This window comes from Ochotona curzoniae, unplaced genomic scaffold (assembly GCF_017591425.1).
Source record: "Ochotona curzoniae isolate NIBS_2020 unplaced genomic scaffold, NIBS_Ocur_1.0 contig_2754, whole genome shotgun sequence".
NCBI lineage: Eukaryota > Metazoa > Chordata > Mammalia > Lagomorpha > Ochotonidae > Ochotona > Ochotona curzoniae.
In genome coordinates this window covers 25,277,401-25,565,023 of record NW_024465582.1, presented here as the reverse complement: position 1 = coordinate 25,565,023, position 287,623 = coordinate 25,277,401, and the positions used below count along the sequence as shown (strand labels likewise).

The 287,623-nt window shown below is 44.2% G+C and overlaps 6 protein-coding genes and 1 pseudogene across 13 annotated transcripts; 5 read left to right on the top strand and 2 right to left on the bottom strand.

Moving 5' to 3' along the window:
* Positions 1-45,121: 45,121 nt before the first annotated feature.
* Positions 45,122-120,892, top strand: PLPP1 (phospholipid phosphatase 1). 2 transcript variants are annotated; one of them, XM_040977543.1, is made up of 6 exons: positions 45,122-45,580; positions 96,267-96,418; positions 103,574-103,854; positions 112,746-112,803; positions 120,070-120,246; positions 120,632-120,892. In XM_040977543.1, exons 1-6 carry the CDS (start codon positions 45,523-45,525, stop codon positions 120,761-120,763), a joined length of 858 nt encoding a protein of 285 aa, XP_040833477.1. In that variant the 5' UTR covers positions 45,122-45,522; the 3' UTR covers positions 120,764-120,892. The 2 variants fall into 2 exon arrangements, with proteins under 2 accessions (XP_040833477.1, XP_040833478.1); XM_040977544.1 differs by lacking the exons at positions 45,122-45,580; positions 96,267-96,418 and adding an exon at positions 76,079-76,233.
* Positions 120,893-120,988: 96 nt separating this feature from the next.
* On the bottom strand, positions 120,989-200,282 carry MTREX (Mtr4 exosome RNA helicase). Of its 3 annotated transcripts, XM_040977541.1 has the most exons (29): positions 200,279-200,282; positions 199,189-199,194; positions 196,663-196,787; positions 193,141-193,278; positions 191,858-191,924; positions 188,665-188,727; positions 187,817-187,929; positions 184,009-184,183; positions 182,928-183,018; positions 181,132-181,256; positions 179,475-179,573; positions 178,662-178,764; positions 176,761-176,892; positions 175,500-175,579; positions 174,012-174,122; positions 172,811-172,912; positions 169,618-169,743; positions 164,300-164,450; positions 158,629-158,801; positions 158,376-158,444; positions 153,038-153,166; positions 148,703-148,813; positions 146,046-146,234; positions 142,942-143,105; positions 137,114-137,219; positions 135,235-135,291; positions 131,256-131,418; positions 122,409-122,513; positions 120,989-121,250 (listed from the first exon to the last, which is right to left on the bottom strand). In XM_040977541.1, exons 3-29 carry the CDS (start codon positions 196,785-196,787, stop codon positions 121,198-121,200), a joined length of 3,120 nt encoding a protein of 1,039 aa, XP_040833475.1. In that variant the 5' UTR covers positions 199,189-199,194; positions 200,279-200,282; the 3' UTR covers positions 120,989-121,197. The 3 variants fall into 3 exon arrangements, with proteins under 3 accessions (XP_040833475.1, XP_040833474.1, XP_040833476.1); XM_040977540.1 differs by lacking the exons at positions 199,189-199,194; positions 200,279-200,282 and having other exon boundaries at positions 196,663-197,001; XM_040977542.1 differs by lacking the exons at positions 191,858-191,924; positions 193,141-193,278; positions 199,189-199,194; positions 200,279-200,282.
* Positions 197,144-232,027, top strand: DHX29 (DExH-box helicase 29). Of its 2 annotated transcripts, none has more exons than XM_040977539.1 (27): positions 197,144-197,416; positions 199,101-199,174; positions 201,335-201,448; positions 202,340-202,469; positions 203,875-204,023; positions 204,936-205,064; positions 206,961-207,087; positions 208,066-208,224; positions 210,223-210,388; positions 210,681-210,804; positions 212,574-213,029; positions 214,704-214,847; positions 215,968-216,144; positions 216,783-216,923; positions 217,840-217,984; positions 218,075-218,192; positions 219,070-219,154; positions 220,845-220,933; positions 222,611-222,739; positions 222,826-222,901; positions 223,568-223,792; positions 225,917-226,053; positions 226,452-226,545; positions 227,654-227,956; positions 228,519-228,650; positions 229,726-229,822; positions 231,741-232,027. In XM_040977539.1, exons 1-27 carry the CDS (start codon positions 197,230-197,232, stop codon positions 231,791-231,793), a joined length of 3,960 nt encoding a protein of 1,319 aa, XP_040833473.1. In that variant the 5' UTR covers positions 197,144-197,229; the 3' UTR covers positions 231,794-232,027. The 2 variants fall into 2 exon arrangements, with proteins under 2 accessions (XP_040833473.1, XP_040833472.1); XM_040977538.1 differs by having other exon boundaries at positions 212,574-213,182.
* Positions 232,028-240,659: 8,632 nt separating this feature from the next.
* CCNO (cyclin O) lies at positions 240,660-242,723 on the top strand. The gene is made up of 3 exons (XM_040977696.1): positions 240,660-241,046; positions 241,626-241,811; positions 242,238-242,723. The coding sequence occupies exons 1-3, from the start codon at positions 240,660-240,662 to the stop codon at positions 242,721-242,723; spliced, it is 1,059 nt and encodes a 352-aa protein (XP_040833630.1).
* Positions 242,724-246,740: 4,017 nt separating this feature from the next.
* MCIDAS (multiciliate differentiation and DNA synthesis associated cell cycle protein) lies at positions 246,741-252,148 on the top strand. Its single transcript, XM_040977695.1, has 7 exons — positions 246,741-246,857; positions 246,951-247,047; positions 247,223-247,314; positions 250,142-250,214; positions 250,635-250,858; positions 251,437-251,547; positions 251,708-252,148. The coding sequence occupies exons 1-7, from the start codon at positions 246,741-246,743 to the stop codon at positions 252,146-252,148; spliced, it is 1,155 nt and encodes a 384-aa protein (XP_040833629.1).
* A 17,016-nt stretch (positions 252,149-269,164) lies between these two features.
* LOC121154393 lies at positions 269,165-269,657 on the top strand (annotated as a pseudogene). The gene has a single exon (XR_005883505.1). The product of XR_005883505.1 is annotated as a 60S ribosomal protein L27a-like (transcript).
* A 10,290-nt stretch (positions 269,658-279,947) lies between these two features.
* Positions 279,948-283,936, bottom strand: GPX8 (glutathione peroxidase 8 (putative)). Of its 3 annotated transcripts, none has more exons than XM_040977692.1 (3): positions 283,699-283,936; positions 282,886-283,147; positions 279,948-280,501 (listed from the first exon to the last, which is right to left on the bottom strand). In XM_040977692.1, exons 1-3 carry the CDS (start codon positions 283,900-283,902, stop codon positions 280,338-280,340), a joined length of 630 nt encoding a protein of 209 aa, XP_040833626.1. In that variant the 5' UTR covers positions 283,903-283,936; the 3' UTR covers positions 279,948-280,337. The 3 variants fall into 3 exon arrangements, with proteins under 3 accessions (XP_040833626.1, XP_040833627.1, XP_040833628.1); XM_040977693.1 differs by having other exon boundaries at positions 283,852-283,902; XM_040977694.1 differs by having other exon boundaries at positions 282,886-283,021; positions 283,852-283,902.
* Between the last annotated feature and the right edge of the window lie 3,687 nt (positions 283,937-287,623).

The window sequence follows — 287,623 nt, the reverse complement described above, 5'->3', positions numbered from 1 at the left end:
AGGGTACATTCCATTTCTATGAGATGTAAGTATCATAGAATTTAATATAAGCAAATAAGCAAATCTGTGGCGCCTGGCATATTGGCCCAGTGGGTAAACCCTCGTCTTTCATGTGCTGGGATCCCATATGGACACCAATTCATGTCCCAGATGCTTCACTTCCCATTCAGCTTCCTGCTTGTGGCCTGGGAAAGCAGTCAAGGATGGCCCAAAGCCTTGCACCTAAGTGGGAGACTCAGGAGAAGCTCCTGGCTCCTGGCATCAGATCAGCTCAGCTCTGACCATTGCAGCCTTTTGGGGAGTGAATCAGCAGAAGGAAGATCTTTCCCTCTATTTCTCCTTCTCTCTGTAAATCTGGCTTTCCAATAAAAATAAATAAATCTTTTTTTTTTTTAATAAGCAAATCCATGGAGGAAGAAAGCAGACAGTTGATTCTCGTGGACTCTGTGGAGATGGGAGTAGAGATCTTCCTTTGTGGATAATGAGAAGCCTTTGAAATTAGGTACAGATGAGAGTTGCACAACCTAAAACCCGTGGCATTATATACTTTAAAAGGATGAGTTTTATGGTGTAGGGATTATATCTCAGACCTTTATATTAGGAAAAATTAAAGAGTTGTTTTATTGATCTGTGTTTATAACATATTTCAGCTTTCCTATAAAAGACCAACTCTTTTGAAAACCTGCATAAAGAGAATAAATGCTGCTTTTATTCACTCACGCAGGAGATCCTTGAGTAGGCCATGTGATCGCATACCAGGCATTGCCTGTATAGTGGAGATCAGCACAGGTCTTCACGGAGGGACACGCCACCCAGGCAGCTTCTACACAGTTTGGGAAGCTAGGACCCGGCTCAGATGCAAGCGCTCTCAGAGATCTCTCTGGAGCTCTTGGCTCCCAACAGAGACCTGAAGTTGTGTTAGAGTCAGAAGCACAGAGAGCAGAGGGAACAGGGCGGGCAGACTCTGAGGGGAGAGCAAATGCAGCATTCTCTGGGACATGAAATGGCCACAGTGGCCAGAGCTGGACCAGATCAGAGCTTCCTTCAGGTTTGCCACATGAGGGCGGGTCCAGAGGACTTGGACCCATTCCCTGCCTTGTTCCCAGGCCATAAATAGGCAGCTGGATCAGAAGTGGAGCAGCAGGGACACAAACCAAAGCCCATGATGTTAGCACCATAGGTAGAGTATTAGCCTGTTGTATCACCACGTCAACCCCTAAAAGATTTTTGTTTTAAATGGTTATTTATTTGTTTGTTTGTTTGTTTGTTTAGAAAGGCAGAGTAACAGAGAAAGAGAACTGGTGACAGAGAGAGAGAGAGCAAGTGAGACCTTCCATCTGTTCTTTCATTCCCTAAATGGCTGCAGTGTTCCAGACTGGGCCAGACAAAAGCCAGGGGCCAGATCTTCCATGTGGCTGCAGGGGCCCAAACATGTGGAACATCTTTTCCTGCTTTCCTAGGGACATTTCAGGGAGCTGGATCCAGAGAAGAGCAACTGGAGCTTGAGCTGGTTCCAATAAGGGATGCTACTATTACCTGCTAACTCACCATGCCACAACACTGGCCTGAGAGGCTGAAAGATGATTCATGTACCAGGCGACCAGAGGTAGGGGCTGACCTTGCAGTTGGTGGGTTCTGTGGCTTAATGATGTCTTTCCAGTCCAGCCTGTAACTGTCTGTCTATCTGGTGTTCACACAGTCTGTATCTTTCCAAAGCAAGTTCTTTTGGAAGAAGCCTGGACTACCTGGCTTCTGTGTCCTCTTACATCAGAGAAGACATGACTCAAGCCCTCAGCCGGCCTCCATGACACCTCACGGACACACATTCCTGAGCCGACCCTCAGAGAGAGAGAAAGAGAGGCAGAGTTAGCCCACGTGACTTAGATTCAGGAACCCACACTGCAGTGAACATCGGGCCACACGGGGAATCCTGCACACAGTGGGCTGCCTTGTGGCTTACCTGCCATCTGCAAGCACCTGCCTCCAAGCCAGTCCCCTACCTCTGCATCCAAACATACATCCAGGACCATGATGTGTCTTGTGATATTTTTCTTGGAGGTTTTGTGAGGACTGATTTCACTTGGCTTTAAACTTCTTTTCTTTCCTCACATTTCCATTCTTTCCCTCAGCTGCCACATCTCTTTCTCTCCACCCCTTCTTCCTCCCCAGGCTTTCTGACGTCACAACCTGGCTGTGCCCTCTCTTCCTACTCCTTCTCTTTAACTTTCCTGGGGGCCTCTTCCATCTGGTAGAATCCCCGGGCCTCTCACCATCACCATGCCAAGGAACTCAGTTTCAGATCATCTGCTGCTCTTCTCACGTGGCCTGGGGCCTCAATTCACCCCACCATGAATTGAGCAGGAGCTCTGCCAGCTGACATCAACATTTCCACTCTCAAACGCCTGTATCCCGTTCATTCAAACTCCTTTAGCTCAATGGGCTCTTTCAACTCACATCAGTCATTATTAAAAGCTATGGGAAGGGAGGCATTTGATGGAACACTTAAGATGCCGCTCATGACACCCACATCCCACATGGGAGTGCCTGAGTACAATTCTTGGCTTAGCTTCCTGCTAATGCAGACCCTGGGAGGCAACAGCTCAGGCCTCAAGTACTTGGACCTCTGCCACCCATGTGGGTGAGTCAGATTGAGTTTGGGGCAGTGGTTTAGCCTGTCCCAGCACCCACCAGCTGTTGCCAGCAATTAGGAGAGTTCCTTGGTTCAAGTCCTGGCTCTGCTCCCAGTTCTGGTTTATTGCTAAAGCACACCCTAGAAGGCAGCCGGAAGTGACTGTAGTAGTTAGATCTGTAACACCTATATGAGAGACATGGGTTGAGTTTTTGGCTTCTGGCCTCAACCTGGCCCAGACCCATGATATCGGGGGAATAAAGGAACAGATGTGAGAGTGCTCTGTCTAAATGTCTGTCTCTCAAATAAGTAAAAAATTTAGAAAAATACCTAGTTTGGGCGAAAATATGAAGCAACACTTCCTGTCAATGAGAGCATCAACTGGAATAATTTCCCTGGGAAGCAACCTATATTTATAACAGTATTTTAAAATATGTGTTCTGGAGCAGACATGGAGCTGAGCCGTTAGGATGCCTGCTTCCCACTTGGGAGTGCCTGGATTCAATTCCCAGCTTCCTAATAATGTAGATTTCAGGGAGCAGCAGTGGTGATACAAATAATTGGGTCCCTGTCACTCATCTAAGAGACCTGGATTGAGTTCCCTGCTTCTGATTTTGGTCCAGCCTAACCCCAGTAAGGGGAGTGAGCCAGCAGGTGGGAGCTTACTTTTCCTAACTTTATCTCTGCCTTCCAAATAAGGAAATAAAAATATATAAATAAGAGGAATATTCCCTTAGTTAAATAACACTTCTAGGAATTTATTCTCCAAGCGTATTTAAGCAAAGATACAAATATAAATATGTGTACACACATATACATGTATATTCACATACCCTTTTCATAATGGCAAAAACTGAATGACCTTACTGTCCAATTTTAAAGGGTTCAATGATTCATTATGGTAAATTTGTAAAGACTTACTACCTATCAATAAATTAGCAAATCACAATTCTATAGCCATGAAGAAAGCTGATGCACATATACATATATTTGTTGAAATGGAAAATTGTCATATATTGTTAGCAGGGAAAGCCAACCATAAACCACATCCCTTTTTGTGAGAAAAGTAAATGTGCATATATGTGTGTGTAACTAAAAGAAAACTTTGAGGGGGATGTATCGCAAAATATGAAATGTGGTTCTTAGTAAACATTGAGAGTAGAGATGCTTTGTGCATTCTTATTAACATTTTTAAGAAATTCCTGGGGGTTGGCTTTGTGGTGCAGTGGGTCAAGCCTCCCCCAGCGTATCACTGACATTCCATATGGATACTAATTCCTATTCTGGCTCCTCCACATATGACCAATTCCAGGCCAATGTAGCTAGGAAAGCAGTGAGAGATGGTCCAAGTGCTTGGGCCCCTGCCGTCCATTTGCTAGGCCCACGTGGGTCTTTTCCATTCAGATAAATGCATCTTAAAAATATGTTCAAAGCAAACACACACACACACACACACACACACACACACACACACACACACACAGAGTCAGACGAATTTCTTCAGCAACATCTTGTGTCCTAAGGACCTAGAGGCCAGGAAGCAGCCTCATCCTCCCCACAGGGCCAAGCTCATTGCTTTCTAGGTATTGCTCCAAGTGTCTAGAAGCAGGGCCGGTCCCCAACACCTGCTTCCCACACAGACCTCTTCCCTAATCTCCTTCACATAGTCAGTGGTGCCACTGGAGTATACTTATAAGTTCCAGAAGTGCCCAAACTGTGTTTTCCTGTGGCATGCGAATGACTGGACTGTCTGCAAAGTCCCTGGACATGGACCTGGGGCGGGGGAGGGGCATCGGGGCTGGGACGAGAACTAGAGCAGAGCCTGGGCTGATCTTCCCCTTGTTGCCACATTCCACAGGGCAACTCAGGACTCTGCAAAGTTGAGTTGGAAATCAGCCTTGCAGATTAGGAAGGTGGGGATATAGAAACAGGAGAATTGAGTATGCCAGGTACCGCTGTGTTGGCTCGATTCATAACTCTGAAGGATTTAGACTTGTGGGGTGTGGACCTTCATTTATATTTTTGCCCTGGATGCCACAAATACGAGGGGTGGAGCTTAGAGAACAAAGCGAGCTGACTCCAAGTATCCAGTTATCCAAGGGGATCTGTAGCAGAACTTAGATGTTGTTCTCTAACCTCGTGGACAACTTAGACCTCAGCCAGCCTTGGCTGACATCTCTGTGGCTTCCCAATAGCTTCAGTGCCACCACTTAGAGTCTAGTGAATATGTAAAACAAACAAACAAAAAAAAAACCATGGCAAAAGATCTAGCATCATCCAGTCAAGTCCATCAGTGGAAGCAATATTCAGTAAAGAATAATTCCAAGAGGCCAAGCTCTGCTAAGGATGGGTAATGGGATGTCCAAACCCTCAGAACCTAAAGTTGTAGATATGTCTAAAATGCATTTGATAAAAAAAAAAAATCTGCTTCCCACACAACTGTCTAGAAAAAGCTCTGCTTCCCAGAACATGTTCTGGCCTGGGACATCTGAGTTTGAAGCAGAGTCAGAGATAATAGCAAAAGATAATTCATAGAGAAGCAAATGCAAATATATTTTAAACATATGAAAGTATTTTCAGCCTCATAGTAAGAAAAAAGCTTGAAAGTACTCCTTTTATATGCACATGACTGAAGATAAAACTATTTGATAGCATGTCGTTTTAGCTTAGCAATAAAAGGCAAATGCATGGATTTTTGGAGGAAGCGTAAAGTGGTGCATACCTTTGAAACAACATTTTGGTATCATCCATTAATGCAAAATGGATGAACCCTTTGACACAGGTATTTCAGTGCATGAAATTTATCACACTAGCACATACCTCTTGTGTGTACACAAAGGAATTTGCACAATGCACATTGTGTGTAGGGGGCAGGTTGGAAACAGAGCCATAATTCAGCAGTAGGACCTAGAAAATTATGCCTCATTGGAATGCTACCAGGCTGTTAAAAAGTAGCTGAGGGTGAACATTTAGTCTAGCACTTAAGACAATAGTTAAGACAGTGTAACTTCTGACCTCAAAACCTGGCCCCAGCTCAGGTGGTGATAGTTCAAGTAATGGGGTTCCTGCCAAAATGTGGAAGACTTGGATTGAGTTCCCAGCTCCTAACTTCAGCCCGATTCTGGAAGCATGTTGGGAATGAAGCAATGGACGAGAGAGCTCTCTCTGCCACACATCAGCAGGAGGCTGGAATGAGGAGAGGAGCCAGGATCCAAACCCAGACATTGAGAATGGGCATGAGAGTGGGCATTTCCACGCAGTGGCTTACATGCTGTTCTGAATGCCCACCCCAGTCAATATCATTTTAAAAAAAATGAAAATCAGAACAAGAAATATCTCTGCACAGAAACAAGCCTGTTAATATTTTCCTATATTTCCCTGTTCCCACACCCTTTTTTAAAAACAGTTGAGATCATACTTCATATATAATTTTATGATCTACCCCTTTTGGGCTTGTTTTTCCATCAAACATTTTCTCATGTCCTTAAAAACTATTTTTTAAAACATCTTAATAGTTGCATTATGCACTGTTGTAATGGATAACTCTCAAATTTATTTTACCACTCCCTATTGTTGAACACTTGAGGGCTTTTTTTTTTTTTAATTTTAAGTAAATCTTCAGTGAACATAGTTACTTAAAATTCTTCATGTGCATTTCAGTTTATTTTTCTTAAATAGATTCTAGTTGAGAAATTACTGGGTCATGGGGCATCAACACATTAAAAGACTCTTGCAACACATTATTAAATTCCTCTCTCTAAAGATTGTGCCAGCTGCTCCCCCCAGCACTGCAGGCCTTTCAGAGCCTGTAGTCGTGGGAGCCTTACTCACTGTTGACTGTACTCAAAGGCAGGCAGCCTATGCTGTGGCCTTCGCTCTGCTACAAATCAATGTTTTTAAAAACACCAATAATAATGATCTTAAAGTATACCGAAAGCTCACATGATTTTTAAAAATGTTCATGTTTGCTTGTTTATTTAGAGACTCCAAACCATCCTGTGAAACCACATGAAGATTTAATTCCCCATTTGAAAGATCAGAAAGCAGGACCCTGAATGATTCAGTGATTTTTCCAGAATCTCTAGCCGGTAAATAACAGGAAACACACAACTTCTGGTTTGTATTCTGGAATAATTTCCAATAATTCACATTGACTACATCTTTTCACCACATCAGGCCATCACTCTGGATCTCAAGGTGGGGATTGTCCCAGTGCTTCTCAAATTTTATCTTGCACATAAACAAGTAGGGTGGTGTCTTGTTACAAGGCAGATCCAAATCAGAATGTTGGAATGGGGCCCAGGAATTTGGCAATTCTAACAATCTCCCAGGAACCATGACTCTGCTGAATAAACTTCACTGCAATGGGTTATTTATTGGAAAGGCAGAGAGAGACACAGTTCTTCCATTTACTGGTTCTCTTTCCTCCAGTGTCCACAAGGACCCAGGGCTGGGGAGGAAGGGCCAGATCTAAGAAGCAGGAACTCAATCAAAGTTCTCCACATAAATGGCAGGGCCCCCATTGATTGAGTTGTTAGCAGTGCTTCTAAGGTCTACATTAGCAGGAATCTGGAGTTAGGAAGCAGAGACAGGAAGTAACCCAATCACTCAGTACGAGATGTGAGCATCCCAGGCACGTCTCAGCCTCTAGGTTGAGTGCCCACTTCCTGAATCTCACTTTGAACAGCAAGGTGTAAAAGAGTCTTCTCATGTAATTTCAACATTAATGTTCCAGAGTACCACATTTGCACCCAGGATCAGGTTGTAACTATGTAGAAGTCACTGATCCCATAGAACCTACCAGATTTCCCAATGAATGTGTAGATCGGTAGATGAAGATTACTACATGACCTCAGCCTGGATTTATAAATTGTTGCCCCAATTTCAAAATCTGCAACTTAAAAAAAAAAAACTATATCTAAGAGAGAAGTCCTTCAAAGCTAAGGACACGGATAGCAGAACCAGCCTGGCATTGAGTGTGCTACTTGGTGAAAGAGACCAGAAATGCCAACTGGGAATGCCAGGGCTCATGACTAAGTAGTGGCAAGGAGGGCATTCCAGGCCAAGGCAAAGTAAATGGAAATGGGAATGAGTCAACATTCTAGGAACAGTGAAGGGACTTATTGGTGAGGAATCCGTCATTCACACAGGAAGATAAGATTGGGAGTACAACTTTAGCCAGATTTCTATAGCCTGTTGATGCTTGGTTGAATTTAGACTATTACCTAATAGCACACAGGGATGTATCACTGGAAGTATTTTAAGGAAAGGAGTCACAGGATAAAATGATGAATCCTGAAAGGAAACAACGAAAGCATTATAAGGCCAAGGACAGGGAGAATGTTTGGGCCAACAGTTAACATATCCACATCCACACCGAAAGGCCTTGTTTGAGCACCAGGTCCACTTCCAGTCAAGCTAACATACATCCTGGGAGGCAGCAGGTGATGGCTTAAGTGGTTGAGTCCCCACCAGCCCACAAGGGAGAGACAGAGGGGGTACTTAGCTCCTGGCTTCAGCCTGGCCCAAGTCCTAGTTATTGCAGTGTTAGCATTTGGGGGAGAGTGGACCAGCACTCCTTGTCTGTCTCTCTGTCTCTGTTTCTCTACCTTTAAAAGAAATTGAAAATAAATAAATAAAACATTTGACAAGGCAATATATGGCTCTGAGCAAATAGTGATCAAAAAGAAAAATTCAGATACAAGAGATACTATGAGATAATGGAGGGGGAAAATCAGTTGACTGTACTAGCTAATTACATTTTGACAATGGAAAAATCTATGGTGAATCTCTGAATTTCAGGGATGGATTGAAAAAGTGATCTGGTCATTAACCAAAACAGGGAGGTCATGCTGACGTCAAACCATTTCCTCCAGCTAATTGGTCACAGTTACCCCAACTACTTTCTATCTTGGTATGCACTCTACAGCAAAAAAAAAAAAAAAGATGATTTGGAATAACAGTCTTGATGTTCCAAATAGTGCCATCCATTTTTGGAAATGGTTTTCCATTAGTGAGGAGTCTGCATGGGTATCTGCCTCTTTTTTACCCATGCTAACATCTGTCCATGCTGACACAGCTGAACATTGGGAGTCCAAAGAGTAATTTGCCTACTAGGATCAGGGTTAGACTCACTGGGCTCTGTGAGGTTCCACCCTGAAGGGTGGCATCCTGATATCTAGCTTTCCATTCTTCAGCATGTGCACCTATATATGTAGAAGAGCATTCATTTCATCCTGATTCCATTTGGACTTGGTGTGGCAACTTCCTTGCTGAAACCCGAAACTGCTTTACAACCGAGTTCAACTCACAAATCCACTGGTTTTCTTGCTGTGCAGCAGCTTCGATGGCCTCAGAATAGCACAGGGATTTGGAACCAAGGGCAGACCTTTGTACACCATTGGCAGCCCCTGGCCTGCGGAGCTCGTGGGAGCCCAAGAGGAAGAAGCCCAGACACGCATGCAATTTTCTCCTCTGCTCATCAATCTGTTCTATTGTCTATCTCAGGGAGTTGACCTCATGCCACAATTGTAAGGTATTTTGGGAAGTTCTCAGATATATCCGCAGCTCTTGCTGTACAGACAATTATGAATTGAAACAGTAATAGAAAAAAGAAAAAAAAAAACAAGGAAACAGTAATAGAAACAAACTTTCCCCCAAAAAAGAGGGTTGAGTTATTTTCTTTCATGAGAGCCATCATGAGAACCAAATGTCTTTGTGAAATTCCAACTGAAATAGTTCCACGGGTGGGTTTTTGGCTTCTCCACTGCCCATCACAGCTAATGAACGTAATTTGTGGGGCATCCACCCTGTTCAGAGTTCAGTGATGCCACTGTCACCATTTAGGATTTCAGAAAGTTGTTGATGTGATAAGCCAAGTAGAAGAATGGGTCCCCCTGCTCCTTTGTAACAGCCACCTCTTTTTCTGAGAGGGTGAACTATGCTTGTATTTATCAATAGAATTGTGTGACCTCGTGGAGCATGATTTATCGCAAATTGGCAGCTGGCTCCCAAATGATTTTGGAGTAGACAATGAAACCACCAAACCAAGGGTTTATATCTCTTTGTCTCATCCCCAGGCTTCTGATGGAGCGGTTTTAAGAGTGGGGAGTGATGTTTGCATACTGAAAAAAGACAGATGCATCAGCAGTATCTGGCCCAGTAGGGTCCTGTCTTCTCAGGACAATTCTCTGGTTTCGTTTGTAAGAACCCAACCTTTGTTGTTATGGAGTTCTTTGACCATCCTGTGAGCCTGATACACAAAGGCAAAGAAATCTATTCTGGGCATGGGAGAGTCTTGGAGAATGGACAGCTGAAGGTTTCAGGGACAATCCCACAATAGGACTGAATATTTGGCCCCCAACTTGCACCAAGAGCAGGCCGGCAGAAACAGAAGATAAGCTCTGCAGGAAAGCAACTAGACTGCATTTATTACTTCAGCTTTTTGGCAAGAACTCTGAACATGTACTTTTGTCAGAGGATCTTATCTAATCAGCCAGCTGAGTTCTCTGAGATGTCACTTCATCTCCACATTCCAAATGATGATTAAAGCTTAGATCGTGTTGAAACACTAGCTGAAGCAGACTCGAAGGGAATCTGCACAGGTTGGGCCAACAGAACTCTGAGTAATTTGGAGTCCATTCCAGTTGCATTTCCTTTTCAGTACGTGGAAGAAAGTGGACAGAGACTAAACAATTTGTGTTGCTTTAAGCTTTGCATTTGCATTTGGAAATAGTGTCCCAAACCTTTCCAAAGAGAAGATTCAGTAAGTTTGATGGAGCCAACTTATCATTTGAAAGTAACACAACATTTTCTTGTCTTCATAGAATTACATGCATGGGGGTAGAGACCTCAAATTATTTATTTATAGAAATATGGTTTATGGGTGAGAGAAGACACAGCTTCCTATATCTGAGTCTCTGGGTTCCAGCCCTAGTTCCAATCCTGGGAGGCAGCAGGTGAGGGCTCAAGCACTTGGATCCCTGCCAACCATGTAGGAGAGCTATCCTAAGTTCCTGGCTCCTGACACGGGCCTGGCACAGCCTTGCCTGTGGTGGGCATTTGGGCAGTGGTCCAGCAGATGCATGATTCCTTTCTCTATGTCTCTTTGCCTTTCAAGTAGAATGAAGGTAAGTAAATGTAAAGTCATTGTGATTTGAGTATTATCTTAGTTAATAGTTATTTTCCCTGGATAATATAAAGTACATCCTAAAAAGCCTTCTCTGCACTGATGACAAAATGGGTTATGCCCATTGAAAATTGTATTGAGATCGTTGTAGATTTGTATACAGTTGTGAGAAATAATGTAGCGAGATCCCATGTACCCTCTGCCCAGTTCTCCCCAGTGGTAGCATTTTCTAGAATTACAGCTTCATGTCACAGTCTGGATCCTGACATTGACACAATGCAGCCATCATATTCAGATTCCCTGTTACATTTGTGTGTGTGTGTGTGTGTGTGTGTTAACACCAGTGCTGTCAGCCTGTGTAACTTCATATACTTGACGTTAACTAAGCCCCAACTTCTAATGCATTTGTAGATTTTGTTGGACCCCAGCACCTCTTCTTTAGCTTATAGTTCCTTTGTAAAGATTAACTCATTAAGGCAAAGATGCAAGGGGTCAGAGACTCCGATTGCCCCTATAGTTAACATAGTTAACCTCTCACTGCTAGCCTGTGTCCTGAGAGCTTTGCAGGGCCTCACAGTCCTCAAAGTAACACTCATCTACCCTGAGTTTCAGACTGGAACCCACCTTGGCCGTTCTGAAGGAAACTCACTGGCCCCTATTACCGCCCAGTGAGAAGCAGGCCAGGGGCATCGTAGACCAACCAGAGGCCACCCAGAAGCTGATGGCATACTTGCTCATCCCCATCTGTGACCAACAGGACTCACTGCCTTTAATCGCATTAGGAGCCCAAGAACTTAGCTTTAGATACCTGGCTCTGCTTTGCGCTTTGCAGTGAACTCCTACTTTTTCCCACCATCCTGGTGTCAGTGCTTGACATGCTGTGTGTCAGGTAGGTAGACCTAGCTTTGGGGTTCTATAGCACCTCCTCCAAACAGTTTTGGGGTGCTTTATAGTATATTCACCCCATAATCAATTACAGAACAACTCAATTACTGAGGGGATTCCTCGTGTTACCTTTCTATAATCACATACTCAGCTCCCTTTCCTTCTTCCTGAAACTGTGCTACCTTTTTTCCTTGTTAGTTCCCTACATGGACTGTAAGTCCTTGTCTAGTGGCTAACAGCGTAAGATCTGAAATAACGCTGCCTGGGCAGAATTGTGATGCCAACATGCCAAGCAATTTGTACATGAGTACACGATTTTATTTAAAACACACAAAAGCCCTGGGAGCTAGATATTCATGACTCTATTTTCATATAAGGAAACTGAACGTTACAGAAATTAAATGCAATCCGGAGTATGCTCAGAAAAATACACTAATAGACAATCAAAGCAAGATGCAAAAATGGGCCTGCCTGACCACAAAGCCCATGTTTTCCTACAACCATAGGCCTAGTCCTTACTAGTGTTCTAGCCACAGCATGGTGCTGGTTGTTAAGCTGTTATTTCCTCAGTTTCCAACTCACCCTTCTTCTATTCACTCTTTATAATACACGTCACCATTCTCAATGGCCAGCTTGCTCCCTGATGACTCCTGCCAACAGGGGGCGCCAGGGAACAAGGTACTTGCTCCCAATTGGCTTCTGGTTGGGTTATCATGGAAACAGCTCCAGCAGTGGCAGTCCCTTCCATCCCTTCCGGTAGCAGTGGTTGGTGATTCTAGTCTGCAGGTTATTCACACTCCCTAAACTGACTTCCGTTCATTCTGCAGTGAAAGCAGCACCATCCAGCCACATCCCCTCTTCAAAAGCCTGACTCCTCCTCCTCTCTCAGAGGTTCTAAGGGTCAGACAAGCAACCATCTCCCCAAGTTCGATAGTTCTTTGTCCTCCTCCTCCTTTTTTTACACACACACACACACACACACAGCCACACACAGAGCCACACAGAGAGCTGGTTTACTCCTGAAAGTCTGGGAGGCTGAACACAATACAGGTCTCCTACATGGGTGGCAGGAACTGAAGTTGAGCCACCACCTGCTGTCTCCAGGGTACATATTAGCAAGAAGCTGGAATCTGGAGCAGAATTGGCACTCAAACCTCCAGCATGGCATGGAGGTGTGTGGGCTGCTGCACCCAACATCTGTGCCAGGCTCCAAGTGTTAGTCACCCAGCCTCTTCCCCTTGTTCCTCCACACCAAAGGTGATGATCACTTCCTGAAGTGACCTCTGCTAGGATATCTTACTGTGCTTTGTGATTTGCTTTTGGGATTTTTTGTTTGTTTACCTTTCTGCTTCTTTATATTAAATACTCTAAAAAAAATCATTGATATGCCTTCTATCTCCTAACTGGATCCTGACTGATAAATGTAGTCAACCCATTATTTGGAATTTTACTTGCAAGATGTGTGAGAAGTATGAAAAAAGCATCCAATGTAGCAAATAGAACCTCTGATGTTAAGAAAAAATATTTGACATGTGTAAAGCAAATAAATAGGGCTGTATACCTGACCTTTTGATGTCTTACTGACATTCTATACCAAGACTACATGTAATTCTCCAGAAAAATGCATATTTGTTCAACTTAGTATTTATTGTTGGTCAGGTACACACTACTAAGTTACACATGAAGTTGTGTTGAGAATGACAAATGGCAAATGATTTTTTCAGAGTACACATAGGAAAAATTCTGTTAAATAGAAAGGGGAATACCAAAGGTTATTATTAACCTACAGGTCATTAAACAGTTTTATTAAAAATTAATAGACTTTACTGCTTAGAAACTTCAGGTTAGCGATAAATGGGGTGGGCAGTACATACAGTTCCCCTATCTCCTCTTTTACCACTCCATCTCAATTTCCATGCTTATTGACATCTTGCATTACTGTGATACATTTGTTGTAATCAACAAACCAACAGTGATAACTAAAGCATTAGTTTATACCAGGTTTCATTCTCTGTAGTGAGCATTTACATGGGTTTTAACAAAGGCATCATTACAGCATCATATGGAATCAGTTCACTGCCCTAAAAATTCCTTTCCCTATTCAGCTGCCCCTTCAACTCCTGACAATTGCTGCTCTTTCTATTGTCAGTGCAATTATGCCCTTTCTTAGATGTTATGTAGCTAAAATAATAATATGCAGCCCGTTCAGACTGGCTTCTTTTTAAAATATTATTATATTTTTGACAATCTTTACATAGTTAATTAGGGTAAAAAGTTTCAAGGGCTATAGGGAAGTGGGTAAGACTATTATTTCCATATTGTTTCCTTCATGTATCTGAGGTAAAGGGAGATATTGAGGGAAAAGCCCCACCCAGTTTCCCACCCACCCTAAGTCCCAGATATGGGGCATGCTCTGAGATACTTGCTCAAGTGGTTTTGATAGTTCGCCAGTTATGAATCGCTGCCAGTCTCGCCACTCTGAGCGTGATGAGGTCATTGAAGAATCTGCTGATTGATACAGTCCATCATAGAGCCTCCATTTGCCCAGTATTTCACTGCCAACATATAGCTGAGGTGGTTGATTGACTTGTTCTGTCTTCTGTCTTTTCTTGGTTAGAGTTCTGCATCCGGCATTTCAATTGGGGAGATCCCCAGTGAAACTTTGAGGTATTCCCAGACCAGATTCTTGTGTGTTCTAGCAAGCACAGGGCCCGGCATAGTCCATCACCCCATCAGCTGGTGGTTGCAATTGCTGGGTTGGTTCTGTTTTCACTCCCGACTTCCACTGGAACCAATGGGTGTTGCAGTCCAGCCTGGTTCTGCTCAGCACATACTCGGCCCTGACATAAACCAGTGGGAGCTGCAGCCTAGTTGGAGCGACCTGCAATAACCCCCACCAGGCCCACCCCCTACCCTGATTTGCCAGTATATGTAGCAGACTGGTCAGTCTGTCCCACATCCCATTTGGCACTTGTACATATCAATGGGTATTGAAACTTAGTTCCATCTAACCAGCTCAACTATCCAGCCCTCACAGATATTGTTGAGTGCCTCTCTGTCTAGCCACCCCAGCCGCTGTCCTAGTTTTTGTGCCCTCCCGTGGGAGTGGTAACCCAAGAGGGAAGAGCCCACTATTTCCCTACCAGGTCTCTCTCACTCCCGGTTTATGCACTCTAAAGGTGGTTCTGTGGTTTGACTTAATAGAATTGGCCCCCAGTGCTAGCTTCTGCCAGCTGATGCTGCAGCAAAGCCCAAACAACTCTCACCCATTCTAATTTATGCTTGCACCAGTAGGAATAATCAGCCCAGCCTGGCTTTTCCCTGATCTAGTCTACATGAGGCGTACAGGTGTTATAGCCCTGCTTAGTCTGGTCTGTCCCGATCCCAGCCCACACTCTCCAGTGGGAGTAGCTGTCCGGCAAGGGGACCACCCCCCCATATTCTCCCTGCTGGCTTTGCCCCCTCCCTTCCTGATTCTCATGCATGCTGGTTGGGTGCTGTGGTCACATCTGGTACAGGCAACCTCACCTTGGCATTCCTTATTGTGCACTGGTTTTTGTCGCGACCAAACCTGGCCCGACCCACACTCTCTTCTGGTGTTCGGATTTGCCAGTGGATGACATGAACTGATTCAGCCTGGTCTGCTCCTGACCCATGCCAATCTATGCCAGTGGGAAACTTTCCATGGCCTATTCTGGGCTGTTTCCTATCATGTTTCTTGCACTTACCTGCAGGGACTGTGTCTTGCCAGAGGAATTGCCCAGGCTCCTCCATCAGAACCCTTTCCAATGCCAGATTTTCTGCATAGCAGGGCGTCCATGAGCCAGGACTACTCAGTTCACCTCCTGTACTAGCAGGAACAGTGGCTTTTCCTGACTGGCCTTCAACCCAATCTAGTTCTTGCTGTTGGATGTTTCAGCCCAGCCATGGCTTGTCCATACCCACATACGGCTCACATATGGCTCAGTGGTGGGTGAGACCTAGCCTAGTCTGTCCCACATCTACCCTGGTCCTCCAGGACACCAGGACACCAGACAGTGTTGGGGTCTGGCCCGGCCTGGTGCTTCCAGTCCCAGTCCACACTAGTGCCAAGGGAGACTACAACTGTTTCCTGATTAGAACACAGCTCCCATTCCAGCACATGCGCCCCTTGGTGGGAACCTCAACCCAGTATGGTGTCCCTTTAGCTCCCCAACCGGGCCTGTTCCCAGCCATAGCTCACATGCATGCCAGTGGTTGCTGTGACATAGCTTAGCTCATCCCCTCACCTGTCCCGGCCTCTGCCTTAGACACTGTGGCTTAGTATCCCTGACTCTCGCAGACCAGTAATACAAGAGCCTAGCTCAGCATGACTTGTGCTCCATGCTGGTTTCTAGTTTCACTTGTAGACTAAGGTTTGCTCAGTCCTGCCCAGTACATCCCGTTCCATTGCCAATTTACACATTAGCCAACTGTTAGAGCTACTTTGCCCAGCTTATCCGACCCCCCAGGTCTGGACTACATGTTCACCAGTGGAAGCTGTGACTCGCCAGGGGAGTTTCCCAAGTTCCTCCACTTGATCCACTCCCAGACCCAGTTCTCATACATGCCAATGGGTTTTAGGCCAGTGCCCAGCACAGTCTGGCCTTCCGTTTGGCCATGTATGAGCTGGTGAATGTTGCAGCCCGGCCCACCCCACACCCTATTCAGGATGCACATTTGGGTGCTGCTGCCTTGACCAGTCCAGACTGTTGCGGGTTCCTTTACCTCTGGTTGATGGCAAGCTCCTTAGTCCACACCTAGCTTAGTCCATCATAACCCAAACTCTTGAGCTAACCAGTGGGGCTAGAATTTCCACAGGGTGTGGCCCACACATCGCCCACCGAATCTACCCCTGGATATGGTTCTCGAGTGCTAGTTAATGTCATGGCCCTGCCTAATGTGACCCGTCTGCTGATCCATCATCATGTCAGGTAATATGATAGCCTGCTGGGCCAGTCCCAACCCTTAGCTTTTGCATGAACTGGTGTTGGGTGCTCAGCATTGTTCAGTGATTACAAGTTCTTCAAAGGAAGAGTTACTGTCATTGGGAACCTTTAGGATTGACTCACATCCCAGAAGCACAGTGTGATCAACCTGGAGCTACCTAAGCAGTGATTCAAAGAACTAAAACCCCAGAGCTCCGTGGCCAGGCAGCCAGCAGGCAAAGCCTGGCGCCAGATGACGCGCTGGCTGCCCAGAGACAGTTCACCACATGCACATGGTAGCTGGAGTCGGGATCCGAGCAACTAGAGTGGCTTCTTTTACTTAGTTATATGTCAGTAAGATCCCTCCATGGTTATCTGTGGCTTGAAATTCATCTTTAGCCCTATCTATACTGGCTCTATACCCAAATCTGTGTCTAATTTGTATCATTTATTAGAAAAGCAGAGAGGGAGAGATCTCCTTCGCACTGGTTTGCTCCCCAACATCCTCAAACAGCCAGTGCTGCAGCAGGTGAAACCCAGGAGCCAGGAACTCAAGCTAGGTCTTCTGTGTGGGTGACAGGGACACAAGTATTTGAAATCATGTTAGTAGGAAGCTGGATCAGAAGCGTGGATAACCACAGTCTCATGGCATGTAGGTGTCCCAAGCAACCTCGCATCCTCTTTTATTAAAAAAATTTTTTTAAAATTTATTTAGTTGTTTGAAAAAGAGGAAGAAAGAGAGAATGTTCCACTCACTAGTTCACTCCCCAAATGTCCCAGACATTCATAATGTCTGGAAGTGGGTGGGTATGAAGCCAGGAGCAAGAAACTTGCTTCTCCAGATCTCCCATGTGAGTGCAGTGCCTAAAAACTTGAACCATCTTCCATTGCATTCCCAGGGACCTTAGCTGGGGCTGGATTGGAAGTTGAACGGCCAGGATTTGAGCCAACATCCATCTGGGATGTCGTGGAAAGTGGCTTAGCCTGCTGTGCCACAGTACTTCCTCTCTCCCCACAAGAAACCTCTTAACCACTACACCAAACACCTGTCTTCATTGGCAGTTCAATGAATGCTGAATAGTACTTCATTGTATGACTATGTCACAACTTATTAATTTATCCTACTATGAAGGAATATCTTAGCTGCCTTTAACCATTGACACATTATAAATTAAATTTCTATAAATTTTTAATGTGTAGATATTGTATAGATATCAAGTTTCAACTCATTTGGGAAATACCTAGGAGCGTGATTACTAGATTTTATGATAAGAGTATGTTTAATTGGGTCTTTCTTGAAAATGCACTACCATCTCCACCACAACCACCACCTATGCTGCAGCAGGAGGCTTCCATCTTTAATAATTCTTGTTTTGGGCCTAGCGCGATGGCTTAGTGGCTAAATTCTCACCTTGCAGATGACAGGATCCCATATGGAATCCCATTTGTGTTCTGGCTGCTACACTTCCCTTCCAGCTACCTGCTTGTGGGCTGGGAAAGCAATCAAGGATGGCCCAAAGCGTTGGGACTCTGCACCCATGTGGGAGACCCGGCAGAAGCTCCTGGCTTCAGGTCAGCTCAGCTCTTGTCATTGTGGCCACTTGGGGAATGAACCAGCAGGTGGAGGATATTTCTCTCTTTTTCCTTGTCTCTGTAAATCTACCTTTCTAATAAAAATAAATAAATCTTTAAAAAAGAATAATTCTTGTGTTGATCACTGAAAAAAAAAAAAACAGAAAAGAGTATGTTTGGTTTTGTAACAATCTGCCAAACAATCTTCTAAAGGCCAGTGCCATTTTACCTTCCCATCACGTTTTTTGTTAGAGATTTATTTATTTTTATTGGAAAGTCAGATATACAGACAGGAGGAGAGACAGGGAGGAAGATCTTGCATCCATTAAAAGATTTTTTCCTAATTTTTAAAGTTTTACTTATTTGAAATGTGGTCACAGAAGATGAGAAAGACAGAGGGATTTTCTTTTCTCTTTAATATATATTCCGTTTAGGGCCCGGCGCGGTGGCGCAAGTGGTTAAAGGTCCTCGCCTTTCACGCCCGGGATCCCATATGGGCGCCGGTTCTAATCCCGGCAGCCCTGCTTCCCTTCCAGCTCCCTGCCTGTGGCCTGGGAAAGCAGTCGAGGACGGCCCAAAGCTTTGGGACCCTGCACCCGCGTGGGAGACCCGGAAGAGGCTCCTGGCTTCGGATCGGCATAGTATCGGCCCGTTGCGGCTCACTTGGGGAGTGAAACATCGGACGGAAGATCTTCCTCTCTGTCTCTCGTCTCTCCTCTCTGTATATCCGCCTTTCCAATGAAAAAATAATAAAAATAAATCTTTAAAAAAATATATATATATTCCGTTTATTTGAAAGGCCACAGGAAAAGAGGTGAATAATGGGGAGAGAGAGCGAGAAAAATCAATCGCCTATCCACTGGTTCACCCTCCACCACACCGTTCTGCAATGGCCACAGTGGGCTGGTTGGAACAGGCTGAATCCAGGAGCCTGGGAACTCTGAGTCTCCTACTTGGGTGGCAGGACCCCAAGCAGCTGGCCATCATCTGCTGCCCTTCCTGGCATATTCCTCAAAAAGTTGAGTTACAAATGAAGCAGCCAGCACCTGTGGGTATACCAGTGCTACTGTAAGTGGCTTAACCCACTCTTCTTTCATGAAGAATATGTAGATACTCAGTCTCTTGAATTCTTCCGTTAACCAGTTTAACCGTCTTGATGGCTCCTCAAGGAATAAGGTACATAAATATTTGACACACATGCGCTTCAATATTTGGACAGGCTATGTTTTTCACTTTCAAAAATTACTGAAATAATAATAGCTGGAGATATTTCCAGCATGAAAGATGACTCTGCTGATCCACTACAGGCAGGAAAAAAAACTCTTGTCATTTTTCTATTGCTGTCCGTGACCTTCACAGTCACATTGAAGTTTCCTAAGAATCAACAGACACATCAGCCCTTTTAGCAGCTAATATTCTCCAAGTGCCAAAGAGCACCCAGTGAGCATTCCAGTGAACTGATCCATAGATTTATTTTTAAAATATTTCAACATGGGAACTGTACAAATTGAACTGACAAATAAAAGCTTTCTTGTCATAGCCATCTAAAATAGAGCCAGGAGGCCAAGGGGGAAGAGAAGACACAGATCACAAATGTTTGTTCCGGGAACTGTCTTGCTGGGTCCTTCCAGTAAAACAGCCTGCCTGATATTGAGACTGATGGGTTATTTTTTTTTCTCTTCTAATGTTGATGGAACAGCCAACTGGACCTTAAGACCAGCTTTGCATAGCTCATCAGAGCTTGCCAGCCCCCTCTGCGGCTTACATGGATCCCTCTGTCCTAATAAAACTCCCAACCTTACCTTTGTTCCCTGGACATGCTATCAGAAGCTGCCCTAGACTGGGTGGGCTTGTATCCTGGATTGCAATCCTATTCTTCATGCTCAAGTCAAATACCCTTATTAGAGATCCAGCTCTGTAACCTTGTTGACAGGGAATCCAACGACCAGGTAAGTCAGTCACCCTTGTAGAAATATGATAGAAGTGAAGTTTTTAAAGGCACATCATCCCTCTCTCTGTATCTTTGGTTTTTGTAACTGAGCTTTAGAGAAGGATACAGATAGCAAGAAAGGGCTCCCATCCACCAGTTCCCTCCCCAGGCACCTGGACCAGGGCTGATGTGAGGGAGTCAGGACCTCAACCCCGATCTCCCTGGTGCTTGATAAGAACCCAGTGGCCGGAACCATTGCTGCAGTTTCCCTAGATCTGCATGAACAACAAGAGGCAGTCAGGAGGACTGGGTATTGACCCCAGGGATTCCCCTGTCACTTGCCGGAGTCCTCATCAGTGCTTTAGCCAGCAGGCCAAGCACCCAGCCCTCTATATTTTAAATTCAGCGGCCTCTGTTGAATTTCCTGCAACTGGGTCTTAGGCTTCTCTCCAAGAAACCAAATCCACAGGGTTTTGAGGCCTGGAGTGGAATTACGTGTCGGGTAGTCAGGCGGGCTAGAGTGCGTGGTTTGAATGTCAAAAGCATTCTTGGGCTGGCTGCGGGCCTCCTTCTGATCTTTCGCATTTCAAACTGCTGAACTGAAGTGAATTTCTGTGCCACCTCAAGTTATTCCAGACCATGGGGAGAAGGATTGGCTCGTCCCACCCTCCTCAGATGTGCAGCCACCGGGCAAATGCCTGGCACACCCGGCACACGTACCTCACACGTACGCCGTCCCTCTATGAATGTAAAGGCCCCAATGTAAACATAATTCACACTCGTGTTCCAAGGATTTTCACGGCTTTGATACTATTACAATATGTGTATATGTATTTAGTCAGCTTGTGGCAGTTACAATCCTGCTCCTATTTCAGGTTAAAAAAAAAAAAAAGGAAAAAGGAGGAGGTAGGGAGGAAACCATACTCATTTCTTCCTTCCACAGCTCAGTGAAGTTCCAAAAAATAGAAAAAAATCCCTTAGCTTGCCTCATTGGTGGAAAGGGCTGGTCGGGACATTCCTTTGGCCACTTGAACTGAAAACTGCATACCTCAGGAACTAAAGCATCCTGCCTCCTGTCTACCGTCTGGGGACTCATGGGGACGGTGCAGAGAGAAGGAAGGACTCCGTGTGCAAAGGCGCCCCAGAGGAAGCCGCACAAAACCACACTGTACACACGGGTCGCCTTGCTAGCCCCGGAGACAGTAGCATTCCTGCCTGCAGTCTCACTCTCTTTTGCATCCTGAGCAGGTAGCCCCCCGCCCCCCGCCCGACCTTCTCAGGAATGCTTGCCTCAGTTTCCACCATATTCCACGCAGCGTGGAACATTCTGCTGCCATGCCGTGGGACGGCTGTTGGGGTGACACAGTGGGACTCTTCTGCAAGGGTCTGCCCTGGAGAGTGGAGGTGCCGCCCCACCCCACCCGCCCTGAAAGGAAACGGAAATGCTGACCAGTCCTTTTCTATCTAAGCTGCTTGGGCTCCTGGTCATTTTACTGCCGTAACTTGCACTTGATTTGTTGTTTTATTTGGCAGTGAGCGAGCAAGGAAAACAAGGGTATTAATAATAAAAATCGACCTCTGAACTTCCTGGGTACACCACGTACTTGTACCCAAGTGCTGAATAGAATTTTTTTTCAAAAGAATTATTTGTGTATGTGTTTGAATGGAACTAAAAACTGCCACCAAGTGAAATCACTCATTTTCCTTTGTCCCAGAAAAACTGTTTTTGTTTATGTGGCATTTGGACCAACTCTTCTTTTCTTTCCTTAGTCTGAAGAGGTTGTGTGTCATGAGATGACTTTATTTATGTATTCTGTAACCCTTGCCACAAAACCAATAGGGCAGGCCAATGAAAAACACAACAGGAGCAAAACTGAAACAGCCCGATGATTTTCCATCAATGAAACACTTTCCATCAGCAAGCTCTTTGAAAAAAAAAAAAAAGAAAGAAAGAAATGACAGTGCTATTTAGTGACTCAGTGCCTTCAGTCTGGTTGTTGTTGGGTATTGGGGTTTCATAGTGAAGCCTGTCTGCCGAGACCTTGGTTGTTGACCTTGTGGGTTTGGGGTTGTCAGTCTTTGTTGTTCCCCTACCTCATTCCTCCTTTGTAACAAAAGGTGAAAAATCAGGGGCTGGCATTCATGGCACAGTGGGTTAAGCCACAGCTTGCGACAAGGATATCCCCTATCAGAGTGCCACTTCAGGTATAAGCTGCTCTTCTTCTCCTTATTGATTGGTTGATTGGAAAGGCAGACATACAGAGAAAAGGAGATACAGAGAGAAAGAAGGAACGTCTGTCCACTGGTTCTCCCCAAAGTGGCCACAGTGGCCAGAGCTGAGCCGAGCTGAAGCCAGGAGCCAGGAGTTTCCTCCAGGTCTTCCACTCAGGTACAGGATCCTGAGGCTTTGGGCCATGCTGGAGTGCTTTTCCAGGCCACAGGCAGGGAGCTGGAAGGGGAGTAGTAGTGCAGCCAAGACATGAACTGGTGCCCACCTGGTACCCTGGAAGATGCAAGGGGAGGATTTAGTCACTAAGCTTCCATGCCAGACCCTGCTTTGCTTCTGCTTCAGCTTCCTGCGAATGTACTTGGGAAAGCAGTGAAAGATGGTTCAAGTGCTTGAGTTCCAATCACCCACATGGGAGACCATGTTAGTGTTCCTGGCTCCTGGCTTTGGCCTGGTTCATCCCTGGCCACTATGGTTGTTTGTAGAGAGAACCAGGAATAAAGATCTCTTCTTCTTCCTTTCTCTGTCTCTCTTTCCCTGATAGCTTTCAAATAACTTAATTAGTCATTAATTCATCTTTTAAAAATCCCTGCTGGCTTGGAGTCATGTGCATGGAAGAGAAGTTGTGCTCAGTGCCAAGGGTCCTCTGCCCATGGGGACTCTAGCGTGTACTGCTTGTGATTGCCAAAGCAGTAATAGCAATTCACGGAGGTCCCCAGGACTTGACATAGCTGTTCTGATTTTGTTTCCCCTCGTGGTTTGGCCTTTTTACATAGCTGTATCCACCTTACTGCATTTTTGACGTTCTGAGATGCAACATCCAAAAGATGTTCAGGAGGTTAAATTATTTCCTTCAATCTATAACAACACCTTCCTGGCTCCTCACTTGCTCTTTTATATTTAAGAAAAAAAAATTGGGCCTGGCGTGATAGCGTAGCAGTGAAGGTCCTCGCCTTGAACATGCTGGGATCCCATATGAGTGCCCGTTCTAATCCTGGCAGCTCCACTTCCCATCCAGCTCCCTGCTTGTGGCCTGGGAAAGCACTCAAGGTTGGCCCAAAGCCTTGGGATCCTGCACCACGTGGGACCCAGAAATAATTTCCTGCTTTGGATCGACGCAGCACCAGCCTTTGCGGTCACTTGGGGAGTGAATCATCGGACGAAAAATCTTCCTCTCTGTCTCTCCTCTTCTCTGTACATCTGCCTTTCCAATAAAAATAAATAAGTCTTAAAAAAAAAAGGAAAGAAAAAAAATTTCATTTTATTTAAAAGATGCAGGCAGCAATAGATAGTGACCCTTCCTCTGTTGGTTCACTTTCCAGATGCACTCAAAAGCCAGGGGTGGGCCAGACCCAACCCAGGAGCTTGGAATTCAGTCCAGGTCTCCCCTTTGGATGGCAGAGACTGAAGTGAGGGGCCAACATCTGCTGCCTCCAGGGTACACGGTAGCAGGAAGCTGGATAGGAAGTGCAAGTAGAACAACATCCCAGGTGTTCCCATTAAAGGATGCAAATATCCCATGTAGAAAATTTACCATTGTGTCAAATGCCCAACCCACTTCCTTTATTTTTAATAATAAAGCAAGAACAATTTTTAAAAATCATGAGCTGAAAAAAAAAATATCATGAGACTAGGCCCAGTGTGGTAGCCTAGTGACTAAAGTCCTTGCATTGTATGTACCAGGATCCCAGATGGGTGCCAGTTTGTGTCCCAGCTGCTCCAATTACCTTCCAACTCCCTGCTTGTGGCCTGGGAAAGCAATTAAGGATGGTCCAGGGTCCATGTGGGAGACCCAGAAGAAGCTCCTCGCTCTTGGCTTTGGATCAACTCAGCTCCAGCCATTATAGCAGTTTAGAGAGTGAACCAATGAATGGAAGATCTTTCTCTCTATCTCTCCTTCTGCCTATAAATCTGACTTTCCAATAAAAAAGAAACAAGTCTTAAAAAAAAAAAGTCACGTGGCTGTCAAGGCTAGCATATCCTCTGCCTGTGATGCTGGCCTCTTATAAGGACTCCAATTTGACTCTTGCCTGCTCCACTTCTGATCCAGCTCCCTGCTACCTGCCTGGAAATGCAGCAGAGGCTGACTCAAGGCCTTGGGCACTGACACTCACTTGGGAAACTTAGAACAAGTTCCTGGCTCCTGGCTTTGGATCAGCTCAGCTCTGGACATTGTGACCATTCGAGGAGTGAACCAGCAGATGGAAGATCTCTGTCTCGTCCTCGCTCTGTAATTCTGACTTTCAAGTAAAACAATTAAGTCTTTTTAAGAAAATCTCTTTAAAAAAAAAAAAACACTTTCATGGTTGCATCAGCTATAAACAACCATTGGAATCAACTATAGGAATCAAGACCTTCCAGTCTTTTTTTTTAATGTTGAGATTGTGTGTATTTTATATTGTAGATCACATTTGTTACATTATAGTATTCCAAATTATATTATTTGTTACAATATTTTGCAGCTCTGTATACTTAGAATAAAAAACATGCTGAAGTTAATAAAGGAAAAACTAACATTTCCCATAATACCCATTCTAAAATTAACTATTGTGGAAAGCTTGATTTTACACATAATCTTGTACATATATTTGTTATCTTAAACATATTATAATGCAATGTGTTATATATACTGACTGCCTTTTCTAGTGGCTTATACTAATCATTTTACTCTGTAATTTGCTTCCTCCCCACTTCTTGTAACAATATATCCAGATATCTCAACATTCAGATATATTTATCTGCTCCTTTTAAAAATGACTGCCTAGCATTCCATTACATGGCTGTATCATACTTTTTAAATTTACTCCCTGGTGGGGATTACTTTCATTTACTGGTAAGGATGGGCTGGTACTATTTTTTTTTTTTTTTACTGTTATAAACCATGCAGGGGTGGAGGTTCTGTGCAGTGGTCCTGACACTCTTGGAATGCCCACGTCTGTGGTGTAGTGCCTAAATTCAAGTCCTTGCTCTGCTTGGATTTCCAGCCTCCTGCCAATGTGCGCCCTGGGAGGCAGTAGATCATGACCATGTGATCAGACTCTTGCTACTGCGGGAGAGCTGGATTGAATTCCAGGCTCCTGGCTTCACCCTGACCCAGCTTGGTCTGACGCCAGAGTTTGGGGAATGAGCAAGCAGGTAGAGACTTCTCTCTGTGACTCTTTCCTTCCCTGTCTCACTCTGCTTTTCAAATACATGTTTAAATAATTGTCCTCCAGTTCCACTAACTATGATCTAATTTTATAATAGCATATTAACTTTGGAAGTATCATTTTTAACAAAACATTTATTTTACTTGAGAGAATTAGAGAGAGAAGTAGGGACAAGGAGAGATAGTCATCCATTGGTTCACTCCCCAGATGGCTGCCATGACCAGGGCTAGGACAGGCTGAAGCCAGGAAGCAGGAGATTCACCTGGCTCACCCACGTGGATGCAGGACCCAGGCTCTTGAGCCCTCCCCCACTGCTTTCTCAGGCCGTAAGCAGGGAACTGGATCAGAAGTGGAGCGGCCAGGACACAAACTGACACCTATCAGGGATCCTGGTGCCGCAGTGGGAGGATTAGCCCATACGCCACTGCATCAGCCCCTCTGCATGTTGTTTCAACGGCATTTTATCCCGTCAGGAGAATCCATACTTTAAAGCTATGTGAATGTAACTAATCAAGTTATAACTAATTTTTTTTAACAATTTATTTGTTTTTATTGGAAAGTCCGCTTTACAGAGAGAGGGGAAGACAGAGAAAAATGGCTTCCATCTGCTTTTTACTTCCCAAGTGGCTGCAACAGCCAGAGCTGAGGTGATCTGAAGCCAGGAGCCAGGAGCTTCTTCTGGGTCTCCCTCACAGGTGCAGGGTCCCAAGCACCTGGGCAATCCTCGACTGCTTTTTCAGGCCACAAGCAGGGAGCTGAATGAAAGGAAAGGGAGCAGCCAGAACATGAACCAGAGCCCATATGGGATCCTGACTCATGCAAGGTGAGGACTTTAGCCACTAGGCTGTCACGCCGGGCCCTAGAACTCATCTTATAAACAACATTCATGAGACACTTAGCCTAACTATTTTTAACTTATGCACACTATTGGCTGGCTTCAGCCACATCCTGAATGTGGTTATAAAATGTGCCTTTCTGGAGACCCAGTAAGTAAAGCCGCCAACTGCAGCACCAGAATCCCATACAGGCACTGGTCTGCTGCACTCCCAATCTAGTGCCCTTTTAATACAGCTGGGAAAGCAGCAGAAAATGTCCCAAACCCTTGAACCCTGCACCCATGTTGGGATACCCACCTTCTGACTGGCCCAGCTCCAACCGCTGCAGTCATTTGAGTAGTGAACCAGTAGATGGAAGATCTTTCTCTCTGTAACTCTGCCTTTCAAATAAATAAGTTTAAAACATTTAGAGATACTTATTTATTTTTATTGGAAAGGCAGATCGTATTTATGGAGAGGAGGAGAGACAGAGAAAAGGATCTTCCATCTGCTGGTTCACTCCCCAGATGGACACAATGGCTGGAATTGAGCTGATCTGAAGACAGAAGCCAAAGCTTCTTCCAGATCTTCCATGTGGGTACAGGGTCCCAAGGATTTGATCTGTCCCATACTGCTTTCCCAGGCCATAAGTAGAAAGGGAAGTGGAACAGCCAGGATTGTATTGGCACCCATATGGGATCCTGGCAGTTGCAAGGTAAGGATTTAGCCACTAAGCCATCGTGCTGAGTACCTGAGACCTTTTTTTTTTAAATTTAATTATTTTACTTAAAAGGCAGGGCCGATGCTGTGGCCTAGCAGCTTAAGTCCTCGCCTTGAATGACTTTGCAATAAAAATAAATATATATATATATATTTTTTTTTTTTAAGGCAGAGTTACAGAGAGAGTCTTCCATTGACTGATTCACTCCCCAAATGGCTGCCATGGTCAGAGCTGGGCCAGTGTGAAGCCCAGCAAGTTCTTCCAGGTCTCCACATGAGGACAGACTCTCTAGCAGCAGAGTGGAGCAGCCAGGATTTGAACAGGTGCCCCTATGGGGTGCTGATGCCAGAAGCAGTGGCTTTACATGCTATACCACAGCACCAGCTGCCAAAGGTAGTTTTCAAGGGCAAAGCCTAGAAATCTGTACTTTTGCCAGTGGTCTCCCAGGGACTGCAGCGTGCACTCAAGGCTTGGCAGTGAGGAACTAGAGCAAGAGAGAGGGGAATTCTGGCCTGAAGAACTCAGCTGCAGGTAAACTGGAACGCAGCAAGCATGTGACATCCAAGAAGTGTTGTAGCAGCCTAGGGGTGTTGCTGCTCAGATCCGGTCTGCAATTTTCTTACTGGTCATGAGGAAGGATGCTGGAATGTTAGGCCTTCCCAAATGTGTGACGATCATTGGCATAGGCCTGGGGTCTCCAACAAAGGTCATGGCGCTATGGCTGTAATATGGGAGTGTCTACACGTAGAAGCAGTCTAATAAATATTTATTGTTTGGATGTGCATAACATACAAGGAGAACTTTTAAAAACCAGATTTAGGTGGAACAACTTGCAAGCAATTCTTTTTCACCCTGGTCTAGGACTGTTTCTGACATGTGAAGGAGATAAGTGGATCCAGCACTGTGGTGCAGCAGGCTTAGCCACAGCTTGCGACACTGGCCTCCCATGTCACAATGCCTCCTGCAGTCTCAGCTGCTCTTCTTTCCATCCTGCTCCCTACTGATGTGCCTGGGGAATCAGTGAAAGGTGGCGTAAGTACCTGGCCCACTGTCACGCATGTGGGTGAGCTGGATGGAACTCCAGTCTCCTGGCCCAGCCCCAACCACTTGGGAAACGAACCAGCAAATGCAAGGACTCTCTCTCTCATCACCTTTCGCTGTCTCACCTTTCTCTGTAACTTTTTCAGATAAATAAACAAATCTTTGTCATAAATACAAAAGTAGACAATAATGTTTATAGCAGCACAACGCATAAATAGCTCTGAGCAACCACAGACAACAGAATGGAACAATAGTGGTATATTCACATAACAGAAAACTCTACAACAAAAATAAATGGTTTGCAGGCCCAGCACAGTAGCCTAGGGGCTAAATCCTCACCTTCCATATGCTGGTACCCCCTATTGTCTCTGAGTCATATCCCAGCTGCTCCATTTCCCATCCAGCTCCCTGATTGTGGCCTGGGAAAGCAGTCGAGGATAGCCCAAAGCCTTGAAACTCTGCACCCACGTAGGAGTCCCAAAAGAAGCTCCTGGCTTCAGATCAGCTTAGCTCTGGCCACTGTGGCCACTTGGGGAGTGAACCAGTGAATGAAAGATCTTTCTCTCTGTCTCTCCTTCTCTCTGTATATCTGCCTTCCCAATGAAAATCAATACATCATTTTAAAAAATGGTTTATAAGTACTTGTAACAAATGAATGGATCCCCCTGAAATAATGTTGGGAGGTGCTGGGCATTGTGGTACAGTAGGTTAACCCATAGCTAATAAATCTTGTTTGAAACTTCTGGTTTGAGTCCCTGTTGCTCAGCTTCGGATCCAGCCTTCTATCAAGGCAGCAAAGGATGGCATAGGGGCTGGGAGCCCTGCTATCCATGTAGAGACTGGATGGAGTTCTTCACTTCTGACTTCTTCAGCCTGTCCCACATGTAGCTGTTATTGTTAAACCCATTTGGGGAGTGAACTGTTGCATGGCAGATTCTCTTTCTCTCTCTCCCTGTCTGTTGCTCCACCTTTTAAATAAAGAAATAAATAAATCCTTTTACTAAAAAAAAAAAAAAAATTGACCAAGAAAAATGTATGTTGTATAGTTCCATTGGCTAGAACTATTTAATTCTACTCCATTATTTTTTTTTAATGTATGTGTTTATTTGAAAGGTAGACTCACTTATTTGAAAGGTAGAGAGAGAGGTGGGGGGGAGAGATAGAAGGGAAAGGTCTTTCATCTACTGATTCATTCTCCAGTCTGGCTGGTCCAAATCCAGGAGCTAGGAGCTTCTTTTGGGTCTCCTGCATGAATCCCTCTGCATTGGTTTGATATTAATGCATAATTCATGTATTTGTATGCTTTACAGTCTTCCCATGTGCCCTTTCTACAGCAGTTTTATGTGGCTTTTCTGTCTAGAGTTCTTGCAGCTAAGTCAGTGTAGCAACTGTCTTTGTGTTTTCCAGGTCGAATAAGTCTTCTGTAGCAGGCATAATAGTGGCTCCCAAAGACAGCCATGTCCAATTACCAGACCTGGGAGTCTGTTACATATGTATGGGAGAAGATGTGATTGGACTGTAACCCTCCAGAAAAGGAAGTTATTCTAGAATATCTAGAAGCCCAATTCAAAATCACGTAAGTCCTAAAGATTGCAGAACTTCTTGTGCTATGGTTGGAAGGACACAATATTACTAGCTCAAATATGGGGGTATAGTGGGGACAGTTCAGAAACTGAAAAATATAAGAGCACATGTTCTCCAGGGTGAGGCTGCAGAATAGAGTGCAGTCCTACCTACATGTTGATTTTAGTCTTACATTTTAGTTTTATTATTTTTAAACTTTGTATTTACTTGTAACATACATAGGAACACACAAAAACCAAGAGAGAGAAAGAATGGTTTCCTATTGGTTGGTGTAATTGCCAAATGCCCACAAGAGCAGGACTAGGCCAGGGTCAAAGCTGGCGCTACAAACTCAGTCCACATCTCCCACATGGGTAGCAGTAACCCAATCACTTGAACTACAGCCTTCCAGGGCTGTGTAAACAGGAAGCTAGGACTTGAACCCCAGGCACTCTGATAAGGAAGGTAGGCATCTTATCTGTTAGGCAATACACACACCTGAACAACTTGATTTTAGCTGGTAATGGACTTCTAATTCACAAGACTGTCATAAATATGCATTGTTTTAAAGCACTAAGTTGGTGGTAGTTTGTTGGACGAGTAATAGGAAAATAATATATCTTATCTCTCTTGATTCTGCGAGGATACATTCCTTTTCTTTTTCTTGTTAATTTCATGCTTCCATCCCTCATGGGTTGTCCACGTCCGTGGCAGCATGGATCCCAGGCTGTTGGACGTTGTGCACTGTATTGACTCAAGGCAGATAGAGCGAAGGGCACCTAGAGCTTATCTGCAGCTCCAGCCCTTCTCCGGCCTGTGAGGCTCTATCAGAAAGAGAAGTGCTGTCTCTGCAAAGGGCAGAGGCCAAGACCATGTTCCTATGTAAACTCGCTCAACGCCCACCCTACTTAGGGAAATCAGTCAGACGGCCACATACCGATGATCCTGCATCATACCTCTGAGAACTACCTGGAGCCAACAAGATGATCTCTTTCGAGGTCCACAACATACAGAGTGAAAGACCTAAGCAGTGACCTCTGTTGTTCCCTAGCAATATAACATGACAGTGCACCAATCAACAGAGACCCACCCACACTCTCCACCTACATGCTCTGATAGGGCCTTTTATTTTCTCTTCAGTTGTTTTTTTTTTTTTAAGGTGCTATATAAACACAGCTCTCTGACCTCCCTCTGCCCCCTTCATATAAAAGTAACAGCCTCTGGTGTTACTATTTGAAATACAACATTGACACATCATCGATTATAGATTCTTGCTGATTTGAATTGGAACTATGTTGGCATTGATTTATAAAGGTAGAGAGATGCGTACCTGTATTAGTTTCCCAGAACTGCTGTCCGAAATGACCACAGATGTGGCTGAAAACGAGATTGTGTTCTCTCACAGTTCTGGAGACCGGAAGTCTTCAGTCAGTTTCGCTAGGTTCCAACTCATGTGTTGGCAACACACCTTCCTTTTGTTTCTTCTGTTTGGTCTCAAACTTTCCTCTGCCTCCCTCTTATTAGGACGCTTGTGATTGTGATTAGGGACCACCAGATAATCCAAGCTAACTGCCCCAGTCTCAACATCCCTTAACTTTATCACATTGTCAGAGATTCTTTGTTGACGTTTGTAGGGTTAAGTATATTTGAAGGTGGTCCATTGTCAACCTACAGTAGCCTAATGATTCCTTTTCTGTTTACCTGAGTTCACACTTACCTGCCTAAGTGCCCCAGGACACAAGTTCAGGAATGATCACAGGTACATTATTATTTGAAATGCAAAAGCTTTGGAAACCAGCCCTATGCCTTACTGATACGTGTATAAGAGTTTCTTTCAAAGATGCAAAAACTGATTCATTGTGGAGGTGATTGACAGGAAGCAACATGAATGTAGAAATAATGATCAGGGCTAGGTGTGATGACTAAATCCTCACCTTACAAGTACTGGGATCCCATATGGGTTCCAGTTCCTGACCCGGCTGGTGCTCTTCTCATCCCTGCTTGTGGCCTGGGAAAGCAGTTGAGGACAGTCCAAAGCCTTGGGACCCTGCTCTTGGCTCCTGGCTTTGGGTTCGCTTAGCTCCAACTGTTGCAGCCACTGAAATAAATAAAGAAACAGAAACAATAAGCAGTGAAAATGCAAGTCCACATCATTGTATAAAGTGTTAAGACTGTTCCTAGACTCAAAACATGTAAAATATCAGCTGGGGACAAACACATGGATGGTTTTTTAAATAAAGAGTTTATTTTAGAGGCAGAGAAAGAACAACAGAGAGAAAGAAAGGAGAGAGAAAATATGATTGCCTCTGCTGGTTTGCTCCCCCAAACGCCACAACAGCTGGGGCTAGGTCAAGCTGTAACTGGGAACCAGGAACTCCAATCCTTCAGTCAGATCTTGCGTGTGGATGACAGGAACTTAAGCACCTGTCCATCATCTGCTGCCTCCCAGGATGCATATTTGTAGCAAGCTGGATCAGAGATGGAGGCAGGAATTAATCCCAGGTGTTTGAATATGGGGTTGGGGAATTCATTACACTATAATGCCCTACCAAAGGCTTTTAAACAGAGAGAGAGAGAGAGAAACGAATGAAAGAACGAAAGAAAGAAAGAGGAAGGAAAGAAAGAAGGAAGGAAAGAAGGAAAAAAGAAAAAATCATGTTCATCCTTGGATCAAATGGGTAGGAAATGGGGCAGAAGGTATCCGATTGGAGAACACCTAGATGACTTCACAATGCTGGAATGCTGGAGATGGCTTAGATCTTAACATGGGTGTGGAGTCCTTTAGAGTTGAGCACTCTGCTGTACAATTTACATGGTACAAATTACAAATGTACTTTTATATGTATCAAGTAAACATTTTTTTAAATGCCTATGTATTTATTGCATAATGTTAAGCATTTTTCCTAGATATACAGACTCATGTTTGCATGAGAATATTGCGAGGGTTTATGTAACTAGAGAAGTTTAAAAAAAAGCCTTTGGACTTTAAACAGCTTCTCTTTCCTTCTTCCATAGCCTTTGTAGTCTTCCTTTCTGTTGTAACCTTCACCATCCAATTCCCTGAGCAGGGAGGGTCTTTTCAATTGGTCATTCAGTCACTGTAGGCTGTGAGCAGTCGCAGGTGGGGGTGAACTAGTCCAGTCTTCTGTGGGTACTTTTCTCCTAAATGAGCAGTAAGGGAGAACAGAACTAGTAGCATATCCACAGAATATCCTGGGCTTTTTATGTTACAGAGCAGGTGTTTCCTGGACAGAATCGAGCATTCTCCATTCCCTTCTAACATATGCGCTTTATTTTTTTTTTTAAGATTTGCTTATTTATTATTTGAAAATCAGATATACAGAGAGAAGGAGAGGAAGATCTTCCAGGTGCTGATCCACTCCCCAAGTGGCTGCAAAGGCCAGAGCCAAGCCTATCCGAAGCCAGGAGCCAGAGGCTTCTTCCAGGTCTCCTAAGCAGGTATACAGATGCAGGGTCCCAAGGCTTTGGGCCATCCTTAATTGCTTTCCCAGGCTATAGGCAGGGAGCTGAATGGGAAGCGGGGCCACTGGGACACAAACCCGTGCCCACATGGGATCCCAGCGCATGCAAGGCACAGACTTTAGCCACTAGGCTACCACATTGGGCCTGCTCCTTTTTTTTTTTTTTAAAAAAAGATTTATTTATTTATTATTTCAAATGCAGAGTCTACAGAAGAAGAGACAGAGAATAAAGATTTTCCATCTGCTAGTTCACTCCCCAGATGGCCACAACAGCTGGAGCTGAGCTGAGCTGAAACTGGGAGCCAGGAGCTTCTTCTGGATGTCCCACATGAGTATAGGGTTGCAAAGCCTTGAGTCATTCTCCACTGCTTACCCAGGGTGTAAGCTGAGACCTCAGTCAGAAGTGGGGCTGCAGGGACATAAACCATGCCTATATGGAAGGCCAGTGCAGATTAGCTTGCTGAACCACCACACTGGCTTGATAACATAAGCTAACTTTTACATCCAGAACAAATATATTTGGCTTCCCCCAAGCAGGGGACAAACAAATGAACGTCCAGCTATGCCATCCAAAGCCTACCCTGAGATGGTTATCTGAGTATAAACTCTTCTTGCTGGGGCTGGCATGATGACTCAAAAGGCTCGTCCTCCACCTTGCAGTGCTGGCATCCCATGTGAGTGCCTGCTCATGTGCTGGTTGGTGCACTTGCCATGCAACTCCCTACTTATATCCTGGAGAAGCAGTGGAGCATGGCCCCAAGGACTTAGGCCCCACACAGGTAGGAAGACTTAAGAAGCACCTGGTTTTGCATCCTCAGCTCTGGCTGTTGTGGTCATTTGGGGAGTAAACCAGTGGATGGAAGATCATTCTATCTTTCCTTCTCTCTGCAAATCTGCCTTTCCAATAAAAATAAACCATTTTTTAAAGATTTACTTTTTATTTTTATTGCAAATCAAAAAACTAGGGACAGACAGTGCTGGCCACAGGCACCTATCTAAGACTTCATCCGAGAATCTGCGAAGAGAGCTGGAGCCAGGCCAGAGCACAACACACCAACATAGACCTGGGCACACAAGTGTGAAGGATTGAGGGTTCACTGAACACCAGCTATTCTCCGGCCACGGTTGATAAAACACACCAGCAACCTGGGTCTGACAAGGAAGTGATAGGAATCTTTGAATGAGGTGTCAGGATGGCCGAGTGGTCTAAGGCACTGCGTTCAGGAATCTGAATGATAATGTCCACCGTACCCAGTGCCTTGACACTGTGAGTGGTGCTGTAGACCTATTGGCTCATTTAACTAGCACCAAAACAGAAAAAAATTCTCATTTTACAGACCTGGTACATAGGATGTTTTAAGTAATTTGTCCAAGGGAATTCAGGGCATGTTTAGGAACCGATTTCTGATCCCAGGTGTTTCATTGCTATGCTGTACTGCAGCTTTCATGTGCAGTAATGACTTTGGAGAAAGTGATGCTACTTCATTGAAATTTGTGGAGGGCTGGCCATTGGGCACTGCCGTTAGGACGTGGCTGCTGCTTAAGTATGGTGTCAGAGCGCTTGCGTCTGAGTCCTGACTCAGATTCTGATCCAACTTCCTGCTCAAGTGCCTCCCGGTAAGCCACAAGGATGACTCAAGTACTAGGGTTCCTGGCACCCATGTGGGAGACCCAGAAGAAGTTCAGGCTCCTGATGCAGCCCTGGCCTGTTGCGGTGAATGCAGGATCTTTCTCTTTGTTCTTTAGATAATGTTAAATAAAATAATCTTTAGAAAATAAAAAAGGTTTTAAAAATCTTTATTTTAACTTGAAAGGTAGCATTAGAGAGAGAGGAGAGATGGAGAGAGACCCTCTGTCTGCTACGTCACTAACCAGAAGGCCGCGATCGCTGGAGCTAGGCCAGTGTGAAGCCAGAAGCCTGGAGCTTTATCCAGGTCTCCCATGAGAGACTGATATCCCATATGAGGTAAATCTTTTTTTTTTTTTTTTTAGATTTATTTTTAGGGCGTGGTAGCTTGGCGGCTAAATGTGCCAGGATCCCATATGGCCACTGGTTCTAATCCCGACAGCCCCAATTCACATCCACCTCCCTGCTTGTGGCCTAGGAAATCTGTCAAGGACAGCCCAAAGCCTTGGGACCCTGCACCCGTGAGGGAGACCTGGAATAGGCTCCAGGCTTGGGATAGGCACAACTCTGGCTATTGTAGCCCCTTGGGGAGTGGATCATCGGACGGAAGATCTTCCTTTCTGTCTCTCCTCCTCTCTGTATATCTGCCTTTGCAATAAAAATAAATAAAGAAATCTTTTTAAAAAATTTATTTTTATTGGAAAGGCAGATTTAGAGAGAGAGAAGAAAATACACACACACACACACACACACACACACACACACACACACACACACACACAATGAGATCTTCCATCTGCTTGTTCACTCCCCAAATGGCTACAATGGCTGGAGCCAAGCCTGATCCGAACAACTTGTATCATTCTTTGCCGCTTCTTCCAGATGTACCAGTAGGGAGCTGGATGGGAAATGGAGCAACCAGGACATTCTTGAACTAGCACCCATATGAGATGCTTGCCCCAAAGACAGAGGCTCAGCAACCCAGTGTTGGTCCAAAATATGAAATCTGATGAGTGAAAATTCTGGCTGGCTAGACTTGAGGCCCTACCATTCCGATGACCACCAGGAATTCCTGGCATACTGTTAACTGTAATAACGATAGACTGACACCCCGTCCTAGACCTTCAGTGTGAAAAACCTTTGGGTGGGTGTATGTTTAACAACTGCCCCAGAAGTTACAGAGTGCAGAGCCTGTAGCACTGTTGTAACCTTTCTTTTCAGACTTTTAATTTTTATTGGAAAGGCAGATTTGCAGAAAAAGGTGATACGGAGAGAAAGATCTATCAACTGAGCTGTTCTGAAGCCAGCAGCTTCTTAGAGGTCTCTGCATGGATGCAGGGTCCCAAGGCTTTGGGTCATCCTCCTCTGCTGTCCCAGACCACACGTAGGGAGTTGGATGGGAAATGGAGCAGCTAGGACAGGAACCAGTGTCCACACGGGATTCCTTCATGTGCAAGGTAAGGATTTAGCCATTGACCCATTATGCCAAGCCCTGTCATAAACTTTTTTTAATTAAAAAAAAAGATTTGTTTTTTATTGGAAAGGCAGATCAGATTTTTGGAGAGAAGGAGAGATAAAGAGAAAGATCTTCTGTCTGCTGGTTAATTCCCCAAGTGACCGCAATAGCTGGAGCTAAGTCTACCAAAGCCAGTATCCAGGAGCTCACTCAAGGTCTCCCACAGGGGTGCATAGTCCCAAGGCTTTGAGCCATCCTCTATTGCTTTCCCAGGCCACAAGCAGGGAGCTGGATGGGAAGTGGAACAGTTGGAACACAAACTGACACCCAAATGGGATCCCAGCGCATGAAAAGCAAGGATTTAGCCAATAGGCTTTTGCGCTGGGCCTTGTCATAAACTTTTCAAAAGCAAAGATTTATAAGTCTAATGGAAAATTACAAGAAGTTCCTTGTGTGAGAAATTCAAAGGGAATGTGGTTTTGAGGGTTAGTACATTCCTAGAAGTGCATTTCTGACGTTTTTTTTTTTTTTTAAACCTAATGTTGCAGCAGGTATGGGTGTTTGGCCTGCTGGTTAAGACATCACTTGGCATTTCCTATCAGCATGCCAGAGTTCGGGTCCTGGGTCCCTCTGCTCTGAATGTGTGTACCCCAGGCAGCAGCAAGTAATGACCCAAGTACTTGGGCTACTGCCATCCATGTGGAAGTGTTCCAGACTTCTGGAGTCTGCCCAGCTCAGCCCTGGATGTTGTAGGCATTTGGGGGAATGAATCAGCAGATGGAAGATGTCTTTATTTGTTGCTTTAGCTTTTAAAAGATGAAAAAAAAAAAGTAATTATTTATTTTAGGAGCCAGGCTTGTGGTATAGTGGGTAAAACCATTGCCTGTGATGCTGGCATCCCACACGGGTGCTGATTCAAGTTCCAGCTGCTCTGCTTCTCAAACAGCTCCTTATTAATGGCTTAGGGAAAGCAGCACAAGATAATCCGAGTGACTGAGCCCCTGCCACGCATGTGGGAGATCTTGATGAAGCTCCTGGCTCCTGGATTTTGTCTGGCCCAGCTCAGGCTCCTGTGGCCAACTGAGGAGTAAACCATAAACCAGTACATGGAAGAGATCTCTCTCTCTCTCTCTCTCTCTCTCTCTCCTCTCCCTTTCTCTATGTAACTCTGACTTTCAAGTGAATAAGTACATCTTTTTTTTTTTTAAGATTTATTTTTTATTGGAAAGGCAGATTTACAGAGAAAAGGACACACACACACACACACACACACACACACACACACACACACACGAGATCTTCCATCTGCTGGTTCACTCCCCAAAAGGCTACAATGGTTGGAGCCGAGCCTGATCTGAAGCCAGGACCGCTTCTGGATCTCAGGGTCTGAAAGCTTTGGGCCATCCTCTATTGCTTTTCTAGCCATAAGCAACAAGTTGGGTCAGAAGTAGAACAGCCAGGACACAAAACGGTCTGTGTGGGATCCCAGCACTTGAGGGTGGAGGATTAACTTATTGAGCCATGATACTAGTCCTGCTAAACTAAGTAAATCTTAAAAAAAAAAAAACAAAAAACAAAAAACCTGTAGTATTGAAATTTTAAAATTTTAAATCTTTTTTTAAAAAAGATGTATTTATTTTTATTGAAAAATAAGACTTTTACAGACAGGAAAAACTGAGAGAAAGATCTTCTGTCTGCTGGGTCACTGTTCAAGGGGCCGCAGAGGTCGAAGCTGAGCCGATTTGAAGTCAGGAGCCAGGAGCCTCCTCCAGGTCTCCCAAGCAGGTGCAAGGACCCAAGGCTTTGGGTTGTCCTCTACTACTTTCTCAGGGAAAGGGAAGTGGAGCAGCTGGGATATGAACCAGCACATGAAAGCCTACTTTATTATTAATATTTTTTAATATAGCTAAGGTCTGCCATTCTTTTTTCTTTCTTTCTTCCTTCCTTCCTTCCTTCCTTCCTTTCTTTCTTTCTTTCTTTCTTTCTTTCTTTCTTTCTTTTTTTTTTTTAATTAGAAAATCTGATATACAGAGAAGAGCACAGAGGGAGAGGAAGATCTTCCATCTGCTGATTCACTCCCCAAGTGGCCGCAATGGCTGGAGCTGAGCCGATCTGAGGCCAGGAGCCAGAGGCTTCTTCAAGGTCTCCCATGTGAGCGCAGGGTCTTAAGGCTCTGGGCCGACCTTGACTGTTTTCCCGGGCCAGAAGCAGGGAGCTGGATGGGAAGTAGAGCTTTCAGGACTCAAACTGGTAGCCACGTGGGATCCTGGCGGATGCCAGGCGAGGACTTGAGCCACCAAGCTACTGAGCCGGGCCCAAGGCAAGCTACTTTATGTGTGTGTGTATGTTTAATTCATTCCCCAATTGCCAGAAGCAAATTGTGCTTGGCAGTCTGAAGCTGGGAGCTTTGAGTTCAGTCCTGTGCTCTCACTTGTGTAGGAGGACCCCAGCGTGTGTGTGTGTGTCTTGGTAGGCAGCTGGAATTGGAAGCAGAGCTGGGACTAGAACCCAGGTCTTCCCATAGGGAATGTGGGCATCCCAAGAGACATGCTAACCTCTGACCCTAACACTCCACCCACCGACTCTGATCTTGATTAGAAAGACAAGCTGGAGTGGACCCTAAAGGCTCTCTTCCATGCACTGTTATATGGAACGTAGTAGCTCCATCTTTAAAGAAGTCCACCCAAACAGGTGCCTATAAGAGGTGTCATGGATGGTAAGAATGGGACTTGTTATGGGGTACAAACAAGACATGTCTAAGGTTTATTAAAGTGTCTTTATTAACCAAGCTTGGTGATAATAGAGCACACTAAAAATAGCAAATCACAAGTCCACATGGCAATCCAACCAATCATAATCCAACCAAACATAACCCCAAGAGGAACAAATGGTCATTATCCTTAAATCCATCCACTAAGCTGAAGACCTATGTCCCAGCTTCCCCAGTATAAGCTATCCTAAGAGACACGCAACGAATAACCTGGGCACACTTACAAAGCTGCAGACATTCACCTTTCCCTGGCTTCTCTGCCCACATTCCACTACTGCTAGTCCTCACGTCTCCTGGAACTGCTGATAGTACACAAACCAGAAACAACATTACTATGTCCATTGTCCCATCTAAGCAGTACACAGGGACCATGCTCAGGGGATTATCTGTCCTGGGTCAGCCAAGAGTTGAGGTGCCAGAGTAATGGAAGCACCTGATCAGAAAGAGAGCAAGCCCCTGCTTCACAGGCTTGAGGATGGAATTAACATTCCATTGCTGTTAGGACTCACCTTCAGGACGGACGGCTGGGGACACAGTCACATTTCATTTGCCCACTGTCAATGGTTGCTGGCTATCACTTGCTGCACCCCATAACAGGACTGAAGCATTAACCCTCCTCCCCATTTCTACTTTCAGGCTCATGCCTTTGGGGGAAAAGCTAGAACAACAACATCATAAAGGGTGGAGAGGCACAGCTTGATTCTATTTCTCTTCTTGTTTATTCATTTATGTGTAAGTGAGAGGCCGAGAGAGACACCTACATATAGACAGACACACATACACACTCAGAGCTCCCATCTACTGGTTCACTGCGTCCCCCACCCGCATGACCACAGGAGCTGGGACTGGGCCAAAGCTGAATCTGGGACCCCAGGGATTCCATCCAGATTTGCACATGGATAGCAGGAGCCTAATTAATTGAACTGTCACCTAGGGTCTACAGTGGTGGGAAGCTGGGATCAGGAACAGTTTAATATGGGATGCAGGACATCTGACATGCTGGGGCAAATGCCCAGCCCTGCCAGTGCTGTTCTATAGCTGATGAAGCCTCACCTGGGGCACTGGCATCCCATATGGGTACTAGTTTGAGTCCTGGCTGCTCCACTTCAGATCCAGCTTCTTGCTAATGGTCTGGGAAGGCACAAGAAGATGATTCAAATCTTTGGGCCCCTGTACCCACATGGGAGGCATGAAAAAAGTTCCTGACTGCCAGCTTTGGACTGGCTCAGTTCTGGTCACTGTGGCCATTTCGGGAGTGCACCAGCAGGTGGAAGATCTCATTCTCTCTCTTTGTAAATCTGCCTTTCAAATAATAATAGATAAATCTTTAAAAACAACAACAACAACAACAACAACGAAAAGGATTTGTAAGTGTCCTAGAGACAGGATGTGGTGATCAGCAGGCCCAGGTATGGGTTTACTAACAACCCCATTCCTCCATTAGATTAGGGAACCACATGAGTCTTGGGTTGAGTGGGTGGTAGGGAAGCAGAAATAATGGGGATGCATTCACAGAGCCGTTTTCCAAAACATATGTATCACATGTCTGCATGCATCACACATTTGCTAGGGAAGTACACCTACAGTTTTCTATTTGATTTATGACAGAAAATCTATGAAGAGTTGTGTTTTCCTAAACAACAGCAACCACCTAAAGCTCTGGCCCCCTGAGCTTGCCACCGAAGTGACTCGGTGGAAGGAGGGTGTGTGTTGGTGAAACTGAGGCTCAAATCTGATCCCAAGACATTCAGGCTTCTCGCTCATAGTTAAATTCCTCTCATTGTAGCTGGGCAGAAGTGTTAGCTGAGAGAGGGGTGGAAGCCATAAACAAGACTGTAGGAAAGATAAGATCAGAACGGAAATAAACACAGAAATTGACCTCTGGATAACCTGATTCCCAAGATAAAGACCTCTTTTCTCCCACTGGTTGAAGAGGCTATGACACCTCTCAGACAGTTTTTCACACATCACTACCTGTTTTCAGCAATTTTTCTTTGCCTTCAGACACACTTTTTAACTAAACTGTTATAATCAAAAATCTTCCATTAACTTCCAATGACAGTTCCTGCTTTTACAGACTTCCTTCCTCACGGAGGTCAGAAAATGCCATTGATTTGGCTGCCTCTTTACTCAAGTTACTGCTCAATCTTTTTTTTTTTTTTTTAAAGATTTATTTATTTTATTGGAAAGTCAGATATACAGAGAGGAGGAGAGATAGAGAGGAAGATCTTCCATCCGATGATTCACTCCCCAAATGAGCGCAACGGTCGATGCTGTGCCGATCCGAAGCCAGGACCCAGGAACTTCTTCCGGGTCTCCCACACGGGTACAGGGTCCCAAAGCTTTGGGCTGTCCTCAACTGATTTCCCAGGCCACAAGCAGGGAGCTGGATGGGAAATGGGGCCACCGGGATTAGAACCGGCACCCATATGGGATCCCGAGGCGTTCAAGGCGAGAACTTTAGCTGCTAGGCCTCACCTCCAGGCCCACTGCTCAATCTTTAAGGATTATTCTTCCTGCTCCAATTGTCATACTCTGAGCATTAGGTTTTTTTTTTTTTTTTAATTAATTGTGTTTATTTATTTGAAAAAGAAAGAGAAACTTCCATTCATTGATTAATTTCTCCCCATACCTGTGACCTTGGGCTTGGTCAGGCGAAGTTGGAAACCAGGAACTCAATCAGGGTCTTCCACATGGGTGGCAGGGATCCAACTACTTAACCATGGGTGCAAAACATCTGGTGAAGGTATTTGACCTGTTCTTGCCAAGACAACTGCATGTGGGACTCGGAATTCAATAAATCTATAATAGGGTCATCTTTTTTTTAAAAGATTTATTTTATTTTTATTGCAAAGTCAGATATACAGAGAGGAGGAGAGACAGAAAGATCTTCCGTCCTATGGTTCACTCTCCAAGCGGCCGCAACGGCTGGAGCTGAGCCAATCTGAAGCTTCTTCTGGGTCTCCCACGTGGATGCAGGGTCCCAAGGATTTGGGCAGTCCTTGACTGCTTTCCCAGGCCACAAGCAGAGAGCCTGAAGGGAAGTGGAACAGCTAGGACATGAACTGAAGCCCCAATGGGATGCCGGCACATGCAAGGTGAGTACTTTAGTCACGAGGCTATTGAGGCCGTTATTAATCTATCTTTAAAGCTGTTATCTGCACCTCCTCTAAAAGGCGAAACACCTGTTAAAAATCAACCATTTATTTACTTGTCATTTAAGGAAGCGTTGTGTGGTTGTGTGGGGGAGGGAAAGAACAAAGCAAGTTGTCACCTCCCCATGGGATCTTTCCCAAGACCAAGGTCAAACTCCCACTGTTTGTTGTGTGTTTGTTGTCCAGCTGTGGGGAACTTTCTTTTTTTTTTTTAAAGATTTATTTTTATTATTTTTTCATTGGAAAGGCGGATATACAGAGAGGAGAGACAGAGAGGAAGATCTTCCGTCCGATGATTCACTCCCCAAGTGAGCGCAACGGGCCGATACTATGCCGATCCGAAGCCAGGAGCCTCTTGCGGGTCTCCCATGCGGGTGCAGGGTCCCAAAGCTTTGGGCCGTCCTCGACTGCTTTCCCAGGCCACAGGCAGGGAGCTGGAAGGGAAGCGGGGCTGCCGGGATTAGAACCGGCGCCCATATGGGATCCCGGGAGTGAAAGGCGAGGACCTTTAACCACTTGCGCCACCGCGCCGGGCCCAGCTGTGGGGAACTTTCTTCTGCCAAGGATCATTTGGATATTTACAAAATCAGTTGTGAGTCGTAGAAATTTCTCAACTTCAGGGTCCGGTGCAATGGCTCAATGTCTAAATCCTCACCTTGCAAGTTCTGGAATCCCATATGGATGCTGGTTTGTGTCCCTGCTGCTTCATTTCCTATCCAGTTTCCTGGTTGTGGTCTGGGAGAACAGTAGAGGATGGCCCAAAGCCTTGGGACCCTGCACCATTCTGAGACCCAGAAGAAGTTCCTGGCTTCGGATTGGGCTCAGCTCCAACCGTTGGGGTCATTTGGGGAGTGAACCAGCCAATGGGGGATCTTTCTTGCTGCTCCTCCTTCTCTTTGTAAATCTGATCTGCCTTTCCAATAAAACTAAATAAATAAAAAGAAAATTCTCAGCCTCAACCTATAGTAGCTTGATATAGATTTCTTGGGCTTCGAGTCTCTGGTGGCTGCCACGGCAGGGCCAGACCAAATGATTTCAAGGACATTATATAGCCTGTGGGCTGGATGGCCCCTGCACAATGCGTTTTGATCAGTATACTGTATCCTAGTTACAGGCCAGTTTTGCAATGGGGCTACCGAGGTCAGGGGCTTTTCCTTGCTCCTTTTGGCCTCTCAGAAGCTGGGCACTGGACTGGGCTCTCTTAGGGATCACTCAACATCAGGAAATGCAAATCAGAATCACAATGAGCCATGGCTTTACACCTGCTACAATAGCTAGTCTCCAAAAGACCAAAAGCTCAGTGTCAGTCCAGGAGGCTGTGCAGAAAAGGGAACTTTGCTGTGGTGGCAATGTAAATTAGTGTAGCTCTTATGGAAAAAAAGTATGGAGCTTCCTCAAAATCTTCAAAATAGAACTACCACGTGATCCACTGGTCCCCCTACTGGGTGTAGATCCAATGGAAACGGAGTCAGTCTGTGGAGAGAGGTTTGCATTCCCATGTTTATTGCACTATTCACAGGAATCAATACATGGAATTAAGTGGGGGTGCGGGGGGATCAGTGGATGAATGGATGAGGAAAATTTGATAATCCCTTAAAGGGATACTACTCAGATATAAAACACCATGTGGGGCATGAGTGGAACTGCAGAACATTGTAGTAACTGAAGACAAAGACTGCGTGACCTCACTCACGCGTGGAATCTAGAAGCGCTGATCTCATAGGACAGAATAGAATGGTGGCTGCCAGAGGCTTGGTCAGTTAGAGAGAGCGATAGTTTATGTGGCTCAAAGGATAAACAAGCACAGTTAGGAGAAAAGCAGTCCAGAATTAAGGCAGTACATGAAGTACTGTGGGCTCGAGAAATGCTTTCTGAATGAACAGACAATACATGGGTCTCACAAATATTGTGTCTTGTCTGTTTGCTGGGAGTAAGAGGTGGCCCCAAAATGGTGCACCTTTCTCAGGTGTAACGGCCTGTAGAAGCCGTTCAAATGATGAAATTCACTGCTTCTTTAAATCTGTCTTTTGCTTTTTTTGGGGGAGACCAGTTGGGGGTTATGTCCTAACACATCTATGCACTGGTTTTGTGGGTATTGTGTAGGAAAAAGCCCGAGAGGCAGTAACTGCTTCCCTGGTTGTTTACCTGGTTGACTGCATGCAGCAGCTCTCAAAGTGTCTTTTCTGGGCTTCGACGCTTTGCCTTAACTGGCACACAAGTAGGGGTCCTCAACACCCTCATTTTATGCATTAGGAAACTGAGATTAAGCGTACCCTAGTGTTGTTCTTTCAGGGATGGGATAGTGGGAGCGACGGCGGCTGTTAAATCAACCTGACCCTTGTTAAAATGTAACGAAGACGTTTATTCAAAGTCCGTGGCAATAGAGGACATGATGATTATCCCAACAGGTGAGATTCGGCTCAATCCGGAATACAGCAAAAACAGCTGCAGGGTGAAAGCCAGGGAACACGTGAGGGCGATGGAGAATTACTAAAAGCAACGAAAGGATTGAAACAGGAAGGTTAGGGCCTAATGAAGAAAGGGGGCTCACAGGGGCCCAGCTGCAGCGACCCTTACCTTCAACTTCATTATTACCCGCGCCCCCTGTGAGATCGGTGGGAAGCAGGCGGCCTAGCTCTACCTTAGCGAGCCACCCCGCTCAGCAGCCGGGCCCGAAATGGGCGGAGCTCAGAGACCTCCCCATCCCCCACCCTCCCACCCCACCCGCCCCACCCACCCCACTCCACCCCACCCACCCCACCCACCCCACCCACCCCACTCCACCCCACCCACCCCACTCCACCCCACTCCTCCCCAGGAGAGCGCCGAGCCGGGGTCCTGCGCCCCGCACCAGGAGACGCCCCCCGACGTCCCTCCGGCCTCCGGGCGGCGCTCCCCTCCGGTCCGACTCGGCAGGTCGGCCGGGGGCGGGGCCGGCGGCGCGGATTGGCTGCCCGGCCCGGCCAGGGCGCCGCGCCCCGCCCCCGCCGCCTCCCCTCCTGCCCGAGAGGCCGCGCGCTGGCCGATCCCGCGCTGCCCGGCGGGAGGGGCCCGGGCCCGCGTGCCTCCTCCCTTTACCGGTCCGCATCTTTAAAGCACGAGTCCGGACGCCCCGCCTGCTGGGATCCAGACGGCAAGCAGCCGGGTCGGGCCGCGTTCGGCCGACCGAGCCAAGGGGCCCTGCGGTGACAGAGCTGCTGCGGCGGCTGGCGCGCGGGCGTCGCCGGCCCGGTTTGCGGGAGCTGTTGAGGGGAGGGGGCCCGGACGCCATTGCTGACGGTCTCCCGGTTGCTGTCCTCCGGGCTGGAAGGAGCCGCGCTCGAGGCCCCGACGTCGTCAGCCCCTGATTCGGTCTAGAGAGAGTCGGGCTTCCTCAAGCCGCCGGTCCGCAACTCAGTCCGCGCCGGGGAGCCGCCTCCTGAAACCATGTTTGACAAGACGCGGCTGCCGTACGTGGCCCTCGATGTGCTCTGCGTGGTGCTGGGTACGTAGGCTCCGGCGGCCCGAGGGGCGTGTGCGCGCGGGCCGGGCTGGGGTGGGTGCGCAGCGGTGCGGGCCGTGCGAGCCGGGAGGAGGGTGCTCGCGCCGAGCCGCGCGGGGCCAAGCTTGGTGGGTGGGTGGGTGCCCGACGCGCGCATCCCGGGGCCGGCTTCCGCAGCCCGGGTGCTCCCCCGCTTCTCACAGCTTGCGCCCTGGCACCTCCACGCGCGCGCCACCCGCTGTCTTGCCTGTCGCCCCCCGCCGGTGCGCTGAGCCCAGCTCTGCTTGGTGGCTGTTCACGCCTTGTGCCGCTCGGTGCCTTGCTCCTGTCCTCTCTTTCCCGTACCCCCTCCACCTAGCCGAGCCGGGTGGGCTCTTTTCCTCCCTTATCTCCGGGAGAGAGAAACCCGGGACACTGCCCCCCCCCCCCCCCAGGTTCAGTAGCCAAACTGGAGATTGGAGGCACCGGGGCTTCTCGGTGAGCAGGCGCCGGTTGCCTGGGTTGATCGTAACTTGTGAGAAGCCTCAGTTTAATTTTTCGGCTATAAAAGGCGAGAACGTTGCTAATTAGAAGGTGTTGCCAGGTTGTAAATTACCAGGTTGCTAGTGAGGCGGGGGTTGGGGTGCGGAGGCCAAGTTTTTGTCTATAGGGCTGAGGCCGCGTGCTGTCCGGGATTCGGAGGGGCTCCCCCAGACGGGCTCTTTCCCTTAGGAGCCCAGACTTTGCCCTGGTGTCACCTTCGGTCCCCTGGGACAGCCCCGCCAGGAGCACTAGACTGTAGCCGCAGTGCGTTTGGCGTTGTCTGTCTTAGGAGAGGAGTTCAATTGTGGCGTTTCTGGTGGCCAGGTGCGTCTATTCTTTGGCTAGGAGAGAATTGGGATGGGCTGGTGAAGGACTAGGCGTCAGAGGAGTGGCTTACTTTCGCCTTTTTTTTTTTTTTTAGAAGTACTGAGTAAGGCAGTTAGGTTGTGAACTATTTATGTGTTAGGGAAAACAGCGGCCAGATGACCTGCTGCAACTCTGCGGAGCCCGACTGGTGGTTAAGGAATGGAAGTCGTGGTCGTCTTGGCAGCTGCCCAGGGTCGGAGATCCGCAGCTTGGCATCCTGGATGCCAGTCTATGCGCTGGCTCCTCCACCCCCTGTGGTTATTCCACTGCTGTTAACAATCTAGGTGCTTGCAGTCTGCTTGAATTCTTACAGATCTCCCCATCACCTGTTTTTCTTGGGGAAAGATGCGCTTGTTATGCAGGGTCTTTATTGCTTACCCAGACACTTCCTTTATAGCGAGCTCCACAGTGAAGTTTAAGGAAGAAGATTAGGAAATGGGGAATATGATTTGGAACACTGTGTTCGGAAAACACAAATAATCCTTTTCAGGTGTCAGGGCCTATTATTGATTGTATTAAACTACACTCAACCCTGTTCATTTGCCATGCAAAGTTTACCTGCGGTAAAGATATCAATTAGAAAAAATGTTTTGTACTCATTTTAATTTTTTTTGGGGGGGTGAGGTTTCATTTTTATTTTAGTGAAGGAGAATGTTAAATCAGAAGTAATATTGATAATTTTAATACATTGATATTATTGCTGCATATTCTGTATTATCTGAATCATACATTAACTCCCTCTTTTCCGACTTTGTTGGAGTTGGAGAACAGTGTCATCTTTCCTATGGGTCAAACACTAGTTAGGAGAACCGAAACTAGCCCGAGGTAGCTGAAGCTAATAGTGTGAGACACAAACTTCTGTGGCAAACCGTTTTTTAGTTTTGTTTTCAAGTTCGTGTGTAGTACAGAACCTGTGTACAGTACAAGTTTATAAATCATAGGTTTGTGTAACCTGTGTTGTCATTATTATACAGATGTTATACTTAGTTGTCCTTAGAGGTAAGAGTAATTTTGCTGTATTGGCCTGACAGTTTTAGGAAATTGATGGCAAAAGGGATTGGGGGAAGGGCTGTGTTTACCATCTTAAGTGTTTCTGCAAAGATCTTGCTTTGGGGACTTCTGCTTTAAATCATAATAGAACACTTACTTGAAACATTCTCTATTTTTGTATTACTGGAATCTCAAAGTAATTCATATTGTAAAGATTAACTCAGAATTCCCTTTTCCTATGTAGAAAGTAACACTCTTTTCCTTGTTTGATTGGGGTTAGATTTATAAGAGGACACTGAATTGAGCCACGTCAGCATCCATTCCAGTCTGCAGTGACTAGAACCACTTGTCCAGGAGACCTGAGACTTTGTCATGGCGTTTCTGGAAGACATGGCTGTTGATAGGCAGCTCCCCTCTAGTGGAGGCACAGCTCACACTGCATTGGGGTTTACTCACCTTGCTGACAACACAAGATGGGCAGCCTCCAATCAGGGTTATGAACTTGATATATGTTTTTTTAAAGATTTCTTTTTTCTTTTTAAGATTGATTTATTTTTGTTGTAAAGTCAGATATACAGAGAGGAGGAGCGACAGGGAGAAAGATCTTCCGTCCAGTGTTTCACTCCCCAGGTGACTGTAATGGCTGGTGCTGCGCCGATCCAAAGCCAGGAGCCTGGATCTTCTTCCACAGGTGCAGGGTCCCAAGGCTCTGGGCCGTCCTCGACTGCTTTCCCAGGCCACAAGCAGGGAGCTGGATGGGAAGCGGGGCTGCTGGGATTAGAACTGGCACCCTTATGGGATCCTGGCACTTTCAAGGCGAGGACTTTAGCTACTAGGCTACTGCACTGTACCCCCTGAACTTGTTATTAACTTTGTCCTTTTTGTGTGGAGAATCTACAGGTAAGAGTTGACTATATCAATGAAAAGATGACTAAACACTTCTTAAGTACAGGGTTATGTGAAAGTGATTCATAATTATAATGTGAATATGTTCTAGATTCTGTTAATGACATACTAACATCATATCCCTTTTAATATGGTGATGTTACCTGGCTTTGTTACTCAAGAACTTTATAATTTTACCAAGGGTTATGTCTGTTAAAATAAACATTAAATATGTTCTCTGTGTATCATCTTTATCACCTGTGTAAAACATAAACTTTACCTACATGCCCAAATTATTAGTTCCTTCAGTGGACCTAGCAGATCCTTGGAGAGAGTCTGGAGAGAGAATGTGGATCTGACTGTTGTCTGAAATGAAGCATCATCTTGCCATCTGCCTGTGTTTTGGGGAGAGTGGCTGGTTCTGTGACAGTGGACAAGGCCGCGTGCATGAAAGCAGGTAGAAGATTGCCCATAGTCATTTTCTGTAGAATCCATATGAAGGTTACTCTACAGAACTGAGCTGGGCTGGAATGAAGGTGGCTGTTCCAGCCCAACGTATTAAACCATGCTCTAAACACAATTTGCTAGTGTTCCAATTGCTAAGGGTCATTGTAGATTGTAGGCACCGTGGCGTTGTGCTGATAATAAATGGGCCCTAAGTCCATTAATTGACACAGTGCACATTGACTGAAGGCCAACTTTGTACCATGTTAAGAGCCAAGGATACACGGAATAAGAGTCTCTGCCCTGAAGGAATCAGTCTAATGAGGGAGAAATAAACAAGCAGCTATAATACACTGTGATACGTGCACCAGTGCAGTTATGTAATGCCTTTGAGCACAGAGAAGGACCTTGTCTTAGAGCTGCTCCCTTAGAGATAAAGGGCTTGGGGCTGGTGCAGTGGGGTGGCACGCTAATCCTTCACTTGCTGTTGCCAGCATCCTGTATAGGCCAGGATTTCATGTCCTGACTGCTCGCTTCTGAGTCCATTTTCTGCTCATAGTCTGGGAAAGCAGTGGACAAAGACCCGAGTCCTTGGGTCAGAAACCTGGAAGAAGCTCCTGGCTTCAGATCAGCTTAACTCTGGCTGTTCAGATCAGCTTAGCTCCATTCTACTGGTATGGATATCAGTTTGACGTCCAGCTGACTCCTCTTCTGATGTCCCCAGGAAAGCAAAGGAAGATGGGTCAAGCTTTTGCATCCTTTCTGCAAGCAGCTCTGGCTCCTGGCTTTGGCTGAGTCCTTGTGGCCATTTGAGGAGTGAGTTTGTGGATGGCATGTCTTTTTCTCTCTCCTCTGTCTGTGACTCATTTCAAATTAGTAGTAAATTAAAAAAAAGTGACCATGGAAATTCTGTCCCTTAAAATTCTGTCCCTTTGTTTAGAAATGCCATTATTTACCTGAAATAAAGTTTTTAACATTTCCCCCTATTTCCAGGTGGTATAGGGCAGTTGTAACCTAAGTTAGTTTTTATGCTTAAGACTTATTTGAAGGGCCTGGTGTGGTAGCTTAGTGGCTAAAGTCCTTGCCTTGCATGCGCTGGGATTCCATATGAGCACCGGCTTGTATCCAGGCTGCTCCACTTCCCTTCCAGCTCCCTGCCTGTAGCCTGGGAAAGCAGTCGAAGATGGCCCAAAGTCTTGGAACCCTGTACCCGCGTGGGAGACATGAGGAAACTTTCTTCTTCTTCTTCTTTTTTTTTTTTTTTTAAGACGTATTTGCAGACTTTCCCATGGTGTCTAGTGATTTAGGTGGAACTGGCTGAACCACTTCTGCGTGTGCCCGTCCATTGCTGTGTGACAGTTGCTCAGCATACCTTCTCACCCGTTCTCCACCTACCCCTCCACATTTTTGGCACCCTGCTCTGTGGTCTGGGAGTTGGTTTCTATCATTTCTGCCCCCGGAGCTTATTGTTTTCTGATTGGCTTTGGTCAACACAAGGACCATCAGCAGGAGTTCTGAAAGAGCCAGTTCCCTTGGGGGTTTGTGTTGCTTAGGGCTGTGGTGTGTTTTGTCTGCAGGTCCCTCCTTCAGTGGTCCTTTGTACTTGTAACACCTTTCTTGCCGCTTTAGAGATGATTGTTGGCTTCCTGATGTTACTTTGAAGTTTTGTTTCCATCTCTTGTCAGTTTTCTATTTTTTTTAAAAAAAGCATTTGTTTACATGGAAGGTGAAATTACAGAGCGGGACAGACAGAGGCAGAGAGAGTGTCAAGTCTTCCATCTGCTGGTTCGCTCCCTCACTGGCCACCAGGGCCCGGCCGGGTGGAAGCCCTGTATCTGGAGCTGCTAGCAGATCACAGCGGAGCAGAGGTCCAAGTACTTGGACCATCTTCCACTGCTTCCTAGGCAAATTCGGGAGCTAGGTCAGAAGTGTAGCAGCGAGACCACCAATGGGGAATGACTTACCTGCAGATTCCTGCTCAGCTAGCAGGGGTCAGCGAATGTGTAAAATCCCAAGACCCTTCCTCACGCCGTTGGTGTCGTCTTCTCTCCTTTCAAGATCTCCACCTCCCGGCTCTCTCCCAGGAGGTGCCTTCTCCTTCTTATTTCTGCATTCACCTGGTCACGTCACAAATAAACTTCTCAGTCTACAACTGAAAAATGTGTAGCAGCCATAGTGCCAGTCTCTGCTTTTCCTAAATCCTGTGTATATCTTTTATTTCAGAAGTTTTCCTATTTTCTTGCTTTTTTTCCCCCCTATTTTTCAATATTACAGATGATCACATTTTTGAGTTATGTTATATTTGAAAACTGTTCTTTATCTACTTGAAATGTGGGGTTGGGGAGAGAGATCTTCAACCTGCTGTTGAGTCCTCAAATGGAGGCTGAGACTGCATCTCGGAACTCCATCTAGATGTTCCTCGTGGGTGACAGGCAGGGTCCCATCAGCTGCCCCCTCCCAGGTTGGATTAGCAGGAAGTAGGGTCAGAACACAGGGGCAGGACTCCAAGCATCCCTGGATGGGATGAAGGCTTCCCAGGTGGTGGCTTAGTGCTCTGTGCACATCCTGCACCCCTACTTCTCTTTTTTTTTTAAGAGTATATATATATATATTTTAAAGATTTTATTTGTATATCCGGCTTTCCAATAAAAATAAAGAGGAGGAGAGACAGAGAGGAAGCTCTTTTATCCGAGGGTTCGTCCTCCAGTGACCGCATTTGCCGGTGCTGCGCTGATCTGAAGCCAGGAGCTAGGAGCTCTTCTGGGTCTCACACGTGGGTGCAGGGTCCCAAGGCTTTGGGCCGTCCTCGACTGCTTTCCCAGGCTACAAGCAGGGAGCTGGATGGGAAGTGGAACTGCCGGGATTAGAACTGGTGCCCATATGGGATCCCAGCACGTTCAAGGCGAGGACTTTAACCACTACACTATCGTGCCAGGTCCAACCCCTACTTATCTTTGAAAATGATTCCTCTTTTAAATTTTCTTGAATATCTTATTTGTGCTTTTTCTTTTCGACACTGGTGGTAATACATTTATGTCCAAGGCAGATTAGAGGCAATTTCCTTTTCTGTGCCAATTACCGTTGCCCTTAACAGCAGATGCAAACAAGAACTCAAAGGCTCCAATGTTGGCTTTCTTGGGAGGGCGGGAACTGCAGCTGCCTCCACATGCTCTGGATCTAGTATCTCCGTGATGCCAACTCGGAGTCAACAGATGCGGAGTAAAATCTGGCAACACACACATTGGCAGCCAATGCTTCGTAGTTTTGGAATCCCTGTTATTCTGCCTTCTAATTATCTCAGACACTGATGCTGTGTGTCATCACCAAGATTCTGATGTTATTCTGCCCCTTCCGTGTGCCCCCCCAACGAGTTTCTGCTTTCCGAACTCCCATCGGTCCCTTTACCCGGAGACAAGAGTATTTTGGAAGGAGTTTCATTTGCTAAAGAGTGTCTGATGTGCTTGCCTTTTTCTACTAACATTGATTGGTTGATTTACTTGTTTCTGTAGAACACCCCTGTTGACTGTCTAGTCTGTTGTGTTAGTCATTGAAGAGAAAAACAAGTTGAATAAACAAATAGGACATTGTGCCTGAACTGGCCACTTCCTGTTTCAGTTTCTATTAACTTCTTTTTCAATCTTTATATTTAAAGATTTATTTACTTCTGTCGAAAAGTCATTTACAGAGAGGAGGAGAGACAGAAGGATCTTCCATCCACTGGTGCTCTCCCCAAGTGGCCACAATGGCCAGAAGTGAGCCGATCTAAAGCCAGGAGCCAGGGATTTCTTCTGGGTCTCCCACATGGTTGCTTAGTCCCAAGAGTTTGGCCATCCTCTACTTCTTTTCCAGACCAAAAGCAGGGTACTGGAAGGGAAGTGGAACAGCCGGGACACGAACCAGCATCCATATGGGATCACTGCAAAGAATGCAAAACAAGGATTTTGACCGCTAGGCTACTGCACTGGGCCCTTCTATTAACTTCTGAGGAAGAAACTTTTGCCTCTGGTTTTGTTTTTGGTTCATGGTTTTTTCTTTCTAGCCACTGAAAATGGAAAGAAATCTCAGAAGATGAGCTAAATTTGACAAACTGGTATTTTCTTAGGTTAGAGTTGAATCCTATTATAAGACTTTCTTCCTTTAAATGAGTAGTAGCATGGAACAACTGGAGGAAGTCGTTCCAGTTTGGCTGAACTTGGTTTTAAGTAATTGAGTTTTAGCTTAAATTTACCTTGCTTGGAATAGTGTACGGAAACCTTGACAATGCTGCCCTCTCTATGGATTTTATGAAATTTAATTATATTCTTTTTGAATTCTGTCCTTTTAGAAATTCAGGTGTGTGCTATGAGTCTTCATTCATCTCTTATTTAGTCATTTTTGGCTGAACTCTACTCTGAAGAATTACTCTGATTTTTTTTTTTATAAACTTAAGTTTAAATCGTTAATATTTGCCCTATGAAAAACGAGTTGCCAGCAAAAATCATTAACCCCTAGATTTTAGGCCCTCTAGTTGACATGGAGCTAACTTTTATGGAGAGCCACTTGGAATGTCACCTGTCTGCTTCTTCCTAAGGTGGGTGCCTTACTGGAGCATTCGCTGTGGAAATCCGCAGTGTATGCCGCAGGCTAAGTACGGGCTAAGTAGATACCGCTTTATTTTGTCATCAAAAAGGAGTAGGCCACCCGGAGCTGAATGGGCGCAGGCAGTTTTCTTGTCTGACTGTCCTTGCCTCTCTCCTTTTCTGTTTTCACCCCTCCCCTTGTTTCCACTTGGTTTTCTTAGGTTGAAAGTCCAGATGGCTCAGGCAAAGTTTTTTTTTTTGCATTTAACTAAAATTAGTTTAAAACTGGAACGAATTCATTAATAAAGTATATGTTTAAACAGAAGTTAGAGACAGCATGCTCTGATGGACTTTGGATCAGACTGCCTGGCTTCCAGACCCAGCTGCGTGGCCTGGCTCCTCTTTGGCCACTTGCTTCAGCTCTGTGTTAAAGTAGGGAAGCCCTGGGATTGTTGAGCCTTAAATGAGTCAGCATGTAAAGTACTGAGAGGAGTGCCCTGCATAAAGTATGTGTCTGTTTGCGAGTAAGCTCTTTCTTTTTAATCCTTCTGCTGGTAATTATATTGGTAAAGATAGCAACATCAACTAGCTAAGGTGCAAAAACATAAACCTTAACATGGCTTCTATGATTGCTCATAGAATGCCTTTGAAAACTGAGTGTTTTATCAGTCATGTGTAAAACCACATGTATGGTCTCCAAGCAGTGGTAACCCCAGCTGTGATGGAAACTGATCTGTGTAGCTCTATATTAGAGTGTAATTAAACAAATGGAAAAAAGTGTTAGGTTACGCAGTCGCAGTCCTGGATTTCAGCTTACTCCAGAAAACGGTTAATGCTACCTTTACTGTTTTTATTGCACAGGTCATTTGAATTTCCCCTTGTAGTTAAGCAGTCAGCAAAGAAAAACCTATTGTGTAAAACCTTTCCTCTCTTATCCTTTACAGGTATTTATTTTTTCTAAAGATTTACTTATTTTTTATTACAAAGTCAGATATACAGAGAGGAGGAGAGGTAGAGAGGAAGATCTTCCTTCCTATGATTCACTCCCCAAGTGACCGCAACGGCCGGTGCTGAGCTGATCTGAAGCCAGGAGCCAGGAACTTCTTCCAGGTCTCTTACACGTGGGTGCAGGGTCCCAAAGCATTGGGCCATCCCCAGCTGCTTTCCCAGGCCACAAGCAGGGAGCTGGATGGGAAGTGGAGCTGTTGGGATTAGAACCGGTACCCATATGGGATCCCGGAGCGTTCAAGGTGAGGACTTTAGCCGCTAGGCCACGCCACTGGGCCCAGTATTAGGTTTTTCTTAAGCAAAATCATCCTTTGCAGCATCTTTCACTTGTTTGATGAACACATTGTGTGCTTAGTACAATACTAGTGGCTGATACTAATGTAAAAAAGATAGAGAAGGTGGGGACGGCACTGTGGCTCAACTGGCTAATCCTCCATCTTTCATCTCCATTAGTCCCAGGTGAGCACCAGTTCCTGTCCCAGTTTCTCTACTTCCCATCCAGCTTTCTGCTTTAGCCTGGGAAAGCAGTAGGAGATGGCTCAAAGCTTTGGGACCTGGAGGAGGCTCCTGATTGGTGCCCATATGGGATTTTGGTGTTGCAGGTGATGGTTTTACCCACTATGCCACTCACAGGCCTCAAGACTTTAAAAAATAAGTCAGAGGACCTGTGTAGTGGCATACAAGCTCAACTCTCGGCCTGTAGTGCCAAAATCCCATAAGGTTTGAATCCCAGTTGTTCCACTTTTAATCTAATTCCCTGCTTATAGCCTGGGAGAGGCTGGCTCAAGCAGCAGAGGATGGCTCAAGATCTTGTACCCATGTAGGAGACCTGGAAGAAGCTCCTGGCTCCTAGTTTGGGAGCCAGCCCAGTTCTGGTCATCATGACCTTTTGGGGCGTGAGGCAGTGGATGGAAGACCTCTTTCTTTCTCTTTTTGTCTCTCCCCAACCACCCTCCCCCCCTTCTTTGTAACTCAAGTAAAAATAAATAAATCTTTTTTAAAAAAATGCAAACGCCCACTGTCCATTAAGATTTAGCACCAAGGCCTCTTCTTGGAGCCTGTGACTGGGGGCTGTCACTCCTCTGTGTGCTGTGAGGACTGTCCCCCGGGAAGGGAGACCTTTGTCCTCGCCTGCACAGTGAATCATGTGCAGAGGTCGCTCACCTTTGCTGAGGCGTTCCAGTTGACAGTTGGCAGCTCATAGTTCAGCGTTGGTTGTCACTGTTTGGAAATGTTTCCTGAGTCTTTTTCAGGGTGGGGTGTCCGGGAAAATGACATATAGGAAATGTGTAGCGGATGAGCTCTTGAGGTAATTGGCAGCTTGTTAAACCAGAGTTTGCCCTCCCTTTTGGTTTGTTTGCGTCAGCAGTAGGAGAGATGGGTTGGCTGCTTAGGTGACTAGAGACATGAGAAATATTGTTTTTTTGAAGGCCTGAGGGTGTACCCTTGCTAAATGTTTTACCCAAACTCATGTAGTCATCACACAACTCTATGAGGTATATTGTAATTAACCCCATTTTATACTCTATTATGGGGGATACAAAAATAGGTGGAAAGGAATCAATCTATAAATCTCTAATAGCTTCTTGGGTACCATGGACAACAAATTCATAATAAAATGACAATGTTGAATGGTGAATGATCAGGTGCCCGCTGTGTCCTGGCACTATTGTTACTAAGAGTGAGTAACTCTGTCTTTTAGAGGTGCCTAACCTTGCAAGGGGAGATGGACAGATATTTTAATGAAATCTTTTTTTTTTTTTTTTTTTAGATTTTTCTATTTGCTTATCTGAAAGGGAGAGGAAGATAGATACCTTCCGTTTGCTGTTTTTTTTTTGTTGTTGTTGTTGTTGTTGTTAAGATTTATTTTATTTTTAATTGGAAAGGCAGATATATAGAGAAGAGGAGAGGGAGTATTCAAGGCGAGGACTTTAGCCGCTAGGCCATGCCACTGGGCCCCAATTTGCTGTTTTATTACCCAAATATCCACATGAGCTAGAACTGGGCCAGGCCAAGCCAGCAGCCAGGAACTCACTGCAGGTCTTCCAGATGGCTGGCAAGGACCCAGCCACTTGAGCCGTCACCTGCTGCCTCCCGGGGTGCACGTTAGCAGAAAGCTGGAACCGAGCAGAACTGGGACTTGAACCGAGCTATGCAAAAGCTTGAGAGTATTATTTTTGACTAGTGCTGAAGTTTGAAAATAGTTTCTGTAGTGAGTTCAACCCATCAACATTGCTACATGAAAACATACTACGCTGTGTGCTTAAAGTGTGTGCATATGGTAGTCATTCAAATATTTGTTATATGAATGAATAGGTAATATACCTGAGTCAGCCACAATCTTCTGGGATTGAATTTTAACTCCATCTGTTACTGTGTAACATCGGAGAGATCATCTCAGCTCTTGATGAATTTCTTCATCTAATGAGGAAGAAACTGATGCTAATGGTGCCTTCCTCATCATGCTGTGAAATTAGATGAGAGGATGGATGAGACAATGTTTGTGTTTAGCATAGTTCCTGTCTGCAGTAGGTACTCAAGTGTTACTGCTGCTATGGCTGTCATTATCATTATTAAACTAATCAAGCAATTTGACCCACTGACAAAGCCTGCTTTTAAGTATGATTTCATGTGCTGGTAACTTTTCTTTTGCAAAATTGGTTCATACTTTAGTTTTTTTTTTTTAAGATTTATTTTTATTTCAAAGTCAGATATATACAGAAAAGAGACAGAGAGGAAGATCTTCCATCCGATAATTCACTCCCCAAGTGACCGCAATGGCTGGTGCTGCTCCAGTCCGAAGCCAAGAGCTCAGATCCTCCTCCAGGTCTCCCACACAGGTGCAGGGTCCCAAGGCTTTGGGCCATCATTGACTGCTTTCCCAGGCCACAAGCAGGGAGCTGGATGGGAAGTGGAGCTGCTGGGATTAGAACTGGCACCCATATGGGATCCCAGCACATGCAAGGTGAGGACTTTAGCCCCTAGGCTACTTGTGCTGGACCTCATATTTTAGTTCTTACTGTCCAGATTATAGTGGGTAATAGTTTGATTACTTATAATTTACTTATCATCTGATTGTGCTTAAAGTGACCAGTGTTCCAATAGCTTATCGAGAAGGGACCAAAATGAAAGGTTGTGGCTGGAGAGAGAACTGCAAACTAGATGAACGAGTAAGATCTTGTGGGGTAAGGTGGAATAGTTTGGATGAGCATTGCTGCTTTGGGTAGAACTTTGAATATAAAGTGGCTTATACACTGAAAGTACAGGTTGAATGAGCTAAACATTACTTTTTTTTTTTGTGTGGAGTGAACTAGCAAATGGAAGCTCTCTCTCTGCCTTTCTAATAAAAATAAATACATTTTTAAAAGACGACATGGAAAACATTCCTAGAATATTGCCTTTGTGTAATAGACAAGAGACATTTGTTGTACCTTACATTTTTTTTCTTCCAAAGAGCATGGACTTCACACATGCTCCTTTCTGGGCATTATCCGTTTTTGGCCCAATGGCCTAGTCAGAGAAAAGGTTTTTCTTTTTAATTTATTTTTAATTGAAAAGGTTTCTTAAACTGTGATATTATCAAAGCTTATTAGGAAGGTTATAGGCAATTCTCATCTTTCCGGGTGTCGAGTATATTAAAACTTCATGTCCCAGACTACTGAGTGAAATCCTAAGCACCGCCATCGAATGCAGTCTGATTGTTACCCAAATTTGAAGCAGTGAGTGGTTTCGTCAGAGGTGTCCACGTGGGCTTTTTGCCCTAGCTGAAGGCTTGATGTAGATCGTGAAAGCCATTACCTTTGTAAGTCAGATTTTGATCTGACTTCTGCTGCTGTGATCTTAGCAATAACATCACGTGGCTGCTTCATGTAGTCACATGGAAGTTACTGTGAAGTTGGGGCTTGCCTTGCCTTTCTTGCAGAATAGAACTGGTAAGTGAAACTCGGTTCTTAAGGAGAATCATTTGCTGCAGAGCTTATTGCAGTGGCTGACACCAGTTGACTTAAGGTAGGAAGACAAAAAGCACATGATGTACAAGGGGATATTTTGAGCAACTGCTGCAGAGACTGTCAAAGTTCAGTTATAAATGTAACCTGGCCAAGAATGGAATGGGTGTGCTGTCAGTGGAAAATGGGAAAAGGCCAAAGGCTGGTAGTATTTAAAAGTAGCAGTGTGGGAAAATGGGTCCTGGTACAAGTAATGTAGGCCTGCTGCTGTAGTTTCTTCTTTTGCCATACATAGGAGCACAAGTTAAAAGGAAACCTTTCTTCACTTGTTTGTTATTTGAAAGCACAGTGACTGACCTCACATCTGTGGGTTCACTTCTCTGATATCAGTAGTTGGAGTTGTGCCATGGTGAACTCTCCAGGTCTCTCACATGGGTGGCAGGGACCCACGTGTTTGGGCTATCATCCACTACTCCCCCAGACACATTAGCAGGGACTGGGATCAGAAGCAGAACGGCTGGAATTCCAGCTGGTGCTGTTCTAACCGGGTGTGCTACAACACTGCTCCAGGGAGTGTGGTTTTTTTAGATTAGTGGTACAGAGGTAGTTGAACTCTCCTTTCAGAACCCTAATTGCTGGTGAGAATTATTGATCTAATGTTTTCTTTTTTTTCTTGTTTCCCATGATATGGCTGTTTACTGTATAGTCTGGCTGTTGGCTTTATGCAGGGTTGAGGAATATTCTGTGTATACCATATATAAAGCCTGTAAAATCATTTGCCCTGGCTCTGCCGTGGCAACTACAGGTGGCTTGAAATTCACTAAATGAAAACACACGAATTTTGCATGGTCTGTGAATGATGTTATAAATATCTAAATGGCCCATGGCAGAAATATGGTCCTCCCCACTCACCTTAAAGGAATAATTGTGGGAATCTTTCTTCAGTTCATCTTCTATATAAAACACCTTGGGAAAATGGACACATGATTAGCTACTGTTGCCAAATTTTGTTGGCCTTGTCTGCTTTATGTTTGCATGCCTTAAAGTGTGTTAAACAAAGCTTACTAATTTAGATATGCCAATTTAGTAACTTCCTGCCAAACTAAGACTGCTTATGTTTTTCTTCTGAGACACACCTTAGTATAACTTTATTTTAGCTTCTGGGACCTTGCCATTTGGCATAATTTCAGAGTAGACATAATGAGTCCACATTTAAGATTTAGCATAGACTTTTTTGTTTGGGAGTGGGGAGATGAAGTCTCTGATCTGGGTATTATTTGGTTCATTGGTTAAGATGCTTTAGTTTTTACTGTCGGAATGTTTACTACACATACTTTGAGCACTGAGGTAACTAATATTGTACCAAAATGATATTTGAAATAACTCAGTATTATTTCTGTAAGTTTGGTTGCAAGAGCAGTCTCTTTAAAGGCTTTATAATTTGCTGTTGGAGCTGGCATTGTGGAGCGGTGGGTTGAACTGCCCCCTCTGATGCCAGCCAGCATGCCATGTGTGAGGCTGGCTGGAGTCCGACTGCATAACCTCGGATCCACCTTCTCTGCTGCTGTCCCTGGGAAAGACAGCAGAAGATGGCCCATGCCCCCAGCTTCGGACCAGCCCAACTCTGGCCGGTGCGGCCGTCGGGGAGTGAACCAGCAGGTGGGAGCTGGTTCACTGTCCCTCTCTGTAACTGACTTTCCAGTGATTTTTTTTTTCCTGGCAGCCATCGTCTACTACGCAGTCCCTTAAGCATTATTCCTTCTAAAAGTTGACTTAACCTCAGTGTAGCTATAAGAATCTTGAAGAGATAGAATACTGTCATTTTGAAGTTCTATGTAATTTTTTTCCCTTAAAAATAATTATTCTGGGGCCCAATGCAATGGCTCAGTGGGTAAATCTTTCCTTTGCATGTGCTGGGCTCCCACATGAGCACTGGTTCATATCCTCACTGCTCTACTTCCCATCCCTGCTTGTGGTCTGGGAAAGCAGTTGAGGACAGTCCAAAACTTTAGGACGCTGCACCCGTGTGAGAGACCCAGAAGGAGCTCCTGGCTTCGGATCGGCTCAGCTCCTACCGTTGTTTGAGTGAACAAGAAGATGTAAGATTTTTCTCTGTATCTCATTATCTCTTTAAATCCCAATAAGAATAAATAAATCTTTAAAAAATAGTTATTCTGATTTCTAAATTATCATTGGTAATCCTCTCACTATTACCCAGAGATGATCCCATTAATTAATTGGTTGCATCTTTTCCAGTGTTTTTGTTAATTTATTTAAATTTTTAAAAATTTTTTGAATTTTACTTTAGTTTTTAACAGATTTAATGTGATTTATCCTGCCCCTTCCTTCTACCCTTTTCTTCTCCTTTTCTGGCTGTTTCTTTGGTTTTTGTTTTTGTTTAGTTTTTTATATATTTTCATTACATTAAAAAAGCTAATACTTCATAAGATAAATCAAAAACAAAAAGACTTTAGTGGGAATACAGACAATAGTTATGAACAATAATTGAATGAAAAAAATGACCATACTACAAATATGTTTTAAATTTCATTTTTATTTTATTTATTTATTTTTTTAAAGATTTATTTTTATTATTTTTTATTGGAAAGGCAGATATACAGAGAGGAGAGACAGAGAGGAAGATCTTCCGTCTGATGATTCACTCCCCAAGTGAGCGCAACGGCTGATACTATGCCGATCCGAGGCCAGGAGCCTCTTCCGGGTCTCCCACGCTGGTGCAGGGTCCCAAAGCTTTGGGCCATCCTCGATTGCTTTCCCAGGCCACAGGCAGGGAGCTGGAAGGGAAGCGGGGCTGCCGGGATTAGAACCGGTGCCCATATGGGATCCCGGGCGTGCAAGGCGAGGAGCTTAACCACTGCGCCACCGCGCCGGGCCCTATTTTTATTATTTTTTTAAAAGGTGTATTTATTTTTATTGGAAAGGCAGGGTTTCAGAGAGAAGATGATACAGAAGGCTCTTCCAGCCTCTGATTACTCCCCAAGTAACTAAAATGACCGGAGCTGAGCCAATCTGAAGCCAGGAGCCAGAAATTTCTTCTTGGTCTCCTACACAGGTCCTAAGGCTTTGGGCCGTCCTCGACTGCTTTCCCAGGCCACAAGCAGGGGGGCTGGACGGGAAGTGGAGCTGCCGGGATTAGAACCGGCGCCCATATGGAATCCTTGTGCATGAAAGATGAGGACTTTAGCCACTAGGTTATTGCATCTGTCCCTGCAAATATAGTTTAAATTTTTATTTATTTATTTTTACAAATATAGTTTTATAAAACTTTGTTTTACGCCTTTATCAAACCAGTGATCAAGAATGTTATGCAACTACAGTTTTAATGATCTGTGGTTATTTTAAAATTTACTGTCTATGACTAAAATGATCATTTTGCAATGCTTTTAAAAAATATCCATATACTCACACTTACATTTTTAAGATTGATTTAAGAGTGAGGGAAGGTTTCTATTTGTTGGTTCACTCCTCTGGTGGCTGCAATGGCCAGGTTTTGGCCAGGACACAGCCAGGAGCTTCTTCTGGATTCCCATGTGGATGAGGGGAATGGGAGGGGATGAGGGCGTGTGTGTGTGTTTGTGTGTGTGTGAGCGCGCGCACAAACAGTTGGGCCATCCCAAACACTTTGCTTTCCCAAACACATTAGCAGGCAGCTGGCTTGGAAGTAGAGCAGCAGGGGCAAGCAAGCACACGTGCACTGCAGGCTTAAGCTTCTATTCCATAGCCAGTCCCCAGCCTTTTTTTTTTTTTTTAATACTGTGCCTTTAAAACAGCCCAGGTTAGTGAACCAGTGGATGAAAGATATCTGAATATTTGTGTAACACTGCTTTTCAAAACGAAGCAAAACAAACAAAATAACCAACCAATAGCCAAGTTGAAATATGTCTGCATGTATTTTTTGCAATTTTTAGCATTATCTACCACAAAGTGTTTTTTTTTTTTAATTTACTTTTATTGAAAGGCGGATATACAGAGAAGAGAGGCAGAGAGGAACATCTTTCGTCCAATGATTCACTCCCTAAGTGACTGCAATGGCCGGTGCTGAGCTGATCTGAAGCCAGGAGCCAGTAGCTCTTCCAGGTCTCCCACGTGGGTGCAGGGTCCCAAGGCTTTGGGCCGTCCTCGACTGCTTTCCCAGGCTACAAGCTGGGAGCTGGATGGGAAGTAGGGCTGCCGGGATGAGAACCGTTGACCATGTGGGATCCCTGGCGTGCAAGGCAAGGACTTTAACCACTGTGCTATCACGCCAGGCCCTATCATCTACCATAAAGTTTTAATGGACACACATTGTGTGTATTTGGCATTAATCTATTTACCCTTATTTTTGAAAGCTTAGGTTATTAGCAATCAAAAACTTTAGAAAGTCTTGGACAACCCATCCCAGAACACCTCAGTGTCCTCTGGCCTTTTCTGCCTGCTTCTCTTTCTCTTCGGTAACATCCAGATCACATCAAGTTAAAAGTTCTTCAAATAATTTGTTTGATCATCAGGGAGTGAACATGCTGTCTTCTGAGCGTTTGGAAGTTAACAATACATCTTATTAACAAGGACAAAGAGTCACAATGCATGAGTGAAGTGGTAGCTTCGTATATCAGGTCCATAAGGGCTTGGAGAGTCATAGGCCGAGGTGAAATATTAGGGAACAAACGTTTGTTAAACTCTCTTAGTGTGCCATGTTCTAGCTTAGGCACAGCACAGCGCTCTTAGTTTGCAGCATACTGTTCATACCCACTCATTAGATGAGGAAAATGAGTTCAGAAAGGTAAATGATTTGTCCAAGCTCATTTAAATGGTAATTGGGAGAATGCCAAGTCAACCTAGTGTGTTTTGCCTATCCAGACCTGTTGAGGACTCCACCCTGCCGTGCCATAGGCAGGATTCCCGGAGAAGCTGAATAGAAGCTAGAATGGCTGGTAGGTGTTGGCCAGGCAGGAGGGGTGGGATTATTGCAGAGGGCAAGTCAAGAGGTTTCAAACTGGGGGAGTAGAGAGGTGAGCTGAGGCTTAAGCCAACTGTTTTTGGTACGCAAGTTTACATATGATAAAATTTTCTCTTTCGAAATGTAGTCTATGAATTTGTGCCATTCAGAATTTAATTGTGTATGACCTTGACGTAATCAAGCTACAGGGTTGACTGGTTGATTGTCTTCCACTGTTCCCTTTGTGATCTTTGCTCCTCCCACTTTCCTCCAGTGATCGGTTCTACATCCCATAATGTCACATAAATGGAATGTTCTATAATGTCATAGAAGTAGACCCACACTGTGTAGCCCTGCATTTCTGCATAGGTCTGCCATGAATGCTATGAATGTGACTGTACAGTGTGCATATAGTTTTTCTCCTTTCAAGATACGCTTATATTCCCCCCAACTCTACTGCTTTGTAAATAGAACGATTTTGACAGAAACAACTAAGTTATAGCTTCAAATACTAAGAAATTCCCACAGATTTCATCTCTGCTAAGTATGAAGGAAAAGGGAAGATAGAAAAACAATGAACTGTCCCTTCCCATACCTTGTAAGCTTCCGTCATGGATGTGGCATTTGCATATAGTAACTCACATGGAAAGTTTGCTACTGCTGTGACCTTTGCCAGCTTGAAGAGGAAAGGGAACAGCTGCTACCACGAGGGCGTGGGCTTGGGACTCATGCCATTCTTGGCCAGCTGGCACCATTGCAGTGTGCCTTTCCGGGCAGGGAGCAGAGCAACAGGTGACAAGTTTTTTTTTTTTTTAATTTGTTAGTGTATAAACAAAGAGACTAATTTGTTTATTGTTTGTCCAAAAAGAATTTGAATTTATAGTAAATTAACCTGCCTGTGACTTTTCTTTAAAAAAGCTGTCTATATATGTACATAAATTTATTTTAAGTGTTTTAATGAAATGAGACATCCCAAGGTTGAATATATTATAGGTAATTATTGACTCAAAGCCACAAAATGTAAAAACCTTATTTGGTAAATGGCCTTTAGATCCAAATAGTTTTTCTCCCCTTTGTCTCAACTTAGGAAAAAAAAAGTATGTAGTACTTTTTATAGTAAAACCATGTCAGCCACAGAGAGGTGGTGTCTGCAAGCCGGTGGCCAGAGCGTAGGTGTCTAAGAGCTGAGAGGTCACTGTTGTTTGCACTCTTGCCCTTGGAGAGCCATGGCCGTGACTCATATTCAGACAGACAGTGCTCTAGCTCTGCCCTGCTTCAGGGCCACAGCCATGCCACCTCCACAGCGTGCAAGCTCCTTGTCCTGGAGCTCCCGCAGCGCCACTTTCACTGCGTCCTTCTTTGCTCAGGAACCAGCGTTGCTTGCCTTCCTTCCTTCCATTTTTTGTTTTTTCTCACTTTATAAGTAATGGACTGAGCCTAGTTGTTATTCTCTAATTGTTTGTGATTCTCCTTCCCTCCTCCCATGTTTTGAATGGCATCTGTACTCCCGTAAAGCCTCTCGCCATTTTGACTGCTCTCACTGCTTAGCAAAGGCAGTGTTTTCCTTTTGTTTAGAACACGGGCTTCAGGATCAGTTCAGCACACCTCGGAATTCTGGGGTATACTGTTGTGCCCAGATTTTGAGATTCCCCAGGAATCACCAGGAGTCTGAAGTTGATCCAGGTGCATAAGGATGGTTTATTGAAGCTCAGCACATCTGAGCCTCGGTCCTTGGTTGAGCAGGCAGCAGGCTGACCAACTGGTCAGCTGGGACTAACACCCCATACTGGAATGTGGCCCCAGTAGCACATTCATAGGGATTTTATAGGGGCAGTCCACAATAGCTTGAAAGGGGGAAATTCACAATAGTCCCGCAAGGTGAGGGGAAATAGCACACATTCCCTACCTATCTCAGCTGGACAGCCCATGCCTCCAGCAACTAAGGGGAGCACCCACTTAATTACTTGGAGTCAACTGTGAGATAACCAGACTTAGATGGGACTTGATTCATAAAAGGTCACATAGGCCATTTAGCCTGCAAGCTCACAGTTTCTTAATAGCGATGAGCCATGAACAAATGCTTGGGATTTTGGTACTGAGGTTCTTCATATACAGCTTACTATCAAGGTGGTACCCTCTGTGTGTGAGTCTTCCCTACCTTGGGCCTTAACCTTGACTGCCCACAATGCTACCACTAAAACACTGAAACAGAATGTAGCTTTCAGTAGCAGCTGATGTGTGTTCTGAGTAGCTGGTGCTGGTGCAGGACTAAATATAATGTGTATGGGTGAAATTTAGAATATTTATGACTTGAAATAAGCTACTTATCCTTTCTGAATCATTCCTTGATCTTTAAATTGGGAATGATAATACCTGCATTACTGGGACTGTTCATACATTAAATGTTTATCAAGGGCTCCCCTGTTCTAGGCAATGACTTAGGTGTTTGGGATATATTGGCAAATACAATATTTCTGCCTTTTTGGGGCCGTGTTCTGGAATCAGGAGAAGTGAATAAAACTGGTAAATATTTAGTGCAGTACTGGATACATAGAGCTGCTCTCAGTGGCTTAGCTCAGTGCCTTCCCCTTGGCCATTCGGTTTCCATCAGACCCACAGAGGGTTGCTGGGGGAGAAGTTTGTATTTGACCCGTGCAGCATAGTGAGGCCCAGCACTGATAGCTGGGTGTGACCTCTCCAAGAAGGACTCGGGGGCCTGGCAGTGCTGCCTACAGTCAAATCAAATATCAAGTTATTTAAAAGCCTGAACGCAGCTGACCGTGCTCTGATAACGGGAGTTGTCTTCTCTGGTGCTGCCCTTGTCTTCTCCGTGTTTCCTTTGGGTGTAGCACCATCCTTTACACTCATTTTTGCATTTTCAGGTTTCCCACCCATTCCACCATCTCAGCTCATGGTCGTATCTTTTCACTAAAGATAAACCTCAGACATCTTTCTCTGACCAAGGTGTTTCCTCCTTGCTTTTCAATAAGTTGTCTGTATCTACTAATTCCTTAATTCTTTTTCTTTTTCTTTCATTTTGTTTTTTTAATTTCTTTTGAGTCTTCTGCATTGTTGGGAATCTCTTTCCTGTAGTTTGCTCTTTTTCTGTTTTGCTTCCTTGTAACAAGTGATGTACATTATTGTTAAAACTATGTGTAACTGGGCCTGGCACGGTAGCCTGTGGCTAAAGTCCTTGCTTTGCATGAGCCAGGATCCCATATAGGGGCTGGTTCGAATCCTGGCGGCCCCGCTTCCCATCCAGTTCCATGCTTGTAGCCAGGGAAAGCAGTTGAGCACAGCCCAAAGCCTTGAGAAGGCTAATAAATAACTACCCCACCAAAACAACAACAACAAAAAACCCCAAAAACAAAAAACACGTAACACATTGGGTTTATGGCCTCAGTGACCTGGGCTTGAATTCTTTCATTGGAAAGTCAGATATACAGAAAGGAGGAGAGACAGAAAGATCTGTCCGAAGATTCACTCTCCAAATGGCCACAGTAATGAGTTTGATAATTTTGAGTGTTTAAAGAATTAGGAAGATACAGTGCTTAGCCTCGTGTCAGAGACTATGATGGCAGTTCAGTAAAAGGTAAACACTGTTAGGACAGGCCTGTGTTCTCGGTGGTCTGGCTGTTACCTGGATCACGCACATCCCAGTTTGCGGAGCGCTGGAGTTGGTTCAGTTCACTCCTAAGCAAGCTTCCTATTGCGACCTTGGGAAGCAGTAGCATTTGAGTCCCTGGCACCCAGGGAGAACTGGATTGAGGTCGCCGTTCCGGCTTTGGCCTGGCCTGCCCTGGGTGGTAATGGGAGATCAAATAGGGCTTTAGATGGTATCAGAGCGCATGGGAGGTCACTGTCTTGTCTCTTTCAGAAAACAGTTAGCCACTGTTAGTGTTTGGAAAGCATTACTTCACTCCCCCTGACACTATGCCTTTATTTACTTGAACCTTTTTTTCTGTTACTGAGTAAGTGTCCCTCATCAGAAAATTCAAAATCTTCCCAAATCGGAAACTTCTTGAGTGCCAGAATGACAGTGTTGGATTCTGGAACACTGCAAATTCTGTATTTTCTGATATGGAATACTCAACTGGTAAAACCTCTGCAGGTATACCTAAATGTGAGAAATCCTGAAATCTGAAATACTGGTTTCAGCACTTTAGGTAAGAGGTTTCTTCCTTTGAGCTGTGAAGACACTGGTCTCTTACCTCACAGACTTACTGGTTTCATACTTAAGTTGTTCAACTTCTGAGTGACTTTTCCGTTTCTATTTTTCATTTAAAATTTTTAAAATGATTTACTTGTTTTATTGTAAAGGCAGATCCACAGAGCGAAGGGGAGAGAGTAGATTCCCCCATCTGCTGGTTCACGCCCCGAGAGGCTGCAGTGGCCCGAGCAGAGGCGTTTCAGAGCCAGGAACTCTTGAGTCTTCCCCGTGGACTCCAGGCCCGAAAGCCTTGGGCCTTCTTCTGCTTGCTCACACCACAGGCGGGGAGCTGGATGGGAACAGAGCAGCTGGGATAATGAACCGGTGTCCATATGGGACCCTGGAATGGCAAGGGGAGGATTTAGCCAATTGAGTCAAAGTTGAGCCAGGCCCAACTTTTACATTTTTTTTTAAAAAAAGATTTATTTATTTTTATTGGAAAGTCCGATATACAGAGAGGAGGAGAGAAGAAAAGAAAGATCTTCCATCTGATGATTGACTCCCCAAGTGGACACAACAGCTAAAGCTGTGCTGATCTGAAGCCAAGAGCCAGGAGCTTCTTCCAGGTCTCCCACACGGGTGCAGGGTCCCAAGGCTTTGGGCCAAAAACATTTTATTTACTTCTAACTTTTGACTTCCAAAAGGAGAAAATGAAAGGGTTTGGAGACGCAGACTTTACAAAACTGTAGACTCGCTTTTCAGATCCAAATATACGTGCGGAAAAATGCACAAACATGGTCAAGTTTACCTAGCCTGGGATGAGGGAAGGGAAATGGAATGCATTTTTTGTCAGGAGTTTTATCCGCTACCTCTTGGGAAGCACATCAGCTCCTGCAAGTGAATGGTTCCTCATTGTTTTCTCATAAATTGTGCTGAGGTTTTATATTTATTTTCCGTAGTTTTCGGCAAAGTAAGACAGCTGGTTATGGTAAGATATGTCATAGGCAGGGATTGTACCTACTCCCAGTCTAACCAGAAGAAAATCAGCTGTTTCTGTACACAGCTGAGGAGGATCATGAATTGAAAGGGGCCTAAGAGGGCTCTGCGCAATAGCCTAGTGGCTATATCCTTGCCTTGCAACAACCAGGATCCCATATGGACGCCTGTTCCTATCCCAGCTGCTCCGCTTCCCATCTAGCTCCCTGCTTGCGACCTGATAAAGCAGTTGAGTATGGCCCCGGGAGACCCGGCAGAAGCTCCTGGCTCCTGGCTTTGGATTGGCTCAGCTCCAGCCATTGCAGGCACTTGGGGAGTGAACCAGCAGATGGAAGATCTTCCTCTCTATCTCTCTTTATCTGTTAATCTGACATTCCAATAAAAAAAAAACTTTTAAAAAATGGCCCAAGAAATGATGTCATTCTTTTATCTTACACGTAAACAGACACGGCTAGATTGCTTTCCTATAAAGAGAAGCCATATTTTATGGTGGAAAGAGAAACATTTTGTTAATATCTTGTCTTCCCCGCTTACTGTGTAACACTGGTTATCTCGTAGGACACACCCGAGGGCTGTTGTGTACTCTTGCATGAATTAGTGCCTGGGTTTCTGATAAAATTTAGCCCAAAGATAAAGTGAATGCCTTTGAAAGCTTTTACTAATATTCTGTATTTGTATTTTTCTTTCTTTCTTTTAAACTAAAGTAATGGTTGACACCTGTAAAAAAAAAAAAAGACATTTGGCTTTGTTAATCTGTTTTTTTCTTTTCTGTTTCTATCCAATCTTCTTTTTACTAAATAAATTACTGTATTGAATATTTTATTTCTAATGTAGGAAATTAGGCTCTATAATTTTTTTTCTTCCTAAGTTTTTATTTAATTTTGTGTTCTTAATTGGAAAGGCAGATTTACAGAGAAGAGAGACAAAGATTTTTCATCCACTAGTGCAATCCACAAATGACTGCAGCTGCTGGAGCTGAGTCAATCTGAAGTCGGGAGCCAGGAGCCTCTTCCAGGTCTCCCACGTGGGTGCAGGATCCCAAGGCTTTGGGCTATACTCGACTGCCTTCCCAGGCTGTGGACATGAATGGTGCCCATGTGGGATTTTGGTGCTTGCAAGTAGATTAGTCTATTGCTCTGGGGCCTATTTTTTTCAACATGTTAAATTTTCTATCTCTACATCTTTTATTTATTTTTAATAAAAAGTTATACATATTTACAGGGTACCATGTGATGTTTGGTACATGTATACATTGTATAATGCTCAGTAAGTGTGTTTGTTTTCAAACCTTATTTCCTTTGTGTTGAAAATATCAAATCCTCTTTTTTTTTTTTAAGATTTATTTTTATTGGAAAGTCAGATATACAGAGAGGAAGAGAGAAAGGAAGATCTTCCATCCAATGATTCACTCCCCAAGCGGCTGCAACAGCCAGAGCTGAGCTGATCCGAAGCCAGGAGCCCAGAGCCTCTTCCGGGTCTCGCAGGCGGGGTCCCAAGGCTCCCTAGGCTTTGGGTCATCCTCAACTGCTTTCCCAGGCCATAAGCAGGGAGCTGGATGGGAAACAGGACTGCTGCAATTAGAACTAGTGGCCATATGGGATCCCAGTGCAAGGACTTTAGCCGCTAGGCTGCTGTGCTAGGCCCTTGTCTTTTTTTTTTTTAATAGATAAATTTGCAGCACACTATCTATAGCCCCACTGTTGTGCAGTAGAGCCCTACAAGTTCTAACTTCTGTCCAGCTACAAGCACATCTGTTTTGGAGATTTCCCCAGGTGGAATGTTTAAGGAGCCTCACAGGGAGGAAGTCGGCTTTCTGCTAGAACAGTAATGATGACTGCTACTCAATGACATGATTTGTTTTTCCTTGAGATTCTTTAGGTTAGAACGAGGTGATCAGATACTGCACTAATGACAAATTTGTGATGCAGTTTCAGATCTGATAGCATCTGTGGGCTGTAAAGAAGCTACCAGAATGGATCTGGGCTGATGCTGTCTGTCTGTGCGGTCCTGTCTGGAAGCATGATTGCTCTTTGCTCTTCAGCGCTGCATTTGCAAGTCTGGTCCTCTGCCTGCCTGTAGGGGAGTTGTGGAGCTCTGGGTGAATCGGGAAGCAGGATGCCGTTGGCACCCTCACTCCTGTTGTTGACAAGAGAATGCCAGTTGCTGACTGGGAGAGAGCTTCCACGGGAGCCAGGTCTGAAGTTGTGCCTAGAGCTAAGGCTGGATTGTGCAGAGATGGCCCTCAGGATTCCAGTAGTTTGTAAACTACAAATTTTACAGTCAACTTGAGCGTTTTTAGTTTGTCTATCTTTGTGAAGTTTTAACCATTCTCCACTTGGAGCGCAGAGTGCAGAATCGTAGGCGCTTCTTGAGCATGGTTTCGGACTTGTTTGCGCTGGTTTTGATCTTTTCTTAGTTTATTTGTTTTAATTTGAACCTTTTGGATTGGAAGATCACTTAAAACTTGTCATGATTTAAACTCATGGTCACACAAGGTTGTTATTTAGATGCATTCATTTTACTCATTTGCTCATCCATTCAGTAAATACTCCTTGAAGTACTCACTGTAAGCATGATTGCGGAGAGAACATTGCTACATGGTAAGCTATTCTGGACAAGGACATGAACAGTGTAATCTGTAGAGACACCCAAGGCTGGTGTGTGTGTTAGAGACACATCTGTGTGCGAGACACGGCCCGTAGTTTTGTAGGTACAGCCTCTTTAGATAGTCTACCTCTGGAAAGGTGGGTAAACCACTGTTATTTCTGTTTCAGGCCCCCAACGTATGTTAAATATACTGGTCTTTCTCATCTCTGCCTTTTCTTCCACTTTACCCTCATGCTGCTTTTTCCTTACACAATTCTTTGAGTCGCCTTCCACTGGTAGACTACCATTAAAGCACAAACTGGGCTGCATAAATAAAGTTCAATCTTTTAAAAAGTTTTTTTGAGAGGCAGAATTACACAGACAGAGGTGTTCCATCTGCTGGCTCACTCCCCACATGGCTGCAGTGGTAGAACTGGGCTGGTCTGAGGACAGGAGCCTGCAATTTCTTCTGGATCTCCCAAGTAGGTGCAAGGGCCCAAGGACTTGAACTGTCCTCTGCTGCTTTTCCAGGCCACAAGCAGGGAGCTGGATCCCATGCAGGATGCTGGTGCCGGAGGCGGAGGCTTAGCCTGCTCCTGCATGGTGACAGTCCTCAGGTCCAAAATTCTTACCACAGGTTCTTAGTATAGGGTCAGTAAATTGTTTCAGCTTTCCCAAGTGACCCACCTTTAGGCAGCATCTGTTCCCTGCTGGGATCCTGATTGATCTAACTTACTTCTGCCTCTGGACAGCTGCCTCTTGCCCTTACAGACTTGCTTTCTGTCACGGTCTACTTTGGGCTCAGTGCAGGGATGTTAACCTTGCTCTTCGAGAACAGTGGGCTTGGTCAGTGGGAGGCGCTGGCAGCAGGAGAGGGGTTGGTATATTTTCTTTCTTGGCTTCATGCTGGCTCTCGCAGAGGTCCTGGCTTGGGTCGAGTGACCTCATGATGCCTTTAGGCTTGGGTGTGGCGGCAGCTTCAGCAAGTCACAGTATCTCTGACTCCTCCCACATTTTCAGCATTTTGCAAATAGTCTTTCTTAATTCTCCTTGAATTACCTGGCTTTCCTGAAAGCACTGTCTACTTCCTGCTGGATCCTGACTCTTGCTTTAGTTATGTATGTTTGCAGCTACAACTGTGTAGTTTGCCTGTGGCGCTGAACTCCGTCTGTTTAAGTTTTGGTGTGACTTCCCCCGACCCCTCACCCCCTGCTTTAGTCTTCTTTCTTTTCCTGGAAGTATGGCTGTCATGAACAGGAACTGAAATGTCTGAGTAGGGACTGTGGGCACATCTGGATTTCAGTGTGTGGCATACTGTTTAGCTGTCTGAAAGCATTTTTCTTTTTTGAGAAAATATGGAAGGGAATGAGTACTAAGGTTAGTTTAGTCTCTAACAATATCTAGATTTGTTTTCATTCTTTCTGATAAGCAATTAGCACTTATTTTTGCTTTTACAAGTTTGTCATCTGTAAGATGTAGCTTAGATTTTTTTCCATTGGAATGTTTTATGTTATATAATTTTATAATTATATAATTTATATCTTTGAGATAGTGTGAATTGCATATGAACTGGAAGATACTTTAATTGTCAGTTGGAGGAGAATAAAGTTGTAGGACTTAACATTCATGGAGAAAGGAATTAAAAGATGTTTTGATACAAAAACTATTGAAACCTCATTAATAGTTCTTTGATAACGTGCATTTCCCATGAGCTTTTTGAAGATCCCGATCTATCTATGCAGATATTCATTATCTGTCTTCCTCCAAATACCTTAGAGAAAGGTACTGAGAGAGACAAAGTCGCTAACGGTTGTGTTTAGCAATCCTGCAACACCTATGTGGCACCATCAGCCATGAATCCTGATAGGAAACAGATGATCATACTGTCAAACTGGACAGTTAGAGGAGTAAGTGAAGGAGCTGGTCACAGATATGTAGGCAGCGTTTAGAAAATCAACAAGGCATGGCATAGCACTTTGTACTAGGACAGAGAAGATGCAATGTTGCCCCTGAAGGCTGAGAGTTCAGACCAAGGAGTGGTTACTACAACTCCAAAAAGGGAGTGGTGTAGAGAGCAGCTGTCCCAGGTAAAGGATGAAAGCCTATAGTGGGCCTGCAGAGGGGAGCCAGGGAGATGACTGCACGGAGTCCTGCTGTGTGTGCCCTTTGATTCTAGTCAGTGCCTGTCCCTGGACCCCTCCCCTCCAATACTGCCCAGTGACACTCAGGAGGGACACTGTCCCCATGCTCTTTCTTTCCCTTGATTTCTATCAGGGCCACCTCCAAAATCTTTGCCCTTCAGGGTTGTTGGCAGCCATGCAAAATGCAGTTAAAGTACAATGTGACATGTGCGAGGTGAAATATGTACAAAGTAATACATGTATAAGATGCCATGGGAAGGATGAGAGGGAGTGCCTGATTTGGACCTGCAGGAGCAGTGAGATTTTTGAGCATTCCTCAAGGAAAGCTGGTGAAAACAGTATGTTAGGGCTGAGCCAGTGTTTTAGTGTGAATGACTGCATGGGGGTCAGTGGAAGATGGGGCTGAGCGTTTGAAAGGTGTCAGTTGCCCCAAAGACAGTAGCATTCTGTCCCCTGGAACTAGCCCCTCTCACGTTCCATGCCTGTCCCTGTGTCCAAACCCTGAAGGGTCATCTTTCTGATCTGCTTCTGTGACCGCTCAAGCTGTGCCGTTTCTACATTCAAACTGTTCTGCCTCATGTCCTTTTTTTACTTACACTCTCAACATACTTTTTAACACCTTCTTAACTGAATGATTTAGAAGCTGTGTTACATTCTCCCTTTCTTTTACCCATTACTTTCACTTTTCTCCCTTTAATTTACCTTTCTGAAATCATTGATTTTATCATGTTGCTGATCCTGAGCCAGAGAGTGCTATTTCCTACAGGATAAATATTTTTTAGAACAACATAGATACAGATATGGATATTTTAAAAACGTTTTATTTGAAGGGCAGAGTTACAGAGAGAAAAGGAGAGACGGAGAGATCCCACACCCACTATGGCTCTCACCAGCTGAAGCTGGAGAGTCTGCCCCCAGCCCTGGCTCTCAAACTCACCAGCAGGGAGCTTGATGAGAAGTGGAGCAGCTGGGACACAAGCCAGTACTCATATGGGATGCCAATGCTTGCAGGTAGAGAATTGCACTATCATGCTGACCCAGAGTTTTTGTTATAAATATAACGTATTTTATATTGAAGGAAAATTTTTTTTCTGAAGGTCTGCTTTCCCCTGTTGATTTCTTTGCTCCAGTGCCAACCTGTTAGTCTAGCCAGATTGGTTGTCTCTGCTGCAGGTCATATTCACTGACTTTAGCAACAGGTAAAGTCTTGGGCCAGTAAGATGGGGCAGCACATTAAGCAGCTGCTTGTGGCATTCCATCCTAATTGAAATGCTAGTGTGTCCTGTCCTGGCTGCTCCGTTTCTGATCCAGCTTCCTGCTTGTGCATCTGGGAGGGCGGCAGAAGACCCGAGAACTTGGGCCCCTACCACCAATTGGAGAGGCCAAGATGGAGTTGCTTGCTCTTGGCTTTGTCCTGACCCAGCTCTGGTGGTTTTTGGTCATTTCTGGGAGTGAAGTAACAGATGGACGATCTGTCTTCCCAGTGAGTGAGTAAAGGAAACAGCTAGCCTGTGTTGGAATCCTGGTTCCATCACTTCACAGGTTTCAGCAAAGTTCCTCGTTTCTCGAAGCTTCACAAACTGTATTTCAAAAATGGGGATGGTAATGGTATTTCCTTGACAGGCTGGATGTAGAGGCTGGGTCGTCTGTACAGCCTAGTGCCTGCTTGGGTGAGCATGCGGTACCTGTTGGCTGTGAAGTGTTCTTACCTCCGGCACTCCTGCTCATTCCCCTGTGCTTTGGTGGATGCAGTTTTCGTGCAGACTTGGCCTCCCTCTCCTACATAAAAGCTCCCCGGTGCCTCTCTGTTGCCTGTGGTTTCCCTGCTCTGTTAAGGTCAACTCAATTGCCTCTTCTTTAATACTTTCTAGCTACTTCAGTTCACATTGACCTCTGAGTTCTTGTAGGCTTTTTTTTTGGTGCCCATGCTAATGGTAATATTTCTATTTTTGTGGCATCTTCCCATTTTTTAGGGTATTTGTATTTTAAAATTTATACTCAGCCTAAAACAGTTGTGGAATGACTTGTCAGAATCAAGATATAGAATAATTTCTTTTTAAAATTTTTTATTTATTATCTTTTAAGATAAAGAACAACTTCATTACTCGCCCAAATCTAGAGTATATATTCTGTTTCCACATGTACACTTTTGGTTTTGAAGCTAGTATTTATTTTACAATAATTTGTCTCTAAGTGTGGCCTTACCTGGTGAACATATAGCAAGTGACAAGATGGTGAATGCTTGAATTATGTAAAATAAAGCTTAAAAATATGATGAATTTGAGTACATTAAGAAGCCATTAATTTACTTAACTTTCTTTTCAGGGTCATTTTATCAGAGTGGGGATAGTGCAACTGAAAATTATCTATGTGTAACTTGTTAAAGAGGTTTTAGAGCCCTAACTGGGCTAATAAACCCCATTTTTATTTGTCTTTGGAAAACAGAGCTTGTTCCTTTCTGCTTATATTACCAAATATACTTAATAATTTCTAATTTTTCCAGTTCTGTGAAATTCTAACACGAAGCCAATTTTCATCATCTTTGACTTCATTTGTTATGATGCCGTTATTAAATTCATAGCTTATCTTTTTATTTAATGTATTTAAGTTATTAAGCAATTCAATTATTTATGAGTTATATAATGTGAAATAGAAAACCTTCCTGTTTTTGCTACTTTATTTTTCTATGGGACAATTTGACTCAGCTCTCTGGGAATTTCTTTTATTGACTGTCCTTGAATTCAGAAGTCAATGATAGCGAGAGAGTTTATTTATGGATAAAGGAAGAGCTGGCACAGATGAGCACATGCTGCCTAGTTTCCTCAGTCTTCAGTCTTGGGTATTACATAGTATTGATCTTTCTCCTTAGAGGACAAAAAGTGATTAAATTTGTACTCCATTCAGTAGTCTTTACCTCCTAACGAAGTGAATTGAATTTAATCATGTGTGTCTTTTTTCCCTTCCCCAACAGCTTCCATGCCTATGGCTGTTCTAAATTTGGGCCAAATATATCCATTTCAGAGAGGCTTTTTCTGTACAGACAACAGCATCAACTATCCGTACCATGACAGTACCGTCACAAGCACTATCCTCATCATACTGGGGCTTGGCTTACCCATTGCCTCTGTAAGTAACTCAATAAGTAGGTAGTGATGGGTTGGTTGTGGAGGTTTGATGAAGTGATGGAGTTGGGGGTGGGGGGTACATCCACAGGACTTACCTTCACTGCTATTTGAGGTAGTGAATGATGATTGGAGAAATATATCTAGTGTTTAATCCAGAGGCAGAGTTTTTCTAGGTAAGGGTGGATGTTACTCAAAAACAACTTGATATCATCCTAAGGAATTATAGAGTGATTATTTTAGAATGGAAGGGTTTATTGAAGTCATTTAGGCCAATTGCTCTTAGTGCACAAGTGAAAAAACTTAGGCTCAGACACTTATTCAAGTCCAGTAAGCCATTTTATGACAGTGTTGAAACTAAGATTATGCTTGCTTATCATACTGTTAGATGGAAATTGAGGCCAAAAAAAGGAGATGGGCTTACTTACTAAATTCAAGAAAACAGAAGTTTCTGTAGAAAGGTTATAAAAGTATGCAAAATAAAATCCATAGAATGCCACTGCTATATCTTTTAAAATTTATTTAAGATTTACTTACTGATTTGAGAAGGCAGAGTTACAAAGAAGGATAGCCAAGGTCTAGAGAAAAGTCTTCCATCTGCTGGTTTACTCCCAAAATGGCCACAATGACCAGGACTGGCCCAGGCCAGAGCCAGGAGCTGTATCTGGGTTTCTTATGTGCAGGGGCCCAAGTAGCTGAGCCACCTTCTGCTTTCCCCGGTGCATTAGCAGCAAGCTGTACTGGAAATGAGTCAACTGGGGCTTGACTCAGCAGCTATATGGGATGCTGGTGGTGTGGACAGTAGCTAACTGGCTCTGCCACAGTGCTAATCCCTGTACTAACATTCTTTATCATCCTTTAAGATATTCCAGCCTTTCCTAGGATAACACTGGGTTTCACTTTTTCAAATTTTAAAATATTTATTTCAGCAGTAAAGCAATCAAATAAGTACCTGCTAGCTCACTCTCCAAATGTTCACAGCGGTTGGGACTGACCAGGCTGACTCCGGGAGCCAGGAACTCGGGCGAGGTCTCACATAGGTAACAGGACCCAGTTATTTGAACCATCACCTGCTGGTTACCAGGGTGTGCTTTTAGTAGGAAACCAAAATTGCCAACAGTGCTGGGACTGAAACTCAGGCATTCTCTGGGTTGGGGTGCTGGGCATCTTAAGCAGGATGTCCCCCAGCAGGCCAAATGCCCATCCCTCACTATTCTAAGTAGCTGGGAACCTTTATTCTTCGTTAAGATTAAAAATTGGGTTAAGATGGGCTTTGGAATATTGTGCTTGCTTTATCCTTGGCCCTGATACCTAAACCTTGCCTTTTACATTTCACGTGTCTTAGAAATAGAATGGAAGGAGCAGGGCAAATAATTACCTCCTCTGGTGGCTTGGGATTGTAGGAGATCCTGCTCTATTTTTCTTTTGACCACTTGGCTCCTGTCAGTTGGCCTCCCTAGATAGTCATTAAATCTTAGTGTCTCACCAAATTCAGCAACCTGGTTCTACAAAATAGGCCTGATGGAGTTTCTTTCCCTATACCCCCCGCCCCCACTTCAGTTGGCTAAGAATAATAAGCTAGTTCTTTGGTTTTTAGCTCACATATCTGAGTTCATTGTGCCTTTTTGGCCAGCAGGATTTTTAAAATGTGTTCTGAAGGTGAGGGGAATTGGATTTTATTATATTCTAGGATATGTAAGTGTATACTTCTAATTTCATTATAAACACTTCTGTCGTTGTAAAAGAGGAGAGAGATCTGGTAGGAGATACTTAGATTTTGTTTCCTGGGAGGTAAATTCCATCCTAACTGGTAACCCCTGTTTCAGCTACTGGCCTTACAAAACAGTATATAGAGAAACGTGTAGTACTGGCATTTACATGACAAGGAGACAGGGTTACTATAATTGCATGAGTCCAAGTGTTACTTGTGGCTATAATTCTCAATAATTTGAAAAGGTAATTCCTTGTTAAGTTAGTTCCTTGACTTGGGTTTTTTTTTTTTTTTTTAGAAAGCTTTATAACAATAATACTAATTTGTGATTTCTAAAACTTTTATTGTAAAATAAAAAATAGCCTTTTATGTTTTCTTAAAGATTGGATTCCCTTCTACCTACACATACCTATTGACATTTTGATGTTATTTAGTAGTTTTTAAAATATTAAATTCATTTGAGTGTGAGGCATGTTGAGGAGTAGGGAGGTACAAAGGCAGAGGTAAAGAGTGCTAGCGAATGTGTGAGCAAGCACTCGCATCTTCAGGTTCACCCTGCAATGGCTGGCACTAGGTTGGGTCAAGCTAGGAGCCAGGAACTCAGTCTAGGCCTCCCAGATGGGTGGCAGGAACCCAGGTCCTCTGTGGCTGCTGCCTCCAGGATGTCCATTATCAGACATATGAAACAGTCAGGAAGGGAAGCCAATACTGAGCCCAGATGCTCAATATAGCAAGTGCTATCTTAACCTGTAGGCCAAACACCCACTCCCTCCGGTTCGGTTGTGTTTATGCCATCCTGAGCACATTGCAAATTTCAGGGATTTTTTTTTTCACCTTGTAAAAAGTATTTTGGAGTTCCTGTTGACTATTAAATAGTTTAAGTGAGAGCAATAATGCTACTTTTTAAAGTAGAAATATTTGGTATGAAGTTTTGAGGCCTATTTCCCTGTGAGTTTGCTATGAATGATAATTGATCAGGAAAAATATTTGAATGCAAATTCATTTAAATTTAAAGTAATATTTGGATAATTTCTAGGCTTTAAATATACCTGTTGCTTGTGGACTAATGTGAAGGGATTCTTGAATTTGTAGGGTAGATTTGTTTTAATAGTTTATATACTCATATAGCATCAAATGTGGAACAGAATTTATTTTTGTTATATGTTGCATTCATATATATGCACTATATAATTTGATAAGTAATAAGGTTTTGGATGATTGTAAAGGGTACAGTTTAAAGCAGTGATTTTTTTTTTAAAGCAGCGACTTATTTTAAGAATGTTAAGTTCCATATTTTTTTTAATGCATTTTGTGCTGTGTCTTCATTCATTAGCAATCAAAAGGGATGCCAAGTTCAGAGGACTGTAGATTCCTCTGTCATTTGGCTGAAAGGTTCTTTTTGTGTGTGGTGTGTTGTTCAATGATCCACTTTGGATTTGGAATTAAACGCCTTCCCTACCCCTCCCCACCACCTTTCCCTTTAACTTTGTGTAAGTTTACATTGTCCCTGGCAATTCCTCATGTGTTTACCTTGATAAAATTTTTAAATTTGTAGAAAAATATAAAAACTTGAATTTGTCTGCAAACTTTGCAAGTAATGATAGTAACAATAACATTATAGTGTTAAATCTCAAATCCCTGTGTTGCAGTAAGTGCTTTTTGTCTGGAGGGTCATTGTATAGTTTCAAAATAGAAAATTCCTACATGTGTTTGATAGATTATTTTAAATTGATCTGAGTACTGACTGTGATTAGTTGCTCTTAACATGCCTTGATTACTGATAAAGTAACATTTAGTAAAAATGTCTGGCTTAAAATACTAACAACCAATGCTTTTTCCTGATCAATGGAAAAAAAATTCCTTAAGAGTCCCTGTCGAAACTGCAACATAAGCTAGGAATGTTTGTGAATGTGAGAAAGGCTTTCCCTTTTTATGTGTCTTCTGCTTTACTGAGAAACAGATGGACGCCCCAGAAGAAAATGGCCAAAGGGCACGAACCTGAGTTGTCAAAAGGAGGAAAAAAATGGCTAAGAAATTCAGAAAAAAAATGGACATGTTTAAAAAGTTCACTGTCCTGTACTTGGCATACTTGGTAAAGCTGCCCACCTGTGATTCTGGCAGCCCACGTGGATGCCAGTTCTTTTTTTTTTTTTTAATGATTTAAAAATTTTTATTGAAAAGTCAGATGTACAGAGAGGAAGATCTTCTATCTGATGATTCAATCCCCAAGCAACTGCAACGGCTGCAGCTGTGCTGATCTGAAGCCAGGAGCCAGGAGCCTCCTCTGGGTCTCCCACGCGGATGCAAGGTCTCAAGGCTTTGGGCTGTCCTCAACTGTTTCCCCCAGGCCACAGGCAGGGAGCTAGAAGGGAAGCAGAGCTGACAGGATTAGAACCAGTGCCCACATGGGATCTCGGTGTGTGCAAGGTGAGGGCTTTAGCCACTAGGCTACCATGACAGACCTGTGGGTGCCAATTCTTGTCCTGATTGCTACAATTCTGATCCAACTTCCTGCTAATGGGCTGGAAAAAGCAGCAAAGATGACCCAAGTGTCTGGGCTCCTATCATCCACATGGAAAAACTGAGAGAAGCTCCTGGCTTTGGCCTGGTCCATCCCTGGCCATTGTGCCATCTGGGGAATGAACAAGCAGTGGAAAGTATTTCTGTTGCTCTATAGCTCTGTCAAATACATACATAAATAAATCTTTTTCGGGCCCGGCGCGGTGGCGCAAGTGGTTAAGTCCTCGCCTAGCACACCCGGGATCCCATATGGGCGCCGGTTCTAATCCCGGCGGCCCCGCTTCCCTTCCAGCTCCCTGCCTGTGGCCTGGGAAAGCAGTTGAGGACGGCCCAAAGCTTTGGGACCCTGCACCCGCGTGGGAGACCCGGAAGAGGCTCCTGGCTTCGGATCGGCATAGTATCGACCCGTTGCGGCTCACTTGGGGAGTGAATCATCGGATGGAAGATCTTCCTCTCTGTATCTCCTCTCTGTATATCCGCCTTTCCAATAAAAAATAATAAAAATAAATCTTTAAAAAAAAAAATAAAATAAATCTTTTTCAAAATTGTAATTTTTTTAAAAGTCCATGGGGAGTCACCCACGTGGGAGACCTGAATGGAGTGCTACGATCCAGGCTTTGGCCTGGCCCGGCCCCAGGTGTTGGGGTCATTTGGAGCAGTGAGCCAACAAATGCTCTCCAGCTCCCTTTCTTTTTAGGGTCATCATGTGAAGGAACACCACATATATCTCTGATTAGCTGTAATCAAAAATATTTTCTTTATTTAAAACTTTGCTTTTTAATGCTATCTTTGGAAGAGGTAACATGTAAAAGAATATGTAATAACAATGTTGGTATTTGGTGTATTAAGTATTTGTGAGGCCAGCAATGTGACTTAGTGGGTTAAACTTTTGCTTCTGATGGCAGCATCTCATAGTGGTGTGAATTTATGCCCCTGCTAATCCACTTCAAATCCAGCTCCCTGTCATTGTGCCTGGGAAAATCATGGAAGACTGCCCAAGTACCTGGACCCCTGCTGCCCATGTGAAAGGCCTAGGAGTGAGTTCTAGGTTTCTGGCTTTGACCTGGCCCAGCTACAGCCATTGCGACCTTTTGGGGAGTTAACCAGATCTCTATTGCGTTTTCTGCCTTTTTTTTTTTTTTTTTTTTTTAATTTATGATACAGCTTTATAGGCTCTGGGATTCCCCCAGCCCCTCCCCAAACCCTTTCCCCCATATTGAATTCCTCCATATTGTTACAGTAGTACAGATCATATCCAGTCATGATTCCTTCATTGCGGGTATAGACCATGCAGAGAGTCCAGCATCTTATTGTCCAGATAAATTCAACAGTTTCATTGGGAGACCATCCTTGGTCTGAAAGTAGAGCTGGTAGAATATCATCCCCTCCAATGAGATGTCACTACACAACTTCAACAACAGGAAGAAACATGGAAATTAGCAGTATCATGAAGTTAATTAACATGGTATTGAGTGTTTGTTTTAATTGGAAAGACATATTTATAGAGAAGACCAAAAGATCTTCCATCCACTGATCCCCTCCCCAAATGGCCACAATGGCCAGAACTGAGCTGATCTGAATCCAGGAACGAGGAACTTCTTCCATGCGAGTGCAGGGTCCCAAGACTTTGGGCCATCCTCAACTGCTTTCCGAAGCCATAGCAGGGATCTGCATGTGAAGTGGAGCAGTTGGAACACGAACTGGCACTCATATGTGATCATGGTGTTTGCAAGGGGAAGATTTAGCCAATCGAGCCATTGCCCCTATAACTCTGCCTTAAAGTAAATGAATCCATTTATTTTAAAGGTTTTTGTTGTGTATCCATTTTATCTAATATTTTAATTATTTTGATTTAAGTTGGATGAGCTTAATAGAAAAATTATATTTATCAGATGCTGCTAATGAAAATTGAAATGTTATTAATTTGACATAACCTAGATTGCTAAATTCTGTGGTTTTCCCCAAATCCACGGCTCTTTTCTTTTGAAGATTTATTTATCTTTATGGAGAAACAAGATTTTGCAGAGAGGAAAGACAGAGATCTTACATTCACTCACCTCCCCAAATGGCTGGAGCTGAACTGGTCTGAAGCCAAAAGCCTGGAGCTTCTTCTGGGCCTCCTGTGTGGGTGCGGAGGGTGAAGGATTTGGGCCATCTTTCTTTGGTTTCCCAGGCACATTAGGAGGGAGCTGGACCAGAAGTGGAGCAGCCAGGGCTGGACCTGGTGCCCATTATGGGATGCTGGTATAACAGGTGGAGGTTTAACACACTGTTCCATATCACTGGCTCTCTTTCTTCTTCTTCTTCTTCTTCTTCTTCTTCTTCTTCTTCTTTTTTTTTTTTTTTGTAAAAGCAAGATTTTTTTTTTTTGAATTTTCAGAGTTACAAAGAGTTTTCTTCCATCTGTTGTTTTACTCTGTAAATGGCCACATGGGCCTGAAGTAGGTTGAAGATAGGAGCCTGGAATCCATTTGTCATCCACTTGGGTGGCAGATGCCCAAGCACTTGGGATCATCTGCTGCCTTCCCAGGTGAGTTAACAGGCGGCTGGATGGGCAGGACTCAGGATCAGATGCCAGCCTTGCAGGCATTCGGTTTAACCCCGTATGCCACGGCACATTTCCTGTTCAAGGGAAATGTTTGCTCATAAAGTCTTCAAAAGATTTTTGGGGTGAATGTGTTGATTCTAGCACATGCTATGGAATGCCTTTGTTTAATTTAAATGGCTAGCATCTATTATCCTAAGGGACTGAGTCAATTATCATTATTTGTAATTTTTGTACTGCATGTTATCTTGATGAATATACAAGATAGGACATATTATGTATTATTCTTAGAACTCTGATTTTTTCAGAAGTCTTAAAAATGACTAAATGTGAGTTATCAAAGAATTATATGTGATAAGACATTAAAATGTTCATTTTACTACCACTAGACTTAAGTATTGTTGAGGTCAAAAGTTGTAATCAGAGTTAGATCCCTTCATCTCCCTACTTTTTCAGGCAGTTTACTTGTTGAACACTGACTTGGCAAAATACCCAAAACATATTCTTAATATGAGATGAATGTGTACAATTATTTTTAAATATGTGAAAAGGGCCTTTTTAATTCATTTCTAACCATTTTATGTAACTGGTTTTTAAAATTGAATTTTAAAAGAGGGAAAGAGAAAAAATTTTCCATTTGTGGTTCACTTCCCAAATGTCTACAATGGCTGGAGCTGAGCCAGGAACCAGGAATGCCGTTTGAGTCTCCCACATGGGTGGCAGGGCCTGAGACATTGCGCCGTCCTCCGCTGCTCTCCACTGTGGGATGCTGGTGTCACAGCTGTCCTTTTAATCCTTTGGGCTACAACACCAGCTCCATTTTCTTTGACGTTTGTACATTTTAAATGGTTGTATATAGTATACAGTGTAAAAATATTAAATCTGGGAACACAAAATCCCTTTTCCTCTTTTATAAACCTCTCATCTCTGAATATAGAAAAACATTAGCTTAGTGCTATCTGTATTTTGTGGACTGAAGACATAGAAAAAAGTATCTGAGTGACTTAGGAGTTTCTTCTGTTCTCTCTCTCTTTTTAAAGATTTATTTATTTTATTGGAAAGGCAGATGTACAGAGAGGAGGAGAGACAGAAGAAGATCTTCTGTCCGATGATTCACTCCCCAAGTGGCCACGCCGATCTGAAGCCAGGAGCCAGGAACTTCTTTCTGGGTATGCGGGTGCAGGGTCCCAAGGATTTGAGGGACCTTGCACCCTCAATCCTCAGTTGCTTTCCCAGGCCACAAGCAGGGAGCTGGATGGGAACTGGAGCTGCCAGGGTTAGAACCGGTGCTCATATGGGATCCCGGCGCATTCAAGGCGAGGACCTTAACCATTATGCTATCATGCCAGGCCCCTTCTCTAGTTCTTTAAAGTGAAATGGAGATACCTGTGTTAATAGTTTATAAACTAATTTTTCTTTTCTCTAAATATTGAGAAATCTAGATGTTGGTGGAACTTGTGGCATTTTTGAATTTATTTTTTTAATTACAAAGTCAGATATACAGAGAGGAGGAGAGACAGAAAGGAGGATCTTCCATCTAATGATTCACTTCCCAAGTGATTGCAATGACCGGTGCTGTGCTGATTTGAAGTCAGGATCCAGGAACCTCTTTCGGGTCTCCCACACGGGTGCAGGATCCCAAAGCATTGGGTCATCCTTGACTGCTTTCCCAGGCCACAGGCAGGGAGCTGGATGGGGAGTGGAGCTGCCAGATAGAACCCGGTGCCCATATGGTATCCTGGCGCGTTCAAAGCGAGGACTTTAGCCGCTAGGCCACGCCACTGAGCCCTGAAATTGTTCTTATGATTGAAAATAAATTTGTACCGTGAATTTGGTAATGAGTATTTGCTCCAGTGCCTCAAGTATCATCCGTGAAGATCACTGACTCCTCTGCTCTGTGAAAAACATTTAAAAAAGAGAAAAAATGAGCCACAGACTGAGGGAAGATATTTACAAAACACCTACCTGATAAAGAATTCATGTAAAATATTACAAAGAACTTCTAAAACTTAACAACTGTTAAACAACTCAATTAAAAAATTGTAGATCTTAATGACGGATAGCTCATCAAAGAAGATACTCACATGGTAGAGATACTTATCATAAATACATTGCTGGGAATTGCAAGTTATCCTAAAATGCATTTAATGAAAATGCAAAACTCTGACTACACTGAGTATCAGGAATTCTCCTTCATGGCTCCTTGGAAATGGTATAACCACCTTGAAAGACTGTGCGCGGTTTCTTACCCAGCCAAACACAGTTTAACATACCAAACCTAGTCCAGATTTGTTTCCAGGTATTTATCCAAAGGACTTGAAAGTTTATGTCCACATAGAAAACTACACATGAATAACTAGCATTTTATTCATAACTGCCCAATCTTGGAAGCAGTCAAGATATCCTTCAGTTGGTAGATGGAGAAAACAAATTGGCATATCTATCGAACATAGTATTATTCAGTATTGGAGAGAAATGAACTGTTCAACCAGGCAAGACGTGGAAGAACCCTAAATGCGTGTGGCCAAGAGGAAGAAGCCAGTCTGAAAAGGCTGCAGGAGACATGGAGCAGATCAGTGGGCGCCAGCGTTTGAGGGGGAATTTGAAAGGGATGAACGGGTGGAACGCAGAATTTTTAGTGCAGTGAAATTTTTTGTTACAGTACTTAGGGTGGATAATTGATGTTTTGTGCTTGTCAAAGCCCACACAGCTGTGCAACGCAAAGAATGAACTTTATTGTAAACTATGAACTTTAGTTAACAATGTTTTATTAAATCTGGTTCATTATAACAAACATACTGCACCAATGCAAAATGTCTAAAATGGGAAAACTTGGAAGGTGTGGTGGTGGGGAAGCTAGTATTTAGAAATCTTTAGTTTCCTGCTCAGTTCTTCTATAAATTTGCAATTGCTCTAAAATTAGAATTAAATTTTTAAGTCTTGTATAATGTGTATGTTTTTTTCACTAAATTGTTCTAAAATATTATTAGAGTGAATATTTATTTACTAGAAATACTTGATAAAATATAAAAGTGAAGTTTTATGTAACTGATAGCCGATTTTCTATGAGTGGCATTTATTTGTGTATTTATATTGGAAAAACAGATTAGATTTAAAGAGAGAGAAAGATCTTCCATCCGCTGGCTTACACCTTAAATGGGTGCAGTGTCCGGAGCTGAGCTGACCCAAAGCCAAGAGCAAGAGCTTCTTCGAGGTCCCCCACAGGAGTACAGAGCCTCAAGGATTTGGGTCATGCTCAGCTGCTTTCCCAGGCCATAAACGGAGAGCTGGAGGGGAAGTGGAGCAGCTGGGAGAGGAACCAGTGCCCGTATGGGATCCTGGCACTTGGCAAGGCTGTGATTGAGCCATTGCACCAGGCTCCCAACGGTGTTTGTTTTGGCTCGAGATCATTGGTTCTTACTAACGCAGAGTGTAACATTGACAGGTCAGTAAGTGGAATTAATGCTGAATTTTTAAGACTTAACCTAATGGTGACAAGGTAGACAACATGGTGGTATCTACAAATTCAGGGCAGATTTTCAGATTTTATAGTGAAAAACAGCTAGAAACTTGTGGCAGTCACTGAAGAAAAATATGTGTGGGATGTATTTAGTATATATTAGGTAAGAAACTATTACTGATCAACTTCTATTATGTGAAAAGCTCTGAGTACATTATTATTTTTTAAACTATTTGAAATAAAAGTTTGGGTTTGGAAGCATCCATAGTGGAAATTTTATTTAGATGTGGATTCATAGTTCATTATGTAAAACTCAGGAATGAGAACTTTTTGAATTTTTCGAAAGATTACGTGATTCATAACCCTTATGTAACTCCTCAGCAGGATCTCGGACAATGCCTCATGTCAAAGACTTTAATATTTACACAGTGAAGCATGACTAGTCACAGTAAGTGGGGTAAATAAAGCTTATTGTTGTCGCTAATTTTGTTTAAATTAGTTTTGACGTGAAATAAGTGATACAGGTTGGATTTGGTACTGAAAATCATTGGAGGTTAGAGGAGGGACTGGCTTTGAGACCCAGAATAAGGGTTATGTTTGTTATTCAATGCCAACTTAAAAAAAATGTCCCAGCCATGTTATATGGTTTTTTAGAAAACTCCCCAATTTAATGCTTTAAAAAGTTAATTTACTTTTAAGTAAAGGAGGGAGTGAAGGAGGAAGGGGGGGTAGAGAGAGAAGGTAAAGATAGAACACTTGCCACTTCATGCTCCAAATGCTTGCAGAGCTGGGACTGGGCCAAACTGCAGACACCATGTGGGGAGACTCGGATGCCTTTACTGGCTTCTGGCTCCAGCCTGAGCCAGCGTTGGCTAGTGGAGCCATTTGTTGAGTGAACCAGTGGATGGAAGATCTGTCTGGTTTTTTGTCACCCGGTTTTTTTTTTTTTTTTTTTTTTTTTTTTTTGTCACTCTGCCTTTCAAATAAAAGTTCAAAAATGAAGGTTTGAATTTGAATATTAATCTTTATCACCTCCCGAAATTCCATGTGCCCTTATGTAAATCTGCTAATGTGTGTGTTTGTTATGGAAGCTTTCTCCACCTGTAAGCTTGTTAGTTTATCAAGGACCGTGACAAGAGGGTTTGTTTCGTTGAAACGTTCCAGCAATCAAAGTCTGTCCTCGTTCTTAAGAAGAATATGGTTTACTGATTTAGCTTCCAGTGTAGTGAACCACTTTAATATGCTTTGAAGAAAGGCACAGCCAATCCTTTATCATTTAAAAAAAATGTTAATTCTTTATTTGAAAGTAGGTGTAGGAAGAGAGGGAGACAGAGGGGTGAGCACAGGTGAGCGGGTGAGCACAGGTGAGCGAGGACAAGCACGCTTGTGGCACTGGTGTACCCTCCAGGTGGGCACAGCAGCCCGGGCTAGGCCAAGAGGAGGCAGGAGGGAGGAACAGCCTGAACAGGTTCGCAAACGATCCTTAGTAACTAGTAGAAGTCCTGCTAGGGATTTTGAGAATTGTGTTAAGCATATGCAGCACTTTGGGGAGATTTTCCATCTTTGTTTATTCTTTCAATCCCTGAAGAGAATACATCTTTCCATTGTTTTTGGAATCAGATTTTAGCAATTCTCAGCAAAAAATTGTATCTTTTCAGGATTATGCTTAGATACCTAAATATTTTTGGTATTATAAATGGTAGTGTGTTTTTGATTTTGGGTTTCTACTTGTGCAGTGCTAGCATGTGGAAATCTGATTGATTTTTAGGTGTTCACCTTACAGTCTGTGACCTTGCAACACTCAGGGTTTTGTATATTTTGTTAATTCTGCCTTATTGCTGCCTTTAAAAAAATATTTTATTCTCCATTGTGAGTTCCTTTTCTTGCTGTACTTTTAATTGGAGGTTCCTGATACTAGGATGTGGGTCTTCTGTCGTCATTGAAATATTCTCCCTTGGTGATCTATGGCTCTAATTCCATGTCTATGACAAATTTCTGTCATTAGTCAAGGCATCGCTCCCAGCTGCAGACTTTAGAACCAATTGCCTACTTGACATCTCTGATTGGCACCTACATAGATCCAAGATTAAAGTTCTGAATATATTTCCCCTGATCTGTCTGCAGTGTTCTCAGAAAAAATCCAGAATTGAACCACTGTAAGAGCTGTGCCACAACTACCTTCCACACCACCAGTTCTTTGTCTAGTGTAGGAACTCAGTTAATTGTTAAACCAAATGGAATGATTACTTCCTTAGGAAAGAAATGGTACTTGGGATTTTCTGACCTGATGTACTGTTGTTGACTTACACACTTTGTCCCTAAACATTGTGACAAAAATAAGTAATTTTTACAGCTTTCTTTAGTTTTCTGAGTTGTGAAGAATTATAAAGTTCCTCACTCTTCTGTTTTATGTACTGTCTTCTTTTAAGATATGATAGAGTTTACATATAGGAAAATATTTTGTCTTCAACCTAATGAAGTTTTAATAGATGGTTAATCTGGAAGGTTATTTTTCAGTTTTTTAAAAGATTTCTGTATTTTTATTCAAAAGGCAGATTTTTTTTTTTAAAGGCAGATTTTCTAGAGAATAGTCAGAGAGGTCTTCCGTCTGCTGGTATGTTCCCCTAAGGCTGTGATGACCAGGGCCGCCATCTGCCTGTCCCAGGCCGTAAGCAGAGAGCTGGATTGGAAGGTGAGCAGCCAGGACACAAAGTGGCACCCATAGGGGATGCTGGCACCACAGGGTGGAACGTTAGCCTGATGCACCACTGTTTTTAAGTTTTTAAGAACTTTGTCTCTAGTAAACAGTACTGTTAATAAAATACATGTGGTAATATGAGAGGAAATTCTGCAGAAGCTAGCTCTGGTTTTATACAGGAAAAGAAATGCATTCATATGCGAAGGTCCAAACAGCTTTTCAGTTTTGGAATATTTGTGGTTCTTGTTCCCTCCTAGGTGTAGGTGAGTCATTCTTTCTCCTGATCTGGATTTTGTTTCATGGTAGCCCCTTATGCCCCAGGTATGCTTCAATTCATACAAAAACTGGGCATTGTGGACAAATCCAAGTGATCACCATAGGGTCATTCATATTTTAGGAACTTGATAACTTCTTTTGACAACATTATTTTTAAAACTGACTTTCCTGTTTGGAATTTTCCCCATTGGTAAGCAAACAAAAATGGATTTTAAAATGACCTAATAGAGAACACAGACTAAGTATGTATAAACATCACATGTCCACTTAGCTTAGGGCACAGATGGCAAACATAATAGATTCATTATTCTGTAGTCAAACCTGAACCTCTGCTCTTCAGCCCTCAGACCTTCACCGGCATCCTTTCCTGCTCTTCCAGACATTAGGAGGAGATGGTGATTGCTGAAATGTTTCACAAATGCCCTTCTTCTGTGTTCTCTGGAATCTGTTGGTTGGCCAGACGTTAAAGTGGTGCCTGACATCCGTGTCGGGACTTCTCTGACCGCTGCCTGCTGCCCTTTGGCCCGAGACAGTGTTTCCCTTCACCATCTGTTGTTCCCGGGTCCCTGGGGGCCTTGCTGCTGTCCCCTGGGTACCTGCTAGCTCATATACCCTTACAGTGGGATAGTGTTCAGCAATGTAAAGGACTGAAATAGAAATTCATGCTTCAATATTGTGAAAACTGAAGCATTGTTTTAAGGGGGCCTTTGTGTGATTCTCGTTAATATTGGAAAATTTCCCTTCACATATAGAAAATAGCATTGAACACTAGTTTCTCAGTTTTTCTGGACACCTTGCCAATCTTTCTGATTAAAACCCTGAGTGTCTGTACAGGAGAAATTAACATGTGGTGTGATCGTGTTCTTATTTATGGTCAAGGATGGGAAGTTATTCTTGTGGTGGTTAATTTGTGGGAGGAGTTACATATGTTCTCTTGACCCTTACATGTGTTCACCATTGAAAATAGAACGTTGTATTTATTTGTAGGTGACTATGAGTTTGCCATACAGAATGTCTTAGCTTTATTTATTTATTTTTTAAAGATTTATTCACACTATTAGAAAGGCATAGCTGCAAAGAGAAGGAGAGACAGAAAGATGTTCTGTCCACTGGTTGACCTCCCACGTGACCCCTAAGGCCAGAGCTGAGCTGATGTGAAGCCAGGAGCTGGGAGCTTCTTCCAGGTCTCCCACATGGGTGCAGGGTCCCAAAGCTTTGGGCCATCCTCGACTGCTTTCCCAGGCTACAAGCAGGGAGCTGAATGGGAGGTGGAGCATCTGGGACATGAACCAGCATCCATATGGGATCCCAGTGCATGCAAGGTGAGGATTTAGCCACTGAGCCGTCATGCCAAGCCCAGTATCTTAGTTTTAAGTGGGGTATCTGTAACTAGCCACAAGAGCATGGTATAGCAGGATGTGATGATTAAAATGATGCAGACCTTTTGGATAACAGTTGGCAGTTTCTATTTATTTGAGAGCTCTCATCAGCGGTTAACACTCCACATGTCTACAACATCTGGCGGAGACCCAGTTAAGTGAGCTGTCACCTTGTACTTCTGCATTTTAAGTTCACCACTAAAATCGGGAGTGAAGATAGGACCCAGACCCAGGAGCTTATTGACATGGGCATTTGGCCATCTGGTGAAGGATTATCTAAAATCTCTTTTTGTTTATGTCTGTCTCTCTGCCTTTCAAAAAAAAAAGCTGATCATAGGACCTCACAATTACACTTGTAGTTTCTACCCATTAGAAATGAAGACGTATACACACAATGATATGAATGTGTTTATAGTGTTTTAGTCATAATAGCCCCAAACTGGAAGCATTCCAAATGTGCAATGACTGGAGAATGCATAAACCAAATGTGGCAGATAGTCACCAATATAGTAAAACACTGGCCAGCAGTGACAAGGAACGAAGTGCATGCTGCCGCATGGATAAACCTCAGACATTATGTGAAATGATAAGGCCACGTGCTGAATCCCACACGGTGTGGGTTTCCATTGATAGGGCCAGGCAAGGCTGGTCTGTGGACACAGAGCCGATGGGTGATTGCCTTGGGATCGGCAGTGGAACTAGTGATGGAATCTAAGTGCACTCAGGGCAATCCTGAGGGCGCTGAATGTGTTCTAAAATAAGATTGTGGCGGTATTGGACACTTGTGTACGTTTACCAATGTAATTGAATTACGTACTGAAGTTTATAGTCTGTAAACTATGCCTCAGTGAACTTGTGGGTTTTTTAAGTGCAGGAGGAATAGAAATAAATTTGCCAGATGAACTATTAAGAGCACCATTGTTTGACAAAGGTGTGATGTTTTGAGAAAAGATGAAAGGGATTGTTTCAGAGATGTAACCTTTAAAAAGAAAATTTTTGATTTGAATTGATAAAGACAGAGCCCTTTTACTTTTGCTTTGTGGTCTGATGTAATTGTCAAAGGTAAAAGCAGATATCTACCTACAGTTTTGTATGTCTATTTTGGAGTACAACTGCTGCTGGAAAAGTGGCGGGGGAGGGGGGCGTATAACAGCCTTGTTCAGAGCAGTTTATCAAGGCTCTTGATGTTTATATCCTTTAATTCCACATAAAAATATACTCTAAGGGAATGACTAGATATGAAAACAGTGGTTTGGTCCCGCGGTGGCGCAAGTGGTTAAAGTCCTCGCCTTGCACGCCCGGGATCCCATATGGGCACCGGTTCTAATCCCGGCAGCCCCACTTCCCATCCAGCTCCCTGCCTGTGGTCGGGGAAAGCAGTCGAGGACAGCCCAAAGCCTTGGGACCCTGCACCCGCGTGGGAGACCCGGAAGAGGCTCCTGGCTTCGGATCAGCATAGCATTGGCCGTTGCGCTCACTTGGGGAGTGAATCATTGGACGAAGCTCTTCCTCTTTGTCTCTCCTCTCTGTATATCTGCCTTTCCAATAAAAATTTAAAAAAAAATAATAAATCTTAAAAAAGAAAAAAAAACAGTGGTTTATGTTTGGAAATGCTCACTATAGCTTTACAAGAATCAAATTTTAAAAATAGAATTGAGACAAACGTTTATTTCACTATAAGCAGTGTTTGAAATCTGTGCATGGTTTTCATAACATGCATTTTGCATTAACTTGTGAAGACACCTCATGCGTGGGGTTCAGAATTCTTTTGCGGAAAATAATTATCTTTTAATTTAAATTCCAAGGATTTTTTAAAAAGTTCCTTCATGTATAAGGTAGTCAAAAAGTAAAAATACCTCCTGTAGAAGGGATATAATTGTGATTGTTGTAGATATGTCTCTCTTGGTTATGAGGAGTGGAAACCCTTTCCGACCAGCTTGAATACAATTGGACTCTGTTGAAAGAGCTTACAGAGCCCTCAGGATCGGAAATAAAACCAGGTCTCCTGGCACTGGGCACAAAAGCTGCATTCTGGTGAGCGCTCCCAGGGGCCACACTGGTCCCCTCCTCTCTGTCTGCAGGCTCGCTTTGTCTTCAGCCTCGTTTCTGGCCAGCTTTCCTCCCACACGGCCCAGTGCTGCTGGCAAACTGGGCTTGTTTGTCTGATTCCAGAATTCTCAGCAATCTGAACAAACTCATCTTCTGGGGCCTTAGGTGAATTAGTGAACAATTTCAAGTTTGGGGATGTCCCCTCTCACCAACCCCATTTGCTTTCTGGGGTCTTCAGGTTAAGCTAATTAGTGAAAGTGACATGGCATGGAGCATAGGTGGTGATGTGCTGCATTTCACGGACTTACATAAAGTTGGCAAATACTGATTATCAATTTAACGGTATTTCTAAGGTCCTCTGTGATGTCGCCTCTTCAACGCATGCTATGAAAAGAACTGTGCATTTGTGGTGGGTTCATGCTTATTTTCTTACTATTTCTCCCTACAACCTCTGTTTTGGTTTCTGCCTTTATTTCCTTATTAATACTTCTTTTACTAAGAAGGCATCTACAGGAGGGGGCTGGTGTTGTGGTGTTGTGGGTAAAGCTACAGTATGCAATACCTGCATGCCCTCTGGACACGGGTTTGTGATCTGGCTGTTTCACTTCTGGACACAGTGTTCAGACCCCTGCCACCCACATGGGAGACGCAGATGAAGCTCTTGGCTTCTGGCTGCAGACTGGCCCAACTCTGTTGTATTCATTTGGGAAGTAAACTAGCCGATGGGAACTCTCTCACCCTCTCTCTGTAACTCTGATTTTCAAACAGGTGTTTAAAAATCAAAACAAAAAAGGAAAACCTGTTGGGCAGACCCTGGGCACCACAGAGGGTCTCTCCTTGCGATGTGGTCTGGGATGGAGCCACCTGCGTGGCCTCCGGGGCTGCCCCCTCCGCTGCCTTTAGCCATGTGGCTGTTGCCGTCAGCCTGCACAGTGCTTTGGCTCCCTGCGCTTCGGAGAGCTTTTCCAGCTCCCAATTTCTGTCTCAGTCCCGGATTTCTCCTGAGATTCAGATTCATGAGAGTCACAGTATTGTCACTACTTAAAGCCTCGCCTGAGCTTCCGGTCGGGGAGCCCCTCAGTGTTCCTCGTACCTCTGGTTAATCCCTGTCGTCATCAGGTTCTGTGCCTTCCTCGGCTTTACATTCCTGGTAGCACCTAGCAGAATTCTTCGTACGGTGAATTCACTTGAGTGACTTTTTTTAAATGGGCTGTTTCTTATTCACTGTGATTTTATTTATTTCCTCATTCTAAAAAATGTATACAACCCCCACCCCTTCATTCAAGAATAGTTTCCTGCATGCTTTTTGTGATCAAAGTGGGGGAAAACCTTTAACTTCATGGCCATATGTGTGGGTAGCACTTTTCAGTAGGTTTGGGGCCCAGTAATATGAATTTTCTCAGAGAATAGAAACATAAAACCTAATGAGTTTTGGACATTAATCACTAGACTTAATTTTTGTACTAAATAGTTTTTTTTTTTTTATGAAAAAGAAGCTTATTGGAAAATTCAGCCAATTCAGAAATGTGCTTTGTGAACAGTGAAAGTTACCATTATTTCGTATACCATTCTTAACAGTTAAAGATACAGAAGTGGTGGTTCTTTCTAAATAGAAAGTGAATTTGCCCGTCTGGTTACCACCTGGTGGCTGGTGGGTGGCTAGGTGTTGAGTTACCGTGGACGACAGGCACCAGCTAGAACCATGGCTCTGTGAACCATGTCCTGTGTGCTCCTGCGAAGCCTTTGCAGCTGTGTGCACCAGGGTGTGTATGCCCAGGCTGGATCTGTCACCTCATTCCTTGGAATGCCACCAGTCCAGTGATTCAGAAAGGTGTTCTGATTCCAGGACAGTATAAGGACATTTAGTAAAGTCTGCTTTATTTAAAATTTTTAAGGATTTAATTTTGAGAAACAGATTGACACAGAAAGGGAGAGACAGAATGATCTTTCATCTCCTGTTTCACTCCCTAAATCATCCTCTCAGTGGCTGGAGCTGAGCTGATACGAAGCCAGGAGCGTCTTCCACTCTCATTGGGTGCAGGGGCCCAAGAACTTGAGGCATCTCAGCTGCTTTCCTAGGCCAGTGAGAGTGAGGTGGATTGAAGTGGAGCAGCTGGGACTCAAACCATTGCCCATATGGGATTCCTGCAGCGCAGGCAGAGGATTAACGTGGTAAGCCAGGGTGCTGCCCCAAAGTTTAATTTTTTTTTTAAGTATAGCTTTTACTGGAAGTGTGACTTTATGAGTTTTGTAGCATCTTAAAGTGTTTAAAGCATTGACAGCTATAGACAGATTAGCTAAACACAAATAAATATTGGTTCCTGTATTCAATGTTTGAAGAAAAAAAGAACTATTTCATGTGCTTCCCTATTTTTGGCCCTCGTTATTTAAGCAGACTTGATATTTGTCGTTAAGTCCAACGTGGCAGCCTGGCGAGATGCGAGTTATCATTCAGTCCTGGGCTTTGCGGGGTTAGAGAACTATAAATGGTCCTTAGGTTTTGCTGCTTCATGGAGAGGCGGCACTTGACCCAGTAGTGAGTGTGCTGCCCTTGCGGTTGTGGTGCTTCTGCAGGGAGCATGTGTCAGGAGCAGACTTCAATTCTAGTCATCGCTCTGAAAGCAGCTCCCACGTGCAGGGCTTCTGATCAGCTGAGTCTTACAAAGCAGTACTGGCTTGTGCTGTGGTGTTAATCAGCAGACCAGGTCCAGCAAAGGAAAGGAGAACTGACTTTGTGAAGTTCACATTGAAGTAAAAGTTATGGAGGGAAATGTGAACCATGATCTTTATGGGAAAGATTGATGATGAAAACGGAGAGAGCCACCTGTGGGGTGGTTTCAAGCTTCACTTGCTTGCTTGTCCTTAGAAACTTAGTTTAAGTTCAAATCGCTCTTTCATAGCTTGAGACATGCTGAAGACTGAACAGAAATGTCTGGGAGAATTTTAAGAAGCTGGTGGCCTAACCATGTGACCATGACCTGTCCAAATAGGGACAAAATGGGGAAATGTTGAAATGTTTTCCTTTTGGAAGCAAAGTCCATGACAAACTGGCCTGGAAACAATGTTGACAACCTGGTGATGAAATGACAAGAGCATGAGAAGAGAATTTTCCCTCCAAATCCATGTCGTGAACTTTGGGCAGAAAAGGGGGAGCAAGATGCTGTTTGCCAAGTCGTTTCAGGTGCTGCTTCCTGTAGGAAAGGGCGTCCTTTCCCTTGGCTGTGACCCCCCTCACTTCTGTTGCATGCATTGCTGCATTTCCTTTCTCTGTGGGCTTTCATGTATTGTCATGACAAATGCATTTTGAAACATTGTCTCTGGGATAATTATTGCCATTAAATAGTTTTGATGTTTCTTTTTTAATGGTTTGTTTTCATTTCGTTTATTCCCTTTTGCTAGCTGGATTGCCTTTTGCAATTCTTTCTTCAAGGCATACCCCTTTCCAGCGAGGATTATTCTGTAATGATGAGTCCATCATGTATCCTTACAAAGAAGACACCATATCTTATACCTTATTAGGTGGAATAATCATTCCATTCAGTATTATCGTTGTAAGTTAAATTTGCTTTTCCAAGTTTATAAACTTTTGTTTTATGTTATGATTAAATGTAACAGTACAACCCTCAAACAATGTGGTTTCAGAATATTTAATTGTACATTTATATCATTAAGATAGCCTCCATTATTCTGAGGTTCAAAGAATAACAAATTATATGATCAGGACAACCTTACCAAATATAGGTAAATTGGTCTTTTTCCCCCAAGTCACTGATTTTTAGAGCACTTACTTGTTGCTTCAATAATTGTATAGCCACTAGTTAAATATTATGTCTTCAGTGTGTTTCTAGCTTACTTTATACAGATATTGTTTTGTAATTTGTTATATCTGTATGTGTGCCTAATCTGTTTAGTCACTGGGTTCTAGCAAAGAGAATTTCCTAATTACTGTTAAGGCTTCATTCAGTCCATGTTTAAAGATTTTTTAGGTAATGTCATTAATGAGAGAAAAAGTAAAATTCCCTATATAAGTCACAGTGAATATGAAGTGAACTTGTATTGGTGCTGAAGGCAAGACAGGGTTCTAACTCTTGTAGTATTTCAGCTAGAAATGCTTAGAGGAGGCACCAGGTGCTGTAGCATAACAAGTAATACCACCATCTGCCATGCCAGTGAGCCATGTGGATGATGGTTCGAGTCTCAGGTGCTCCACTTCTGATCCAGCTACCTGCTAATGTGCTTGGAAAAAAACAGTGGAGGAAGAACCAGTTGCTTGGGCTGCTATAAACACATGGGAGACCTTGGAAGAAGCTCCTAGCTGCAGCCGGGCTCAGCCCTGGCCCTTGTGGCTGTTTGGAGAGTGAACCAACAGATGCAAGATCTGTCTCTCCCAGCCTCTTTCACTCTGAAACTCTGTCTTTCAAAAAATTCAAGAAATCTTTTTCACAAAGATGATTAGAGATTTTAGTGACCAGATTATATTTATAATTGCTCATCTTGGAAATACCTAAAATCTTTTGATTTACTAGTTTTTTTTAAACTGTGATTTATACATTTACAAGCAAATTTATGTTAGGGAAGAAATTATGGTACTATGCAGAAAACAGACCAAAATAACAGTGTGTCTGAGGATACTTCGAAAAGTTTGTGGAAAAATGGATTGAAAAGATAAGTTCATTTTGGTACACAGATTAAAAAAAAAATCCTTGCATGGTGTTCTCATTATATACATTTTCACAGATTTTTAAGTTACTATCAAATGCTTTGTCCTGGTTGCTTTTGCTTTTACTTTTTTTGGGGTAAAGATCTATTTGTATTGGAAAAGCAGATTTATAGAGAAAAGGAAAGAGAGCAAGCGAGCGAGCATGCGCTTCTGTCTGCTGGTTCACTCCCCAAGGAGCTGCAATGTTCAGAGCTGCACTGATCTGAAGCCAGGAGCCAGAAGCCTCCTCTGGATCTCCCACACGGTGCAGGGTTCCAAGGCTCTGGGCTATCCTCGACTGCCCTCCCGGGCCACAAGCATGGAGCTGGATGGGAAGTGGGGCAGTTGGGATTAGAATTGGTACCCATATGGGATCCCGTGGTACTTTTACTTTTTTTTTTTAAAGATTTATTTATTATTATTATTTTTTATTAGAAAGGCGGATATACAGAGAGGAGAGACAGAGAGGAAGATCTTCTGTCCGATGTTTCACTCCCCAAGTGAGCCGCAACGGCCGATGCTATGCCGGTCCGAAGCCAGGAGCCTCTTCCAGGTCTCCCACGCAGATGCAGGGTCCCAAAGCTTTGGGCTGTCCTCAACTGCTTTCCCGGGCCACAGGCAGGGAGCTGGAAGGGAAGCGGGGCTGCTGGGATAGAACCGGCGCCCATATGGGATCCTGGGCGTGCAAGGCGAGGACCTTAACCACTTGTGCCACCGCGCCGGGCCCGGTACTTTTACTTTTAAGAGATTTATTTATTTGAAGAGTACAGTGAGTGAGTGACAGAGCAAGAGAAAATGTATATTTTGGGATATTTCACCCATTGGTTAACTCTCCAACACTCCACATGGCTTCAGTGGCCAAGACTTGGTCAAGCCAAAGCCAGGAGCCCTGAACTCTCCATGTGGGATTCAGGGGCGCAAGTGCTCATGCCATCGTCTGCCTGCCTCCCAGGTGCATCATTGGCAAGGAGCTGTATCGGCTGTGGAGCCGACGTATCTGTTTTATGTAAGTATTTCATAAGACTCAGCCAGTGATAGCAGAGCAGGTACCTTGATTGTTCTCACTGTGTGGCAGGGAGCCTGGTATGTCTTGGGTGATGAATGATACTGTGTATTCATGTGAATGAAAAAAAAATGGAGTAATTATGAGTGACATTTGATGACTCCTATAGAATGGCAGCATTTTATAAATCAGATTTGGGCCTGGCACGGTGGTGTTACAGGTTAATTACTCTGTGGTGCCAGGCTCCCATATGGGCACTGGTTTGTGTCTTGCTTGCCCTGTTTCCCATCTAGCTCCCTGCTTGTGGCCTGGAAAAGCAGTAGAGCATGGCCCAAGGCCTTGAGACCCTGCACCCACATGGGAGACCCAAAAAAGCTCCTGGCCCCCGCTTTCAGATTGACTCGGCTCTGGTCCTGCAGCCATTGGGGGAGTGAACCAGTGAATGTAGGATCTTTATCTCTGTATCTCCTTCTCTCTGTAAATCTGCCTTTCAGATAAAAGCATACATATTTAAAAAATAAACCACATATTCCTTTAATCTTGACAAGTATTTATGCTGAGGTTTTTTTTTAAAAAAAATTACTTCATTTTTGGCCTGGCGGCATGGTCTAGTGGCTAAGGTCCTCACCTTGAGTGTGCTGGGATCCCATACGGTCACTGTTTCTAATCCTGGCAGCTCCACTTCCCATCAGTCTCCCTGCTTGTGGCCTGGGAAAGCAGTTGAGGACAGCCCACAGCTTTGGGACCCTATACCCACATGAGAGACCTGGAAGAAGCTACTGGCTCCCTGGCTTCGGATCGGCATAGCACTGGCCATTGCAGTCACTTAGGGAGTGAATCATCAGATGGAAGATCTTCCTCTCTCTCTCTCCTCCTCTCTGTATATCTGACTTTGTAATAAAAAATAAACAAATAATTTAAAAAATGTATTTCATTTTTATTTGAAAGACAAAATTACAGAGAGAAGGATAGGCAGAGAGCTTCCATCCACTTGTTCACTCAGAGGGTTGCAATGGTCGAAGCAGAGCTGATCCAAAGCCAGGAGCCAGGAGTTTCTTCCTGGTTTCTGGTATCCAGGATCCCAAAGACTTGAGGCCTCCCTCGCTGCATTCCTAGGCCATAAGCAGAGTTGAATCAGAAGTGGAGCATCTGGGACATGAACTGACTTCCTTATTGGATGCCAGCACTTGTGGGTGGGACATTAGCCCATTGAGCCACCATGCCAGTCTTTGCTTTAAGTATATGTGTTTTTAAGAGACTGTTGATTATGACAGATAGTTTCCAGTAGAATTCATAGTTGCAAGTAGTGATGGATTTCAGAAAAAGTCAAATATCCAAAGATTTCTAAAAATAACCCTTGTTTTCCTTCTATGTTTGTGACTCAGTTAAAAAAAAAAAATGCTGCATGAGCTAAGCAGCAGAAAGTGCGCTGCACACAGAGCCAGAGCCCGACTGGTGCCTGCTCGATGCCCTTCGGGTACGTGCAGCCTGCATGGCACATAGGGCTTACGAAAGCTTCAACAGAATTCATGCGTTGTATGTCATCAACTCATAGTGCTCACCATTTCAACGTAACCTGCATGTTGAAATTATCTTTACATTGAATAAAACAGCAGGCACACTAATATGAATATGAATTTAAAAGGAACAGCCTGTTTAAAGATGCTGTAATACTGTTTTTATGTCAGCACTGTTAATGGACAGCTCTGCTCCTGTCGGAGGTTCTGTGTCCTAAAGTCATTTCAGGTTATTCATTAACTCGGCTTTCAGGCAGGCCTTGGAGTATGTGATTGATTAAATAGGAAGTAAGCCATTTCTCCAAGAGAATCATGGGCTCAGATTTCACACCAAACCTTGCAAATGAACCACAAATATATAAGTGAGTGAATCTGAGAGAAGTAGGGTTAATATAAGGATATTTCAGAAAGTTTGTGGATAAATTGGATTATTGAATTGTATTGAAAAAATTAAAAATTCTTATGTATAATTATCTTTTAAAAAGTTCATAGAAATGTATATTATGAAAGAAGTATACACAGATTCTAATACTTTTGGAAATAGGATGAAGTTATCTTTTTTCTTTTTCAAGATTTATTTTCACAGTTACAGAGGGCCAGAGGTGGGCTGCTAGGGGAGACAGCAATTTTCCATGTGCAGAGTTACTCCGACGTCCCTGATGGCCAGCACCGGGCCAGGTTGAAGCCAGGAGGGTCAGGTTTCCCATGTGTGTGATGCGCACAAACCCTTCCCAGGCCACTAGCAGGGAGTTGGATCAGAACTGGATCAGACTGGCCCCAGCAGTGGTATTATCCACTATGCCACAGTGCCAGCCCCCAGAATGAATTTATCTTTGATTCCATTGTCTGTGAATCTTTCTGAAGTAGTCTCCTATAGTTTCTTAAAAAACGAGAACGTTTCAGAGTAAGGAAGAAATGTTAGTGCAGTTGAATGCTACTTGTGAAATTAGTATAAACAAGGGTTCATGAGAATGTGACTTGAAGAAAGAGGAATTAAGAGAACGGAGGCAGTTAGGGATGCTCAGGATGGAGTGGCAGACGTGAGAAGATGCCAGGGATCTTAGATTGTTCTCCTGTGAAGGCAGGCTCTGAAAGACACAATATTGTAGGGACAGTGTCAAGGCATAGAAAATCATCTCTTTTGCTTCTTAAGACTTATTTTTATTTGAAAGGCAGATGTACAGAGAGGAGAGAGAATCTCTTTCCTCCACTGGTGCTCTTCTCCAGGGAGGACCAGAGCTGAAATGATCTGAAATTGTGAGCCAGAAGCCTCTTCCAGGTCTCCCACATGAAAGATCTCTCTCCATGCCTCTCCTTCTCTTTGTAACTCTGCTTCTCAAATAAATATATATATTTTTAAAGATAAGCTGAGGGCCCGGTATGCTAGCCTAGTGGCTAAAGTCCCCACCTTGCACACCTGGGATCCTCATATGGGCACTGTTTCATGTCCCGGTGGCCCTGCTTCCCATCCAGCTCCTTGCTTGTGGCCTGGGAAAGCAGTCGAGGACGGCCCAAAGCCTTGGGACCCTGCACCCATATGGGAGACCTGGAGTAAGCTCTGGGCTCCTGGCTTTGGATTGGCTCGGCTATGGCCGTTGTGGTCACTTGGGAAGTGAATCGTCGGATGGAAGATCTTCCTCTATATTTCTGGCTTTCCAAAAAAAAAAAAAAAAAAAGGATAAGTTGATCTAACAGCAGCTTCTAAAATTAGTTGAGCACTTAAGAAGAGCAGACAGCTGAGATGTGTACATTTCAGCTGCTAAAATAATACACTGCATTGCTTTTACCTATCAAAGATCAGTGCCATGATTAAATGTTGAAAGGACATCCTTGTCAGTAGTTATTGGGACCCTGTAATGGCCAAAGGAGGAGGGGAGAGATTGAGAGAGAAATACTGTAATGAAGGACGGCCGGAGGCATTTGAGCAGTGACCCCGAGTAGAAGGTTTTCCTCTTCTGTGACTCATGGGAAGAGGGTCTGATGCGCTCACTCGCGTTAAGGACCACAGTGAGTGTCGCCTCTTCGGCAGGCTGTTTCAGGGAGCTTGTTTTCCACCCAGGAGGCAGCATCTTCAGCTGGAGACCGCCTGCCCGTGGCATATGCCTGCAGTGCTACCTGTGTTCCAAACAAATCCTCCTTGCTTTTGCAGAGTTCAGAGTCTTAGTCTCCGTGATTGTATAATATTCTGTTTATGGAATTCTCAGAGCCATTCCATGTACCAGGAAAGAAATTCCATTTAGAAGGCAACCACATATTTCACTTATGACAAGGCTTGCCCGAATGAAGAGAGTTGATCCTTACTTAGTGGAAGTGTTGGCCTGAACACTATGAAATTGTGTAAGATGAGCAGGGAACCCAGTTCTCAGGTGAAACTTGTTCATTCTCTCTCCCTGCTGCCCCATGCTGTGCTCTAAATCAGTGTTTAGGTTTTGGGTAACCGAAGAGTGTGTCCTAATCTTTTTAAATTGTTATTAAAAAAAATACTTTCATCTATTGAATGGCAGAGAACTTGCACCCACTGGTTCATGTCCTCTATCCCCACAACATGCAGGTGTCCGGATGGGAGGCAGGAGGCCACCCGCTTGGGCTAGCATCCGCTGCCTCCCAAGGGGCGTTAGCTGAAAGCTGTATGCGAAACGTGATAGCTGCTGTTTGAACTGACACTGCAGTGTGGGCTGTGGGCTTAACATGCTGCGCCACAAAGCCTGCCCAGCACATGATGCAGTTTATAATGTTGCCATTCAGTATTCTGTGTCTCAGGATACTGGTTCATGAACCTGCCCCACATATAGGAGGCTGTTTACACACTGATTTGTTCCCCTGCTGCACACAGACACTACTGGGGCCAGTGCGTGAAATAGTTTATGGGAAGGCTTGGAGTAAGTTTCACAAAGGTCAGTGAAAAAGAGGGAGGTGTTGGCAGTGTTGCCTTGGCAGTGCCAAGCATGTGTCGGGCCTTCAGGGCGGGCTCGTCCCGGGAGTGTGGCACGGAGTCTCCCAGATGCTGCACTCTTACCGGCCAAAGCAGGTGCTCTCCAGCGCCACTGTCAGTGCTTGGCTTTTGTGTTTTATATATATATTTAAATTTTCTCAAGTTGTTTTATCCTTTTTAGTATTATGAAAATCTTTTATTCAAAGAAATGCTTGAGAGAAATAGAGACACAGGCTTGGATTGAGAGAGATTCTGATTGGGGAAGTTTGCCTCCTTAGACCATGCCATGGGTTTGGTCGTGTTGGGTGTTTGAATATAGGACAAGAAATAAGGTCTGCTTGTCTCAGCGCTGGGGGCTGTGTGAACCGTGCGCACAGCTGACCTGACACCTTCAGCTGTGGGTTCGAGTTAGATCTCCTAGGTTAATGTGCCACTTGTAACAAGGGAAGGTGGGGCTGGGTTTAAAACAAAGCTGTTATTGTGACGCACTGTTTTGCTGTTTGGTAGGTGCTTGCTTGCTAAAATTAACATGTTACTGTTCTGTTTCTTTTTCAGATGATTCTTGGAGAAACCCTGTCTGTTTACTTTAACCTTTTGCATTCAAATTCCTTCATCAGGAATAACTACATAGCCACTATTTACAAAGCCATTGGAACATTTTTGTTTGGCGCAGCTGCTAGTCAGTCCCTGACTGACATTGCCAAGTATTCGATAGGCAGGCTGCGGCCTCACTTCTTGGATGTTTGTGACCCTGATTGGTCACAGATCAACTGCAGTCATGGCTACATCGAAAACTACATATGTCGAGGGAATCCGCAGAAAGTTAAGGAAGGCAGGTGAGTTGTTAAATATCTGCTTGTGTGGAAGGCGAGCCGCCCTTCCACAGGAGGGAGAGAGCAGCCAGTGTTTCTATTGCGATCTGAATTAACATTAGATGTGATTTGTTCTTGCTTTTTTTTTTAACCTGTTTTAATGAAATTATATATATATATTTAACAGGCATAACTACACAGAGAGAAAGAGATCTTCCACCTACTGGTTCACTCCCCAAATGACTATAATGTCCCAGACTGGGCCAGACAAATTCAGGAGTCAGGAACTTCCTCTGGGTCTCCCATGGTAGAATTTGGGCCATCCTTTGCTGCTTTCCTAGGCACACTAGTTGGGAACTGGAGTGGAAGTGGCATGGCCAGGACTTGAACCTGGTGCCTGTTTGGGATGCAGGCATTGCAGGTGGGAGCTTAGCGTGCACTTGCGGTGTAAGTGTACGTAGGCTTTTTATTCATCAGCCTGTCAATTTTCCACATTGATCTACCTGCAGTTGTCCACGTCAAAGTCCTGTATGAGTATAGAAAAAGCAACTAAAAATAATGGTCTTTAATGACAGTATTCCTTATTAAACTTCAGAGTTCTTCAGAAGGAAGAAAGGAAAAAAATCAAATGTAGAAATAACATTTTAGGAGGATTTTATATTTTCCTAGAAAAAATATGATTTCTACCAGTGTTTCCAGAATGAGTCAGTTGCTGCCAGTTTCAGAACTGTATAATATTGGTACATAGCTGTGGCTTTACATCCCGGTTCTATTGTGGAATATAGTTTGATTGGGTACCGTGGTCTTTTTCTTTTGAATTTTAAAAGTCAGGAAGCCAAAAATGTGGAAATATTTACCTGGGCATTCTCTGTAGGCTCTTGCCATCACGGTATAACCTGCTCCTGTTTCGCCTGCACTGGGTAGCCTCACCAACGTGTTTACTTGTGGGCGGCTTACCAGTGGGGACAGTGGGACACAGGCACCCAAATGAGTCATTGTTGTGGACTGTGTGAATGAGTCAGAGTTGCATGTTGCCATGAGGATATTGCCTGCAATTTTGGTTTCTGGTTTTGAGTTTTCTCCATTCTCTTGATTTTTCAGCACAGGCTTCTTGCCTGCGTGTGTGCGCGCTCTGACGTGGTCACTGCTGTCAGGACCACGTGGGCTGCATGTTCCCCCTGGGGCCCAGACACAGTGAGAGCACCAACGAACTCCTGCAGAATATGAGGGGACTCGGAAAAGTTTGTGGCAGTAGGATTACAAGTTGATTTTGGTGCCAAAAAAATGTTTTAACATTGATACGTATAAAGTGTCTTCAAAAGGTTCATGGCAGGTGTGCATTATGGAGAAGCTGAATGGATTTCAAAATCCATTCAAAATCCATTTCAAAATCCATTTCAAAATTTCCTCGAACATTTGAAACCTCCTTTGGAGCTGCCTGGTTTCCTGTGATCTGATAGTACGGGGTGAGCCTTTATGCCTCAAGAGGTATTTGTTCAGGCTTCTTGAAATTTTCCATGGATGTGTATAACAGTGAGTAGAAGCCTCTCTTTTTAATCATCATCTGATGGAAATATTAACATGAGGAATGGACGATTTTATGAAAGGACATTAGTCTCAGTCTAGTCACTAATACATTTAAAGGAAATGTGACTAAAAGGCCAGTGCCTCCTTCAGACTCCCCATTCTGAGTGCTGCTTCAGACTGACAACTGAGTATACTCTCACTCCTAAACTACCTTTTTATGCCCCAGGATTTTTGTTTTAAGTTTCAAAAAAAAAAATGTATTTTAATATGAAAGGCAGAGGTAGAGTTTCATCCACTGGTTCACTCCCTAAATGGCTGTAATGGCCACGGCTGAGCCAATCTGAAGCCAGGAGCCAGGAGTTTGAGTTTCTTTTAGGTCTCCCACGTGGGTGCAGGGTCCCAAGGCTTTGGGCCGTCCTCGACTGCTCTCCTGGGCCACAAGCAGGGAGCTAGATGGGAAGTGGAGCTGCTGGGATTAGAACGGGTGCCCATATGGGATCTCGATGAATGCGAGGCGGGGATGAGCCACTAAGCCATCACATCCAGGATATGGATCTTCTAACCAACCACTAGGTCAGATATTTACCCCTGGAAGGTTTGTGGAAGTACAAAAAGCTATGCCTCACTCCACAGTTTGATTCAGTGATCTGGGTTTGGGCCCCCAAAATGTGCATTTCTAGAGCTTTTGGAAGTAGAGCAGCTGGGCCTCGAACCAGTGGCCTAACATGGAATGCCAGTGTCACGAGCAGCCGCCTAACGCCCTGGGCCACAATGCAGCACATTTCTAGAGCTTTCCCAGATGGTACTGATGTTGCTGATGGAGAAACACTACTGTAGTCTGTTTCATGAAATTGTTGAATTCAACTAATATCTTTGGCTTTTCTGCCTTGGTCACTGCCAGAGCTACCAAAGCATGCCTGGTGCTCCCGTGGGAGATGTGTTTGAAGGTAGTACATGTGACGGCAAGTGGTACATGTCTTAAAGATACAATACTACATGAATCAGAGGTTGCTAATGTTATTTGTAGTTAAAGGAAGCATTTTAGAAGATGAGATGCTAGTAGAATTGAAAGGGAGCATGCCTTGGACCCAGGGGGCAACATGATCTAAAGCAGGTAGGCTAGAAGTTTAAGGTCACCAGCAGGATTGGAATAATGCTCAAAGGAGTTTGAACTGCATGCTGTTGGAAATGCAGGCCAGGCTGGCACGTGAAGGTGAGCTGGGAGAGAAGGACAGTGAACTGGATGCAGGTGATGTGACTGTGACCCACAATGGCAAAGCAGAACATGTGTTGGGCCTGCTTGGGATCGGGTAGGCAGGCCGAGGCTGAGCTGCAGCAAACAGGTGAAACAGCGCTGCTGTGTTTCCAGGGAATGAGGCAACTGTTTCAAAAGCCGGTGGGGAGTCCAGAAATCTGCTGTGAGTGGCATCAGCCATTCCTGGATAGTGAATTCACGGAGCGGTGGCTTAGCGGTTGCCGGTGCCTTGGTCTGGACTGGAGCCCCATGATGCCATCCTTCCCTTGCCAGCAGACAGAAGGGGCTTGGGGTCTTTTAGTATCACTTTTTTGGAAGAATGACTTTGGGAAGACATAACAAAATTATTGGCCTTTTTTGGAAAAAAGTTACCAAATATGCACTGGAGAAAAGTATTATAGAATTGGCTAACTTTTATGTTTGTGTTATGTTAGCCATTATTTTTCTTATGTAATCTGTTACAACTGCAATATTTTGCTTCTGAGGTAATGTTTGGAAACTTAAGAATTTAAGACAAGCAATTTTCAAGACTGGGTTTACTGAAGGACAGAAATGCTCCCTTAAACATTTAGAAAATTTTCACATAGGTGGTGGGAAGGAGAGTTCAAGACAGAGCTGTACCCGTTCTCCTTACTTGTCAGTTGCCGTGCTGTTTATGTTTTTAGGAAAGATTTTTTTTGTTGTTGTTTATTTGAAAAATAACAGAGTGAAAGACATTGAACCATTTGCTAGTTCTCTTCCCAAATGACCACAGCAGCTGGGTCTTGGCCAACACCAGGAGCCAGGAACTCTACCTGGCACTCCCACACCGCGTGGCAGGCACCCAGGGACTTGGTCATCTGCTGCTGCCTTCCAGGGTGCATAAGCAGGGAGCCACATCGGAAGCTCGGCAGCTGAGACTCAAACCAGTGCCTGTCTGAGAAGGAAAACTGTAGCTGAAGCTGCGGTGCCACGATACAGGGCCCTGCTGATGAACCTTTGAAAATGTTTTTACAACAGACTCCACCTGTCGCTTCATCATTACGTGCATTATTTGCTGCACTCTAATCTGACTGCTTTAGATCATAACGTAAGAAGGATTTGGGGGCATTTTATACACATTCAGATGCTTGCAAGTTATGTTGGGCAAATGAGTTAGGTCCTGGGGGTGTGGGTTAACAGATTCTGTCACAGTGCCTGAAGTCTGGCAGGAGTGTGACAGGAGCGGGCTGTTACCATGGACTCCTGATGCTCCTTGGCCCTTGATGCAATCCAAATTTCTAACCACAACAGGGAAAACATTAGCGTGCATGGCACTTATGTGCTTGTACAGTTTATTGGTACATAGCATTTAATTAAGTCCAGATGCAAAGATAGCTTTATTTGATGTGCTGTTGAAGTGGTATCTTATTCTTAGTGCATGTGAGGTTGGGGGAGAAAATGAAGTTTGACAATTTTGAAGTGTGGGGTATGGATTGGTGCGGTTGTTAATTAACAATTTGGGGCATATTAGAGTGCCTGGTTTAAGAGCCAGCTACTTTGCTTCTGATCTGTCTAGCTGCTTAGATTCCTTCATTATTACAAAAATGTAAAATTCTTCAGGGCGAGGCAGGAACACATCCCCTGCTGCCTCCCGGGGCATGTATTGGCAAGACCAGAATCTGAAGCTGAGCCCTGAGGCCGCGCGAGGCACTGTGGTCTTGGCAGCTGCTGACTGTAACAGGACATTGAGCTACCAGAGATGTGCTCATTGAGTTGTGTAGCTCTCTGCCTTTTGGAGAAAGGATGGTAGTGTAAAGCAGTATTGCAGGAAGGGTATCCTGCAGGAAGCGTGTTTGCCCTCCTTCTTTTGAGGAGTAATTGCTGAAGGAGTGTGGGATGCTCATTCCAGACGGGCAGGGGTGACACGATGCAGCAGCATGAAGTGTGTGTGTGTGTGTGTGCTGGGAACGCTGGGCCAGCGGCAGCTATTTTGTGTGTAGCAGTGGTTCTAGTGAGGGACTTGAAGCCGAAGAGGAATGAGCTTACATTTCTATTTTATAATTGTACAAAACATTCAGCTTATCCTTCTGTATGATCTCCATCTACTGAAATCGACACCTAATTGTACGTTAAGAATGCGTCTATTGAATACTGAGGAAAGTGTGGCTTTTCTGCTTTTGTTTGCATGGTGGAAAAGCTTCTCTAACGATTGTGGGGCTCTGCTGGTCCTTGGGGTGATGTGAGCTGCAGCGAGGTCACCTGATCTCAGAACACAGCGGCAATGACATGCCCAGCCAGCTTTCTCTGGGCTCTAATTTTGCATGCCTGTGGCCTCTTGCTCTTCTCCTGCCACCAACAGTGTCTGCTTCAAGGCAGAGCTAATTTCTTTATCAGACGAAAGGCCCTCCTTGTCCTTCTTGACCCTGGTGACCAAGAGTTGGTGGCAATTTCTTGATCTGCAGGTGGCATAGAAGCACTGGCCACATGGTTATAGAAAACTTTCTTGACCACTGTTCACTCTGTGGTGATGCCTTAAGTAGAAATCTTGTAATCTTACCTCTAGCTAGCAATCCTGCATCTAAAAACACTACCAGACACTTGAGAAAGTAAGTCAAGCCTCTTGGGGTGGGCCCTGGGGACAGCCTGAAGCTGCTCTTTGGTTTGTTCATGCACCATATCTAAGTACCTGGTCCCAACTCGCCTGCTTTTGATCCAGCTTCCTGCTAATGTACAGTTTGGGAGGCAGCAGGTGTGGGGTCTCCGCCACACGTGTAGGAGACCCGCACTGACTTCCATCCTCAGGATCTTGGCCTGACCGTCCCTTGCTGTTGCAGGTATGTCGGGAGAGAACCAGTGGGTAGATGGTTTCTCTCTCTCTCTCTCCCTCTCTCTCTGTCTTTCCCTTTCAAATAGAATGAAGATAAATTAGTGAAAGTAAAAGGTGAATGATAACAGTCTCTTCCTTCTGCCTCACCGTGTTCTCCCTTACAAAGGGTAGTTGTGCTCAGTACGTTTACGTAGACAGCTGGAGGTACTCACTGGTTTCTCTGTGGGAATCCTTGACGGGGTGCCTTCTGTTCAGTCTGCTTTTGGTCCCTGGTATCCTTTGTGACTGAGGTAAGGTGGCTTTGGTAACTTGGGGGTCTTTCTCCACCACGTCCTGGATTTTTCTCTAATGTCAGAGGAAACTCCTCCCCTGGCGAGAGCTCCTGTGTGCCTGCTGTCCTTCTGTCAGCCACCTCGGTCACATCTGTCTCCCTCATCTTTTGCCATGGTCGCAGAGCTCCCCTGCTGGCATTCCTTCCAGAAGCATGTGATGTTTCAAGATCCTTCTAAGCAGCTTCCTGCTTTCTGGACTCCTGCTTCGTGCTTGGTGCCTCCACAGGTGCAGAGGAGCGCGTGCCCACAGTCACCAGATGGCTCATGCATTCAGAGTTTGAAATGCCCAAGCATGCCATTCACTACTTACCCTCCTCCCCCAGCTTTATTTTGCATTGGTCCTTCTAGTTTGAGGTTCACAATCTAGTTTCTGTCGGCAGTAATTATCCATTAAATGATTCACAGATTTAGTGGTTATGATATAGTAATTGATGATAGAATGTGGTATTGCTGAGTTAATATGAATGGTCACTTTTGTCTCATTTCACACAGACATGAATGCGGCTTGGTTAAACTTAATTCAAGGAATGTGTGACATGGTTTTTGTTGCTAGTAATTTCTCAGTCTAGTGGTTTCTACAAGTAAGATAAGCTTTTGGTAGTTTTAAAATTATGTGTGTGTGTGATCTTATCTGAGAGACAGTTTCCATCTGCAGTGACTGGGCTGGGGCTGCGGTCAAGGCTAGGAGCGCATCCAGTTATTCCACGTGTGACCGCAGTCCTGTTCCATGAGACATCCTCACTCCTCCCCAAGTGGGCGATGGCAGGAAGCGGGGATTGGAGCACGTGCTGGGAATGAAGCCCAGATCCCCCACTGTGCGATATGGATGTCTTCAGCACCATTCTAAGTGCCTGCCCCAGTTGTATTTTATGTAATATGGGGACATCTTAAATTCCTTTATCATTTTATAATATTTAGCTACGTACCTTTCGAGAGGGAGATATTCTGGTTCTAAAATCTGATTTTTAAAAAGGTTTACTTATTTGAAAGCCAGCGATAGAGAGAAGGAAATTAGAGACAGATCTTTCACTTATTGGTTTACTCTCAAATGGCCACAATGGTTTGGGCTTGGCCAGGCTGAAGCCAGCAGCTTCTTCCAGGTCTCCCACGTGGGCGCTGGGGCCCGAGTGCTTGGGACACAAAGAGGCACTGGTACAGGATGCTGAGGCCGCAGATAGGGCCCAATGTGCTGCTGCTCCATGTGCCTGCCCCTAAAATCTGATTTCTTAAACAACACTCTTTTCCATATACTCACCATTAAAATACCATGTTTATTAACTCTGTTACATACAACAGTGGCAGTTAATATACTGAATTTTAAGATAATGAACATTTAAAAAATCATCCGAAGAAAATCTGAATTTGTTTTGACATTTTAGAATTGTGTATGTATATAAATATATTATTATAAACACAAAAATACACACGGAAACAGGCAGATAAAAGACTGAGGCCAGAGGACGGGGAGACGAGGTGTCAGGCCTCTGCAGGGCCCCTCCTCCCAGCGCCGCTAACTGGCGTTCCTAGTGCGGGTAGTCCTGTGGTCAAGCTGGTCTGCAGCTGGAGTCATTGCCATCTTTGTGGTTTTACAAGAAGCCGGAAGGGTGGGTGTTGCAGCATAGTAAGCTCAGCTAACCACTGTGATGTTTCCTATCAGAGTGCCTGGTTTGGGTCCTGGTCCTGGTCCTGCCTCTGATTCCAGCTTCCTGCTGTCGCACACCCTGGCAAGCAGCAGCTCGGGCACTTGGGGCTGTGGCACCCTGGCTAGCGCGAGCATGTGGGGAGTGAATAGTAATGTGGGGGTAGAAGACTAATCTCTGTTTCTCTGCCTTCCACATTAATACGTATAAATGAGAATTACACACTAGTAGTTTGCCTTCTACGGTTTTACGGCCCAGCGTGCAGGATTTAATGAGCCCTTCCTTGCCTGGCTCTGGGAGCACTCCTGTGATCATGATAATGATGGCTCAGTGGTGTGGGTCATTCTCGAGCTAGCTTTGATTAACTTGCAGAGTCTTCAGTTTAAACTCACTGAAACTACAGTGCACAGAACTCTGCTCTAATTGTTTCACTTAAGGTACGGATTGAGGCTGGGCTGGTGGACCTGCCTGCTCCTTTTCTGATCCAGCTCCCTGCTAGGATGCCTAGGAAAGCAGCAGAGAATGCCACCCATGTGGGAGACCTACATGAGATTCTAGGCTCCTGACTTCAGCCCGACCTGGCCCTGTGGCTGTGGCTGCCAGCTGGGAAGTGAGCCAGGAGATAGAAGCTCTCTCTCTTAACTCTGCCTTTTAAATTAAGATAAATACATATTCAAGAATAAACTTATACTGATCTCTAAGACTAAAAAGTGACTTTTGTTTTATGAAGATTAAGCTCAGAATAATTACCAGATTAATTACCTATGGCCACAGCACAGGAAGTTATAAATGCCTAGAACTTAACCTGGTCTCCCGTGGGAGCGGCAGGAACCCATGTGAGTGAGCCAACACCTCCTGCCGCCCATGGAGCGGATCACCAGGAGACCGATCCGGAGGGAAGCCAGGACCCAAAGTCCTGCTCAAAGGGCTGTGCATGTTGCAAGCAGCCGTCTTCACTGCCACATCTGACGTCGAATCTGTGCGCCTGTTTAAAACAGTGGAATATTAATGTGTTCCTCTGGTATGGCACTCCTGAGCTTTCCAAGGGAGGTCTTGCACTATTCAGGGCAAAATCAGCAAGTTAAAATAAGACATAAAATTATCACATAAATTCGTATGTAGCAGTCAAGGCCATGAGCACCAGTTAGGGCTTGTGAAGTTGAAGCTCTCTAACGTCTGGAGAAACGCTTGGCAGGCCGCTCTGACTTCCTGCCCATCTTCAGAGTTTCTGACATGATAATGAACATGCAGAGATGGACCCCAGGCCTTCCTGAACTCCACAGGGGCCCTGGCCCCGCTGTCCTGTGCCCAGGCTGGTGGAGGGAGCTGCGGGCCCGTGGGCAGAGGACAATGATGGCATCTTTCTCTTCCAGGCTGTCCTTCTACTCTGGCCACTCTTCGTTCTCCATGTACTGCATGCTGTTCGTGGCGGTAAGTGCCCTGCGTGTCCACGGTGGGGCTGTGTGGGCTGCCAGGACTGAGTGCCACAGGAACCAGGATCAGCCCACGCAGCCCATCAGCCACTCTGTGCATCTGGGCTAACGGTGGATGCGGCCCCTATGTTGGGATAGTCCCTGGCCCACACGCACACACACAGAGCGGTGTGATCACAGCAGTTTGCTGCTGGGAGGGACTGGGACAAGGTGGCTGCTGTTGCCCCTCACATGCAGGGTGGCACCCAGCCTGCTTTGCGGCTGAACTGTTAGGCGCTCCTATTGGAGCAGGTTGTTTTGGATTCAGTTTCAAACATTCCCAGGCTGCTTTGCGGGGGAGGATGCAGGTTCTCACTCCTGGGAGAGCAGCTGGTGCTTGGGGGGCTTGAAACCGTGCAGCTCTCTGGCCCGTCCCCACTGCTGGGCTGGGGTGCAGCCTGGACCCTGGCATTTGACTCTCACCAGGCTGGCCATGAGCAGCCAGAAAAGATCCCCAGCCTCGCTGTGTGCAGTCCACTACACACAGGCACGTGTTTGCTTTTTAATTTGAAAGATCTGTTTATTGGAAAGGCAGATATATACAAAGACCTTCCATCCGATGATTTACTCCCCATGTGGTCCCAACAGCCAGAGTTGAGCTGATCTGAAGCCAGGAGCTTTCTCAAGGTTTCCCACATGGTTGCAGGGTCCCAAGGCTTTGGGCCGTCCTCGACTGCTTTCCCAGGCCACAAGCAGGGAGCTGGATGGGAAATGGAGCAGCTGGGACATGACCAGAGCCCATTATGGGATCGCAGTGCATGCAAGGCAAGAATTTGGCCACTAGGCTACCATGTCAGGCCCTATAGGCAGTTTTTGAGGGGAACTGTAGCAGAGGACTGGGCTGAGGGCCCTTGCAGGGGGACTTGTAAAACCAATTTTAGTTGATTTTTAAAACCATGCTTACTGTGTTGAATTAGACAATTGTTTAGTAAATTCTGTCTGCACATAATGAGCGTCAGGGTGATGGGCGGGAAGGAAGGGGTGAAGCCAGCTCAGCTGTGTCTGTGCTGCTTTCCTTTACAAGAAGACATTTATAGAGCTGTGTTCTATATAAATGTGTGCTTTCTCATTTGTTCCTTTGATCACTTTTAACTGCTATATGAATTTTTAATGCTTAGCTTAAAATCCTATGAAGCATACATCATTTCAGATATACTGATGGGACTTAATTTCACTTGAGATTTAATAATCAGTTTAATCCAAATCTTGCCTCTTAATTTAAAAAAATCAAATTCTGAAAGTTAAAAGAATGTAGACACGGCTGGTTTACTAACAGCTCAGACCCACAGCTTCGAGCCCTTACAGATGCGCAGGCTTCGGCTTCTCCCGCAGTTTTGGAACCTGCAAGGCTTCGATGTGGATGCACTCATTCCTGAAATCCGAGAGGGAGGGTGAGGGAGCAGGGGTCCCAGGAGTGGGCTGCTGAGTTCCGGGGGCTGTCCGGGCTCCGGGGGACTCCTGCTTGCTTTGCTTTGTGGGTCAGTGGCCTAATCGGAGTCCTCGCCCCCTGATGCCGCTCTGGGGGAAAATGCGTGACTGACACAGAACCAAGCCACTGGTTTTAATTTCCAGAGAAAATTCTCAGATATATCTCCTCTTTTTCTGCTGTCCCCTTCCTTGTCCCTTCTCAAACATCTGTAACATCTGCACATCTGGTCAAGTAGAAACTTGCAGGGAGGGCTCTTGTGCGGGGCCTGGTGCTCAGAGAGGCCTGTGTGGAGGCCTAGGGCAGCTGCCTCTTGTAGGAACCTTGTCACGTGTGCCGGAAGGATGCCCCGCGGGGAGATGACCTCGGTCATCGAGGAGTTGTTGGGTCAGTGTGAGCCATTTAAGGTTACAGTGCAGGTCTGTAGGTTTGCCCCAGGGCCAGGGCCAGCAGGCACTGCATCTGACTGCGAGCTGGGGCTGTCCTGCTGCGGGTGCAGGCCCTGGCCGTGAGTCCAGCCTTGAACACCCAGCTGTCTGTGCTTTCCAGCTGCCACATTTGTGCCAGTGCGTAGCCTCCCTCCAAACCCTCCCCGGATTCCTCAGGCGCTGAGTCATCTTGTTCCCCTCCCTCTGCATCAGGGGTCCAGCCCAGATTGGGGTGAAGGGCCTGGTTGTTCCAGACCTCTGTGGATGGCTCTGAGGACGACGGCCTGCCCGCCAACAGCTCCTGACACCCAGAAACTCACGGCTCGTTGGAAAGTTCACTTCAGAGACCCAGCCCCTCCTCGCTCTCTGGCAGGCAGCCCAGCCCTGCACCCCTCACAGTGCCCCAAGCACAGGGCAGGGCTGCTAGGTACAGAGCTAGTTCATGGGCTTGGAGACGCTCCTTGAACTTGGCTGTGTACCAGATTCAGAAGAGCTATGGCATGGGCTGCCTTTTTGTTAGAAGAAACATCCTGACATTTTCCTTGGCTTTGTCCCCATGGTGGCTGAAATCTCTAACTGCCCGTGAAGAAAGTCATCTGTCCTTCAGCTAGCCCTCCTCCCTGTCCGAGATGCCCTGGCCTGGGCCCTGCCACCCTGTGTTTGCACAGTGCTCCCGCCGGCCGACACGTGAGACCATCTCCTTTCCTCAGAGCACGCCGCCTCACTGACCTAGGGCCACACTCGCACTGCGCTGGCTCCCCAGCACTCGGTGAATGACCAGCTCAGACCGCGTGGACACTGCCCTGTTTCACAGTAGGATTAAGGTCACAGTTTAGGAACTCTGAATCCCAAAGATGGCGAAACAAGTCCACGCTCTCGTGTTGTCCTGGCCAGGTCTGTCATCCCACGGAGGTGACACTGTCAGCGTGGCTTCCATAAGAGGATTGGCCAAAGTTTCCAGTGAAAGTTCCAATAGTAAATATTTAATCTTTTGTATGTCACATAATCTTTAAAGTCTGAAAAATATGCAGACTGGCCTTCTTACTTTAGTTTAAAATGGAAAGTAAAAAAGCAAAACCCTCTTAAGAATGTGTAATTAGAGACCGTGCGACAACAGCAGCGTTTTGCAGGTAGGTGGCGTTCCCAGCGTCGGTGAAGAAGGAGGCAAGTCCGGATAAGCCCCGTGTCTTGTTCAACTATTGATCTGTTTTATTGGAGGGATTTACGTTGTGATTTGGTACTTTATTTTTTTTTGTAAGATTGATTTATTATTTTATTGGAAAGCCAGATACAGAGAGGAAGATCTTCCATCCGATAATTCACTCCCCAAGTGGTGGCAACAGCTGGAGTTGAGCCAATCCAAAGCCAGGAACCTGGAGCCTCTTCCGGGTCTCCCACGTGGGTGCAGGGTCCCAAAGCTTTGGGCCGTCCTCGACTGCTTTCCCAGGCCACAAGCAGGGAGCTGGATGGGAAGTGGAGCCACTGGGACACAAAACTGTATCCGTATAGGATCCTGGTGCAAGCAAGGTGAAGACTTTAGCTGCTAGGCTACCGAGCCTGGCCCTGTAATTCAGTACTTTAATGGAAGCTAAATACTATTTCAGAAATTTCTGCCAAAAATGGTCATGGTGAGTGCTGCTACAGCCCACAGTGGCTGACAAAAAAAAAAAAAAAAAAAAAAAACCCAGAAACCTGCTCCTTATAGTTCTGGGGGTTGGCTGGCTGAGGTTGTGGGGCTGTCTGGTCAGGTTCTGGGGAAGGTCTGTGTGCCAGAAGACTGTCCCTTCCTGCTGTCCTCACCAGGGGAGGCGAGCTCTTACCTGGGCACTAATCTCTCTCACGAGGACTTGGCTGGAATGAGCTAATCAGCGTCCAGGTGATGTCATCATTTGAGATCGGGGTTCCGATGTCGGAATTTTGCGGGACACACGCAGTCGACAGCACTCCCCTGCAGCATCACAGCTGAGTTGCTAGGTTGCTGTGCACTTGGTGAAACTTCCAGCAGTCTTGACTCAAGTGGACCCCACAGAGTGGGCCTGACACACGTGCTGCGCGCAGGGGAAGGCAGGCCTCGGCCCCCTCCAGCCTGAGTGCGTGTGCCCGTCCCGAGCAAGCCCTCCTGTTCCTGCATCGAGTCTCGGGACATGTAGCCAAACTTCCATTTTTATTTGAAGTTATTGCACAGTATCTACCCTGCCCTATTGAGTGGCAGTTTTACTGGGCACCCTCCGTGGAGGGAGAGGCTCTGCCTGCAAGAGCAGCTCAGGAGGCTGCCTCTCCTCTCTGAGGGTGGGCAGTGCTGTCTGGAGTGGTGGCACATTCCTGGAGATGCTGGGAGACCATGGCCAGTTCTGCCTGGACGGGTCTCCAAGAATCAGGCTGTCAGCAGTGCGGTTTGTCTTGCTGTGAGAGCTCTTCCCTTCGCTGTCTGAAAGGGTCAGCACTCGCCTGCTGCAGGCGAGGGGCAGCTCCTGAGGCTGCCTCCTGTGTGGCATGTCCAGTGCCCACCACAGGTGGCAGGAGGATTCTGAAGACTGTGAAGACTCCACATTAGTCTTCTTAAAGTTCATGGAAGATGCGTATTATGAAAAGGAATGCTTGGATTTGAGTTGGCACCCAAATCTACTCATCTTTCACTTTCTTTTCCCCATGAGCTTCATGAAGCACCCTCATGGCACCGTTTTCTCCAACTCTTCCTTTGCAAAGCTGGTCTCCTGGAAACACAATCGCTTTTGAGTAGCTCTGAGCTTGTTCTGTGTTGCCACAGAGCTGGTGCTGGTGGCAGGCTCAGTGTCCCAGGATCAACGTGCCTGTAGCTCCTGAGTGTCAGGTGTATGGGCAGGGGTGCTGAGTGGCATGGCCATCCCTCTGCCTCAGCAGCCGAGGAATCTCCCCAGCCCCACTCCCCATCTGGGCTGCCCTGGCAGTGTTTCTGCACCCCCTTCAGTGCAGGTGCCCTCAGCCTAATTCCCTGGGCCAGCCCTTCCCTACCTGCACGACTCTGGCCTTCTGAGAGCTTCCTCCCGGAGAGCTGTCCTCCCTGCCACCCTGTGTGCTGCACCCTGTTCCCTGGCTGGTCGGCCCAGGGCTTCCTGGAGCCTGGCCTGTTGGGCCCCTTCCTTCCGTGTTAGCATGCTTCCTTCACATGAAAGGGGACTGCTGGGCTGCGGAGGGCTCCAGAGGGCGTGCTCGTCAAGCAGCCCCCCTTCAGGACACGAGGCCCTCAGCTTGGCCAGACTGCAGCGTTGAGACTCCAGGAAGGAAGCTGAGGTGCGAGGGGGGAATGAGGACATGTGTGGCTGAAATTGTACACCTCCATCAACTGCAGCTGCTTCTCCTGCCCTCTTGGGCCACTTAGGTTTTCAGTGTGGCTGTCACCCTGTCCCATTCTTTTCCATGCTTGCTTAAGAGTAGCTTTTAACATATCATGTACCCACTGGATGCCCTTTTGTGGGAATGCCTTGCTTCAGATTCTAGGGAGAACGCAGCCCCACTGACTGGTGGCCGGTGCCTCCCAGCCATCCCAGGAAGGACCGCCCTTTCAGCTGTGTCTGGGTGAGCAGGCAGGCAGTTCGTCTCAGCAGGGGATGTGGACTTGACCCCGAGCCTGCCAGTGGGTAGCAAGGCATCCAGTAATGGATGTGGAACTTGGATCATTCTGATCAAATACGCTGTAATGGATTTAGTGTGATCTGTGAGTCACAAATGGGGATGTGGTGGCAGGGACCCAAGTGCTGAAGCCACCTGCTGCTGCCTCAGGGGAAGGAGAGCTCGAATCCAAGCACACTGCCCTGCCACTTCCTGTGCTCATCCTCACTCAGATGCTCGTACTTCAGGTTATTTCTTCTCTCCAGAGCCCCTCAAAGGACAGAAGGAAAAGTTATAAATCCCCAAAGCGAAAAGGAGACACAGGATGAGTGGTAGCTAAATTCCTAGTGCCTGCAGAGGGTGGCACTTCAAAGACTGCATTGCAGAACCGAGACTGACTGGGGAAGTGGCACTTCCTCATAGCTGTGTGCTTTGCTGAACGTGCTCAGACGCAGCAAGGGCCACGGAAAGCGAGAAATCCAAGCCCAGGGTTTCAGGCACTAGTGGCTGTGGAACTCGGCTCCCATGACGTAGTTCGTCCTCCGTGGGTAGAGGCTGTGTGTGGGGCCTGATCGTGACTTGAGTCCATGGCAGTTACTGCAGGAGGAGGGGCCTTCACAAGCTTTATGGAAAATGCATATAATACACATGTAACATCTTTTGCATCTTTATTATTCCATTTTCTATGAGCTTGCTTTTGAAGCTGCTGAGTCACTCAGTTAAGCTCAGGTGGTGCATGCTTTTAAAAGATGTTTATTTTTAAAAGCTTGACAAAATTAGACAGTCCTGGGGTTTTTGCCAGCTGCTGAACTCCCAAAACAGTGTCCAAAGACCATGGCATGGATTTGCTTATCTATTTTAATTAGGTAATATCATTGAGGACTGCACTGAAATTAAGTCTGAGTCAAAGTTGTGAAGTTCTTAAATGGATGTTAAAAATTGTATTTTTATTAAATAGAACTTAGGACTTAGAACCTACATGGGAGTGCAGTTGGGGTCGTGGCTACTGTGCCTGTGGGCCACCCTCCAGCTAATGCAGCCTGGGAAGAGGCAGGTGCTGGCTTTAAGTACCTCGGTCCCAGCCACACAGACAGGAGGGCTAGATGCAGTTTGGGCTGCTGGATCAATGATCTACTTGAAAGAGATTTTTGAAGAGTTCTTTCTACTTAAAATCTTAAGGTACAGATGCACTTAGAGGATAATCTTGAGTCTGATTAGTGCACAAAAAGAATGCTGGCTCGTAAGAGTTGGACAACCTTTTCCAAAGGGCAGGGTGACTGACTGATCCACTGATTCAGTCCACAGATGCCCGCAGTGAAGGCTAGACCAGGAGCCCCGATCTCCATCGGGAGATCCTGGCTCCCAGGGGCTTCAGCAGGAAGCTGAATGAGAAGCCCCTGTGGGCACCCCAGCTGGTGGCTTAACTTATGGTGCCACCATGCTTAGGGAATTTTTTTTTATTGAAAGGTGGATATACAGAGACAGGAATATCTTCCATCTCCGGGTCTCCCGCTATGGGTGCAGGGTCCCAAGGCTTTGGGCCATCCTCGGCTGCTTTCCCAGGCCACAGGTAGAGAGCGCTGGATGGGAAGCAGGGCCGGGATTAGAACCGGCAACCATATGGGATCCTGGGCCTGCAAGGCGAGGGCTTTAACCACTGCGCCATCAGGCCAGGCCCTAGATAATTAGTTTAAATAGCAGCTTTCTACACGTTGTGGTGCTGCTTTAACTAGCTCCCAGGTGGTATGCTAAAAAAGATTGTTTCATTTGTATCTCCCGCTAGCTCTATCTTCAAGCCAGGATGAAGGGAGACTGGGCAAGACTCCTCCGCCCCACACTGCAGTTTGGTCTTGTTGCTGTGTCCATTTACGTGGGCCTCTCTCGTGTTTCTGACTACAAACACCACTGGAGCGACGTGCTGACCGGCCTCGTTCAAGGCGCTCTGGTGGCGGTACTGGTGGTAAGTACAGATGGGGAACGCGGCCCAGCACGTCTTCACAGAGAACAATCCTGATGTCACTGCAGGTCACCTCAGAGAACTGAAAATCAGGCTATTACCTGCAAAATCTTAGTATTTTTACTATAGAAAACTCTGGCTATAAATAATTCTTTTTGGTACAAACTGAAAAAAACTGAAGTTTCTGGAGAAGACATAAAAGTATTTGGAATGATCTTTTAAAAATATAAGTGAGCTGCTATTTTTTTGTATGCTTCTCGTGCAGGAGAAATTCTGATGTCTGTATATCTAATTTGCAAACTGCCTCCTCTGGTTTTAAACCCGTTTCATACACCAAGGCAGACTGGGCTATTCAACATTTTGCCCTATTCTATCTTGTTCCACACAGGCTGTATATGTGTCGGATTTCTTCAAAAAGAAAAACTCTCCTTTTAAAGAACGGAAAGAGGAGGATTCGCACACGACTCTGCACGAGACGCCCACAGCGGGGAATCACTACCGGAACAGCCACCAGCCATGAGGCGGCGGCCCGGACGGAGCCGGCTGCTTGCCCAGCAAGTGACTGCACCGGAAGGCCAGGCCGGAGCTCGCGGCCATCCTGGGCACAGGCCGAGGAGGGACTGCCGCCGCTGCTCTACCTCCGGGAGGCCCACTGACCTGTGTGTAAATAGTTACATGTAACACAATGGTTATCTTCTAGCTCTGCGTTCACCAAGAAAATTTCAAGCCTTCTAACTAAGAGCTCCCCACCTGTACATTTTTATTAAAGTAATGCTATGTACAAATGTGTATGTAATATGCTTTCTTAGAATGATGCTTCATTTGAACATAATACACATTAAAATGTTTGAGAAGTGTCTTGAGATGGGAAAATCAAAATACTTGTAAATTTGTAGTTGATTAATCAGCCAGGTGGTAAATAATTTACAAGCCCATATCCCTTCAGGTGGCGCTCTATAAGTAGAGGCTGGCAGCAAACACAATATCTCTCTTGATTTTGGTGATTCCTAAAAGAAGAGAAAGGTTTCAACCTTTCAGACCGTAGAGCACACAGCTTCCCACCAGCACCCCACAGTCCCGGGATACTTTTCTGTGTGAAAAACACCCACAAGTGTTCAACAAGCAAACCCACGTAGAAACCTCTTATTCACGTGACTCTACAATAGCTGCTGTGTGTGTAGTTAGGGGCTATTCTGGGAAGAGCTAAGCTGGGAACAGGTGCTAGCATGGATTTTCAACCCACAGGGGCTGAGGGCTTTGGCAAGTTCATGAAATTAAGATAATGAAAAATTATTTTGCATATCCAAAGACAATATATTTTGCATTTCCTTATAAAATTTTTAGACTAAGGCTAGGAAAATAAAAATTGTTTAAAGTTCTCAAGAGACAAAGCTTAAATCCTGAGTGAGTGATGCATCTCAACTAGGCAGAAACATAAGCCAGTTCTTACAAAACAGTTTAGTTCAAAAATCGCCATCATGGACTAGCTCAGAGCCTCAGCTGCCCCTCTCAGATACTTAAATTTCCATACTCTTTCTTGGCCAACATCAGGTGTCAATGCCAAACCTCGGCCTGGCCATCCTTTAGGGATCTGGCCCCCCTTGCTACTCCAGGCTTGCCTTCACTGCAGCAGCCAGGGTGACCTGTGCTCGGCGCTGGTGCCAACAGGATCATTTCTCTTTCCGGTCCCTACCTCTGCTAAAGCCCTACCAGCTTCCTGTCACTCAGGTCTACAAAGGGCAGATCTGAGGGCCTTCCACACAAGCCCGGCTGGCAATTCTTATCGACTCATCACCAGCAGGAACATGAGGGGGGAAAACTGGAACTGAAAGATGCCTATGTTGGTGTAACAAAGTCTGAAATCCCAGTGTTTTCATAATATGCACGTTTCTTAACTTTTTGAAGATCTTGCATATACATGCATTCTAATCTTTTTTGCACTTAAATAATCCCATTTTGCACTTATTTAATCCCATTCCTACCAGCTTTTTGAAACAACATGGATGACAAAATTTCATCCCACAAACATTAGAATTCTAGAGAAATATGGTTGGTGGCCCTGCCTGGTGACCCAGTGGGCGTATCCCCCTAGGTTATGATTTAGAACTCATGTCACACACGGCTTGCCATCATTTGTAGATAAAGTCTATGAACTGCATACTGACCTTCTGCAAACTTATTTTCCAGCTCAGTGTTTCCAATGGCTTTTGCTGCTTGACACATCTGTCGGAGCAATTCTTCCAGGCGCCTCATACAACGAATTATGCTGCCTGGACAGAAAAAAATAATTCATTTGTCAAATGGAAATAATTAGGAGTAGATTTTTTTCAGGGGCAAGGCGAGAGGACAGGAGATGATTCGCTTTTTTTTTAAGGCACTTGCACTTGGCAAGAATTAAATCAGCTGGTGGCCTGTCCACTGCCAGGAAGGCCCTTTCCTTCCCTGATGCTGGACAGGAGTATGGGTCTACCATGGCACGCTGACACTTGCTGCAGTGGAGGCAGGAAAATCAAATGCCTTGGGGGCAGAGCAGGGGCAACTCTGAGGAAGATGCAAAGATGACCTATCATCTGGGTTGCCAGCCAGCCACAGACGGCACCTGCAGCTAAGCCAGGACCCTCAGTGCGGCCCGATGGGCATGTGCACAGCAGCCCTGCATGTGGAGAGGAGGCCGCGTGGGGGTTCCAGCAGCAGACGGTGGGAACAGAGCTGTTATTTCAAAGCTGCAACCATCTCGCGACCTTCAACGTTTGCACTGTCTCTGTCTTTACTCAACAAGTCTCCATGGGCCCGCAGCCTCCCCCCAAGTCCTGGCTCCATGGGCCCGCAGCCTCCCCCTGAGTCCTGGCTCCGTCCGTGCCCAGTGTTTGTATCGAAGCGGAAGCTGTGAGCACATTTTCACTTCTGCCTCAACCTGTGCAAGGGTGGGTCCCGCTCTAGGTAAAACCTGCCTACATCTAAAACACTGGGGACGTTAACCTTAATGTTAACACAGCAACAGTGGGCCTCAAGGTGCAAGCTGCAGAACAACACACTCACTTTGGTCTCTAGCAAGTCCTGCAGCACTGGAATGACACATGAACATTTACCAAGTTCCTGTTAGTACCTTTGCTGCTCAGTGTTGAGGTTGCTTTTGTACCTTTTAACATCCTATACATCACGTTCTAACAGATTTAACTGAGAAAGCAGGATGAACGTGAGCCCACAAAGGCAAACCGGCGGGCTCTTTTCCTAACAGCCCAGGGCCACGGGCAGGGCTCCCTCCCTTGGGAGTCTGAGGGGTGCTGCCGGAGGCTCCCAGGCGGGACAACGAGGCTGGGTTCCACACACGCCTGTCTGCACGGAGACCTCATTTCAGGTAGCAGATTTAAAGGATGGGAGCCTGCTTATGAAGGACAGCACTGACCAGCTCTGCGGTTCCCTAATTCTAAAGGGTTAGTACCACCTGCTACACACGGGACGCTCCCCTTTGCAGCTGTGCGGCACACTTCGTCTCAGAACAGGACTTGAGAAGGACCCTGGGTTTCGGTCCAGAGTTTGCTAAGTAACGAGCTCTGCCTCCCACAGCCTGCACCGCCTCTTACTTCCCTTTCTCACCTGTAAGATGACACTGTAAGAGATGTGCAAGTTCTTTAGAAACAGTAAGAATGTAGATTATTACACTGACCTTTAGCTCCAACATTCCCAGCCCCACGGCTTTTGTGTCCCTCCTCTCAGCAGAAGGTCCAGTTAGTCACGGAAAGCCCTCAATCAAGCCTGAACTTGATTGTTGCCTGTACTTGACTGTACAGTTATCTCCCTCCTAGGGGAGCAAAGCTCATTGGAAGAATTCAAAGCCAAAAGCAGTAGCCAAGATGAACACAAATTCCACAGCATCCCATCATCAGACACGAGGGCTTGCGCACACATTTCAAAATAACCAGGCCTGCTACTTCAGGGAAGCAAGTAAGGGAACGTACGCTTGAAAACACAAGCAGGCTTCAAGGAAGGGGAGAATCCGAGTGAAGGCATTTGTGACAGCCCCGTCTCCTGGGCCTGGGGCAGGCCGGCACGCTCTCGTCCATTTGAGCCTCTCCTCTGGAGTCCCCAGGTGCACAGCACAAGGGATATTTTACACAGGGAAAAGGAAAAGCTCAGAGAAGTTACACATACGACTAATCCAGGATCCACAATGTGAACCCAGTCACTAATGCTCTAGAACCCAAGCATTTAACCATATTACATTGCTATACAATGACTCATACTGAAATACCTGGATTTTTAAAAAACGCTCAATAAAAGTATATATAAGTTAGAAGTCAAGATTAAATTCAGTTTAAATACTTACAGTATTCAGGTAAGTTTCTGGTTTTACTCTAAGCACTTGAGCAGATTTATCGCCAGGCAATGTAAAAGAATTTATATTAATGATTTCCCAGTAAGGAGTAGTAAAATTGTCTGACACTTGTCCAGAACCATTAGCCTAGTGAGTGGGTAAGATTGAAATCTAGGAGTGTTGCTCTGACCACTGCTAGGTGGTGGCTCGCTGGGAAAGGTGTGGATGAGGAATTAAACGTCAGCAGAAAGGCTGTGATTCAAGGCTGCGGGTCAAGTGCAGGGGCAGGCCCAGGAGTCAGAGTGGCAGGGCAGGGGCTCATTCAGAGGAGCCAAGAGCACAGGACACACATGGACCCCTGGGGAGGGCGAGTCAGGCAGGCAGTGTCAGCTGGGAAGGGGGCAGGCAGGACGGGGAACTGCCCCTGCCCACCGAAACGGGCAGAGCTGGGGGCACATCCGAGCTGTGCCGTCTGCACTACTGGGGGACTGGACTCCGACAGGACTGCCTAGCTGGGGTAACATGGCTGCGGCTCGGTGCTGGGCCCCGCACCCCCGCCTGGAAGGCTCAGACAGAACTCAGCTTGCAGACTGCCTTTCTCCAGCAGATCACTTTGTAAGAACCAAGAAAGTGAGTTATTGCACCAATCCAGACTGGCAATGCCTACACAGAACCAGAATCCCAGCTGCTTCCTAATTCTGCCTCTACAGCGGGCACGGGGGACCAGGGCAGGATCCGGGGTGCAGGGGGTAGGTTTCCTGAGCACAGAGGCTCAGAGCAGGCCTCACAGAGAGCCACACCACGCACCATGCTCCTGCAGCAACTCATTTAGGGTTCAGAAAATGAACAGAACAGATGAATAGCCTTTGACAGAAAAACCAGTATTTCATAGGAGACCCCGCTTCCACTTAGGAGCGGGCTGTGTCGTCAGCCACTCCCAACTTTCCTGCTACTACGTTACGGCTGAGAAATGAGGAGGTGGCGAGCTTGTCAAGCTCAGGTTCCTTCTAGCTCTGGGATCAGGAGTGGACTCCCACACCCGTCAGACAGTGAACACCTCAGGGCAACAGCTGCCCTGTCAATCTGGGTGCCAAGGGTTCATGGAACAAGAGTCTTGGCTGCAACCTTGTGAAAATTGATGGTGCCGCTCTCTGATGTGAAGGAGCCAACACAATGAACGAACAGGCCGCAACAGCGGAGCATGCGCAGCTACTGGCCCAGTCTTAACGGCATCCGAAGAAGAGTTACCTGGGGCAGCAAAGATAGAAACCTACATGGCACCGAGTCTCTCCCGTGGACAAGGACAGGACTGAAACCAAACCATGAAGCACACAGCCGTAAGGCCATGTTCCACTCCAAACTACTGGAAGCTCAATAAAACCAGAAATAAGCACATGAACCTAATAGATTGTTATAAATCTTTTCACCTGGCTCAGGGAGAAGATCAAATCTATCTGTTCGGTGCCTTTCCCCCAATCTCTTCAGACAGCCATAAAATAAGTACAGCATCTAAACACAGCATTAATCATTTTAATCACACTGATGTGCAATTTAGCATGTCACTACCCTTTTGAATACTCAGGTCCACATCACCATTCCAGAAGAAGCTGCACTGGATGCCATAAAATCCATCCTTGTCAGTAAGTGTCCCATCCAGTGAGCTTTATTCAGAGCTGTGTAGGTAACATTTTCAAAAACGCTATATATAAAAAAATGCTTCAGATAATATTTTCAAAAAGAAACCCTGTTTGCATTAAGCAGTCCCAGCGAGTCCTCTCTTCTCACTCTGGCAACTACTAAGCTGCTTTCTTTTTATCATGGATCTGCCTATTCTGGACACTCCCCAGGGTCACACAGTACAAGGCCTCTGCACTTGCCTCCCCCACCCACTCCCCCTTAAAGAGCTACGTACTGGAAAAGCAGACATATACAGAGGACCTCCCACGAGGGTGCATGGGCCCAGCCGGTCGGTCCATCCTCTGCTGCTTTCCCAGGCCACTAGCAGGGAGCTGGGTTGGAAGTGGAGCAGCCAGGACATGAACCACAAACCACAGGGGATGCCGGCAACACAGGTGCTGCTATGGCATAACAATGGTCCCTGACTCTGCTCTGTTACTCAGATTACTGTACTCAGTGCTGACCCGTAACAGAGTGGATCGGGCCTTTTTGTCTTCTCAAAGTTGGTGATAATTGTACTGTATGGCTATATAACAGTATTTCTACCCAATGATGGATTGCTGGGACTATGTGCTTTCATTTAAGGGATATTTTTATAAACATAAGGCTTACCTGATACATGGAATAAAACAATTCAACTGATTAAGAACAGAAAGCAGATTTCACTGGTATTTCTGCTATCAGCTTTCTGGCACGCCTCATAATGATTTCCCACAGCTCCTGCTCTGACTCCATGGTTGAAGGCTACCCTGCTCTACCTCTACAACTGCCTTTCAATCACTCAGTGTTCTGGGGCGGAGGTGCTGGTGGTGGGGAGAGCCTCTGTGGCAGGCAGAAATACACTGAAGAGTTTTAAGAGAGGATTCTTCATAGAAGCTTTTCCAATGACAAGTGCTCGGCAGAAAGTACTCCGCTGCCCGCCCTTCACGCACAGCGAGGAGCACGGGATGGTCTCTGCAGTTAAACAGGCTCCTGGTTACAACACATCTACCTAACTGATCTGGATGAGGAGATGGAAACCCTAGGCCTTAGCCCAGGCAAACACTGTTTAAACTATATTCAGCTTTAATTTGGTGGGACTGAGGAATAACATTCCATCGTTTTCTGAGGATGACACAGTAAATAACTATTTATATAAAGTCTTCAAAATCCCTCAACTGAATCATAATATAAACTGTTCTCTTGCATCAGACATCCCTGAAACATATGGTTTTAATCATTAGTGCTAACTAGTCCCAGCTAATGTTTGACAAATGCATAAAATGACTTCCAGGCCTCAGGATATGAAATAATCAGACATTTTTACTTTCATATAAAATTAAGAACTTCATGTGGAACAAACAGTTTGAGCATAACATATTAAAAAGTTCCAATGCAATCACTTTTCCTATAAAAATGAAAGCACGCCGTACGCGGGTCAGAGCCTTGATTACAGCATTGTTCCGATCACACACCATGTGCAACAACATCGGGAGAGAATGGCTATTTTGGAATGGAAGAATAAGTCATGTGGTAAAAACCAACTAGGATAGTGGAAAAAGAGAACTGTATTCCATGTAAACAAATATTCTATTAGCAGCTAGAGTCCTCACCTTACATGTGCCAGGATCCCGTATGGGCAACGGTTCTAATCCCAGCAACACTGCTTCCCATAGTAAAGTAAATATAAAAATAAATAAATATTTTAAAAACTTAAATCTATTTTTATTTATTCAAAAGGCAGAGACAGAGACAGAAGAAGAAACTGAGGCAGAAACAGAAAGTTCTCCCATCTTAGTTCCTTGTCCGAATGCTGGCAACAGTCAGGGCTGGGCCAGGCCATAGCCAAGAGGGCGGACTCTGTTTTCGGATCCCAAATTTTCAAAGACAAAGGCAAATGATATATTAGAAATCGTATTCCACCCACACCAGAAATTGCAAAGGGGGGTAAACTAGAAATTTAAAATGCTGTTATGCTGTAGAAAAGACCAAGGCAGAGAACTACAAAATATCTTCAACTTTGACAGCTTGCGCTATATTGTTCATACTATGAAAAAACGCCATCTAAGTGTAAACTACAGAAACGCACAAAGACAATTATATAGGACTACCTAATTTTGTTTTTGCTAAATTCACTCAAACAAGCCAGTTACTTTATCCTGTGATTTTTTTTCCTTAAAAAATAAAGATAGGGCCTGGCGCGGTGGCGCAGTGGTTAAGGTCTCGCCTTGCATGCCCGGGATCCCATATGGGCGCCGGTTCTATCCCAGCAGCTGTGCTTCCAGCTCCGTGCCTGTGGCCCGGGAAAGCAGTGGAGGACAGCCCAGAGCTTTGGGACCCTGCACCCACGTGGGAGACCTGGAAGAGGCTCCTGGCTTCGGATCAGCATAGCATTGGCCATTGTGCTCACTTGGGGAGTGAATCATCGGACGGAAGATCTTCCTCTCTGTCTCTCCTCTCTGTATATCCGCCTTTCCAATAAAAATAAATCTTTAAAAAAAAAATTAAAAAAAAAAATAAAGATAAAACAAATAAACAAAAGCCAGAATACTCTACCTAGGACAAGTGCTGTGACACAGCATGTTCACAGCCACTGCCTGCAGTCCCGTTTGGGACTCAGCTCTCTGCCAATGAGCCTGGGAGGGCAGCAGAGGACAGCCCTGGGCCCTGGCCTCCACACAGGAAATCCACAAGAAACTCCTTCCTTCTGACTTTGACCTGGCCCAGCCCCGGCCACCTGGGGAATACACCAGCGGATGGAAGAACAAACTCTTTCTAACCCTGCCCTTCACATCAGTCTAAAAAACAGAAAACCAAAAAACAACACACACACACACACACACACCAATGCTGTTATGTCCAAACTATTATTTTCAGACATGCTGATAACTATAAATCCTGGCATGATTTAGCCATGAAATAGTCTTAGTCCTAACCTTAGTTCTGAAACACAAAAGTGAACATGGGACTTGTGTTAAACAACGCTGACACGGAGCTAAGGTGGTCCTGCCTCTTGAGGCACAGTTTTCTGTGGGTGGAGGTGACACACTCTGCGGCAGGTAGGCAGCAGTGCTGCTAAAATCAAGTTATCTACTAACAGGTTGATAGAGTTGTCCTCGAGTCCATGGTTCAAATTTTGTTACCACGTGACCTTCACCAAACTATTTATTCCAGTGTCCTCATACAAAGTGCAAATGATTAAAAGCTACTCTGAATTGCTATACTGTTTGACATAAAGTAGTTACTTAATGAATAGGGACCTTCTCAACAGCAGCAGTATTCAGAGCATTTGGGACTATGTCAGGAAATGACCATTTAGTACAAACTTAGAAATTCTGAAAACTTTAGGAAAGCTCTAAGATAAGAACATCCGAATTTAAAAATAATGTACTAAAATTGTAACATTAAACAATTTCAGACTCAGAAAATTAAAAATAGGAATGGTTCTTCATTTAAAATTTTAAGTGACAGTGTTTAATCTATAATAAAATAATTAAACCCTAAAAATCATTAGTCCTAGAGGCAATAGAAATGTTTTAAACATTCCTACAAATTCTATGAAGACCAAGCTCACTTATTTTAAGTTTTAACAAAGTTCAATGCAAATGTTTAATTTTATTACTATGATTTGCCATTATAAACATCTACTTCAGTCTACTTTTCCCCAATAAATGCATCATTTCTAAAAATAGTTTTATTTACTTTGATTTTGTGCTTCTTAAAATCCAATTTTTTTTTACATTATTTTGTCTGTATTTTTTTCATCCAAAATTTCTCTTCAGTTGCCAAATATTAGCTCATTAAAAAAAAATTTTTAGTTCTGACAAATCAATCATCTACTCCAGCCATGTGTTGGCAGTGAAAATCTGGGCAAACAGAGACTCTAACGTGGACTGTGTCAGCCAGTAGATTCTGGAGAGATTTCATCATGCTTGGAATGGCGAGACTAACAGCAATTCAGAACTGTTGAACTGTCCAAACCGCTTGACCAAGACCCTCCGAGCATGCCCCACACTGGGGACCTGGGATGGGTGGGAAAGCAAGGTGGGGCTTCTCCCTTTATCTCCCCCTTTACCCCAGACACAGGAAAAAAAAGAGAGAGAGAGAATGTGGAAACAAAACAAAACTTTGTTCTGGGGCTGGCATGATGTATGTGATACTTTGTGTCCTGACTGCTCCGCGTCCCATCCAGCTCCCTGCTGTGGCCTGGGGAAGCAACAGATGATGACCCAAAGCCTTGGGACCCTGCACCTGTGCGGGAGACCTGGAACAATCTCCTGGCTTTGGATTAGCTCAGTTCCAGCTGTGGTGGCCATTTGGGGAGTGAACCTCTGTAAATCTGCCTTTCCAAGGGGAAAAAGAAAAAAAAAAGAACAAACGAAAGAAAAATAAAACCCTGTATTCACAAATAACATTTCAGGGACAATCATGATGCTTGTCTACACGCATGCGCACAGAGAAAACACTGCACGATGATCAAAAGCAGCACCTCTGAGTGAAAGGCACGTGCCTGCTCCGTGCGCTGTCTCCCTCAGTCTGTGGGTTTGCAGCAGTGTGGGAGTGAACCACCAGATGGGCGATCTTTCTGTTTCTCCTTCTCTCTGTAAATCTGATCTGCCTTTCCAATAAAAATAGCTCTTTTTAAAAAATTTACTGTTTTGTGCAGTAACAGATCGAAGCCAAATTTGTTATTAGATCTGCAACAATAACAACTCATCATTTCATTTCTAATATTTTAGTGGAATTATATAGCTTCACAAATACAACTCATTAGGATCATCGATTTACTTGTGGCTATACGGAATTATACTCTTAGATATTTAAGAATTTATAATGAGCTCACTGCGCATCTTAAATAACACAAAGGATTTGGGGCAAGAGTATCTTGGCTTACATTTGCAGAGGATCTCATTTCATTCCCAAAAATTTGAAAAGTATATACATATGTAAATATATATATAATTTTTGTTCAGTTAAAATCATACCACATATATATTTCTTATAGCCAGAGAAAACACACACATGCAAAGCTGCACCATACCTTCAAAGACATCCGTCATTTTGCAGATGTGGGCGAAGGTGGCTCCGGTTGCCCAGGTATACACGACATCCATTAAGTGAGGTTTGAACGAGCTTAGGTACGTTTCCTCATCTACTTCCAATTTGGCTTCTGCTGAAACTTTTGCAATTCTTTTGGCACATTCCTATAAAGATAATAAAGGAATGTCATTTCATTCTTTAGCTTCCCAAAGCCAGTATCCCACAAGCTCCCCTTTCCTCTGAAGTATCACGCCTGCAATTTGGATACTCTGCTTCCGTGCAGACACACTGCCTTAAGCCTTTGCTACTAAATGATAAACAGCCAAGCTCTTGCATTACGCCAACATGGTCAAGAAAATATATAATAGGAGCAGGAATTCAGCAAGTTAGAGCTTTTGCACAGAAAAGTAAAATTTTCCCTTAAAGTTATTCAAGAGCAAAAGAACATATTTTTAAATTATTTCATTAGCAAGAAAAAACAAATTAGGAGAAACAAAAATACTATGACAAAGCAACTTTCGTTTCAACAAAGTTTAAAGCCTTAGATTTTCTTACAATAAGAAACTTAAGATTTACTCTTTTCTACCTGGTAATTCAAAGGGTCAAAAACCCCCACGTGGCCCCAGCACCATAGCCTAGCAGCTAAAAGTTCTTGTCTTGAACGAGCCGGGATCCCATGTGGGCACTGGTTCTAATCCCAGCAGCCCCACTTCCCACTCAGCTCCCTGCCTGTGGCCTGGGAGAGCAGTCGAGGGTGGTGCACCCGCGTGGGAGACTGAGAAGAGAATGTGCTCCTGGCTTCGGACGGGCGCAGCTCCAAGCATGCAGCCGCTTGGGGAGTGAATCATCAGACGGGACACGTCTCTCCTTCCTCATCCTCCTCTGTATATATCCAACTTTGCAATAAAAATAAATAAATCTTTAAAAAAAAACTACGTATATGCAGACTTCCTTGGTTCTGGAAGTTTAAATTTTTTAGAGAATTAAGGGATGTTAAATATTCTACTGAAGGAGACTTATCAATGATTTTTTTAATAACATTTTGGTGCATTTTTCCTTGTTTCTCTACTGTTGAAAAAGGTGGATAAAATCACCCATTCTAATATAAGGTGGGATTTTACTCTGTCAGCTCTACCTTCAGACCAGAGAAGGTCTCCCCAAGAAGCCGTTGAACTTATCTGGACAATAAGATGCTGGACTCTATGCTTGGTATATGCTTACAATGAAGGAATCTCAACTGAACTTGAACTGTGGTTACACAACAAGGGGGAGGAATCCACCATGGGGGGAAAGTTAGAGGAGGGTGGGGGGAATCCCAGTACCTATAAAACTGTGTCACAGAATACAATGTAATTAATTTAAAAAAAAAAAAAAAAACAGACCTGGAACTCGCTGGAAGTTGTGGCACAGTGGCTGCAAGCAAAAAGTTGTGTACCAACTGCAATAAGTGAAATCGCATTGTAGACCTGTGGGTGACACAGCTTAGAGACCTGCCCCAAGGAGAAGACTCTGCTAACCAGAAGTGCAATGACCAAAAAGAAGAGACAAAGGCACAGTAAATATTACCGAAAACTCCCCTCAAAGGAGCAAAACCCTATGCCAACCTCAGAGTTCACTGAGGAAGACATCGAGAAAATGGGGCATACAGAATTCATAAAACTCATTTTAAAGCTTCTGATCAACAATGAGAAGCACATACAAGAGTTCAAAGAATTTAAGGAAGCAATAAAGCAAATCAAGACTGATATCAGAAATTAAGAACACAGTAGAGCAAATTAAAAGTACAATGGAGAGTCTCCAAAATAGAATGAAGCAAGCAGAAGAAAGCATCTCAGAATTGGAAGATATTTCCTGTCATCAGGAGGAAGCAAACAAAAAGCTGGAAGCAGAGCTGGATCAGGCCAAAAAAAGTATTCAAGAATTGAAAGACACTATTAAGAGGCCAAATATAAGAGTTATGGGAGTCCCAGAAGGTGCAGAAAGGGATACTGATTTTACAGATATATTTAAGGAAATAATAAGGGAAAATTTCCCTAATATAGAGAAAGAATTGGGAAACAACATCCAGGAGGGGCACAGAACTCCCAACAGGCTTGATCCAGAGTGATCTTCACCAAGACACATGATCATCAAGCTCTCTTCCATTGAACAGAAGAAAAAGATCCTTAAATGTGCACATGAAAAAAATCAATTGACATATAAAGGAATGCCAATTAAACTCACAGGAGACCTCTCACAGGAAACTCTACAGGCCAGAAGAGAATGGAGTGACATATTCCAGATTCTAAAAGAAAAGAATTATTGGCCTAGGATAACATATCCAGCAAAGTTTTCTTTTGTCTTTGAAAATGAAATAAAATTCTTCCACAGTAAAGAAAAGTTAAAACAATTTGCCTCTTCCAAACCTGCCCTACAAATGAAACGTCAAGATGTTCTCTTGACAGAGAAGAGGAATAGCACCTACCAAAACCAAAGGCAAACAGGAAGAACATCCCAGTAAAATGACAACAGAAGACTAAACCAATGAATAACCCATTCCTAAAATGACAGGACCAAAGTACCACCCATACACATTAAACTCTGAATGTAAATGGCCTAAGCTCAATTAAACGTCATAGATTAATAGACTGGATTAGAAAAACAAAACAACATCTATCTATTGTCTAGAAGAGATACACTTAACCAACAAAGATCAGCGGAAACTATAACACATGGATTTTTGTTGTTTTCTGTTGGTTTCATCTCTTCAAAAACACTTTTTTTCTAATTAAATCATTCAACGACTCATAGATCATACAGTGGCATCATTTTCTTCAAGAAGGTTCTTGATTTTCATTTCTGCAGCTACACATTAGTCATTTAGTAGCTTGTTATTTAACTTCAAGGTGTTTCTAATTTCTCATTTTCTTCCTGTTGTTCTCTTTTGTGGGTTTTCACTTAAGGGGATATATAGTAGCTGTGTAATGGAGACTGTCATATCTAGTAACATGTTATTTAACTTCATGGCATTGTAAATTTCTATTTTTCTTTCTATTGTTGATTATGTATTATGACTTTTCATTTGAGGGGATGTACAGTAGCTGTAAAATGGAGACTAACATCCAGATGTGAGGATACAATGTAGTATGCATTTCTACTTCCAGACAAAGATGGACTTACAATGAAACTGTTTACTGTATCTTCACAAAAGGATGCTGGACTCTCTGCCATTGTCCATGCCCGCAATGATGGACACATGACTGAGTATGAAAAACTGTATTTTAGTAATGATATAGAGGAACTAGGTGTGTGTGGGAGGGAATTGGGGAAGGGATAAAGGAAATGCCAGGAGCCTATGGAACTGTATCATAAAGTGATGATAATAATAATAAAATGTAAAAAAAAATTCTCTTCCTTTTACATTTTACAAAATATTTATTTATATTTATTGGAAAGGCAGATTTACAGAGAGAAGGAGAGATGATCTTCCATCTGCTAGTTTAGTCCCCAAATAGCTGCAATGGCTAGAGCTGGGCTGGTGCAAAGCCAGGAGCCTGAAGCTTCTTCTGGGTCTCCCAGACCATCTTTTACTGCTTTCCCAGGAATGTTAACAGGGAGCCGATTTGGGAAGTAGAGTAACCAGGAGTTTAACTGGCATCCTTAGGGGATACCACCACCTCAGGTGGAGGTCTAATGTACAACAGCACAACACTGGTCCCAAGATTCAAGTGCTGATATGAAGGAAGAAAATTTTATGAGAAAAGACTTATAATGCTGCAGTTTTAAGATTGCACTCACAGCAGCCACACACAATCTGCTGTAATTACTAATACAAATGTCATAAAATGTTTCCAGAACAGCAGCATGTGATGGATGCCAAACTATTTCAAGTTCAACCCCAATGGAAGTAGTCTCTGTGGAATGATAAAACCATGATTACACTGTCACACATCTATTTTACATTACTATGCGTAACACACATAAACACAAAGAAGTCTTACCTGCATTTGACGAAGTGGTCCTGCTAGCTGCTCTGTTAACTTGGGCATCTCACTGGACTGCAAAGGACATATAAACACTCAAATTTATAGTACACCATATACTAGCCTGATCTGACAAATAAATGAAGCAGAGCTTTTAATACAAAATTACAAGAACCTGGTCTTTGACATTTAGTTTCTAATCAACACTTAAACTCTATAAGCAAAATCATTACTTCCTTCTTCCTATGTTATATTTTATTTCAGAGGAAAACACTGCACTGCCAAATCTGCCATGCGTGCTAGCTTTGCCCCTATCAATGGAGCAGAGGGACAGCAAGTATCAGAAACACAGAGAGCAGGTCAGTGACGTCAACACTAGCAAGTTTAACCACAATTTAATTTTGGAACATTTTTATCTAGTAGGGGAACACTTAATCAGCAGAAACTGAAAATCTGGATAAAAGAACACTAAATATAATGTTCCCAACTTTTACTTCATGGAGATACTTCTCAGCATTTCAAGCAAGAATGAGGAGTCTTGAGAAAGATCATGGGGAATGTAGATTATGAAAAAGCTACAAACAAATCTCAAAACTATTTGCAACAAAATAAACTTATTTTTTAACTTTTTATTTCTATGAACTCTGAAATATTCAAGTACAGATATTATGTAATAAGCCATAAATGGCTCCCAGATTATTTACATTTAAACAGTACTGTTTGATGTGACGAAAAAGCAACATAAAATAAATTCAACATCTCAGTCTAACGGAGTGAACACACCACTGCTCAATGGCTGCGCAGGGTCCACTATGGCTCTCAGCTCCTGCCCGCCACCCAAAGGCACGGCCCTGTAGGGAAGGCCAAGATGACTGCCTCCTGCAGTCCCCATCACACACTGCAGGTGCTTAGCTCCACTTTCCTTTAGGCCTCAACTCCAGCTTCACTCATCAGCAAGGCCTCCCCAGTCACACTAGTTAATCAGCACTTTTAATGCTCAACGATCTCTATCCGACTCTCTGGCCTCAGTTTTCTTCAAAACCTGTATTATCACGGAATGTGGACTTCCCGCCATGTTCACGTACTAGCAGTATCTCTACTGTGTAGCTCTGTGCACCACGGGAGCGGGTCTCTGGCATGGGGGCTGAGAGCCTCCTGGGAACGCGTGTATTCCACGCCAGAGTGCCTGGGGGCAGGTCCCTGCTCTGCTCCAATTCCATGTTCCTGCCAATGCCCTGGAGGGCAGCAGTGACAGCTCACATACTTGGTCCCCTGTCACCCGTGTGGGAGACGAGTTCCTGGTGATGACCTGGCCCAGACCTGACTGTGAACCTTTCGAGGGGGATCAGCCAATAGCATTTCTGACTCTGAGCTGCTCTCTGCCTTTCAAAATAAATAAATTTGTCTTTCTCATCTTTTTATCAGTTGTTTATAAGTTTTAAGTGTGACATAGACAATACATTTAACTTTTTAGAACAAACAATCCAGGACTAGCGTAGGGTGAGGTTTTATTGTAACCTCACAGATTCTTGTTTTTATTAAATTTCTCCATCTTTACTTTTATCAATCCTTTCTTTCTGTGACCAAAGGCACAGTGCCAATCAATGTGCCATTTTACAGAACCTAAAACTTTAGTCTGATAATTACCCACAAATATAACGCTACCTTATTTCCCATTGTGATGTTCTGCATTTTACTTCTTTTACTCCATTTGCATTGAAGTCATCTGATTTTCAATTATACTAAATTTGTTAAAAACTAAAAACTTTAATTGAAAAAGATCTTTCGATTTTTTGTTATTACTCATAGACATATGAAGTAACATCTATAATTTAAAATATTCACAATACTCTAAAAAATTAAGACATACATAAATGTACAAAACCTATTAACTCACATTCTCCTGAAACACAAAGCAGCTTAGCAACGCCGTTGCCTGTTCCGCAGAGAGGTCATTGAAAAGGCCGTTAAACATCATCTCGGTGAGGAGGAGCTCGTCAGCACTGTGCAAGGCCAGCAAGCAGAGAGAAAGCAGAACCCTCAGAAGTAAAGCCACACCCTCGCATGCATAAATCCTGAACATGGTTTTTAATAAAATGCATTACACAGCTATAAGAAGGAACCATGAGAAATGATAAGGAGTAATGTAAGGAAACTGCAACTCTTTATACTTATCAACACACAAATAATAATTACAGACAGGTATGTCACATAAAAATTTCAAATACCAAGATTCAAACGTTCATGGAAATAACCACTTCTCAACTCAGCTTATTGGGGGGAAAAACTCATCACCATTTATTAACTTTCTGAATGATTTGTATTTTAAAAAGATAATCAAAAAACATGCTTTAATAGAAGTCTTACGATATACAAATATACATATATATATGTATATATATACTCTGGTGTATATATATATATATGTATATTGTAAGACTTCTATTGGAAGGAGGTCTGCCTTCCAAATAGGAAGGGCCTGGGTTTGAATCCTCGCTCTACTTCCAATTCCAACTTCCTTGCAATGCACACTCTGCAAGACAGCAGCTGATGACTCAAGTGCTGAGGACCTAATTACCTAAGCCAGGATTCAAACCCAGGTATTTCTATATGAAACATAGGCCACCCACGTGAGAGAGTAAAATGTCCAGCTCCGGGACAGTTCTACCTATTTAGGACATTTTGGGAGTGCATTAACAAATAGAAGATCATTGTCTGTCTTTCAAATAACAAAACTGAAAAAAATTAAAAATTCTCAAATTCATACATATTGTTTCTATGAACTTTCTGAATTAACTCACACATGTCTTAAAGATTCTAGCTTACTAGGTCATCTTCCACTACTTTCCCAGGCCATTTTATTTTCCCAGGAGTTAGACTGGAAGTGGAACAGTTGTCCATGAACAGGTGCCCATATGGGATACCTACTATGCTACAACACAGTCCTGAAAGTCTCTTCACTAAATGATACAATAGGATTTGTGTTTTGTATAGTATCCTGAGAAAGAATCTGAAGGATGGGTTGTAGAAATTCTAAACAGTTGGGCCTGGCGGCGTGGCCTAGCGGCTAAAGTCCTCACCTTGAACGCGCCGGGATCCAATATGGATACCGGTTCTAATCCCGGCAGCCCCATTTCCCATCCAGCTCCTTGCTTGTGGCCAGGGAACGCAGTCAAGGACAGCCCAAAGCCTTGGGACCCTGCATCCATGTGGGAGACCTAGAAGTAGTTCCTGGCTCCTGGCTTCGGATCAGCGTAGCACCGGCCGTTGCACTCACTTGGGGAGTGAATCATCAGACCGAAGATCTTCCTCTCTGTCTCTCCTCCTCTCTGTATATCTGACTTTTCAATAAAAATGTAAAAAAAGAAATTCAAAACAGTAGGCAAGAAACAATGACTGCATGTCAGTCAGGTACTTTATAAAGGCATTGAGGTAGAAGACATTCAGTAAGATGCAAAAAGGCAGAAAGGACTCTATGCAGTCCCTTTCAAAAGGTACATTTTGGGAAATGTTAACGCACTTTCACGTGTACCTCTATAAACAGGAAACTTATCTTGGTAAAATAAGGAGTATTATTCTTCCAAGACAAAACCTAGCTATCAATGCTAAGAAATTCATTTCTTAAGTATTAAGCTGCAGGTTACAGCAGAAGGAAATAACTCAGTAACGCTAACTTAGGCATATGAATCATTTGAGTTCAGAGATTTAATCAAGTTCTAGAGGTATATTATTTGCCTTATTGTGTCTAGATTTATTTAACTACAAGTAGGAAAGTTGAATGATAATCACAGCTTGAAGGAAAATAAGAGGGCAGTGAGCAAGGTCCGGCTAGAAGAAATCTGGCTCACTCAGTAACTGAAAAAACCAAAAACAATCCTGGGGGCAGGTGGTTAACCCAGCAATTCAGTTTGTATCCCATACTAAGTCCCTGGGTTCAGTTCCCAGCTTCACTGCTGATGCCACCTTCCTGCGAGCGCAGGCACTGGGAGGCAGCAAGTAGCTAGGAGCTTGCTACCCACATGGGATGGCGTTTCCAGCCCGACTTCAGTCCTCTAAGCTGTCAATGAACCAGTGAATAAAAGCACTCAATTTTTTCAGTTCATTCTGAATTAACACGAACATTTCAAATCAAGAGATGTCACCTACACCTGAACTCTGGATAACTGAATTCTCTAAGATAAAAACTCGGGTAGTAATTGAAGCAGGGCAGTGAACAGTTGTCCTACTCATCAATCTCCTGGCCCATGCAGACATCTGAGATTGTACCCAGAAGATGAATGGGAAAAGCAAGTCTTCATCAAGAATGTCTGAAACCACATGTGAAGGCTGCGCTCAGGCCCTATCAGGCCCATCTGAGGACACAGAAAGACTAATTCAAACAATGACTTGTACGAATTCATTGAGAATGATGATCATCAATGAACAGGTGAAACAAGAGATGTTCAGGCTGGACACTGCTCATCGCACAGAAAATATTCATCATGGCGGGAAACAATGGTGTACTTTAAGGGCACTGCTGTGAAGTGTATTTCTACAGGCAGCCACAAGCCTACCTCCTGTTTCTCATGTTCTGCTAGCGTTGTACAGATGGCTTTGAGCATAGCTGGTGATTTCAACAGACTTAAAATGGTGTAAGATGTGAAACACAGATCCTCAGGCTGACAAACTTTAAACGCAGTTCTCAAGCTGCACTCACAGCATCTCAGGTGTGAACAGGCATATGTGACTACTTTCAGAACAGTGCAGATACAGCATATTTTCGTCATCACACAAAGTTCTACTGGATAGTGGCTACCTCTCCATAAAATGGTGGAGTCTATCTGTCATTTCAATCTGGAAAAGTCAAGAGAACGTGGTAGAAGTGATGCTGTATGATACCCAAGAGAGGTCACAACAGGTGAAGCTTGGGCAGAACACTGGGTCTGCTAGGACGTGCACTGGCTTGAGTCCCCACAAAGCATGCAGAACACTCACAGCCTAGAGGGAGCTATCAGATTACAAAATCATCTCATCTGGCCCTTCCAAGGCAGGCAGGACTTAAAATACAATAAATCCTCAGCAGGCTAATTCTTAAGTTGATAATTTTGTATGGCCCACAAATGATGCTATAAATATCCAAATGGCTCTTGGCAGGAAAAGGGCTCCGCCCCTAACAATCCTACCATCCTGAGGTTGCCCGAGCCTCCATGAACAAGAGGAAGGCAGAGAAATCCTGGTATCCCTCAAGCTGCCCCAGACTTGCAGTACTGCAACTTAATCATTTGTCTGATGACAATTATGGGAGACTCAGAAGCATCCAACTGAGCCCTTCGAATTTCTAACCCACAGAAACCATGAAAGAATGAAATGACTGTTTTTGTTTTAAATCACTTTGGTCTGAGATCATCTGTAATGTGGAATGACTGTATAAGAATGTGTGGATGTCATGTTATTTGGTATATGAATATTTATAAATGTTGTCTTCACTGAATTATGACCTCTACATATTAATAATCCTTTTTAAACTTAAAAAATAAAGCAAAAAAATTTTAAATATTTTGAAAAAATTTAAGACAATAACTTTTCAAGCAAACAGACTATACACACTTTTTCACAACAAAGAAAACCAGACAAGGCTAGCATTGAAGTTACTAGAAACAAACGGACAAGGGTTAATAACCCTTTAAATCTTGCAGAAAAAAAAGGGGGTGACTATCAAAACTCCAAATACAGTTGGTCCTTAGTGTCCATGGAGTTTGGACCCAGGATTCCCTACAAACACCAAAACCAAAATTCATTAATTAAACTGTAGCTGTATTTGCACATAACCTATAAACTCTGACAGTTTATATGTATATAAACTCTTACATAGTTTAAGTCATATAAACATAGTATATGAGTACTAGTTGCATATAAACTCTTATATAGTTTAAGTCCTACGTATAATACCTAACGTAGCATAAATGCTGCTATGGAAGGAGTCGTACTACACTGTTCTTAGAGAATAATGAACGGGGAAGAACACTGTGTTCACTGCAGACACACTTTTCCTCCACAGTATTTCTGACTGGCATTAAGCAGAATCTGCAGACATGGCATCCAAAGACATGGAAGGCTGACTGTATCTGATATTCAATTTTAATCTTGGCCCATATCACAGTGATGGCCCTTGAGTATTGGAGAAGTGGGCCACGTCAGGCTGGGCTGCAGCACCTAACAGAATGTGACAGAACTGAATCTGGGAACAAAATCTGTAGAGGACTTGTGGCCTCTCATCTTTGAGGTTGTAGCACCCACTAATTTACAAACAGAGCTGTGAGTGGTAATGGGCTGGATCACAAAACTCACCAAGAACCAACCTGACATTCATGGGGCTGGGAGGAGGCTTGGCAAGGGCAGGCTACAGCACCTGCCAGAACATGCAAAGGCTGGGACTGAGGGCAGCCCATGTCAAGTAAGGCCACTGAACCTGTCAGCATGTATGGGAACCAGGGCTGAAAGCAACACTGGCAGGGGAATTTGGAAAAGGGGTAGCCAGAGCTGGTGGTGGATTAGGCCAGGCAAGGCTGCAGCAGTCTCCTCTCCCCTACCCCCAGAAGCCTAGGAGAATAAAGCATGTATCAGGACTGGGCCTTCCAGTTCCTGATGCCTGTGCAGTGGTCAGCATGCCCAGATGTACATGGGGGACATGACAGCCAGCTCATCTAAGCCAGCAGGGGATGTCAACTGCTTCGTCAAAGGATGGAAAGCAGAACAGGTTGGACAATTCTCCTGGCCAAACTTTGCAGCATGTTCCTGGCTCTGTGGTTACACTAAGATGGACTCTGTCAATCAAGAGACCCAGAGCAGGATTCTAAGGTGTCAACAAAGAACCCTCTTCCATCTCCAGGTGCTGACTTAGTGTGACACAGGAGAAAAAACAACAAGTGAAACATGTGTCCCACTGACCTTTTCCATACCTGCCCCTCCTCACCCTAACTAGAGGCCCACTCAGGCATGTATCCCTGTCAACTATGCAAATAGTATCTAAAAAAGAAAATATTGTGTCCTGTAATACTCTGTTTTTAACACCCTATTGTTAGCTCAAAGCATCAGTAAAATCTGCAATCCCTATACAGTAACAGTTATTGCCTTGTGTTTCAAGGTGTAAAATGTTCAAAATACAAAATAAATGTATATGAAATTGTACTAAGATAATTTCAAGACTCCATGGTGTAATTTCAAGTCAAAGGAAATTCATTTTTCTAACCTCTCAATTTGAAAACAGTCTGTGCTTAATGTAGAATATACTGTAAAAAGCTTACATTTTTTAAAAACTCTTTTTCATAAATACCCGTTATTTAAAGCAGTAATTTCAATCACTTCTTGGCATTTTGGCTAAGATCAAATGTAAAACAGTAATCCCGTTGTAGAGGCAGGTGTTTGGTTGTGGCTGGACTACCACTAGAGAAGCTAGCACCCCATATTCCGATGCCTGGGTTCAAGACCAAACTCTACTCTCCATTCCAGCTTTCTGCCAGTATGCCCTCCAGGAGACAGGAGCCAATGACTCAAGTCCCTGGCTCACTGGCAGCCCTGTGAGTTCCTGGCGCCCAGCATCGGCTTGGCCAGGCACAGGGCAGCGCAGGCGCCTGGGAAGTGAGCTAGTGAGTAGGAAATCTTTGTCTCTCTGCCTTTCCAATAAAATAGGTAAAAACAGCAATCCTAGTTTAAAATCAACCTCCTAGAAAAACAGCTAGACTTTACCTGCTTATCTCACAGGCCACTCGTCCTTTCATTTCAATGACATCAGAAGAAGTGGCAAAGCCCAATCTTCTTAAAACACGTTTGCGACATTTGAGCTCATCCATTTGTAGGACAGTTCTTGCTTTCTTCAGTTCTCGCTTTGCAGACTTAATATCTATTGCAATCTAAGCCATATAAAATAGAAAATTCAATACCAAAGTGAACAATGTAAAATGAGATTTACTCATGATCAAAACTAAATATTTTATAAAAACACTATAATATCATTTTCTATTAAAACATCCTCTGTTGTGTGTGTGGGTGGGAATTGCTAGGGGTGGGGAAGTTGCATTTTCAATGTCTTCCATTATCCATTTATTTCTTCCAGCAATCCTAAAAAGAAGGGAATAGTAAATCTGCATCTGACAAATAGGAAACAGGCACAGAGAGATTACTAAGCTTAAAGTCAGAGTCAGTGAGTGGTAGAAGTCCAGGCCACCAGATTTCCAAATCCAAGCTCTGTGATTACTCTGCCACGAGCACAGCTTTTCTAACTCCATCAACAGAAGCAATACTTGCTAAGCTAGACAACATGACCTATCAGATCCATTCAGCTCCCTGTTCATCTCCCTAGGAAAGCAGTGGGAGATGGTCCAACTACTTGGTTCCTGCACTTCCATGGAGACCCCAGATGAAGTTTCTGGCTCCTGGCTTTGGCCTGGTCCAGCCTTGATTACAGAGGCTATTTGGGGAATGAACCAAAGGATAGATTTATCTCTCTCCTATCTCTGTAACTCTGCCTATCAAATAAATAAATTCTTTAAAGGCTATGTAAGGTTCCACTGTTTGGGTAGGCATAATTCACACACCTCGTTTTCTATTGATGAACAATTTTTTTGGCTTTATTAAACAATGGCATGAGAACATCTACTTGTACCATCTGTTTTCCACTTTCAGTTCCTAAAGGTAGAAAAGCTAGCTCTGAAAGCAAGTGCTTAAAATGTTGACAGTCAAGAGGCCACATCTGGAAAGCTTGTTAGGCAAGGATAAGGGATATTATATTTGTCACAAATTGACTAGGAAGCCACAAAAGAACTTTACATTTCCATAAATTGCTAATTCTTTGTATTTTTCATTGCAATGTGTTTGCATATACAATTATATATACATTATACACACATTATATATACATTATTGACAATAGGAAAGGGAGAGAAGAAAAGGAGGGGAAAAAACCTCATGTATTCACTGCTATAGCACAACCACTGAGAGTTGAGAGCATGTTTTTACTTCTCTTAAATTATAATTATAGTCCACGTGAATTTTAGATGCTGGTTCTGTAATGTCAGCACTGTGGCCCGATGGCTTAGGCTGCGGCCTGCAATGCCAGCATCCCATACATACACAGATATGTCCAGGCTACTCTGCTTCAGACACAGCTTCCCGCTTGGGACCTGGGAAAGCACTAGCTCAAAACCGTAGGCCCTTGCCAGCTATGTGGATGAAACTCCTGCCTCCTGGGTTGCCTGGCGCAGTCACAGCCATTGTAGCTATTTGATGATTGGACCAGAAAATGGAAGACCTTCCTGTTTTCTCCTCTCTTTGTATTTGGCCTTTCAAAGGCTTAAAATCTTTAAAAAAAAAAAAAAAAAAAGTGTATGTTCTTCCATACTGTTACTGTAGAGTTTTCCTTAAAAGTTTATATGGGCCAGAGTCATACACTCAGGCCTAAATGAAACTATACGACCAGTTGAGACAGAATTTCCATGAATGCTTTTCAACCAGGCTTAAGTCTCCCTGTTCTTGTCCTGTGGAAACTGTTAAGGCTGGTTCTGGCACCCATGTGGGGACTGACTGGCAGCAGGGAGGGAGCTGCTGTGATGATCCTGGTGAAATGAACAGCTCAGAATCACAGCTGCATACACTTGCAGAAGTAACCAAAGCCTCCTCTAATTCCTCATCTTGAGAAAAGCTTCCACAGGTCTAAGAACCCTGCAGGCTGGACAGAGCAAGTTCACTGGGCTCTGCTGGATACAGTATCACATAATATTAGTTCACAAAAAGCTGCAAAGGTTTTGGTGCAAACATATAATCTATTAAGTCAAGTGAGTTTCTAATCATATATTATACAACAAAGACTGAACTTTAGAACAGCTAGTGATGGAAGAGGCCAATAAGTTACAATAAAACATGTGACCCCTTAAATCTTAAAATCTCGTGATAAAAATGTAATGATAAAAAGAGTATGTGACAAAGCTGAGACAGCACCAGATTTAATAGAGGAAGTGACACCTGACTGAATAAAAAACAGCAGCTCAAGAAGTGGAGAGGAACCCCGGAAGCAGTCGGGCTCCTGGCATTGGCACAGCCCAGCTGGTGCTGCCAACTGGAGAGTGAATTAGTGGATACAAGTGAAATCCTGAGTTCCAAACACAGAAAAAATCTTTTAAAACAGAGATAAATAGATAATGAAGAGGAATGCTTTCACTTCAAGAAGTTTTTGTTAAAAATCTTATTTAGAACGGTTATTAACAATGCTTTTACTGAGTACAGAGTATAATTAATGCCCCTAAAAAGCTGACCTAGTACCACTTCGCACTACAAGGATGACTGTAATTAAAAACAGGCAAGAGTAAGTGTTCAGAGAACATGGAAAAATCAACATCATCGACTGCTATGTATTTGCAAAACGATATAGCTATGTTGCACAATTTTTCGGCAGGTTCTCAGAGTTAAATACAGTTATCGCATGACCCAACAATTCCATTCAATCTTGCTAAACAGAAAACATGTCTACACTTGTCTCAAATAAATTCAAAAACAAACAAAAACACAGTAAGTTCACACTGGCATTATTCAAAAAGCTAAAAAGTGTGAAACAACCAACTGATAAATGGTCAAACAACATAAGTATACTCATACAACTGAATAATTTAAAAAATTACTGATTCAATCCACATCATGAAGGAGCTTTCTTCCACTGAATATGGTAAAAGGAGGCTTGAAAATGAGCAATGTTTAGTGAAAGGAATACACTAAAGCTACATGATTCTACACAAGGAAGTGAAAACACTTACATACTCCAACAGAGAATTCTGTACACACACGTTAATTTTCTGCCATACCTGTGCCTTTTTTTCACAAAGTGTATACACAGTTTCCAAATTTGGATCATTGTGAAGTGGATGAGAATACATGCGATGCTCAAAAGCTTCTATTTTCTGAATGACCTTTTTCAGTCCTTGGTCCTGAATGCCCATGTCATCGATAGGATCTAGTAAGGGCACACCATCAGGAAAACGTTTCTGAACTTCCTACAATAAAGCATGAAAAATTAATTCTTTCACTTACAAAATCAGCAAGACAAATTTTTTTCTATGTGCATGATCATGAGAAGTCTGCATATGTAATTCTTTTTTTGCACTGAAATTGGGGACATTTTCCTACTGTCCTCCACAAGTCTTTTTTAATATTGCACTATGATTTACTGGCATAGGAATGTATTGTAATTTATTAATAAATCTAGTTCTGCATTAGCCAATAGTTACAGATGTGGTCCAAAATGTTACTGATAAATCCATTAGAGCACATGTGTAGGTTAAAAATAATCTTATAATGAGCATCTCTGCCAAACACCTCTTTAGGATTGCTCCCAGTGAGGGCATGCATTTCTGACTTAAAAGACATAAACTTGGGCCCGGTGCGATAGCCTAGTGGCTAAAGTTCTCACCCTGAACGCGCTACGATCTCATATGGGCGCTGGTTCTAATCCCAGCGGTCCCGTTTCCTATCCATTTCTCTAGTTGTGGCCTGGGAAGGCAGTTGAGGACGGCCCAAAGCCTTGGGACCCTGCACCCGTGTGGGAGACCTGAAAGAAGCTCCTGGCTTTTTCTTTTTTTTTTAAGATTTATTTGTTTCTATTACAAAGTCAGAATTATACAGAGAAGAGGCAAGACAGAGAATATCTTCCATCTGATGATTCACTCCTCAAGTGATTGCAATGGCCAGTGCTGCACTGATCTGGAGCCAGGAGCCAGGAACCTCCTTCAGGTCTCCCACATGGACGCAGGGTCCCAAGGCTTTGGGCCGTCCTCGACTGCTTTCCCAGGCCATAAGCAGGGAGCTGGATGGGAAGTAAAACCGCCGGGATTAGAACTGGCAACCATATGGGATCCTGGTGCGTTCAGGGCGAGGACTTTAGCCACTAGGCCACAGTGCTGGGCTCATCTCCTGGCTTTTGATAGATTGAGTTTCAGCCGTTTTGGCCACTTGGGGAGTGAATTAGAGGACAGATGATCTTCCTCTCTGTATATCTGACTGTCCAATAAAAATTTTAAAAATATCTTAAAAAAAAAAAGATATAAACTTCTAGGGCATGGCACTGTGTTGCAGTAAGTTAAGCTGAAATGCAGGCATCTCATATGGATGCTGGTTCAAGGTCTGCAAAGAGAAGTTGTTCCTGGCTTCGCGCTGGCCCAGCCCAGCCAACAGGGCCAGCTGGGGAGTGAACCAGCAGATGGAGGATCTCTTGCTTGGTCTCTCCCCCAAACTGTGTTTTACAAATCTTAAAGGGTTATGACATTTTTTTTTTTTTTGCTGCCTTCAAAAAATAACACGATGAGAGGCTGATGCTGTGGTATAGTAGCCTAAGCCTCCACCTGTGGGGGCTGGCTGGTCTACGTCCAGTCCAGCTCCCTGCTCACGGCCTGGAAAATTAGCAGAGAGAATGGCTCAAGGCTTTGGGCTCCTGCACCCACAGGGAGACCCAGGGCAAACTGCTTCTGATTGGCCCAGCACTGGCTGTTGTGGTTATAGGGAAAACGAACTAGCACATGGAAGGTCTCTGTTTCTCCTTACTTTGCTTTTCAAAATTAAAATAAAATTTAAAAAACACAATTAATGAGTATATGACTTCAGAGAAGTCAAAGCTCACTGCAGCTGGCATTCCATCTGGAGATTTCCCCATCGAAAGGCTAAAACAGGAGTTAGTAACTTACAAATTGTAACAGGAGGGTGGAGGAGTACAATCAGACAAAGGGGTCAAAGACATCTGAGCATGGCTAAATAGGCACAAATGCCAACTTTTTCAACAAGCCAGTATCTTGTGAAATGCATACGTTATAGTTTCCAGACATGCTTGCCATACCTAGCAGGTACCAGTGTCAACACAAACACAGTAAGAGGATTTTAAAAATCAAGTTGGCAAGTTCATCAATAAAGATGACTGAGTCATAGGTAAGTAAACCAAAAACAGAGAAAACATTTAAATGTTAGTTAAAAAGTTAAAAAACCTCCAAAAGAGGTTCTGTTCCCAGGCTGGGTTCCCTGTTTACCCCAATACATGGTAGCTGATGTGAGGACCGAGGAAAACAGTAGTCTAACATTATTTACAGATCCATCTTTGAATCTCAGTGAATTCGGTACTATAGTTAATGTCAACGATTGAGCATCTTATCATGGGACATAGCACAATGATGTGTAAGACAAAAAACCAAGCCTGAACTTTTTGAATAAATTTCAATTAAAATTCTTTTTAAGATTTAAAATAGCAATTGAAAACAAACCAAATTCAGAAACAAAGCCATGCTTTTTCCAGAATGGCAGCATTTTTGCAATCTTATAATGACCATCTTAGATTTCTGTTCGTAATGCTATCATTTCTCAGTGTTCTTATATTTTCTGGAAAAAAAAGGAATATTTTAAAAGTATTTCCATTACCTTTGTATAACCTTATATTTTTATAGTATCCATTAGAATCAATTTCTAAAATTGACTTGCATACCTGTATTGATTTTAAAACACTCTGTCTGTTGTCCACTGGCCGCAGGTCTTTAGGAATGTAAAGCCGAACACTGCTGATGGCAGACAGGAGATGCACCAAAACTGGGACAACCTAGGAACAAAAAGTTACATAATAAGGAGTCTGAAACTGCATACTTTGAAACTCTGTCATTTCCCAATGCTGGACCTTACGATGCAGAAGCATTTCCATTATGGCAGGGATCAGAAGTAGATACAAACCACTGAGGAGTAGCCTGTTACTACTGAAGATTTTTAAAATACAAGCCTGATTCTAAATAACAGGAAAATGAATATCAAAAATAAAAGATCCCTCCAATACAGAATCCTTATTTTATTTTTACTTCTTCAGTATCTGGCTTTATTTATTTTTTTTACTATATAACAGTGGTAGCACAACAAAAGACAGACTTCTGTTAAACAGATTTAAATAGCCAAGAAAAGTTCATGTTAGTCTGGATGAGCTGGAATGATGAGGAAATAGAGTATCTCAAGCAGAGAAAATAGCATTTACCGTTAAATACAATCCTGAAAACACACATCTCAATGCCTCTTCTACTTCCTCTAGTCAAAAACACCCTACCCTCACCATCAAATATGTCATTTACCTTCCTTTAATTTTTCTTGATTTTGATGGACCAGTGGCATAAAATGAAACCAGGTTAGTATTTTCACAGATTGCCTCATCAGCATACTATTCTCTCACAGTTATTTTTTATATAAATCAAGGATCATTGATAAAACAACTGTCATTAGTTTAACAAATTCAGTGTCTTACTGAAAAAAAATGGTCCAATAGTTAAACACAGGTTCTAGAGGAAAGCCAGTTTGAATTCAGTCTTTAGCTAGCTATGTGATCTGGGTTAATTATCTACTATTCAAAAATGAAGTATTTATTTATTTTGGAAGTTAGAGATACAGAGACACAGAGAGAGATGTTCCATCAGATGCTGAGTCCCCAGATGGCAGCAACAGCCAGCACTGGACCAGCCAGAAGTTAGGACCCCGGAGTTTTATCTAAGTCTCCCATATGAGTAGCAGGGCCTAAGCATTTAAGCCCTTTCCTGTTGATTTTCCCAAGCCAATAGCAAGGAGCTGAATCGAAAGTGGAGTAGCCAAGGCACAAACAGCAGCCTATATGGGATACTGGCATTGCAAGTGGTGGTCTTACCTGCTATGCCACAATGGTGATTTCAGTTTCCTCATAAATAAAAGGAAAATAATAGTCTACTTCTCTTGCTCAACTATGAGAAATAAAGGAGGCAGTGTGTATAAAATACTTCTTAGTGCAAAAACACTTTATAAGCTATATTTTTATTATAAATTGTTCAACAGAGGCCTGCATGGTGGCGAAGCAGGCTAAATAAATGCTCTGTGACAATGGCATCCCATAATGGTGCCGGTTTGTGTTCCAGCTCCTCCACTGATCTAGCGCCCTTCAAATGCCTGGGAAAGCAGTGGAAGACGGCCCAAGAGCTGGAGTCCCTGCACCCATGTGGGAGACTCAGATGAATTCAACACACACAGGGATCTGAACGCTTCCTTCCAAACAAAATAAAACTATTCCTTAAAGATCTGATTCACAGGAAGACAGAAACTGTTCCATTTCTAAGGCTGAACCCCATAATAAACTTCAGGCAGCAAATGGTCAACTATCACATTAATTATAGGAAAGAGTTACAAAGGCTGATCTAAAAATGTCTCCTTAAGTACAGAAAAGGGAGATCCCAAGACTTCCCTAATTAGAACCATGAAGTTTTATAAATAGGAGGTTAAAGGTTTTAGAATGAGATGAATAGCTGGCATTAAATCACCAAGTGCACTGAGATTTAAAAACATGTATAGGTAGTTTATTCAGCTTTCTAAACTGAATTACTTCTAGAAAATGACTTAGAATTTAGGCTCATAATGCTATAACTTTGGTCTATGTAAGTCCAAAAAATCAGATGCAAGTGTTGAAAATTTGTTAAAACAGCAGGAATACTTTTATCCTTCAGACTGGAGATCTTTCCAAGTTGGTTATGAATTAGTTTCCCCCTCCCAAACAAGCAGGCAAATCGGCAGATAATAGATTAGATATCTCCTAGAAAGGTTTATAGAGGGGCTGGCACCACAGTGGGGTAAGGCAAGGCCTCGGCCTGTGGTATCCTATTTGGGTGCTGGTGTGAATCCCACTGCTCCGCTTCCTACCCAGCTCCCTGCTATGACATGGGAAAACAGTAGAAGAAAGTTCGAGGCCTTGGGACCCTGCGTGGGAGAGAAGGTTAAGGTGCTCTTGGGAATACCCGGATCCCACAGTGACGTGCCTAGGGACCCATTTGGCTCTGCTCTACACTGCAGCTTCCTGCCAATGCTAAGACCTGAACTAAGTAAGTTTCTGTCTCCAGGCTTCAGTCTGTCCCAGCCCTGACTGCTGTGGGTATGTGGGAAGTGAACCAGCAGATTCGAAACCTCTCCCCACCTTCTAAATAAATAAAATCTACTCAAAGAAGATGTGCACCAAAACAGATTTATATTTTCATCCCACTTGTCTAAGAAATTTTTTAAAAAGATTCATTCGCTGTAACTTGAAAGCCAGAGTTAGAGAGGGAGAGATAGAAAGACCATCTGCTGGTTCATCATCAGTGGCCACAACAGCCAGAGCTTAGCCAGTCCAAAGCTGGGGGTTAGCAACTTCTTCCAGGTCAAATACAAGATCTATGTAATTCAAAGGCAGAGAGAGAAACAGTATTAGGTTAAACAACTGTAAATTTCTCTTTCTCTCTCCCTGTTTCTCTCTCTCTGCAAGTACTGGGTCCTGGCCACCTATTAGGGTGACTTCCGGCTTTGATCTTACCCAGACCTGCCTCTTCCAGGCATTTGGAAAGTGACCCAGCAGATGGAAAATCAACCTATTTCCCCTCTCTCTGTAACTATGCTTTCCAATTAAAAATAAGGAGGTCTTAAAAAACATTGGGTAGGCATTGTGGCACAGTGAGTAAAGCTGCCACTTTCAATGTAACAACCCACAATGGAGCCAGTTTGGGTCCCAGCTGCTCTATGAATGAGCTGAGGAAAGCAGTGGTAGATGGGCTAAGGGTTTTGGCTTGCCACCCACATGTGAGACTTGGATAAAGCTCCTGATTCCTGACTTCCACCTGAACCAGCAGCGGCCCTTCCTACCATCTGCAAAGAGAACTGACAGTTGAAAGATCTCTCTGGGGCCCGGCGCGGTGGCGCAAGTGGTTAAGTCCTCGCCTTGCACGCCCGGGATCCCATATGGGCGCCGGTTCTAATCCCGGCAGCCCCGCTTCCCTTCCAGCTCCCTGCTTGTGGCCTGGGAAAGCAGTTGAGGACGGCCCAAAGCTTTGGGAACCTGCACCCGCGTGGGAGACCTGGAAGAGGCTCCTGGCTTCGGATCGGCATAGTATCGGCCCGTTGCGCTCACTTGGGGAGTGAATCATCGGATGGAAGATCTTCCTCTCTGTCTCTCCTCTCTGTATATCCGCCTTTCCAATGAAAAAATAAAAAAAAAAAAAAAAAAAAAAAAGATCTCTCTGTAACTGCCTTTCTAAATAAATATCCAAATCTCTTTAAAAAACAAACCACAAAAAGAAAAACATTGAACTTATTCTTTAATTCCATTTTCCACAACCTTTCTGAAATACCATCATATTGTTCATCTAAGCTGCAATTACATCTGCAATTACAAACGTAAGTGTTTTGGGTACAATGACTGTATGACAAATTGTAGTTTTAGATTTACTCATAGGCACACAGGCAACTGGTAAAGTATTTAAAAATAAAGCCATACAAATTTGTATTGCTGGTAGCTTTGTGTAAAACTTGAATAATTAGGGGCGAGCAAGGTGACACATCAGGCTAATCCTCTTCTGTGGCACTGGCATTCCATATGGGGAGCCAATTTTAAATCCTGGCTGCTCTGTTCCACTTCTGATCCAGCTCCCTTCTAATGATCCCTGAAAAAGCAGTTGGTGAATGGCCCAAGGCCTGGAACCCTGCAGTCACAAGGGAGACCTGGAGGAAGCTCCCGATTCCTGGCTTCCTTGGCCAATTTGGCCACTTGGGGAAGGAACCACAGATAGAAGGTCTCTCGGTATCCTTCTGTCCCTTTCTCTCTGCAACTCCTTCAAGTAAAAATAAACAAATCTTAAAAATTGAATAAATATTTTTCATTTTTTATCCAACACCACTCAACTTACCATAATTCAATCCAAGACAATGATGTTGAAAACTTAATTTCAGAAGCATGACAAGTGAGGTAATTAACACAATTCACAAAATATCTAAAATCTGAAGAGGAAATTAAAATACAAACCTGCATCTCTCCTTTTTCATCAGGCTTAGCTGGCTTTGCTGCCTCCGTAGCTGAATTTTTCAAGCTCTCTTTACTACAGCGCAGAAGCACTTCTACAACATATAAGGGATCCAGCTCACCAGAATTAGGCTAGAAAAGACAAGAGTAAAGGTTCCATGTGTACAGGGCCTCTTCTCAGCACCTGGCATGACTTGCACATACTGCAATAAATTTTTATGTTTCTAGTTGATAAAAGAAGGTTGTTGCACGGCATCGTATAACATATTTCAAGATGTGGCAAAACACAAATAACATTTTTTATGAATTCCAATATCATAGCATTATCAGTATCAATTATGACATTATACTTTTTAAGTTCCTCATAACTATATGATGATTTATTTAATATTGTTATACTAAAATTAGAAAAAGGAAACTAAAAAATCATGAATAAAACACGCTATATATTCATAACATCCTAATGACATATAAAAAAAAGACAGTTAAGTTTGTTTAATTAGTATGTTGGCACTCCTATTATATAGTCTCTGATCATCTTAAATCTTTCAAATGGTAATTAAAATAGAATTTCTCCTTACTTTTAAATAAAATATTTACATGGTCTCTTCTGTATAAAATAGATGAAAGCAAAGTTTCACTGATGGGATCAAGGCAAAGACCTGACTAACCCTCACCACAATTTATCTATCTATATAAATTAATTAAACTAACTTAATTAATTTAAATAAATAAATTCTGGCATTTTGGCAATCTTTACATAGTTGGTTAAGGCACAAAGGGTCAAGGGCTAGAAGCAAGTGGGTAAGACCATTGCTTCCACATTAATATTTTTTTTTCTGTATCTGGGGTAAGGGAAGAGGTAAAGGGAAAAACCACACCGTTTCCCACCCATCCCAGGTCCCTGAGGTGGGGCACACTCGGACGGTCCTGCTCAAGCTGTTTTGATAGTTCAACAGTTCTGAACTGCTGCCAATCTTGCCTCTCCAAGCGTGATGTACTCTCTTCAGGATATAGTTTCTTCATGGTTGGGGTTCTGAAATCAGCAGTTCAGTTGGAGGAATCCCCAGAAAAATCTCATTTTTGAGGTGATCCCAGACCTGATTTTTATGGGCTTTTGCCAGTACAGGGTCTGGCACAGTCTGTCGCCCCAATCAGCTTATGCATATGCTGGTGGTTGCAATTGCTAGGTCAGTTCTGTTTCCAACCCTGTCATCCACTTGAACCAATGGGTGTTGTAGTCCAGCCCAATCCTGCCCGCTACATACTTGGCCCTCAAGCAAACCAGTGGGAGCTGTAGCCTAGTCAAGGCGACTCCCCATAACCCCCACCAGGCCTGCCTCCTACCCTGGTTCCCATGTATGTACTGCAGACTTGTTCAGTCTATCCCACATCCCATTTAGCTCTCTTCACGTCAATGAGCATGTAAGAAAGCACAGTCTATGTCAAAAGCTGAAAATTTGTCAACAAACGACAGTGAATCCCTGTCAAAAATCAATTCCTGCACAAAACTATCAATTGTCTTTGAAAAGTCAAACATATTTTCAAACAAACCAAAAACAGAACCAGTTATTTCAGATCACTGAGTTAAAATTTCCCATTTTTTATCACATAAAGAAAACTAAATACGCATTTTTATCTTACAAGAAGTTTCAGAACATTTTATAAAAAGCAAAGATAAAGATAACATTTAGGCTAGCTAAAGAATCTGCAAATATTATGTACATAGTCATTATGAGATTAGTTTTATAAAGGCTGAATTAAATAAACAGGACCACCAACTCTTCATGAGCAGCCAATGATTTTAACTAGCATAGGGCCTACTGTATTAAGCTCTTCAAGGGGATAAAAGCTCACTGAGTTACATCCATTCCACAATCTGAAAGAGTGAATTAACTTTAATTTCTTAGGAGATATGCTGAATACATGGGAAAAAAAAAACCTGTTGAGACATATAAAAAACCTTTATTGTATGTAAGTAATCTAGAACTCTTGCAGATGGATTTACCTCTAATCCTATGAATTTTATATGCAAAATTTAAACAAGTTTTAGCATATTTTTAACAGAGGTGACCTTAAAATTCCACTAAATCACACATACATAATTAATTGTCTTCAAGCAACCAAAACCACTTACAGAAGTATGCTCATGTTAACATACAAACACATCTGAAAGTTTTCTTACAACATTATGCCAAAATTTCCTGGGGCTGGCACTGTGGGTAAAGTGTCAAAGTCTCCACGGTTTCCAGTTCCAGCTGCTCTACTTCTGATCAAGCTCTCTGTTAATTGCCTGGAAGGACATCGGAGGATGGCCCAAGAGCTCAAGTCACCATGGAACAGGCCCGGTTGAAGCTCTTGTATCCTGACTTTGGCCGGCCCAACTTTTGTTAATTTTGCCATGTGTGGAGTGAACCAGCAGACAATCTCTGCCTCACCACATCACTCTTTCAAAACAAAGCTTTATAAAGAGAAATTTTTCTATTAAAAACACTTCCTAAAATGTTATAAAAGTCTCAGCTAACTTCTTCCAGTTCCATGCTTTAAACAGAATGATGATCATTATTTTTATGCCTCCTATATATATATATATATATATATTTTTTTTTTCTTTTAAAGAGAGAGGTCCTCCATCTACTGGTTCACTCCCAAAATGCCTAATCCAAACCCAGGAGCCAAGAGCCAAAAGCTTCTTTCATGTGGGTGCAGGGACCAAGGACTTGAGTCATCCTCCACTTCTTTCCTAGACCATTAGCAGAAAGCTGGATAGGAAGTAAAGCAGCCAGGATATGTTCTGGCATCCACATGGAATATTGGCCCTTGCAAATAGAGGATTAACCTGTTTTGCCACTGCTATAACTCCTAATGTCCTCCTGGCTTCAGATCCACTTAGTTCCAGCCATTAAGGCCGCTTGGGGAGTGAAGCAGTGGACGGAAGATCTTCCTCTCTGTCCCTCCTTCTCTCTGAAAAATCTGCCTTTCCTAGGAATACTATGCCACAGCGTTGAAGGCAAAGGCTGAGACAGGTGAAGGGCTAAGCCAACTGGGTCAGAGCACCCACTGGCATACGTGCAATTGAGGGCTGGGAATAGACTCGGTTGGGGAGCTGTGAGAGTACACCCTTGCTGGGTTGGGATACCCACGAGAGGGTGGAGGGTGTGAGAGCTGTAGTGGGGGATGCATTCTGGTTTAGATTTGGCTGTTATCTCCCTAGGCACGATTGTGGACTGGAGCTTGGTGCACCAAGCTGGGTTGCACCTTCACCATCTGGCACTCTGGAAAATCTGGGTAGATGTAGGATGAACTAGGCTGGGTCTGCCCCTACTGAGCCATGTGTGAGTGTCTGGGTATGGACAAGCCTTGGCTGGGGTGAAACAGCCAACACCAAGAAATGGAATGGATTGAAGGCCAGCAATGAGGGCTGGCCCATGGAACCACCAGTACGTGCAAGACCTGGCATAGGGAGAGGTTCTGAAGGAGGAGCTTGTGAAACTCCTCTGTTGGAACACAGTCCCTACATGCGAGCACAAGAACCATGATAAGGAGCAACCTAGACCAGGCCAGAGGAAGATACCCACCATCATACATATGGCATAGGTGAGGGGCAGAACAGACTGAACCCATTCACATCAACCGCTGGCAAATTCGAGCACCAGCATAGTGTGGGTCAGGCCAGTTTCGGTCACAACACATACCAGTACATATTAAAGAATGCCAAGGTGAGATGAGCCATACCAGACGTGGTTGCAGTACCCAAACAGCACATGTGATAATCAGGGGGAGGAGGCAAAACCAACAGGGGAAAGTGGGCTCCCCTGCTGGACAACCACTCCCACTAGAGCATGAATTGGATAGGAGCAGACCAGACTAGGCAGGGCTATAACACCCGTTGGCCTCATGTGAGCTAGACAGGGAAGGGCCATGGTGGGGCTGACTGTTCGGACTGGTACAAGCAAAAATTAGAATGGGTGAGGGTTGGTTGGGCTTAGCCACATCATCAGATGGCAGAGGCTGGCACTGGGGGCAAATTCTGTTAAGTTAAATGGCAGAACCACCTGGAGAGTACATAACCTGGGAGTGGGTGTGGCCTAGAAGGAAAATAGTGGGCACCTCCCTCAGGGTTACCACTCTCACTGGACAGCACGAAAACCAGGACAGGGGCAGGGATGGCTAGACAGAAAAGCACCTGCCAGTAGGTATATGGGCTGGATAGCAGGTTGATTGAGTTGAACTAGCCTTCAATGCCCATTGACATGTACGAGAGCTAAATGGGATGTGGGACAGACTGGACAAGCCTGCAGTACATACTGGCAAGGTGGGAACCTTGGTAGGGAGCCAGGGTAGGGGGCAGGCCTGGTGGGGGTTATGGGTGGAGTAGCCCTAACTAGGCTGCAGCTCCAATTGGTTTGTGTGAGGACCGAGTATGAAGTAGGTAGGATCAAGCTGGATTACAACACCCATTGGTTCAAGTGGATGACAGGGCTAGAAACAGAACTGACCCAGCAACTGCAACCACCAGCATATACATAAGCTGATTGGGGTGACGGACTGTGCCAGACCCTGTACTGGCAAATGCACACAAGAATCAGGTTTGGAATCATCTCAGATGAAGTTTCTTTGGAGATCCCTCCAACTAAACTGCTCAGAACCCCAACCATGAAGAGGCTATGTCAACCAGTGGATTCTGAATAGGTTTCATCATGATTGGAACAGCGAGACTGGCAGCAATTCAGAACTGCTGAACTATCAAACAGCTTGAGCAGGACCGTCAGAGCGTGCCTCACATTGGGGACCTGGGAGGGTTGGGAGGCTGGGTGGGGCTTTTCCCTTTGTTTCTCTCTTGACCCCAGATATAGGCAAAAAAAAAAAAAAATGATATTAGTGTGGAAGTAATGGTCTTACCCACTTTCTTCTAGCCCTTGACCCTTTGTACCCTAATCAACTAAGTAAGATCATTTAAAAAATCAATAAATAAATTAAGGAAGAAAAAAAGAAAAATCTGCCTTTCCAATAAAAATAAACAAATTTTCATAAAAAAAAAATAAAAAGTCTGAGCTTCAAAGTCAGAAGCTAAGAGCAGATTTATTAAAAACAACAAAACAGAAACTGATTAACTCAAACAAAAAAGCAAATTACGATGCATTTAAAATCTTTTGCTGTTATCTAGAAGATAATCATATTATTCAAACAGCAAACTGTACAATTACTCAAAAATTAATTTTTTACAGAATTTATCATCAATCCTCTTTAAAGTAATTTCTATTTAGACAAATTTCATTAGTCTGAAGAAATGTTTCAGTAAAAATCTACATACAATTCTGCATTAAGGAGGATGGGTTACCTTAACATTTGATTTTTTTGAGAAATTCACCACTACTCCCCAGCCGAAGTCATCACCTTCATTTTTCACCTAAAAATAAAGTGATAATAATTCTGTAGAAATAAATCAACAGTAAATTTCACTGGTTTCTAAAACAAGGAAAAATAATATAATGAACATAAACTACTCTAGCAAAAAAGCTAAGAAAAAAATCATCACCTTCATTCAAAATATTTTTAAAGATTCAAAATCATATAAGGAAATAATGGCATACCTTTACCAAGCGACCTGGTTGTAGAAACGGTAAACAGTATTTTGGTTTATGAATATATTCTTCAATTTCTTTGCCCAGTTTGGCAAGCTGCTGTCTAATCTTGTAATAGATGACAACATTTTCTTCATTGGGTATTACTATTTTATTATACTGTTCTTCTGAATTCTTTACCTCTGTAAACAAAACAGATGAGTGACTTAAAATTACACATTTTTCATGTTGTTCTAACACAACTCTAGGCGAAAACATTAAGCTTCCATAGATCACAAGTATAGAGGAAAAGCTTCTTTGTAGATGACCATTAGAAACGGTGTCTAGTTTCCTTTCTCCATGAAATGTTTCCTTTTCTATCTCTTCTTGTAATTCTGCAATTCAACGTAAAGCTTCGTAAAGCTTCAAAATGTGTCTCAACTGGCAACCTAGTTAATTCTGTCCATTGGAAATTCAACTCAGACATTCCAAGTGGGTGGAATTCAACTACGTGAGCCATCACATGTTGCCTCTCAGGTCTGTGCTAGACTCAGTACTATTTCAAACCCTTGTCTTACTCCACAGCACTACCCAGAAACAGTGCTGTTAATTATTACACCATCTATTGTATTGTAAAACAAAGATTAATTCTAGTCTTCTAAGGATAATATTATATTTAAGGATGTAAAAACAATACCAGATCTCTTGAAACAGTTCTAATAGTAACAATAATAAGAGGAAGTATTACCCCTCCAAATTTCACAGTTTCACAACATTAGAAAAACAGGCCTTGCTCCTTTCAAAACAGAGGCACACATGCAGGAATAACTCCACTGCAAGAGCTACAAGTGAAGGGAAACAACAGCAGGGAGCGTACTTGATGTGGCCTGACATCCTTCGCAGTGGTTAAAGGTCCTCGCCTTGCACACCCGGGATCCCATATGGGCGCCGGTTCTAATCCTAGCAGCCCCGCTTCCCTTCCAGCTCCCTGCCTGTGGCCCGGGAAAGCAGTCGAGGACGGCCCAAAGCTTTGGGACCCTGCACCCGCGTGGGAGATCCGGAAGAGGCTCCTGGCTTCGGATCGGCATAGCATCGGCCGTTGCGCTCACTTGGGGAGTAAATCATCGGACGGAAGATCTTCCTGTCTCTCCTCTCTGTATATCCGCCTTTCCAATAAAAAAAATAATAATAAAAACGAATCTTTAAAAAAAAAAAAAACAAGTCAGAACTACAATGGGAAAAAAAGAGTTGAAGTTTGAGAAGAGAGGATACGAGAAAGGGAGATAATGCTGGAAGCTCTGAGGTGTTACACAGTTGGACCTCAGTTACAAGAAAAAGGTTTTAAACGGGCAAACACTTCTGTCTGCCACACCCTTGGAACTATGCAACTACAAATAGTATGTCCAGAAATTAATTTACAGATTGTCAAAGTACATAAGGAGGGAAAGGAAAAAAAAGAAAACACGGAAACACGCAACCCGGCTTTCTCCTGGTTGTCCAGTCTCCAAACCAGTCTAACTACTGGCTAGGTGTGCATGTATAAACATCCTACTCATGCATGACTGAGTGCTAACTGAGCAAGACGAGTATTTCAATGATTCGTTTTTTAATTATTAAACCAGCTTTTAATCAAATATTTGCTTCAATGAAGGCATCTGATAATTTCTATGTCAGGTACATTTAATGATTTTCCTTTAGTACTAGCTTGCCCTCAATGTCTCCTTAATTCAGATTCTAAATAAACTAATTTTATTTTTTATGATACAATTTTTACTAGAAGATTTGTAGCTGCTTCAGGAAGCATTCTTGAGGCAAGCTTTGTGGCCCAGTCCAGCTAGCCAAGCTCCGTGGGACACTCATTCCTGCATAAGCACTGTTTAACTGGCGATTGTTCCACTTACAATCCAGCTTCCTACTGAGGCATCTGGGAAAACAACTGAAAACAGCCAAGGTACCTGCGTTCTGTCAATCATGTTGGAGACCAGGATGCTCGTCCTGCCTCTTGCCCTCTCCATGGCCCAGCCCTGCCCCCTGCAGTCATTTGAGGACGGCAGATATCTGTCTCTCCCTCTTTCTGGTTACCTCTGCCTTTCAAAAAGAAAAACTTAAAAAACAAAACAGCCCATGTTTTCATAATTCTCTCTCATGGTCCTTCCATATATATTTTTTGTTTCCTTCTTCTATATTAGAGAAGTTATTACATCCATTCTTATCACTTGACTTAAAAAGGATGCTCAAGGGCCAGCTGTAGGGTTTCCACCTACAACTGCTCAAGTCCTGGTTGATCCACTTCTAATTCAGATCCCTATTAATGGCCTGGGAAAAGCAAGGGAAGACAGCCTAGGTACATGGGTCCCACTGCTCACATGGGAGACGCTGGTGAAGCTTCTGGCTTCAGTGTGGCTCAGCCCCGAGTGATGCAGCTACCAGGGAGTCAGCCAATCTCTCCCTCCTTCTGATACTCATAAAAAATAAACATGAAATGAAACAACAAAAAAGTACATGGAAAATTTGTCTTTCCATCTTTCTGACTCTCAAACAAATAATAAAAATAAAACAATGAAAAAGTATAATCCATGCTATAACAAAAACACGGTTTGGTAGCAAGGCCTACTCTTCTAATATGAGTTCTGCCATTAATCAAATGTATAATCTTATGATACTGACTTTAGGGCCCAGTACGATGGCTCAGTGGCTGAATGTTCCAGTTCCACGTGCCGGGTTCCCATCTGGGCACCAGCTCATGTCCCGGCTGCTGCACTTTCTATCTAGCTCTCTGTTTATGGCCTGGGGGAAAGCAATGGCCCAAAGTTTGGGACCCTGCACCTGCACAGGAGACCCAGAAGAAGAAAGATCTTTCTCTGTTTCTCCTTCTCTTTGTAAATCTGCTTTTCCAATGAAAATAAAAAATGTTAAAAAAGAAAAAAAATCCTGACTTTAACTTCATTATGCCATACTTTTTCCTTTAAGAATTATTTACTTTTATTGGAAAGGTAAATTTACAGAGAAAGATTTTCCATCTGCTGGTTCATTCCAGGAAAATAGCCAGATTTGAGCCAATCCAAAGCCAGGAGCCAGGAAGCTCTTCTGGTCCTCCCACGTAGGTGTAGGATCCCAAGGCTTTGGGCCATCCTCAACTGCCTTTCCAGGCCACAAACAGGCAGCTGGATTGGAAGTGAAGTAGTTGGGACATGACCCAGTGCCCACATGGGTTGTCAGCATTTACAGGCAGAGGATTAAGTCAGTAGAGCCATCATGTCAGCCCTCTATCCTCATTTTCTTAAGAGATTTAACTTGCATAGATCATCTAAGCCTTTTTCATTCCTCTAAGTCACATTATATTTAATTTTGGTTACATAATAAAATGAGTTGTATGGGTTCATTCTCTAAATGGCCCTAAGAGCAGCAGCTGAGCTGATCACTAGCCAAGAGTCAGAAGCTCCCTCGGGATCTCCCATGCAGGTGCAGGGCCCAAGGACTTGAGCCATCCTCAACAGCCTTCCCAGGTTACCATCAGGGAACTAGACAGAAAATGGAGCAGCAGGAACATGAACCAGTGCCCATTCAGGATGCAGATTTAACCTATTTCTCTAACGCACAGCCCTAGGTTGTTTTTTTTTTTTTTTTTAATTTTCATTGGAAAGGCAGATTTATAGAGAGAAGAGACAGAGAAAGATCCACTGCCCCACTTCTCAAATGGTAATGGTTCTAACAGCTAGAGCTGAGGTACTCCAAAGCCAGGAGCTTCTAAATCTCCCACACAGATGCAGGGGCCCAAGCCATTGGACCATCCCCTAGTACTTTCATAGGTTACAAACAGGAAGCTGGATGGGATGTGGAGCAGCTGAGATACGACTCAGCGCCCATATGGGATGCCACACTTGGAAGTGGAGGATTAGTCAATTGAGCCATCACACTGATCCCACGGCCCCAGAATTTTTAAAGCTAGGGTCTGGCACTATGGCATAGTAGGTAAAACCGCTTCCTTCAATGCTGGTATCCTGTGTGGATGCCAGCTTGTGCCTCAGTTGCTCCACTTCAATCCAGCTCCCTGTTAATGGCCTACAAATGCAGCAGAGACTTGCCCAAATGTTTGTGTCCCTTCTACCCATGTGAGATCTGGACTAATGTCCTGGCTCCTGGCTTCAGCTTTGCCCCATGCTGGTCAATGAGGCCATCTAGTGAGGCAGTCAGTGCACAATCAAATCTTAAAAAAAATAAAGTAAAAAACTAGAATCAACGAGTCAGTGAGTGGAAAGCACTTAACACAGAGACTAAATGTCTAACAAATGATATCAAATATTATAGAACTGCACATGATTTAAAAAAGCATACAAATGAGAAAGAAAATGCAAATCTGTATACAGAGTGTTAATGCTGGCTGTATAACTCTGAGATTGATTTTTTTTTTCTTTCTGACTTTTTTTTACAACTACTATATACTGTTTAATGAGTTTTACCCAAACCAATAGTTTAAATCTTTGCCTCTATCTTAGTACTTTGTCTTTTGAGAGGTGAACAGATAGAGGATACTGGTTCATTTCCAAATGCCTACAAATGGTCAGAACTGGGCCAAAGATCTGAGCAAGGAACTCACTCCAGGTCTCCCTGTAAGGATTCAACTATCTGAGCTATCCCCAGTGTCCTGCCAGGGTCTACATTAGCAGCAATCTGGAAGCAGGAGGGGAGCCAGCTCTTGAATTCAAGTACCCCAACAAGCTTTAGCATCGTAACAGGCAAACACCTGCTCTCTCCTCCCCCATTCGAACTCTTATTCAGCTACATATTATGATCAGCCATAATTCCCTTTAAAGAATCAATGCACAATTCTAGCCTGTAGTTATCAGAGAAGACCTTTTGGACTTAAAAAGCATTAAGGTGGTGGGCCCGGCGCGGTGGCGCAAGTGGTTAAGGTCCTCACCTAGCACGCCCGGGATCCCATATGGGCGCCGGTTCTAATCCCGGTGGCCCCGCTTCCCTTCCAGCTCCCTGCCTGTGGCCTGGGAAAGCAGTTGAGGACGGCCCAAAGCTTTGGGACCCTGCACCCGCGTGGGAGACCCGGAAGAGGCTCCTGGCTTCGGACCGGCCTAGTATCGGCCTGTCGCGCTCACTTGGGGAGTGAATCATCGGACGGAAGATCTTCCTCTCTGTCTCTCCTCTCTGTATATCCGCCTTTCCAATACAAAAATAATAAAAATAAATCTTTAAAAAAAAAAAAAAAAAAAAAGCATTAAGGTGGTATCAGAAACTGGGAATCCTTAAAATGTCGGACTTCTAAATCCAGTGCAAGCATGTTATCACTTTGAAAATTCCTAAGTTTATGCTATGGCAGTTTTTTGCACTGTTAAATAGCAAAAGGTGAAGATAAATAAATACAAGCTTCTTATAAGTCAAATTCTAATACACTAGGACTTTTAAATGTCATTATTCAGAGATATGAGTTATCATGTGTTATTTTATGTCTGAAATAATAGTGGGTTTGAGGCAATTCTAGCAACATGTCCTTCTAGAGTTTTCTTACCTTCACTTTGAAACAGTCTAGTTAGTTATAATTACCAGATTACAGTTCTGTATTCCTTAATGTAAGGAGAAAAATATGGCTTCACAGAAAAAAGCAATGACCAAGGCACTGATCAATGTTGTAATGGTCTATTGAGTCTGCTAGTTAAACCAGGTTCTGCTATAATAAGTTTATACTTACTTTCTACCACTCCTGGAATTGCCCTATAATGCTGAAACTGGTAAAATGATTTTTCCAACATGTACTCAGGATTAATTTCTTCTACACGTAGTAAATTCAAAACCATGTTGTATGTCAAATGGAAAGCGCTATTTAGAGGATCAGCCGAGCCCTAAGAAAGAAAAAGGCAAGTCAAATATGCTGGTATTTGAAGTAAATTTACATAAATATTTTTAACCTATCATGATACTTATTTACTTAGTCATTGTTAGGAAATAGTACAGAAATGTATCAGTTCTCACGTTTAGCTAGCCAAAATGAAGATAAAATAGTTGATCTTAGGGTAAGGGAAAATCAAATCACAATACAACAGGAGCTAAAATAGCTTGCCCAAACATGTCCCTGTCTTCCTAGCGTGATTCGACTGCCTTTTCTTTTGAAGATTTATTTATTTCAAAGTCAGTGTTACAGAGAGGGAGTGAAAAGGAGACACAGAAGAGGCAGGGGGGAGAGAGGGACAGGAAGAGATGGACCCATTAATCTCCGTGTCTTCTACCTTCTGGCTCACTACCCAAATGGCTACAAAGGCCAGGGCTGGGACCAGGACAACGCCAGGAGTTCCACCCAAGTCTTCCTTGTGGACACAGAGGCCCAAGGACCTGGGCTGTTTTCTGCTGCTTACTCAGGTTCATTAAGAGGAGGTGGTTTGGAAGTGAGGCATTCAGGGACTTGAACTGGTGCTCAGATAAGATGCTGGCATTATAGGCAGCAGCTGAGCCTATCATACCATACCCTCAGCCCCCAGGATTCCGCTTCTATCTCCACTTTACCACCAAATCCCAGTGAGTAAAACTAGTTGAGTAGAGAGAAGTCACATGTCACTTACTAGGCATATACCTAAATGTGATGTAACATCTTATTTTTCCCTTTCTGACAAGTGGCTATTAATGTTCAACATGGTGGCTGTTCTTTTAGGTAATATTCCTAAATAATAATGATGAACAGAACTCCTTTACTAACGAAAACACAGGAGGAAAGAGAGGCAAACTTGACTTACTTAACTTAGGTTTTTCAATAAGCAACGTAGTCTGATCTAACAGAATACACAAATTTATTTTAGAATGATTCTAAGATAAAAATGAGTATCTTGAAATTCTTAGCTCCCTGAGATGACCTAAAACTGCGATTATATTTTCCCAAGCTTCTACACCACTCCTTATCTTTATTTTAATAATTCCCTTTGTTTGCCTAACTGTGGTTGTTATGAAAGGACTGGGCTAATGACCAGACGGTACATTCACTGTAAAACACATGGTACCAAAGATTTTACTGTGTAATAGTGTAACTTAAACTCATAGTAGATTTCATATGCAAAACACTCCCTTGACATCTGAACTTGTCTTTTAGCAATGTTTTTCCAGAAGTTCTTTTCTTAATAAAGTAGGAAGTTGAAAAGCATGTTTTTAGAATGGTCAAACTCTTCGAAGAAGTAGGATGAAAAGTTAAGAGTGAAATGTCACTATGTATAGAATACATATCTAAGCAGGCCATCAAAATAGAAATATAATCTGAGAATACTCGAAAAATCTTGAAATAAACAAGCCAAACAATCCCAATTTTTGGTACACACAGATGAAGATGGTCTCAAACAACTGTTTTTAAAGATTTTATTTAGCTTTAATTGGACAGACAGATTTACAGAGAGGAGAGACAGAGAAAGATCTTCCATCCACTGGTTCACTTCCCTAGTAGCTACAACAGACAGTGCCAAGTCAATCTGAAGCTAGGAGCCTGGAGCCTCTTCTGGGTCTCCCATGCAGATACACAGTCCCAAATCTTTGGGCTGTCCTTGACTGCCTTTCCCAGGCCACAAGCAGCGAGCTGGATGGGAAGTGGGGCCTCTGGGATTAGAACTAGTGCCCATATGGGATTCCAGGTGAACAAGGAACGGACTTTAGCCACTAAGCTACTGTGCCGGACCCAGATGGTCCCAAACTCTTAAAAGAGCCACATATTCTAGAAGGAGTTACTTAGTGTTAAAAAATCTTTATTTTTCCCACTTTCTTTTAAAACAGGGCCAACAGAAGTTTATATGACAGGCAGATTCTTACAGAACAGAGAAATAATTCTCCGAACAAACCAAATGTTCTTCTGCTACTTTCCCATATTATTTTCTTCAAGAAATCAAGGCCTTCAACGTAGCAAATGTTTACTTCTATCCACAAACTGTACCACTGTAATCCCAACTGCTGTTTTACAAAACATATATCTAAATTCTGCCCCCTGAAACTGAACTTGACATTTTGACACTGTATCTACATTAAACCAGGATAGTACCAACTCACACCTGTTATACAGGCATAAGTAAAAATAGCACTTGCTTTCACTCACAGTATCCAAACTTGGCTGGTACATACCATGGTTAAAGTATCTAAAATAAAATTTTTCTCTCTTCCTCTTTCCTATTCCTAAGGGACTTGCCTTCATACACAGGTTAGTGCTTTAACACTTACTCATTAAAGTCCCAGTCTGCAGCACCCACCAGCATGAGCTGGAGCTGGAGGCAGGTCGGACTAAGCCAGGATGCAACATGTGCTGCTGAGTGCAAAGATGAGAACCACACCAGTCTGAGCTGCAGCTCCCACCAGCACACGTAAGACCAAGAATGAGGGGAACCAAGTAGGAGAACTGCAAGGACTCCCCTGGTGAGCCACTGGTGAGCATGAGAGCTGGAACTCAGTAGTCCTGACCAAGCTGGGCAGGACTACAAAGCCCATTGGGTCTGCATGTGAGCTGGGAAGGAGGAGGGCAAGGCTGGGCTAAGGGCCATATCCATACATGAACCAGAGTAAGTACAGGCTGGCTGGGCTTCGCCACAGCATCAGCTAGCAGGTGCTAGAATTTAAGGGCAAGTTCAAAATCTGAGGGTGGGACTGGAAAATTCTGGGCACCCCTCTGATAGGCAGCAGTTCCCACTGGTGAGCATAAGAACCAGGGCTGGGGGCAAGGCTGGCTAGATAGTCGGGGGCACTGACCAGTATGAGAGTGGGCTAGATAGTGGGGTCAGTTGGGCTGAGTGAGGCTCCAACATGTATGGATGTGTACGACAGCCAAATGGAATGCAGGACAGACTGGATCAGCCTATGCACATGCCAACATGCACAGGAACCAAGGCTGGGGGTAGTTCTGCTGGGAGTTTCTTGGGATCGATCTGACTGGGCTGCAGCTCCCTCTGTGGTGCATGAAGGCAGTGTGTATGGTGGCTACAGTTAGGCTGGCCTACAGCATCCAATGGTTTGCATATGAGATGGGCCTGAGGAAAGAACTGACCAAGTGACTTCAACCACCACTGTATGTGAGGGTGATGTGGTTGATGGATTGAGCCCGACCCTGCATGGCTGGCACACACCAAAGTCAGGATGGGGGTCACCCTGCCGAGGTTGGGGACTCCGCAACTGGATCACTGGTCTCAGAATCCTAACCATGGTGAAAATCACAAAACCACGGCGTGCATGTGTCAGAACTGGACTGCCTCAGTTACTGAAAACAGTGCAGGGGACTGCATGCCCAGATGCTCACTGGGGACACGACAACCAGTTCACTGAGATATGCAGATGGCTAGTACTGTGGAGGGAAAAACAAACTGGACAGCTCTCCTGGTCAAGTTTTGACATTGAGTACCTAGGTGAATCAAGACTGTAAGGTGTACTATGTCGGCAAATAGACCTTGGAAGGATTTTCTCAACCTTGGAGCAACAAAATCAATAGCATCCCAGAACTACTGAAAGACTTGAGCAGTATCCTTAGAACATACTCCACATCGGGAACCCAGGATGACATTAGGTGGCTATCCCCTGATTCCCAGGTATTGATGTGGCTGGGCTGCTGGGAGCAGCCCTCTCCCCACTTTCCCCAGACAGGAAACAGAATTTCCCCAGAAGGAAAACGAATGGAGGTAGTTGTCTCATCCACTTTCTCCCATCTGTTGACTGTTCACACCATAATCAGTGGTCCACATGGGCATACATCCCTCTCTATTATGTGAACATCATAAAAACTAAAATGAGTTATTTAAAAAAAAAGTCCTGGCCTGAGAGTTCTATGCTTATTCTGCCTCATCCCTACCCTTTATTCATCCCTTAATAAATCTAAGGTTTTTTTTTTTTAACCACTACCACCATTCTAGCTCAAAGGTTCATCAAATCACACCAAGACTACCTTATTAAACATGCTAACTATTCTGTTTTCAAACTCCCTTACAATTTATTGATTATGCCACTGCCCAAGTGACTCACTTCCTAAATGGCAACACTGACTGGGTCTGGCTAGGCCAAAGCCAAGAACCAGGAGCTTCTTCCAGGTCTCCCAATGGGTTCAGGAGTTAAAGAACCTGGAATGTTTCCTCAGCTTTCCCAGATGGATTAACAGAGAGCTGGATCACAAGTGGAGCAGCCAGGACCCAAACAAGAGCCATTGGCCCAGCACAATAGCCTAGCGGTTAAAGTTCTCTCCTTGCAAGCACCAGGATCCCATATGGCCACGAGTTCTCATCCAGGCAGTCCCACTTCCCATCGAGCTTCCTGTTTGTGGCCTGGGAAAGGCAGTCCAAAGCCTTGAGACCCTGCACCAGCGTGGGAGACCTGGAAGAAGCTCCTAGCTTTGGATCGGATTACCTCTGGCCATTGAGGCCGCTTGGAGAGTGAGCCAAAGGACAGAAGACCTTTCTCTCTGTCTCTCCTCCTTTCTGTATGTATCTGACTTTCCAATAAAAAACAAACAAACAAACAAAGAAAAAAAACAAGACTCATTTATGCAGGCTGAGGCTTAATTGCTGCACCATAGCACTGGCTTATTTTCTTAATCCTAAACCCCATCCTTTTTTTTCTGAAATATTGTTTGCAGCACTAAAAATCAAAATACAACCTCCCACTCTGAATTAAAACCCTCATAAATTTTCCACCCAGTATATTGAACTTGCAATTATGGAGGAAGCTGAGTATCCAAAATACTGATACCACCTGCTCTTCTTCCTATTCTCACAGCAAAGAGCAGCTCCTGGAACCGAGGAGCCAAATACAGAAGAGGCCAAAATAAACAACGGGGTTCACTCCGGGAGCCTCTCATTCCTTAATTAGAGGTCTTGCTGATCACCTATTGGGTAAGTAGGCTACAAGATATCAATATTTGACTTAATCATACTCTTCCGCCTTCCTAGGTCCAGAAACGTTAGTAAATTAACTCACTTTGTAGAAGAGACCTGAACTGACACAGTTAACTTCCATGCCGGGTGCTGAAGAATCTTTCTGCAGCTTTTAGTGCAGGTCCAAAAGCTCAGTTACCTTCAGGAGCTGCTTTCCAACTGTTGGGCTCATCTTCTCATCGACCATGAGAATAACGATTCCTCTATCATCCATGCCCCTCCTCCCAGCACGACCAGACATCTGGATGTATTCACCGGAGGAAATCTGAAAAAAACACAAAGTGCAGAGTTTAGGAGAAAATCTGGCGAAAAACATATCCTTATGTTTCAGGGAAAAAAAATCATAAATAAAAATTAGATCACCCCAAGAGAGGGAACATGATGGAAAAAAGCATGAACTTTGAGAAAGACTTTCAAAACTAGAAAAATGCCAAACACTTCAAATAACTTTGAAAATTCAAATTTTGCTTCAAAATTATTTAATTTTAACATTAAACTACTTACTGTTAATTTACACTTTCAAATATGCCACAGATACTGAGAAAGACTAGTTAATACCATTTGAGCTAGATTTTCTAAAAAACAGCAGAGCCTAAGAAAGGAAACAATTGTGCCTGGTGCAGTGCCCTGGCTGTTGAGCTCCTAGCCTTGTGTGTGCCGGGGTCCCACATGGGCACTGGTTCTAATCCCAGTGGCCCCGCTTCCTATCCAGCTCCCTGCTCATGGCCTAGGGAAGCAGTCAAGGTCAGGCCAAAGACTTGCGACACTGCAAACAAGTGGGAGACCCAGATGAGGCTCCGGGCTCCAGATCAACTCAGCTCTGGCTGTTGTAGCAGCTTGGGGAGTGAATCACTGGACGAGGGATCTTCCTCTGTGTCTCTCCTCCTCTCTGCATATCTGACTTTTCCAATTAAAAAAAAAAACCTTAAAAAAAAAAAAAGAAAGCAAACAGCTACCCAAACTCAACCAAACATCAGAAATCTGAATTTAAACCATGTTTTATAATGGATAAGGTTTTCCTGTAGTTTCTGTTTTACTTTTTACCTGTGTCTAGACTGATTTTTTTGAAAGATTTATTTTTATTTTTATTGGAAAGTCATTTATAAGAGAAGAGGAGAGACAGAGAAGAAAGATCTTCTATCCATCGATTCACGCCCCAGGTCGTCACCACGGCTGGAGCTGAGCCAATCCAAAGCCAGGAGCTCTTCCAGGTCTCCCATGCAGGTGCCGGGTCCCAAGGCTTTGGGCCGTCCTCAACTGCTTTCCCAGGCCACAAGCAGGGAGCTGGATGGGAAGTGGGGCAGCTGGGTGAGAACCGGTGCCCATATGGAATACTGGCGTGTGTAAGGCAAGCACTGTAGCTGCTAAGTTTCTGTGCCAGGCCCTACATTGATTTAAAAAAAAAAAAACACAGAAAGAGAATAAACTGTAATTAAAAAAAAAAAACTCGGGCCCAGTGGCCAAAGTCCTCACCCTGAATGCGCCGGGATTCCATATGGGTGCCGATTCTAATCCTGGAAGTTCCACTTCCCATCCAGCTCCCTGCTTATAGCCTGGGAAAGCAACTGAGGACATCCCAGAGTTTTGGGACCCTGCACCCGCGTGGGAGACCCTAGAAGAAGTTCCTGGCTCCTGGCTCTGGATCAGTGCAGCACCAGCCGTTGTGCTCACTTGGGGAGTGAATCATCAGATGGAAGATCTTCCTCTCTGTCTCTCCTCCTCTATGTATATCTGAATTTCCAATAAAAATAAATAAATCTTACAAAAAAAAAAAAAACACAACAACTTAAGAATCATTACACTACAAGAAGGCATACTACTGGGGGAATAGAAAAACAGATGGAAGGCAGACAGGCGCCATGGCGCAGCAACCTAAGCCTCCACATGTGGTGTCAACATCACATATATGTACCAGTTTGTGATCCTTCTTCTCCTCTTTGGATCCAGCTCCTTGCTAATGTGCTTGGAAAGCAGCAAAAGAGGGTTCAGATCCTCAGGCCCTTGTACCCATATGGAAGACACGGAAGAACCTCTGGGCTTTGTAGCAGCTCAGCTCCAGGTGCTGCAGCCATCTGGAAAATGGCCCAGCAGATGGAAGATTTCTGTCTCTGCATAACTCTACCTTTCAAATTTAGAAGGCAAAAAGCAAAAACATATTGGACAAGCCCAGACCAATCAAGACATTGGAATGAAAGTGAGCCTTATACAGAACGACATTTGACAAGGCAGTAATCCTACAGCATCATTACTTCTGCAAGTTTCTAATTTTGTAATTATGACCTTGAATTACATAAAAGTAAGTTGCTTTCTAAAATCCAGCCATTTATTTACTCCTTCTGTTTTGTTGTTGTTGTTGTTTTGTTTGAAAGACAGATTTACAGAGAGGAGGGGAGATAGAAAGATCTTCCATCTGCTGGTTAGCTCCCTAAATGGCTGATCAGAAGCCAGGAGGACCTTCTACTGGGTTTTGTAGTAGGTGCAGGGTTCCAAGGCGTTGCCTCATCCTCCACAGCTTTCCTAGGCTGTAGGCAGGGAGCTGGATGGAACACGAATGAGCATCCATATGGGAGCCGGCGACTGCAGCTGGAGCATTAGCTAGTGGAGCCATCGTGCTGGCCCTGTTCATTCACTACACACACTATCCACAAAAGAACAAAGCAAAACTCACAAAAGTTATTTTGTTTCATGAAATAATTTTAAACAAAGATCACTGAAAAGTTAAAAGAAATTTGCATTAATTTAAAACAAAGCATATCAAAAACTTCACTGTTTTCCAATTAAAGATCATGTTCCACATCATCTTTGAAAATGTGGCAGAAAATCACGGAAGACTGTGTAAGCATTTCTAAACTAAGCACATTCTCACAATACCCAATCCTCTGTAGAGCAGTGAGCACATTTTAAAATGAAAGAAACCAAGAAAAATGCATTCCCTCCGAGTTCTATAATGGGCACCTTTCACGGTTTAGATGATGAATAATTGCTGCTAACAACTTCTCTATGCAGAAAACAGGATTACTTTCAACTTTATCCGAATCCCAGACTATGCCTTGCCCTGGACACTAACTAGAAAATTTTCTGCCAACACCGATTTTTCATCCTAGTCAATACTCCATCGCCTGCCTGGCAAATATCCATTTATTCTTGCTTTACTTTTTCCAAAGTTTTTTTTTTTTTTTTAATAATTAAAGATATTGAAACTCAAAAAGAGGGAAGCAACTCCCAACCAATAACATATCAAACATCACAACTTAAGCATTTGGAACTGAAAATATAAAGATACATGAGTCAAAGTTGTATTAAGTAAGAGTTACCTCAGTACATATACTTACCCATCGGAAATCCTTCCCATCAAATTTACGGGCATTTGTAAATAAAACCGTCCTTGCTGGCATGTTAATTCCCATGGCAAAAGTTTCTGTGGCAAATAAGGCCTAAAATAAAAAATTATATAACTAAACATGTATTGTAAGCTGGAAAACTTTTTAATTTCAAGTAAAAATAAGGGTATCATTACATTTTGAAATTTGATTTTAAAGTCAAAGTTACAAAGAAAAAGATCTTTCTCAAATGGCTGCAACAGCCAGTGCTGGGCAGTTTGAAGCCACAGCCTACAACTCCAAGGGTCTCCCATGTGCGTACAGGAGCCCAGGCACTGAGACCATCTTCTACTTCTTCCCAGGAACATTAGCAAGGAGTCGGATTGAAAGAAAGCAGAAAGGACCCGAGCCAAGGCTTCCGTAAGGATGCCATTATTACAAGAGGCAGTTTAATCTACACCCCAACACCAATCTCTCAATTCTTGAAATACTGACAGATTTCCTACCTCTTCCTTTTTAGTAAAAAAAAAAAAATGTTGGGCCTGGTGTGGTAGCCTAGCAGCTAAAGTCCTCTCCTTGCACGCACCAGTTTTAGGTCCTGGCAGCCCCACTTCCCACTCATAACTCCCTGCTTGTGGCCTGGGAAAGTAGTCAAAGATGGTCAAAAGTCTTGGGGACCCAGAAGAGGCTCCTGGCTCTGGATCTGTGCTGCTCCGGCCATTGTGGTCGCTTGGGGAGTGAATCAATGGATAGAAGATCTTCCTCTCTGTCTCTCCTTCTCTCTGTATATCTATCTGCCTTTCCAATAAAAATATAAATAATCTTAAAACAAACAAAAAAAAAAAAAACTGAAGCTGGGGACTCAGCACATGGTAGCCTAATGGCTAAATCCTCGGCTTGCATGCACTGATATCCTAGATGCACGTTAGTTCATGTCTCAGCTGCTCCACTTCCCATCCAGCTCCCTGCTTGAAGCCTTGGAAAACAGTAGAGGACAGCTCAAAGCCTTGGGACCCTGCACCTGTGTGGGAGAGCTAGAAGACCCTCCTGGCTTCTTACGCTATACATAAAGAATTAAGTCTCAAGTCTTCTTATACGTAAGAATTATCTAAGTCTTTTAATACAATATATTAAACACATACAAAGGTTGCTTACAAAATTCTTCATAATTTTCAAATTGTTTATCCAATTCTGAAAAAAAATAAAATCATACCTTTATCAACCCTTCAGAGAAGAGAATCTCAATAGTTTCTTTCAGAATAGGAAGCAAACCTCCATGGTGAATACCAATCCCTCGTTTCAAAAGAGGCAGTACATGTTCAACCTATGATTTTGGAATCACATTCATTTTATAATATGTAAGGGAAATTTAGTTTTAAAACAGTAGATTAGCCAAATTAAGAAAGTGGGTAAAAAATGTTTAGTGTTAAACTGTTAATAAAACCGTTTCCAACACAAGCAAAATGTAAACGCATGTCCTCAAAGACTGCATTCAAAATTTAACAGTTTTGGCAAGTTTTAAAATGTTTCAAAATAAACTTTACGGTGCTTTGCTATCTCAAATTTTCTAGCATCTCTCTTATCTCCCTTAAAAAACTACAATCTATGAGTGCAGTGTCGTTATCTGTGCATAATAATCTTAAGATACTTGCAAATGAAAATCAAGAAAAACAACTACAAGACATATTTCACATAAATACGTACTTCATATAAAATCTAATTATCCATGAGTTCATTCTCATTAAACTATATCAAATACTATTAACTATTTGTTAGAAGTGAGCTAAGATAACAAAGAAGTTTAAAGTTTTTAAGTAATAATAGTTATTTCAATTGGAAAGGAAAACTGAAAAATCTTTTAAACCAAATGCTATTAATAATACTTAATTTCATTTCATGTATGTAAGATGCGGAGACATGGATAGCTCCCATGCGCAGATGTCTGCGGTAGTCAGGGATGGGAAAGGCAAAGACCCAGTTCAGGTAATATCTGAGTAGCAGGAGCCCGCCTGAGCCATCACCTGATGACTTGCAGTGCACAGTAGCAGGCAGCTGGAGTTCCGAGGGCCATGAGACTTGAATCCAGGCACTTCAGTCTGGGACTGGAACATCCCCAAAGCCACTCTAACTGCTAGGCCCAAATGCCTGGCCTTATACACATTTTAAATGCCAAGCAATGTGATTATTACAGTTTTTACAGTAAACTGCTTACAAATCAAAGCACTGATTTTTAAAGCAGAGTAGGACCTTGCAATTCTTTTTCACACAACCAAATTTTGAAATATTAAATCAATCTAAAGTGGTACTTTTTAGCTTTTGTTACACAATAAAATCACCTGGGGGATTCATAAAAGATTGTAATTACCAGCACACACACCAGATTGGCTAAATTTAGAACCTTTGGACGAGGCGTTCAGCCATCACGTATTTCACAGTTCCAAAGCAATTATAAACACACTGGACTGAAGCAGTAGAAGCTAAATTTCTCATGAAATGTTTGAGCTTCATTTTTCAATGAAACATAAACCAAGATTATTTCAGTGCATATAGTGAAATATTTTTGCAATAACAATATAACAGTAAAATATAACAATAAAATAACCATTAACAATAATAAAGAAATAAATAAAAATACAATAAAAATGCGAAGTGAACATATGATATTAGCATCTACACTTTGCTTACTAAACTAAAAACTCACCTGAGGGAGCTTTTTATCCTCATCAGATAAACAGTCAATTGCATTATTAAATACTTCCTCAACCATTTTCTTCTCTTCATCTAAGAAAATTCAAGAGCACATATAGAATGTCAGTGATACAAATAATCAGACATGAAAAGAATCTATACTATAAAGAGTAAATATTGGAAATCAGTACTGAAAAAGCTAATCAAAAAAGAAAATAAGTCAAAAATCTCACATAATAAAATACAGTGCCTTCAAAACGTAAACACAGTAACAACAGCCACAGGTGCCTCACATGCAACATTCCGTTCTGGCAATCACAGGGCACGGGAATGACTCATCCATGTTTTACTACAGAGCAGTTTGAATCTTACTGTAAGAAATCACCACTGTTACTGTTACAGCAACAATTCCAAAGTCCATGCTCTGTCACACAGTTTATTTCTGACACTGATTTTTTACACGGTTCATTTCTTACCCTTTAAGTTTAGCACATTCAGCACCACTGATCACAAGAAAAGGCTGAGAAACCATGCAACTGACTCAAAAACAAAAACAATTTGCCTATAAAATATTACCAGTTTTAGGAAGCTAGAGTTATCTGCATTTATTACTTTTACTCATGATCAATAGTAAAAATTATCTAGAAAATGCATAGAAAAAGAAAATAATACAACTGAACTCCAAAATTTTAGATGAGTCAAAACTATTTCTCTCTGTACAGGATCACAAAATAAAAACAGCAGAACTGAATGATAATCAGGCTGGGTCTTCATACCACAATTCTGGACCCAGGCTCTGCTACTATCTAGCTCTGTAACTTTAAGTGAAATACATTTGCAATTGGTATGTAGGAAAAATACATTAATGTATTAGAAAGGTTATTAATTCAATAATTACAGCAAGTAAGGAAAAGGAATTATCTTCTGGTTTGGGTGTTCTACAGAAAGGGTCTAGCTAAGACACACATCCTCAGGAAGCTGGAGAGAATCATGGTAATTGAGGAGCTTACGGGGTCAGAGCACGAGAGGGTGGAGACCCCCAGTGTGGTTCTCAGCAGGGTTCTGGGGATTTTACACACACCCATGCACATACTATCCTCAACAGAAGAGAGAAGAAATGACCTCGTAAATCTTTTGCAAATGTGCTTCATACTTGCCACTACAAATATCAAGTGAATTACACATCTTAGCAATACAGACATAATAAGTACTACCAGAAATATATTTTACATTCATTTCACATACCATAAAGCTATACTAAAATTATATAATACCTGTGTTAAAATCTAATTTGGTCATCTGAAGTGCATAGGCTTCACAATCTTTCTTACTGAAACTGAAAATAATTACAGGTTGAAAATTTCTTTCCATAATCATCTTCACAATCTTGAATACATTTGATGGTCCTACAAAAAGAGTAGATAAACCATAATCAATAATTAATTACAAGTGGATGGGAAACCTAAATATAAAAGCAAAACACTACAAAACTCTTCTAAGAAAATACAGGAGTAAATCTTCATATCAGAAGCAACAAAAGAAAAAAATTAGATTTCACCAAAATGAACAATAGCAATGCAGTAATAAGGCAACCCTAGTCCACAAAAAAAAAAACAAAAAAATTGCAAATCAGCTACCTATAACATCTAGTATTCAGACTACATCAAGAATTCTAGAAACCCAACTTAAAAATGAGCAAGGGTGGGCATTTGACACAAGTGCTTTGCCAGCTTAACCAACTGGGACTCCCAAGTGCAACATGAAAGCATCTAGGCTCAAGTACCAGCTCTCCTCCAACTCCTGCATGCACTTAATGAGCCTCCTGGAAGGCAGCGCACACTGAGTTACAGTGGGTCCCTTCGCTACCCACATGGGAGGCCTCTAGACAGTTCCAAGCTACTGACTGCAGTCTAACCCTGCCCAGATTTGATTTTCTAATAATTTTAAATAAAGACTTACTTATTTTTACTTAAAGGGCAGATTTTACAGAGAAGAAAGAAAAAAAGGAGAGAAGGTCTCTCATTCACTGGCTCAAAAATGGCTGCAATGGTCAGAGCTGAGCTGATTCAAAGCTGGGAGCAGGAGCTGCTTCCAGGTCTCCCACGGGTCCAAGCATTTGACCCATCTTCCAGTGCTTCCCAAGGCCATAAGCAGAGAGCTTGATCAGAAGTGAGCAGCTGGAACACAAACTGGCACCCCTAGAGGATGCCAGCACCACAGGATGGAGGATTAGCTGCTAGTCCCTAGCTCACCCTACCCAGCTTCTGCAGGTGTTAGAGGAGTGAACCAGCACATGAAAGCTCTCTGATGTCTGACTCACAAGTTAAAAAAATAAAGGAAAAAGGATTTGATTAGACATTTTCCCAAGAAGATACACAAATAAGCAATAAGCACACAGAAAGATGTTCAATACCTATAGCAACCAAAGAAACGTATATCAAAATCATATTGAAATATCATTTCATACTCACTTGAACGGCTATAACTAAACAAACACACAGCATATACATCTGACAGAAAGGTTTGGTAGTCTGAGAAGTAATTTGGCAGTTTCCCAAATGGTTAAACACAGACTTTCCAAGTGACTCAACAATACCACTCCTTCAATTTCTCCAGAAGAAAAAATACACATTCAAAGAAACAGTTGTAGAATATGCACGCAGATTTAGGACCGACCACAATGTTATCATGCTTACTTTCGCAAGAAATGCCCAGGAAACATTAAGAGGCAAAAACTAAACCAGTGATCACCTAACTTTGGGAATGACAAATAAAACTAAAGGAAAATGAAATTATGACTGTTAATATTTAAAAGATTTTATTCTGAACTAATGAACACACTTTGGAATTAGAGAGTCGTAATAGTTAAAAATCACTATTTTAAAATTGACAATTTAAGACATATTAATTATAGCTAAATAGAAAATTGTAGTAATAAACAATACTGTGAATATACCAAAGAACACTGAATTATATGCTTTAAGTGTGTTAACGGTACAGCATACTAATTTAAGTCATATTGGAAAAAGAAATCAACTTTCATTCATTTAATTTTATCATATTTTATCTAAATTATATAGCTCCTTAAGGAAAATATACTAATGAGAAAAAATGTCAGAATAATTTAAATACAGAATCTACACATAAAATTTTATAAAAGTAGATTTCAAATTACCCTTGGTTCCTCCTTTCCGTCCTTTCTGGTCTCCTTTGGCCAAATCCCCTGCATCTCGAAGCACTTGCATTGCAGTATTAAAATTATCTTCTCTGAAGTCACCCTAAAATCACAATTTTTTCCCTATGTAAGTGTGCTAACATTTCATAACTCAAAACATCTTTCTATAGCTCACAAAGCTTCCTCACAAATTTAATATAAACTGGTTACTAAAATAATTAAAAAATGGTTTGTGGTAAGTGATAATAAAAATTTAAAAAGTATAATATAAGGCATTTGACTTATGTCCTGTACCCTCCTCTCTGGGCATCTTATTTGTTTTCAAATTTGATTCCTTTTTCACTTATTTGAATTGTAGAGAGAGCTGGAGTGCGATCTCCCAGTTGCTGGCTCATTCTCCAAATATCCACAACAGCCAGGGCAAGGCCAGGTCAAAGGCATGAGCCCTGAGCACCACCTGTATCTCTCCTGTGCGCCATCACCACCTGCCATCTGCCAGGGTGTTCACTAGCAGGAAGCTTAAGAAGAGGCAAGACCCAAACCTCAGCACTCCAACAGGTGAAGCAAATGTACCACACAGCGGCTTAACTGCTGTGCCACAAAGCCTGTGCTTTCAGATATTTTTAAACATGGGAAAATGGAGCCAATCTAATTCATACATAAGAAAAACAAAAATGTCAAATACAATTTTGGCATGTGAAAGTACTTAAAATAAACACAAAATTAATGCATCATTTTTCTCCAGTTTAAAATTTTAAAAGATATAAACGAAGAAGTATGACATGATAAACGTAATAACAATTACTCCCTTACATTCTCATCAACCACAAGGTGCAGACCATCTCCCCCTGCTGGGAAAATGTAGTGTTGCAATGGAGTAGGCCGATAATCTGTGTAAATGACATGGCAAGGCTGTAAGAAAGAATCACACACATAAAATTTAAATTCTTCAATTGAAATTGTATTTGATGTGCACAAATGACCTTGGAGAAAGAACATTATAGCTTAAACATCTGAAAAGGAAAACACTTTTCTAAAAACACCTTAAAAACTATGCAGGAGAAACATGCAGATAAATTAAGGCTACTTAGTTACGCTACTATCCGTATCAATTGATCAGTTCCCTAATCAAGGGCAAATATATATAATATGAGCATTAACTATCCATCATCTAGTCCTGGTCCTGGAGTGCTGCAATTACAGAGGATGCCACTGTAGCTCTGGAGAAGCAGTACAGTAAAACAGAGGATGGTGTGGGTAAATTAGAATTATTCTGTCCTACCAAGGCCTCTCAAAATGTTACAGAAGCAGCAGGTTCTCAAAGCTGTCCAAGATACACAAGATTTCCTTCCCACAGGACCCATGTAGGGAGGAAGGTTACAAAACCACTAAAAGAGAGCTTTGAAAGAGAAAAAAACTAAACTCATGAAGAAGGAAAATAAAGGGCAGAAAAATTAAATCAAGAATAAATCCAGGGCCTGGCGCGGTGGCGCAAGTGGTTAAAGGTCCTCGCCTTGTACGCCCGGGATCCCATATGGGCGCCGGTTCTAATCCCGGCAGCCCCGCTTCCCTTCCAGCTCCCTGCCTGTGGCCTGGGAACAGCAGTTGAGGACTGCCCAAAGCTTTGGGAACCTGCACCCGCGTGGGAGACCCGGAAGAGGCTCCTGGCTTCGGATTGGCATAGTATCAGCCTGTTGCGGCTCACTTGGGGAGTGAATCATCGGACGGAAGATCTTCCTCTCTGTCTCTCCTCTCTGTATATCCGCCTTTCCAATGAAAAAATAATAAAAAAAATAAATAAATCTTAAAAAAAAAAAAGAATAAATCCAGGATCCACAAACAAATGCATGTTATAAGGTCCTAAACAGATGCTAAAGCTGGACTAGAAAACCGAAACAGAAACACAGTGGACACTGTGACTGTCCTTACATGAGAAAAATAAGTCAAACAGTAAAGAAACAGATTTTGCCGCTTCTCCTCTTTCCAAGGCCTTACAGGAATCGCCCTGGTGTGCCGTGGTTTACTGTGTAACTACAGTAAATCATCAGGATCAACTTGGGAACTTCTGGGACTCTGAGCTTCCAAGGCCCTACTCTCAAAAATTTGGATATACTGGGTTTGAGATGGGGATCAGAAATCAACACTTTCAAAAAGCTAGCCAGTTAATTTCAGTAAAACTACTTAAAAAGTAGTTTCATCAAATTTTCCATGTTTAATCCAAATTCTTGTGATGCTTTGGAGATAAAAGAAGTATCTGGTGAACTGCAAATATGTAACAGCTTTTACTAAAATAAAATAAAACAAAATCAGCCTGATAGCTCCACCCTTAAAAAGTAGTTTCACATTAAAATGTCTTGTTCATTCTAGACGGCATTTAGAAAAAATTGCAGGGATGGTACAGTAAGGTCAACTGGAAGCATTCTGAATACTGAAGAAAAAAAGAAAAAAAAACTAAACCAGGAAAAGATACCTGTTTATGTAAATGGCAAATCCACTCAGCGAACTGCCGGGCGTTTGGAATAGTAGCCGAAAGAAACACATAGTGGACATTATCAGGAAGCAAAATAATCGTTTCTTCCCATACTACACCACGCTCTACAAAAGATAAACAGACCATGGAATGAAGTGTCACTTTAGGGACAGTATCTCAAACGATTTCCTCCAAAGTTTACTAACTAGAAAGGCAGATCATTTTACAGTTTTTAACCTAGCCCATCCAGTTGAAAGTTAGTAAGCTGAACCCCAACAATGCCACATATCCCGAGAGAGCCCTGTCGAGAACAGGCTGTTCCCAGATGAAATCCTTTCGAGAAGCCCAAGAGAGCCTCACTGCTAAGGCCAGGCAGACTCATGCCACCCCACTGTGAGAAGCACGGATGGCTTACACAAAATCCCACCCACAACTCTGAAAGATGTACCACCACTATTTCACACGCCATGTTTCATCCAAATTTTCCTTGTGATGCTCTGGAGATAATAGAAATACATGGTGAACTGAAGATACGTAAGCCAGTTTTTATTAAAATGAAATAAAACAAAATCAGTCTGATAGTTCCAGCCTTAAATCAAAAAGGACCCATGATATTAAAACCAAAAATAATTATTCAGTTGATTTTATGAATTTGGAAAGGGTGATATGTTGAAAAAGTGAATTTTTTTTAACTTCTTATTTTTATTGAAAAGTCAGACATACAAGAGAGGAGGAGAGACAGAGAAGATGATCTACCACCCGATGATTCACTCCCCACGCGGCCACATTGGCCGGAGCTGAGCCAAACCTCTTGCAGCTCTCTCACATGGGTGCAGGGTCCCAAGGCTTTGGGCCGTGCTCATCTGCTTTTCCTGACCACAGTAAGGGAACTGTGAATAGGAAGAGCAGCAGCCAGGATACAAACCACCCGCCACCCAAATGAGATGCAAGGTGAGGATCTGGGCATTGAGCCATCATGCTAGGCCCTCAATCCATTCAACTGCCATAAATGTTATGAAGACTCATATTCAATAGGCCTCCTGTCAACCCCCAAATCTCAAGCACATTTACTTTTTCATTATAGAAGGGTAACAGCTTGAGTAAAAAATAGTTGCAACTTACTGATTTTCATTTTATAATTTCCACCTTATTTTCTACCATAAACATACATTTTAAAGTTACTTTAAAAACTAAACTAATAAAAACCAAAAAAATTATGAGGCATAAAGGTTAGAAACTCTGTAACATCAGCTGTATTAGGGAGTTCTGACTCTCAAAAGAAAAGCAAGAACAAAACACACAAAAGAAACAAGTGGCTGGCCAGCGCAGTAGTTAAGATGACCACACTGCATGCTGGAGTGGCTGGGCCCGACTCCAGCATCCTGCCACATCCTGGGTGGTAGTGGTGATGGTGTAAGCAAAGCGGTTCCTATCTCCCATAAGGGAACCCTGGATTAGAGTGTCTGCCCCTGGCTCCAGCTGTCACCAGCCAGTCCCAGCCTAAGCCCGGGTGTTATCCAGCTTGCATAGCACCTTTCTGTCTGTCAAAGTAAAAAGTCAGTTTTTCATTCACTTTATGTAAACTTATATTTTCTTATTATTTAAGGAGTTACATCTGAATGAAATCTTACTGATTATATCACATTATGCTATCCACATCTCAAAAAGGCAGTATTTTATTAGACCTTCAGCCACATGAAAACTATAAGACAAATATAACAACTTCTTGTCCAAAATTCCTAATGCCAATTCTTAAGAGAAATTCATGATGCATATCTCAACATGGTAGAACATACCTGAATCTCTCATATAATGAATTTCATCAAATATTACCCAAGCAACTTCTCGCATAACTTCAGATCCTCTGTACAGCATACTTCGCAAAATCTAAAAAATAAATAGAAGAAATTTAGCAAAATGTTCACATAGGATTTAATAGTTACATTTAAAAAATTTGTATCAAGGAATCTGAGGTGTTCTTTATTAAATAAAACTATTAAATTGCTCAGGAGTTATGTATCTTCACAACATCCCATAAATCAAGTAATACACTCCTTCTGATGAAACCAAAGTAAGTGACTCATCAACCCTACAATCCTGAAGAGAACTGTCATCCTCTGCGCCCCATGTATCTGGACTAGAAAGCCTTTCCATCAACTATCCAAATCCCTAGACAGTCCTATACTGCCCACTCCCTTTAAAAAAATTTTTTTTGGTCTCATCTTTTTCACAATAGGTACACTGTCAATCATCTCGATTCTGGGAGTCTTCCACAAAACAAAGTTCGGAGAACCGATAGTAAACTTCAACCTGAAGAGCAGGTGAAAAGTGAATAATGCTGCTGGCTATGCTCTCTGTCGCCTCACATCTTTGCAAAACACCAGGGTACAATTGAACCAGTAAAAAAGCATTTAGTACAGGGGTCATGCCCAAAACTTAAGGTGCTGACCATTCACACAAAACTTAAGTATAATTATGCAAATTAGTTATACTTAATACAGCACTGTGTTTGAAAAGAGTTTACTTGAATAAATACATAAAAGAAAAAGAATATGGATTCACTACTTATACCCATGTATCAAATCCTTACACTCTGTATACAATATTTTCACATAAATGAAGTAGCAAGCTCTTAAAAACACTTGAATAAAAAATGCATCTATACTGTAAGACAAATAACAAATACTTTCAATTTAGGAATATATTTAAACTTACTGATACATTTTATGACATCTATTTCAGGAAATAGATATTTCAAGAAAATTGATATTTCAAGAAAATAAAGCACCGCCTTGTCTGTTAACAGAAAACAATAAAAACATGATATGTGTTTGCTAAACGGATAAAGACAAAGTTAAATGACACTACATAAATTACCTCTGTGGTCATAACAAGACAAGATGCTGTAGGATTAATAGTAACGTCTCCAGTCATCAGACCAACATCTTGAAATTCTTCATACATTTCGCGGTATTTCTGGTTGCTCAGAGCCTTGATCGGGCTAGTAAATATCACACGCTGTTTCTCCCTCAAGGCTAGTGCTATAGCATATCTAAACATGTGAATGACAATTAAAAATCATTGTGAAACATTAACTTCCATGATTTTAGAAGTTCTACTAATACATAAATCATATCCAGAGTTGTCTTAATTACAATCTTAAATGGACTTTGCATAACATTTGTAAATTATCCTATTACTACAAACTACTATACTATAATTATTATAAATACAAAATGCAGATCTAAATAAACAACATTTTAACTGTCGTCACCTGGAGTTACTTAATTACTCATACTAACAAATGAATGGTTAGTTGTTAAGTTTTCTTTAAAAAATAAGTTATTTTAAGATTTATTTATTCAAAATGCGAAGTATCAGAAAGGAACAGACCAACAGTGACATCTTCTATCTAACTGGTTCATCCCCAAAATGCACCCCAGTCAGGGCTGGGCCATGCTGAAGCCCAGATCTCCATCAGGTCTCTCAGTGAGTGGCAAGGATATAAACACTTGGGCCATCTTCCAATACCTTCCCATGGACATGAGCAGGAAGATGGATGCGCAGATGGACAGCAGAGATTAGAATTTACAATCTGATACGGGATGCTGGCTTTATGAGTGGTACCCTTTTTGTTTTTTTAAAGATTTATTTTTATTGGAAAGGCGGATATACAGAGAAGAGGAGAGACAGAGAGGAAGATCTTCCGTCCAATGATTCACTCCCCAAGCAGCCGCAATGGCTGGAGCTGAGCCAATCCGAAGCCAGGAGCCTCGTCCGGGCCTCCGAAGTGGGTGCAGGGTCCCAAAGCTTTGGGCCGTCCTCGACTGCTTTCCCGGGCCACAGACAGGGAGCTGGATGGGAAGAGGGGCTGCCAGGATTAGAACTGGCGCCCATATGGGATCCCGGGCGTGCAAGGCGAGGACCTTAACCACTACACCATCGAGCTGGGCCCCATGAGTGGTACCTTAACTCCCTACACTAAGATACCTGCACCAACCCACCCTGTTTTCTACAAGTAAAACACCTTTGGCTCGGGGGCCCGGCAGCGTGGCTTAGCAGCTAACGTCCTCGCCTTGAACACGCCAGGATCCCATATGGGCACTGATTCTTATCCCTGCAGCTCCACTTCCCATCCAGCTCCCTGCTTGTGGCCTGAGAAAGCAGTCAAGGATGACCCAAAGGCTTGGAACCCTGCACCCGTGTGGGATACCCGGAAGAAGTTCCTGGATCCTGGCTTTGGATTGGCATAGCATCGGCCATTGCGCTCACTTGGGGAGTGAATCATGGCACGGAAGATCTTCCTGTCTCTCCTCCTCTCTGTATATGTGACTTTCCAATAAATAAATAGATCTTAAAAAAAAAAAAAGAAAAAAACACCTTTGGCTCTACAAATGTGCCTTCAGGAGTTTAGACTCTGTCAGGTTACACAAACATATTATAAACTATAAGGAAAGCATGAAAATGAAGTGTTCCCCCAGGTCCTGAGTTTTTTGTTAATCTACATATATTTCTCCCCATATGTAATAGTTATTAAATCACTTGACCAAAAATTATAGTGAAATTCTACTTGCAAAACATTTCTTGCACGTCTTTTAATAACCTGTAGTAATATGGTACATTGTTAAAGGATACTCAGCTAAGTACTTAAATAGACAATGGAATCAGAATTAAGTTTTACACTGTGGAAGATCTTTCTGGTTAAAGATAAAATTCCTGATCACGACATGTTTATTATAATCTACTCTGGGAAATAAACATAATGCTCCACTTAGCCACCAAAACAATAAAATAAACACTATAAAAAAATTCAATGTGAATTTTAAGAGTAACATATGGAAGAAAAAAGTACAGAAGTTCTACAAATATATTAGAATATCCACTTCTCAATACACAATAGAAGATTAAAAGAAAAACAGCTTGTAGCATAAAAAGGCAAGTTATTGTCTGAGATGCCGTCATCCCATTTGGGTATCAGTTTGAGTCCTGGCTGCTCCACTTCTGACCCAGCTCCCTGCTAACGTGCCTAGGGAAACAGCAGAGGATGATCCAAGTGCTTGAACGCCTGCACACACTTGGAGGACCAGGAAGATGCTCCTGGCTCCTGGCTTGGTCTGGCCTGGTACTGGCCATTGTGGCCATTTGGGGAGTAAACTCTTTCTCTGTAATTCTGCTTTTCAATCAATACATAAAAATCTTAATTTTTTTTTTAACAAGACTGACACTCACTCATGAAATCTGCAGCACACCTTAAACATCCCAGTGAAAACTAGAAAATAAGAATCAGAAGAAAAAAATATTTGGAAAAAAATAAAAACTTGCCAAATTTGTTCCAATTTTCCTTCTCTTAGTAATTCTCTAGATAATTTATTTGAAAGAAAAATAAATTTATATTATGTTTGGTACACTGTGTTTGTGTGTTTATCTGAATTCCGGCCATAATTTTTCCCATGAAAGGAGACCGATTTTCAGTAGAGGAAATCACATATCTGCTGACACCTGCCCTCAAGCTCCAGGCAACAAAGGCATAAACAGAATTTTTTACCAGGGTCACTGACATTCCTGAGCATCTGATGAGGACAACCATGTGGCAGCTGGAACTTGGAGCTGGACTCAAAGCTGGAATCCTCATACAGAACTGGGCCTGCCAACCAATGTCTGAACTACCACAACCACCACCCATACCCACACACACGGTTCTCTAAACTTCTTGAAATACACCTGTTTAAATGTGGCTCTCCAACGGAATGAGGGAGGTGCTTTTAGAGGAAAGTGACATCTTAACTTCTAACTCCAATGTCCTCCACCCCTCACCAGTTTTACAGATCTCTATCCACTCAGGTATCCATTGTGTATACGCAAACTCACTCATATCTCTAGGTCAAGAAACCGTGAGCATGTTTTCTGACTACTGAAGTACTGATACAAATGCATTAACCTTTGAGTACATGTTTTTTTTTTTTCTTGACAGACTCCTAGGAAAGGAATATCTGGATTTTATGACAACCACGTACTTAACTCTTGAAGAAACTATTATTTTCCAAGTGACTACTATTTTATATTCCTATCAAAAATGTGTGGGATTCCCAGCTTCTTTTGCTTCTATTACTATTTAGGGAATCAGCCAACAGATAGAAGATCTCTCTGTAATTCTTTCAAACAAGTAGTTTTTGAAAAATTTATAAATTGCATATAATGATAATAATAAGATAATACATTAAGACTAGGCAGTCTATCTGAATATGGCTTGTCATTTGAAAAGCAATCACTATCACACTAGCAGGACAAAAAGATAAAAATCCCTTCACTAGATGCAGGAAAGACATTTGACAAGCTCAGGATGTAAATATTTTATATACATAAATTATAGACAAAAATCAGGCCCACCTAAAAGCAGAAGAGAACTCCCTCAGACTTGCAAAAGGCATTGAGGAAAAATCCATAGGTAATATCATACTTAATGACAAAAAGAAAAAGTGTTTCTCTCCCTTAACATCAAGGACAAAGCAAGGATATCTCATCTAATCACTTGTATCAATCACTTTACTACAGGTCCTAAAGTGCCGCAAGTTCAGCAAGAAAAAAAAATATAAATGCCATCCAAAATAGAAGGAACAACTAAAAACATATCACTTGCAGAAATCACACACAAAAAATGAAGTTTTTAAAAAATGAAACTACTTACTCAGCGCACACAGTTTTTCCTGCTGACGTATGTGCAGACACTAAAACAGATTGGTTATTATCAACACACTGAATGGCTTCTCTTTGAAAAGCATCGAGAATGAATGGATACTCCTATAAAACAAATTAATACTTGCATGAATATACCAAGCCCTACCGAGAGGCTACCCCCACAATCATTCCTTTATAATTCTCTTCAGAAAATAAAACACCCACTAGAAAAAAACAGGAATAAAAATAATCTTTATGGAGATATTAGTAGCATAGATATTAATTCTGCTGCTTAACTGCTTAATTATGTTTACATTAACAAAATTATTTATTTATAAAAAAACATTTTCCACATATTAAGCCTCACAAGGCACCCTAAAATCAGTACATTTCCATCCAGACGAATTTTCTGAAGCACATTCATTCAACAGAGGCACAACAATCTTATTCCATCACAAAACCTTTCTGATTTACAGAAATCTACTTTAAAAAAGTTTAAACATTTGCTAACCCTTTAAGGCTTATCAGGATTTCAAAAATCCATGTAACAAAAGCACACTGTCCGAGTTTCACTAGAAGCCTATTAAATCATAGGCACAACTTCTGCACATACTTTCCTCTAGGAAAAGTTGATAACCTTCCTAAGATTCTATAAAAAGATTAGGAATCGCTATCTCAATTATGATATCTCACTGTTCAATGCTTGGTTTTCAATGATTCAATTCTTGCTTAGCTGTCTCGCTCATACACAAGTACAAACGCACACAAGCATCACGATCTCAGGAGAGAGCATTTAGTTCTAAGAACTCTAAGGACAAGCGTCATCAAACGATAGAAACCACTGCCCAAAGGACTGACCTTTGCAGCTTTTCCAACTCGAGGTTTGAGTGGTAAGTAATCTTCATCTGCAGGAAGTGCAACCTAATGTAGACAAATTAAAAATGTTTTAAACTTGACACTTTACTGAGAATTGGTGCATTTAGTATTCCATGACCAATGGTAGCTTGACAAACAAGTGAGCTAGAGTGTTTCTGGCAGTGTTACATACTGTAGAACAACATGATTGCCTTCAAGAAGCTCAAAGTACAAACTCAAAACTGTCACTACTAGCATCTATCTGCCGATAATGCAACTGAAAACTGATTTCTAAGTTTATCCCACTAAAGACAGGCTATTTATTAAGGATTGAAGCCAACCTACCTTTGTGTTTTTCATAACTGATTACAGTCTGGTACTAATGAATGTTCAAAAAGCCAAACAGATAGAAAATGGCTTACCACATAAAAGGAACCTATGTGAAATAAAATGATATTCCCTATTTACTAATAAATTTTTCTTCAGTAACGGAACTTCACAGTAAATCAAATTCCCAAGACTTAAAAGTGAATACTGGCCATGCTTATACATTTAACTGTACAGTAGAAATCTAACCATTTAGGGCCCGGCACGATGGCATAGCAGCTAAAGTCCTCACCTGAACGTGCCAGGATCCCATACAGGCGCCTGGTCTAATCCCAATAACCCTGCTTCACTTCCCATCCAGCTCCCTGCTCGTGGCCTGGGAAAGCAGTGGAGGATGGCCCAAAGCCTTGGGATCCTGCACCTGAATGGGAGACCTGGAGGAAGTTCCTGGCTCCTGGCTTTGACTGGCACAGCACCAGCCGTTGTGGTGACTTGGGGAGTGAATCATCAGATGGAAGATCTTCCTCTCTGACTTTACAATAAAAATAAATAAACCTTAAAAAAAAACTAACCATTCAGTGTATAAGCATTCCACAGGGTCAAAGTAACACAGAGAAATTAGGGATCATTTCTCAGAGCAGAGGTCCAGGGGCCGGTATAATGTTGTTACAAGCTAATCCTCCACCTGCGGCGCTGCCATCTCAAATGGATGTCAGCTCTAGGCTTGGCTGTTCACATCTTACCCAGCTGCCCTTTCATAGTCTGAGAAAACAGTGGAGGATGGTCCAAGTCTGTGTGCCCCTGTACCCATGTGGGAGACCCAGAAGAATCTACTGGCTCCCAGCTTTAGACTGGTTGAGTACTGGCCCAAGTGTCCATTTGGGGGAGTGAAACAGCAAATGGAAGATCTCTGTCTCTCCCTGCCTTGCTCGGTAATGCTTTTAAAATATATACATCTTTAAAAACAAAAACAGAAAAAAAGAGCAAAAATTCCAATAAATAAATATTGAATGAAATTAGTTGCCTTAAGAATATTGAGAGTGTCAGACCCGGCGCAATAGCGTAGCAGTTAGGGTCCTCACCCTGAACGCACAGGATACCATACAGGCGCCAGTTCTAATCCCAGTGGTCCTGCTTACCATCCAGCCCCCTGCTTGTGGCCTGGGAAGGCAGTGGAGGACGGCCCAAAGCCTTGGGACCCTGCACCCGCATAGGAGATTGGGAAGAAGCTCCTGGTTTTGGATTGGCTCAGCTCCAGCCATTGCAGCCACTTGGGGAGTGAACCATCAGACAGAGGATCTTCCTCTCTCTCTCCTCCTCCCTGTATATCTGATTTTCCAATAAAAATAAATAAAATCTTAAAAAAAAAAAAAAAAAAGAATATTGAAAGTGTCACTAAAACTTTCATTCAATTATAATCAAGATGAACTGGGTTGAGTTTCAAAAGGAATGAATTTGAACAAAGCCTAGTTTAAACAGAAATGTGATATTCACCTACTATCAACAGAAATGTCATGTTCTAAATGAAATCCACAGAGCAGAACTAAGAGTTATAATTTGGCAATGTATCCAGTATAGTTTAGAAAAAGAATTAGTCTATGAGATGTAATAAACATTCAAAAGCTTTTCTCCTGTGCAGCTTTTTAGGTTTCAGAAAATAAAAAACAGAGCAAAGGAGACTCTAGAAAGAGTAACAGAATGCTCTTAAACTAGAACTAAGATGGAATGCACAGAGTCTATGGGAGCCAGGCTGACACACCCACACACCTTCAGGTAATCCTCAAGCATTTAGATGAAAAAGTCTGGCTCTATAACAAAGCCAAGAACAGGCGACAGACAGTGAATGTGCAGAGCACAGGAGGCTTTGCATCTATGAAGAGCAGGGACGGTTGATTCCGATCTTACATAAGATAAGCCTGGAACAAATCAGGTCTACAATAAGTGACAAACTAATGATCAAGTGAGCATTACAACCTGACACACCAAGTGCTATTCCTTTTTTTTTTTTTTTGCGCTTGTTTTTAATTCATTTTTATTGGAAAGTTAGAGAGAAGGAGAGACGGAAGATCTTCAAGCTGCTGATTCATTCTGCAAGTAGCTGCAACAACTGAAGCTGAGCCAATCCGAAGCCAGGAGCTTCCTTCAGGTCTCCCATGCAAGGTGCAGGATCCCAAGACTTGGGCTGTCCCTTTCTGCTTTCACAAGCCACTAGCAGGGAGCTGAATGGGAAGTGGGACAGCCAGAACACAAATCAGCAACTGTATGGGAGATGCATGCAAGGCCAGGATTCAGCCATGCACTCTGGGGCCCTTAACTTCAGCATCAATTTGCTTTAACGTTTACATTGTGATGACAAGACTCAATAGAACCAAATTACATCCCCAATGTATGCACATTTTCACTGCCAAATGGATACAAGTTATCAGTGAACGCCATCTTGTGGTAGAACAAAGAAACTGCAGTTCATCAGTTAATGAGAGCAAAAAAGAACCATGCATGCAACCTGCAAAAAAGATACTGTGGCAAGATTTAAGACTATGAGAATGAGTAAATACTACAAAATGCTTAGCCTGTGCTGGGTACCATCAGATTTTCTTACATAATTTCCACAATCATTCCACGAAGTACATCCCATTATTGCAAAGTTACAAATCAAAAAGCTAAATGTTCAAAGAGGCTGAGAAATTCACCCAAGACTGTAGTTATGCAGAACACTAGGGCGGTATGTGCAGCTAAGTTTGATCACACAGTCTAGCTCTTCCACTAGACTACACATCCGCCAAGGGTCTCACAGCTAAATGCCTTGCTGACCCTCATGCTAGAGAATCCAAGGAAAATTCCACCTAAGTTAGGGCATGCTCGTACTTACCTCATGTGTACACCCTTCAACTGTTTCAACTGACTGAACCTTGACTCGGGGCATCAGGTCTGTCAAACTTCAAAATACAAATTTACTTTAACATACATGAACATAAACGGTTTTTCCATTATTAGATAGTCCCTCATCTGCATTTTAAAAAAATGATGCTGCCCAATTATAAGCATTGCAAATTAGAAAGAAACCTGATGATTAAGACTATTCAGGGATTATTTCATATTGCCCACATACTGAGAATTCCAAATAACCAGTTAACACTTTTTTACAAATAAAAGAGACTGCCATGTGAATTATTTAAAAAATTATGTCAGCTAAGCTCCAGTAACTAATTTAATAAAGAGTATGCCTACAAACACTGTTAGGATATCAACTCCAACTAACAGACCATAGGAAGTATAAAATAAACTAGCCTAGTCAGATGCTGCTCTAAGGTACAAAAGCACTATTCATGCTCATCAAAATCCTAGGTTACAGTTCTCTGAGTAGATTCTGAAAGGACACAAATATGGATAAACAGAAGAAAAATAAGTGAAGTTCCATGCCGGATTCTTTATTATTTAATTATTGCTTTAAATGTTTACCTTTTGGATAAAACCCAAAGGTTATAACAACAATGATATTTAAGCAGCCAATAATACCATTCTATAATCCTGGCTGGCTTACAACAGCAAGTAGCTGCAACAATAGCTAACTGGGGTTCTTTTTTTTTTTTTTTTTAAATAACAAACTCTTCATGGAAGTGCCAAACTATAATATGGCAACAAGAGAGGAGAGGCAAAAACTCAAAACTCAATGTAACAGGAAAGATGTCAACTAGAGATACTGGTATTAACGTCTAGAGAGTTGTAGCTTTCAACATCAGAGCTATTTTGGTCAGAGATGTTCAAAGGTCTGCCTCTTTAGCAGGAATTCTTGAAATCCACAGCTATTCCCTGCAGCAACAATCCCTTCCAGTGCTCCTTTCCACATTCCATCCCCCATGTCAGCTTGCTTATTTCCTTTTATTCATCTTTTCAAGGACTTTCTTCTTGGAACATTAAAAAAAGAATCCTATCTTCTTAGAGAATCGGATTGAAGAATTGTTTCTCAAAACTAAATTAAGTCTTCTCGATATTATCAATCAATTCTGCAAATCTAATATCTACATTTACATGCTTTTATGAGTGCTTACATTAAAAATTTTCTACCTTCATTCCTCTAATCCAGTAAATACTTTCACAAAATATCAAATATAAAGCAACTTCTAAAACTTGGTGTTTTAAAAGAAATATTACCTTAAGTCTTCAGTTACGGACTCTTCTACCTTGTGTTTCTTTCCAAAAATGGGTTCATCTGTGCCATCAAAATCAGCCTCTCTCTTGTTTTTCCCATTATTAGTAGATTCTGATTGTAATTTGCTATCCAAACGTTTTCTGAAAAGTAAACAGCTTCCAATGAATTATCAGTTCCTATATTCTCAGTATCAGTTCCTATGTCAGAGCCAGAGCAGTAGAGCTGCAGGCAAAGCCGCCACCTGCAGCGCGGGCATCCTACAGAGGTGAGAGCAGGAGATCCAGCAGCTCCATTTCTGATTCAGCTCTCTGCGGGAAAAATAGCAAAAGACAGCCCAAATGCTTGCACCCCTGCAACCACACAGGAGACCTAGAAGCACGTGGCTCCTGGCTTTGGACCAGTCCAGTTCCGGCTGGTGGGGAATGAACCAGTGGATGCTCTCTCTCTCCCTCTTCGTCTAACTTGGCTTTTCAAATAATATGTAAGTAAGTTATGCACACCAATTAATATACAACTTCTACTACAGCTAGAACTGAATGGTGGCAGAAGTATTTCAGCTACACCTGGGTGATGGCTACCATGGTAACCAGAGAAGGGTGGAGTTTGCCTCCAAACAAACCCAGAATGGATGGCAGAATTCTGGTGGGCCCCTCAGGCAGTGAGACCACCATTGACCAATGAGGGGCACAGAACCATATTCCCCCCACTAATAAGGGCCATGGCGACAACCCGCCCTTCCCCCTCCCTCCTGTTTCGGCTTCCATGTCACGGAAACTTCAAAAAGCCCCTTCCCTGCCTCTTCTTCCTCTGCAGCTCACTCCTTCCTGTGTCTGTCTGCTGCATGGGGAAGGGAAGCCGTGACCTTGGTCCCCTGAAATAAGGCCATCTAAATTCTTTTCATATATTCGGCTGAGTTATTCTTTCCCTGGCGGTCGGCGAATCTAACATTTTGGTCAGGGGCAAATCTAACACTGGGCAAAAAGAGAAAACGGCGTATGTGTGTTTCATAGCTTGTGAATGTAAAAAGTGCTATGATCTTCCTAGTTACTGATTTCTGTATGAAGCACATACTACTAAGAAATAGTTTGTTCTGACAACTGTACATAAGTTAATCTGATAGCAATCTGCAATGCATTAAATTCTGCTATATCACAAAGGAACATATTGTTATTCTGCTCATTTTTAGCTTGTTTCAAATACTCCTAAAAGTAATTGCAGACTATCTGGATTACTTATTCAACACAATACAAAGTACTCCTTTAAAATGGGTAAGATATGTGCGTAAAATTAAAACCACAAGTTACCAGAAGAAAAGATGAGTCAATGACTTTATAACACAGGAATGGAAAAAACATTCTTAACCATGAAAAAATTCCAAAAGCAACAAGGGCGACAGCTTTGACAGTAACACTTTTTAGAACAGTAAAAAACAACACAGCAAAAAATACTTGTGATTTAGAGAAATAATATCTCTAATGCATCAAAGGCTCCTGAAACTGAAAGGACTATTTTCTAACAGATGGAAAAAAGCTGTGAAGAATTCACAAATGACGAGAACAAATTGCACCTGAGTACAAGAAACAACACCTTCCTTCTCTCAAGAGATGCGTGTATCGACGCCAACTAAAATTCAGTTACTATCAGATAGACAAAAAGTCCAAGTTCAACATACTCTTCACATGCACAAACCCATAGAACATGCTCACAAGTGGCTGGCTGGATCAACTTTCTACTGCTGCTGTAACAAATTACCACCAACCAACCTGGCAGCTGAAAACTTGGCATTTGCAGGTCAGCTTGAGTGAAGAGTAAGCCAGGTCTGCACTGAAACCAAGGGGCTGCGCTAGCAGAGCTGCGCTCCTTTCTGATGGCCTTGGGGCAGCGGCCAGCTGCTTGCCTCCTGCAGCACACACAGCTCACCCACGTACCATGGCTCATTCGTACCATGCCATCTCTGGTTTACCTTTTCCCTGCGATTACATGGGGAGCCAGGATTATCCTGCCACCTCAAAGCCAGCTCATCACAACCTTCATCATTTTGCCATGCAACCCGTTAACCACTCTGAAAGCTTCTGGGGAGAACCTGGCACTGGGGCACAGTAAGTTGGTAAAGCCACGACCTGAGGTGCCAGCATGCCATGCGGGTGGCTTGATTCAAACTCCAGCTGCTCCACTTCAGATTCAGCTCCCTGCTATTTCGAAAAGCAGAGAAACATGAAGCCTGAAGGCAGAAGATTCAGCCAGCTGAGTGGCTGTGCCAGCCCCAAGCAATGTTCCTTTCTAACAGGTGGATTTCAGGCAATAAAAGAAGACAGGAATGATAAAAATAGAAAATCACCTCCTGGTAACTACTAGCAATGAATACAGGTGCTAAGGCTGAATGCACAAAGTTCCCAAGTGACCAGGCTGAGGGTACTTAACCCCACCGAGAGGGCAAAACCCAGACACTGTGGGTTGACAAGGGCAGAGGGACATGCATCATACACGGGCCCTTCTGACACAGCTGGACCACATTGCAATCCAGCCATGATTCCTGCAGGTGTAAAGACCAAAGCCAACGACAGGTTAAGAAGATAAACCCACAAAGTGGGAGATTCTACAGACTAAATGATCGGGCAGCTCATTTCCCCAGCCAGGGTGTAAAGAAAGATGGGCTAGAATAAAAGGCTTGACGAAAATAACAACCGAAACATCATAACGGGCTTTGCCTGGAGTCAAGTCAGCCAATTAACCAAGAACACACCCCTGAAATAACCGGGCAACTCTCACTACAGATGCAGATGCAATAGTCAGTCGCGAACGGATTGCCAGTTTGGCTGGGTAAGATAAGCAGCAGCATCAGATTTAAAAAAACACACACACACACACGTGGAAATCCACGGAACTTGATACTGAATCTACGAATGTCTTGTATTATTACTTCCGTAAGCACACAGTTTGACAAATCTCCTTTCGTGTTTTTAAGAAGCATTGATTTGGTCTAGATACCCAATAATTGCTCTAAATAAAGCTCCACGACTTGCCTTCCCGTGGTTACACGCATCATCAATGCCTGTGCGTGTTCACGGTCTGGTCATTTACAAATTCAAATTACAGCTCGACTCCGATACTCGCTAAGCACTCTCCGTGTGTCATCTCATTTAGTTCTCGCTGCGGTCGCATCAGTGGGCACTGCACGGTGAGGGGGTCTCTCCGGCCTTTGCCCTGCAGCCCACGCGCTGCTCGTCCCAAGCACCTCCCCACGGATTTCCATCAGCTATCGGTGTGACGACCGAGCCGGCCCTGACGGCCCTGGCGACCCCGCGGCGGAGACACGCGGCCAGCAAAGCTTTCCCGGAAGGACAGAGACCGGAGCTGCCGCGGCCGCCGGCGGACACAGAGAGCCGGCCTCCCCAGCCCAACATCCTCCCTCCCTCGCCGACTTCCTTCCCCAACCCCTTCACCAGCCGAGCCCACTCAACTTTCTCGCCCTCGTCACCGACAGAAAAAAAATTAAGAAAAAAAAAAGTAGACGGATTTCTTACCCGGCCTTGTCCGTAGACTCTGGCGGCGCCTTCCATTTCCCCTTCTCCTTGTCTTTCTTGGATCCGGCCGCGGTGGAGTCGTCCTCGAAGACGCTGAAGAGCTCATCCCCGAACGCGTCCGCCATCTTCCGGCACGGCGAGTCCGAATCTCCCTCCTACCCACGAGGCCCCGCGGCCGCACGGCCGGGACAGGGGCCACGGAGGCCCGCAGGAGACAAAAAGTAGCCGAGGCGCACAGCCGAAGGGCGTTCTCCCCAGATTCGTTCTCTTCTGCCCCTTTCTCACCCTTTCCGAATACGAGTGGGCAAACAGTTAGGGGCTTAGGCAGGAAGAGCAGAGCCAGCCACCATGGGTTCCCGGCTCCCCTCCGCCCTCACCCTACAGGTACCGGGAGGGGAAAGGGCAAGAGGGCGGGGTCCTCGGTGCGGCGGACCAATGGCCGTGGAGCTACAGTAGCCTAAGGCCGGAGAGCCCCGGATGGAGGACGCAGGCTCGTGGAGCACAAGCCTGGGATCGTGAAGCGTGTGATCCCGGGGCGGTGAGGAATCCTCGGCCACCCGCCGCAGCATGGGCGGCAAGAACAAGAAACACAAGGCACCCGGCGCCGCGGCCGTCCGGGCCGCCGTGTCTGCTTCGAGAGCCAAGGCTGCAGAAGCCGCCGCCGCCGGGGAGGCCCAGGGCAAGAAGCCTGGGACAAGACCACCTCCCGCCGCCGCCGCCGTCACCGGCGCCAGGGAGCCCCGTGTCAAGCAAGGTACGAGGATGGATCGCCCGGGCCCCTGGCTGTGTCCCCGGGAAGCAGGCTTCCAGCAGGGGCTGGCCCTCGCTGTGGAGTAGCCTTGGCTCTCTCCAGCGTCCCCCACGGCGTGGCTCTGGCTGCCCCGGGATCTCCATGCTGTCGCCGTCATCCTCCCCTAAGGAGGCTCTTGCTTCTCCCTCCTGGGTGGCACCCCCCCCCCCCATTTCCCACCTGCTCTTCCTGTCATTTTCAGCAAGCACGTCGTGTCACCATGCGTTTTTTGGGGTGGGGAGGGGAGATCGTTCCTTGGGATTGCGGGAATAGAACTTAGACCTTCTTGAATGTGGGCGTCATCTGTGAGAAAAAAAAAATCACTCTGTCTTCCGCACCCGCGATTTGTTTTGTTTTGTTTTTGTTTTTGCTCGCCTTGAGGATTGGTCACTCAGCCTTAGAGGTGACCCGATCCTGTTGCAAGTCAGCAGGCCACTCGGCCGAGGTTCTTGTTGGAACATTCGTTCTGCAGGTGTTTATGGGACGTCTGTGTCTGTGTAAATAGCGTGTATGATATGTGGTGCTGGGGAGGAGGTGAAAGTTGACCTGAGTCATCGAAGTTTTCCTGGGGAAGGAGCAAAGAATTGCGGGTGACAAGCTGACAGGGAGAGGAAAACGGAGTTAGTTCTATCAAACCTGGTAGCAGCAGTCCAGCAGAGGTCGTCCACGCCTCGTGCACCCATCTCTAGTCGGTGAACAAGTTTAGAAGCTCTGGAGGAATTCACAGACTGGAAGCCACGGCAAAGAAGATGGGTCAAAAGAGTAGGCACATCTTCACTGGCTCACAGTTCTTTGCCCAATTAGTAGGCTTATGATAGTACACGGAATTTCTGCTGTCAGCCTGAGGGTTTAACCGCTGAGCCATCACTCTAGGCCCAGAAGGCAACTCTATATATTGCAGTTTACTCCTGAGCCCTCCTTAGGAGAGTTCCCCTTTTCCATTACTTCTGTCTCTTCCTGTGTAGACGACTTCTGAACCAGCATGTCCAAGCTCAGGTCGACTGTGTCTGCATTTGCTTGTACTGCCTGGCCGTATTTTTGGAAGCGTATCAAACTTAACATCACCACAACTCACCTTGCTCCTCCCTCCTCCCTAAGCTAATTCAACCTACTGGTTTGGAACTTAGAGCTTCCAGAATTGTGAGAAAGTAAATGATAGACTATGTATTATAAATACTGTTCGTAAGTATTCAAAAGTATATGAAGATTATTCAACCGTCAAGTGTAGAGTCATTTATTTTGGCAGCCCTACAGGACTCCTGCCATAATCTTGGACTTGAATCTCAGTCAAGCTTAGCATCCTGCCCGGAGAAGGGGTGTACATCAGCATTCTGTTGTTATCACAAGACTTGCCCCAGCTGAAGTGCTAGGAAGAAAAGCATCCAATTTAAAATTAGAAGATGAAGATAGATTTAACTTAAAAGAGATACATTTCTATTTTATGAGATACTGGTTGACTTAGGAGAATGCTAATTGATAAAATGTTTTGGAAAAAATTACAAGAGGTATTGCTAATGACTAGGCTGCGTTACTTGGCAAAGAGGGGAGGACTGAAATAAAATACGTAATATTTAGTGAGCTTGGGGGGGATTAAAAGTATGCAGTGTATACTATCCACTAAGTTGCCTTATTTGTTTGTTATATACAGGCCCAAAAATTTATAGTTTTAATTCTGCAAATGATTCTGGTGGTCCTGCAAATGTGGATAAATCTATTTTGAAAGTGAGTATCCAAGCTTTTGGGTGATCTCAAGAAATCATTTTCCTTTAAAAAATGTACCCATAAATATTTACAATTTTTTAAATTCTTGTATGTTTTTATAAGTCATACTCTTAAGAGCTAATGTGCACTACATAAAAATGAATTAATTTTTAGAAAGTAAATAATGCACGTGTGAGGAACCTGCAGTTAGGATCTGCTTAAGGTCCAATCGTCTTTCCCAGGGTGGTGCACGCGGGTTTCAAGTGTGGAATAGAACACCTTTCTACCCTACTGTCTGTCGCTGTTCCCTTAAATTTTTTGTGGGACATCTTGCTTTTCTCCCAGACCCTATATGATTTTATGATTTCAAAATTTTGCCCATATGTTCACAGTCTGCAATGCAGAAAATCCATCATAAGGTACCAGGTTGATTTTCTTGGTAGGTCTATTTGCACTTAAAAGTATCTTTTTAAACAATTGCTATCTGTTTATAATCTGTTTCTTAATGTGTTTTCTGGGTGAAAGTGAATTCCTGAACTATGTTTATGCTTTGTTCATAAAAGCGTTTAGTTAAGCAATGAAAGATATCGTTCAGCCTTAGGTGAAAATTTGGAAGGAGTTGGGGCTGGCATTATGTAGGTGTTAAAACCAGTGCTGCCATCCCATATGAGTGCTGATTGTTGTCCAGGCTGCTCTGCTTCCAATCTAGCTCCCTACTAGTGGTCTGGAAACACAGCAAAAGATGACCAAAGTATTTGGAACCCTGCTAGCCACTTGAGAGAACTGGATAGAACCGCTGGCCCAGTGCTGGCATTCGCAACTATCTAGAAAGTGAACCAGTGGATAAAAAGATCTCTTTTTCTCTTTTTCTCTTTACCTCTTCTTCTCTCTACAACTGTTTCAAATAAATGAATCTTTTCTTTTTAAAAGATTTATTTATTTTTATTGGAAAGGTAGATCTACAGAGAGGAAAGAGAGAAAAATCTTCTATCCGCTGGTTCACTACCGAAGTAGTCACAACAGCTGGAGCTGAGCCAATCCAAAGCCAGGAGCTTCTTCTGGGTCTCCCAAGCAGGTGCAGGATCCCAAGGCTTTGGGCCAACCTTGACTGCTTTCCCAGGTCATGAGCAGGGAGCTGGAAGGAAAGTGGAGCATCCAAGATATGAACCAGCGGCCAAATGGAATGCTGGCATGTGCAATGTAAGGACTTAGTAGCCACTAGGCTATCACATTGGGCCTTCAAATGAATCTTTAAAAAAAAAAAAAAGAATTTGAACAGTGAAAGATAAAATGGCTAGTAGAAAAAATGGAAATAAAACTCTATAGTGCTTGTTTATTTTTCTAGACTGTGCTTGGGCTGGTTTACCTTAAGGCAGATTTCTGAACTTCATCCTCAGTGGTTCTGATTGGCTGTGTTTTTGTTTTGGGGATAAGACCACAGAATCTAGCTTTGTTAAAGCAATCCAATGGTAGTTCTTGAGATATTAGCCTCAGAGATGGTTTACAAAAATTTTTCTTCTAAGTTTGGAAGCAATGATCACACCTAGTTCTCCTTAACCCTAGATTCTTCCCACCCTAATCAACGATGTACATAGCATCTAAAATAATAAAGAATTAAAATGGCCTGGTGCGATAGCCTAGTGAATTAACTCCTCACCTTGCATGTGCCAGGATCCCATATGGGCGCTGGTTCTAATCCCAGCAACCCTGCTTTACATCCAGCTCCCTGCTTGTGGCCTGGGAAAGCAGTGTGGATAACCCAGTGCTGTGGGACCCTGCACCCACCCATGTGGGAGACCCTGAGGGGGCTCCAGGCTCCTGCATTCAGATCTGCTCAGCTCCGGCCATTACAGCCTACTTGGGGAGTGAGTCAACGGGTGGAAGATCTTCCTCTCTGTCTCTCCTCCTCTCTGTGTATCAGACTGCAGTAAAAATAAATCTTCTTTTAAAAAAAGAAGTAAATATTTTTTTCTCTTATATGTAATCTTATTATTTTCTATATCTCTTTGTTTTTCATAAGTATATAGTCAAATTAATGCTAGCCCAAAAAATGAAGGGTATATCTGATTTTGACTAAAGTTTTAGGCTTAGTTGGCAGAAATATAGAAAACTATATTTGTTTCTGGTTTGCTAGTGATTTAGTTTCTGTTTCTGATAATATAATCTTTTGGGTTTCAACAGGTGGTAATTAACAATAAACTAGAGCAAAGAATTATTGGAGTGATCAATGAACATAAAAAGCAAAATAATGACAAGGGAGTGATTTCTGGAAGACTAACTGCCAAGAAATTGCAGGTATTTTACAAACTTTTTTAAAGTTCATTAGCTGTAGCAGGTCGGTTTTTTTTTCATTTTAAGGTAGCTTCATATGTAAGATAAAAATACTTTCCTGAAAGTTATTTAGATGGAGATAGGAGAAGGAATTATGCCATTTATAAATGCATACATTAAAATAAGTGAAACAGGAACAAAATTGCTTCTCTAATTACATCTTTTTGAACAGCTCCTGTGGTATGTGGTAGATTCTGTACTGGACATTTTGTTTACATTTTCTCTGCCAATAATGCTACAAGATTGATATATTTGGGTTTTTTCAAATGAAAGAATTCAGTCTTAGAAAGGTGATAGCTTAGAACCTTGGGTAAGCAGAGTCTGAATTTGAACACAACTCTAAAAATTGGGCTTAACAAAGTAATTGAGTTGCTTTAAGTTTAAAGGTGTTCATTGAAACACTATTGTTTTAAAAGAAAAAAATATCCTATGTGTTTAGCTGAGTGAAAATGCTAAATTATGATATATCTACCTAGTGAACCAGTGTATAACTCTTAAGTAGCGGTGGTGAATTTCTTAATTAATTGTGAGTTTCTTCTTGACAAGATGCTTATGTTGCAATGTTAAGTGAAATTTGTTTTTAGAAGAATCGTAGATAGGTGGCTCAATGGAGGTGTACACACTACAGTATTATCTTTGTGGAGTGAGAATATAAATCATTTCTCCTGCTCCTTTTTGTTGCAAGTATCATGTCTTCCCAGTTTCTCAAAACAATACACATGCTTTCTTCAGCTGAAACATTTCTTGAAATTAAAATTGTGTTAAAATTTGCAGTTTAAAATGAGTGAGAGAAAAATAAATTTAGTAATAAGAGAAGACAAGCAAATTGACTCTTTTTACATTTTCTACTCATAGGATTTATACATGGCCTTACAAGCATTTTCCTTTAAGACTAAGGACATTGAGGATGCCATGACTAACACTCTCTTACACGGGGGCGATCTTCATTCTGCCCTGGACTGGCTGTGTTTGAATCTTTCAGATGGTAAGGTTGACATTCAATTCTGTCCTGAAGTTTTTAGTATATATCTTAACCTTTAACCTTTTCACTTATGGTTAAGATTTTTCACCTTTTACTGGGGGAGGTGGGTGTTAATACTCTGCCCTTTTCAGTATATTTTCCTTAGGGTTTGTGATGTATGAAAGAAAAAATTGCAGGTTTTGGTAGTCATTTTACGATGTAATTAACACTCTCAAAGTTTTCCTCACTGTAATCCATTTGAGTGTATTTATTGAGTTTTGATTCAGAAATTATGGCTGTCCTTCAATAAATAACATAATTAAACAGAGGATTGTAGCCATAATCTTCGGCAAAAAACTGGAGCACAAATTATTTTGATAACTGATTAAGGATATTACCACATCCCATAACCCCCAAAGATTGGGTTAAGATCTTTTTTATGAGCATTTAAGAGACAGGGCGAGCACTGTGACAATGCAAATTAAGCTGCCATAAGCAGTACCAGCATTTTAAGTGGAAGTGGAGCAGCCAGGCCATATGGATGCCAGTTTGAGGCCTGGCTACTCCACTTCCACTTAAAATGCCATCACACCTCACTGGAGTAACAGTTCAAGACTGCTCGACTTCTAATCCAGCTCCCTTCTGATGTGCCTGGGAAGGCAGCAGAAAATGGTCCAAGTGCTGGGACTGCTGCACATACGTGGGAAACATGGAATACTGCATTTGCGGGGGTAAAACAGCAGATAAGGACTTCTGTTTGTCCCTGTTTCTTTTTGTGACTCACCTTTCAAATAAATTGAAATCTTAAGAAATATTGAGGGCCTGATGCAGTAGCCTAGGGCTAAAGTCCTCACCTTGCATGTGCTGGGATCCCATATGGGCCCCGGTTTTAATCCCAGCAGCCCCACTTCCCATCCAGCTCCATGCCTGTGACCTGGGAGAGCAGTCAAGGACAGCTCAAAGCTCTGGGCCCCTGCACTCACGCAGGTCACCCTGGCTTTGGATCAGCTCAGCTCCAGCTGTTCTGGTCTCTCAAGGAGTGAATCAGTGGACAGAAGATCTTCTTTGTCTCTCCTCCTTTCTGTATATCTGACTTTGCAATAAAAATAAATAAATCTTTAAAAAAAAGAATACTGAAAGAGGGAAGAAAAGAGAGGAAATGAAGGAAAAGTGAAAAAAATAAAGGAAAAGAAAATGGAAAAAGGGAAAAGAACATTAGAGACTTATAAAACAGAAGCGGACTAGCTATCAGCTGATGAGTGTGTTCACATCTAGATTGACAGAACCAGGTGCATTGCAGGATTCTGAGGAGATTTAAAAAAATGAAGTGCAGTAAGTGTATGCAGGGTGTATGTGTATGCCTAACAAATATTTGTGTCTTACATATGATATACATGTGTGTTTTCAATACAGTTTATTTTATTTTAAGATGCACTTCCTGAAGGATTCAGTCAGGAATTTGAAGAGCAGCAACCGAAAAGTAGGCCAAAATTCCAGTCTCCTCAGATACAAGCCACTGTTTCTCCTCCACCGCAACAACCTAAAATCAAAAAACAGGAAGAAGACACTAAAGTTAAGGTAAACTAGAAACACTGGAAGTTACATAAAATCAAAATGAAGCACGTAGAACAGTTTATAACTGCTGAGTTTGTGGAACATTTTCACTTCTTAAAATGACTAGTCTGCTTGATAAGCTTTTCTCTCCCTGTTGCAGTTGCCTGTTGTTGCCTGACAAGCTACCCCAAAATGAGGGGGCAAAAACCCTGCGGTTGCCTTCTCTTCATTTCTCCACAGTCTGCTCTGTGCCCACCTGGCCTGTTTTTCCACTCCAGGAGGCATGTGCTGAAGCTGGAATGCACACTGTCCGATCTGTAGTGGAGCTAGTGCCGCCACTGTGACCTGGGAGAGAGGGAGCCATCCCTCCCTCTCGCCCTCTCCACATGGGCCTGCTGCATGACCAGCAAGGGTTTCCCCAGCTGTGTGGTGGTCTCCGGGTGTTCTAGCTCCCTAAAACAAGTGTTTGAAGATGACAAGCCACAGTGTACAAATCTCACCAACTCCTGCTTTGTCCCTCTTGCTCATGTTCTGCTGGTTGAAAACATTCCCATAGCCACGCCCAAACGCCTTGAAATGGAACTCCAGGAGGATATGAATACTTGGGAGTTGTAAATTGTTAGCATATTAGAGTTACGCTGTGCATTATAAAATATCTTTAAGTATCATCATAAAATCATTAGGGGATAACAGTTTTTAGTAGTTCTTCATTATTACTCATTTATATTAATGTCGTCTTTGGATTCTGCAAGTTTAAGCTTGTTAAATTACTGTTGTTCAATGCATTCATCCTTCTCCGAAGAATGATGAATATAATTTTAAGGCCTGTGTGTTTGCTGTTTTTGAGTGTGGAGAAATTTTAAAAGCAGTGACAGTTGATGACTATGATATCTTTTTCTAACTTTCATTTTTCAAGTAATTGTCTTCTCTTTCTAGCCAAAAAAGGAAGAAAAGAATATGGAAGTAAATATGAAAGAGTGGATTTTGCGCTATGCTGAACAACAAAAAGAAGAAGAAAAGAGTGAAAATTCTACAAGTTTAGAAGAGGAAGAAAAATTTGACCCTGTGAGTAGGAATCTGTAGTAGACTTCTAATTTATATTGTTGAACAAAATATTTCTTTAACTTCTCTGAGCCCTGATTTCCTTGCTTGTAAATCAGAGAAACGTCTCTAGGAGTCCATATGAAGATTACACAAAATAACACCTATTTAAAATTTTGGCATAAAGTAACTACTTCATAGATGTTAGTTACATTTCTCCCATATTTAAAGAGATAATAATCATATCTCTTTAAATGTATAAGAAGTATGCTAAAACTCTTTGAGTAATACTCATTAAAAAAATAATAATAATGGTTGCCAGAGGCATTGGGGGGAGAGGTTTGTGAGCAGTTTGTTTTATGAGTATAGAATTTGAATCTGCCAGATGCAGTTTCAGAGATAAGGGTGTTGATAGTTGTTCATACCTTGAATTGTACATTTAGTAATGGTTAGGATGGTAAATGTTATACTGAAAACTAGGCTATGCGGTCAAAAGACAGCAAAGGAAACGTAGGTGGAGGGGTGGCAGTTTGAGTGCCATACACAGAAGAGACAGGCAGGATGAGGACGAGCTGGGCACACTGGCAGATAGCAGAGCTTCTCTCAGGTATACTTCTACACATAGTGGTCCCACATTTGAGCCAGCTATGCCTGTTCAGTTGTCTTTTTCCTTCCTTTAACAGTTACGTTTCATAGCAGTGCCACTTTTTTTTTTTCTTTAATTAGAAAGACAGATGCACAGAGAAAAGGAGAGACAGAAAGATCTTCCGCCTACTGGTTCACTCTCCAGCTGGCCACAATGCCCAGAGCTGAGCTGATCCAAAGCCAGGAACCTGGAGTTTCTTGTGGGTCTCCCACACAACTGCGGCATCCCAAGACTTTGAGCCATCCTCTACTGCTCTCCCAGGTTGCAAGCAGGGAGTTGGATGGGAAGTGGAGCAGCAGGGACGTGAACAAGTGCCCATATGGGATCTCAGCACTTGCAAGGGAAGGATTTAGCCAATTGAGCCATGTGCTGGACCGCAGAGCAGTGCCACTTATGCTGTCATCTTCTCTACCCCATGTCTTTATGCTTCTACTCTGATGCCATTAACTAACCCAAGACAAGCACAAGGAACTCTTCCTGGGTTCCGTTCAGTTCAGTTATGTCCTTCATTTCTGGAACCTCCATATCTCTCAGATGTCCTATCCATAAGATATGGATTATGGGAAGGTGGTAGCTTTCAGATGAGTATTTTTGCATATACAGTGCTTGAAATACACGTATTTATCGAACAGTTTTTATAGAAGTGGATTCGTTTTTTTCTTCCTAAAGAGTTTTTTTATTTATTTGAAGGGCAGAGAAAAGATGGAGATCCTCTGTCTCTTTGCTCATTGCCCAAATGGCCACAGCAGTCAGATCGAGGCTCGACCGCAGCCTGGAGCCCAGAACTCCATCTCTGTTCCCCACGTGGGTAGCAGGGACCTAAGTACTCTTAGGCCACTTTCCACTGCCATCCGAGGCTCAGTAGCAGGAAGTCTGTTTGGAAGTGGAGCAGCCAGGTCTCAAAGCACTTTGATTTGGGATGCCCCCATTGCAAACAGTGCTTAACTTGCTGCATCCTATACCACTCCTTCAGACTTACTTTTTATTCTGAAGTTTATTTTGTTTTATCTCATGTGTCAAGACAGTTCTGCATGTAAATCATACTTCAGCTGCCTCATGTTTTTTTTCTAGTGATTAGTATTCTCTGTAGACATGTGCTAGAGATGACTTCCCATTTTCTTTTACCATCAGCACCTCAGCCAACATTTATGTTCCTGACAGTCTGCATTTGCTTTGTTTCCTATGAGAAATCACTAACGGTAAAAAATCATGAATTTTGATAAGGTTTGTTGACCATGGGTAAACTAGTCTTATTCCTCTTTTATTTGAAACAGAATGAAAGATACTTACACCTTGCAGCCAAACTTCTGGATGCAAAGGAACAAGCAGCTACCTTTAAACTAGAAAAAAACAAGCAAGGCCAAAAAGAGGCTCAAGAAAAGATAAGGAGATTTCAAAGAGGTAAACCCACTTAAATGTGCCTGTTTGTAAATGTAATTGCCTATGTCAGCCTTCCTAGGATGGAAGGCTTTTATGTGTGTGCTTTTTGCTAATAGTTTAGACCTGGGCTTGGCAGACTTAACTATAACAAAGTAGATAAGTAGCAAATATTGTGGACTTGGCCACTGCATTCTTCCACTGCTGTTCAGCATTGCTGTTACTGCATAAAAGCAGCGATTGATAATGTAAAAATGAAGGGCTTTATTTGTAGATTCTGTACTATAATTACATATGTCACCACGTTTTTATTTTTTTATCCACTTGAAAATGTAAGAGCTGTTCTAGCTGGCAAGCCATACACAGACAGAACTTGACCTGCAGCCCAGGTTGATACTCCTTGTTTTATATCATAAAACACCCTCTTTGTTTGAGACAGGTGAACGTAATCCCATGCGTGCATATTTCCGGTAAAGATGCTTTTCCAGGCCTAGTAAATGTATTAACTGTTTTAGACATTTTAGTACATGCTGTGAATTGCCTTTGACTTGCAGCAAAAATTCTTAGTAGGATTAGTAAAAGGAATACTAAACTATATCTAGAATCAATTTTTTCAAAATAAAAAGCACTTAAAGCCAGTCATATGAAACTAAACATCCTTTTTTTATTAGAGGCACTTAGTCTGGTAATTCAGATGTTGATGAAAATGCTTGCATCCTTATGGAAGTGCCTGGATTGGGCTCCTCACTCCAGCCTCCAGTTTTCACCATCTGCAGATGCAGGCCCAGGGATGCCAAGTGAAGGTTTAAGTGGGCTGGGCTCCTGGCTTGTTGTTCCCATACCTGCCTTGATCCAGCCCAGCCCCATCCAGCCTCATCCAGCCCCAGCTGTGTGGGCATGTGGGGAGTCACCCAGCACATAGGAACGATCTGTCTCCCTCCTCCCCCCACTCTCAAAGAAATCAAAACAAATTCTCAAAAGAAAAACATCTTTTCTTGATAGAAATGGAGACTTTAGAAGACCATCCAGTATTCAATCCAGCCATCAAGATTTCACATCAACAAAATGAAAGGAAAAAGCCTCCTGTGGCCACAGAAGGAGAGAGTTCTTTGAACTTTAATTTATTTGAAAAATCTGCAGCTGCTACTGAAGAAGAAAAAGGTAAAATTGAAAAGTCAGGGTGTAATATATATAAGTAACAAAATGTTAATACAGCCTCTTAAAATTCATTACTGTTTATTCTCACAAACTACATAAGAGGGCAGTGAGGTTACGCTTCTACAAGCTGCCTGGACATAATCCGTGTACCAATTTGTAATTGAAAACACCTGCTGCCCTCAGTCTCGTCCCCCTTTATTCCATGCTAAAAACACGTGCTGAAATTCTCTCTAACACAGATCTGTGTTTGAGTTTCCTATTTAAAATCATTAATGACTCTGAGCCTGTGGAGATTAGCAGACAACAGATCCAAACCCGATAGCATGGTATTCAAGATACTTTGTCTTCTGTCATAATCTACTTCCCCAGCTTTTTATTCTAGTCTTATCGTTCTGTGATGCACCTGCTTCAGAGTTCATTACTTTGCTCATCCTGCTGTCTTCTGTTTGGCCAACCTGTCTCTAGCTCCAAACTCGAACAGCACATCCTCTTCCAGCCTTCTCTAACTCATCCTATGCCACCAGACCTGAGTCGTGCTATATTTCCGTGTGCTCCTGTGGGATCTGTTGATACACCTGGCACAACACTTATAATAAAGTTGAGTCTCACACCAAACTTCCAGCTTTTTAAATTATTCATTTTTTCTATAGTACTTATTGAATCCTTTACTGTGCAAAATGGCAGATGCTATGTATACACATAATGAACAAAATAACTTGAGTTTGCTGCCTTCTTCAAGTGTACCGTCTAAGTGAAGGTAAGCTTTAAGTGTACACAGTATACAATTAAAATTGCAGTGTTTACTATCAAAGAAAATTGGCTCGTAATAATAGAGAGGCAGCTCAGTTTGACTTTGACTTGCTGATGAGATCTGACATGTGTTTGCATGTCAGCCTCAGGAGTTGTTAGAAAGAACCTTTCAAGCAGAGAAGCAGTAAGATAAGAAGCCAACTCAGCAGCAGTATTCCACAAACTCTACGATGGACATGTTGTGCATTGTGTTAGTTACTAACCAAATACCAGTTTTGAGCACTTGAAATGTGACTAGTGTACTGAGAAACTTTAATTTTAAATGTGACTAGAGTACTGAGAAAGTTTAATTTACACTGACCAAGCCATTTATAGCTCTTTTTGGTGTAATGGGTCAGGCATACTTAGAGCATTTGAGAAATTGACTGGCAACTAATGTGCTTATACAGTGTTGACCAAGACGTTAAATGATAACTAATAGAGATGAACCAAAAAGAGCTTTTAGGCAACAATAAAGGATTTGGGGGCCTGGCACAGTAGCTCAGCAGCTAAAGTCCTAGCCTTGAATGTGCTGGGATCCCATATGGGCGCCGGTTCTAATCCCGGCAGCTCCACTTCCCATCCAGCTCCCTGCTTGAGGCCTGGGAAAGCAGTGAGGACAGCCCACAGCCTTGGGACCCTGCACCCACGTGGAAGACCTGGTGGGAATTCCTGGCTCCTGGCTTTGGATTAGCTCAGCACTGGCCGTTGTGCTCACTTGGGGAATGAATCATAGGACAGAAAATCTTCCTCTCTGTATATCTGACTTTGTAATAAAAATAAATAAATCTTTAAAACAAAATTTTGGAAGCCATTGGAAGTGGTAGTGGTGGTAGTGATGATGATGACAGTAGTAGCAATACACAACGCTGCTGCTGACTTAGGAACATTTTTGATGACCCAACCTGGAGGGTAGCCTGCCAAACATTGTGATTCAGAGTATCCTAGCTTCATTTTATAGTTTCATAGCTATTTTATAAGAATTCATTAGCTCCTCAGGGCAGTTTTTTAAATATTCAGAATTTTCCATGATCTGTTCATTAAAAGGATTTGCTTAAATCACTTACACAAAAGCAAGCTTTTCTATCTGTCCTTTCTTTACCCATTTTGTTCTAACAGTGCTATTCCCAAAAGCAAGAAAATTTTGAGCAACAAAAAAGAAAACTTATATGTTGCATGACATTTTAAAAGCACCAGTGTTTGCCATTTTAGATAAAAAGAAAGAACCTCATGATGTCAGAAATTTTGACTATACTGCTCGAAGCTGGACTGGAAAATCACCCAAACAATTCCTGATTGACTGGGTCAGGAAGAATCTCCCCAAGAGTCCAAATCCTTCCTTTGAGAAAATTGCAGTAGGTCGATACTGGAAATGTAGGTATGTTTTTCTGGTTAACCGAATCAACTTATAGAAAAATGTAAGATGAAAATCATTTTGTTTCCCATGAGTCAGTCCACGTTGAAGAAACCCTCTGATTCCATATCTCAGGTCCACAATGTTTGTAAATCTACGTCTGTCTAATAGATGGTACGTCTGTCTAACATAGTCCTTTCATGAAAATATAAGTACCTAGTACAAGCTTAAGTACAATGTTAATGGAGTTCTGACTTCTTTTCACTTGATTTCATCAATTTTATTAAGAAAAAACATTTTTGTTGCCTCTTTGTAGAGTAAGGGTTATAAAGTCTGAAGATGATGTCCTGGTCGTGTGCCCTACCATTCTGACGGAGGACGGCATGCAAGCCCAGCATCTGGGCGCTACCTTAGCCCTGTATCGTTTAGTCAAAGGACAGGTGAGCCTTTGTAGACCCAGGCAGTTCAAAACTCCTTTGAAAAGTAGGGCTTATTTTGTTGAGATAAAATTATTATGAGCATGTGGAAGGTAGTCTTTAATTATGGCCCTCTATGCCAATTCTCTTACTAATTGTTGCTTCTGATTAATCTCCATTTCTGATTATTTTTATTTGGCTTCCTTTCCCTCCTAAACATCTTTATCCTTAAGCCAGACACTTGAAGGAAACAGTTTTGCTCATGCCATTTGGGGGACTGTATTAATTTACAAATTAAAAATAGTTGTGCCAGGGTGGTCAATTAAGGATAATTTTAGAAATTTGGTTTTTGTTAGTGTGATTGCCTTCAACTTTAAAAAATGACATTGGTTCCATTTTTCAAGTTTTGGTTATAGCAACTGTTTTCAAATTAAGTGTTTTTTAAATGTTTATTATTATTATTAATTTGAAAGAATGACAAGACAACAAAGGGGGAGATCTTCTCACTACTGGTTCTCTGTCCAGATGCCTAAAAAGCCAAAGATGGGCCCCACCACATCCAGAAACCACAGTCCTGGCTGGGTCTCCCACAGGGATGAAAGGACCTCCAGTGTTTGAGCTCATCTGCCTCACAGAGAAGCAGCAGTGTAGGCCGAATCCTAGGCACTTGCATATGCCCCATGGACCTACCAAGCAAGCAGTGAGCTGGCCTGCCACACCAGAAAGTGATGGAGCCTCTTTCAAGGATATAATACATTTTTTTCTTCAGTTATCAGCATTTTCTTTCTGCAATAAAGAATTTTTTTAATCACCAAAAAATTCACACACTAATTGAGTAGAACTGCAAACAGTAGTTCCTTTCCAGTTTCTGGCAGTGAAATCTCCTAATCTCTTTTCCCCACCCCCCATTTTGCAAATTACGGTAACGGAATTGTGTTTATTTGATAAAAGTAGCTATCAATGCCAGAGGAATCATTGATTCTCTTATAGCAGCATGTTAAGAGAGATTCCATGCTGTATAGCTCATTTAAAATACTTTGGCCTATAATATTGTATAACTGCTAGAATATTAAAGGATCTTTGTTGCTTGTAGAAATGCTCTACCATCTGAGTACATTTTATTTAGTATCACTACAGAAGTAAATGACAAACATTTGTTTAGCAGTTTACAACTTTCAAGGAATGAACACTTGACAGGTATTAGCTTAGTTAACCTGTGTATGTCAGTAAGGGAGATACTATTGTTAGCCACATTTTTAAGAGGAGAAGCTAAAGCATAGTGCTATAGTCTTGTGCACAGCTGGTCAGTTACAGTGCTGAATGTGATGTTCTGTTTATGAATTTGCATTGTATACACTTACATCTTGTGTTGCATTAATAACTGTGTGAGGATTTTGGTGTGGTGGATTGAACTGCCACTTGGGACACCTGCATCCTTTATTGGAGTGCTGGTTTGCTCCACTTCAATCCAGCATCCTGCAAAAGTATTCTGGGAGATAGTGGCTGATGGGTGAAGTTCTTGGACCACTGCCACTCACATAGAAGACCTGGAAGGAGTCTGGGCTTCTGGTTTCAGCAATCCCAGCACCCCTGGCCCCCACTTCTTGCTCCCTTGCCAATCTCTCAGCTTTTCAAGTGCATGAAAATGAATGAACATTAAAAATATGGAGTAATAATTTATGAATTTGAACGTTTAATTACATTTTAAGAGGACTGTAGCTATCCCTGTGAACTACTATTGGTATGTCAGTTCCAATAGTTAATAAAGGTAATGAACTGCTGTTCTTTTGTAGTCTGTTCATCAGTTGCTTCCTCCCACTTACCGAGATGTTTGGCTGGAATGGAGTGATGCAGAAAAGAAAAAAGAAGAACTAAATAAAATGGAAACCAATAAGCCACGTGATCTTTTTATCGCCAAACTTCTGAATAAATTGAAACAGCAGCAGCAACTGCAACAGCAGCATTCTGAAAATAAGAAAGAAAACTCTGAAGATCCTGAGGAATCTTGGGAAAATTTAGTCTCTGATGAGGATTTTTCTGCCCTGTCCTTGGATTCAGCAGTTGCAGAAGATTTAGAGCCTATCAGAAACCTTTTTAGAAAGTTGCAAAGTACACCAAAATATCAAAGACTCTTAAAGGAGAGACAACAGTTACCTGTTTTCAAACACCGGGATTCCATTGTTGAAACTCTTAAAAGGCATCGAGTAGTAGTTGTGGCAGGTGAAACAGGAAGTGGTAAAAGTACTCAAGTGCCCCATTTTCTGCTAGAAGATTTGCTCCTACATGAGTGGGGGACAAGTAAATGTAACATTGTCTGTACCCAGCCCCGAAGAATCTCAGCAGTGAGCTTGGCCACCAGAGTGTGTGAGGAGTTGGGCTGTGAAAACGGACCTGGAGGAAGGGTAAGCTGTCGTTCAACTCCTCTCCGCTGAATTGCAACATTGCTCACCTAGGCTCCTGGCACCAAAACGGCACCTGGGCCGTATCCTAATTTTGCCTGTTAACTGGTGCTCGAGAGCACATGTAGAGCATTTTTTATGTTTTCATTAGTGAATGTGTTACAGTGCCCCTATCTTCATAGCAAAGGGATTATCAGTGATTCTATCATGAGACTTCATATGAGAGAGAAATATCAACTTTTAATCATTGAATATTCAAATATATTACATAATAAGTAGAATCTTCAAAGAATATAGACAAATACATTTAGTTAGTATCATCTCGAGCTTCTCACATCTTTTCCTCATAATGTATCCATGAATGATTTTGCATTTATCTGCAAAGAGCAGGGGGCTGGCTCTATGTTATAGCAATCTAAGCCTCTGCCTGCAGAGCCAGCATCCATATGGGCGCTGGTTGGAGTACTAGCTGCTCCACTTCCTGATCCAGCTCTCTGCTAACATGCCTGGGAAAGCAGTGGAAGATGGCGCACGTCCTTTGGCCCCTGCACCCATATGGGAGAACTGGAAGAAGCTTCTAGCTCCTGGCTTCAGACCTGCCCAGATCTGGCCATTATGGCCATTTGGGGAGTAAAATCAGCAGATAGAAGACTGATCTTTCTCTGCAACTCTACTTTTCAAATATAAATAAATAAATAAATAAATAAAACAGGGGAAAAAGGCAACATAGATAGAAATGTTAGACTACTTTCAAATCTTGTTTTTTTCTAAATGGAAAAAGTTCTTAAATATTTATTGTCGTGCATATGCCACTCAGGTATCACAAAACTGACCAGTCCTTAACTGGAGTCACTGCATAATATAAGAATGAATTAAACTGGTTAAACCAAAAATGATAAATTATAAGCTCATTTAATTCAAAATATTTACAATTAGAATGGTTCTGGTGATGTAATATTACAAAAGTAATATGTTTATGTTAAGTTGGGTACCCCTTCAATTTATTGAGTAATCTGGGTTTCTGGCATAGAACCTCAGAGGATAAAAGTACTTGGTTTCTGCCCCATATGGAGATGGCAGACATGTACTGGCATAAGACAACAAGATGACTGAAGAACAAAAAGTTGTCAAGGGAATAAATGTGATTTCCAGAATTCCCAGTGGGCACCACTGGCTTGATACCAGCTGTGTGATAATAGTGGCAAGCTTTATGAGTTCTTAATAGAAAAGTAAACCAAATTACAAAGCTTTTTAAATACTCTGTTCCTGAGGATCTCAGTATTTTGATCTGAGTCATTTGTGTCTTTACCTCCAACAAGTTTTTGTCTTATTGAAAAAAAGTTTTTCCACTTAAAATGACAAAATTTGTAATTTTATGTAATTGAGAAACATAGGAAAACATTTAAACCAAATAAACTTAGGTCACTCCATATGGGAGCAAGAGCAGAACCTGGATTCACTGATGAAAGTCTGCTTTCCAGATGCTCATGACTGTTTAACCATGACCTTGTGTTCTCCCTGCAGAATTCTTTGTGCGGGTATCAAATCCGGATGGAGTCTCGAGCTAGTGAGTCGACCAGGTTACTCTACTGCACAACAGGAGTTTTGCTAAGGAAACTGCAAGAAGACGGTCTGCTAACTAATGTGTCTCATGTCATTGTGGATGAAGTGAGTAGATTCTAGAATTCGGTCCAGCTAAATGCTAAACATATCTGTTTTAAATGGCCATTATCTGTAACATTGCTAAGATTTGCTTCATACTCACTAAGCACCAGATATTTTTCATATAATGACTTAGTTTCCTTTAATAGATGTTATCTCTTTTTAACTGATTTACTGAATAAGTATTGTATATTTGCAATATGCTTAATGTTCCTCAAAGGATTTTGTGTATTTATATTTTTTTATATTTACATAGAGATTCATTAGCTCATTCCAGCAACGCTATGTAGTAGTTATTATCTTTATCATTGAGGAACTTAAGACACAGTGAGGTCAAACAGCTTGTTCAGGTTCACATAGCAAAGTATGTTCTGAAGCTTGGGGTTCAAACCCAGTTTGACTCAGTCTATATTTCTACCAGGTATTGTCTCTCAATGGTGTTATCTGTCTGTTGTAGTCCTTAAGACTAGAAAGTTTCATCAGTATGTCATTTTCTTTATAGATAGATATGCTCCCTCTAAAGTCAAATTTAAAAGCACACGATTGTGCCAATTTTCATATCAGAATTTTTTTTTTTTTAGGATTTATTTATTTTTATTTGAGAGGCATATTTGCAGAGAGGAGAGACAAAGAGGTGTTCCATCTACTAGTTCACTCTGCAAATGGCTGCAACAGCCAGAGCTGAGGGGCCCGGCGCGGTGGCGCAAGTGGTTAAGGTCCTTGCCTTGCACGCCCGGGATCCCATATGGGCGCCGGTTCTATCCCGGCAGCCCCGCATCCCTTCCAGCTCCCTGCATGTGGCCTGGGAAAGCAGTCGAGGATGGCCCAGAGCCTTGGGACCCTGCACCCACGTGGGAGACCCGGAAGAGGCTCCTGGCTTCGGATTGGCATAGCATCGGCCGTTGCGCTCACTTGAGGAATGAATCATTGGATAGAAGATCTTCCTCTCTGTCTCTCCTCTCTGTATATCTGCCTTTCCAAAAAAAAAAAAAAAAAACTTGAAAAAAAACATACAACTGTGGACTAAAATACCAATGATGATACTAAATGTTAATTTTCAGGTTTGAGTATCTGACTGTTTAGTCTCTTATTGGTCTTTATATGTGAATTATTCTCTTTGTAACAGGTTCATGAAAGAAGTGTCCAGTCAGACTTCCTACTGATTATTCTGAAGGAAATTTTGCAAAAACGGTCTGATTTACACTTGATTCTAATGAGTGCCACTGTGGACAGTGAAAAATTTTCTACATATTTTACACACTGCCCGATTTTGAGAATTTCAGGGAGAAGTTACCCTGTTGAGGTAAATATTGCTTGTAATGTACGTATAAACATAAACTGCATCCCCTCCAGGGAGTCTCCCTAGGTGACAGGCCCTGGCCTGGTCCTAGCACTGTTGCTAGGGTACTTGACTTCCACATCTAAATCATTACATCCACATTCAGGCAAGTGATCGCTTTCTCACCCACACCTCAATTTCAAGCTTAGAAGCTTCCTCTCGGCCTGTTCTGTTCTGAAGGCTTGCCTATTTAGTTCTGCTGAGCACGCCACTCTTTTGGCCACTCTTATCTAAAAAAAAAAAAACCTCAAATAAAAATGAAAAAAATAAATCTTAAAAAAAAAACTCTACTTAATGATATAATTTGTGGGCCCAGCACAGTAACCTAGGGACTAAATTCTTGCATCTGCTGGGATCCCACACAGATGCCAGTTCATATCCTGGTTGCTCTACTTCCCATCCAACTCCCTGCTTATGTGTCCTGAGAAAGTAACTTGTTCTAAAACTTTTATAGACAGATTCATTATGTCAACAAAGTTCTTCATTCCCAAAAGAAAAAAAAAAATCCATTACGTTCTAAACTGACATTTGATTACATTCAAAAGATAATAATTCCCTCAACAGCCTTTTTATGTTCAACCTTTATGTGCCTCACTGTGCAGGTTTTTCATCTTGAGGATATAATAGAAGAAACGGGCTTTGTACTGGAAAAGGACTCAGAATATTGTCAGAAATTTCTAGAGGAGGAAGAAGAAATAACTGTTAATGTTACAAGCAAAGCAGGTGGAATAAAAAAGTATCAGGTAAAAAGAAAACATTTTGAAAGATACATGATATTGATATCTAGAGCATAAGCTGCTGTAAGAATTTGTAAATCAAACAGCTAAAATACCAAATTTGAGTGTAATTTGGTAAAAGAACGTATTAAGTGTGTGAACAAATTTTCAAAGTCATGTCATAACAATTATTGTACAGCCTGTAGTCTGTCATTTTTTATTTGTCTTTTATATGCTGGTCTGTGCTTTGGAAGTTTCATAGCAATGGTGAGTTATGGAGGAGCAGACTATAGTGAGGATCTTTATTTGGTTGCCGCACCATACTTGATTAGGATGCAGTGGTCCCAAAAATGGACCTGCACATTGCTTTCCTTGGTAACCTCTGTTTAGCAGTATTTATCCTAGGCGGGAGAGTGGAGTTGCCTCAGGCAAGCACACAGATCTAAGTTACTTTCCCTTTTATTAAGCAGGTAAGCCAAGAAAACTAAAATAATTCCCTTAAATTCCAGAGATGGAAATTGCATCCTTAGAAACACTACTTCAGTTATTTCAAAAGAGATAATTGGAACTCAGTAGCCAAAATAGAATGCGGAAGGAATGAAGTAGAAATGAACTTTTGATCCAAAAAACTTAGCCTCTATTGACATGGTTGCTTCATAGTCACTAGTGAATAAATACATACACTGTTAGAAGGTTTTTCTACAGTTCTTTTAGTGTACACATGCCAAGATAAAGATATTTTGCTCTATGTCAGGGCTGGATAAAATTAATTATAGAAAAGATGTGTAATTTTATACTTTTGACTCCTATTTAACAGAATAGTTACAGTGTCAAAGATAAAAGTATGGATTTGAGTGATTATAAATGCCTCCTTTTTCCCTTGTCTTATGAATGTCCTTAATATTGTTGTTCAGCTATGGTTGTATTTTTTGTTTGTTTTTAGGAATACATCCCAGTTCAGACTGGAATAAGTGCTGATTTAAATCCATTTTACCATAAGTACAGTAACCGCACTCAGCATGCCATTCTCTACATGAATCCGTATAAAATCAACCTGGATCTCATTTTGGAACTTCTCGTATATTTAGGTATATTTCTCTTTCTAGTGTGTCATTGATGTGGGTAAAACATTCACACTAACTGGAAATATCTTGATACGTTATTTTTCTTAATTTCAGACAGAAGTCCCCAATTCAGAAATATTGAAGGAGCAGTATTGATTTTTTTACCTGGGCTTGCTCATATTCAGCAATTGTATGACCTCCTGTCAAATGACAGAAGATTTTATTCTGAACGGTAACTGTAACTCTTCATTGTATTCATGGCAATTGTGTGATACAGAGATAGTAGATTAAAACTCTTGATCAGAGTTTTCAAGTCTTTGAATTTAAGTTAAAATTATTTATGGTGAAGAACACTTTTTAAATATTGCAGCATTTTACATAGCAAAAAAATTGTTAGGCATTGTATCTGACTTTATTAACACGACTAAGGATATTAAGAGTAAGATGCTAAATCCCCAGAAGCAACCCACTGAATTGTTCAAAACTCCAAGGTTGCAGTTTATCATCCATCCATTCTGAATCAGCTATTGGTATCTGTTCCAGTATAATTTATTGCTGTCATGATGGTTATCATATTAATATCAGAATTTTAAAAGTTCTGTAATTCCTATTTTTCACAAGCAGGTTGAGTCTCTTTAATTTAAAAAAACCCAAAATCCAAAACCTTTTAAATGCCAGCATAAAACTACAAGTGGGAAATTCCCCACCTTCCCTCATGTGATAGGTCACAGTCAGTGTACAGGTACACTAAAATACTGTATGAAATGACTTTCAGTCATGTATATAAGGTTCATATGAAACACAAACAAATTTCATATTTCGACCTGGGTTTCATCCCAAAATCTTCTCACTGTATATATGCAAATATCCTGAATTCTGAAATACTCTGGTCCCAGCTATTTCAAAAAAGGGATACTCAACTTACAATTATTAATATTAACTCCTTCCTCTATGATGGATGTGTATGGGCTTTCATCGGACCTTTTTATGTTTTTAAATGTAAAATTAAAACTTTTTAAATTGTTTCCTATATGCAAATAAATTTTGTTATTCTTTGCAGTGTCTTCTAAAGAGAAACTCTTGCTAAGAACTATGATTTTAACTTTCAGATATAGAGTGATAGCTCTGCATTCTATTCTTTCAACTCAAGATCAAGCTGCAGCCTTCACACTTCCTCCTGCAGGAGTCAGGAAGGTAAAATTCTGCACAACAGATGCCTACTTGCTCTACCTGAGACTGTTTCATGAAAACATAGTGACTTTATAACATCAAAAAAAGTTATCATACTGCAGGGCCCGCTGCATGTGCTCTGCAGTTGAAAATAATCAGAGTTGGACCCAGCATTTGAATACCTACATCATATTCTAGTGGTAGTTGCACGGGTGTGATAAAAGAAAAAGCACTACTTTCTTGGTGAAGAAAGCATCAGAAAGAGTTCCATGTCAGGAGCTATTTAGGTCCCAGGAGGTTCTTTTGGTCCTTTCACATTGTTCAACCATGATTATTTTTACAGTTCATAGACCATATGAACTTTCCTCATAGCAGGTATGAGGAAAGAAGCTCCGGATACGCCTTGTATCCTCTGTTCAGGATCTCAGTGAGAGAGATGCTACCCAGAGTTTCTTAAAGTTCAGAGCACAATGGAGAACCTGTGGGGATTGCAGAACCCCTAGAAAGAACCTGCCTGGGTCTTGGGAGGCCTCAATTCAGGTCCCACGTATATCTTTGTAGCCTTTGGCAACTGCTCAGCCTCATTTTCCTCATCTTTAAGTGGGTTTAGATCAAATTGATGGTTTCCCAGCTGCTGTGAAAACTCCAGGGGTCTGGAGAATATTCTCTGATCTGTAACAGTTAAGCTTCACTGTTAAGATATTCTCTGAGGATGAGTTCCACCTCTTTTTAAAGACAGAAAAACAGAGGCAGAGAGATCTTCCATCAACTGCTCTACTGTCCAAATGCCTATAAAGCCAAGAGCTCAGGACCCAATCTGGCTTCCTGCCACGTGTGGCAGTGAGCCAAGTGCTTGGGCCATCACCGCTAGCTCTCAGGATACTCCTTAGCAGAAAGCTGGAAATTGAAAGCAAAACTGGAACTTGAACCCAGACACTGTGATAGGGTCATCACAAGCAGCATCTTAACTGCTGACCCAATGTCCACCCCAGAGTTACCTCTTAAAGCTTTGCACCCTAATTAAATAGAATGTCACCATAGCTCCCATCAGGCTTTTAGTATATGGGTCCCCTTTCCATGGATAAGTAAGTGAAGCAGCCATTCAAAATTGAAATACAAACTTGAAATAGAACAATAAATACTAATTAAACTTGACTTAGAATTTCCTGAATGTTTTATTTCCAAGAGTTCAACAGGAAAAACAATACATATTGCATTATTCAGCCATCACTGCTAAGAATTTTAGAGTTAGACTTTATAAATCTTCTACTTAATTTACACTAGAGGTAATCGAGGCCAAAGAGGTAAAGAGATTCGCTGTCTGTATTCACAAAAAGCCATAAGGGGCCAGGTACAACCTAGTTCTGCTCAGTAATGTGCTGGGTTTTTTTTTTTTTTTTCCCAAAAATAATCATGAAGGGTTGTGCTGAGCTGTTTCCATTCTCTGACCCAGTTTGCCATTCTACTTCTGTCATTTTTAAGGTGACTGACGAGAATTAGCAGAATGGTATTTTTGTTGGAAACAAAATCCTTGGAGTTGATTAGACTAATTAGAGCAAATTAAAATTGCACAGATTATAAAATTTTGTAACTTAACTTGGAATTCACTTTTAAAAATTCATGGGCTCAAACTATGAAAAGAAGTTAAATCATCATATAATATTGTGGAAACATGTCTAAATGTTTTAGCTTTTTTTTTTTTTTTAATTTCCAGATTGTTTTAGCAACCAATATTGCAGAGACGGGTATCACTATTCCAGATGTTGTATTTGTAATTGATACAGGAAGAACAAAAGAAAATAAGTAAGTTTGAATTGCTTAAATCAAAACATTTTTAACCTGGAAAGAATTTGTGACTCTTTTAATTCATAGGAGAAATCAAAATCATTTTAGGGAAAATCCTAAATGTTCTACAGTGTGCCCAAAGCAAAAATCTTTAGAAAGACTATAGGAAACATAAGAATAAATGCCAGAATTTCAGGCCATGGACTCTGAAGTGACTGGTGCCAATGTGCTGCTACTTTGAGAAAACTGCCAAGAAATTTTTCAGAATGTGAATTTCTGTAGATTTGTCAATAATTTTTAGTAAAAGAATTATTCACATTATTTTTCATAAACAAAAGCATTATTTTTGGACTCACATAGACACAAAGAATTTTGGAATCAGTAGGATTTAAGTTTCGGATCTGTAGCCTTGAGCAAGTAGTGTAACCTCTAATCATCGCTTTCCTCCTGTGTATGATGAGGAAATGAAAATTTGCCAGTTAAAAATGCCTGATGCAGTCACAGGAACATAGTAAGTATAGTCTTAGCTGAATCTTTAACAAGAGTACTACTTCATAAATATTTTAATGTTTATGTTGCATAAATGGGGGATAGTGCAATGTATTGGTTTATTATCTGTATAGCCCATTCTCAGCAGTACCTGAAAAAGGCTCTTATTAGTAGTATAGAAATTTTTAAAGATTTATTTATTTTTATCGGAAAGGCAGAATTACAGAGAGAAAAGGCATACAGACAGAATGTCCATCCCCCAAGTGGCCAGAGTTGGGCCTGTCCAGAGCCAGGAGCCAAGAGCTCACGCTGGGTTTCCCAGGTGGGAGTTGGAGCCCAAGGGCCATCCTCCACTGCCCTCCCAGAACGTCAGCAAAGAGCTGGGTCAGAAGTGGAGGAGACAGAACCTGAACTGGCAGCCATCCAAGATGCTGACACCACCGAGGCTGAATATGCTATGCCACTGTACTGGCCCCATAAAGAAATTCTTAATTGCATTGTATCTTTAGGGCGAATGCTGTTAGGGTTTAACTGTATCTTGCAAAAGGCATATTGAATTGTAATATTCATGATGGCACTTCTCAAACTGTTTTTGAAGAATTGTGTAATTATTAGCTATTCCATTAACATAAAGGAGGTTCCCTGGTCAGATTAGTTTAAGAAAATATAAGTAAATTTTTTTGTTTTAATTGGTGCCAGAGTTGTTAATTTGGTAGTATGAGATTTAGTATGTAATGTTTGATAAATTATTTAGGTAGGAAACTTGAGAACTATTGATCCACAGTGATGAGCTTTTTTTAGCCTCTGTTCAGCTTCATTTATTTAAAAGATATATTTATTTGAAAGTCACTTATAAAGAGAGAAGGAAAGAAAAAGTGGTCTTCCATCTTCTGATTCACTCTCTAAGTGGCTGTAGTGGCCAGAGCTGAGCCACACCTAAGCCTGAGCTTCATCAGGTTCTGCCACCTTCATGACAGGGGCCCAGCCACTTGTGCCCTCATCTGCTGCTTTCCCAGGCTATTAGCAGGGAGCTGGATCAGAAGTAGAGCAGCCAGGACAGCAGTGACACCCATATGGGATACCAGCACTGCCAGCAGTGGCCTTACCAACTCTGGCCCCTAACTTAATTTTAAGGGTTAAATATTTCTAATGCCTCTGATTTAGAAAAGTCAATGATTTACTTATTCTCTACTAACACTTCTTTAGGTACCATGAGAGCAGCCAGATGAGTTCTTTGGTTGAAACCTTTGTCAGCAAAGCCAGTGCCCTGCAGCGCCAGGGGAGAGCTGGGAGGGTCCGAGATGGCTTCTGTTTCCGAATGTACACAAGAGAAAGGTATGGCACAGGCCTGGATATTTAAAATGTGTTTATTCATACTGTCAGCATTCCTGAAAATACATACTGTTGTTTTATTTTTTTAGATTTGAAGGCTTTATGGAATATTCTGTTCCTGAAATATTGCGTGTACCTCTGGAGGAATTATGTCTGCATATTATGGTAATCTCAAGAGAATGGGAATGAAGTTATTTCCTCCTTTCTAGGAAAAAGAAAAATGAAGACTTACACTTAGTTGTGCTGCTTTAACTTTCTCATACTTTAATACATACCTTGCCTCATCTTTGTACAAGTAAATCCACTCTGCCTTGATTTTGCCATAAACATTCCTACTTAGGTATTAAAATGTATCTTTATAACTTAGGTAGGTAGTTTTCCCGAGGAGCAGTGTTGCCTACCAGGAGGTAGCTTACATTGGAGAGTTTAGTTGCCAAACTGGGTAGATGGTAGGTACTACTGGTACTGAATTGGTAGAGTTGCTGGAGGAGATACTGCCAAACAGATGGCAGTGCACTGGACAACTCTGTAAAGTAACAATTACCCAGCCCCAACTCCTGGCTGGCACCAGTCCTGGCACTGAGAAACCCTGACCTATGCCAAGGAACTTCTAGAGTGAAAGATCTGTAATATCCTTCCATTTAAAATTTTTGACTCTTTAAAAGAAAATAAAAATGTATACCAGAAGATCTCATTCTCCTACCAGACAGACACACACACAGTGCACTTTCCCAATTATAAGAAATGTGACTGAACTCACACCATTCTCTTTGGATAGTGTTAAGTCTTTGTAATAACATGCGAGTTGTATCACTGTTTTTCAATCTACAGAAATGCAATCTTGGCTCTCCAGAAGACTTCCTCTCCAAAGCCTTAGATCCTCCTCAGCTTCAAGTAATCAGCAATGCAATGAATTTACTACGAAAAATTGGAGCTTGTGAACTAAATGAGCCTAAACTAACTCCATTAGGGCAACACCTTGCAGCTTTACCTGTGAATGTCAAGATTGGCAAGATGCTTATTTTTGGTGCCATATTTGGCTGTCTTGACCCAGTGGTAAGTCAAATGCTGCTGCTGCTACTTCATTTTAGGTATTATGCAGCTGGGAAATTAGTAACATTGGAAATAATTTTTCACTCCTTAAAGAAAGTTTTACTTATTTATTTGTCTGTTTATGTGAAAGCATCCATCCACTGGTTCATTCTCCAGTTGGCTGCAACAGCCCAGGGCTGGGCCAGGCCGAAGCCAAGAGCTTCATCTGAGTCTCCCACGTGAGTACCAGGAGCACAAACAGTAGAGCCATCCTCTCCTATTCTCAGGCCACTTGGGGTGCTGCATCAGAAGTGGAGCAGCCAGGACACAAATTGGCACCTATATAGGATACCAATGTTCCACTTCCCATCCAGCACCCAGCTTATGGCCTGGGAGAGCAGCAGAGCGTGGCCCAAAGCCTTGGGCCCCTGCACCCAAGTGGGAGAACAGGAAGAAGCTCCTGGCTCTTGGCTTTGGATTGCCTCAACTCTAGCCACTGTGGCCACTTGGGGAGTGAGCCAGCAGACGGAAGACCTTTCTGTCTCTTCTCTCTGTAAATCTGCCTTTCCAATGGAATTGGATGGATTCTTTAAAAAAAAAAAAAAAATGCAAAGAGAATGGCATAGTATTCTACTGTCTTTCTTTAGTGTTAGAAATGGAGCCTCATTAGAATTATGCCAGATTCTACAAGTAACCTCTGTCATGGTAGTTTATCTGAAAAGCTGCAGGAACAACAAATGAATTTTTGTATAGTTCCAAACTTTTTCTTCTTTTAATTCTTTTTAAGACTTATTTATTTTTATTTGAAAGAAGGTGTTCCATCTGCTGGCTCGTTCCCCACATGGTCACATTTCAGAACCTGGATCTCCCACTTGAGTGTGGAGGTTAGAACATATGGGCCTTCTTTTCCAAGGCACATTGTTGGGGAGCTGAATCAGAATTAGAGCAGTTGGGAGTCAGAATGGAGCTTATATAGGATGCTGTCATTGCAGGCAGCGTCTTAATCCAGGTGCCATAACGCTGCCCCGCACCTCCAAGAAAACACAGCACTTTATTCCGTGTCTGTGAGGTAATGAGGTTTTAGCAACAGAGTCAGAAAAAAAAAAACAAAAACCCCAAGATCAGTGTAAGAGATTTATAGAATATTATATAGTTAGATGTAATACTAGAATCATAGCCCATCATAGCCCAGTTACCTTCACTCCTACATGGCTAAATTTCCATTGTTTCCAATACTTTTTAGGAAAAAATGTTTGGGGCCCGGCGCAATAGCATAGTGGTTAAAGTCCTCACCCCAGCAGACAGAAAATCTTCCTCTCTGTCTCTCCTCCTCTCTGTATATCCACCTTTCCAATAAAAATAAATAATTTTTTTAAATAATAATTTTTTTTTTTTAATGTTTGGGCTTGAGACCAGTGTGGTGGTGCCACAGGCTAATCCTCCACCCTGTGGCACTGGCATCTCAGCTGCTCCACTTCCCATCCTTACAGCCTGGGAAAGCAGTAGAAGATCACCAAAAGTCTTGGAAACCCATAGCCACGTGGGAGACCAGGAAGAGTTCCAAGTCCTGGCTGTTGTGGCCATTTGGGAAATGAACCAGCAGATGGAAGATCTTTCTCTAGCTTTCTCTCTGTAGATCTGTCTTTCCAATAAAAATGAATCTTTTTAAAATATATATAAACTAATGCTGTTTAAAAATGAAAATAAAAGTTGGAAGTCCTGACGCAATAGCCTAGTGGCTAATGCACTGGGATCCCAAATGGGTGCCAGTTCATATCTGTCTGCTGCACCTCCCATCCAGCTTCCTGCTTGTGGCCCGGAAAAGCAGCAGAGGGTGGCCCAAAGCCTCGGGACCCTGCACTCATGTGGGAGACCTGGTAGAGGTTCCTGGCTCCTGACTTCGGATTGGCTTAACTCCGGCCATTGCAGCCACTTGGGAAGTGAACCAGCAGATGGAAGATACTTCTCTTTGTCTCTCATTCTAATTTATAATAAAATTAAATAAATCTTTACCCAAAAAAAAAGCTATAATAAAACATAATAAATGTATTGAAAGTAACAGGCAACTTCAGATTATTGTTTTCTTTTATAAATCAGCTTTCTGCGTGTGCCACATTAATGGTAAACTGTTTGCTCACCTACCAACAGGCAACACTTGCTGCAGTCATGACGGAGAAGTCCCCCTTTACCACACCAATTGGTCGCAAAGAGGAAGCCGATCTGGCCAAGTCTGCTCTGGCTGTGGCGGATTCGGACCACCTGACAATCTACAATGCGTATCTGGGGTAAGGAGGTAGTCTGTTATCAACATGCCGGTGGTCTCAGGTTTGTTTTCCTTAAACTACAGATTTAAGATTCAAGCTTAACTTCTTTTTTCTTCTATTTTTTAAGATATGTTAGGTATTCTAACTCTATTCAGATTGTAATCCTTTTTTCAAGTTTAAAACCAGTATATTTGCTATTATGTGTATATTATCTCATATCTGAAATAACAATAATTTATTTCTACACATAAACAAAAGTACCTGTATTGCTGTTGAAATTGTTTTATATAACAAAAAAACTGCTGCTACAGCCAGCAAGTCGCCTCCTCTTTTGAAGTTGTCACTTAATTAAACCTGACTTTGGTTTGGAAAGAAAATGTGATGGACTGTGTTTATGTTCTTGATGTCTGTTTTTCTAGGTGGAAGAAAGCACAGCAGGAAGGAGGCTACCGTTCTGAGATGGCGTACTGCCGGAGGAACTTTCTGAATAGAACATCTCTGTTAACGTTGGAGGTAATTCTTTATATACACTCTGAAAGGAGTGACTAGAGGAGTGACTAGAACAGGTGCATTGGGAAGAATGCCTCTGCTTTATATATGTATAAGCAGTTGGACACAGAGATCTCCCAGAGCTGGACGGGTCTGAAGCAATAACTTTCTTGATAAAGAAGAAATATTTCTAGGTACAAAGCAACCTATAGCTTGGAGAAGCCACTTTTTAAAAAGATTTATTTATTTTTATTGGAAAGGCAGATTTACAGAGGGAAGGAGAGACAGAAATCTTCCATCTGCCGGCTCACTCCCCAAGTAGCCACAACAACCAGAGCTGAGCCAATCTGAAGCCTAGAGCCAGGAGCTTCTTCCAAGTCTCCCGCATGAGTACAGGGTCCCAAGGCTTTGGGTCATTCTTCACTGCTTTTTCAGACCATAAGCGGGGAGCTGGATGGGAGGTGGAGCAACCAGGATGCAAACTGCACCCATATGGGAGCCTGGTGCTTGGAGGTGGAGGATTAGCCGGTTGAACTGTCACTCCTGGCCTGACCCACTACTTTTTCTGACTTAAAATAACTGCTGGGATGTCAGAGGGGTCTCTCTTGAGTAAACATCTCCCTTCCCAAGCAGATAAGGGCTACACTGAAGAAACCGCCCCCTCTGGGCTGACTGGGATTTCCACCATTTTGAATCCCAGGAAGGTGGCACAGGGTGTTTTCTTCGGCTTAGCCCTTCGTCCCACCCCATGCCTACTGCCAGCCTTTTCTTCCCCACCACCTCTCCCTTCCCCCACCCACAGATCTCAGTTCTGAGGTGTGAGAGCAGCTGTTTGTGTGGTCTTTCTGGAATCAAAGTCTGTTAGGCCCCAAACTCAAAGCCTAAAGGATATCCTAAATGTAAACATCACCTTTTAATTACTTACATCCTGTGTATTTTGAGAAACACTGATCCTTCTGTAGTATTTCACTGACTGGCTTGACTGAAGCTAGAAAAAATGTTTTAGATGATGATTTTAGATTAAATGAAATTGTTGTTCATAAACTTTGTAAAAAAAAAAAAAGTTAAAAGGTTATTTGGAAATTCCTGTTTTAATCAAGTTTGGCTGTCTCTTTTTAACAAACCAATCAAGGATGTGAAGCAGGAGTTAATAAAGTTGGTCAAAGCAGCAGGATTTTCATCTTCTACAACTTGCAACAACTGGGAAGGAAACAAAACCTCACAGAGTCTCTCTTTCCAAGAAATGGCCCTTCTGAAAGCTGTCCTGGCTGCTGGGCTTTATGACAACGTGGGGAAGATAATCTACACAAAGTCAGTGGACGTTACAGAAAAACTCGCATGCATTGTGGAGACGGCCCAAGGCAAAGCACAAGTCCATCCATCGTCAGTAAACCGAGACTTGCAGACTCACGGGTGGCTCTTATACCAGGAGAAGGTAAAGGGCTCGTCTCTTAAATTCCAGTTGTCAAGACAGGATGCCCAAGCAAGAATTGTATTTAGCTTGCAAACTGAGCCATTAATTTTTATTCATATTTAATAAGTTGCACAGTTTCCTAAGCAAACAAAATGCTTATTTCTCCTAAATTAAATCAAAGAATAGCAAGGTTTCCAACCAGGAACATCATCTTTTCTGCTTGAAATAAAGACAGTTATGGCAAGTAGATGGTTAATAATGAGTATTTCACAAAAAGAGAAAAACGGTGTTTTTCGCATAGCAAAGGGGCAATGGAATTGTGGGAGATAGCACCTACGTTAGTTAGCAAATATTTATAAATTACAATAGAAAGAGTCCCCCTTTGACTCATGGCTCTAGCTAAACATTGGGCTAGAGAATTTCAAAACTTAATGTTAACATTATTAATTAACATAATTAATGATAAAATTCCTTATACTTTGTGTCCAGAGTATGTAACACAGGCTTAAAAGTTAAATGCCTTTTCGTGGCAAAAGTGCACAGGTGGCGAACGTGAACTTTTCCCCCCTCTTCTCCTGCGTAGGTAAGATATGCCCGAGTGTACCTGAGGGAGACCACCCTCATAACTCCTTTCCCAGTGTTACTCTTTGGTGGCGATATAGAAGTTCAACACCGGGAACGCCTTCTGTCTGTGGATGGCTGGATCTATTTTCAGGTAAACACTACAGCTGCTTTTGGTGGGTTACATGGAAGGGTTCAGCCTCCACAACCACGGAGAGATTTTGAATACCTGGACCTTGCATAATTTCTTCCCCTGAGACTGTGTTGAAGACTTCCTTATTTTGTCATGCCTATCTAGTTTTATTTAAATATGTTAAAGTTGAAAATGAAGTTATGTTGGCCTTGGAAATTTTGCTGTCACTAACTAGTGTGCTTATCTCTGGCAATAAGTCTGTTTCCCTGTGGGGAGAAGTTGATCATCCTAAGTAAACCTAACACACTGTTATTCCTTACCATGGTAACTATTTGTCTATGACTAAAAATGTGAGTTTTTAACAGTATCAGAAATCTGTTCAATTTTTGTGAAGAAGCTTTTGTGGAAGAAATGTTTTGTAGCTGCATTGTGGTGATGGTTCCATAAATTTATTAAAATTTTTTTCAATTAAATAAAATTTTCATGGTTGTAAATTACACCTCAGGGAACTTTTTTTTAAAAGGCTCCTTCCCCGAAACTGCAGTCTTAACTCTCACAGAGTTAATATTAAGAGAAAAAAATAATTATTAGAACAATTGTTTTGTAGTTTTGGAAATAGCAAGATAAATAATGAAATTATCAAAAATAGTTGTTTTTATATGCCTCATTAAAATTAAGTTATGCTGGGCCCAGCACGGTAGCCTAGTAGCTACAGTCCTTGTCTTACACGTGCCGGGACTCCATATGGATGCCGTTTCGTGTCCCAGCGGCCCTGCTTCCCGTCCAGCTCCCTGCTTGTGGCCTGGGAAAGCAGTCGAGGAGAGCCCAAAGTCGTGGCACCCTGCAACCAGGTGGGAGACCTGGGGGAAGTTCCTGGCTCCTGGCTTCAGATCAGCACAGCTCTGGCTGTTGCAGCCACTTGGGGAGTAAATCAATGGACAGAAGATCTTCCTCTCTATCTATCTGACTTTCCAATAAAAATAAATAATTTTTAAAAAACCAAGATATGCTAATATAGAGTAAAAGATGCATGTGTGTATATCTTGGTTTATTTAAGCACACTCCCCTGAGCTTTGTCCAACTTGTCTCTCAATAGGCCCCTGTAAAGATAGCCGTTATTTTCAAGCAACTGAGGGTGCTCATTGATTCAGTTTTAAGAAAAAAGCTTGAAAATCCAAAGATGTCCCTTGAAAGTAAGTATTTGACTATAATGTAAGTAGAAGGTAGTTCATGAGTGTGTGTGTGTGTGTATGTGTGTGTGTGTAAATATATGTGGGTACACATAGCATGTGATAATGCAGGGAAAAACTTTGCAAGAGAATGAGAGATTTTAGAAATCATGCCTTTTTTCTTTTGGCTCAGCACACCGTGCCACCTTGCAGTCTCCCTCTCCCGTTAGTCCTCGTGGAGAAGCCGGCCGGGAGCTGCTGAGCCAGTGCTGCTGTCCGCGGCCGCACAGGCTGTGGTTAACTGGATGTGAACGCGTCAGCACTAAAGCCTTCCTTAGAGCAGGTCTCAACAGAGTAGGTGAGGGACGTGGGCTCTCCTCTTGATGGGCTTTGAGCCGTACAACTTCAGCCTTAGAAATCATCACATAAATTTAGACAGTGAATCTCAACTTCTAAATTCAGCAAAATAAATTTTAAAATTATTTCACTGTTCCCCTTTGCCATAGGAGCAACCAGAGCTTATTCTCAGATGTAACATACACACTGTGGATCTGAGAGGGAGGACAGAGTACAGAGTAGTCTTCGTTTTTTTCGGGACTTCTTATAAAGAAAAGTTGTAATAGAACGTCAGGCCTGCGTAAGGAAGCAGTTGAAGTTGTTCCTGTGCTTTTTTCACTCTCTACTCTTCCTCAGATTAAAAGCCAAGGTTCTTCCTAGACCTGACATTGAGAACCTTGTGAAGTGACCTACACCCTGCCAAGCATCACTGCCAGCTATGGCCCTCAAGTGTCTGAGTGTCAAGCCATGGGCCCAGTTCTCCAAATTCCTAGTGTTACCATTTAGCGTTCCACTGACGTATCTGATAGACATGTAGCATTTCAGTGTGGACAGACCTGGTGATTATGTCTTCCTAGAAAATGATGATGGCCTGGCTAGGAAGTCATCATTTCAGAGCAGCTGTTCAGATGGAAGTCGAAGTAGCTGTTGACAAAAGCCCCCTTGGTAAACAGTGCAGCCTGTGTTGCAGTGTTTGTCAGAGCCGTTGATATTCAACTGCTTTGTTATGGAGTGAGGTATGTCATTTCCCCATTGACACCTCCCCCAGAACACTTCCCTGTTAGAATTTTTTGTTTCCTTTAGGCCGAATATGCAGAAACTGGTAACAGCTTTTTCTTCATTTCCCATGGCTATGGAAATGCTGTTACACTCTGAAGAGCAGGGTAGAGTTAGTAGAGATGTGTATGTTTAGCCTTGACAAAAAGCTGAAAAATTTATTGTCCTACAGAGATCTTAAAAGAAATATTCCTTATAAAGAAGTTAGGATAGGGCCCGGTGGCGTGGCCTAGCGGCTAAAGTCCTCGCCTTGAACGCGCCAGGATCCCACATGGGTGCCGATTCTAATCCCGGCACCACTTCCCATCCAGCTCCCTGCTTGTGGCCTGGGAAAGCAGTAGAGCACGGCCCAGTGGCTTGGGACCCTGCACCCGTGTGGGAGACCTGGAAGAGGTTCCTGGTTCCTGGCTTTGGATTGGCGCAGCACTGGCCGTTGCGCTCACTTGGGGAGTGAGTCATCAGACGGAAGATCTTCCCTCTCTGTCTCTCCTCCTCTCCGAATATCTGACTTTGTAATAAAAATAAAATAAATCTTTAAAAAAAAAGAAGTTAGGATTTATATCACATTGTCTCTTAAAAGCTAGGGCTATACAGACTCAAATGCAACCCTTTTGAAAATAATTACTCTTTTTCAAAGTATGTGTAGTATAACTATAGCAATAATTAAAGTATTTTTGGGCAACACATATTTTGTAGGCATCTCTAGTAGTAAATATTGTTGCTATTTGGTAATATAAATTAAGATCTTTTAATGAAATAAACCTCTGTCATATGAGCATACACTGGAAAAATAGTATTGAATTTACTCATGAGTTATTTTTCTTCTCAGATGACAAGATTCTGCAGATCATTACAGAATTAATAAAAACAGAGAATAATTGAAACTGAAATCCATGGTGAACTGCTTTAAAAATTAAGATGAAGATACACTCAAGAAATTATGTGACAATGGACCATCCTATTAAGTATTTCATTACTTAAAATGTTGGTACTTGCCATTACTTCAAAGTAGCAGGGGAAAAGCACATACTTTAAACATGTAATTTTCTAGTTCCTTTTTAATGCCAATTATTCTCAATGTATTTGTCACTACATTTACAATAAACACTTTGGTATCACCCATGTTTTGTATATTATTCACCAAATGAGAAAAGACGGGTCTGTGTCTGCTGTGTGTCCCTGTGTAACTGCTCATCTTGTTCGGTATCTGGAGGTATAAACCATCATAAAGGAAAAAGTGAGACTTGAAACCACTGGTCATTAAATCTTCATGACAATGAACCACATCTGAAGGTCATTCTTTGTTGCTCAGAATGGGAGCCTAAATAAGTGCACTGCTATTAGATGCTAGCTCGTTCAGTTACATGTACAAAGTATACAGATGGAGCGCTGGGGGGAAGGGCAGGAGCCATTCTGGCTACTGTCAGCCTTTGGTTGGTTAACTTGGTGTCATTTCATGCATCTGAAGCTTTTATTTCCCTGCCCCAGAACCCTTTTGGTACCCGCAATTGAGTTAGTAAGGTAGGTGACCTTGAAAACATGCTTAGGTACTTTGTCAATAGTCTTTATTTAGTGGGGATCTTTTTTGAACCGTATTTTACTTAAAGGGTTTTGTCTTCATTTCCTCTTAATCGATCGTTGGTGAACTTCACAAATAGTCCTTTATATTTCAGACACCAGAAATTATATCTAAAGACAAAAGGTTAAGGTGTACCCAGTCAGTTGCTTAGGTCTCATAATGGGTACTTAATTTTGCTATTTATTGATAAATGAAAGAAGCTTCACAATATGTCAAAATGGAAGTTAAAAAAAAAATTGGTAGCAGACTAGCTTTAGTCTTGCATTGTGGTGAGGAATTTGAGAGCATGGTAAAATGTGACTACAGCTTGGAATCTTTAGCTAATTTCAACTAAAGAAATGGATGTGTCAGCAGAAAGCTGGATTTGGTACTAGAGGCACTTTAACACTTGAACTATATGGACACAGATGGAATGGTAGAGGCCTTAGGCAGCACCCATGGTGATCGTCTTGCATGTTCAAGCTAATGCCACAGACTTAAAGACTATTTTATTTGAAAGGCAGGGTGACAGAGGGAGAGAGACAGATTGGTCTTCCATCTACTGGTTCACTCTTCAAATGACTTTGATGGTTGGGGGCCATACTAGGCCAAAGCCAGGAGCTAAGAGCTATTCCTTTGAACAAGTGCACCGGTGGCTCCCATCAGGACTAGAGACCTGGGCTGTCTTGCACAGAGATGATGAAGATCTGGCAGTTGAGCAAGGACATGAAGGTTGAATCTTTTACAGAACTATAAGTCAAAATCCATTCACTTCTTTCCATCTCCATGGCCATCACACATTGTCATTTGTTACCTGTACCACTGTAGTAACCTGGTTGGGCTCTCCCCTTCTTTTTATAGCTTTCTAACCCAAACAGAATCGTCTTTTAAAAGGACATTACTGCCTGCTAGAGTTCCTGGAAAAGCAGCAGAGGATGGACCTCCCACATGGGAGACCAGGAAGAAGCTTCTGACTTCAGGCTTGGATCAACTTGCCTCTGACAAGTTGCAGCCATTTGGGGAGCAGACCAGTGGGTAGAAGACCTCTCTCTGTGTGTCTCTCCTTCTGTGTAAAATCTGCCTTTCAAATAAACAAAAAAAGTTAACCCATGTACCCATGTCACTTGGCTGATTAAACCCTTAGTGACTTCCCATTGAGCTTTAAAATTCTAAACATGACCAGCATGCTACACCTGCTTCCTCATCTTCCCACTCCCACTTGTATTGGGGCACAGCTGCACCAGGCTCCTTTTCAATTCCTAGATGGGAAATAGTGATTTTAAGCTTTGCACATGCTGCTCTCTGCTATCAACACTGCTTCTGGTTATTTACGCAACAGACTTTCCCGATGCAACGCTGTCGGCACAGATCACCTGCTGAAGTCCATCTCCCATTCTAAGCACTCTTAGAACTTTCTCAGCACACACTATCTGCTTTGTGTCTCCTCCCAGCAGACTGTCTGCTGCACCCTGCTTCACTGTCAAGTTCACAGGCATTCAGTAAATGCTGAATGAATGAGAGATGAAAAAGGCCAAGGCCAGGCTATCTTACAGATACCAAAGGAGACTTTTTGAAAACAAGAGTATTGTCAACAGATGTTACAGACCAGGGGAAAACTAAGAATCCAGCAGCCTTGGGAGAGCAGTTTGAATAGAGAGTGACAGGGAAGGACACCATGAGTAGTCCCACCACCACCCATGCATTTGGCAACTCACTAGAAGGACTTGCTGTACAACACAGGTGCCATAGTTCATTCTAAAGGACACGCAACAAAATTCACCTGCAACCAACCCATAGCCTTCCCCTGGGTTGTGCAGTTTCTGTCCAGGAAAGCCCTCTTCAGTCTGAGCACAAGGACCAGGCCTAACCGTCTAAATTCCAGGTTTCTAGACAGAAGGTGGACACTTAATACTTCCAAGAAGCAAAATAGTATTAACCTAAAAAGCAGACCACTTTGAAAAGCCTTGAGCCAACTCTGCAGATCCTCTGACAACCTTGAGCCTGCTACAAGAACTGCTGCACAGGCACAAATCATAACTTTAGGACTAAAAAACGGAAGGGTGGGGCAGCAAATAACCAGTATTCGTTATTGATGTGATGAAGGAACAGAGAAAGTTGAAAAAGATACCGCCTCCACTTTTTCTTAAAAAAAAAAAAATAGGATATATTTATTTTTATTCAAAAGGCAGATTTACATAGAAGAGATAGAAAGATCTTTCATGTGCTGGTTCACTTCCCTAGTACTATAATAGCCAGAGCTGAGCCAACCCAAAATCAGGAGCCAGGATTTTCTTCTGGGTCTCCCACGTAGGTACGGGGACCCAAGCACTTGGACCATTCTCCACTGCTTTTTCGGGCCATAAGCAGGGACACAAGTCAGCCCCCATAAAGAATGCCAACACTTAGAAGGCAGAGGATTAGCCTGCTGAACCACCACCTTGGCTCCAACTCCTCCACTTCTAATTCAACTGCCTGCATAAGCATGCTTGGGTCCCTGCCACCTGTGTGGGATGCAGGACAAAGACAAGAGAAAACCAGGTCATGCTACAGTCATGAGGAAAAAAAACCAGGAAGGTGACATGCAGTGGTGGCAAGAAAAATTAGAGGATCGAATGAGAAAGATGCCATGTTCTTCCGGTAAGTTGTTGGGTCCTGATAGTAGTACACAAATAGGTGTCTTCTCATTAAGTTTTTACATGGGATACATCTGAAAGCAAGAACTGTCTTCATTGGAGAGGTTTTAGCAGGACAGAAAGGAAGAATATCAAGGGGGAAAAGCATGTTACCATTTTTTTAAGATTTATTTATTTATTTATTTTGAAGAAAAGAGAGAGAAAGAGCTTCCATCGCCAATTCATTCCCTAAGTGGCCACAATGGCCAGAGCTGAGCTGATCAAAAGCCAATCCAAAGCCAGGAGCTTCTTCTGGGTCTCCCGTGTGAGTGCAGTGTCCCAAAGCTTTGGGCCATCCTCAACTGCTTTCCCAGGCCACAAGCAGGGAGCTGGATGGGAAGTAGGGCTACCAGGATATGAACTGGTGTCCATATGGGGTCCCAGTGGTTGCAAGGCAAGAATTCAGCCACTGAGCTATCGCACTTGACCCTTTTGATTTATTTGGAGAGCAGACAGACATACCTAGAGTTCAGGATTCAGGAAGCAGGGGCACAGGCAGTCCCCAGGCACGCTACTGTGGGACCCAAACATTTTAATCACTGAACCAAACACCTGCCTTGTTCCTTTTCCATGTGTATTTTAACTAGGTAAACTGAAGAATAAAAAGGTTAAGTAACTTGTCCAAGTTTGCAGAGCTAATTTGGATGCAGCTGGCCTTTGACCTCAAAGAGTTTAAATCCAGAACCAAGGCTTTCAACTAGCCCAAGGTGGTGCCTTGTGTTGGGCTGGGCAGGTTGCCACAGGTGGGCGTGAAGAGGGAGCAGCTCATGCAGGCGCGAAGGGAGACCCGGCACGCCTAACCCTGTATGGTGAACCTTTGATGAACTGGGAACTGGCCGAGTCCCAGGAAGGCAGCTAACAAAGAGGCGGCCCTTTCTCCAGGCGTGCCACTCAAACGTCTAGGTTTTCAACATGTGCTGGAAATACCTTCCCTTTGTTCCCTAAACACCACTGAAACTTGTCTGATTACAAGTACTCCCAAAGACACTTTCAGTCTGGTGCTTAAACAGAGCCATGGCAAATAGAGCCTTTAGTCTTTTTTTTCTTTCTCTTGTGAGTCTTAATGATATGATTTTTAGTGACATTAAAACTAGATTTGAGGGTTGTTCAAGGTGTTTACAGAACAAGTCTACGAACAGATGGCAGCTACTGGCTTTGCTTGTTGCAAGTAGGTAGTGTCGGAAAATGCCTAGTTCCTGCTTCAACCCCAGACACAGGATGGTGGCAGAGAGGGGACACTGGTTTCAAGCTGAAGTGCCACACCTGCTGTTCTGCTGCATTTAACACTGCCTTGTAAGGTTTTGCAAATCAGACCTGAAAACAAATAGTTCCAATCGTGACCAGCAAGCCTGTTCTAATGAGGTTTTGCATTCTTTTGAGTAATAGTAGTAGTATTAGTAGTAGTATCTTATTGGAAAGGCAGATTTGCAGAGACAACAAAAGACAGAAAAAAGATCTTTCATCCATGGTTCATTCCCCAAATGGCCACACAAACCAGTGCCAACAGGATACAAACCAATGGGACACAAACCAGTGCCAATATGGGATATCGGTACTTAAAGGCAGGGAGATTACCCAGATGAGCTATGGCGCTGGGCCCCCAAGCAGAGACTTAACCACTTCTCGGCCAAACACCCATCACCAAGCCTATTATCTCGCTCCATGATCCAAGATCTTCAGCAGCTTTTCAGGTGAAATATAAAGGCTTCTGTAACCCACAGGGTACTGCATGATCTTGCTACTTGTTGATATAACATAGTCTTGTATTATGGAACAAGGATCTGCTTAGACTCAGTTTGAGTTCTAGTTTTACCATTTACTTTGCTGAATCTTTCAAATTATCTCTCCACACCTCAGCTTTGCCATCTATGAAATGGGGACAACAGGCCCAGCGCAATGACTCAATTGGCTACTCCTCTCCTTGCAAAGTGCCAGGATCCCATATGGGCACCAGTTCATGTTGTGGCTGCTCCACTTCCCATCCAGCTTTCTGCTTTTGGCCTGGGAAAGCAACAGAGGATGGCCCAAAGTCACAGGATCCTGCTCCTGTGTGAGACACATGAGGAAGCTCCTGGCTCTTGGCTTTGGACCAACTCAGCTCCAGCCATTGCAGCCACTTGGGGAGAGAACTAGTGGATGAAAGATCTTTCTCTGTCTCTCCTTTCTGTAAATCAGCCTTTCCAATACAAATAATTTTGAAAACAGAAATGGGGACAATGATAGAAGCTATTTCATGGAGCTGTAGGGACGGTAAACTCAACATAAACAGAAGCAACAAGCATAATGGAACACAATGGAGCACCTGCCACATGACGTTTCATGTCACAGCCAGCATCGGTGCTACAGCTTGTCTTACCCCCAAACCCCTCACATCCACACACTGTGCCATTCTGTATCTAGTGTTAAATAAGGTCTCAGGAATCACACTTCCACACCTCCCCATTTCCTGAACCTCTGCTGGGACCACTCCCACCCTCACCTTTTCTTCTCTTCTTTCCTCATCCCCTCTACTTGTTTAAATATCACTTGTATGGGGAACTTTGCAGCTCAGGCTACTTGCTCTTAGAAGGAACTTCGGTGGCCTCCAGATGGCAAGATGCCAAATCAAATCTGAATGATAGCCATACACTCTTTTAGCATAAGAATGCCAGGCAATCTTTGGGTTTCCAATAACAAATGAATACTTTCTTATAAAGAAGCCCCATATGTATTAATTGCATACATAATAAAAAATTTATTTATTTGACATTTTAAAAAATATTTATTTATTTATTTTTATTGGATATGCGGATCACAGAGAGGAGAGAGAGAGAGGAAGCTCTTCCATCCAATGATTCACTCCCCAAGTGGCTGCAATGGGTGGAGCTGAGCCAATCCGAAGCCAGGAACCAGGAACTTCCTCCTGATCTCCCATGCAGGTGCAGAGTCCCAAAGCTTTGGGCCGTCCTTCACTGCTTTCCCAGGCCACAGGCAGGGAGCTGGATGGGAAGTGGAGCTCCCGGGATTAGAACCGGCGCCTATATGGGATCCCGGGCGTGTTCAAAGGGAGGACTTTAACCGCTACACTATTGCACCGGGCCCTATTTAAAAATATATTAATTTTACTTAAAGTCAAACCTACAGAGAGAGAGAGATCTTTCACCTGCTGGTTCACTCCCCAAATGGCCACAATGGCCAGAGCTGGGATGGAAGCCAGGAGTTTTCTGGGTTTCCTACACGGATGCAGGAGCCCACAGACTTGGATCATCCTCCTTCAGCAGGGAGCTGAAGTGGAAGTGGAGCAACCTGGACTAGAACCAGGGCCCATATGAGATGTCAGTGCTGTAGGTAGAATATTAGCGTGCCATGTCACTGTGCTGGCTCCTATCTGACATTCTCATGAAATGGATGCTAAGTATTTATCCATCAACCCTAAATCCTGGAGACTCGAATCATCACTTTATCACATGCAATAACCTAAGCAGGTGAGACAAGTGGTCCCTTACTTCCCCTGCTAGAGTTAGCTCCAGTTAGGACCCATACAGTCTTGCTCTGTGCCTGGCACAACAGACATGCCACCAAAGCTATAGAGTAGCAGCTCCATCCAGCCACCACTCAGATGGCACCTGCTGGGAGTTGACGCTAATTATAGGCAGGGAGATGCAGAGGTCCAGCACTCACAGGTAGATCAAATGATGGCCCTACTCCTCAGAGTATCTCCAGCATGACGACACACATGGTCAGCTTCCCAGTAAAGGCTCTGGGGTAGCCCCTCAAGGTAAGTGGGAATATTTACACCTAACAGATAAGGGATAAGAGCTTTAGAGATGGCCAGTGGCCTGCTCAAGATGACCAGGAAACAAAAGCGAATGTTGACTCTTGGTATTGGCTTCATGCCCTTCCCACTGCTCCAACCTGGCCCTCTGGGTGAGTAGGAAGAATCAGAATTTCTGGGTTTCTCTTCTTCACTGAGAATATTTCTCTGGGGGCTGGCACTGTGGCAAAACTAGTTAAGTCTACTACATATGGGTGTGGATTTGAGATCCAGCAGCTCTACTTCCATCTGGCTCCGTGCTAATACACCTAGGAAAACACCAAGAAGATGGCTCAAGTGTTTGGGTCCCTGCCACCCACGTGGAAGACCTTGGAAGAAGCTGCTGGCCAGGCTGTGTGGCCATTTTGGGGAGTGAACCAGCAGATGGAAGTTTCTCTCGCCTCTCTCTCTGTAACTCTGCCTTTCAAATAAAGAAAACAAGAAATCTTAAGAAATGAAAGAAAAGAAAAAGAGAGGAGGGGCAGCACAATGACTCAATTAGCTAATCTTGCAAGCCCCAGGACCCTCTATGGGCACTGGTTCGCATTCTGGCTGCTCCACCTCCTATCTATATCCCTGCCTATATCCCAGGAAAGCAGTGGAGGACAGGCCAGGTCCTTGGGACCCAGCAACCGCGTGGGAGACAGGAAAAAGCTCCTACAGAAGCTCCCAGTTCCTGGCTTGGGATCAACTCAGCTAAAAGGTTCAGGGACACTTAGGAGAAGTCACCCAGGCCAGGCCTCTGGGACTAAATCTTAAGGAACTGCCAAGTGTAATCAATCCTTTGGGCTCAGGGCAGGAAATAACCAAGGCAAGACTAGGACTGCCAGGCGGCAGGTCAGAAGCTAACGACCTCAAACAGAACGGGCTGTGAACAATTCGGTAAAAGTAGCCACACAACCTTTCAGCAAGGTTGAAACTGCTGCAGGCTCTGCTTACCCGGCCTTTAGGGGACTGGCTGCAGAGTCACAGTTTGAGATTCGCTGGGCACTTATCAGTTTTGTCTCAGCACCAATGTTTGCTTGGCTGGCAAAACTAGCTCCCTCCTATCCCACAGTACAGGCCTTAGTTCTGCTCCCAGACACCAGTCGGGAGTTTTTCGGGTAGACTGAACCAAACCAACAAACCACAAACACAACGGAATCCACATAACTGCTAAGCATGGGTCACTGAGGGAAACGTTTGAGCCAAGATTGCCACCCAAAAGCCGCCTTTCTGTGAAAGCGAATATTGTGCTACCCCCGCGTCCAGCTGCCCAGAATGGGCAGGTACCCCAAAGGGGCGTCTGGACGCAGGGCCGGGCGCCCCCAGCTCACCTGGCTGCGCCGCCGCCGGCGTGGCACGCGCAGCTCCCGTGGCGACCCGGGCTCCGGTTGCCGGGGTAACCCGGGACGCGCGCGGAGCCCGCGGCGGAAGGCGGGTGTTCGGCGCCCGTTGCTGCGAGCGCCTCCTCCCCCTCACCTCACGGAGCGACCCGGCGACGTTCGGCCCGCGGCTCGGGGCCGGGGGAGTGGCTCCCCAGGCGGGAGAGCGGCGCTCTCGTGACGCCCGGGCTCGGCCAGTGAGGGGACGAGGGGTGTGGCACAGGGAAGGGCCAGGCCGGCTACTTAGGGGCCTCGCCAGGCGCCGGGCCCGGCCTCCCTAGTCCTCTGGCGCGCGCGGTTTGCAGCCCGCCACCGTAGCCGAGGCCTTGAGGGGTGACGAAGGTGGCTCCCTGGCTGCATCATGGTGACCCCCTGCCCCAGCAGCCCCGCGAGCCCTACCGCCCGGGCGGGGAGGCGCGACAACGACCAGCACCTCCGCGCCCCGGTGAAGAAGAGCAGGCGCCCGCGTCTTCGAAGGAAACAGCCGCTGCAGTCCCTCAGGCCGTGTCAGGTGCCCGGAGACTCTGGCATTTGCGACCTGTTCGAGTCCCCCAGTTCCGGTTCGGATGGCGCGGATAGTCCCGCCGCGTCGGTAGCGCGAGGCTGCAGCCCCCAGCCCGGCCCGGTCCAGCCGTTGGCGCCGCTCGACCTGCAGACCTTCCGCGACTACGGCCAGAGCTGCTACGCCTTCCGCCGGGCGCAGGAGAGTCGCTTCCACCCGCTGGAGTCTCTGGCACGGCAGCCACAAGTGAGCCGCGGACCTAGGCCAGCCCCTCTCCCCTCGCCCGCCGCCACCTTCCTCCTCCCCACGCCCCTCTCCGCCTCCCTGCTGGCTGTGTCCGTCCATTCCCGCCCCGGTGGGAGCAAAAGGGCCTGGGAGAGCCGGGCCACTCGCCCCCCGTTTTCAGGAGATGGATGCAGTCCGGTGGGGCGCCCCAAGCTGGTTTAAGCTGGGGGTAGAGGGCATCATAAAGGACCGAGGAGGAAGCTAGACAAGTTGAACGAACCCTGAGCTTGTTCTTCAAATACAGGATGGAGCCCTGTATCACCCCCTTTTCCATAGACTTGCCGGGTCGAAAAGTGCACAAAGCGGTGTGCGCAGCGCTGGGCTCGAACGCCGGCATTCTGGCCGCCAGCCCCGGCCACCGCCTTCTGCCCCTGCGCTGCCTGCAGGCTGCTGGGTTCCTTTAGCTTCCATTCCCCATCGCGTCCCCGCCTTCCTGCCTTTCTCCGGGCGAGCTGCCTGAGCGGCCTGGGCTCCCCCGCCCCTCTCCGCCTAGGCTCAGCCGGCCCTTGCCTCCCCTCCTGTCCCTCCCCTTCCCTGCAGGTGACGCCCGAATCCCGCTGCAAGCTGCTCAGCTGGCTGATCCCCGTGCACCGCCAATTCAGCCTGTCTTTTGAATCACTGTGCCTCACGGTGAATATTCTGGATCGCTTCCTCGCCACCACGCCAGTAGCTGCAGACTGCTTTCAGCTGCTTGGGGTCACCTCCCTGCTCATTGCCTGCAAACAGGTACCTGGCCCGCCCGAGTGCCTGGGGTTTAAAAGGCACCGCGATCCACCCAGCTTTCCATCCATCCCACAGCCTTTACAGCCTTCACTCCACAATCCCTACCACCCCATCCTCCCCAAACTAAGTATCCTTAGTCCTCAAAAGAAACAAGCTAAAATCGGTCCCGAAACAGCTCTGCCTTCCCTTTATTCTGGTGTCGGGGAAGAAAACCTCCGGGGTTTCCCAAACCCTCTTCTAAGTTGCACAGTGATTAAAGAAGCTGAGAGTGATTCAAATGGAAGCGATGGGGAAGCGAAGCCCTGGACTCTGTCCTTTTGGAAGGGACGAGGGGGAGCCAGGTTTCAGTGTAGTGGGTGGAGCCTTTGGCTGCTCAACACCTTGCAACGAGGTGGGCGGGGACAGGACTGAGCCCGCCCTGTTTTGCAGGTGGAGGTGCACCCACCGCGCGTGAAGCAGCTCCTGGCCCTGTGCTGCGGGGCTTTCTCCCAGCAGCAGCTGTGCAACCTGGAGTGCATCGTACTGCACAAGCTGCACTTCAGCCTGGGCGCACCCACTATCAGCTTCTTTCTGGAGCACTTCACGCACGCTCGGGTGGAGGCCGGACAGGCCGAAGTCTCGCAAGCTCTGGAAGCGCAAGCTCTGGCACGGGGCGTGGCCGAGCTGAGCCTGGCCAACTACGCCTTCACCAGCTACGCCCCCTCCCTCATGGCCATCTGCTGCCTGGCACTGGCCGACAGCATGTTGCAACTCCGGCACCCCCTGGACCTGCGCCTAGGCGGCCACCCTGAGGCTGTGCTGCAAGACTGCCTGGGCAAGCTGCAACTGTTGGTGGCCATAAACAGGACCTCTCTGACTCACATGCTGCCCCTGGAGATCTGTGAGAAGTGCAGCCTGGCCCCCTGCTCCAAATAAAACCCAACCTTGGTTTCTCATTTCTGGGGCCGTGGCCCAACCTCTCCCATTGCCTCAGAGGACATCCTGCAGATTGTAAATAATGTACAATTACAGAATCTAGGACGTTTATTTATTTTGCTGAGAGCACAGGAGCCGGCTCCCTCAGTCATTGTCCAATAAACAGGCTTCCTGTTGTGATCTATCCTGATGCCGTTATTGTCAAGAGGTTCCTGGGGACTGTGCACCCTCGGGTCCAAAGGGTGCTGTGGGGGAGGACAGAACGTGCAGGCTGTCCAGCCAGATGGCACACACATGGGTGTAGTGGGTCCCCTGGGACACTGATCTGGGTGTTGGAAATGAACGCTTTCTGGGCCCTGGTGAGCATTTCAAGTACCTCGTGATCACGTTCACCTGCGCATGTGGCTCCATCCAGGAGGCCAAGGTCTTGGGCTCACTGCACGCTTGCCTGGCATTTATGTTCATCATGCCTTGTCTTAATCTGGCAACAGCTCCAGAAAGCAGAGTCTGTTATCTCACCGGACAGTAGGGCACAGAGAAATAGGCAGGTATTTGAAGGCAGGTAATGTGAGTCCAGGGCTCCCTTCATGAGCCACATTGCTAAACTTTCTTTGTTCATAAGAGCTATTTTAAGAAAGCTCTTAGGGCCCAGCACAATGGCCTAGAGGCTAAAGTCCTCGCCTTGCACACGCTGGAATCCCATATGATCGCCAGTTCTAATCCTGGAGGTTCCTCTTCCCATCCAGCTCCCTGCTTGTGGCCTGGGAAAGCAGTCGAGGACGACCCAAAGCCTTGGGACCCTGCACCCGCGTGGGAGACCTGGAAGAGGTTCCTGGCTCCTGGTTTTGGATTGGCTCAGCTCCAGCCATTGCGGCCACTTGGGGAGTGAACCATCAGATGGAAGATCTTCCTGTCTCTCCTCCTCTCTGTATATCTGCCTTTCCAATAAAAACAAATCTAAAAAAAAAAAAACCAGAAAGCTCTTAGGACATAAATCTAAAAGATAGGTTCATGTCAGTGCACTTTTGGAATCCATGCAGTCTCTTCAAAATAGACACTTGGTATACTTCGGAAACACTCCTTGTGGCTTTCTGCGAATGTTCAAAACTGCTTTCCTGAGGTGTGAGACAGACAAGTTACCCATTCAGGGCTCTGTGTTTGATAGGGGCTGGGAAAGCATGTGTTTGCCAACCCCCTCCTTCCCTCCAGTCGTGTTCTAGATCTCCTTTGCCAGATGGGAAAGCTGGAGCTGAGAGATGCGGGGCTTGCCTGAGTCAGGTGGTTCTTCATTCTCGCAGTGGTGAACCTGCTGCAGGCTGTCAAGCTTGGCTCCTTCATCTCCCGCACAGAGTTCAGATACGGTTGCTGGGAACCTTAAGTAAGGTTACATTTAGGTACCATTACACTTCTGCAGGGATGTTGCCTGATCCCCATACTGGACAGCGTCAGAGTAGCCAGTGAACAAGCAGGTCCAGCAGCCAATTTGCCAGGTGCCCTGAGACAAGTCACATCTCCTTATCCAGGGCTCATCTGGCCAAACAGTCGCCACCACACTTATCTGATAGGGCTGAGGTGTGAATGAGATGGTCTGTGCGGTGCCTGGCACACTGAAAACTTTCAGGAAATGAGGCTCAGAGGAAACAGACGGAGGGGTTATGTAGAACAGCTTGGAGAAAAGGTATAGTGAATGCAAATACCGGACGGTGTTAGCCACTGGGGGCTGAACACTGGCTCATTTTTCCATGATTAAAAAAAAATCTTACAAAGCTTTTTTTGGGGGCGACAGGGGAGAGAATCCCAGTCATGCCCAATAAATAAACACATGCAACTGATATAAATAAATGGCAAATAAGTGTAAACTCAGAGACTTCTTTTTACTTCTCCCCACAGTTCATCTTCCAAGTCCCCCTCCAGAGCCTGGGAGCCTAGTTTAGGTTCCCTAAGCTGGAGGTCTAATCCCTAAAGGGACTAGGGAAAAGCTGTGTGTGTGTGTGTGTTGGGGGGGGGGGGGCAACATCACCTGTCCCAAGTCCCAGCCCATCTGGGGGCCTCAGCCTGGCCCCTGCAAAAGAATGGCTTTGGAAGAAGTTATTTTTGCTAAATTACCTACTCCAGTCAAATCCCCTAAAACTCCACTCCTCTCTGATTTCAGAATTCAGAACCACACCTTTCCAGTGCCCGTGGCTTCAGGTACACCTCTTGCACCATGTCTGTATTTTTTTGCTCAAATTCAGGACTCACTGATGACTTACTGCAAAAACACTAGTCTGTCCCAGAATACCTGTGATGATTTCCACATGCAGAGAGCTGCCCAACTCATTCAGGATGGGAAATGAGAGGAAGAGGGAACAGTTGGTGGGCCATGCTACTCCTGAATCACACAGAACCAGGAGGTGGGAAGCTCAAAGCGTAGCTGAAAAAGTCTGCTTTAAAACAAAATAACCAGACCCGGTGCTGTGGCCTAGTGGCTAGTCCTCGCCTTGAATGTGAGGACTTTAATCCCATATGGTCGCAGGTTCTAATCGGTTCTAATCCAGGCGGCCCCACTTCCCATCCAGCACCCTGCTTGTGGCCTGGGAATGCAGTAGAGGGCTGGCCAAGGCCTTGGGACCCTGCACTCACATGGGAGACCTGGAAGAAGCTCCTGGCTCCTGGCTTTGGATCAGCGTAGTACCGGCCATTTCAGTCACCTGGGGAGTGAATCATTGGACAGAAGATCTTCTCTGTCTCTCCCTCCTCTCTGTATATCTGACTTTGCAATAAAATAAATAAATCTTTTAAAAAACCAACCCAACAACATTAACATATCCATATCAAGCACTAATCACTTCACAGGACTCCCTTATCTTGACAGCAGCTCTCCTGAGGTCAGTCTCCCTGGTTTACCATGAAGACCGCCGCCCAAGAGATCTGTTCATCAAGGCTCCAAAGCCCTCTGACCCTAAAGCCAGGGCCCCTCCCATCTGCCAAGTCACGCCCAGTCTAGCGGGCCAACCCCATTGTCTCTGATCCTGCAGCCATCGGTCCCAGCTCCACCGCTCGGTGACTCTCCAGCCCTGCTAAGACTGGCTGATAAGGGGCTTAAAGACGTCCAGGTCCCTTGGAAGGAGGACTTTTCGCCACAGACTAGGAACCCAGGCAAAAAAAAAAAACAAACAAAGCGCCCAGCAGGTGGCCCAGCCAGAAGCTAGTGGATGTGTTTGAGGGATCCCCTCCCCTTCCTGGGAGATGCTCTAAATTCATCTTGCGTTTTAAGGGTTGTGCTCTGGCGCCAACTGCCGGGAAAGTGGATGGCCAGGGGTGCGAGACAGGGCTCTGGGCATCTGGCCAAGAGCGGCTAAAGTGAAAGGGGATGAGAGGGACCCGAATCCTACCCAGGTTGGAAGGGAGAGAGGAGTTTCTGCAACCTGGGAGGCGGAAGGTGCTGGGATTTCCACTAAGTCCAGGTTGGCAAAGCAAGAGGCCGGCATCCGGCATCGACGAGTGTCGCTCCACTGTGATTTCGCGCCTGGTGGCTTGGCGTGGGAAGAAAAGAAAATACAAATCATTCCTTTTCCCACCGCTGCCCGTCTGTGTCCCGGAAGGCGGTACCTCGGGCTGGAGACGGATGGGCGTTGAGCCTATCCTGCCTTTTTTCCCTTCCTGTGGCCCTCGCGCGCCCGGGGAGGCGGCGGTGGCGCCAACGTTCGCCCAAAGGGCGCTCGCGGGCCGTGCCCCGCGCTCGCCGCTCCCAGGGGAGGCGGCGTTGCCAGGTTGGCTTTAACGCCTCCGCCTGCGCGCAGATTGTCCCGGGCTGAAGGCGCCACCTCCGGGCGCTCTGGCGCGAGCCGCCCCTCCTTCCGCGCGTCCATCCTCCCGCCGCTCCTCCTCGGCCTCCCCTTGGCTCCTCCCCGGCCACGCGCCTGCCCCGACCTCCAGCCGCCTTCCGAGGCCGCAGGCGCCGGGCGGAGCGCAAGGTGTAAGGTGGCCCGCTTCATCCGGGGCCGCCGCCTCCGAGCAGTCGGCGAGGGAGGCACGATGCAGACGTGCGGAGGTGGAGCCGCGGGACGCCGGGCTTTCGACAGCATCTGTCCCAACAGGATGCTGGAGCCGCCCCGCCGGCCTCTCGGCAAGCCGGGAACGTTGGACAGGAAGGTGGGAGCTGCTGGCCGGGGCCGGGAGTGGTCGTCGGTGTTTCTGCAAGCCTTCCAGGGATAACCTGCGTTCACGCTTTCTGTACCCGGCTAGTTCGCCTCCCCGCTCAAGTTCTTTCCCGGATGCAGCGGAGGCAAACGGGTGTTGGTGTACCAGGATCCCTCCGAGGCGGAGTCTGCAGCGCTGCCAGGTGAGCTCCGTGGCACCTGCGCACGACCCCGTGGCTCCCCGCGCCGGGTGGGTGCGGCGCGCTCGCGCGGCTCCGGAGCGCTCCTGCTGCGCTTCCCCCGGCCCGGGCTTGCATGTCCTGGAGCCTGGAGGCTCAGGGGCCGCGCGGTGCGTGTCTCTCGGTCTCCCTCGCGCAGCCCTCACCACCATAGACCTACAGGACCTCGCCGACTGTTCCTCGCTACTCGGGACCGACGCGCCGCCTAGTGATAACCCGGCCGCCTCGCAGGTACCTGCCCTGGGTGGCCACGGCTGATAACTCACATCACACTCCGGGTGGACGCGAAGACTCGCCTCGGGCTGGGGACTCAGGCACTTTCAGCCGGTCGGGTAGGCGGCGAGGGGAGGGGTGTGGAAAGGGGGAGCAGAAACCTGAACTCCCATATCCGAACGTCCTCCTCCCTCCTAGTGTGTTCGGAAAGCCGCATTGCCTGAGTTGTTCCGACGCACTCAGCACAATGGGGCTCACCTGGAGGGCTCCCCTGCTCTGCTCATCTGCTTCTAGGAGTGATGACAAGATTGTCCACTGAGGGGCCGGGCGGGATGGGGTGGGCGGAAGCAAAGCTGCGAGCGCAGCGCGCACCTGCGCAAAGGAGGCGTGCTTGGTCTATTCTACCTGCAACCCCTTTCCGGCCACTCATTCGCCCTTCTCATCCCACGACTGCCTAAGGAGAGCAGGAGTCGACGGACGACTTCCCTTCAAAGCTGGAAAGGAGGAGCTTGCTTGTGGGCAAACGGAAAGGATGCCAAAGGAAGAAATCTGAAAGAGAAGGGTCCCAACCACGGACGGGCGCGGTTAAGGCAGTCCTATTCGCCCCTTTCTAAAGCTCTGTTCAGAACAGTTAGGGACATCAAGGAATCTGACTTCCCTCTTCCCATCCCCCTTCTTATTTCTGTCTGTATCACTCCTTACTCCGGCCCCCCCCTGCCCCGGGAGGGTGTTGCAGCCTCCCAGTTCTGGAATCGTCGATGGAGTTCCAAGTACCTAGAAGGATAAGAAGTTGGCCAGCTGCAGTCCACACCAGCTTCCTGGTGGCCAATGCTGGGGCCACGAGGTCCTTGGGGAGACAGACCCAACACAGAAGTTTCGAGAAGGTGCAAAATAAACACCTCCTGCGTCCGAGCTGGTGGTGGAACACAAGTCGGAAAGAACTTTGAGATAGAACCCCGGGGGAACTTGGGGTGGGCGTTTGCTCAAAGCCGGGATTTGTGAGGCCAGGAATGGAAATTGGCATTTTTTTTTCTTTCCTTCCGCAGAGACCATTTAGTTGTTGGTTTTAGACCTGGTTACTCAAGCAGATATCTGTCAACTTCCTGGGAGGCCAATGACACGCCCTTACCCCAGCCTCTTTATTTTGGGTACCCAACCCGAGGGACTCTCACTGATCCGTTTGCTACGGTGTACACAACACTCGCATTTGACATGTGTTCTATGTTCCTAGCTCCCCGCCACCCTTTCTGTTGTAGTTGGAGAGATGCCAAGTTTGTTTGGGGAGGCAGGACTCAAAGTTTGGCAGCTCCCCTCTCCTTATAGCCTCTGGTGTCCTCTATGTGAGACTTTCAGTTACATTTAAATATATATATATATATATATATATATATATATATTTGTTTCTTAGAGAGGGAGAGGGAGAAATATCTTCCACCCATCTGCACACCGTAATTCCAGGGATGGGGCAGGACAAAGCCAGGATCTTCTTCCAGGTCTTCAATGTGGGTGCTGGAGCCCAAGCACTTCAGTTATCTACCGCTTTCCCAGGTGTATTAGCAAGGAGCTGGATGGGGGGAGGAAGGGTTGGGGTTGGAACAGATGCTCAAGCACTTGTCCGGTCCTCCACTGCCTTTGCAGACACATCAGCAGGAGAGCTGGATTGAAGTGAAGCAGCTGTGCCACCAAGCAGTGCCCACATGGGAAGCCGGCGGTGGCGTGGCATTGCAGCTGGTGGCTGCAGGACACAATGGCAGCTCCCCTCTACCCCCCTCTCCCAGCGTCACTCTTTCTTTTTGGAGGGAAATTGATATTGGCATCTACTGGGATGAATAAGCTGTTAGCCAAAATAGAAAAAAAAAGGATTTGGGGGGGAATAGGATGAATAACAGGAATCAGTATTTCTGATAGGCATTTCAATGTACACCATTGCCCTCAGGTCATTTGCAAACAGAGAACTGCCCGCGAGGAGCCACCAAGGAAGGAGGATGGAGATGCACGGCTTGCGCAAGGCCGGCTTCCTCAGGGTCCCAGCTTGCCGAACTCGGCAACTGACTTTGGGCTTCTCAAACCTCCCTGAGCTTTGGATTCTTCAATGGCACAGAGGCATCCTGACCACGATTTAAGGGAAATAGAAAGCTCCTGGGTCTCTAGCCTTCTACCATCCTCTTCCTCCTCACGCCTTATCTCTATCTCCCCACCCCCAGACATGGTGGGGAAGCCCAGGAAGGCGTTCGAGAACTCGCAGGTGCATGAGCTGCCTTGCATTTTGAGAAACTGGCGAAAGCCGCAAGAGCTACACCTGCTGCGCAGAAAGCTCCCTTGGGTCCCCTTAGCATCCTTGGATTCCTAGATCTTCACTTCCATTTTCCTTTGTTTAGCGGGGGAAGGCGTTCGCCTCACTGGGGGGTGGGGGTGGGGGACAGGGCTTCAAGGGACTGTTGTCAAGGGCTCAGAAAGGCCGTGTTTTCTCCTAGAGCCGCGGCTCCTGGTTGGGTCGGCGTAAGTCTGCGTGGGCGTTCGGAGGCCACAGCGTCTGGTGGCTCGGGGTCCCTGTGCTGGCAGCGCGCAAGAGCCCGATGGGCTGCAAGCTGCAGTCTCACTATCGAGTGGGTGCTCAGCGCCGCTGGCTTAGCCCTGGGGATGCGGTAACACTGCGGGATTTCGTCGCCGCGGTGGTGCTTAGGGTTTCAGGTGCGAGAGAAGGCCACGAAGGCGAGTGCACTGTAGACCCCACCACCACCACCCTGCGCCTTGGGCGCCCTTGGAGGGCGTCTGTCCCCTAGCCAGAAATCCGTAGCGGTCCTCCCCGACCAATCACCTGGATCCTGCTCTGCGTTTATTTTAGAACCATTCCCTGCCAGCCGACGGGGACTTGGACCTGCAGGATTTCCGAGACGCGGTGGACGACTTGATATCAGGCAAGTGCAGTCCGGGTGACAGGCCCCATGGCCGCAGGTGCCTCTGCCTGCCTCCCCGAAGGCCGGCTGGTTCCGAGTCCATGTTGGTGAAGCACGGATTCGCCCGCGTCTTCTCTACGGGATGAGCTCTAGGTTCCCATGCTGGGGAACCCGTATCCCTGGGGCAAGGGTGCTGGCGGGTTTATGGGTGCGAGTTCTAGTCCAGGCGCAGGCAGACGTGCGTGATTTGGTTCAGGTCAACTCACCAGGCGCATGCGGGCGAGATATCACGAAGGGGCCTTAGAATGGCAGGCCTTGCTCATTGGAGAGGCACCCGCCTGAAGAAAAGTTTCAGAGTAAACCCTACCCAGCTCGGCGAGGCGCGTTGCCGCTGAGTGTGCGCCCCAAGCGGCTAACCCAGCCCCTCGCTCTCTTCTCCAGACTCATCCTCGTTGATGTCACCTGCCCTAGCCGACGATGGTTTCTCTTTCTCTCCTTGCGACATGTCGCCCTTCGAACCCTGCCTCTCCCGGCCTCTGGAGCCGAGGGCCCTGCCGTCCCCGCCGCTGTGCCCCCAAGATGTGCCCCCGCCAGAGCAGTACTGGAAGGAGGTGGCAGACCAGAACCAGAGGGCGCTGGGGAACGCTCTTGTGGAGAATAACCAAGTAGGGACCCGGAGCTGCCACCAGGGATCCGCCTCCTACCCCAGGGACGTGGACGCAGGCAGCAGTGGGGTGGCCTGGGTGGAGGTGGTGACCCCTTGTGTGTCAGAACCGGTGACTGGCTGAGGGTCCACGCAACTGCGGATCCCACCCCCTTTCCACCTACTCATGAGATTCTTCATGAGACCTTGTATGTGTGCTCTGATCTTCTGTGTGCTTATACAACCACCTTCTCTATGTGATATGCCCATTGAGCTAGTTCAGTTTCCCTCCCCATTTCACAGATAAGCAAACTGAGGCGTGGGGTGGTTGAAATACAGAGAAAGAATGTGCAGTCTGCGCTGCCTGCTACCCTCGAGGACTTATCAGATACGTTTTGTTCAAAAAGTTTGTGGAAAGGGGAAAAACACACAATAAAGTTCAAGCACTGGTTTATTAGTCTCGCCATTGGCCATGCCCTTGGGCCATTGCGCGGTAGCTGCCCTGTGGATCTGGGGGCGGGGTCTCATTCCTGGAGTCAAGGTTGAGCGCGCGGGGCTTGGGGTGGGGCACTGGCTGTACGTTGGGGTCTTCCCCTGCAGCTACACGTGACCCTGACCCAGAAGCAAGAGGAGATCGCCTCGCTCAAGGAGCGGAACGTGCAGCTCAAAGAACTCGCCAGTCGGACCCGGCATCTGGCCTCGGTGCTGGATGTAAGTGGGGGCGCGGGTGTGAGGGACCCAGCGAGTCCTAGGACGCCGACCCACCGCCCTGGTGCCCTGGCCTGGGAGAGGATCGGGCGGCTGGCGCGTGCGCTCGGCTCCAGCAAAGCCTCACTGGCCTCGGGGCGGCGCTTTTCCTCGTCTTTCGTAGAAGTTGATGATCACGCAGTCCCGAGATTGCGGAGTGGCGACCGAGCCCTTGCTGCTCAAGGCGACAGCCAAGAGGAGCCTGGAGGAGCTGTTCAGCGCTGCGGGGCAGGATTGCGCCGAGGTGGACGCCATCCTGAGGGAGATTTCCCAGCGCTGCGATGAAGCCCTCCAGAGCCGAGAACCCAAACGGCCCCGCCTGCAGCCTGAGCCCGCCAGCGCAGACCGCAGGCCCGGGAACCTGCACGGCGCCTTCCGAGGACTGCGCACCGAATGCGGCCAGGGAGCCTTGAACCTGAGCTACAGCGAGCTGGAGGAGGGCGGCTCCTTCAGCACGCCCATCCGCAGCCACAGCACAATCCGCACCCTCGCCTTTCCTCAGGGCAACGCCTTCACCATCCGGACAGCCAGCGGCGGGTACAAATTCCGCTGGGTCCCCAGTTGACCTGGGGAGCGGTTTCCCCCCAAACACTGCCCTGTGTTGAGAGACCCAAGCGCCTGGAGTCGCTGCAACCGTTTCCCTAACCTTGAGTGTCGGAAACATCCTCCGCACCCCGCAGGGCGTTGTTGTTGTTTGTTTTTTAATCAGGGGCAAAAAAAAAAAAAGTCTTTTTCCCGGATACCATCAGCTCCAGCCGCGGCAAGCGGTGTCGCCCCTCCCCCCTGCACAGTGAAAGTGTGTGTGTGTGTCCCAGGCAGTTGTTAAAGTATTTATTTTAGCAGCTTTGAATGGTGTGCTTTTCGAGCAGGAAGGGATTTAGAAACCACTCCATTCCTCATATAATTCCAAACCGGTCCAGAGCTGCAGGAAGTCAAAGGAGGCCAAAAGGTGACTTTTCCACCACGCAAGCGCTGCTGGAGCCTTGCGCTGCTCTCCCTCTCGGGGGGAAGGAGGTCCGGGGCCACGAGGCCTGGGCTTGGCGTCGTCGGTGTCCCAGTGCATCGCAATCCGCAGTCCTGGGAGGACGTCTGAGTTCGAGAATCACCGCCAAGAACTTGGGTTTGAGCTGCCCAAGTGGAAACGCAGAAGAGGGGGGTCCCAAAAGTTGCGTTAGGAAACCACAGATTGTCACAGGCAGCTAGAGGGGCTCACCACCACAACAGGTGCTCAGTGTGCTTGTTTGCAGGGATCCTTCATGGAACTGCGCAAGACTGGCCATCACGGCTCGCAGGAATGATAGGCACCGTTGTATTTGGGTGAACGCAGTAACCATGGGGAAGGCAAACTGCATGCAGAAGAAACTTAGTTTTAAGAAAATACCACTCTCCCACTCCATCCCAAACCAATATGGCTGTCTTAAAAATAGCGACAGGCCTATCTGTTTGACTTCTACAGATAAAACTGGTGTGGGTGTGGATGTGCCTGCACATCCTATTTTACAATTCTTGCCTTTATCCTCTAAAGAAAAAAAAAAAGAATACCCAACTCAGCACGTTATTGAATTTCTTTCGCTGCGACTTTTCTGCTGTTCTTGCTTGTCTGGGCTTCCCGTTTCTACCCGGTTCTGAAGTCACGTGAGTGGCATATGTCAAGCCTTGATTTGTACCAACTGCCATGGTCCTCGCTCCTCCCCTGGGTAAGTTGCCGATCCTGCTACCCCTCCAAGCCAGGCAGGCTGTCTGAGTACAGGTCTCAAGTAACACGTAACGGGATAAGCTGGTGGAGCCTGCTCCTCCAGTTTGTCCTGTGTGTTGTTATCTGGTGCTTTTTAAAATGCGATAAAATAAACCCTCATATTTCCTCATATTTTGATTAACAAATGGAATCCTGCAGAAATTCAGTGGAGGGCTCAGAAAAAAAATTTTTTTTTAGAAGCCCAGCTATGGGTTCAATATTGTTCAGGATCAGAAAAGATAAAAAAACAGAAATAAACAACTTTTTAAATAAACTTTTTTAAAGTTTATCTGAAGTCTTATTTCTCTTTAGGATCTCCAGAATGTATTTCCACCTTTAATGGTGGAAAACCTTAAGCATTTTTCATAGGTATTCTTTCTGTATGTGTTTTACTGAACTTCAGATCATAGCCCTTGTAGCTGTCATGTCGGGCATCAGTAATTCCAGCTACTCAAGTACCTGCCAGGTCTGAGAGGAAAGCTCTCTTATGAACCTCTGGGATCATTGTGAAGTCCTAGAGTTTAAAATTGAAAATCAGGCTGGCATGGGGCAGAGCGAGTGAGAGCCAGCAGGCGGTGACCTCTGGAAGCAAATGCAAGGAGATGTAGATGGCAGAACCTTGTCCTGTAGAGGTGGCGGTCCTTCTTCCTCTTCCCGTCCTCCTCCTCTTCCTTCTTCTCCTTTCCCGTCCCTTCCCTTATTCCTTTTCATGCTTCCTCTTCTCTCCTCCTCCTCTCCTCCTTTTCCTCACCTCCTTTTTCTTCAGCTGCTCCTTTTGCTTCTACTTCCTTATTTAAACAATTTTTTGCAACCCTCAACCTGCTTTGTTTTTACTGAGAATCATTTACATGTCTGAAAAGTAAATCGAGAGAGAAAGAGGGAATGAAACAAAAGAGAGAGAAATTGGGCCCTGCTGTGTGGCCTAGCGGCTAAAGTCCTGGCCTTGAACGCACCGGGATCCCATATGGATCCCATATGCCCATATGGGCATCGGCCATTGCGCTCACTTGGGGAGTGAATCATCGGACGGAAGATCTTCCTCTCTGTATATCCGCCTTTCAATAAAAATAAAATAAATCTTAAAAAAAAAAAAAGGAAGCAGGGCTGCCGGGATTAGAACTGGCACCCATATGGGATCCCGCCTGTGCAAGGTGAGGACTTTAATCACTACACTATCACATTGGACCCCATATCTAGATTATAAAAGAACTATATTTCAAATAGCAGGAAGTGATAAAATTACGCTTTGAAAAATGATGTTAGCTTGCGAAGTGGCTTTGAGGATACTGAGATACTGAAATTGAAGGTGGGTGTGAAAATGTGAGCAGACTCATTGATGTGACATATTAAGGAAGCCCAATGCATCTGGTCCTTCTGTGTGGGCGGGGAGATTGGGACCTAGTCCCTACTTCTGATTAACTTGCAGTCCATAATGTACTTGAACATCTGTGGTTGAAAATTACAATTCCAGCAGTTTATAATATTAACTAATGATATATTTACATCTATATTCTTGCATAAAGCAGAACTGAGGCAGCGTAATGATTCTTCATTTTTTCCCCTTAACTTGCAGGGATTTTGGTGTTTATCTCTAACAGATCTTTCTCTGATAAGTTACCTTCTCATTCTTGTATTCAGGAATGTCATCTTCATCCAGGGCCTCACTTTATCTGAGTGAAGTTGGATTCACCCATACAGTTGTCTTGTCTCATTCATTAATTAGTTGTTTACATCATTTAAATGAATCTAAAATTAGATCCTTTGTAATGAAAATGTATGGGGCTGATCCTGGGGCACAGTGGATACTGCACCCCAAATTGGAGTGCTGGTTCCTGTCCTGGCTGCTCCAGTTCCTATCCAGCTGCCTGTTGATGTACCTGCGAAAGCAGCATTAGGTGCCACCCACATGGGACACTTGTATGGGATTCTTAGTTTCTACTTAGAGGCTCAACTTACTCTAGCCATTGTGGCCATTTGCGGAGTGAACAGAGGATGGGAGAGCTTTCTCTCTCCGTCTCTCTCTCTCTCCTATCATCCTACCTTTTAAATAAGTAAGTAAGTAAATAAATAAATAAATTTCTTCAAAAAAAGAAGTCTATATGAAATCAGACAATCAAAATGAAATACCTTTATGATAAGGAGATCAACATAGTGGACTAGAGCAACAATTTGCTTTGATCCAATCATTCCTAAACACAGAGACATAAACCTTCCTTTAGGCAAACACCTGTTCAAACTTGCTTCGCTGACAACTATTTCCAATATTTACTTTAAGCTGCTTAGCACAACACTAGGTAAATCAGACATGACCATTACTCATATTTAGTCCCATTGTACTGAGAAAAGAGACTCCACAGATTTACTTAAGATCCATATGAGCAGCCAAATAGTAATGAGGAATTGCATTTAGTATAAAATGTGGAAAATTTGATTATTTCTAAGCCATGGTTGAAAGTAAATATGGTCAAATACCATGTTCTGTGAGTGATAATAATAGCCTTGGGTGCTTGCATAAGATCATGCCCGGCTCCCCAGATTTCAGGATTATATTACCTTTATTTCTTTGCAATGGAAAGCTACCTCTTGGGGTTACTTCCAAACTCATGGTGATCTCCCATTTTCTGGAAACAGACCTGAGCACATCGGGTTGATTTTGTTAAGCTTGAGCTCAGAATTGCCCTTCCTATCATGCCCCCCCCCAAACTCCTTTCTCATAGATCACCCACGACCCCAGTAGCTGATTGAACCAGGAGATATTTAGAATATTTTTCTTTCCCCTGAAGGAAAACTTGTGCCCATTAACAACAAACTTCTCATGCTATCCCTGTTGCATTCTCCAGCCCTGGGTGACACTGACTTATTTTGTCTCTGTATTTACCTCTTCTGGATGTCATATAAACGAGATCATGCAAATGTGGTTCTTTGTGACTGCCTTCTTTTGCTTGCTGTGATGTTTTCAAGGTGCATCATTACTTCATTCCTTATTGCCAATGAATATTCCATTGTGCATACATTCCACATTTGATGAATCCGTTTATCACTTGACACATATTTGGGTTAGTGCCATGTTTTTTGCTATTACAAACATGACTGATATAGGGATTCTTCTTTTTTTAAGTTTCATGCTATTTTTTTAAGTTGGAAAGCCAGATATACAGAAAAGAGAAGAGATTGAGAGGAAGATCTTACATACACTGATTCACTCCCCAAGAAGTGTGTAACAGCCAGAGCTGCACTGATCCAAAGCCAGGAGCCAGGAACTTCTTCTGGGTCTCCCACGCGGGTGGCAGGGTCCCCAGGCATTGGGCCATCCTCGGCTGCTTTCCCAGGCCACAAGCAGGGAGCTGGATGGGAAGCAGAGCCACCGGGATTAGAACTGGCGTCCATATGGGATCCTGGTGCGCACAAGGCCAGGACTTTAGCCACTAAGCTACTGCACTGGGCCCTGTTAGAGGCATTCTGAATGCACTTTTATCCAAACATATATTTTTGCTTTTGCTGACTATATGTGTTGTGAAGAACTGCAAGATCATATGTTTACTGTATGTGTAACATTTTGAGAAACTGCCAAAGTATTTTTCAAAGCAGTTACACTATTTTACATTCCTATATGCAGTTTATGAGGGCCGGTATTTCTCTGTATCCTTATTAACACACTCAATTAGCTGTCTTTAAAATATTTATTTTCATCTTATTTGAAAGGCAGAGAGAAACAAGAGAAGCAAACAGAAGAGAAATCTTCCATCCACTCATTTGTTCTTCCCAGTGTCCATAACAGGTAGGCTTGGGCCAGGCCAAAGCCAGGAGTTAGAACTTAACCCAGGTCTCCAGTGTGGGTGGCAAAGACTCAGGTGTTTGAGCATCGTCTGCTGCCATCCAGAGTGTGCATTATCAGGAATCAGGGTTAGAAGAGAAAGAGACAGACTGGAACCAGTCATTCCAACATGGTGTACACGAGTCCCAATCATCAACATAAGCATTGCACCACATGTCCAGCCCTTGGTTTTCTTTCTTTCCCCTTTTCTTTTCTTTTCTTTTCTTTTCTTTTTTCTTTTCTTTTCTTCTTTCTTTCTTTCTTTCTTTCTTTCTTTCTTTCTTTCTTTCTTTCTTTCTTTCTCTCTCTCTTTCTCTCTCTCTTTCTTTCTCTCTTTCTTTCTTTCTTTCTTTCTTTCTTTCTTTCTTTCTTTCTTTCTTTCTTTCTTTCTTTCTTTCTTTCTTTCTTTCTTTCTTTCTTTCTTTCTTTCTTTCTGTTCATTTAAAAGGCAGAGTGCTAGAGAAAGGAAGGGAACAGATAAAGATCTTCCATCTGCTGTTCATCCCCAAAATGGCTGCAACAATCAGGGCTGGCCCAGGCCAAAACTAGGAGCTAGGAACTCCATCCAGCTCTCACTAGGGTGGCAGTGGCCCAAGAACTTGAATTGTCATCCGTTACGTCCACAGCACGTTAGCAGAGAGCTGGATGGGAAGTAGAGTAGTCAGGATTTGAACCAATGCTCTAATAAGAGATGCCAGCATTCAAGTGGCAGCTTAATACACTTTACTAAAATGCTGGTCCCTTGACTATTTTGTTTTACATTATAGTTATGAATGGGTGTCAAGTTCTGAGACTGTGGATACCAGCCAGGGTATGGATGGCACACCCTGGGAGGTAGCGGGTGATGGCACAAATACGGGAGACCTAGGCTGAGTTTCCACTTCCCCTTTTAACCTGGTCCAACTCTAATGGCTATTGAGGCCATGTGGACAGTGAACCAACAGATGGGATCTTTCTGCCTCTCAAGATAAGTTAAAAAATTTAAATGGAGCAAGTACTCTTGATGAAGACGTGGTCCAGAGAAAGAGAGTAACAGTGGAGAATTCATTTACATATGGAAGCTCAGGGAATGCATCTCTGAGTAAGAGTTTAAGTATTAAATTTCACTAGAGAACCTTTTATATGTGTTAGACTGGAGGGGGAGAAATTACAGTTCAGCTTTTCTGCAGTCCTTTAGGCTACCACCCTTAAAGGGAAACCAAAGAGTAAAACTCCAATGTTACATGGAAAGCAAGATGAACGCTAGTCTTGTACAAAGCAAATATTCACAAATCCAACAGTGAACAAAGAAGTCACAGGTGCTGCTACTCTGAGATGCTTCAGTCTTAGGTGAATTTGTTTTTGGATGGAAGGCAAGACATGTTTGGAAAGTTTTGTTGACACCTGTTCTGAAAATTCAAAACTCCTCCGCAGTAAGTGGCTTGAGTGGCGTGTGTGTATACCAGGACTGGAGAGCTCTGCCAAGAGGCATGCATGGTACAAGTACAGCAGGTGCCAGGGGAGCTGGGCATGAAGGATGAGTTTGAGGAGACAGAGTTGTGTGTTGAAATGTATTTTATGGGGATTTTAAATTTGTTAAATGGATCATAAATATCTGAAGGCACTTCAAAAGTCTGTGGGAAAATGGAGTTAAAAACTAGTTTGGTGGGCCTGGCAGCGTGGCCTAGGGGCTAAAGTCCTCGCCTTGAATGTGCCGGGATCCCATATGGGCGCTGGTTCTAATCCCGGCAGCTCCACTTCCAATCCACCTCCCTGCTTGTGGCCTGGGAAAGCAGTCAAGGATGGCCCAAAGCTTGGGGACCCTGCACCACGTGGGAGACCCAGAAGAAGCTCCTGGCTCCTGGCTTTGAATTGGCATAGCATCGACCATTGTGGTCACTTGGGGAGTGAATCATCGGACGGAAGATCTTCCTCTCTGTCTCTCCTGCTCTCTGTATATCTGACTTTCCTGCCAGGAACCCTGGGAAAGCAGCAAATGATGGTCCAAGTGCTTGGGTACCTGACATTTATGTGGGAGACTTGGAAGGAGCTCTGAGTTCCACCTTTAACCTGGCCCAGACCTGACTTTCATAGTTATTTTGGGAAGTGGAGCAATGGATGGAAAAATCTTTCACCTTTCCCTGTCAGTCTGCCTTTCAAATACATACATACATTATATGAATGCATATATATTCCTATTTAAGAAATGTGACTTTGGTGGGTCAACACATTGGCTTAACTGGCTAAACCTCCACCTCCAAATGTAGCATCCCATATGGGTGCTGGTTGGTGTCCTGGCTGCTTTGCTTCCTGTGGAGCTCCATGCTGTGGAGTCCAAGCAGTCAAGGATGGCCCAAGCAGTCAAGGATGGCCCATGTCCCTGACACCCTGCATCTGTATAGGAGACCCAGAAGAAACTCCTGGCTCCTAACCTCAGATCAGCTCAGCTCTAGTTGTTGAGGTCACTTGGGGAGTTTATCAGCAAATGAAAGATCTTTCTCTCTGTAAATCTGACTTTGCAAGAATAATAAATAAATCTTTTTCAATAAATAAATTCTGGAGCTTGAAGGCAGATTAGCCAGGTGAACCACTGGGCCAGCTTCCCAATTTGGTTTTAATCCTAGACCAACCCTTTACTTACTGACTGTTGACCTTGCACGTGCTGTTTAATTTCCCCATGCCTCAGTTGCATACCTGGAAAATGCAGATCCTGGCAGGGCCTGCTTCCCTGAGAGGTAAGGATGCATAATCTTCACGTACTGCTCAGTATGTTAACAGGCCTGTGTCCTGTGCTCATGGGTAGAGCGCCGTACATGTTGCTGCTGCTTGTAGAGTGCTCTAACAAGCACTCAACAGAAACTTTTCTACAAGTACTCAGGACATTCATTCTTTCTCCCTCAGTCACGTTTTGAACAGCTTGTTTCTGGCGCTTGAAACTCTGATTTCTATCACTCTCACCTCTTCTGACTCTATGGAACCCAGAGCTGGTCATTGATTCTTCCTTTTATCTAGCCTCTGCTGCAATGTCCATCACTAACCTTAAAAGCATGTGACTTATCAGACACAGCGCAGTAGCGTAGTGGCTAAAGTCCTGGCCTTGTGCGCACCGGGATCCCATATGGATGCCAGTTCTAATCCCGCTCCCATCCAGCTCCCTGCTTGTGGCCTGGGAAAGCAGCCGAGGATGGCCCAATGCCTTGGGACCCTGCCGTCGCATGGGAGATCTGGAAGAAGCTCCTGGCTCCTGGCTTTGGATTGGCACAGCTCCAGCCGTTGCAATGGCCACTTGGGGAGTGAATCAGCGTATGGAAGATCTTCCCCTCAATCTCTCCGCCTCTCTGTATATCTGGCTTTCCCATAGAAAAAAAAAAAATGTTTAAAAAAATGTGACCTATCCAAAGAAATTTCTCTGCTAAAAGAGAAATCTCAAAAAAACAAAGAACCTGTGTAGTACTCAGGTACAGTAGTTCACTGGTGCTTGTATGCCTGCATCCCGTGTTGGAGTACCTGGGTTCAAGACTGGCTCCACCTCCCGCTCTAGCTTCCTGCTAATCACACCCTGGAAGGTAGCAGGTGATGGGCATGCATTTGTGTCCTGGCTGCTCATGTGGAAGTCTCAGAATGACACCTCTATCAATGGGCTTTGTTTTGGCCCCAGTCTTGGCCATTATGAACATCTGAGGAATGAACCAGCAATTAAAAGATCTCTGTCTCTGCATTTGTGTATATATATATATATATAAATTCAGTGAGTCCGGAGTTGAAAACCCAGTTCATTTAAGAGAGTTCATTCTCCACGAACATTTTGGAAATCATGCATACATACTTAATAGAAATCATAACCCTCTATGTGCCTTTTTCTCCTAATTAACAGTACCCGCCACTCTTTCATGCTTTTTTGTTGTCTGAAATATTTTAATGATTGTATTGCAGTGCAATGATGAATCGAACTGGTACCTTATAGTGAGATAATTAACAAATAGGCACTGGATACTTGACATTTTCTGTAGCTTTTTCCGAAGTGACCGTAATGCTAGGAAAGTGTAGGAAGAAAGCAGTTCTTCAAAAACACAGCCTTCGGGGCCTTCGTCAAGGTGCTACGGCTTTGAGTTCTATATTCTAAGATAAACATTGAAACCCGAGGATTCAGAGGACAGTAAACAAAGCATTGAGTAACGAATTGGAATTTTTTAACCTGGAGAAGAAAAAGCTATAGTGATCACTACATTTATGCTAATTTATGTAACTTTTTAAAAAGTCTAGCATTTGTATTCATCATTATTGTGTACATCTCCTCTTCCCTTCTGGTTTGAGACCTCCTGGAGAGGATCATCTTACTCATCTATTCAGCTCCGTCCCTGCTGTTCCAAGGGCAAGTGTGAAATTGAGCATAATGACGCCATTGCAAAGAAAGAGCAGTGATAGGCGTTGTGCTAATTTTTATGAACTTTTAAAGGAATTGTCAGCCAGGTGATTGTGAATTTGTCTGCTACTGTTTGCTTCCTATTCTGAAGAAGAATTGAAGGGCTTCCCCTACTATCTTACTGTAGTATAGCAGGTCTTTGTGTATAACATTACTGCAATGCAAACACGATGGTGTTGCAATTATGACCCACTTGCCAATTTGAAGTGTTCGCGGTGGTAACTGAATGCTTCTGTATTTGCACAGGTTTGTTTGCTCACTGGATCAGCCGAGTTGGAAGTGTTTCGTTTAAGTGTGTGATGATCTGACGATCTTGTGGTACAGCTAAGGGGCACATTTTCTAGCATACTCATCCAGGTCAGTGTTTCTGGATTTTGAAACATTAAATAGCCGGGAGATAAAGCCATAGAATCTCTACAGAAAAAAAATTAAGACTGGTAGCACCTGTGGCCTACAGAGAATGAAGGTGTTCAAATGGTGTTTTTGCGAGCTTTGAGGGGTCCCTGTACATTTTTAGCTTCTCGAGGAATAAAGATCATTACAAACCCCGAGGTTGTTTAACTCATAACTTCTCCCATTGGTTGGCACAATATTTTAATTGGCGTGAGGCTTGCTAAACTAGATTTGACTTTGGTGAGGGTTGGCAGCGGCTGTAAAAGGGCTCTTATCTAGTCATCTCCAGTTAATATACAAGCATTCTATCTTGTCTCCTTACTTGTCCGGGAAGGAAAGTAGAGAAACAAGTTCACAAACTCTTATTTTCCCATTAAATCAACTAGTTTGGAGTTGTGAGACCCAGTGATTTTTTTTCTTCAATAATGTCTGTCTTATTTCAACACAGAAATACAAGTGTTACTGTGGGCTGAACATGGTGGCTAAATATAGTAGCACCTAATAAATCTTAGATATGCATTTTTTAAAAAAGAAATCAGTGTCTTAGTATAAGAATTCAAGGTGAGCCCAGCAGCGTGGCCTAGCGGCTAAAGTCCTCACCTTGAACGTGCCTGGGATTCCATATGGGTACTGGTTCTAATCCCAGCCGTTCCACTTCCAATCCACCTCCCTGCTTGTGGCCTGGGAAAGCAGTTGAGGATGGCCCAAAGCTTTGGGACCCTGTACCCTCTGGGAGACCTGGAGGAAGTTCCTGGCTCCTGGCTTCAGATTGGTGAAGCACTGACCATTGTGGCCACTTGGGGAGTGAATCATCGGACGGAAGATATATCTCTGTCTCTCCTGCTCTCTGTATATCTGACTTTGTAATAAAAATAAATAAACCTTAAAAAAAAAGAATTCAAAGTAATGGGACAAAAAACAAGAAATAAAATCAGTTACTGAGTTGCATACTATGTTGCCTTTTAAAAACTGAAATAAGATAGTCCTGCAGTTCCTGAGTTAAGTTGATGAACAGAGCTAACTACATTCCATGTTCACAGTGCCACCTTCTGGAAAGAAAAGTGTTCATTGTAGTTTAGTGTAAATGCATTCTTATTGGAGTGGGCTAGCACCTTTAAGATGAGGCGGTGTTTTAGTTTAACCGATATGAAAATGCTTACTTGTTATGTTTTGGCATGGTTATGTTTAACACAGAAGACCAATCAGTGAACCTTTGAATAAAAAAAAGATATATTTTATGTTTTAAATTGATTCACAGTAATAATATACATTATGGGGTACAGTGTGACACTTAAGTTCCATTTTTAAAAAGGCGATAACCAGAGACAGAGAGGCAAGAGGTCTGCCATTTGAGTTCATCTTCCAAGTAGCTGTTTCAGCCAGATCTGGGCTAGGCTGAAGCCAGCACTCTGGAACTCCATCCTGGCCTCCCACACGAGTGGCAGGCAGGGTTCAAGTACTTGAATCATCTTCTGCTGCCTTCCCAGGTACATCAGCAGGAAGCTGAATGGGAGACAGAATAGCCAGGACTTGAATGGGTACTCCACCATGGGATCCTGGCATGCCAGTAGCAACTTAATCTGCTTTGCTATAATGCAGGATTCCTGAAATGGATTATTTAAAAATGAGTAGAAATAAAATGTTGGAGGAGGCATATGACCTAGTGTTAAGGCTGGTTAAAATGTCTGTGTCCTGGGACCTGGTACAATGACCTGGTGACTAAGTCCTCGCCTTGCTTGTGCCAAAGGATCCCATGTGGATGCTGGCTTGTGTCCTGGCTGCTCCACTTCCCATCCAGCTCCCTGCTTGTGCCCTGGGAAAGCAGTCGAGGACGGCCCAAAGCCTTGGGACCCTGCACCCACATGGGAGATCTGGAAGAAGCTTCTGGCTCCTGGCTTTTAATCAGCTCAGCTCCAGCCACTGTAGCCACTTGGGGAGTGAGCTAGCATATGGAAGATCTTTCTCTCTGTGGCCTAATGGCTAAAGTCCTCGCCTTGAACGCGCCGGGATTCCATATGGGCAACGGTTCTAATCCCGGCAGCTCTACTTCCCATCCAGCTCCCTGCTTGTGGCCTGGGAAAGCAGTCAAGGATGGCCCAAAGCTTGGGGACCCTGCACCCGTGTGGGATACCCAGAAGAAGTTCCTGGCTCCTGGCTTTGGATTGGCATAGCATCGGCCGTTGTGGTCACATGGGGAGTGAATCATCGGACAGAAGATCTTCCTCTCTGTCTCTCCTCCTTTCTGTATATCTGACTTTCCAATAAATAAATAAATCTTAAAAAAAATAAAATCAATAAATCTTTAAAAAAATGTATCTGTGTCCTATATTGCAATACCTGGGTTCTGTACTTTGCTTTGTCTCCATCTCTCTCTCTCTCTCTCTCTGCCTCTCACATAATTTTAAAAAAAGTATTTAAGAAAGGAAATAACGGGCTGGCCCCATGGCGTAATGGGTTAAGCTCCTACCTGTGACACTGACAGCCCCTAGGCGCACTGATTTGTGTCCTGGTTACTGGATGTCTGATTCGGCTCCTTGCTGATATGCCTAGGAATGCAGAGGAAGATGGTCAGAGTCCTTGGGCTTTTGCACTCACTTGGAAGAGCTGGATCAAGCTCCTGGCTCCTGGCGTCAGGCTGACCAATCCCAGCCCTTTGTGACCATGTGGCATGTAAACCAGTAAACAGAAGCTCTTGGTCTTTCCCTCTCTCCTTCTCTCTCTGTAACTCTACTTTTCAAGTAAAACAAACAAACAAACAAACAAAAAAAACCACAAAGAACAACTTTTTAAAGGAACTAAAAAAAGGAATTAAATATGTATGACTTCCAATTTATTTTCTTTTGGAACATCCTTCTTATATTACCATATATGGATTATGGAAACTATGTCTCCAAGAGATCGAATGGTCTCTTTTAAGTACATGGTCTTTTAGCAAATCGGTTAAGAAATATTTTCTATTTTATCAGCCAAAAAATTTGAATAAACCATTACTCACTTACTTTTAGTATTTGAAATGGTGCCCAGAGAATGAACAGCTGGTTGAGGCCGTCAGTGTAGATCATTTCAAGCAACCTAGGGAAGGAGTAAGCGGAGAGTCATTTGAACTCTATAAGATTCTGTTGTCCTATAACATGTAGGCACCAACCAGATGTGACCATTGGGTACTTAAAATGAGAATCATATGAACTAGATTGTGCTATAATCATATAACGTACACAAAAGATTTTTGAGGACCTAGCAAAAGATACTAATATATTCATTTAAATAAAATGTTATTTAAATTCAGTTGCAGTCTTACTTTTCTTGCAGTGGCTACTAGAAGGTTCCACATTATGTGCATGGCTTGTATATTATATTTCTATTGGGTCCTTAGGCATTAAGGCAGGCACATCACACAGGGAGCAACAGTCAGCAGATTCACACGGAGCCTGTACTATGCGTCTGGTATGGTACTAGATGCTCATAAGAAAACCTTTGGGTAAAGTTCCATCATTTCTCCTGTTTCCACCTGGAAATTGAAAATGAGAGATTTATTACCTAAGATGTTGAGTCTAGTAATTAGAAGAGCAGCTACTGGAACTAATATGATTATATACTATACTACGCTGTGCTACCTTCTGGACCAGTGTCTCACCGCGATCACAGAAGTCAGAACAACAGAAGAGAGAGACTTTAGTTTAAAACTTTCAGTTCTGCAGTTAAGACAAAATGAGGCCAAAAGAAGTTGAGTGTATTGTCTAAGAACTATTGTGGCTGAGTTTTATAATGTTTATGAGTTCATCTGGCATGGGGCAACTCATGACCAATCCGAATCAGAAGGAGCTGACTCGGTTGGGAGGTGTGGAATACGGTCTCAAGGAGCAAGGAAGAAAGTGATGTTGGACCTGAGCTCTAGGACAGGGGGAGAGATAAAGGGAGGTACAGTTTAATAAGAACACACAAAGTTTCCAAGGTAAAGAGTATCACCCCTTTAGGTAAAGGAAAGATCACTGAACATCAGAGTACAGGAGCCCACCATCCCAGAAAGGCTGAAAGAAGGTGGGCTAGGGGCCTGTCATAGAGGAACGGAAGACCTGGTGAAAGATGCTGATCCTTACAGAGTCACAGAAGGACTTAAGCAGGGGAGTGACATGATTTATTCTTAAAGGACGTCCCTGGAGCTCTATTGTTTAACAAAGTAAAAACACCACGGATGTGAGAACACAGTGGACATGGGCAGGTAGCTGTGGCTGATGTGGGGCGAGAAGTCATGACCATATTTGGGGGCATCTCTTTATGACTTCGTGGTGCGGGCTTGCCTAAAGGAAGAGCCTCACACACTTGGACACAGCACCTCAGAGCGTGGACTCCTATCCTATTCTGCAGATGCTTGAGCCCTTGGGTTTCAGTCCCAGGGCCTCCCATTACATTGCCTTTGCAAAGCCTGAGTCCTTTTATCCTCCTTGTCTGTGTCCCTGCTCTCACATAGATACTACAGAAGGGATGGAACGGTGCTGCTCACTAAAACTTTGAATCTGTTTTTATGTGTTTCAAACGAAGATTCCCCCCCGCCCCCGGCTCACTGCTCAAATACCAACCAGGACTAAGCAAGACCCAAGCTACAAGCCTGAAACTCAGTCCAGGTCTGTCAGGTGGGGAGTGGGGAGACAAGCGCTTGAGACATCACTTGTTGCTTCTTAAATGATGCTTTAGCAGGCAGGTGGGATCTGAAGTAGAGTCAAGACTCAAACCCGGGGCCTGGTGCAGTAGCCTAGTTGCTAAAGTCTTGCCTTGCATGCACCAGGATTCCATATAGGCACCGGTTCATTGGACATTGTAATGGATTGGACACAGAGAGGGGATGAGGTGTCAAGAACAAATCCTAAATTCTTTTAAGAAAATCTTTTTTCAAAAAAAAAAAACCATATATATGAGTATGTGTATAAATATATGTATGTATATATGAAAGAGTGACTGGGCAGAGAAGGGGTGGGAGAGAAAGCCTCCATCCCCTGGTTTATTTCCCAAATGGCTGCAATGGCTGGGGCTGAGATAGGCTCAAGGCAGAAGATGAGATGTCCAATCGGGTCTCTCACAAGGACGGTGGGCACCTGGACCCAAGTACCTGGGCCATCTCCCTCTGCTTTGTCGGAAGCATTAGCTGAGAACTGGATTGGAAGTGGAGCAGACAGGACTTGAACTGGCGCTCTGACATAGGATGTTGCCATGACAAGTGGTGGCTTAACAACTGAGTTGCATCCTCACCCCAGAACCCTCCATTTCTGTCTAGTGGAACTAGACAGACAATGGCACGGTCACAGAATTACTGAATATTGAAAGGAACCAAGTTTGGAATAAGATTATGAAGTCAGTTTGGATGGTAGGTTGAGGTGTCTCAGGAAGCATCCAGGTCTGGATGGGGAATGGGACATGACGCCATGGAGCAGGTTACAGGGTTAGAGGACGCCCTCCAGTGGTGGCCTGGAGCTGGTTGGAAGCATCTCAGCAGCCCCTTTTCCTGACTGCTTTCCGTGGTGCTGTGCTGGTGGCTGGAAATCAGCCATGGTGGTGCATTTGCACCACAGAAACTGACTCAAATCAGATTTCCCTTTGCCCCCAAACTGACTCCTAAGTCTGATTTGCCAACCTTCCAGTGAGAGAGTTTAAACATTTTAACAGTTTAATAAGAATGAGTAATTGTAATTATTGAGGACAACCAAGACCATGTAATGTTGACTTTTAAGAAATGGGAAAAACAAGCAGGAAAGAGTGGTGAATAACCTTAAATATTGTTTGCTTTCACCAAATGGATGAAATGAAGCCCATTAGCTGTAGTGAGGGGGAAATGCCGTGATGGTGAGTGGCTGGAGGCGTGAAGTGGAGGTTCCAAGTTGAGACTGCGAGTGGAACCAAATCTTTGGAGAAGCCGGGTGACTGAAGGCTAGCTGGGTGTGTGAACACATCTAAATGCACACTGGAGGAACCAGCAGGAAGGGGAGGTTTGAGATAAGGAAACACAGGGGTTCGACTACAACAACTATGACTCAGGAAAAAAACTGTCAAGTTCCTGGAAAACATTTTCTGAGGAGAAGGGGTATTTTTCTCTATTGCATGATTGAAAGAAAGATGGTACCACAGGCTGGCTTGCTCAGGAATTTGACTTGAACCGAACCAAGTACAAATCTGGAGGGTTAGCCAGAACCCAGTGTACTTACAGAGATGCGTAGCTGTTTAGAGTAGAAGCACTTTTTCAAGGATGAATTTTTTCGGCTTCATTTAAAAAACAAAGGGCTGGAGCTTGGTGAGTCCAGAGTTACAACACATTTACGTGGAATGTGCCCTCCCTAGTGACACAGCCATCTACCTCCTGGAAGCCTCTTGATTGAGTATATACCTATTTCAACAACTGTGTTGGAAGCTTAGACTTCACTCACAGCATTGACTGAGCAGCTGCCATGTGACAGGTGCTCTACTCTATGCAGGCTGTGCACTGGAGCATACCGTCTTCTGGACCGATGCTTTATAAAGGCACATTTATTATCCAAATATTGTTGTTCGTCATTTAAGTCTCATACCTTCATTTCCAAGAAAGAAATTTACACTTTCAGAAATTTTATATTTTCCCTCTTGACCTTTATCCTAACTGTATGATAGATAATGACCTCGTTTGACAGTTGAAGGGGAAAAGAAAAAGCTACATTCCAAGTTACACAGCCAGAAGTAGCAGGCCTAGAACTTTACTTTCCATTATGACATTTAACTCCTACATATCTTAAAACTGAGTTTCTCACATTCCAAGCATAGCTGTGTTAAGCTCTTTTGTGACTTTAATTCCGGTCCATGATTTGAGAAAAGTCTTAATCTACAAAGCACCAATCAAGTTCAAAGCTTACTCTGAGCAAAACACTGAGCCAATCTCTGAAGAGGATTCAAAGATGAAAAAGTCAAGAACCTTGTGTGGTTGGAGCCGATCTACATAGTGGATAATGTATGTAAAATATGGAGCCAAACACAAACCACAGGTCTATTCTATAGGAACACGGGAAAAAAAAGATTCTAAGCAGTGTGATTTGCAAAGGCAGTTTGGGAAAGGTAACCTGGCGTTTGAATGGTACAGTTTTGCTCGAAGATAGGGACAATCCCAGAATGGCACAACCTAGCACAGGCTTGACAGGAGAGGAGGGATGGACAGCCATGACATCATAAAGGGAGGTGATGCAAGCAGGGCAGAGCCTCTGTCCTGGTGGCTTTCCTCTGCATGGCAGCCGATGTGCCATGCAGACTGAGGAAGACGCGGAAACTGTGCGGCCACGTGAGCCCTGGCCATGACCGCATCGGCAAGTACTGGAAGCACCCGGGAGGCCAGAGAGATGCTGGTGGCATGCATCACCACAGGATCAACTTTGACAAATATCACTCAGGTTACTTGGGGAAAGTTGGTAAAAGGCATTACCACTTGAACTGGAACCAGAGCTTCTGCCCAAATGTCAACCTGGATAAGCTGTGGACGCTGGTCAGTGAGCAGACCTGGGTGAACGCTGCCAAGAACAAAACGAGCGCTGCCCCCATCATTGATGTGGTGAGGTTGGGCTACTAGAAAGTTCTGGGAAAAGGAAAGCTCTCAAAGTTCCCGGTCATTGTCAAAGCCAAATTCTTCAGTAGAAAAGCTGAAGAGAAGAAGATTAAGGACATTGGGGGAGCCTGTGTCCTGGTGGCTTGAAGCCACTGTTCATTAAAGTGCTTCTCTGCTGACAAATAAATAAACAAATAAACAAATAAACAAATAAATAAAGCAGAGAGAAATGACAGGGCCCGGGAGCTTGGAACTTAAATCTCTGTGTAAAGAAGGTCCTTCCAGAGATTTTTGGGCAGAGAAGAAATACGATAGCTTAAGGTAATAGTTATAGATACATAAGCTTTGATACTAGATCTCATTGCTTTGCGTAGTGTGTGTGACACTTGCTGGGTCCAAGTGTGAATATGTTCAATACACAGGAGAGGGCACAGCCTGGAGGTGGTCTCATCAGCTTGGCTGCTGTTATCACTCCAGAAAGGGGAGATGCAGTCATCATTGCTCAGGGGACAAAGGACTGCTGTTGGTAGCTGTCTTTGGGCACGAGGGAAAGGCAGAGAGTTAAAGAAGGCTGACTGCTCATTGGAAGACAGTGACATTGGCACCTGGGTCCACATCACTGTGGTGGAACCACGAAGGATATCTTGGTTCTTGTCTCCCACTGAAGAACTTCCCCACGGACAGGGACAGTGAACAAAGTGGAGATTTATTGAAAGTGAGAAAGCTCCCAATCAAGGGAGGAGCTGCCAGTTACTACTGGGAGAATGGAAACCTGCCCTTTTTGTATACAAAGTTGCTTTCCACTGATTGGCCCCTTTCTAGAAACCAGACCTATTTACCCAATCAGGGGAAGAGCACAATAATAAATCAGAAGCCAAGGATTATAGTCATGCTTAGCCTGATTACTTTAAAATTCAGTGCGGGGCATGGCACTATGGTTCGATGTTTAAATCCTCACCTCGCAAGTCCTGAGATCCCATGTCCGTATCCCGGCTGCTCCACTTCCCATCCAGCTCCCTCTTTGCAGCCTGGGAAGTAGAGAATGACCCAAAGCCTTGGGACCCTGCATCTGCATGAGAGATTCAAAAGAACAGCTCCTGTCTCCAGATCCTGGCAGCAGATGGAGGATTTTTCTGTCTCCTTCTCTCTGTAAATCTGATCTACTTTTCCAATAAAAATAAATATTAAAAAGAAAATCACGGGCCCGGCGCGGTGGCGCAAGTGGTTAAAGGTCCTCGCCTTGCACGCCCGGGATCCCATATGGGTGCCGGTTCTAATCCCGGCAGCCCCTCTTCCCTTCCAGCTCCCTGCCTGTGGCCTGGGAAAGCAGTCGAGGACGGCCCAAAGCTTTGGGAACCTGCACCCGCGTGGGAGACCCGGAAGAGGCTCCTGGCTTCGGATTGGCATAGTATCGACCCATTGCGCTCACTTGGGGAGTGAATCATCGGACGGAAGATCTTCCTCTCTGTCTCTCCTCTCTGTATATCTGCCTTTCCAATAAAAAAATAATAAAACTAAATCTTAAAAAAAAAAAAAAAGAAAATCACAAAGCAAAAATGCAGTGCAGTTAGCTGACCAAACTGCCTATTTGCCAAACCCTTTGCACCAGGAGGACAGGGTTGCTTGGGCAGAACGGGAACTAGGAAAGATTCGCAGTTCTGTTTTGGTTCATGCTGCACGTAAAGTCCTGGGAGGATATTCCTGAAGACAGAGTTTCCAAGTCTAGAGCGCTTAGGAGCCCTTGAGGGCTGTATCACTGTCATATGTCTTCTTTCATTCTATTCTGTCGGTATAGAGTTGGGGCTTATTTTCCTTACATTATCTTGGGGTGGGGGAACTACATTATCCAGATAATTCTCAAGTGCAAGAACTACCCTCAGGAAATAAAAAAATATATACACACATATATCAAAGAAAGTACCTGGGGTGATCCAACTTGGTTTTCAGGCTTTAAAACTGGGCAAATTTGACTCTCCACTCACTGTGCTATGGAAAAACAGATTTTAAAAGACCCCTGTGGCTTTCTTTCTTTTTTTTAATGAATTGGGCTGCGGTAGAAAAATAAGCCTAGGCATTATTTACAATGGGAAAAAAAAATAGTAAGCCATGTAAGCAAAGCGAGGGAATTCTTTATTGCCTTTTTTCCAGGCTTGCACAACCTCGGCAAATGTTCTAAGGGTCCAGATCTCCGAGCAGTCAATCGCTCCCAGCTTTCTGCGCTGCCTGACGCGGGGAACAGCGAACCCCAGATTTCCTGCCCTTCTTCCCGCTTCCCCACCCCCACCGGCGGGACAGGTGTCCCGGGGACCGTTGAAGCCAGCACCAACCGTCCTTTGTGTCCAGTAGGCGCGCGCGGGGGCGGGCAGGGCTGGCGCGCGCGCGCAGGGGGCGCGCGAGCGGCGGCGGGCGCGGGAGCGGTGGCGGGGGCCACGGGCAGCGGCGGGAGGGGACGCGCGGGCGGGCCCTTGGGGCGCGAGAACCCACGGACCGTTGGCGTTAGGGAGGGGGTGGAGGGGTCATCTTTCTGCATTTCTGGAAAAGCAATTGAACCCAGTGAAGTGGAAAACGCCAGGTTGCCCAGCGGCAGGTGCAGCGAGCGCGCCTTGATGGTGGAAAGGCTGCTGGCGAATGCGTGGTGTGTATGTAAAAGCGTAAACAGAGGCCTGCCCGACTTCCAGGGGGAACAGAAATGTAAGAGACCTGCTTAGACCCTTACAGCCCCGGCTATCCCTCCTGGCCACCTCCTTGGGACTCAAATTGGCCTAGGAGTTGTCTTCCGGGCCTGTCTCATGGCCGCTCACCACCCACCTCCTGTAAAACCCCTTTGGAGGATAGCGGATCACCCCCCAAGACACAGGGTCTTATTGTCCCTCAAATTTCCCTGAAAAATATGGGGATACAATGCTTGATTCTTGTTTCCCTACTGCTCCCCCGCCGCCTGAAACCATGGTGCCGGGATGCTTTAATGATAATGACTACCTGATGTTACAAGGGTTTTGGGGGGGAAAAAGTTGACAAACTGTACAAAGTATATACCCTATCTTTCACCCACCTCCCCCCAATGTTAAGACCGTTCAAAACTGTGTGGTGGTCTCTTAGTCTTTTTCAAGGCCATGCTGCTTTAGTGGCCAGTGTATCTGAACCAAGACTGTTTGGGTTTGTCTAGTGCATTTTAGGCAAGAATCCCACAGAAGCAAGGTTGGGTTGTGCTCATGGCATTAGTATTAGGAGGCATGCGCGTTTGAATGTCTCGTTAATGGTGACGTGCACTTGGGTCATTTGGTGAAGGTGGTTATTGCCAGGTCTGACTGGTGGAAAGCTATGGTTGGCCTGTGTTTAATCAGAGAGGACCAGTATCTCGATCGTAGTCATAGTGACTTAAGAACTAAAGATTCTTGGCTGTGGCAGTGGTGCCCTGGGTGGTTATCAAAAATGCTCCTCTTCCTGCTTGTACTGTTTTGATGTTAAATTTTAAGCTGAATATCTAAGCACACAATAACATTAAAAAATTGTTTGAAAAGCAGAGGGATAGAGAAAAGAGAGGGAGTGAGAGATCTTCTGTTTGCTGTTGGGCTTACCAAATCCCTACAGTAGCTGGGGGCCGGCCAGGCCCAAACCAGGAGCCTGCAAGGGAACCTGGCTCTCTCACCTGGGGGGTTCCAGCCACACCTGTGTGTGTGTGTGTGTGGGGGGGTGGCCTCATGTGCTGCCTCCCAGGCACACTAGCAGGAAGCTGGATCAGAAGCAGAAGGGATGCTATGTACTTGAACCCAGGCATTGTGATGCAGGCACCTGCTGTGCCAAAGTGCCAGCCTCCTCAATAACTTTCTAAAGGGAGCTATTGACCTAATACTCTCTTTACACGAGACAGTCTCACACTGTTTACACGCCGTGGAACCAGTGGCAAAAATGGAATTTAGAGTTATTATATAAGTAACAGCATTTTAGATGGTTTGTATTTTTAGTTACGATAAAAACACCAATTTGTATGGACTTTAACTTTCATTGATTTAATTCTGTGGGTAAATGTACATCTAAAAGCAGAACAAAGATAAAAAGTCATAGTGTTTGTGCTGTATTTTAGATTCTAGTTGGCGTTTGCAAAGCTGACCGCCTAACAAGGCCTCTAAGCCTCATCCAATGATAGTTCGCTTTATTTGACCTTACTGTTTGCTGAAGAGATTTTCTGGAAGCCGGAATGATGCTCCTCTGCACTGCGAGGTACGTAGGTCGAGTTCTTGTGGCTGAAACAGAGATCTTTGGATCTGAGTTCTTGGTCAGCCATTTTGGTAAGTACTGTTTGAAGATGTGTGTGGCATCCCTGGACCTTTGCCTGCGTGCACAGTACTGGCCTAAGAATGGGCCTGAGTTTGACGCTGTCAGTATGAGGCAGAACAGGACTGAGTTTTCACATTTAAAAAAAAAAATCATTGACTCTTTCTGGGTATCTATTAATCCTCCCCAGAAAAAAGGTATAAATCCGTATCTCGCCTCAGAGCAGCATGCGATCCGCGGTCATCCGGGGGCGGCAATGAGGCCGCCAGACGGTTTTCCCCGGGCCATCTGGCGAGGCCGCCTCTCCTGGCACCTGCGCCGGCGGCCCGTCTGGCTCTGTCGGCGCCCCCTCTCCCCGATGTCCTGGGCCTGCGGCAGGTGCCGAGCCGAGGACCACCCCGCCTGGGGACCGTTCCTGGCGAGCCCCCTTACGGGGGGTCGGGAACCGTTGGAGTGGCAAAGCAAAGAACGTAAAGCTCCCAGGACCCGCGCCTCGGCGCGCCAAGCCGCCAGCCTCCAGCGGGGGACCCGGCCCGCGGGGCTGAGAGGCGCGCCACAGGCCGCGGGCAAAGCTTGGCGCTCCCGGGCGAAGCTTGGCGCTCCCCGGCGCGCCTCAGCCGGGCGGCGGCGCCGGGGCGAGCGCGCGCGCATGCGTACGTGCCGGCGTGCCTGCGTGCGGGCCGCGGGGGCGGGGCCGTGAGCGCCGCCGGCGCCGGGCTCGCGTCGGGGAAGCCCTCCCGGGCGCTGACGTCACGGCCGCGCCGGCCAATGGCAGGCCGCGCCGGGGGATTCCCGCTCCGGCGGCCGCCCGGCTGGCTTTTTAAATGGATCCCCCGGGAGCGCTCGGTGGGAGCGGCGGGCCGGGCCGGGCCTCGGGGCCGAGCCGGGGGGCTGCGGAGGGCACCGGGAGCCCCGGGGCCACCCCTCACGCTGCCTTCCCACCTGCGAACGTGGGATCTGGTCTTCCCGGGAGTGTGGTGCGGGTCGGTGCTCGCCGGGAGGCTCGCGGCGGAGGAGCCGGGGCTTGCTCGCCCCCTGACGTGAGTGACCGCTGGGCCTCGAAGAAGAACCGCAGGTGCTGAGGAAGGCGGCGTTGGGGCTGCAGAGGGAAGCCCCGCGACGACGGCTCGGCCCTGGCGCGTCGGGGAGGTGGGCGCGGGGTCCCCGAGCCGGAGAGGCCACGTCGAGCCTCAGCCTAGTGACTCCGCCTCGCATCCCTCAGCCTCCCCATCACCCTTCACTGCGCTGTAACCCTGACTCAGGTTTCTGTAGGTCTTTTCTGCAGAGTTGAGTGCGTAGCTACACTTTCAGAGTGCAATGGTTAGTGTCACCCAACTGCCATGTAAGTCCCTAACCGCGCTGGCCACTGGCACCTTCCTCCCTCAGCTCGGTTGCAGGTCTGTCTCTGGCTCGCGCTCGGCGCTCTGACCGACCTCGGTGTCCTCCCGGCAGCGACCAGGGTCGGGCAGGCAGTGCGTAGTTTGCTGGCTGCTGTGCGTCGAGTCAGCAGCCAGTGCTACCCTGCCACCTGCTTCTGGGCCATGTCCTCGCGTCGCTGTGTGTGTCCTCCCGCGTGTGTGACGAGCTGGCAGTGTATTGTTAGCTGGTTGGATATGCGAGTGACACCAGCTAACATGCGGCTGCTATCTCGTCGCATCCACCTTAACGTCGGAGGGCACTGGGGTCTGCAGTGCGGGCGTGCACTTCCTGCCGTCATGTCGGGTGCTACTTAGCATGAATCAGTTACTGTTACCGTAGTTACTCAACTATAACACAACGCACAGCTTTATAACGGCGAAGAAAGTGATTTAACTAATGACCCCAAGGTTTCAATTATGATGTTTGAAGACGTGGGTAGGTGCCCGTATTAAAGTATTTGTGACACTGTATGCGTTTTTAAGTGTACGCTTTAGAATGTAATGACAGTCTAGGATGAAAAATCTTAAATCTATGTGCAAATTTTCTTTTTTTTATTTTTTAAAGATTTATTTTTATTATTTATTTATTGGAAAGGCGGATATACAGAGAGGAGAGACAGAGAAGAAGATCTTCCGCCCGAGTGAGCGCAACGGGCCGATACTATGCCGATCCGAAGCCAGGAGCCTCTTCCGGGTCTCCCACGCGGGTGCAGGGTCCCAAAGCTTTGGGTCGTCCTCAACTGCTTTCCCAGGCCACAGGCAGGGAGCTGGAAGGGAAGCGGGGCTGTGAAGTCTGGTATTGTTTCTTGGAACAGCAATTTCTTTTTCTTAAAAAATGATTTATTTGTTTTTATTAGAAAGTTAGGTTTACAGAGGGGAGGAGAGGCAGAGAGAAAGATATTCTATCTGCTGATTCACTCTCCTAGGGGCCACAACTGCCAGAGCTGAGCCGATCCGAAGCCAGGAGCCAGGAGCTTCTTCCAGGTCTCCCACACAGGTGCAGGGTCCCCAGGCTTTGGGCCATCCTCGACTGCTTTCCTGGGCCACAAGCAGAAAGCTGGATGGGAAGTGGAGCAGCCAGAATACAAACAGGAGCCCGTATGGGATTCCGGGGTGTGTTAGGTGAGGACTTTAACCACTAGGCTATTGCCCCAGACCCGGAGCAGTAATTCTTAATAAATCATTAAAGTAGGTCTCTGTGACGGTGTGTGCATGCTAGCTCAAGAGGGACTAGGGGTAATATTCGAAATGAGTCAGCAATCTCCATTTCACTTGAAATGTCAAAAAAATTGAGGAACTTTTTGGCAGCTGGTTGAATTAGTAGGGTTGACTCAATTCTTCACTTTCTGCAAGTTTGCATGCTCACAGAATGTTTGGGAGCGAGTAAGAGCTTGAGCTGGCCAAGTGGGAAGGACGACCCTGCAGTGTGATTTTATCTGTTTTATTGCTGCAGGGGCAGCTAGGCCTGGACCCAGACCTTTGGCGCCCTCAAGTGGACGTTTGCAGCACGTGGTGGAACTGGAGGTGTGTTTCTAGATGAGATGTATTGAATTATATTGGTAAAATAGTTTTTGTGCTTATCTTATTTAAACTTATTTTTAGAAATAGGTTGAACAGATACCTGTAAATTCATTCTTGGGCATTTTCTTTCAGATTGTAGCCTCCTCGTGTCGTGGCAAAGGGTTATTCCATTTTTACAGTCGTGTTTTAAGTTTAGGTGAATGTTCTCATCCTGTTTATTTTTTAAGGTTAAATGTTCCTGTGTCATTTTCTCAAGAGAGTCACTGGCCTGTTGCTAAAAATAATAATAAAAAAACCTGTTCAATTTTGAATGCCTAGCCTTTGTGTTTCATTTTTTAAATTTGAAATTGAGAAGCAAGGCCTAAAATGCCAGTGTTTGTCCTCAATGAACAGTGCACTTTCAAAGCTGTTTTTTTTTTTACAGTTTAATATTACTGATAGGAGCAGGGAGGAGGGAAGGAATGGAACGACAGAAGATTAAAGGAATCAATGGGTAAAAAGGAAAATGGAGAGAAAAATTAAAAAAAAAAAAACATTTCCATTGGCTTGAGCGGGAAAGACAGGCATTGGGAAGTCGAGACCCGAGCAGAGGGAAAGGGGTCGCTCGGTGAGGAGGGCTGGGCTGCTGGCTTCCCGCCCAGGCTGCTTCCCGGGGCAGCCAGCACTCCGGCCTCGCTGGCGTGGGGCAGGCGGCTGCTTCCATCGCCTCGCCTCTTGCTGCCTTTCTGCCAGCTGGGGCCTTCATGGTTGGGCTGAGGAGGGGGAAGGAGAAGTGGAGGGAGTGTGATGGGTCAGTTCCTGGGCATTACTGTCGCGGGAGTTCTGTGATCCCATGAGAAGATGAAATCATCAAGCCTCATCCCCTCATCAGCTCCACCCACTTAGGCCATGTTTTAGATTCAACCGTGAATGAACGTGACATTGTGTGTGTACAGACAACACTTCAGCCCATGAAAAGCAGTGTTTTCATCACAGCATCTTTAAAGAAATAAATGTAGAGACAGTTTTGGCTTTTCTCTTTGAGATTTGATCATAATATTTTGTTTTGAAAGAGAGATACAGAGGGGGAAGCTAGAAAGATTTTCCATTCTCTTGCTCACTGCTCCAATGGCTGCAACAGCCAGGACTGGCTCAGGCCGGAGCCCAGAGGCAGGAACGCTGGCTGGGCCTTCCCTGTGGGTGCAGGGCTCCCAGGATGGGGAGCACGTCCTGCTGCTTTCCCAGGCACATCAGTAGGGAGCTGAACCCGAAGCAGAGCAACCGGGACTTGAACCAGCGCTCCTGTGTAGGATGCCCACTTTGCATGTGGGAGCTTCACCCGCTGGGCCAGGATGCCAGTCCCTGTGTTTTTGCTTTTAACTGAAGTAACTTCCTGTTTGAGATTATCTGCAGGTAATTCAACGAGGTTATTAGATTTCAGCGCAATTAGGCAGAGTATTATCACTGTCATAATTCAGAAGCTGTGTAGACTTCCACATTTTTATATACATTTCCATAGTTGTTATATTAACACTAGTATATAATAATGTAACATTTTTGTTGTGGGTTTTTCTCTCCGGGGATCCTGATGATCCCCCGTTGAAGTCCCATCTTTCAACCCTTTGGTGTGCTGGAGCTAGCAGTGAGGTAAGTGCAGACCAAGTGTTCAAAATTTCAGAGGCCTTGAGCTAATTATTAGAACCCACTGGGAACTGGCCGCCAGGAACTTTACACCATGGAAACTGCCCTATGCTGTCAGGGTTCCTCGGAGTCTGCTGTTACTCATTTGCCCACTGCTGTGTATATACCCCAAGTTAGGACATAGCGTCCCAGACGCCCTGTGCTTGTTAAGCCTATTCGGAAACGAGACACAGCGGTCGGGCCTGGCTCAGGCGCGTTTTCGTTCCTATCCTAGGCCCGACACTCTGGTCCGTCCGCCGTGAGCTGGAATTACTAGGACATAGTCTCCAAGCACCAGAACTAAAATGCACTTGCTTCTGTCTCCTGTCCTGAAGACAGCCGCATACCACGTGACGCTCAGCAGTTCTCAATCACATCCCCTGTCAGGCAGCCCGTGACTCAGACGCGCGATGCTGACACCGATTCCAGAGAGACAGCTTGTGCTCAGCGTGTGTGCTGGGAGGTGGGGGACAGCGGGGAACCCAGAGCAGACACACGAATCTCCACCTGCTTGCCTGCCCTGCACACCCAAGGGGCAAGGGACAACCACTGTGAAGATGGTCATTACGCAGCCCCCTGTGGCTTGAGGCAGGCCAGCCCTCGCTGGGGTGGGCATTCACTGGACAGCCCTGGCCACCCTCAGTGCAGCTCTGCTGCCACCCATTGGACAGTGGGGAGTCTGCATCGCTTGTGGGGTGCTGCTCCTGCCTGGGACGTAGGCACCACCACCATGCCATCCTCCCACCAGCCAGGCCGCTGCACTGTCCCGCTCAAGTCCTAAGCGGCTGTGCAGGATGAGGCAGGAGCGCTCTGGCTGTAACACTTTGAGGCAGGGTGGCCCTCCACGCTGTGCGGCACAGCGGCTCGGCATTCAAACTCCTCCTAGGCTTGTAGGACCAAAATCACAAAGGACGGACTGCTTAGGTGGCTTCTGTTTATCAGTAACCCAGATTCATTCTGATTTCCTGGTGCCTTCACACATGTTGGTAAGTATGTTCATTTATCAATGCTCTATAAAAGTTAAAGAATTTTGAAGCATAAAGAGCGACTGCACCCCTTCGCTCGGTCACGCTGCACCTGCCACACACAGCAGTTCCAGGGGCTGAGTGCTCCCGCGGGGTCTCCCACCGCAAGGCCATACCGGTGGATCCTCTTGTCCTCGGGTGGAAATTGCGCCTCCACCTTTGCCACAGAGCGCACACAGGATGCAGTCCGTTCAGCGAGTCCTGGGCTGCTCGCTCTTTCACATTCGCATTTTGATCTCTTGGAGCTAATTTTCGCAATTCAACTCTCAGAACGATGGGTCATTGAATTCTCTCCAAATGATTTAGTCTGACTATATATGAACAGCCAAAATCAACTGAGAAGAAATCAATTACACTCACATCCTACACTTGAGCTCTTCACCCAGAAACGATCAACTCAACCTTCATATTGCATTTCTAGAATCCGACTTGCTTCTGGAGAAACACTGGAAATGAGGGTTGCTTCAACTATTACGATAATGTCATTTATAAATGATTGTCATAGTAAAACACACCAGGCAACTACTTAGAAAACCAAATCAAACACTGTACATGAAACAAAAGTATATGACACTTTATAGGTATATTTTACATTTTTTCAACATTTCAATATTTTAGCATGTTCAACATAGCTGTGACATTTGCTAGTCACCCACAGTCGCCTTGAACCCAGCAGTGGTCTAGTGTGTTGGCTTAGCCATCCAGTACGGTCCTGGAAAAGGGTCAAGTTGAACAGGATACTGAAGTCCACGGGTGACTGAATTCTGAATTTTCAGTAGTCTTTGGCTGTTCTTTCCGTTTTGATAATACTGTCGTACTGGAGTCCTTCATTACTACTGGCTAGCAAGACAACGTAAAAAAAACCCCATCCTTTCATGCCACACTGAAGTTTTTGAGACGAGACCAAGCTGTCCCGGAACCCTTCTGTGCTTGCAGCGGGAGGCGGGCCCAGCGGCAGGCTCATAGGTCCTCCTTCTTTTTTATGATGATTTTCCTAATCTGAGCTGCGATGTCAGGCCTGATGACGTCAATGGGCTCCTCAGGCCTCCAGAACTTCACAACTTGACCCTCAGGGTTGACCAGATACTTCCAGAAGTTCCACCGTGGTTCCTTCTTTACAGAATCTGAAATAGAACGTAGGATAATGAGCGTACACGATAACTTTGGGGTCATGCGATAAAATCAAAACTAAAGCAAACAGAGAATTTGAAAGTTTGATGAGCCAAATTTCAATACTTTCTACTGATCTACATTGATGAAGTTATTTTAGGTTTTTTGATTTTAAACAAAGATTTTAGCTTGTCATTGGCTTAAAACTTTCAGCTTCTTAACATTTTGAAAGATAAAATGATGTCCTAAAGGAACTTGGTAATGGAAATCTGTGGATTGCTTTTCATGTTAAATAGGTGTATGTTAATGTTTTTAACGTTTTTGCATAGCTGAAAATAACAGATTCTGAATACTAATCTTCAAGAAGTTGTAACATTCTTTTGATAAATTTTAATTTATATAAGACATACGGATTCCCCCCATTTTTATTATCTAGAATTTATGTTTGTATTATTGAAAAACATGAGAAAAAAGATAACTAAAAATAAGTGTTTACCATGTGCATGGTAGTATATTGACATACAATGCTTGAAGGATTAATCCCTATTTAATCTTTTTAAGTTTTTTTATAAATCTTAAAAATTAAAAAAAATATTTTTTTAGTTTAGTTTTATTGGAAAGTCAGATATAAAGGAGGAGAGACAGAGAGGAAGATCTTCCATCTGTTGATTCACTCCCCAAGCGGCTTTAACAGCTGGAGCTGAGACAATTTGAACCCAGGAGCTTCTTCCAGGTCTCCGACACGGGTGTCAGTTCCCAAGGCTTTGGGCCGTCCTCGACTGCTTTCCCAGGCCACAAGCAGGGAGCTGGATGGGAAGTGGAGAGGCCAGGACTCAGATCATCACTCAGATGGGATCCTAGTGCTTGAAGGGGGAGGATTAGCCAATGGAGCGATTGAGCCATTGCATTGGGCCCAGACACTCCTGGGAGTGATGACAAGGCACCAGTACCAGCTCCTGTGCCCAAGCGTTTGGCTGCTGTGACTGAGGGCATATGCCTTGGCTTTTCCCTTGGCATCCCCCAGAAATGAAGCCACTCTGGGGGCAGCGACTGCAGTGCCTCAGCCTCTCCTCGGCATTAGACATCTCACACAGCTGTGGAGTGTCGCAGGGCACCGGGGTCTCATTTTTGGGTTGGAAGCTTGATTGTCTGGCGAGGCAACAATCAATGAAGCAAGCAAGCAAGCCAGCAAGCCAGCAAGCCAGCCAGCTAGATTTTCTACGGTGACAACAGGCCTGGCGATGCCATCAGAGAGAGCTAGGTGCGAGAACGTTGCTGGCTGACTGTCCTGGGGAATAGTGGCTGGCACACAGTTAGCTGTGCTTGCTTTTCTGTGCATGCACACACTTAACTCTCACGCAGTCTTACGAGGCAGGGAATGTCGGGAACTTTGGCTTAGAAATGAGATGGGGCCGGCACTGTGGCTCAACAGGCTAATCCTCCCCTTGCAAGCATTGGGATCCCATGTGGGTGCTGGTTAGTACCCCAGCTGCTCCACTTCCCATCCAGCTCTGTGCTTATGGAGGATGGGCCGGGACCTTGAACGCTGCCCCCACGTGGGAGAGCTAGAAGACGCCTCCGGCTCCTGACTTTGGATGGGCTCAGTTCTGGCTGTTGGAGTCATTGGCGTGAACCAGCAGACGGAAGATCTTTCTCTCAGTCTCTCCTCTCTCTGTAGATCTGCCTTTCCAACAAAAATAAATGCATCTTTAAAAAACTGAAAGAAATGAGGGGATGGGCAAAGAAATGTCTGCTCCCAGAAGCCACATAGCAGGAACAACTGAGCAGGGGTTTGAATCTAGGTGTAGACCGCAAGCCTCAGGGTCACGGTACCACGTGGCCCACACAATGGGCATGTAAGTTGGCCTTGGGCACCTTCCCCGGGATCTCTGTACTCAGTCTCAGGGCAGGGTCAGTCTGGCTGCTCTGACTTTTAGCAGCAGCCTGGGGAGTATTGGGCCTGAGGTACATCTCAGATAAGAGAGGCAATTACGAAAGGGATTAAACACCAACGGGTGTCTGATAACGCTCAGCCACATTTGGGATGTTTAATAATGGGGCGGGGCGTCTCCCCAGTGCCAGATAAGTAAGGGGAGAATTGCGGAATTGTGCGAAAACAGCCATGGCCACACTCTAAGTACATAAATTCTTCAGATGCTAAGAATTACAACGCAATGCAGTAGACTTCTGTCAACTCACAAGTTAAAACCTTGGTTTCCAGGATGCATAACTTACAGAAAGTTACAAAGGATGAAACGCTGGCTCCTCTGGCACTTTCCTAAAACTTTCTCCAATGAAACATTTCAAACGAACGGGGAATGCTATGGTCCCGGTGTATTTAAAAGCAAAAAAGATCCGATGACAAACAGTAGATGGGTGGGGGCAGGCAGATATTTACCAACAAGAAATCTGAAAGCAGGGTCGGCGTCAGATCCTAGAATCTTAATCTTGTGGAAGATGGGGAAGGTTACTCCGTAGTTGCTTCTTGCAAACGATTCGACTTCCTTGCTTGGTCTGGGCTCCGAATCTCCGAACTGATTGCACGGAAAAGCCAAGACGCTGAAGTGGTATGGTCCAAACTCTTTGTGCAACTCCTTCAGAGCTAAGTAATTTCGGTCTGTGAGCTGGCAGTCACTGGCCACGTTTACAACTAGCGTAACCTCCCGGAAAAAGAAAAAAAAATCCAACCGGAAAGTGAAGCAAAAGATTAAAAAAAAAAAAAATCCTTGCAAATAGTTAAAACTTTAAACCATTTTTTTTTGGGGGGGGGGTATTATGGCATTTGATGTTATTTCATAGTTTTAGTCATATTCACTTTTATTGAAAACCGTTACCCAAATTCCTGAGCTGAGATTCTGAAATATTGCAGGATTAAAAAAAGAAGACAAAATTATAAGGTCTCACAAAAGTTTAGTTTCAAGTGAAAGATGAGAATAAGCGATTTTTTTTGGTAATGTTAGGTATTAATGTTGTTCTTAACGTCCACAGATTCAAATTACTACCTATAAGCATTCTCTTAACAAAGCACGAAAATTAAAAGCATTTTGAAGAGAGCTTATCAATTACAGATATCTTTAAGGACGAGAACTCTTGGTGACGCAATCCTAACGGGATTTTAAAGACTGAATTCTAGCTTGTAACCATGCGAGACGCAAGGAACAGGGCCGAGACAGCAAAACATCAGAAAGAAGAATCGGAAGATGCAACTTACTTTGCCTTTGAATTTTTCCAGAGAAACGGTTCTTCCTTTAGCATCTTTAACTTCAAACGTGTAAAAGCTGTTGGTTTTAGGTTTTAGGAATTTTAGTTGTAGAAGAAACAGCATTACCGTGCATAGAAGCATAGAGAGCAAAACTGCAAATACCTTTGCTCTGGGCCCGGAGCTTTTCACGGGGTAAGCGCTAAGAGGCTCCATTTTGGACCATTCCAGAGAGAAGCCTCAGCAGGCTGGAATTCAAAAGGAGGAGCTGAAACTTGAAACCCGCCTCGTTGAACGGAGAGCCGGGTGGGACACGCCTCAGCAGTGAAGGGCCTTCTGTGGGGGGGAAATGGAGTGAAATTTCCGACTTCAGTGAAGAACTCTGGATGTATCAGTGGGAGTGTGACAGAATCGCAACTTTTGCTTAGCGAAAAGCTGGACATCTTTGGTAGTTGTTGAACGTCCTCCCTGCAAAGAAAAGATGTCGCCAGCAGAGAGCGCCCTTGTACCTCGCTGGCGCCTTCGAAGCTCTCCCAGCTCCAGCGAGCGTCCAGTGCGAGCGCCTGGTTGCACGTGTGTGGTAGCACCCAGGGTCAGGAGTGCCGATCAACTGGGATCTGTGGATATGACCTGTGCGTCACCTGAAGGAAGTCAATGTTACATGCCTTGTGAGTTCGTGGATTTGATAGTGGAAAGAACAGTGAATGCTTTATTTGACCTCACTTAGTTAAGACAGTTAAATCTAGAATACACTAAAAATAAATACTCTTAAAACACTGAAGGCATTAAGAAAAAACACATCTCTATCTGGAAACAAACGAGTCCATTGTTTTTCAAATTTTTGATCATGACTGCCAGGGCGAAATGTATTTTGTAAGTGACCAAGTAACCCCTCATCCTCCCGCTCCCCCAACACACACACACCACACAGCGGAGGAGTTTTCTTACAGGGATTCAGCTTCTGGGGTTCCCAGCGCCACCTGCCAGGGCGGGCTGGAGTCAAGAGCACAGCCGGGACTTGAAGCCGGGCAGCGTGGCACGGGACACAGGCATCTTAACATCTGATCTTACCTGCTTCATCCGACGGGCGTCCTGAGGGAGTTCCATGCTGCTGTTCCCAGTCCGAGTCATGCTGTTCCCGGTCCTGGGTTTCATTCCCATGGCGACAGCTATGCTGTGCACATAGTCTGGCCTCACTGGCCAAGTGGGATCTGGGAACCACGGCATGGATGTGTCCTGGGCCCTTGTCCGACTCACTGAATCAGGATTTGTGCCTTTTTATTTTTTAAGATTTATTTTATTTTTATTGGAAAGGTTGATCCACAGAGAGAAGGAGAAGCAGAGAGAAAGATTCTCTTAACTGCTGGAGCTGAGGTGATCCAAAGCCAGGAGCCAGGGGCTTCTTCCAGGTCTCCCACGTGGGTACAGGGTCCCAAGGCTTTGGGTCGTCCTCGACTGCTTTCCCAGGCCACAAGCAGGGAGCTGGATGGGAAGCAGGGCAGCTGGGACAGGAACTGGTACTCATATAGGATCCTGGTGAACACAAGATGAGGATTTTTAGCCACTAGGCTATTGAGCTGGGCCCCAGAATCTGCGTTTTTACCAGATTCCCTCACAACTCCTGAGCACATTTAGAACTCAGTCTTCCAGTGGTTTCATGACAACAAGTATGTGTTTTTTCTCTCTTTCTCTCTCTCTTTTTTTTTTCTGTCAGGGCCAATGTGCTTCATGTCCTCATGCAGATATGACACATTTTCGCTAACTCCTCAGGTTAATGTCCAAGCAAAGAGTGCAGGAACTGGGAGTCTCAGCGTTAATCCAGGGATGGGAGTTTGACACGGCGGATGAGGCATCACCGGAGTGCCTGCATCTGGAGTCCCATTGCTTGGGGCGGAGACACGGCTCCTCTCCGGATTCTGTCCTCGTGCTCATGGCATCTCAGGAGGCAGCAGGTGACGGCTCAAGGCCTTATGTCCCTGCCACGCATGTGGGAGACTGCCACCAGTGAGTTCTGGGCTACCGGCTTGGGCCTGGCCCAGCTGGGCAGTGAAGCAGTGGAGAGGAGGCTCTTTCCGTTTTGTTCCTGCTGGCCCTTGATGTTCAAATAAGTGCACAGCAAGTTTTTTTTTTTTTAAAAGATTTATTTTATTTTACAGAGAGGAGAGACAGAGAGGAAGATCTTCCATCCGATGATTCACTCCCCAAGTGAGTGCAATGGCCGATGCTATGCCGATCCGAAGCCAGGAGCCTCTTCAGGGTCTCCCACGCGGGTGCAGGGTCCCAAAGCTTTGGGCTGTCCTCGACTGCTTTCCCAGGCCACAGGCAGGGAGCTGGATGGGAAGTGGAGCTGCCGGGATTAGAACCGGCGCCCATATGGGATCTCGGGCGTGCAAGGCGAGGACCTTAACCACTGCGCCACTGTGCCGGGCCCAGGACTTCTAATTTCATGACCAAAATTACTTCAACTGCATCAAGCTTTGCTCTGGAATAAGTGAAATAAATATTTATTTAAAAGAAAACATGGTAGGCGAGACAGCTATAATAACTCAGGTCAAGAGCGAGGGGAGACTTGTAGTTTTTATAAGAAATCATGGGAGGGGGCGGTCTGGCAGGGTGTGGGGTCCCCTGCCTGGGCCCAGGTGGCCTGGGTACCGTGGTGCCGGTGAAGCCCATGGGCTGCCCAGCGGTGCCCTCTGAGTGTTGGAGGTTCTGCACTCACAGGTGCTTTGGGTTCTGGCCCAGGTGGGGGCGGGCAGGGGTTTGAGGGCTCCCCCCCAGGCGAGGAATGTCAGCTGAGGGACTGCACGGACAGGTCTCTGTGCCAGCAAACCAGAGCTTCCTCAGTGGTGCAGATGGAGCAACGGATGGCATATCCACCTGCAAAACGAAGTCAGGGATCAGATGCCGAGAGGTACTGGCAGAGGCCTTGGGCCTCTTCAGATGTGCCAAACAGGGTTTACATCCCGCCCCCAGCAGCATGTAGTGGTGGCTGAGCGGAGGTAAGGCGGCTTAGGCTGACGGCCAGGGACTTTGACCGTGCCAGTTGCTGAGATGTGCTGGCGGGACTCTGGGTTGCACTGGGCATGCTCTGCGTGCTTGAAGATGTGGACCTATAAGAAGTCTGGCAGAACAAATTGGACAACAACCCCAGCCAAACGATGATAGAAAATACCTGGGCAGAGGGAGAGTGAGGCTGACTAGGTCAGCCAATGGACATTGAAAAGGGTCCCTCTTTCTGGGGTCTGCAAGACTGACATTTCAAAACTACTGAAATAACTTGGGCAGAACCCTCGGAGTATGTACCACATTGGGACCCCGGCTTGATCTTGGTGGACATTCTCAATCCCTGGGTATTGGAGCGGTTGGGAGGCTGGGTGTGGCTTCTTCCCTTATCCCCCCCTCTCAACCTCTGCTCCTCGAAACAAGAAAGAAAAACAGAAAATTTGGAAACAATGATCACACCCACATTTCCCTAAGCCTTGATCCATCCTACTCTGATCAACATTGTTAATATCATCTAAAATAACAACAGAAACAGACAAGCAAGAAACAAACAAACAAAAAAAAGAAATGATGGGAAGACTCTAAAGAGGAGCAAGTGAATAGCAACCACAAGAAAGCTTGTCTCTTGGGGCTGGGCAATCTGCAGGGGATAACCAGGGGCCTGCAGGTCAAGAAAAGAAGATAGGAGATGGCAATCTTAGAGGAGGCAGTCCTGGCCAATGTGATCAAAAGACATGGGTGGAGCAGGCTAATCCTCCACCTGCAGCCAGCATCCCTCATGGGCACCGGTTCGTGTCCTGGCTGCTCCACTTCCCATCCAGTTCCCTGCTTGTGGCCTGGAAAAATAGTGGAGGATGGCCCAAAGCTTTGGGACCTTGCACCTGAGTGGGAGACCTGAAAGAAACAAAAAAGATCTTTAAAATGAGAAGATGAA

Coding starts and splice junctions, on each gene's coding strand:
- PLPP1 (XM_040977543.1), top strand. CDS start 45,523: ATGTTTGACAAGACGCGGCTGCCGTACGTGGCCCTCGATGTGCTCTGC. Junction 45,581..96,266: donor TGTGCTCTGCGTGGTGCTGG/GTACGTAGGCTC, acceptor CCCTTTTGCTAG/CTGGATTGCCTTTTGCAATT. Junction 112,804..120,069: donor ACTGCATGCTGTTCGTGGCG/GTAAGTGCCCTG, acceptor ATCTCCCGCTAG/CTCTATCTTCAAGCCAGGAT.
- CCNO (XM_040977696.1), top strand. CDS start 240,660: ATGGTGACCCCCTGCCCCAGCAGCCCCGCGAGCCCTACCGCCCGGGCG. Junction 241,047..241,625: donor CTCTGGCACGGCAGCCACAA/GTGAGCCGCGGA, acceptor CCTTCCCTGCAG/GTGACGCCCGAATCCCGCTG. Junction 241,812..242,237: donor TGCTCATTGCCTGCAAACAG/GTACCTGGCCCG, acceptor CCTGTTTTGCAG/GTGGAGGTGCACCCACCGCG.
- MTREX (XM_040977541.1), bottom strand. CDS start 196,787: ATGGCGGACGCGTTCGGGGATGAGCTCTTCAGCGTCTTCGAGGACGAC. Junction 169,744..172,810: donor ATGGGAAGGATTTCCGATGG/GTAAGTATATGT, acceptor TGTTTTTTTCAG/ATTTCCTCCGGTGAATACAT. Junction 153,167..158,375: donor CAAAAAAATCAAATGTTAAG/GTAACCCATCCT, acceptor TGTCTTTTCTAG/CCTAATTCTGGTGAGCTGGA.
- GPX8 (XM_040977692.1), bottom strand. CDS start 283,902: ATGGAGCCTCTTAGCGCTTACCCCGTGAAAAGCTCCGGGCCCAGAGCA. Junction 283,148..283,698: donor TGGAAAAATTCAAAGGCAAA/GTAAGTTGCATC, acceptor TTTTTCCGGGAG/GTTACGCTAGTTGTAAACGT. Junction 280,502..282,885: donor TGCTTTCAGATTTCTTGTTG/GTAAATATCTGC, acceptor GTTCTATTTCAG/ATTCTGTAAAGAAGGAACCA.
- DHX29 (XM_040977538.1), top strand. CDS start 197,230: ATGGGCGGCAAGAACAAGAAACACAAGGCACCCGGCGCCGCGGCCGTC. Junction 204,024..204,935: donor AAGAAGACACTAAAGTTAAG/GTAAACTAGAAA, acceptor TTCTCTTTCTAG/CCAAAAAAGGAAGAAAAGAA. Junction 208,225..210,222: donor TGCTACTGAAGAAGAAAAAG/GTAAAATTGAAA, acceptor TTGCCATTTTAG/ATAAAAAGAAAGAACCTCAT.
- MCIDAS (XM_040977695.1), top strand. CDS start 246,741: ATGCAGACGTGCGGAGGTGGAGCCGCGGGACGCCGGGCTTTCGACAGC. Junction 250,215..250,634: donor GGTGGACGACTTGATATCAG/GCAAGTGCAGTC, acceptor TCTCTTCTCCAG/ACTCATCCTCGTTGATGTCA. Junction 250,859..251,436: donor CTCTTGTGGAGAATAACCAA/GTAGGGACCCGG, acceptor CTTCCCCTGCAG/CTACACGTGACCCTGACCCA.